The 288,358-nt window shown below is 36.3% G+C and overlaps 13 protein-coding genes, 2 long non-coding RNA genes and 1 pseudogene across 20 annotated transcripts; 10 read left to right on the forward strand and 6 right to left on the reverse strand.

Moving 5' to 3' along the window:
• Positions 1–8,527: 8,527 nt before the first annotated feature.
• LOC124641551 lies at positions 8,528–9,854 on the reverse strand. Its single transcript, XM_047179652.1, has 3 exons — positions 9,765–9,854; positions 9,144–9,291; positions 8,528–8,766 (listed from the first exon to the last, which is right to left on the reverse strand). The coding sequence occupies exons 1-3, from the start codon at positions 9,807–9,809 to the stop codon at positions 8,606–8,608; spliced, it is 354 nt and encodes a 117-aa protein (XP_047035608.1). The 5' UTR covers positions 9,810–9,854; the 3' UTR covers positions 8,528–8,605.
• A 6,101-nt stretch (positions 9,855–15,955) lies between these two features.
• Positions 15,956–27,965, reverse strand: LOC124641502. 3 transcript variants are annotated; one of them, XM_047179586.1, is made up of 2 exons: positions 27,187–27,965; positions 15,956–26,482 (listed from the first exon to the last, which is right to left on the reverse strand). In XM_047179586.1, exon 2 carries the CDS (start codon positions 25,603–25,605, stop codon positions 22,105–22,107), a length of 3,501 nt encoding a protein of 1,166 aa, XP_047035542.1. In that variant the 5' UTR covers positions 25,606–26,482; positions 27,187–27,965; the 3' UTR covers positions 15,956–22,104. All 3 variants share the same exon structure in this region, with proteins under 3 accessions (XP_047035542.1, XP_047035543.1, XP_047035544.1).
• LOC124641503 lies at positions 27,949–29,051 on the forward strand. The gene is made up of 2 exons (XR_006985687.1): positions 27,949–28,026; positions 28,702–29,051. It is a non-coding gene; the product is annotated as an uncharacterized LOC124641503 (long non-coding RNA).
• A 47,446-nt stretch (positions 29,052–76,497) lies between these two features.
• Positions 76,498–92,043, forward strand: LOC124641414 (annotated as a pseudogene).
• A 2,473-nt stretch (positions 92,044–94,516) lies between these two features.
• On the reverse strand, positions 94,517–97,592 carry LOC124641492 (NF-X1-type zinc finger protein NFXL1). Its single transcript, XM_047179569.1, has one exon. It carries the CDS (start codon positions 97,445–97,447, stop codon positions 94,976–94,978), a length of 2,472 nt encoding a protein of 823 aa, XP_047035525.1. The 5' UTR covers positions 97,448–97,592; the 3' UTR covers positions 94,517–94,975.
• A 1,627-nt stretch (positions 97,593–99,219) lies between these two features.
• LOC124641305 (serine/arginine repetitive matrix protein 2) lies at positions 99,220–163,127 on the reverse strand. Its single transcript, XM_047179356.1, has 11 exons — positions 162,830–163,127; positions 132,756–132,832; positions 131,838–132,071; positions 114,087–116,836; positions 113,849–113,979; positions 112,427–112,594; positions 111,501–111,747; positions 102,274–102,423; positions 101,489–102,036; positions 100,817–100,920; positions 99,220–100,651 (listed from the first exon to the last, which is right to left on the reverse strand). The coding sequence occupies exons 3-11, from the start codon at positions 131,977–131,979 to the stop codon at positions 100,083–100,085; spliced, it is 4,809 nt and encodes a 1,602-aa protein (XP_047035312.1). The 5' UTR covers positions 131,980–132,071; positions 132,756–132,832; positions 162,830–163,127; the 3' UTR covers positions 99,220–100,082.
• A 5,084-nt stretch (positions 163,128–168,211) lies between these two features.
• LOC124641163 (protein EFR3 homolog cmp44E) lies at positions 168,212–198,031 on the forward strand. 4 transcript variants are annotated; one of them, XM_047179156.1, is made up of 20 exons: positions 168,212–168,517; positions 177,710–177,914; positions 179,359–179,509; positions 180,619–180,771; positions 181,166–181,264; positions 181,686–181,831; positions 183,175–183,253; positions 183,704–183,854; positions 184,144–184,214; positions 184,487–184,681; positions 185,171–185,343; positions 185,660–185,763; positions 185,975–186,095; positions 186,428–186,563; positions 187,119–187,235; positions 187,699–187,816; positions 188,004–188,092; positions 194,353–194,544; positions 194,977–195,133; positions 195,719–198,031. In XM_047179156.1, the coding sequence occupies exons 1-19, from the start codon at positions 168,433–168,435 to the stop codon at positions 195,127–195,129; spliced, it is 2,538 nt and encodes an 845-aa protein (XP_047035112.1). In that variant the 5' UTR covers positions 168,212–168,432; the 3' UTR covers positions 195,130–195,133; positions 195,719–198,031. The 4 variants fall into 4 exon arrangements, with proteins under 4 accessions (XP_047035112.1, XP_047035114.1, XP_047035115.1 ...); XM_047179158.1 differs by having other exon boundaries at positions 168,213–168,517; positions 194,383–194,544; XM_047179159.1 differs by lacking the exon at positions 168,212–168,517 and adding an exon at positions 168,859–169,002.
• On the forward strand, positions 169,073–170,611 carry LOC124641165 (cyclin-L1). The gene has a single exon (XM_047179160.1). It carries the CDS (start codon positions 169,300–169,302, stop codon positions 170,566–170,568), a length of 1,269 nt encoding a protein of 422 aa, XP_047035116.1. The 5' UTR covers positions 169,073–169,299; the 3' UTR covers positions 170,569–170,611.
• LOC124641166 lies at positions 182,223–182,694 on the forward strand. The gene is made up of 2 exons (XR_006985641.1): positions 182,223–182,346; positions 182,594–182,694. It is a non-coding gene; the product is annotated as an uncharacterized LOC124641166 (long non-coding RNA).
• Positions 198,032–205,613: 7,582 nt separating the features above from the next.
• On the reverse strand, positions 205,614–214,864 carry LOC124641529 (reticulon-4-interacting protein 1, mitochondrial-like). Its single transcript, XM_047179624.1, has 13 exons — positions 214,802–214,864; positions 214,503–214,596; positions 213,649–213,729; positions 212,902–213,067; positions 212,358–212,528; positions 211,804–211,944; positions 211,339–211,453; positions 210,835–210,963; positions 209,878–209,999; positions 208,624–208,783; positions 206,970–207,090; positions 206,718–206,837; positions 205,614–206,349 (listed from the first exon to the last, which is right to left on the reverse strand). Exons 2-13 carry the CDS (start codon positions 214,548–214,550, stop codon positions 206,263–206,265), a joined length of 1,461 nt encoding a protein of 486 aa, XP_047035580.1. The 5' UTR covers positions 214,551–214,596; positions 214,802–214,864; the 3' UTR covers positions 205,614–206,262.
• Positions 214,865–215,932: 1,068 nt separating this feature from the next.
• LOC124641490 (trypsin-7-like) lies at positions 215,933–219,714 on the reverse strand. The gene is made up of 8 exons (XM_047179560.1): positions 219,639–219,714; positions 219,171–219,312; positions 218,509–218,586; positions 218,080–218,224; positions 217,583–217,696; positions 216,721–216,882; positions 216,326–216,451; positions 215,933–216,092 (listed from the first exon to the last, which is right to left on the reverse strand). The coding sequence occupies exons 1-8, from the start codon at positions 219,712–219,714 to the stop codon at positions 215,988–215,990; spliced, it is 948 nt and encodes a 315-aa protein (XP_047035516.1). The 3' UTR covers positions 215,933–215,987.
• Positions 219,715–222,360: 2,646 nt separating this feature from the next.
• LOC124641519 (trypsin-like) lies at positions 222,361–226,713 on the forward strand. Its single transcript, XM_047179614.1, has 5 exons — positions 222,361–222,373; positions 222,611–222,824; positions 224,360–224,615; positions 224,939–225,121; positions 225,862–226,713. Exons 1-5 carry the CDS (start codon positions 222,361–222,363, stop codon positions 226,021–226,023), a joined length of 828 nt encoding a protein of 275 aa, XP_047035570.1. The 3' UTR covers positions 226,024–226,713.
• An 8,525-nt stretch (positions 226,714–235,238) lies between these two features.
• Positions 235,239–240,440, forward strand: LOC124641346 (facilitated trehalose transporter Tret1-2 homolog). The gene is made up of 8 exons (XM_047179403.1): positions 235,239–235,484; positions 236,286–236,515; positions 236,873–237,196; positions 237,629–237,752; positions 238,085–238,183; positions 239,473–239,690; positions 239,882–240,064; positions 240,155–240,440. Exons 1-8 carry the CDS (start codon positions 235,445–235,447, stop codon positions 240,398–240,400), a joined length of 1,464 nt encoding a protein of 487 aa, XP_047035359.1. The 5' UTR covers positions 235,239–235,444; the 3' UTR covers positions 240,401–240,440.
• Positions 240,441–240,542: 102 nt separating this feature from the next.
• Positions 240,543–251,912, forward strand: LOC124641434 (glycosylphosphatidylinositol anchor attachment 1 protein). Its single transcript, XM_047179504.1, has 11 exons — positions 240,543–240,941; positions 242,302–242,421; positions 242,892–243,051; positions 245,572–245,862; positions 246,839–246,953; positions 247,284–247,374; positions 247,748–247,991; positions 248,319–248,642; positions 249,373–249,658; positions 250,114–250,294; positions 250,772–251,912. The coding sequence occupies exons 1-11, from the start codon at positions 240,693–240,695 to the stop codon at positions 250,871–250,873; spliced, it is 2,163 nt and encodes a 720-aa protein (XP_047035460.1). The 5' UTR covers positions 240,543–240,692; the 3' UTR covers positions 250,874–251,912.
• A 1,287-nt stretch (positions 251,913–253,199) lies between these two features.
• LOC124641455 (facilitated trehalose transporter Tret1-like) lies at positions 253,200–258,753 on the forward strand. Its single transcript, XM_047179520.1, has 9 exons — positions 253,200–253,286; positions 253,801–254,030; positions 256,165–256,300; positions 256,577–256,761; positions 256,929–257,034; positions 257,126–257,206; positions 257,395–257,618; positions 257,930–258,112; positions 258,486–258,753. The coding sequence occupies exons 1-9, from the start codon at positions 253,250–253,252 to the stop codon at positions 258,705–258,707; spliced, it is 1,404 nt and encodes a 467-aa protein (XP_047035476.1). The 5' UTR covers positions 253,200–253,249; the 3' UTR covers positions 258,708–258,753.
• A 3,543-nt stretch (positions 258,754–262,296) lies between these two features.
• Positions 262,297–282,760, forward strand: LOC124641454 (long-chain fatty acid transport protein 1). Its single transcript, XM_047179519.1, has 12 exons — positions 262,297–262,428; positions 265,953–266,204; positions 275,487–275,637; positions 275,957–276,194; positions 277,072–277,306; positions 277,699–277,900; positions 278,300–278,492; positions 278,851–278,929; positions 279,013–279,086; positions 279,360–279,555; positions 281,673–281,763; positions 281,894–282,760. Exons 2-12 carry the CDS (start codon positions 265,990–265,992, stop codon positions 282,203–282,205), a joined length of 1,986 nt encoding a protein of 661 aa, XP_047035475.1. The 5' UTR covers positions 262,297–262,428; positions 265,953–265,989; the 3' UTR covers positions 282,206–282,760.
• The last annotated feature ends 5,598 nt before the right edge of the window (positions 282,761–288,358 follow it).

A 288,358-nucleotide genomic window follows, 5' to 3' on the forward strand; every position in this document is an offset into this window, starting at 1 on the left:
AAAGCTCTTACTTGGACAGTTAACATTAAGCATAAGCTCGATACACTTGGACTGTGCCTCCTCGACAGTCGAGTAGAACTCCTCACACTTAAAGCAGTATATTATAATGATAACTGTATCATTGACCAGCCACAGAAGTATCGACACGAAATGGAAGAAAGCCTTAAAATTAAAAACTAATTTATTTTGAACATTAAAACTGCTAAAACTATAATCTAATATAAGAACCAAACCATAACCAGCTGTGTACCTGCCACCCATTGGTCAATCGTTGATTTGACAACTGAAAATGATTCGGTTATCATTAGAGTTAAATGGTGCAACAGGGTCTAGAACATGTTTAATGTTTGCATAAAAATATAAACATATGAGAAATCTTATTTTGTTTACTGAATCTTTCAAATGTAAATAATCAAACTTTAAAAGTACCAATTGGCAGTACGTTTTTGCTACACTGTTTCACTAGTTATTTTTTAATTGTTCTGTAAGTATGTATATTAAAAGTACACTTACCTCGGTCCCAAATCCTTGTGACGTCCTAAGAGAATATACCATTAAGTGAAAGTACATAATGTTACGGTAAAATGCACCAACTGCGTGAAAGAAGGGCTGTAAAATAAATACCTGTATTAATTGTATACAGCTAAAGAGTTTGTTTACTCAAATTTTAGGGAAACGATTTAAATATTCTTTCAAGTTAGGTTTTCTATACGGGTACCCGATACAGTTATCTTAGGAAGCTGTATGGAAAATATAGCTTAGGAAGGAATACGTTATGCCGCTCTGCTTGGCTAAAAGTAAGAAAAAAGAATCAAATAATAGAACTCTTACAAAAGTTTACTTACCCATGCTTGGACAATTTTCTTATAAATCACAAAAGTTTTCATGATATTTTTGTAAACATCAAATAGCTTACGGCATTGTTCGTCGTTTTCATCAGAATTCATCTGGGCGACTTTGTCAATCCATATACTGACATATTTAATCAATAAAACCAATATTCGGAGGACTATCATCAGGTTGACCTCCAACTCAATGAACACAGTGTCACAAATAATGTCAATATATCGATTGATAATCCAATTGTAGTAATGGGAGATATAATACAAAAGTCGAACGATAATATTAGTACTGATAATAGTTGTTAGCGAAAGCCAGCTGCAGACGATGTGACTACGGATGCTTTTCCTGGATCCGATGCTTCTATGAATGCTTTGGATCTTCAAAATAAGTAGAATGATGTTATCAGCATGAACGAAATCCTGGACGAACATGAGGGTGTACTCGAAAGAGTAAGCAATGAAAAAACTCACAGACAGACCGCTCAATATGGAATATTCCATTTGAGTCATCTTGTCATTATTGATAAAATCGACGGTGAACATTCGATAAACACACAACACATTCAAGAAAATCATCCAACAGAATGCAAAGACGTAATATGTCTTTCCATTTTTACAGATTCGATTATTTCTAGTATTGTATCTTAAAGTGCCGAAGAGACTGAGTGCACATTTAAAGGGATGTATTATTCTCTGAATTTCGTTGTCTATTCGATTATTGATTAAAACTTTGTATGAGATATTATCTAAGCTCTTTTGTTTTCGATACATTGTTCAAACGTGCACCTTAATTGACGACTTCTAAACGTCGATAAACACCTCTGTGTAAATGTGAAAAATGGTTTTTATACGTGGACATTTTATTATTTAATCTTCCGCATTAAAACTATAACTAATATGGCTAATAGGTTTGAAACACTTACAGGCCATTACAATATTACTTTCCATACAGTTGGAATATTAGTGGAAGTTTTACGAACATTAGTGAGTGATGAAGTGATAATATTTAAAACACCAAAACTTAACAAGTTAAAACTGAAAACAGACTTTAATATTTACGTAATAATCTATAAGTCCCATTTGAGGATAAAATATTTTCAGCTTACACAGTTTGGTAGTATTAGTATTCTCAAATAAAAAAAAGAATAACTAGTCAAAAGTATGGATTTTGCTTAAAGTACCATCATAACTTCAGAAATAATAATTAAGCAATCACAGTGTAAATCAATTCTATTTTATTCATCTTTACAACAAGTAGAATTGCAGAAGCACAATAGTGTAGTATCCAGTACATGACATCAAAGACACTGGTAGTGTAGCGTCCACGTAGAACAAACCAAATACTGTCATCTTGCTGAACAATCTATTCAAAAGTATTATGTTCTTGTAAAGATGATCTTGACTTTCTGTAAAAAAGATTAGGCACTGTGATGGAAATGTACTTATAGAAGACTTTCCCAAAGTGTTTTATTGAAGTAAGGAAGGTCTCAAGAAAAAACTGAGTGGAAAGACTGAATGACCAATGCCACGGTGGATGGAGTGTATAAAAGATGATTGATGGAAGACGAAATGGCTGAAAAGAATGTCACTCGTGAGATGACGTCAGATAAGAAAAGAAGTGTGAAAGCATACGTGCTGCGCTGACCGGGAATAAAATTGGGATATAAGCAATAGATTGATAAAAGCTTATACCTTTATTAATCAATGCGTCTGAACGAAATCTCTTATAGTAAAGATGTAATTAGAACTGAACTTACTTGGATTCTCCTTCTTTAGGTGAATGATGCATGTCGTCTTGGCCTCATCCACTGCCATATAAAACTTCTCACAGTTTATACAAAGCATAGCACACAATATTAGATCACACGATGTCCATAAAGCTAATGCTAGAGACCGTAAGTAATGCTGCAAATCAAAACATAAATCTTTAAAGGTGGGTTTGTGAGCGAAGCGAAGCAAAGACAAAAGGAGACTTACATCGATCCCATTTGCGCCATAAGTTCTCGCTGATATAATACCAAAATTAAGATGAGTAATACCATAGTAAACTGTGCTGAATGAAGTATATAATATCTGGAATAAAACGCATTGGAAATAAAATTAGTAGCACATGAAGAAATATTAAAACGTAAGAAATTTTTAAACTGAGAAGTATCTTACTGATAACGTTTTTCTTGCGATAGTTAAAACGTTCTCAACCACTTACAAACAATATACATTTCTATTACTTACTAATAAATTGAATACTTCCTTAAACAGGTTGAAAGCTTCTAAAATATATTTGTATGATTCGAACAACTTCAAACACTGTTCATTGTTGTCGTGTTCTACATTCATCGTATTGACGACACCCATCCATTCTTCCAGAAATTTCCGCAACAATATAATGATACGAATCGCTATAACTGTATAAATATGTATTGAAACGAACAATGCATTAGTAACATTGTCAATAATCTGATCGACAAACTTAATATGACTCCAGGAGATGTAAAATGTTACATGTACGAAAATATTTGCACAAACTATGGATGCTAGGGAGACGTAGTTCCAAATTAAATAGCTTTGGATATCCTTTAGGCACCCTAAGTTTCGGTATATGGTTTGTATCTTCAGAATAAGGGAGACGAAGCGGTTTCTGTTGACTAAGTTCTGAATGAAGATAACGGTGAACCCAAGCCAGTAAACAGCGTAATATAAGAACAACAAGTTTACTAGGATAGCTGCCTCCAAATCTTCGACTGCTTCATCCAAAGTAAACATTCTATACACGCACAAAACACTCATGAATAACATCCAAAAGAAAGCAAACGTATGATATATTTTTCCATTAGGATTGATGTGGTTATTTTCTATGCAATAATTGGAAACTAGAAACAGTCGGAGGGCAAAGTTAAATGAGCACACGATTTTTTGTATTTCTTTTCCCAGTCGATTTTTTGGTAATATTTGGCATGAGACAGCTTTGGCATTATTTTGAGTTTGAGGCATTGTTTTCGTTGTCAACATCAACTGATAGCAGCTTATAATATTGATGATATTGTTTGACTATTGAATATTTATTGGATAGTCATATTATCGGTAAGGAAAACTACGCCATTCTTTATATTATAAAGGTAAGAAAATTCAATTCAATTAGGGTTTTTTCACTTTACAAATTATAGATCGATGAAGATGAATCATCAAAACCTCGTCTGTGCTTAATGGATTTTCAATTAATGATATACAAATGACTGGCCCATACATTAAAACATTCTTTCATAATATCTCGCCTATAAATTAGGTACCCGGCAGTCGAAAGGCTTTCAAATTGCGTGTCGCGCGTTTTCTTACTGGCTTCTGATTAGCCACAATGACTGCCAGGGATGGATCAACCACACCGACGAAATTTTGTGGTTAATTGTTTTACTAAAATACTTTTTGTAGAAAAATTAATCCGACTTCCAAAACGCAAAAAAAAAACTTATAGGAGCATCGGGGTCTTGAAGTCGGCGTCTAGAGGATGCGGCCACGTTAATTTCGCCACCGACTTCTAGACCAATACACCCAACAGAAGAAGGTCTAGAAGTCGTTTATTATTTTTATTTATTACAGCTTATAAAAAAAGCTTAGAAAAAGGACGTAAAACCGATCGGAAAATCCGCTATTGCAAAAACAGTTGAAAAACGGACTAAAAATCTGCTAATGTCAATTTGTTTAGAATAATAAAATAATCTGGTTCAAAACAAAAATAAAATCTTGTAACATTCTTTTGATATTATAGTGTCCTGTCTTTAAGAAGATAATTTCGTTTCGTTGACAAATCATCTTAAGCTAAAATTAGTGACACTGAACTGAAAATATTTATTGTGACTGAATTCTTACTAGACTGTCTTTGTCCGCTCTCACCATCCCGGGTGAACCTATAATCACCCCCGCCCCTCGAGTGGTCCTGGACAGTGTCAGTAACGAACTAAGCCAGGCTGTACAAATACTGTTTTTTAGTGTCTGTGGTGTGCAGGTTAACAGGAAAAACAACTTAACAGTTATTTTATTCCAAAAAACTACATTTAGACTAAAGATTGTTTATTTATTTATCTCAGAATGAATACAGACCAAAAGATAAAAAAATCTACAAAACAAAAACAAATCTTCTCTACAAAAGATAAAATTGTAGAACCACTATTGTATAGTACCCAATGCATCCCATTAGAGATAAAGATAAGGCGGCGTCTACATGGAACATCCCAGAAGCGTTCATCTTGCTGAACAATGTATTCATATGTATGATTTTCTTGCTAAGCAGCTTGTGACTCTCTGTGAAAAAAATTAGAAATGGATACAAGATCAAGATCATAATTTAAATATATTCAAGTCATGTTTTGTCTCGTCGCCGGATTACATCGTTATTTTCATTACACGTTAGTAAAATATTCAATAAAAATTCTTGTACCTTTTCAACCAGTGACTCACATTTAAACTATACTTACTTGGACAGTGATTCTTCTTCAGAAGACGTATGCACTCCATCTTTGCATCCTCCACAGCTATGTAGAACTTCTCACAGTTCATACTCAAATAACTGTGTACCATTGTATCATTTACTGCCCACAGCATTAATGAAAATACGCGAACTAAAAACTGTGAAGGCAATTGAAAAACATCATAATTAACCTACGGTGTATGTGAACGGTATGGAATATATCCGTTGGCTAACCCAGCGGGCTCTATGGAGCCAAAACCCGCTGGGGCTGTGTGGTCCGCGGCCCGGAATATTATAAATTGGAATGTAACTTTATCGCGTATTCAAAATTCGCGGGAAGATAGGTCTCATTTTTTTTTATAAATCATATTTTTATACGGAGGTTTATAAAATTGACAACACTTTTACTCACATTGTAATTTTGTTTATTCTTGGAAAACACTCGCAGCAACCAAATGGTAAAGTTGAAGGAAGTAATATCGCGATAGAATGTGCCCAAAGTGTGATAAAATGCCTGTAAATAGAATAAACATAAGACCAAGCGTAAATCAGAATTCTGCACTATAACAATTACTAATTGCATCGAGAAATATGTGTAATGAAACCATAGACATAATATTAGTAAACAGGACTGCGCATATAAACCCAAAAAACGAGCCGAGTGAAACAGTTAGTACGGAGGCTGTCTGTCCCTTTCTAATAGGGTGACTCTGAGATTAAGCTATGTGAGACAAATCCGAATTTGCTAAGATTATTAAACACAGATTAGTATTAAAGTTTTAACTTACGCAGTTTGTGACCTTAAGATACTAATAAAAGCTTTTAATAATTAGCGGAAATTAGCAGTATAAAAGCAGGAAGATTCGAAGTGAAGACTGTTTTTTTTTGTATTTCTACTTCATATATAGACTGCTGAGCCATTTATGTCGCCTTTCTTCATTTTTTGGGAAGCTATAACAATAGTACAACAGTTTTAAAATCCATCACCCATATTTTGACTCGTTACAAGAATTCATGGGCACCCTAGTTGTTTGGTTTACGAAAATGTTATTATTAGCTAACCTGTGGAACGATATATTGCAACCACCATAGGATTCACTTTTGCAAGTAGAAACGCAACACTTTTTCACCATTTTAATAGTTTAAATTGATTTAATACAAAAAAAAAAATAAACAAAATTTTAAATGCTGATTACGCGCCAAGAATGTTCAGGGTTACCGCTAGAAAATAAAAAAAAGCAAAATAAAAATTTATGTTGTTTATGTTTTAATAATAAATACGAATAAATTAATGCGATTGTTATTAATTTGTTGACTTACAATTGTTAAAATAAGATAAAAATATAAGTGATTCAATTGTTTTTGGGAAGACAATTCTTTTGATCACAACATTTTTTTATGCTGGCAAGGTGTTAGAAAGAGACAAACAGCCTCCGTTCGAACTATCCCTCTCGGCTCGGATTTGCCTCTGTGTATTATGCAACCAATTTAGTACCTTATTGCGTTACAATAGAGTTCATTTTCGTAAATATATATTTTGAGCGTGCGCAATCTTGTTTAGTAATATTATATCTATGAATGAAACAAACCCCCGAAGCGTGGATGCGTTTCTAGTACCATAGACAGATGAATTGGATGGCATGGATCTGTTTTAAAATTTTTAAAACATAATTTCCACCAACACCGGTCCTTTACGTAACCAGTCAATCCCACATTAACAAAACTGAAAACTTGCACACAAGATAAAATTCAGATACCTACTAATGATTGGAAAACGGTCTTGTATAAATCAAAAGCTTCCATAATATTGTTGAAGATAGCAAACAACTTCATGCAGAGGTCATCGTCATCGTCATGAGGATTCATCAAACTGACAATGTTTCTCCATTCTTCGAGGTATTTCCTCAACCAAATAATAATTCGTGTTGCTACAATTACGTTGATGTGATGTGCAACGTATGTAAAGTGACAAATATTGTCAGATACAAGCTCGATGACGTCATTGTAATTCCCACTGGCGCAAAATGTAATAAGACACATAATATTAGAAATGATGATGGTTGCAATGGAGATCCAGTTAATAATGACAAAACTATGGAGACTCTGTTTGTAGCCAATGTTCCTGTGTATAGCTTGGATCTTTAAAATAAGTTCAACGATGTAGTTTTTGTGCAGTATGTTCTGAATGTACATCATAGTGAAGACTACACAGTACCATCCGAAATAGAAAAAAATCAAGAAAAGCAAGATAATGAGATCAAATTGCTCAATTTTGCCGCGTAAACCAGCTATCGAGTGCATTCTATAGAAACACAATGAATTCAGAAGGAACATGAATATGATTCCTGAAGTGTGATAAATTTTCCCATTGGGGTCAATGTGATTATTTTTAATATTATATAGTGAAAACAAAAACAGTTGAAGAGCAAAGTCAAACGAATACGCGATTTTTTGGATTTCACTGTCTAGTCGATTATTTTTTAGAATTTTGAATGAGACCGTTACCGCGTTACTTTGTGTTTGAGACATTGCTTTCGTAAGGCTGTTCTAAATATTATGTTTTTTTGATAAACAAAGTAGTATTAGATAGAGACAATGAAATTATAGACATTACACGCAATTACTTAAAATATTAAACAACAATGTTTGTTGACAATGAGTAATAGATTACTTCCGTCTTGGACTGACTTACACCCACGTAGATACCTAAACAGTCAAAATCGAATATATGTTTAGACCGTGTTTTATCATTCTACCTATTGCCCAAATGATTAACGGTCGGCGCAGCACGTGTAACTTTAATATTTTCTAAAGTCAACTAAACGCGTGCAGTCACGGAAATTGCTGAGTACCAGTGTTTAACAAGGAGCGACTAAGCCTATCTGACCTCCTCAACCCAGTTACCCGGGCATCCCAATACACGAAGGATATTGTTTACATTCTACCTATCAACGAGTGCAAGGTTTGACACAGTAGCAATATTGCTCTAAGTGAAAAGCCCAGTGTATGATAAAGAATTGAATGCATGAGCAGAGAGAAAAGGAAGAATGGAAATGCGACAAGGAAAAAAAATAAACATTACGTCAAGTTTTAATACATTATTAACAAAGCATTTGAATACAAAACGAATTCGAAAATATCAGTACAAAGAGCAGATTAACTCAAACCACTTTCTAATTAAGGCAACATTAAAAAAAATCTATATTTAACATATCAAGTCAGAATTATTTTTTATTACCAGCCCTGTAGTTGCGGAGGTTAACGCGGTCAAGCAAACAGACAAACTCTTCAGCTTTAAATGTTAGTACACATAAAATTGCAGCAGAACAATGGAGTAATACCCGATGCAGCCCATTAAAGACAATGGTAACGCCGCATTTACATTGAACAAGCCACATGCGCTCATTTGACTGAATTCTCCACACATATGTACAATATTCTTGAATAGTTGTTCTTGACTTTCTGTAAGAAATGTTAAGAATTACGGTCGACTTTCTCTTACTGAGCTAGCTAGAATATTGTTTTGCCCTAGTAACTGTGTTTAGGAGGTCAGATAGGCAGTCGCTAATTGGAAAACACTGGTACTCAAGCTGCATTGGTTAAACTGAAAGGTGATTCCAACATAGTTGGGGTAAGGCTAGGCAGATAAAATTCTCTCATTGGGTTTACTAATCTGGTAAGTACTGATATCAGAGGTTCGCCAAAAATAAATAATGGGTGCTGTTAGGAATTGAAACCATAAGTGTTATCAAGATTGCAGGGCTGGGTAGACGATGATGAAGCTGAAGTGAATATGAAATAAGGAAAGTTTCTTTTTCGTTACGTATAAATATTCTCACTTGTACAGTTTTTCTTCAAAAGTAGCATGCAAGCCATCTCAGCTTCATTCACGGCTAAGTAGAACTTCTGGCAGTTGGTGCAGTATATAATGCCTAATATAGAATCATGCATTGCCCACAGCAGCAAGGCGACGCAGCGCATAATAGTCTGTGAATTGAGAGTAGTGTTAATGAATTAAAAAAAAAAGTTTTTATGAAGTCCAGTCAAGGAGGTTTAACAAAGTCCGTCATCCGTCACTATCTTAAATGTTTTTCGTCTTACCACAAAAACTTTTAAACGTCAGTTTAAGACTTGTCTAAAAAAATGACAAATTATGACGTTGACATATGGTTCATTTTGCAGCCACAATTTTTTTAGACAAGTGTAAACCAGGTGTTTAAGTTTTTGTAGTAAGGCCATTTATGTTTTATTCGTGGCAATTTTTTTTTTCAATATTTTGTTTTCATTACAGTTCGTTTCGACTACAAGACTCATTGAAGATTCTTTACTTTTTGTACCATAAATATCCGCAACAAATTGTTAAATAAGGATTATTACGAAGCAGATTGTCTATTAAGTTTTTTTACCACTTTAAATAACCCTGGAGGCAGAAGAAACCACCGACGGTATCTAGTACTTACATATATCAGCTTGCTTGTAGAAATTTTCACTGATATGACGATCATGTGCAAATAAGTCAGGCAATGGTTGAATGTAGAAAAGGTGTAATATAAAACCTAGAAAAGTCAACAAAATTAGAACAAGATTCAAATAAATAGAAAATTGGTTATCTATCGGTTTTTTGTTTTGGTGGTTGAGAAACAATCAAATCCCCTGCTGTCGTGGGGGCAATATGAAGTATGACGTTTAGCCCATTTTAAGCGGCCCTAGGACCGCTCCCTTGGACAGTTAGTTACCACAAGATATTTTTCGCCGGTTCCCCTTACCTCTCGTTTATTCCGTTCAAAATTTTAAACGAGATTTAGAATCATTCGCTCATTGAAAAGGAACACTTTTTTGTCAAAATATTTATTTATTTATTTTTATTTATTTTATTTCAAATAAATAAATAATACAAAATATTAGCTGATTTGATCAGAGCAAAACTCCGTTGAATCTTTAAGTGATAAAACAATTCTTACCAAGAACTGGTAAATTTTCCCGAAAAGGTTGTAAGCTCTTATAATAATTTCGTATATATCGAACAATTCCTGACACAATTCATCATTGTTGTGATAAGCATTAGTACGAATGATATTTATCCATTCTTCGAGATATTTCCTCAACAATATAATTATTCTGGTAGCGATAACCACATTCAAATGCAACGCAATTAATAAAGTGTGCATTGTAATGTCAATAACTTGATCGACAACATGATCGTAACCCCAAGATATGTAAAAAATTGTGTTTCGGATCATATTACAGCAAATTATGGTGGCGAGAGAGATCCAGTTCCAAATAATATAACTTTGAACAACATTCCTGAAACGAAACCTTCTGTTCAAAGACTGGATCTCCAAAAGTAGTAGGACTATGTTTTCACTATGCACAAAGTCTAGAATGAACACCGTTGTAAATCCAAGTATGTTATTGAAGAAATAGAAAACCATTAAGCGTATGAAGATAGACCATTCTAATTGCTTATTCTTATTATAAGCTTCCGCAGCAGCTAATACTACCATTCGATAAATACAGCATGCATTCATAAATAACGTTAAAAAGAATGCAAACGTGTGATATAATTTTCCATTCTTATAAATACGGTTATTTCTCAAATTATATTTGGAAGTCAAGAACAAATTCACTGCGAGATTAAAAGAAAACACAATTTTTTGCATGTCTTTTTCCAGTCTATTATAACGTAACTTTATCAGGCCAGCTTCCTGTTTTTGAGACATTTTTTGTATTTAACTTTACTGTTTTCGATACGTCAAGTATTGGCTCATGAAAATATTATAATGGGGCAACTCAACCAATATAATGATGTTGAAAGTGTATTAGATGATTTGATCTTTCAACTACGACATTGTTTACTCTATCACTCACAATGTAAAGCCCCCAGTACACATTGGCCTGTGTTGGGCCAAGCTTTGCAATGCACAAATGTAGGCCACGATCAAATGGTGTTTACACATTGGCGCATGGCTCATTGCTGCCTGGCAAACCACTTGCGATGGACGTCTAAGTAACTAAGGCTGCGGCTATTTATTTGTATACTACACTATATAAGTAAAGTCAATTCTTTCAAAGAAGGCTTATTATAGCATTAATGATTATTTAAATGATAGGAATAGTTGGTCGCTTAGTTGAACGCAAGGCAGCTCATTCTTGTTATCACTGTCACTAAATTATTAACTTATTATTTGTCATTTATTTATTTTCAAACATATAATTTACATTTTTAAATATTAAATATAAAAATAAAAAACATTTAAAAATATAAAAAATAGGTTGCCACCGATATCGGGCACAGGGTCCAAGGTACCGGTGGTTAGGGTCCCAAAGACAGAAACCTCCTCACAATACGTGCCGTATCAAGGAGTACTGCCTTCTGAATCAGTCCCTTGATCCAGCCGCCCAACGAGAGCCTCCTGAGGTGTTCGTCGAGGCTCTTGGCTATTAACTTATTATTATTATTATTTTTTACATTGATTGACATTACTTCAGACATTAATTCTGTTTTTTTATTATTATTATTTCCTTGGGGAACTTGTGTTAAATTTAAATTTTGCTTAGCGTTGTTGCTTTATGGCTTGCTAGTACTGCAGTACTTCTTACATGTTCTACTTTTGTTGAATAGCTGCAAGCACGTCATGCTCCCTTAGACGGTATGGCCAGCGGTAGCGATGGGGGTCGGGTTGTCCCCTTCCCTCAAAAATGTGCGAAGGGGCGATGGCTGATCCTCGCGTTATACTCGTGAACGGGTGCTGCTGGCGGTACCAGGTCGTGTTGGTGGCTATTGACACTATTAATAATAGTATGATTTTCTATTAGCTTATTTTGGAGAAAATAATAATACTGTAGTCCTAGCAGGTATACACCTTGTTTGTGTTGTACAGCTACAACATAACCATCTGCGCATGTGGGTGGGCACGCCGATTTTATGCTTATATTAAAAATACATTTTTATTTTATTAACAGGAGGCTTTAGATACACTTAATAGACTGTAAGTAATGCTTGAGTACTTAGTCTTTATAGGTGTAAATCTGTGTGCTAGCCTACTTGTGTTAAGTTTGTATTGTTTTTTTTCTTCTTAATTTTACACATGCATTCATCTTTTTGAAGTACGTGCTTTGTCCACGTTGGATGTTCTTGCATACCCTCGTTAAGTGCACTGAAATCATCATATACAGATATAAAACCAACAGGTCAATTTAGACCGGGTCAGTGGAGAGACATGGAATAAGTGTTTACACTTATTTCAATAATTATTTTATCAGATACCGAGCATTCTTTTGTTGTTTTTAGATTCCACAGTTTTAAACGGCTTCCAAAAAAAAAGGTTTACAATTCCATTTAGTCCCCAGTATAAGGACAAAAGGTGTAGTAGGAAATTGTAAGTTGTAAAATAGGAAATTGTAGTAGTTTCAGAAACGTAATCTTGGCTATCCTAGTCAGATATATTTAAAAATACATAAGACATATCATTATTGATGACACATGACAGAATGACATTATTATAAACTATAAAATTATCCTACTAATATTATAATTGTGAAATTTTGTGAGAATCCATACAAGATGTATGTTTATTTATTTATTTATTTTTAGGAAAACCAACAGCTATACAAAAAAGAATAGACCATGGATAAAAAGACAAAAAGCCAATTACAGGTTTGTTATTCTTTCATGCAAAAACGGCTGGACTGATTTGGTTTAAATTTGGTATGTAGATAGGTGATACCCTGGATTAACACATAGGCTACTTTTTATGAACACACCACGCGGGCGAAGCTACTGGCGGAAGCTAGACTTAATTTGGAAATTAAAATACTGAAAATAAGTCACATGAAAATAATCCAATAGTTTATTTGCTAAAGCGCCATAGTTTCACACCAGCCACGTGTCTCGAATCTCTTGGAGAGTATATTTTAATTATTTATTATCAAATAAACAATGGAGTATTTTTTTTGCAGTGGGTCTATGGCTTCTGGCACTTCCGGCACACCACTTTTCGGCTAGCTGTTTGCTTGCGTTTGGGTGCTCAGTGCTTAGTTTTTTTTAAGTTTATGTAAATAATGTGCCTAACCTTAAATAATAAAGCCAGGCTATATTCAAATACTCATTCTACCTTCTTGGTATTCATTCCTTCTAATACATTTTCTAATATTATATTACAAAAATTACTAATGATGATGCATTTAGTAATTCTGATGAAGAGTAAATTATTATTGTGTTTTGTAATAAAAAAATAAATACTAATTTTGTCTTCCGACCAAGCATAATACGAACGAATGCTTAAATAATGAAATATTTCTGAATATATTGATGCGTCTAATATTTACCGGAACAATTTCTAGACTTGAAGATCTTCGTACAAGCGGTCTCAACATCCTTCATTGCTGTATAGAATCTCTCACATTCAGTGCTTAGACACATAAGTACGACCATATTTTTCGCATTCCAGATTTGTGCCATTAATGGTAGGAGTACAAGCTAACAAACATACAAAAAAAGGTAAAATAATTAAAGAAGAATCAGCAACTCAAACAGTAAACAAACTTACATTTGGATTTGAATCCTGGTGAACCTCAAGAACCATTGCAACATTCCACAAACTAAGGTAAGCTAAGAATATCGTATAGAATAGAATCTGAAAGTTTTGATAAAGGTTACATGAAACATGAAAGGTTTGAAGGAAAGAGGTGTTTGCTGAGTTAAAATAAAAAGAAATAATAAAAATAAAGCAAAAGCATAATTAAGCAGATTTACCATTTGTTGAAAGGTCTTCCAGATAATATTGTAAATGTCCAGAATATTCAAGTACATATTTAACATTCTATTCCAATATTCTTCTATTTTTGAATCGTCACATTTAGACGATTCAAGTTCTTCCATGAACACGCGAACCATTTTTTCATTTAGTTTCATTAGGATTATAGCATACGCAATATTAATATCATGGGCGATGCTGGTGTAAGCTGAGATAATCTCGAAAATTACGATATTTGTAGTAAAGCAGTAACAGATGACATAACTAATGCTAAAAATGTTTAAAATGATAACGCTAGCCCAACTATAGCAAACGAAAATTCTGAGTTCTGTTCCGTTGATTCGTAAAATACTACCTAGTAAGTACATGTTGGATTTTCAAAACCAACAAAATATTTTTATGGCTGTGTTTGATGTTTGAAACGGTATTAATTAAATCCCCGACCATATATAAGTAGTGTTAAATTGGGCTATCTGGATCACAGGAGATCCAGATAGCCCAATTTAAACTTCTCGAGAAGTGATTTTGAGTTTTTGAGAACTGATTGTTGTTCTTTCAATAACTTGATCTATTCAAACCGTTTTCCTTAGCAACATCTACAGAACTGATTTCGTTTTCTCTAGAACTGAATCATTCAAACATTTTTGTCTCGATCATTCAAATACTTACTAAAAATATCCTCTGAATTATCTATTTGAGAACTGTTTCTAAGTTTTTAATTAGCTGTTTTATACTAGATTTTTAATTATACTCTTTTACTGTTCTTTTTCTATTATATTTATGATAGTGTAGTAATTCTCTTAGCAGTTCCAACAATACTGAGAGTCCAGTTATTCAGAAACACCCAATTTACATCATCATTCATTTTATTCAAAATAATGATCTAGTGACTCCTATGTTTATCTATCTATCCTCAACCAATTTAAAATATTATACTTTTGTTTCTTTCAAAAATAGACGTTTTAATTTGTCAACATAATCTGTTCCTTTCACAGCGTTCAAATAATAACATTGAGGAAATTGTATAGCATGTTGCATCCAAGGATCATTGTAAATCTCCCAATCTTCTATAACACCTCCACATGAGAAACATGCTACTTTATCATTTACACCATTTCCACAATAAAATAATCCGGCCTCAGCCATTTCCATCACCAACCTTCTCCCTGTATTAGCCGTTGCCCAATAATGTCTAAACGAAATTTCACGCATTTTATACACATTATACATTTCATAACGAGGGTTACATTTATTTTGAGACATGTTCTGTTCACTCACTATATAGTTCTTGATACAGGTAATTATAAAGGTGAAATGATATCATACTGTATCTGTACCAGCAATTTATAATGATTAACATTTGATGGGATTGGTAGGGATAGAGGATTTGAAAATTAAACAAGAAAAATATTTATTTCAAAAATTTATTATCTATACACCATTTATATAAAACTATTACATTTTTTAAAGCACATATTTTGTCATGATAAATACAACTATACACATCATGAGAATGTTCATATTTATTATATAAGCTTAATAAATTAGGACAACCTTCATCTTCTAAATTATTTATATTATTATTATTATTCAAAATATTTTTTAACCACAACACTTTTTCTATACCTTTGGTGTAAACACTTTTATCTCTTAAAATATCTACAATCAAATTCTGATGATTTGAGTAGGGCACAAATCCGTCTCTCCAGTATATCCTTCTATTACGTTCAATCCAACTGACTTGTCGTTTTTCTGGTATCGTCAGATCGTAAAATGGAAATGGTGGCTTAATTAAGAACATATGAATTTTTTTATTCAATAATACAGCAAATTCTTTAATGATAAATTCATTTGTTTCTGTTTTAAAACCTTGAACATCTACGATGGCTGTCATGATAATCTGCGCACTATGTTACTTAAAGGTTTATATTCCACAAGTCGATCGTTAATAATTAAACAGTATCCAGTTGTATTATCTGGTATTGGTGCGGAACATTCAATCTCTAACCGTACATCTACGGGGCCTGTTTTCAAACTATCGTTTTGTCTTGAACAGTCTATAATAAAGAGAGGGGCCTTCTCCTTGAAATCAAACAAATTAAGCAAGGGGTCTGCAGGACAATTGTAATACGACTGACGAAATTTCACGTACATTTCATATAATATATTGTATTTGTTCTCAGAAAAATTTAAGCTTAGAGGCTCGTAAGGATAATACTGCGAATTCAAAAATAATGTTACGTTACTAACCCCACAGTGATCAAACAGAGAACTGTCTTTCGTTTTATTATTTTTTCTGTTGGTTTGCAAGCAAAAAATTACATATCGTGGTTTTTCTAATTGCGATGCAGTCTTAACTGACCAAGAATGTTTTGTAGTTTTAGGGAGCAAAGGATACTCATATAAATCCCAATTTCGAAACGCTATTTGAATAGGTTTATCTCTCTCCAAGTGTTTTAGTAGTGTCAGTCGTTCACGGTCTGACACTTTTATATGTGGTACACGCCATTGCAATCTTTGTATGTCTATTTGAAAATGTGCAATATCATCAGTTGCTAAGATACTGTTTAAGTTAGAGTTACTTCTATTCAAAATAAGTTCATGTTTACAATTTATCACAATTTTATTGTAATCCTCCGCAAAGCCTAAAATCTTATTAAGAGGTACAATAGCACTAAAATGACCATCACTTTTGAATCCATCTAGGTTCCAACCCCATAAAGCAGCAACTTTATTTTCTCCATCATTCATTGAAACATATGACTTTATTGTCGACGTTATTCCAGAATTTTTAATGCGATCTATTTCAATGCCATTTATTTCGTATCTGATATCTTGAAACAAAAACATAATAGGGTTGTTACTGAACGTAATATTTTTCTTAATCGGTTTTCCATCTTTGTCGAAGAACTTTGCTTGACCCTCGACGTAAAGTGAACTGGCTGATGGTAACACGTATATGTCTTGTTGGTGTACGGGAATTCTGATTTCATCGTTTTCTCTAAAGCTATTAGTGTAGGGATTGTATGTGTGGACTTCATAGCTTTCAATTGAACTATCGAAGTGAGGTAATTCAGTAATTTGTAATATATTCATACTTTAAAACCTAGAGCTTTAAGAAAAGCTTTATTTGCTTCACTCAATTTTTTCACTTTTTTCTTACGTCTATGCTCCTTAATGGTCCTGGATGGAATAAGACGTTTGATTTCCACAGGAGTGTTTTTATAATATACTATCATTTTGTTTTTCTTAAATGAAGGCGTAATTGAATATGTTCTTCACCGAAGTTAATACAGTTACCGAGTTGATCAACAATCTTAACAGATATAGATGAAATTAGATTTTTGTTCACTGGAAAGTAAATAACGTTTTGTGGTATTTCTATCAACCGCCGACCTGCAGCAGTATCAGATACAAATTCGTGAATAAAATGTGCTGGTAAGCCATTGCAGTATGAACCGTTTACAAGATCACATTCGATTCTAATTACATTTAGACTGTTGTTGTTGACTGCCACTTCTGGTCTTGAATTTAATACTGAAAAGTATAGCAAACCGCACTCGTATTGGTCAGATAAATGCAGTGGTGGTTGAAAGTAAGAAATCAATTCAGATGTATTTCCAGAGATGGTAACTGTTGTAGTCATACTTGCATACTGAACGCATTTTGAAGATCCTGTTTATTTTATTTCTTGATTAAACCAGAATTTTCGTAAAAAATTTAAGCAGAGATGTCCACAATTGAAGGGGTGATCACGTTGTATATTATCATAATTATATTGAACTTTAGAACCTACATATTTTATGAATTCTTTTGGAGGCTTAAGATTTCCGTAACTATCAAAATACTCAATGTAATCATTATATTTTGCATAGGCTACCCAATGAGAACCAGGATTTTTAGAACAGTCTAAATTAATAACTCCACATTCTTTTTTAAAAGGATATTGAGGGAGTTCATCTCTCATAAATACACCTCTAAAATAAGGAATACTGTCAGCATACTTTAAAATATCAAAGTTAGTTAAGGCTCGTTTGGGTAGCCGATATCTTAAGTTTTTTTGTTTCGATACAAAAATTCCGAGCCCATCTTTATGCGGTTTAAGGTGTAATCCTTTTCCAATACATAGAGCTTCCATTTTTTCATTATGTCTTTTCGATTCAATCAACATCTTTTTAGCCATCTTGAATTCATTAATAGTTTTAGCAATACCAGCTGCACCGCCTGCTAAAGCTCCTGCCGCTGATAATCCCGCAAAAATAGGAATTAAAGGTAATACACCACCAGTTTTTGGAATAGGAATCACACGAGGAAGTTTAAGGGATGAATTATCAGCTAATTCTCTGGCAGCAGCAATAGCTAATTCTATAGCAATCTTCTTGGTCTTTGGTTTTAATTTTTTCATGTGTTTTTTAGTTTTAGTGATAACATTTTTCAGTTTACTTTTTAATCCTTTTCCATGTGTAGCTTTTAAAGAAGACTTTTTATTGCTTGTTTTTAGGCCAGAACCAGTTTTAATTTTGCTGGACATTGCCTTGCTTACTAAGCGTGCTGCAATTTTTTCGCCTACACTCGCATCAGAAGCAACCACTCGCTCTTTTGCCATTTTTAATAGAATTAAATCAGCCTTGTGCCGATCCTTTAAATTTAATGAATTTTGATAGGCAATGTCGTGATTTTTGCAATATTCGTCTAATTTGTTAATACCGCTATCTCCACGTGTAAGTCTTTTAGTTAATTTCGTACCTGGACCGCAATAATTGTAACCAGGTAAATGTAATTCAAATGGTAAATTGTTTATAAGCCAGTTGAGAAGACTACTCTCCCCAAAACACATTAGAAGACTGATGAATCTAAATTGTGCATATTAATAAATACTTAAAAGATTCTTCCATGATTTTGGTATTAGGTCAATGCTATAGTAATATATTTGATTTATGAATCCAACTATTTTCAGCTGAAGATAAACCTAACCATTTTACTAAAACTCTATTATCTTTTCTTCTAAGAACTTTCTCAACTAGATACACATTGGGATGTTTTGTTTTTTGAAGTTCTTGTGTATAAAATGCGCCTAAAATAGGCTGACCTCTGAGAGTATCTTCAATTAAGTAAGTTATGGGAGTTGTTTTTTGTATTTTACGAATTTTAAATATTTCTGTTGACCAATTGGGAGTATAACCTTTTTCAAATGTTCCTTTGTATTTACTGATACGCACATAATCACCTACTTTGTACTTGCTTTTTAAATTATCAATTTTTAACAACTTTAAATACCTTTCTAATATCATTTTTTTATTAATATTGTCTACATTAGCAGGGATTTCATTAATAGTACGATGGTGAGTGTGATTGTATTTGTAAAGAACATCATTTAGGGTATTATTTATCCAATTGTAATTGCCTTTTAAACTAAATTCTTTATAAACTTTAGATTTGAATGTCCTGATAAATCGTTCAACTATTGAAGCCTTTTTTTGTTGAGAAGGTTGAATAATGGTTAATATTATATGATTTCATAAGCTTCTGAAATTTGTTATTATAAAATTCTGCTCCATTATCCGTTTGCAGATTTTTGGGAACACGTCCTTTATCCAACAAAGTTTTGAAAGAGTTACACACATCTTCTTTGGTTTTACTTCTCATAGGAAAGGCCCAAGCATATTTCGAAAATGTATCAATAACGGCAAGAATATATCTGTAATTTTTATTTTCTTTTGAAATTGATTGCATATCAATTAAGTCTGCTTGCCACAAGTCATCTATATCTTTCATGATAACATGTCTTCGTGGATAGTTGACCCTCGCATTTTTATGAATTTCGTTTACCACGTCAGCTTTGCTCATGTTTGCAGTTCAGTATACTTGTCTTGAAATCAGCTATCGTACTGAATAAAACGCTTATTATTATGACTATTTATTCTTTAATTATATCAGCTTCTTTTAATTCTTCGATTATTGATAAAATTTCATTATCATGGTTTGTATTACCGGCATCTCGGGAAGCAATTAATAGTTTCAATCTGTCAACCAGTTCGTTAGGATCATCCCAATATACCAAGTCAGTGTTATTTCTGTATTTCTTTAGCGTTGGTAAGCTTCCTCCAAATTTTGTGACAATATTATTATTTAACGACTCAGAAAACAATGGTTTAATTATGTCTCGATATTTTATACCTTTATCGCCTCTAATTTGTCCATTAGGATTGAAATCTCTCTTATGTGCATTTGTATAATGCAACATATCTTTGTAGACCAATTTATCTTTGCTCGATATTAGTTTCAAATCAGGTTTTCTTCGAAGTAAAAGTTCTTTTAAACCAGCGGTTAAACTGTAGGTTTTATCACCAACTTTAATTAAAATAACATTATCATCATTCACACTATCTATTTTAGAAAATGAAACTATTGAATTGCCCATTAATAATTTTTTGTTTTCACTTCTTATTCCAAATGGTATATTTACCCCTTCATAAATATCATGGATATCATGACCCTCTAATGATATTTCTAAATCTTCCAGTGATTCCGTTTGGGGAGACTTTTTAACGAACTGCACAGAATTCAGTTCTGGAGTGTAGCATTCTTCAAACTTTGTAGATGAGCTAGTATTAATATCACTCAATTCCACATCTTCAGAATTAGAGTGTGTATTTTCTAAATTTTGTATTTTTTCTATTGTTTTATTCGAATCAACTAGGGTTTTAAGGGGATCTGTGACAGGTTTTAACATTTTATCAAGTGTTAAGTTTATAGAGTGTTCCTGGTTTTTCATTTGTTTTATTTTATTCTTTATGGAGTCTACAGATTTCATTAATTCTATTTTAATATTTTTCTCCATATTGTAACTATAATAGGTAACAACTGTGTTCGGCTAAAGAACAAATTATACTGAGTTTGATTGTACATGTTAATTACTTATATGGACATATAAAAAAGTCAGTCAAATTTAAAAAACATATCAAAATTCTGTCTGTATCTTCCATTATTTAATGACGATTCTTTATTAATAAGTAGAAAATTATAAGGTTTACTCCAAACAGTTTGACAAATATTTTTGAACTCTTTCCATTGTAAATCAGAACTAACATGCTCTTCATAAATATGTTTTAAATTTACATCATCTTGTTTGAATATAATAAGAAAATTAACGTTGTCACGTAACAATTGCTTTGGAATTTTAGAATAGGTTTGAGACAAATAGAAACAATCTATTTGTTTATGTCTACCCATACAGAAATAATTGCGGATATTTATTTGATTTTCACAAGCAACATCATCGAAAATAAATACAGAATTTGTTAAAGCTTCACTCGGAGAAATAACATCTTTATCATCATTGAATTCGTAGAAATTAACCTGTGGTACTCTTTTCAACACTTCAGTCAAGAAACGGTATTTAGGTTGAAAAGAAGTTTTCGAGTAAAGATACAGATTTCTGAATTTGAGCCCATTTTCATGCAGCAGTAAACTAATCATAACATTCGTTTTACCACAGTTCGATGGACCACATATTATACAGCGAATGGTATTCGGCAATAAAGTGCTATGCCTGATGTAGTAGGCAGATTCACTTAATCTTATATTATTAATATTTAGGGATATGGGTTGCTTGATCAACTTCATCTCGCCGATTAAATCAAATACTGTTTAGCATTCACATATATACATAATATGATTTAAAAATATAAATAAAATCAAGTATGCCACCTGTGTAAGAATGATGTTATTCTAATCACAGATTAATATATTCTTTTTTTAATTTTATTTTTTTAAGGAAACATAAATAAAAACAGGTTTATAGGTAAAAAGTCATTTATTTAAGTATAATAAAACATGTTATATATCAAATGTACACTTATATCTATGATTAAACTATAACTATATTTATGTAATCCATTTACAATATAGTAAACAAAATATAAGGTTGTTTATTAATAATAAGTATATTTTTTTTCATTCTTAGTTATTAAAATACATTTAAATGTAGATTAATTACATTAAAATGTAGTGCAGTTATACATATTGTAACATAATCATAAATTTATTTGATAGATTGGTAGTGCCCCCAAGGTAAAGTATATATTTGGTTTGGTAAAATTTGTCTTTTATCATCATTTCTATTTAATGCTACTTTATTAATTTCTTGTGTATACAGAACATGTTTCATCGATTTTATAATCATCATTTTATGTTTATATGTCTTGTCATTCAATAAGGCTGTCTTGTAGTTAGTTGATGATAATTTTCTTGTCACATGTTTCGTAATGCCTTTTGCTTTCTTTATATGTGTTTTAACACTACTTATACAATATAATTTAGCTCTAAGACCAACAAATTCAGAAATAACATCACCTCCTAATTCGTCTTTAAATAAACCAGGAACCTTTGCATTCCTTTTAAAAATTCCATAAGGGTTATCTTCAGAAAAATTGCTAGTATCAAATTGTGAAATATTTTGAGTAATATCGGCATAAAAATCATTAGTATGTATATAATAAAGTAGACTATCGGTATCTGTGTAGCAAAGCATTGTTTGATTTTTATACTTATTTTTAATAAAATCATAGTGAAACTGATATAAATGTTGTTTCGCATATTCTAAAACAGTAAAACCAATATATATTGGCCTATCTAAGGTTACTTTTTCTTGATTCAATTGAATGACTACAAAATTTTCATTTAATATATAGATGCTTTTTAAATTTGGTTTAGAAATTAACTTTTCAGCACCTACATTTTTATTCGTTAAATTTTTCGTGTCTGCCCATTGTGATATTAACCTCACGTCTTTTTGTTTTCGTCTATTTTCAATTGTTTTACCAAAAATAGCATTATTAAGTAATTTAAAAAAGTCTTTTTCGAATGCTGAATTACATGTTTGACGTAACTGAGTATTCAAATCAATGTATTTTTTCAGAAAACAGTCTTGTCGAAAAGCTAATATACGATGGATCTTTTTTAAAATCAATCCATGTTTTAGGCATTGTTTTAAGTTTGTATAGTGAATAACATATTTGGTTTTATCATATAAATTTGCTACTAGTTTATAAGTTTTTCCGCCTGGAGGTATTATTTTTTCGGGTGCAAAAGGTAAATCACTGTGAGAATCGTGCAAGTGCTGTGGATAACATAAATCTACTTCTAAAATATAACCATAATCTGCATCATCTGCAACGTTGAACAGATCAAATTTTGATATTTCATTTTCGTTTAATAAATAAAAGTTTGATATCGGCATCTTTTTGGTCATGGCATGCCCGTACAAATTATTAGCATCGAGATATATCAAAAAAGAAGAAGGTTCAGTTACGTCATAATCTGGTAGGTATTTGTTATTAGATTTAGCATATCGAAGTGAACATTGAGCCAAACCGCCACGTATTCCATTTTCTAATAATTCATATATTTCCAAATCAGAAATCAAATCTAATTGAACTCCTGTGTATAAAAGCATAGCATCCCAACTTAAACCAGGTGAAGATACATAATGAGCTGGGTCTAATTTGTAATATTTCAAGCACATTTGTCTAAATTTTTCAAATATATCACAAAGTAATAATACATCACTCTTTAAATATAAGTCATTATATCTACCAAGAGAATCAATCTTAAAAGCATCCCAAATTTTTTGTGCACGTTGGTATTCAGCATCTGTTATATGCTCCGATGTTAAACTATTAAAAAATGTATATTTAGGTGGGAGCTCCTTCACATCATATTTAGCCCACGAATCAATGTACTCGTAAGGAAAAACACCCTTTTCTCTCAGTAAAACGAATTGATCATAATCTCTGAATTCGCTGGCAAGATGTATATTTTCTTCTTTTGTTAAAGATTTTGATAATGTATCTAAACTACAACTTAAAAATTGAAATGAATCTATAAATTTTATTTGTATGTGGCGAGACAATTTTTCATAATAAATGTTTTTCGTTATCGACATATATTTTTCTTTCGATTTAGGTATTACCTTGATGTCACCCTCATAGTTAGTTAATTCTTTTATAAAAATATGACTATCATATCCCGATAAATTGTGAAACACTACTGGAATGAATGGACATACTTTGTAAGTTAAATTACAATGAGTATGCGCTGCGCCGCGATACTCACCAGTAATATGATCGTGATCAAGAACTTTATCTCCCAATAAAGGCTGTTCGCAGATATGACATATATTGGCCATATCATAGTTGTTTCTTTGGTTTTCAGATAATGAAGACAAGGACTTTTTAATTGATAATATCCTACAGATTCGTTTCACATCTCTAATTAAGTTTTTTATAAATATTTCAATACAGTCTGGACCCCTATGCCAAACATATTTATTCAAGCTGGAATCATGAGAACAGCAAACATAATAGCCAAAAGATGACGGTTGATGCAATTTTATGTTAGTTGTATTATTATCACTTGATTTCGTATCACAATCTAACAATATGCTTTCAAAATCTGCGTATACTATAAAATTAATTTTTAATTTTCTTTCATAGTGCTTAAACTTTAATTTACTATTTTCACCTGGTAATATTGCTAAAATTTTAGAACATTTATGCGAATTATATCGAGTCTTACTTGCAAAAAACTGTAAACATGAATCACAAAACTCTAGTTTTCCATTATGTTTAGTGATTTGACGTCTTACTAATCGTGGGAGATCTTTAATAAGACAGTAATGACCCTTTTCTTCTTTTTCTATGTATAATAAATTTATATGATTAACTTTCTTTAAACTACTCAAATATAGAGGCCCAGTAACATTACATTTTTTATCCAGACCATAAACATTGATACTTAAATCAGGATTTTGTTTCTCTAAAAGTTTCAAATCATTAATAGTGGGCGGAAATGCGATCCCTTCAATATTGAGAACTTCTGAAAAATGAGGATAGGATGCAGTTCTACAGACGTTACTTCTAGCAGGATACAGCGAAGCTACAATGCTCCATAACAAACAGTATTTATCATTGTTTTTAATGTTTATGCAACTTTTAGTATTTTTTATAACTGAAGGTAATTCTAAATAACTACCTCCTCTCATAGGTGAATATTTATTTATATTAATTTCTAAATGATTTACTTTAAAAAATGACCAACCGGACTCGCAGTGTTCAAATGCAATCATTTTTTCTACCAAAATATTTATTATTTTAATAATTATACAGTTTATATCTGTACTACTGCATACAATTTCAAATTTGGTATTAAATGACTTAAGCTGTTGTTCATCTGACTTGGGTAAAATGAAATAAGCAAATAGCTCAAAATTTACTTTGATACACTTATGTTTTGCTAACGACAGTTCAATAATTCTATTTATATCATTCTTATAATAGCACAGGAACGCCTCTGGTGTGAGGTGCTCGTCTTCCTGTACTGGACTTAGTCTGTATGTAACTATTCTATTCTTAAATGCAGTGGCAATTATTTTAATACTTTCAAATTCAGTACTCAATAGACAGTTCGACTTATGTAAATTAGATCTGGTATGATTCTTGAATTTTTGTTTTAATATTCTTAAATTGCATTTCTCACATAACATAAAATTAATTTTATCGGGTTCATCCTCATGACGTAGGGTAACTGTGAACAATTAAAAGTTAGAGGTATAAGAATATTTTATTATTTATATTATTAACAAGAAGGATAATATATTATTATGTATGATTATAGGTAGATGTTTATACAATAATATTTATCTAAATGTAATGGGTTCAAAAGAAACCTTAAACTATATCTCTTATATCTAACGAATACATAGTTTTATTTTATAAATCATAAAACTGGTTATATAGTATAATAGTTATATAATGTGCGTAGTTTTAAGCATAGTTACACTACACAGCTATTTATTGAATTAATTATAAGAATTAATAATCATAGAGGGGCAGTTTTTAAATTCTTTACGAATGGCACTCAAATAAGCAGATAAGTGACGCCAACTTTCGGTATCAATATCTGATCTATTCTTTACGGTAACAATCGCATGACGCCACCTATTCATAGGCGACACATTTTCTATTTCATCACATTTGTATATTTTTAACTCAATGAAATGTGTCCCCGGTTTTAATGCATTAGCTTGGCGCGAATATCCATTCGTAACGCGTCTCATTACATAAGAAGTTAAAGGGGGTACTTTTTTACCAATTTCGTTATCAAGAGATGTAGAGTGATCATCTTCACTATCAGAGCCAAAGAGAGCCGCCGCGGTGCTCCTGTTCTCGGTCTTAGCCCGCTTAGTGTCCCGGTCGGAGCGAGCGCTGGCGCCGCCGCCGGCGCCGGTGCGTACGCCACTGCTCGACGGCTCTGAGCGATGAGATCTCTTCTTCGTGCTCTTTTTTTCGAGCGGTTTCTTTTCCGGCTCTTCAGCGGATGACGCCTCGTCCGTTGGGTAAATGTCATCTACAAGTTTCGACCTGTAAAGAAAAAATACATGATAATGTATTCGACAACTGTATATAGATGTAATAAATACCTTTATGATAGTAGAACCTATTCAAATATAGATTTTATCTAAAACATTTTTTTAATTTTAAGTTGATAGAAGTTATCGATCTATGTTTAACATTACAAAAACTACGACAATTGATTTATAAAATAAAATTATAAATATTATTAATAATGTATAATTATTATATTATTATAATTTTCAGTTATTATATCTACTCATTGTTATATTTTTTAATTAAGATATTTAAACTATAATTCTTAAACTGAAATACCAAAAGATGTTATTGGGAATGTAGTCGATAGTTCGAAGGCTAGTAATAAATCTATTCATATGATAAGACATATCACATTTAAATTAATAGTAGTGAGAAACGTATTACAAAAATATTCAGACCAGACAAATATCAACTAGTCTGTGTGGGAATCGAATCCACAAACACTCGGTTTAGATGGTTGAAGAACATGTTATATTGCGTTCAATATTGATGCGCCCAGGTCTTAACCAATAAACCAAACGTGTCGTCAAATATGTAATTAAATAGGGGACCACATCATGCAGTTTGTTTTTAGCGTGTATGATACACCCGAATATATATTATATATCATAAACGCTTCAAGCAAAGTGAACATTAGACTTTTAACAAATAAATGAGATTAAAATAATACTTACATAATGAACTGATGACTTTATCGAATAGGTAGTTGTTTCAAAAACTGATACTTCTTGATGAGTATATGTACTGGCACAAACACGTACGTAACTTGAAGTGTTTACTAGCAGCTCTAAGCAGAAAGTATTGAACCATAGAATTTGACATTCCTATTAATAGGCACCAATACTTCATTAGTGTGAACGCATTAGTATTTCATCCCTATACGTGTGTGTAAAAAAATGATGATCAGAAGGAAAATTATGTCAAGTTTGACTACTTATGTGAATGAGGATTCCGTTCACATTAATTCCTTATGATTTATATTAATCAATGTTCGAATAACTTGAGATTAATCATTGCTCAACGAAGATGATATCTCTCCGACGGAATCCTAAAAATATTGCTAAGGTAGCAATAATACACAATGAATATACGACTAGTTTCACGCGGTTTTGCTTTGCATTTAATTTATGAAAAAAGTCGTTCATTACAATACATTACTATGGGTGTACATTCGAACGGCACATATTAATTTATTAGTAGATAAATTTGTAAACACAGACAGGCTCAGATTGCATCCGACGCCTCTCTGACGCTAATAAGTATATACAAAGTCTAAAAAAGGAGAGAGTCTATTCTCGAATCCTAAGTCAATACACGCACAACGACACATCAAGCTACACTTTCCAGTATAAATTGAACCATTATTAGACGGGAAGCATATACAATGCGAGACCATCCTTTATTGGAAATGAGTAGCTTGATGTCTCGGTGTACCTACTGTACAAAGGTGAGTAACAAAGACAAAAAATGTTCCAAAATGAAGCCTAAAACTACAAAGTATTATTATTCATTAAGTAAGTGTTATTCTTTAATAATATTTGATACGTGTAAGTTGTGTGTTACAGAAATTGTTAAATTATGATTTCGGTAAGTATTTAGCAATCAAACATTTATTGTATTTTTCACTAGCTTCCGCCAGCGGCTTCACTCGCGTGGTGTGTTGATAAAAAGTAGCCTATGTGTTAATCCAGGGTATCACCTATCTACATACCAAATTTCAATCAAATCGGTCCAGTCGTTTTTGCGTGATTGACAAACTTTCACATTTATAATATAAGTAGGATATAAGTAGGATATAAGTAGGAAGTAGGATTTGTGTATAAATCATATTTAATAGTTCATGTGATTGGATAACTATATATTTACTTATTAGTTCGGATCAGACATAATTTCATACATTACATAATATAAACTCACGCCTATTTCGCCGAAGGGGTCAGCAGAGGTGTATAAAAATACACCTACATTTCACGAAATGTTTTAAGTCCCGTGTAATATGCAATTTTATCTACATACTTATAAATATTGAGTACACTTTTTTCGAATGTATATAAGTCCCTTCGTACTGTGATAGCTATATTTGTTTCACAATATTTATTATGAAATTACGAACACTGTTTTTTTCTCTCTCGATTCAATTTTGTAGCTGTGTGCGATGCATATCTCATTGTTAAAATATTAATTTTCAGGATTCAGAAGAACCATTATTCAACTTTGTTCCCATGGAAGCAGTACATTCAGATAGAAACAAGGGAAATCAATTGCACCTAAAAAGACCAAATCGTGAAGATAACGGTGTGACTTCGTATACATTTATAAAAAAGCCTGCCCTGGGATTCAAGATTGTACGCATTGAAATATATGATGCCAAAGATTTCATGGACCGAGAAGACACCCTCTGCAAATGTAAAGCGGAGTTGTGTGCACAATATGTCGTAAAACATGTATTATTCGACGATATTTACAAATCCGCAAATGAATTAATTCAAAAGATTCAAAATAATTTAGAGAATTAAAGAAATAAATGTTCAGATATAAATTTTGGTTTTATTTGTTAAAAGATTCACTACAATATCTTGATATGTAAGAATGTATTATTATTATTATATTACCCATAAATAAATAAATATATTTCAATTCTCGATATGATCCGTTCTTATCATACCGATATGATACATTCTTATCATACATACTTTATAGAGTTGCTGTGTGCAAGCTGAGCGAGAGCAACTGATTCAGTAAGTATACCGTATGTTAAAATTAGTATCAATCAGAAACAGACATCAGTTTTCGAGAAGTAAACTTTTTTCTAGTATTGTTAAGTTATTAAAAAAATGGTAAATTATTTGTCATTGGGTATTACGGAAGATTTATGAACATGTCCATTCCGTAGTTCTCAAACAAATGATTAAGAGGATATTTTTAGTAAGTATTTGAATGATCGAGACAAAAATGTTTGAATGATTCAGTTCTAGAGAAAACGAAATCAGTTCTGTAGATGTTGCTAAGGAAAACGGTTTGAATAGATCAAGTTATTGAAAGAACAACAATCAGTTCTCAAAAACTCAAAATCACTTCTCGAGAAGTTTAAATTGGGCTATCTGGATCTCCTGTGATCCAGATAGCCCAATTTAACACTACTTATATAATATGAATCCAGCAATCCAGCCCATGCCGAACCAGAATTTTCTCCAGCTTTTGTTGATAGTTTGATGATCGTGACAGATCATACGATATAAGTAAATGCAAATATTAATGCAGGTACAAAACACTCTTAAAGCATTGTAAAGTTTAGTATTATGAGTAATTATTCGATTGCGGATAGAATACTTGGCGCAGATAAAAAGGCTTTGCATGATATTTAACGTTTTTAATATTGACTCCAAATCTTCCTCAATCTTGTTTCTTCTTTCTGATGATACTGTTGGTCTTTTGACTACCATAACGGCTATTTTATTTAAATTTGATTTTTTGATGCTTGACAACATGACTGTAGTAGTATTCAGTTCAGTTTCTTCGACTACTTACTCTAACTTGGAACACATTATTTAAATTAATCATAACTCACAACTTACTTAAAAGTGATTGTCATTTGATCGATGTCGATGTCATTCGAATATTCTACAAATTTTGGTAATATATTGAATGACGCAAAATGACGCAGTAGACTATTTACTTTAAAGGTTGTTCTATTTTAGAGCCTACGTACATGTCATTTATTAAACTTGGCGAAGATTCATTGATATTTATTATCGCAGATAGGCAAACTGTAAGGAGACAATAGTATAAGAGGTGATAAAACTAGATAGTTTCAGAGGTAGATGCGCATCGATGTTGAACAGGCCACACGCGGTCATCTTGTGGAAGGATGCCTCCCGGGCGCGTTGGATGTTCTTACACACGCTTGACACTAGATCTAAAACAGAAAATTGTTTAAATAACTCGATATACCTTCGATCGAAACTTTCTTTAATAAATAGACAGTCTAACCTCCCCAATCAGAGACATTTACAGCCTTACTTATAAACGTGAATTAAATATAAGTAATACTTAAGGGCTGCTTAAGAAAATTCTTACTTATAAACGTTGCTTAAGCATGTCTTAACTAACATTTAATCAATGCTTAAGACTTTAAGTAGTGATTAGTTAAAACGTTGCTTAGCAGGTGATTAAAGATTTTATAAGTAAGGGGGTTAATGATTACTTAAGTCACTCCTTAGTGACGGAATGTCATACAAATTTAATCCTTCACTAAGGAATGGCTTAAGTAACCATTAAATGTCTCTGAGTGGGGAGGTAACAATGATTTCGTCAAATCTGTTTTATTTCGGTGAAGTAAAATCATGGTTACTCTTGCAAATAATAAGTATTCAAAAGCAATATTAACCTGTACTATGACTTGACGACATAAGCAAGATGCCGGTGCTTTGCACATCTCTCATCGCTGAGTAAAATCTCTCACACTCCACGCTTAAGTGTATCAGCACTACCAGGTTCTTAAAGTTCCAGATTAAAGAAACTAGAGGCAGAATCGCTTGCTGAAATAACACACTGTTACGCATGTTTCTCAACATAATTATAAGTTAGTTATCATATAAGTTATCGGTCGGCCATAAATTAAAAAAAAAATGTATTTTTATGTATTATTGTTGATGTACCTTATTAAATAAATAAACCTATTGATATCTGACACTTACGCGAATATTAGACATTTAAATAAAACTACTTTTAACGGATTTTATCGCGGTTATATTATATTATTTAATCCCGACGTTTCGGATCCTTTACAGCATCCATGGTCACGGGCAGACTAAGGTGTTGGTCGTCTTGATATATTAGTTACAAACAGCTACCCTACATAAAGGATCCGAAACGTCGGGATTAAATAATATAATATAACCGCGATAAAATCCGTAAAAGTAGTTTTATTTAAATGAATAAACCTAATTACGATGACTTTGGCCCAAGTTATCCGAAAACATAATTACCGTTTTTTTGAAAAAAAATTAAGTAAAGAATTATCGAATTTACAAATAAGGATACTTACACTACTGTGATGGCCCATAGAGGAAACCAAAATTAAAAAAGTTATAACATTCCACAGGCTGAGGTAAGCTGTGAAAATGATGTAAAATAGAATCTGGAAAACACAATATCAAGCTTAATAAGGATGACAGTGAAATAAAATATAATATTTACTATTAAATACTTGCCATATGTTTGAAGGTACTTTCGATCATTAAATAAATGTCCAGTAAACTCAAATAAACTTTCAGCATTCTGTTCCAAAATTCATCGCTTGCTTCATCTCCATTATCTTTCCACAATTTAATCTTTTCCAACCAAACGCGAAGTATTTTTTTACACAATTTTAGCAGTAAAAAAGCGAAAACGACGTTTATATCATAAGTAACGCTGGCAAAAGAAATAATAATACCGATTACATTGATTTCCTTGATAGTAACACAATAACAGATGAAATAACTCATGCTGAAAATATTTAAAACGATGACGCAAATCCAACTCCAGTTAATAAAACTTCTGAGTTCGTTGCCATAGATTTGCAAGACCCTTAATATTTGTTGAATTTTTATTACTAATAAAATATTGCACTGTTTCTGAATAATATTGGACCAAGTAATTATTGTATCCCCAATAAGGGATAAAAAAAATCCGCTCATAGAGCCAAGCCCCAAGCATATACCATACCATTGTAGGTCGAGCATTTTTTTATTCAGAAGAATTGTGTTATAAAAGTTCCAACTATAGATAATTATAACCACAAGCACTCTAATGTACTCATAAATATAAGAGTTGTAAGTGATCAACTTGTTACGAATGGAATATTTAGAGCAGAAGAAATAACCTAACATCAAATTCAATGGTTTTAGTATAGATTGCAGATCGTCTTCAATCACGAAAGAATTCGGTTCATTTTCAGTAGATTCTCTTGTTCCATGTTCGAGGGTGGTGGCGGATTTATTTGGTTTCCAAAATTTATTCAAATGAGACAACATGTCTATGGTGATAGGCAGTTTAAGTTCAAGTGGTGAATATACAAAAACAAACAATCGATAGACTGTTTGTTTAGACTGTAGGTTGTAATTAATATTTCCATCATGCGGTATTTGTTTAATGTAAAACTCATTTTCGGTATTTATTTTAAGTAACCGTACAGAAGCAGTTTGTTTTGGAAATAATAAAGAGTAACTTAATTATCATTTCGATAGTGTTTATTTTTAATAGCATTAATACACACTAAAGGAATGGATTGCTTTTCCTGTAATGTTTAATTTACTTGAAACACAAAGAGTTACGAAAGGAACGTTGGAACAAACAATAAATGAGGAATTCATTAGGAAAGCAAAAAAAGGGGAAAAGAGAAAAAAGGATAGGTATAATTAATACTTGGCCACAGAATCCCTGATTGTTCATCATTGCTCCTTGCAATAGCATCGATAGCTCGAACGAATGCAACGATGATGCTCTTGTGTTCTCTGGATTTGTTTCACAGTCCTGATAAAAGAGATTTCCTCATAGCTAGTTGAGTTATGCTACTCCCGATCTACCTGTTGGCATAAGCAAATACGCTCAAACAAAATTAGAAGCTCTCAACAGGAGAGTGCGGAGTCGGTGGCATCACCCACACCTACATGTGAAAGTTGAGAAAGAAAATCGAAAGTATCTCGACTTTCCTTACGAGGTTGTGGAAATGTGGAATGTTGATTTAAAAAACACAAGACTCATAAACGGAAATTCTTTTACTGCAAATAGCAAAACTGTAGAAACACAATAGTATGAGAGGTAAGCAAGACAGACAGCTGTATCGGCACCTTCCCGTCTATGTAGAACAAACCGCAAGCGCTCAACTTTCTAAACGATGCCTCCTGCTCACGTTGGATGTTCTTGCAAACACATAGTAAAGGATCTAAAAAGAAAATAACATTACTGACAACCTTCAAAAGATCTACATGTACCCATATTTGCAGAAATAATTTAAATATAAATTCAGGATTCTTGTAAAGGGATTAAATATTTTATAATTATATTCAATAAAATTTACTTATACTGAAATCATTAAGAATATTGTCTATCTCAAGCACTCTGTTCAATATAGCAAAGAGTAATAATTTATTGCGACTAATTTGTCATACGATATCCTATGAAAGACACATTGCCATAGGAGGCCTTAAACTCAGTTAAGCTTTTCAACCTGTATGTAAAGCAACGGGTATGAGGGTCAATGCGTCGCCATGTTCGTGAACAATCTTCAGGGGCTCCAGTATTATGACGCGTTCAAAGAGATAAATCTTTGCGGGACAGTCAATAAAGTTTACAAATATCATAAGGATAATATCCGTTTTTTTATTCGATTATAATTTACAACACATTGACCTCTAAAAATTTATCTATAGAAAATAAGTTTGTAAATATTAACAAATGTAAATAACGTGAGTTGATGTGTAAAATTCTTTAAAACTTATTGAAATTACTCACCTGAAGGATTTCTCTCCATGAGCAACACACAGGTACTCTCAACATTTCTGATCTCTGCATAGAACCTCTCACATTCCACGCTCAGGGTAATGATGACAGTAAAGTTCTTTATGGTCCAAAGGAGAGATATCATTGCTAGCTTAAAAATCTGAGAAATGAGTAGGTTAGTTAGGCCCCAATCCATCTTCATGAAACCTGCCTGCCTAGCCTAACATTTTCGTACCTACTTTGCCTTCCGATACACGAAGGAACGTTAAAATATGTATTTTAATAAAATAATGCGACTTCGGAAATATGAGGGCAATGTAATTGAACCTAGGTCATATACATGACGAATGCTTTGAGATAAATTAGAGACATTTGAAATCATTTTCGATTGATCTCCAGTGACTATCAAATCCTTTCTGTAGAGTAATATTAATATGGCGTCCACGGCCGATTTCGGCCATGGCGGCTGTTCTCATTTAAGGAGATCAGCCTGCTGCGCAGGACATATTATAGTGCAAACAGCATTTGCGCAGACACAGGTGCACTCCCTATTCTGTAGAGTATGGTTGTATCGGATATATCGGACTACTTACTGCTGGAAAAAATAACATTTGAGCGATATTCCATATGCAGAGAAAAGCCGTGAATGTGATATAAAATAGAACCTGAAATAAAATGAGTTATTGGTGGTAATCATAATTATTAGTTGAATAGTAAATTCTATATTATTTTGGTCCACTCAAATACTCACCATATGTTGAAATGTTTTCTCGATAATCATGTAAATTTCCAGTATGTTACAGTATGTATGAAACAGTTCGTGCAAATATTTTCCATTTTCCGAAGCCTTTAGACAGCTTGAAGTTCGAAATTCATTGATACATACATTAAGCATTTTCGTTGTTAAGTTTAGTAATGTGAAAGCATAAATTACGTTTATCTCATAAGTAATGCTGGCGTAGGATGTGATAATGGGAATGTAATTGATTTCGGGGGCTGTAGCACAGAAATAAGCTATTCAGCCAAAGCTAAGAATGTTAGCGATGATGACACAAGCCCAACTGCAGATAATTGATCCCTTGACATCGCTACGCCTTAATCGTAGAAAACTAAGAACGCGTTGAATTTTTAAGACCAGTACAATATTCAAGTGGCTCATAGATATGTTTACAATACTATTTAAAGAATCCCCGATCATGTATAGGATGTATGCTATAAAACTCGACACCCACAGGCATAAAGAACTATAGAAAAACGAGGAAGCAATAGGATTGTTCCAAAATGCGATAGTATTAACAATGAACAGATATGCATTATAACCGTGAGCTGCAATCACACAGATAACTCTTAGCAAATGATAACCTCGCGTGGTACAGGTGATCGATTTGCCACGAATGGAATATTTTGCGCAAAAGAAAAGACCTTGCATGAAATTCAAAGGTCTTAATATTAATTGTAAATCTTCTTCAATCCTATTATTTTCACAGATATTGTCAGATGGAACTGTCGAAATATTTTCGACTGTTGACATTTAATATAATTTAAAATATTCTTTGAAGTAACAAGACATGACTGGGCAATGTGACGGTAGTTAGGTAAGTAGACAACAATCGATACACAATGTTTTTAAGAAGGTCGTTATAATAAATATGTTTCAGGTTATCCTTTAGATCTTTATTAGTCATCCACATGTCCCCAAAATGGGTCGACGGTTCTTTTAATGTTCATTACATGGGGAAAGATTTTTCTATTTCAAATGATGAGATAATGAAATTGTGGTTTATTGATACTGATGCCTGTTTAACGTTCACCAGTAGTATGAACAGATCCTTGTCTTTTATAAGTATTTATTCTAATCACGATAAAAATTAAATCATTAAAAAAAATGGCATCGACATTAGCTGCACCAAATCTGAAGAGAAAGGCAACAGACATGTTGGTGGACCCTGACACAGGAAAGCCAATGAAAATATTATGTAAATATTATAATATGATTGAATTGGATTACAAAGAGTACCATGGGACCATATTTAGATATGATTTTGGCTTATGCATTGAGACTAAATGAACTAAGACTTGGTCATAACAATATGCCTATTACTAAGATAGATGGCGTTCATCGAAGTTCTCCTGTAGCAAAATTTGGTCTTTCAGGGGCTCACCACGTTCTATTAGAGGGAGCATCCTTTCCACCGGAGAGAAGGTCATCAATTGTACAGAGCATCGGGCCTATGACAGCGTGGCTTTGCATGAACCGCAATGAAAGGATATATAGGTGCAAATATGCAATGGCTGTAGAGAGGGCAATGTCCCATGTCCCCTGTATTGACCATATAATAAAACTGACCAAAAACATAAAGCAGGCATCGGAGATCTCGTCATTGACAACTTTGGTAGCAGAAATGTTATTAATCACAACATCAAGACAAGCCACAAGGATATTTTTCCCACTTACCATATTGCTCACGTTTTGGAATATGCATTCAGATAAGAAGAAATTTTGTGGATTCTTCAGCACAATGAGGGCCGGAGGATGGTATACTTATAAAATAGCTTCAATCTGCAAACAATCATTCTTCGTAAGTGGGAGCATTGAAGAAGAAATGGTATCTCAAATCGTATTTCAAGGTATCTTTGGCACATTCAAAGAAGATCTCTCCATATTGAGTCAAATCACTTCTGTCGCTAATTGGTATACTAGGGAGCAAATGACTGGTTGCTTTCGCCAATCTGGCAAAGGTGAAAGCTGCTCAAAAGTCACATTACCTTTAGTCCATAAATATGCCAAAATGTCCTGTGCCAATCAAAGTGGTCTGCTTCTCAGGGGTGTATCATCAGGTCACCATTTCTTCGAACACATAGAGAAGAAAATAATTATAAGTAACACTGAAAAAACCCTGGCACAAATAATTAACATCCTTACAAGCACTCTTGAAGAACTACATGACAAATTAAAGAGGGAAAGAGGTAGATCACTACAATACTATGTATTTCAACTAGCCCATTAAAAACAGCTTTCAAATATGCTACCAATGGCCTCTGATACCATTTTATGCCTAATCAGGGAAGTGTTTTAGGGTTTTAAAAGAATTAGGAGATATATTATTGATTACCACTGCTAGAGGGAAAAAAATATAGTAAAAGAAAATTATATCAATTGAGTTTTTATTGTTCCAATGACAAAAAGAAAGGTTTGAAATTAGGCTTAGCACTAGCACTAGCTCAGCTCTTGTGTAATCAGGAGCCTCATGATATATTTGGCACTTTGCAGCAAATTATTTATCAGGTGTTATGTTGGCAAAAAGGTTAATCATCGAAATTGTTAAAAAGGTACGAGAAGCTTGAATCTGTTAAGTACTCCATTCGTTTTGAATGTCTCTGTTGGATATGGGTGCAGGTGAGACAAAGAAAACACATGTATCCTGAACGACTGTTATATTTCGAATGTAAGAACGTACGATTAAAGTGAACATTGAATGATTGAATGTTTGACGAATGATTGAAGTAGGTATGCTTTATATAATCTTGGATATTTGTAAAGGAGGTATTATACGTACATCGTGCGTATATTCCAACAGCCCCCCTCAAATGTACAAGCATTTTATACAATCATAAGTCAAAAATCGTTTACCCAAACTTGGCTGCAAAACAGCACCTTTTGAACGTCAGGAATTTATAAAAGACAGTCCCCAAAACGCCCAACTTTCACCACTTCCTATGTGTTTTTACTGGGAAGAAGAAGTGGCGCAACAAACTCCCCAGCAACACATGTCTGTCTGTAGGTTAGAAGAACCTTAAACATTGTTTGATATATAAAGTATACAATACAATTTGTACATTGCAGTATAGGACAATATGCAATATTTACATACACTTTATACAGTCATAAATAGTACCTGCTGCATATCAAATTACAATAACTTTGATCAACAGCTTAGATTATAAACATAATAGCATTCTAAATAAAATCATTGAACTGAAATTATTCAAAAATTTACATTAAGTTCAACTTAATTCTAAAAACTTTGCATCATAAGTCAAAGTCAAAACATTTACTTCATTTAGACCATAACAAGCACTTATGAAAGTCAAAAACATAAATAAGTTTGATTCTAGTTGCTTATTCCAACAGTAGCTTCCTATGGAGAAGAACAGGCAAGTAACTCCATGGTTACTTTTTTTTTTTTTTTTTTAAATACATAGTATGGTATTACAGTTTATATGTATTGATACATACAATAACAGCATGCGAAGGTCATGTAGAATCACAAACAAAAACATATGAGAATTAAATTACCATTAAAATGCTTCATGCTTCAAATTTTCATGTTTCACGAAAATGCATGAGTCAAATACCATTTATAAGAATAATTATTAAACATGATATGAATCTTTTAATGTACTTTGTAACTTATCTTGTAATAAGTATAAACATTCACAGTCATTAATACTTTTATATGTACATATTTTGTCACCAGACAAATAGCATAGTCAAAGGAAAAATACAATTTTAAAATGTAATTTTAATTTGGTTATTAATTAGATATTGTTATTATGTCCTATGGAGCAGGACCACCACATTTCTAAGCATTTTTATCTTGAACTTAATGTTCTAACTTATAATATGCTTTCTTAAAAAGTGTGGCTTTTTTATATATGAGTTTTAAACCTCATGTCATTCAGTTCCAGACTGTTGCCTGGTTGTCTGGTATTTTGTTATTACATTTACTTATTTATTTACATATACAACCTTACATCTACCCTTACAGGACGTGCCTAATGCGGCAGATGGGTTCTTATTAATTCTAAACTAAACTAAAAACACATAAATAACACATCACATCACATCACACAAATCAACACATAAAAACTTAACTAAATTCGTCACAATATCGTTTGTGATTTGTAGGATTATTAGCGATGCTAATACAACTGTTATTAACTTCATATATCATCATTGTCTGTTTTATCAGAATAGAACTATGTTATAATGATTTTATCCAAATAGCTTCTCTTATAGCTTCAAATAAGCATATATTCAGCTTCTGTTGAGGAACCGGCGACTATTTTGTTTCCGTGTATTCCACGAAATTGTACAATTATCAAACACTTTAAATATGTGATCTGTTGTACTTATGCGGTCAATAACGTCGCCTCAACCAATCAGAATCTGCATACCCTGCCATCAGTTGTTTGTAATCACATTTCACATAGGTGAGCTTTAATTTAAGAGTTCCTTTTATGTATCTCAAAAGATGTTTTAACCACTTCCATAACTTCATTAATTTTACTTTGATACTGACTTATAATACCTATAGCAGCACAAATATTTGGTCATGTACTAAGCATTGCATGCGCATTGCGTACATAAGGCACTTCCATATAGATATCTTCCTTGAGAATGCCTTTCTAAACGGCGGTTTTTACATCCATAAGATGGGCATGTAAATCAAACTGATTTGCAAGAGTTAAAATAAATTGGAAAGATTATATTTGAGCTACTGGAGTCAACGTTTCGTTATAATCTTGTAAGCATTGTTGAGTGACACCACGAGCTACTAATCGGGCTTTATACCATTTAGGTTTACCCAACTCGTTATTTTTAATTGTACATACCCAATTTGAGCTTTTTATGTTAAAATTTTTAGGTCTTGCTATGAGAGTCCAAGTATTATTTCTATGATTAGACTCTATTTCACTTTTTGTGGTTTTCAACATATGTATACTAGAATCATCCCCACTAAAAATGTCACAATAGGTGCATGGTAGTGATTGAACAGTTGTGAGCGATAAGCAAAAATGGGTCATCAATCCTTTTATAATCTATTGGGGTACTTTGAGAATTATTTGTATTACGTCTCAGTTTGCTAGATGAAGGTCCAGCTTCTGAGCTATTATCAGGGGAATGATTATGTTTGTGTTTGTTGCCTATTAACTTTGCCGATTTATCGTCGTTATCGTGCTTGTTAATTTAGGCGGGAATTTGAACAGGTATTATAGAAATACAACTCATCAAATCATCATCATCATTGGCCACATAGCATCTTGGACAGATGATTGTGGTAGTGCTTGTCTACGCGGTTATTAGTGCCGCAAGCACTTTCTTTCATCAAATCAACATCCCTCGCAATAGGGAATTGGTTATTTTCTGTATTAGGTAAATAGTTTGTAACCATTTTGGTCGTAACCAACTAATATGGCTTTAAATGACTTTTCGTCAAATTTCGAAGTTTTAGTTTTATCATGAACATGTTGAACCGAATCATCATCATTATTTTAAATGTCTTGAATGACTTATTTTCGGTTTCGTATTTTCGGTATTGATTGTGTCATGTTTCGTATGGTGTTTTATTATTGGCGAGCGCTTTTGTGGGTAGTCTATTTGTTAAATATGTATATTAATATAGCTTCATCCCAGAATATTTTATATAATTTCGCACTTGTAACCAATGGTCGAGCCATTTCGGTTAACTCTCCTCCGCTCCTCGACACCATTTTGTTGTGGCTATTCGATACTGTTAAACAGTACCTAAACACAATAATAATCTTTAAATTCATTAGAAAGATATTCTCGCCCACTATCGCAATATAAATTAGTTTACTTTATGGTTAAATAAATTTTCACTTTTAGCAACAAAATCTTGAAAACATGTCAGCACTTCTGACTTAGCGTAGGTACATCAAATATATAACAGTGTGATATTGCACTGTAATGTATAAAATTGTCTATAAACGTAGCAAAATAGTTCTTATCATCTACAGTACATGGTTTTTACCAAATATGCAAGGTTCACATAATTCATCAGAATTATCAAATAAAAACATTATTTTCATCAACTCCATATTTGAACATTTGATTTTTCTGTTTATTTAAGTGAGTACTATGCCGTATTATTTATACTCTTTTACACAGTCTTGGTGATTCTCTTCAACAAAATTTAAATTACTCAGAGAATTATTACTGTTTAAAAGTAATACTAAAAAAAAACATTAGTGATTGATGTTCTCACCTGTCATAAAACATTTATTATTTTTACCATAAATGTTAAAAAAAATTACCGACATACCAGTCTTTTGGCATATTATAACGTACCTCCGGTGAATATAAAACGTCATCAATTGATCCTTGAATTTATGTTGTTACCTCGATTTACCCTTTACCAAACTCCAGGATTGAAACTCCTTTCCTAGCAACACCGATCTTCAATGGTGTGGATAATTCGACGTACGAGGTTAAAACCTTTTTACATTGTCAATCTTTTAATTATTTTTTTTTTTTTCAATATGATATATGTCATCATGATCTGTCACACCAGAATCTAAAAGAAAATAAACGGTATTATTTTCTACATAATTAGCAGACAATTTACATTATGAAATCATAAAAATGAAACCGTCCTGGTCATTGCTGCAGTACTCAATGTTATTGGCAGACTTTTGAAGTTCACCCATTGATTATTTTGCTGCAGTCCCTCCAAGTAACGGCAGTCCTTTTTGAAATCATTCCGACGTCCGCAATGATCACAATACATTTTTTTTTTTTTTTGATATTATATGCATTGAATTTCCGGGTTGATAATTATTTTTATTCTTCTTCTTTCGTGTCGATGACATGTCTTATAGTGAGACTACACTTTGTCAGCCCAATATGCCGCCACAGCGAGAGCACTAATTATTTTTATTTTGAGTGTGGGTCTCATGTGGGTCTCATTATTATTATACAATTCATGATCGAGTCGTAGTCTAGTAGTAGGCGTAGTCTTCACAGAAACCATATTGAGTTGCTCATCACCTAGCAACGCAGAAATAACACCGTCATAAGATGTGATATTTTGTTCATTGTTAATGCAATTTTAATTTACACTCTTTCACTGAATTTAAAATTTTGTTGTATTACTTTTAACTACAGAAAACGGCCTGGGCCCATAACCTGTTGGATATGGGTGCAGGTGAGACAAAGAAAACACATGTATCCTGAACGACTGTTATATTTCGAATGTAAGAACGTACGATTAAAGTGAACATTGAATGATTGAATGTTTGACGAATGATTGAAGTAGGTATGCTTTATATAATCTTGGATATTTGTAAAGGAGGTATTATACGTACATCGTGCGTATATTCCAACAGTCTCGAAAGTGGCTCATCAGGCTCTGCTGACTAAAAGCCTTGGAAACATTGAACCTGTCGACACAAGCAGACCTTCATTATCACCAACATTGTGGGAAAACCCATTAAAAAAAACTAAGCACAGCGAAATTAGTCAAAAATGAAAAAATATATTGGCGGTAAGCAAATACGAAAAACGTGCAACGCTACTCCTCTGTTATCGGCTGAAAACAGTCATTTAACAAGAGATCCAGAAATGCTCTCCAAGTACTTCATTAGATACCTTCTAATGAAGTACTTTTTAGAGTATACAACTGTCTAGAAAGGGCTGAAAATGAAATGACGCCCATACCATCTGTTTCGAGGAAATTGAAAATTGTACGCTGGCTGCCAGCGGCTGTGTCCCGCTTTCGCGCGTGGACCACGGCAGTGTCGCTAGCGACCTGGCCAGCCCGGCCCAGTCAGTAAATGGATATCGAACATATTCCGAAGTAGTCCCACATAGAAGATGTGATTCTAATAAATAGTAATATTTTTTATTATTAATTGTATATTAATTAGACCTAAGAAAAAATGGATGGATTGCCTGAAAGACGACATGAATAGGAAGGGAGTGAGTGTCAGTATGACGAGTGTCAGGGAAAAATGGAAGAGGAAGACTTATTGTGCCGCCCCAAATAAAATTGCGAACAGGGCAGGAGGAAGAAGAAGAAGACTAATTGAATGAAATTGTTGTTTTCCATTGTATAAGTTTGTTATATTGTTAACTGCTTTAGTTTATAGCGTATGAAATAAATACAAGTCTCAGGGGCACACACTGAAGGCTGCGGGAGTCGATCGGTCGGACAGGTGTTGAGTACACAACCACAAACGTAGTAGATAGAGAAATTTTATAACTGTTTTATGACATTCAAGCTATTTTTACAAATTCTTATTTCATTTAAGACCAGTTTACGCTCTTTCTCGGTGTTCTTACCAGAACTTACTAAACACAAAATACAGTCCACCTCCCACCGAGCACACGGGCGAATCCGGCCCCAACATCTGACCAAAAAAAACATCTCGCCTGCGTCAAATCGGACCAGAAGGCGTGATGTTTCTTTCTTTCTGTCACCAAGCCCTTCAGGTATAAGGTGGGCTTCAAGTAAGGAGAAAAATGTGGACCCACCCAAAACAAAAATGTGAAAGGCTGCCAAGTTCGATAATATGGGAAGGCTTCGCCTATAAAAGAAGTGAGATCTGAATAAGTACCAAGTTCCATACACATACCTCAGTTAAAAATAGTTACTTTTTCATGATGTTACTGGGCAAGTTTTCACACACCTTGTTATAAACCTACTAAACGCAATGAATCAAGTATTCACACACCTTGTTATAAACCTACTAAACGCGATGAATCAAGTATATAATTTTCTATTAAAACTTGCCAAGTAACATCATTAAAAAGTAACTATTTTTAACTGAGGTATGTGTATGGAACTTGGTACTTATTCAGATCTCACTTCTTTTATAGGCGAAGCCTTCCCATATTATCGAACTTGGCAGCCTTTCACATTTTTGTTTTGGGTGGGATTTCATTTATTTTTGTAAGGTTGTTTATTTTAATTTTTTTCTTATGATTAAGTTAGTTAGGGAAATGTCTTTCAGATTTTTGAATATGCACTATGCTTCTTACAAAGAAATGAACTAGATTAACTAAATGGACTAGATTTACCAACTGACTGACATGACATGTTATCATATATTATGTTCGTGGATCAAAGTTACACATTCGTTATTTTCGAAAGTGACTCACACTTGGCCGTTTTCAGATTTTTACTTTACTTTGACTAAATACAAACTTTTGTAACGAATTTCAGATCGGTACGACCATTCGAAGATATATTATATAAATATAGATAAGTTTAGTTCGTTTTAGTTCCTTAGGGGTATAAATTTACACCGGGTATAAAACACCTTCATTATTTTGAAACCGACTCACACTTGGCCATTTTCAGATTTTTCCCTTTACCTTGACATAAAGACCTACCTCCATGCCAAATTTCAAGTCAATGCGACCATTGGAAGTGGTCTAGGTTTTTGATGAGTGAGTCAGTCAGTCAGTCAGTCAGTGAGTGTATAGTAAAAATAGCGATTTTCTGACGTCAATATCTCAAGACCTACAATAGGTAGATCAATGAAATTTTGTATTTTAGATAAGTGAGGGGGTCTCAACAGATACTAGAAATTTGATATGCGTAAATAAAATAGATTTTGAGTTATAGGGGGGTCGAATTTGGCCTGAAATGGTTCGTGTAATATAACCCACGGCCGGTGTGTCGCTTTTTTTTTGCTCGAACTTGGCGGACACACTGCCGTGTGTCTAGATAAACACACAGAGCATACAAAATAAATATGGATATTTTTCTTTTATTGCAAATACAAGAACTGTAAAAACACAATAGTAAAAGAAGTGAGAAGACTCCATAGTTGTATCGGCAGCTTCCCGTCTATGTAGAACAAACCGCACGCGCTCATCTTTCGAAACGACGCTTCCTGTTCACGTTGGATGTTCTTACAAAGCCGTATAAGGTGATCTAAAATAAATGTAGAAAATCTTTACACAAGTAAAAATATGTCTTGGACTTCCTATGCCGTTTGTAATAAAGTTTTAATCTAAAACGACCTGTGCCTACTTACATGTATAAATGGGCATTAATAGCAGAATATGATATGGTTAACAAACACATTTGAAATAATATTATTTTATATGCACTGTTGTTGTTGTTGTTAACGTGAAAATATCAATCACTGCAAACTTAAAAAGATTAATTACTTCGACAGTTTACTTTTCTAATTTTGTCGTCATCAAGCAGGTGATATTAGGTTCAAATATTACCTGAAATATTTCTAGACTTAATGATCATCACACAGGTAGACTGCGTATTTCTGATCGTAGCATAGAACCGCTCACATTGTACGCTTAAGGCTATGATGACTGCGACATTCTTTAAGTTCCAAACTAAAGATATTGCTGGTGCGGTCAGAATCTGAAATCAGGGCAGGATAAATCTAAACATGTTCGCAATTTTGTAAAGACAACCTAATGATTCTTTTATTTTCTTTAATATCACTCTTGAGATTCTACTTCTGATAGTGCACAGCCGTCTACGTTCTTATTTCTTCTTTAGGATTTCACCTTAAGTACACTTTTTATTTTAAGAACTATATATATATCGGGTGTGTCGTTCATAATCACATTAAATGAAATGCGTTAATATACTGGTTAATATATGTCGATTAACACAAAGATAAAAGAAAAATACGTAAAAATAAAAAAATGATTTTTTCAAACAAAGTAAATGGAATAAAAATGTGCAAAAATTAGAACACCATATAAAAGTCAGTCATTACAAACAACTGAAATTCTCCCTTGAAAACTGACAGCTGTCAATTGATCAAAACATACGATACTCCTAACTTTATCTCTGCTTTACACATAATGTTGTAAATTATAAAAACGAAAAAGGACTCCTGTGGTCAAACCACTGAATGGATTAGGTTATTTTTTTTACAATTCGCCATAGAATATCATAAAGTATATGCGATATGATTTAATGTGATTGTGAACGACACACCCGATATAATATATGATTACTAACATGCACCGTTACATCTTTTTGGCGCTCAAAAATTGCAGTAACACTTTCGTCTTTTTGAAAAACAGAATATCAAGTAAGAAATTAATATTATGTATTTCTCTAGAATCGTTAATTTTCACAAATAGACTTACGTCTGCGCCTGCCGTTGCGTGCAAAACAAAAACCCGACCAATGTTCCACAAACAAAGATAAGCAGTGAATGTAATATAAAACAAAGTCTGGAAACATAAAGAATCACAAGTATTATTATTGTATTACTAGATAAGCGGAATTAATTTCAAGACAAATTCAAAAATAAAAAGGATCTTTAAAAAATATTCCACGTTTTAACTCAGTTCAAAACTTACCAAGTGCTGAAACGTTTTCTTGATGATCATGCAAATCTCCTGTATATCACAATATACAATGAACAGTTTGTCAACATTTTCAACGTTTTCAGAATCTTCAAGGCTTAAAGCTCGACATTCATTGATCCATTGCTGAAGGAGTTTGTCTGTAAGCTTTATTAGTATGAAAGCATACGCAACGCTAATCTCATAGGAAATACTTGCGTAAGCAGTTACAATGGTGACAATGTTGATGTTGCCGTAATAACAACAGTAAAAAATGACCCAGCTAATGCTATAAATGTTTGAGATAATAACACAACACCAACTGCTGATGATGATACCCCTGACTTGGCTGCGGTTTATTCTCAGGGAACTGAAAGCGCATTGTATCTTCAAGGCCAGTAAGATATTGTATCGGCTCAGTACAATATTTGAAACAGTGCTTACAGAATCCCCGGTCAGGTATAACATGTATCCAATAAAACCTGATATGGATATGCACAAAGTACTGTAAAAGTGCAAAGTAGTATTGCGTTCATTCCATACGGTAATATTCCAATCGATTATCTGATTTGTATGAAAGCAGCGGTTCAAAATAATACAGAAAACTCTGAAGAAGTTATAAATTCGTGAGTTGCTAGTAATGTATTGCCTACGAATAGAATATTTTGCGCACAAAAATATGTTTTCCATGAAATTCAATGGCCTTAGAATTGCTTGTAAATCTTCTTCAATCCTGATATATTCTATAATATCGTCCGGTGAAAATGATGAAGTATTTTCAATTATGACAGACCTGTGATGAGGTAGCCAATACTGTTTGAACCAAGACCACATGACTACACAGAATAGTGTTATACTGATAAATGTCACAATCGATATGCCAGTCACTAAAGAAAAATGTTAGGCTTTAATATAATTATTAATACGCTTAGTATTTATTGTCTACGATCACAACTATCATTACAACTAAATATATACTTTATAATGTGCCTTTCTCAATTATTAGAGGACGGATCTTTCGACTAACCAATGAACTAGGGAACTAATCTAAAATTGTTAGCATATTTTCTTATTTCTCTGATGTAAGGAACAGAGAAGGGTGGTCTTTATATTTCCATATTAATTACCATGTAACCATCATTTAATAGCTTCAATTAATTGATAAAGATCGAAGTTTCAAGTTTTAATATAAATAAAACAGCTATCCAATCAAACAATATTATTTTTCATTTTTTACAAATAGACAAACTGTAAAAAGACAATAGTATAATAAGTGATAACACTCCATAGTTGTATCGGCAGCTTCCCGTCTATGTAGAACAAACCGCACGCGCTCATCTTTCTAAACGATGCCTCCTGTTCACGTTGGATGTTCTTGCAAATCCGTATCGAGTGAACTAAAATTGGATATTAGCAGTATATAAGATCGTTGGATCAATTTAGCAGAAACAACACATAAATATACATTCATCTCTCATTACTCAGTACTCTCATTTTTCATCAATGCAACCTAGCAAACACAATCACTAAAAGTAATCGGCATAGTTCATCTTCATCGTGATGATTATTGCTTAACGTATTTTATTAATATATGAAGTTCTGAAGACAAGGATTCTCAATGCAGAAGTTAGCACAACTTCATTGCAGCAATATACTATTGAAAATATCCGAAAATTCACCACAATTGTTCAGAAAAAATAAACAGAGAAAGGCTAAACTGAAGTTTTATCAAAAGACCTTTTACCTGAAACATTTGTGGCCTTCGTGTGCATAACACAGACAGTCTGCACATTCCTGATTGTCACATAGAATCTCTCACATTCCGCGCAGAAACATACAATAACAACAATGTTCTTCAAATTCCAAATTACAGATAGGGTTCGAAAAATCGGGCCCTGAAATATCAAGCAGATAACAATGATTGTCTCTTACACATACAAAAATAATTGATGTTTGTTTGTGTCGTTTAAACTTTACAATGGCTCGGCTGGAACGATTTGTTTTTTTTCGGTTTGAGGTCCAGGAAAGGTACCCAGTGCAGGGCACGCCACCATCGTGGCGGTAAGTCCCCTCTTTGAGGAGTGGCTCGGGAGGAGTCACGGCGCCCTCACGTACCGCATGACGCAGGTTCTCACCGGACACGGTTGTTTCGGGAGGTACCTGCACCGCATCGGTCGTGAGGAGGCGCCCGGGTGTCACCATTGTGCGGACAGCCCCGAGGACACGGTGGACCACACAGTCCAGGTGTGCCCCGCATGGGAAGGGCACCGCCGGGTCTTCGTCGAGGCTTTGGGCGGCGGCGACCTCTCGCGTCCGGCCCTGGTTCAGGCCATGGTCCGGGGCGAGAGGGAATGGGATGCCGTCGCCTCCTTCTGCGAAGCGGTCATGCTCGAGAAGGAGGAGGCGGAACGCCAGAGAGTTCGCACCTCTCATCCCGGCCGCCGCGCTGGACCAGGTAGACACCATGGGCGCCGGGTGTCGCGAGATGACTCCCGGCCACCGTAGGCGTGGGTCTGTGGGCGGTGAGTTCGGGTGGCTCATCGTCCCTCTGTCTACTTAGACGACAGACCCGTGTCGACGGCGCGCGTTGTTCCACGCGCTCCTCAAAGAGATGTTAGCAACCCCAGCGGGGCCCAGCAGGGCCAAGGCCTGCCGGGGCTGCGGGTTGTTCGAAAAAGATACCGCGGCCCTGGTACATAAAAGGCCTATGAAGGAACACGACGGTTTTTAGTCAGTAAGAGTCTGACACTCCCTCACCGCTGCTAACCCACAGCGGGAGGGGTCATTTGATGATTTTTGACGTCGGAAAAAAAAAAAAAAAAAAAAAGGTCCAGGAAAGGTTTAAAAGATGTGGCGTGATAAGATGTTTGCCGGCTCAGAGACATGTGAGAAACCAAACAATATACTTCAGAAAATGCATTCTACTGTATCATTAAACTGAAGATCATACTCGTTTTATGGATGGCGATGAATTTAAGCTACTCACATTAGTATCTTCAGTTGTGTGATTAATTAAAATTTGAGCTTCATCAAACATACAGAGGTAAAATGTGAATGCAATATAAAATAGAACCTGAAAACACATAAAACACCATGAAGTCATTATAATTAAAAAATAAAGATAAATCTTAACAAGTACTATCAAACCATACCATGTGTTGAAACGTTTTCTCAATAAACATGTAAATCTCTAGTATATCCCAGTAAATACCGAACACTTGAAACAACTTTTCTGAATCGTCTATATTTCTCGTAGCTTCAAATTTTTTGATCCATTCGCGAAGCATATTCTCTGTTAACTTCAATAGTATAAATGCATATAAGACGTTGATTTCAAACGAAATACTGGCGTAAGCCGTGAACATTGTGATAACATGGACTTCAGCAAAAGTAAAAACGTAATAAACGACAAAGCTTAAGCTCATAATGTTTGAGACGATGACTAAAACCCAAGTGCATACGATAAAACCTCTAATTTCATTGCGGTTAAGTCTTAGGAAACTGAAAACGTGTTGCATTTTCAAAACCAATAAGATATTGGAGCGCCTGAAGACGATGTTTGAAATGATTGATATTACATCCCCGATGAAGTATATGAAAAATCCAACAGTACTTGCAATACATAAGTATATCATACTATAATAGTTAGGAGAAGTATTGTTTTTATTGAACATGGTGGTATTCCAAACGATTATCTGATATGCATAAAAACATCGGTGCACAAGTACAAAGATAATTCTTAAAAAGGTATAAAAACGAGTGATAGAAGTAATGTTTTTATCACGAATGCAATATTTTGCAGATAAGAAAAGACTTTGCATCAAATTCAATGGTCTTAATATTGATTGTAAATCTTCATCTACTATGTTATTTCCAAAGTCAGCCTCAGGTGATATATCTTTAATTATAATGAGCTCCTGACATGACTCAAAATATTCTTTGAAATAAGAACACATTATTTACCTAGTTTAGATACGATAGTAAATTAAGTACCCGTCACAATCGAAAAGCCACCAAAACACTTTTGTAGGCGTGAATAATAAACATGGTGGTATCTTCAATATCTAATGTACTAAACTTAATACCATTAAATACTTTTAATAATTCCACATTGACTCGTTTTTTTGACAAATGACACGAAAGTATCTTTCACCTATGAATACATTTTTCGTTTAGGGTTGAAGTTTCAACATCTTTGTGTGACCAGAAGTATCTTATATTCTCCGGATGAAGAATAAGCATGGATACAACATGGCAATGCAGCTAGTCTTGGGCACGTTAGCAAAAAACAGTGCAGAAGAAGCGCGGGAAACCGCTTGTTTTAAAAGGCTCAAAACTATTTTAACAATCTCGCGCTATTTCAATTCAAAATTCACTCTTATTGTTGATCTAGGGAGGCTCAATGAGCTCTTTTATTGCAAATACATAAACTGCAGACACACAATAGTATAAGAAGTGAGAAGACTCCATAGTTGTATCGACAGCTTCCCGTCTATGTAGAACAAACCGCACGCGATCATCTTTCTAAACGATGCCTCCTGTTCACGTTGGATGTTCTTACAAACTACTGTTAAGGAATCTGAAAATGGAAACATAATTGTCTTGAAAGGTGCAACTGAATTCCAAAGTGCAAAAGAAAAAGAATCGATGAAATACGTGAGCAAATGGTCAGGCTGTTAGCCTCAGTCGATATTAAACAAAACATTTAAAGAAACATTGGCTTTATGATTACTTTTGACAAAAGATACTTACACCTAACAAACTATATACCTGGACAATTTGTTGCCTTCGTGAACATCATACAGGTAGTCTGAACATCCCTGATATTATCGTAGTACCTCTCACATTCCACGCTCAAATAAGTCAGAACTAAAATGTTCTTAAAATCCCATAATAGAGAAAATAAAGGCAGAATTATAACCTGAAATTAAAAATGAGCAGGAAGAAATCATCAACAGGACTCAAAATAATATTAGCTTATTTACTTAAAGTAATGTTGTTGTGTCAATAATTCTTAAAATGATAAAATCAGCCAAGTGACTTTAATACTTACAGATTGATTTCCCGCTGTTTTGAAAACTAATGAAGAAAATATTTCCCATAGGCCGATGCCGATAGTGAATATAATGTAAAATAAAATCTGAAAAAAATATATATATATTGTACTACTGCAACAATCCATATAAAACAATCGATTGAGTTACGAACCGTATGATGAAATGTTTTCTCGATAGTCATATAAATCTCCTGAATATCCCGGTAAATAAATAACATTTTATTAATGTATTCCTCATTTGTAGAATCCTCCAAGTTTATTGAATTACGAAATTCTTTGATCCAAACAGTTAGCATTTTGTTTGTTAATTTCAACAGCAACAAAGCATACAAGACGTGGATTTCGTAAGAAATGCTGGCGTATGCCGAAATTACGTCGACAATACTGATCATGTCAGCGATATTAAAACAGTAAAAAATAATATAACCAATGCTTAAAATATTTGAGATGATGACACTCCACCAACTGAAGCTGAAAAAGCCTTTGATTTCGGAACCATTTATTTTGAGGCTTTTTAGGACTTCTTGCATTTTGATGACCAAAAAGATATTGTAGTCACTCTGCGTGATAGTTGAAACACTGATTATCAAATCCCCGGTCAAATATAAAATGTATATAATAGCACTTCCTATGTTTATGCACAAATGGCCATAATAATATGGAAAAATGAAGTGTGCCTTCTTAATTGTATAGTTCCAAATAATAAACTGACGTAGGTTAAAACAACGGTTTATAATCACACATATAAGTCTAAACCAGTTATAAAATCGTGTATTGGGAGTGAAGCATTTGCCACGGATAGAATATTTTGCGCATAAGAAAAGGTTCATCATGAAATTAAATGGTTTTAATATTGACTGCAAATCTTCTTCAACTTTGTTATTCTGAAACCTATGTTCAGACGTGACTGCTGATAAGTTTTCAACTTTAGCAAAGTTTCTAAACTGTTTGAAATACATTGTCAAGGATGGATACATGTCTGGTATACACAGTGTATATCTAATTATGTTATGTTTCATGAACAGTCAACGTGAACCAATAAGACTAATGAACGATGATAATGAGCAGTTTCTAATAGCGCTTGTTCTGTGTTATCATTTAGTACAATCCGGCTACTAAACATAAAGTTCCAAATTGTCATTACACATTAAATGACAAGAAGTTTCATTAATCTTTCAGTATTATATTGTACATTACATTGTTTTAAACATCTTTTGTAAATATGTGAGTAGGAGCATTTATTCTTTAGATTTCACGACTTATGAAGAAGAACAAAAAAAATCTGGATATCTAGAGGTACTTTATTACAGATACACAAACTGTAAAAAAACAATAGTATAAGAAGTGATAACACTCCATAGTTGTATCGGCAGCTTCCCGTCTATGTAGAACAAACCGCATGCGCTCATCTTTCTAAACGATGCCTCCTGCTCACGTTGGATGTTCTTGCAAAATAGTGTAAATGGATCTAAAAACAGAAATATTATATAGACCCATAAGAAAATGAAGATATTAAACATATTCAGTCAAGTTCCTTGGACCATGGAACTTAATCTTTAGAACAGGAAAGCTGCGAAGTGAAATAAAATGACAGTTAAAATAGTAGAAGTCATCAAAGTCAAGTCAAACATCTTAACCATAAAGCACAGAAAACAGTACCTAAGCTTAGTGAATAACATTTACCTGAAGGGTGTGTTGCCTTCAATAACATCATACAGGTAGTCTGAACATTCCTTATACTTCCATAGTACCTTTCACACTCGACGCTCAAGTACGTTAGAAGTGCGATATTTTTGAAATTCCAGATTAAAGACATTGCTGGTAGAATCAACCACTAAAATAGCAAAAGGGATTTTTTACTGTATAAGAGATTTTTGACCTGAATTCCGATTACTTCGTGATATCATCGTATAATACAAGGTGTTGATTTGCATTTGTGCCATACTTCAGGAGGAGGACATAAAATACGTAAATAATCGATTGGAATTACAGTAGACGGGAAATAGCTAATATGCACTGCTTCTTTTGTCATTACAATGTCGTAGTATTTCAGAAGTAATCCAATTTTATGAATGAAATTTATGAATAATCGTTGTGTATGCTTTGTGTTTGCGTTTGTGTGAGGGCACAGCACGGTTTTAAGACCAGTAACACACTCACCAAGTTTAAATACGGCTAGATGACATTAACGGAATTCCGAAAAAAAAAATAAAAAAAAATTACGTACCAATTTTTTTGTTGATTTGGGTCGAGAATCATTAGCATAATTAGGTCCTTGATTATGGCACGCATGCAAATCAACAGCTTGTATATTAAAAAAACTTGCTGTTAATTGCGATTTCGTAAGGATCCCTTAAACTTCCTCACTTCTAGAACTGTTTATACAGGTAAGCAATTCAGAACATAATAAAAATAGATGTTCCCCGGAGTTTGATCCGTATCCCTAGGGCTACTTTCCGCATCCGGATGAAAAGTCACCTATGTCCTCTTTCAGCTTTCAGGTTATGCCCCAAATTTCACTTTTCGTCCTTGACTATGGCACGGATGCAAATCAACAGCTTGTATAAATATATTTTGCCTGCTCTAAAATATTTCTTTGTCAAAATTCACTTACATAGATAATATATTTGAGTACTTACTTCACTCTCGCCTGGGTCTAAAATTAAAAACGTTGAGATATTCCACAGACTAAGATAGACTGTAAATGTCACATAAAATAGGATCTGAAAATAAAGTAAGATGATTTCAATGGCCCGCTTTTACTGACCATGAATCAGTTTTAACATTAATGAAATCATTTGACAAATGATAGATCAGCTGGAGTCAAAATTCTTATCAGAATAAAGCATCATGTACTGAAGGGAGACAAGACAATAACATAGTATTTATATCTACCAAGCAAAAATTACTAACCATATATTGATTTGTTTTTCCGATAGTCATATAAATCTCCTGTATATTTCGGTAAACACGGAACGTTTTATTACAAAAATCTTCATTTTGCTGATCCTCTAAGTTTCTTGTAGTAGGAAATTGTTTGATCCAAACAAGAAGCATTTTGTTCGTCAATTTTAGTAGTAACAAAGCATACAGTACTTGTATTTCGAAAGAAATGCTGGTGTAAGACGTAACTATGTCTATAATATTGATATTGTCGATGGTAACACAGTAAAAGACGATATAACTAATACTAAAAATGTTTGAGATGATTACACTTGCCCAACTGAAGGCGTAGAAGTTTTTGAGTACGGAGCCATTGATTTGTAAGGATCGAAGAACGTGTTGCACTTGTGTTAAAATCAATAACATATTAAAGTTATTCATTATGATAGTGGAAAGGCTGATTGTGAAATCCCCGATCAAATATAAGCTGTATCCAATAGCAGCACCGATGCATATCCATAAGTTGCCGTAATCATAGGAAGAACTATATTGTCCCAGAACTTTATAATTCCGAATTATGTTAACAAACTGATACATATTGAAACAACGACCTACGATGACGCAAATAACTCTGAACCAGTTGTAAAGTCTTTTATTATTAGTCATAACTTTTTCGCGAACAGAATATTTTGTACACAAGAAGAGAGCGAACATGAAATTCAATGGTCTCAGTATTAATTGTAAATCTTCTTCAATAATGTTAGTCTTTGTTGAATTGTCAGACGAGGCTGGTGATATGTTTTCAACTATATCAGAGCTTTTAAGCGGTTCAAAATGTTCTTTCACATCGGAATGCTTTTTAGACAGGTACACGAGCATTATCTACAATTCAGTCAATAACAGTTTCCTTCGAAAGATTGATCTATTTAATCGGGCACCAATATTGTGGAAAAAAAGGTTTTTAAATTAAAAACGTCTCACTGGTTCTTAACATTTTCAGAATTCAAAAGTTTCGCTGTTGATTTTTTGGTACTAGTATTTGTATATGACTCGCAGGCAATAGATAAGGTGGATATCATTCTTAAACGTATTTTCTTTTTTGCCTTTTAACATAATGAATTCTACTTAGCGACCAACACATGTTTTAACGTAATTAAATTAAATGGTATTTTCTTTACGTTTGACGTCTTCATTTTTGACATTTTGTATCCTTCAATTTGGTGACGGTCCCTGATCAGAATAGGACCTACCTATCTCTCCCGTGGGTGTAGTACGAGGCTACCAAGGGAATGAAACGGTAGTGCATAACATCTGCACTTTGGGCCACCCGCACAGTGAGGAGTAAATCACAACAGCTTTCCCTAAGAGGCAGGCGGCCGACTGTAAAACATATGCCAAAACTTCTTCACCATGCAGGGAATAAATAGTGGTGAATGTTGGGCGTTTTGGTTGGTGGTTTTCCTGACGTTCAAAAAGTGCTGTCTTGCAGCCAAATTGGAGTAAATGATTTTTTATTTGATTTGATATTACGAGCGCTAGATTGAGGTGTGCGAGATGGAATGTAGGAACGATAGCTGAGAGAGGAAGAGAGCTAGCAGATGTTATGAAAAGGCGACGAATAAAAGAAGCGTGCCTGCGAAATGAGAGCGGCCACTACACGACACAGATATTACTTCCTAGTAAAGCGGAGTAGTCTATGCTGCGTCAAAATTGTAAAGTGGTGCCAGGCGAAGCACTAGTCACTCAGCACAGACTTATTATTTTGGATCAGAAAGTAACTGTCGCGCCCAAAATCAACCAAAATCGGCCTACTCCAAAGATAAGGTGGCGTATATTAGAGAGGGAAGTATGTGCTGTTATGTTTAGGATCTGTTTAATCGACGTGAAGCAATAAAACTAATAAATGATGATAATGAGCAGGCTTTAATAATGCTCGTTCCTTGTTTACATTTAGTACAATCCGGCTACTAAACATTAAGTTCCTTATAGTCATTACACATTAAATTACAAAAAGTTTCATTAATCTATCTATATTATATTACCTACAGGTACCTCAGATCAAAGAAATAGGTCAATTATATTATTTCAAACACACATTATTCAATATGTGAGCAAGAACATTTATTCATTAGATTTCACACTTTATGAACGACAATAAAAATCTTGACATCTGAATTTTTTTATTACAGATACACAAACTGTAAAAACACAATAGTATAACAAGTGAGAAGACTCCATAGTTGTATCGGCAGCTTCCCGTCTATGTAGAACAAACCGCACGCGCTCATCTTTCTAAACGATAACTTTTGTTCACGTTGAATGTTCTTGCAAACTAGTGTGAATGGATCTTAAAACAGAAATATTATTAAGACACAAAGAAAAATTATAACAAGTAGAAATGAAGATAAACATATTCAGGAGATAGATTTTGACGTTTTTTGGAGCGTGGAATTTAATCCTTAGAACAGGAAAGCTGCGAGTAAAATAAAATGACAGTTAAAAGAGTAGAAGTCATCAAAACCAGCTCATCTTATTACGAAGCACAGAAAACAGGACCTAAGCTTAGTGAATAACATTACCTGAAGGAAGTGTTGCCTTTAGGAACATCATACGGGTAGTCTGAACATTCCTTATACTTCCATAGTACCTTTCACATTCGACGCTCAAGTACGTCAGAAGTGCGATATTTTTGAAATTCCAGATCAAAGACATTGCTGATAGAGTCAACCACTAAAATAGGAAAGGGATTTTAACTACGTAAGAGGATATCTCCCCAAATAACCCCGTATGTGGACCATTCCTATTACATCATGACATGTCATCATTGTCAAAAAATTATCAAAAAATATTATTCGTCTGCTCTAAAACATTTTTTTTGACACAGTGCTTGAGTACTTACTTCACTCTCGCCTGGATCTAAAATTAAAAACGTTGAGATATTCCATAGACAAAGATAAACTGTAAATAAATGTTACATAAAATAGGATCTGAAAATAAAGAAAGATGATTTTAATGGCCAACTTTTCTTGATCATGAATCAGTTTTAACATTAATGAAATCATCTGACAGATGATAGATCAGGTGGAGCCAATATTCTTATCAGAATAAAGCATGTACAACAAGACAAGACGATAACTCAAGCGCGGCTGCTGTGCCAGAAGTCTCGGGTTGAAGTCTCGGGTTCGAATCCCGGGTTGGGCCGAAATCGCTTTATGGGTTTTCTAAAACTTTCAGAAAGCAGCCCGTGGTCTGGAAGTTGGTGATTGATTTATCCGTGCATCGGAGAGCACGTAAATGTCGGTCCCGCGCCTAATCTCTCTAAGGTCGTGACGGATTGCCGTCCATCGAGCTATGAGAGTAAAGGAATAGTGAGTGCACTTGTGTCTGCGCAAATGCTCGTGTACTATAATATGTCCTGCGCAGCTGGCTGATCTCCTTATATGAGAACAGCCACCGTGGCTGAAATCGCCGTGGACGCCATTATATCTACCAAGCAAAAATTACGAACCATATATTGATATGTTTTTCCAATAGTCATATAAATCTCCTGTATATTTCGGTAAACACGGAACGTTTTATTACAAAAATCTTCATTTTGCTGATTTTCTAAGTTTCTTATAGTAGGAAATTGTTTGATCCAAACAAGAAGCATTTTGTTCGTCAATTTTAGTAGTAACAAAGCATACAGTACTTGTATTTCGAAAGAAATGCTGGTGTAAGACGTAACTATGTCTATAATATTGATATTGTCGATGATAACACAGTAAAAGACGATATAACTAATACTAAAAATGTTTGAGATGATTACGCTTGCCCAACTGAAGGCGTAGAAGTTTTTGAGTACGGAGCCCTTGATTTGTAAGGATCGAAAAACGTGTTGCATTTTAAAAATCAATAAGATATTAAAGTTACTCATTACGATAGGGTAAAGGCGGGATAGATGCCCCACTTTTTGAAATATGTTTATAATTTAATAAATATTGGTTCTACATTAATAACACCTATGAATGTAACTAGTTTAATCATTTATGTTTATTTGTGATTTGTCTTTTTGGACCTATATACTACACGTTTTGCAGATTTTAGCTTTTTGTAGACCTCAATTTTTGGGGATAGATGCCTACCCCTATGGATAGTTGACCCACCTTGAAAATACTAGCAAGGATAGATGCCTACGGTGCGGGATAGATGCCCTTCATACTGTATAAATATATTATATTAATAACATTTATATATTTTTTACTTTAATTTATTTGAAATGAAAAGTATTTTGCAGTTTTTTAAATATTTTTATATTCATTATCAGATTAATTAAAATTAACAAAATAAAATTCTAAAAGTATTTGTTCAACAAAAATAATGTATTTTATATTTTAAACCCTTATTATAAAATATTAATTATATAGTTTCAACATGCAAAATCATAAAAATCATTCTTTCTTAAAAACTAAAATAACACAATATACTTAGCATCATAATATTTAACCGGACAGTGCTTTAAGTTTTACACATCTCGAGGAAAAATTTCTGAAAAGTGTACAGGTTTCATGTAACCAGCACTGACACATTACACATTGAATCCAGTCGGATTTAGACTTTGTTTGTTCATAGTTTTCAAAGCATTCTATGCAGTTATTTTTATTTGTATCTTTAGGCTCATCCTGTCCATCTCTTTTAGTCTTCTTCACTGGTTCTTTTACTCGGGAAATCGGGTTCTTCTTGGAAAGGCTGATTGAGAAATCCCTGATCAAATATAAGCTGTATCCAATAGCAATACCGATGCATATCCATATTTTGCCGTAATCACACGAAGAACTATATTGACCCATAACTTTATAATCCCGAATTATGTTAACAGACTGATACGTATTGAAAGAACGGCCTAAGACGACACAAATAACTCGGAACCAGTTATAACGCCTTTTATTATTAGTCATAACTTTTTCGCGAACAGAATATTTTGTACACAAGAAGAGAGCAAACATGAAATCCAATGGTCTCAGTATTGATTGTAAATCTTCTTCAATAATGATAGTCTTTGATGAATCGTCGGACGAGGCTGGGGATATGTTTTCAATTTTCAAATCCATATCAGAACTTTTAAGCGGTTTAAAATATTCTTTCACATCTGAATACTTTTTAGACAGGTGAACGAGCATTATCTACAATCCATTTAATTACTGTCCTTCGAAAGATTAATTTATTTAATTAGGCACCAAAATTATGGAAAAAATAAATAAAAAATAAATTCTTGGTGGTTTTAAACATTTTGCAGTATTCACAAACTTCGCTACTACTTTTTGTTTGGTACTAGCATTTTTATATGACTCACAAGCAATAGATATAGAGAATGAATAAAGGCGGATATTATTCTTAAAGCTATTTTATTTTGTGCCTTTTAAAATAATGAATTCTACTTGGCGACCTTCACACGTTTCAACGTAATTATTAAATGGATTTTTCCTTACCTATGATTCCTTCATATCAAGTAGTGTTGGTTAGTTCCTTAAAATGTTTAACCCTCATGTGGCTGTAACGTCATGCTACCCAGTGGAAGTATTACTAAACAATCATCTGGACAAGGAAGTCCAGGCTATATTTTATCCTTTCAACTTCTTGCTGACTATATCGATGTCTTCTAAATACTGTATCCGAGATAATTATATCACACCAACTCAAAGAAAATTTCACATACTAAGATTTGTTTGTATTGTTGCAGTTTTGGTTATTTATGATTATGTAACGTTTAAGGTTTTTGTCGCAGAGAATATCATACTGTACATTGCACGTTTCTTGAGCGTCATTCGAAATTTAACATTTTTGCAAAATGTTGCTGTATCCGTCTTATGTAACCAAGATAATGTCTTACTTGTTGTGCTCATTCAAATGATACACAGGAGCATCGATCTAAGTAATAAAATTAGAAGTTTTATCGCATGGAACTGGATTATTATTGCGACTATTTCTGCTTTTAATATCATGGTGGCGACTGCTTTTTCTTCAGGGAAAGATGGTTTCAATTTCATAGGCTACTTTACTGACGTTATATACACAAGTTTCGATGTTGATTTCGTTTATTCCATAAGGGTTCTCAATCTCTTAAATAAGTATCTACATGAATGGATTAAAAGTGTCCGAATTATGAACGAGGGAAAGGAAAACGATATAATGAATTGCACCAAACTGTTGAAAACGTATGAAAATATTTTAAGAGCTTACGATGTGTATAAGAAGGTGACTCAATATTTGGTAAGTTTCTTGAGAAAAGGATAAATTATATTGTGTTTCTCAATTACAAAACAAAAAACAATGAAGCATCTGGGTGTGATACTGGACGAAAGACTTAGCTGGCGCCCCCACATCGAGCATACGTCCTCCCGAGTTAGAAAACTCATATAGGCGTTCAAAAAACTACGACAAGTGGCCGACTTCCAACTCCTGCGCACTATTTATCAAGCACTGGCACAATCAATCATAGTTACTGTATCACGGCATGGAGGGTTGTAAACTAATATGGCGGACTCCATAAAACGGTGGACTGGCTGTATGAAATTCACCCCCAAAATATGGGTACACAAATGAAAGGGTTTACTGTCAGGACTACGAAAAAAGTATAGAATAAAAAATGGTTTAAAAAACTAAAGAAACACGCTTTTAAAAAACATTAGAAATTAATTCGGACATTTAGTTTGATAAAAGAAAGCGTAGAGGCGTTTTGTCCAAAAAGACTAAATATTACATAAACGGTCCACGCTTTATATCATAAAACTAAATGTCCGAATTATTTTGTAATTTTTAAAAGCGTTTTTTTTTTTTTACTTTTTGGATAGGACGTGATACTGAGTGGTTGGCTATTACTCTGTGCTAAACTTTAATCTTCTCGAGCATCTTTGATTATTTTGTGTTCCTGACTTTTGGAGGATTTATTACAAGTGTTAACCAAAGTTTTGTGACTGTTATTTTCGTCTGCTTTACGATATTTCGACCACTTGATCATGAACCATCCATCATATCTATTATTAAGCCAAGAATAATATTTTAGTTTTTAGTTGATTTTATTCTTTCAGATATTACATCGGACAGTCAATGTATTTATTCAAATATTAAGTTTTCTTGAGATGATACTACGAGCCCCAGAATCATCAAACGAACGACCCAGATATGAGGTAAGGACTAATATCGTCCATTAGAAAGCAAGAAACTATCCACCGTTTTACTATGAACTAAAGTATTTAACCATAAAATGGATTTGTACCCTGGGAAAGTACATTACAGATTTTTTTACATACATAGGTAGCATAAAAAAGGACCAGTACAAGCTTTGGCACTAAGATTTTCAAGTGACTAGAGCAATTAATAAAATGTATGGCATGCGCGCATAGATACAACATAACGAAAAGATACAATCGTTTTTCACGATCGATAGCTTCCAGGTTTTTCTCATGACGTAAATATTTATGAATAGTATATAATATATATGTATAGCGATATTTATTTTTCTTTCAGTTCCTCGGTTTGAATTTACTTCACGCATGTCTGGCCTCGACATGGATATTGAAAGATATTACGCTTATAGGCCTCCACAGCATAAACAGTGAGAGGTTTTATATTGGCATTGAGGAAACCGAAACTGCTTGTATTGAGCTCATGGCGGGTAAAGCTCATTTAAGTAAGTACCCAAGTATGCTTTTATTACACCCACGGAGTTAGGAAAGATGAGAGGAGAAGCCATAATGCAGATAGGTTAGGCGGCTTCGTCTAGGTTATATAGGCACGGTGGGCATGATCACAACTATCAGTTACGAGCGAAGAAACTAGCTAGCTGTCAACGTATTTCGGTATTACAAAAAAAAAACAGCTCCAAAGAAGGCATATAGGAGCAAAGATAGTAACGTTCCTCATCCCCCGCATTCTGTCCATTCTTCATGACTATACCTAAAAGGAATTTCAGTGTGAGAGGCAGTCGTGCAGATTAGAAAGCTCCTGGACACCCAGGCTTGTTCAATGATATTTAGCGCACGCTATTAGAAATAGAAAAGAAACGAAAAATATAGTGTAATAATAATATAGTGAACGATATCGGTGGCCATCTATTTTTTATATTTTTAAATGTTTTTTTTTATTTTTTTGTAATCTAATATTTAAAAATATAAATAATATGTTGAAAGACAAATAAATGCATAAACAATATAGTGAACGAAAAATGTTAAAGGTTAATACACAATTGAGTCATACATGGATTTCACTGTTGTTTGTATGGTGTTTTCAACAATTCACTAGAGCGCAAACCACCAGAACCATCACTACCTGTCAAAATGAGTCGGGACACATGGTTAAAGGACTAGTGACCAAAGTAATATAAAATCCTGGCCTTTTATACAAAGGTTTTGGTATTGACGACAAAAAACAATGAAATTCGTAATAGATCTGCTGATAACAAATTCTAAATCAAAAGAGTTCCCAAGTCCTCCAATATGGACTGTCATAAGCACACCACGTTCTACTAGAAGGAACCTCATTTCCACCTGAAAAAAGACCATCGATGATCGAGGTTACGAGTTTGCCAGTCTCAAAATACGGACTGTCAGGAGCACACCATGTTCTATTAGAAGGAACCTCATTTCTACCAGAAAGAAGATCATCCATAGTACAGAGTTTGGACCAATGACGGCTTGGATGTAAATAATGAAAGATGTGAAGGAATGTAGAGAAAAAACTTGGCCTTAAGGTATTTGTATCAACGACAAAAAACAATAAAAATCGTTGTGGATCTGCAGATAACAAATTTTAAATCACAAGAGTTTCCCAGTCTTTAAATACGGACTGTCAGGAGCACACCACGTTCTACTAGAAGGAACCTCATTGCCACCTGAAAAAAGACCATCGATGGTCGAGTTTGGGAGTTTGCCAGACTCAAATTACGGACTGTCAGGAGCACACCACGTTCTACTAGAAGGAACCTCATTTCCACCTTAAGAAAGACCAGCTATCGAGTTTGGGAGCTTCTATTCACAAATACGGACTATCAGGAGCACACCACGTTCTAGAAGGTACCTCATTTCCACCAGAAAGAAGATCATCCATAGTACAGAGTTTGGGACCAATGACGGCATGGTTGTGCATGATAAGAAGTGAAGGAATAGAGAGAAAAAACCTGGCTTAAATATACAGATTTTGATATCAACGACAAAAACAATGATATTAATTTTGGATCGTTGATAAAAAAGGTCTATAAATACGGACGGTCTTAGTACGGTCCGAGTCTTGAAATACGGACTGTCAGAAGCACACCACGGTCTACTAGAAGGAACCTATACCAATGACGGCTTGGTTGTAAATAAAAGGAAGTGAAGTTATCAACAACAAAAAACAATGAAAATCGTTGTGGATCTTAACAAATTTTCGATTACAAGTTTCCCAGTCTTGAAATACGGACTGTCAGGAGCACACTACGTTCTACTAGAAGGAACCTCATTGCCACCTGAAAAAAGACCATTGATGGAGTTTGGGAGCTTCTTAGTCTCAAAATACGGACAGTCAGGAGCACACCACGTTCTACTAGAAGGTACCTCATTTCTACCAGAAAGAAGATCATCCATAGTACAGAGTTTGGGACCAATGACGGCATGGTTGTAAATAAAAGGAAGTGAAGATATCAACGACAAAAAACAATAAAAATCGTTGTGGATCTGCAGATAACAAATTTTAAATCACAAGAGTTTCCCAGTCTTTAAATATGGACTGTCAGGAGCTCACCACGTTCCACTAGAAGGAACCTCATTGCCACCTGAAAAAAGACCATCGATGGAGTTTGGGAGCTTCTTAGTCTCAAAATGCGGACTGTCAGGAGCACACCACGTTCTAGAAGGTACCTCATTTCTACCAGAAAGAAGATCATCCATAGTATAGAGTTTGGGACCAATGACGGCATGGTTGTAAATAAAAGGAAGTGAAGATATCAACGACAAAAAACAATAAAAATCGTTGTGGATCTGCAGATAACAAATTTTAAATCACAAGAGTTTCCCAGTCTTTAAATATGGACTGTCAGGAGCTCACCACGTTCTACTAGAAGGAACCTCATTGCCACCTGAAAAAAGACCATCGATGGAGTTTGGGAGCTTCTTAGTCTCAAAATGCGGACTGTCAGGAGCACACCACGTTCTAGAAGGTACCCCATTTCTACCAGAAAGAAGATCATCCATAGTACAGAGTTTGGGACCACTGACGGCTTGGTTGTGCATGATAAGAAGTGAAGGAATATAGAAAAAAAAATACTGCCACTAAAAACCGCGCCATGTCCCACATGCCTAGCTTAGACGACATTATAGAGCTTTTCGAAACTAAGGGGTTTTTGTTTCCATTCATACTTATTTCGTTTGAAACTCGGTGTTCTCGATTTGTATTAAATCACACTTCAGTGTTTCAAAACAGCGTAGAGGTACATAAAAATTGAAAAGTTACTTTACTCGCCCAGCTTACTTAGCCATGAAACTATTTAAAAGATTACTTCGAAAGTTATGGTCTGGTGATTTTGTATGGGCAATCAATAACTACATATATGTGTGGACAATCGAATGGCTTTCCGTACAATCAGAATGAGAAAAAACAAATCACTGTCATCGAAAATATTAATTGATGATTTTTTGTTACCAGGTTGTGAAGTTCAGCTTTGTAAGGACGTCTTGAAAGCTAATCGTGTGTTCCGAAAGATGACAGCGTGTGGCCTATTCTACGTGGATGGAACTCTTCCCGTACGTTGGATGCAGATGGTCACTAACTATGCAATTGTTCTACTTCAGTTTGCTTTCTTATCGAATATACAATAAGGCCTAAAATTTGTTTTATTTGAAGATCACAAGACTTCCCCTGATCCGTACGATTTGACCCGAGCCGCAGAAGAAATACTTTTAGTATCCGAATTGATCTTATTGCGTACTGTTAAAGTTCATAAAAACCCGTTCAGTTTATTTTGCGTGAAGAGCAAACCATTGTTTTTACAATCCTACTAGTGTGATGATTCTCACTTTAAAAACACACATGAATGTGAATTTAAAAAAGTTTTTACTACTAAGTCCATATCTGTTTGTGATCAGGCAACATTTAGTGATTGGGCAACGCCGGGTATTTACAAAAGTAGACAGAAGTTGTTTGAATTATACTATGAAAGATCATTCAATCAAGATGAAACATTTAAACAGTACGTTAAAAACTATTCAAAAATATTTAAACGAGCCTGTACCTCCGCAAAATCAGTACACATAAAACAGAAAATAAAAGCTTCTGGAAATAAAATAAAAAACCACCTGGAATATAATTAATTCAGAAATAGGCCGATCCACTGTACGGAATCGAGACTTTCACTTAAAAATAAACAATGTAGACATTAAGTCAGACTCGGAGGTAGCATCTGAGTTTGAAAATTTTTTCACCAATATCCCTATTTTAACAACCAGAACTCTGATGGCATCTCCCAGTTCAGCTCTTACAATATTAAAAAATTGTGTTGCGGAATGTGACAAAGGTTTTGAATTCACGGTTGTCAGCTCTAAGGATATTATTCAAGCGTATAAAGATCTCGATGTAAAAAAGACTGCTGACCTTTGGGGATTGTCAGTTCAGATAATCTCATCGATAATTGAAATAATTTCACCTTATTTAGCAAATGTGTTCAACTCTTGTGTTGCATCAGGTGTTTTTCCTGACTTGATGAAACTTAGTAAAGTAATTCCATTGTTTAAATCTGGTAGTACAACCGATCCATCAAATTTTCGGCCAATTTCAATTTTACCCACTTTGAGTAAAATTTTTGAGAAGTTAATATTACGTCAATTGTTGAGCCATTTTAATAAAAACAACTTGTTGCACACAAGACAATTCGGATTTACACAGGGTCGTTCTACTACGGATGCGGGCGTGGAATTGCTTAAAAATATATTCGAGGGCTGGGAGGATTCGCAGGATGCGCTCGGTATTTTCTGCGACTTGTCTAAGGCTTTTGATTGCGTGCACCATGATATACTCATCAGGAAACTTCACCACTATGGTATCAAAAACAAGGCTCTTGACCTTCTGACTTCTTATTTGCATAATAGAATTCAGAGGGTGGATGTCAATGGTAAGAGGTCTCATGGATCTACGGTCACCATGGGGGTTCCACAGGGTTCAATTCTAGGCCCTTTTTTGTTCCTTATTTATATTAATGACCTCCCTTATCACGTAAGGGATAATCACAAGATTGTGTTGTTTGCCGATGATACTTCACTCGTTTTTAAAATCAAGCGCCAACTCGACAATTTTGACGAAGTTAACAATGCACTCTCTAAGGTTGTTCATTGGTTTAATGTCAATAATCTTCTTTTAAATGGATCTAAAACGAAGTTAATTAAATTCTCAACGCCTAACGTAAGGCAGTTACACACCAATGTACAACTAAATGGAGTAGAGTTGAAGCCTGTTGAGTCAACGGTATTTCTTGGTTTGACCGTTGATTCCAAACTCCAATGGGGCCCACATATAGTTAAATTGTCAGGAAGGCTTAGTTCAGCCGCCTATGCTATTAAAAAGATCCGACTTATCACTGATGTGGACACAGCCAGAATAGTTTATTTTAGTTACTTTCATAGTTCAATGACGTATGGGATTCTCCTTTGGGGAAACTGTGCGGATGTTGAAACTATATTTATTTTACAGAAAAGAGCTGTTCGAGCCATTTATAATCTGGGTCCAAAAGTTTCTCTCAGAGAGAAATTCAAAGAAATAAACATTCTGACTGTTGCCTCTCAATATATTTTTGAAAATTTAATGTACGTTCGTAAAAACATTTCTAACTTTGTTCAAATGTCTGATGTTCATTGCATAAATACTAGGAATAAACATAATCTTGCTGTACATGCTACTCGCCTCCACAGAGTAAGCAACTCGTTCATGGGTCAATGTATACGCTTTTACAATAAACTTCCCAAAGCGGTTCGTGATTTACCTATCAGGAAATTTAAAAATCATATAAAATCCAAACTTTTGAAAAAAGGATATTACAAAATATCTGATTATTTAAATGATAAAGAAGCTTGGGAATGAGCTGCTCGCTTAGTGAGTGATATCTTTTTAAATGCCTGTGTATTGTTACTTTTGACATTTAAATATTATTATCATCAGATAACATTTTATTAATGACATTCTTTTTATTGACATTTATATGTTATAATTGTATTTTTTATTTTATTTATTAATATTATTGTGAATGTGAGTATCGTGTATGCGAGCAACATTATATATTCTTATAACATAAATACTGTCTGGCGGGTTTGAGTATTTTTGAATGGCCTACGCAAATGTTCTGCAGATCTGGTATCGTCGTGTGACAGGTCGTTGAGCTCCCTAAGATATGGTTGAGCTACACGACGACTGATGCATGCGTGCCGTATGTGGCTCTTTCCTCAAAAGGCCATTCCAGACCGCGTACATGGTGACACTCACACATAATTATTTCATTTATAACATGTTTGGACTTTAAAAGAGACTATGACCCTTGAGTTTGTTTCGGCGTTTCTTCTCAGGGATCAGTCAGTTAGGAAATGCCGGCCTCAGCTTTCTTAACATGACGTGTAAAAGTGATGTAATGTCCAACTTGCAAAATAAACAATTTCATTTCATTTCATTTCATTTCATTACATATTTACCGAAAACTAATGAAATATTATGTTTATTGAATTATATTGCTCATATTTTATTAAAACGAACTAAGTGTCTTAGTCCGTTTTAACCTCGTCATCACTTCAATTTATACGTAAGTACATGACTACATAATAACATAGATACTAAGCGATATTTACATCCATAAGTTCTCCATAACATCCATAAGTTTATTCGGTCATGGACATGTCATAAGACATACGTTGTACAGTTCATCCAAGATCAGCTTTTTACTGCGACCAGTCCTTTCATCGATCAGATTTATTTCCGATACTTCGATGAGGTCAAATTGCCTACCCGCAGTATTACTTAACAATCACCTGGACGAAGAAGTCCAAAGATTATTACAGCCTTTTAATATATTATTAACTGTGTTTTTGTCTTCAAAATACCGAATTAGAGATAATCACATCAATCCAAATGGATTTATTTTTGAATTTTCTGGCTTCTCCGGACTCTGCTTCGCATTTGGAGCAACAGTCTATCGCTTGCTTAAGAATGAAAATTCTGGTTTCGATTCCAACGTAATGATAAATATTATTCACTATTTCTTACCAGCAATGCGTCTTCTTGGCTTTGTTACAAACTTTGTTCTGACTATAATACATCGCTACAACAATGTGATTCTTGTGCTTCACATTCAAAGGATATATCGAAGCATCGATTTCAGTAAAAGTGTCGATAGCTACGTTTTGGGGAATCGGATTACAGTAGCAATAATTTTGGTAACAAATGGGGTAATTTTCACTGTTTTCATCACGATGTACAATGGATTTGATGTGTTAAATGTCTTGTTTGATATATATTTTGTCACCTTGGACGTGGACTTTATTTACGCTATTCGAATTCTCATCCTGTTAGTCAGGTTCCTTGAGGAATGGATCAAAAGTAACAAATTGATTGAAGAGCAGGCAATCGATAGAGAATATAGTTCGAAACTACGCGAATCTCATCGATACATCTTGCTAGCTTACGAAATGTACAAGACTACGACGCAACTTATGGTAAGTCAGGAAGGACCACAAAAGCTCGACCGCTGAATCCTAACCTAGATATATTTCTAGATCCAAGGAAACTTTGAAATCTGAATTTCTAAGTAGATTCTTCGATCTGGGCATTTGTTGTGCACACTACTTCATTACGCTCATTCGCGTTAAATTAGTTCTCTATCTTATTTCTTCCTGTTTATGTTACAGATAATGAGCCGTATTTTCAACGGATTTAGTCGCACAATAAGTTTTTTTGAGATTATGTTACAAATAAGGGCCAGAAAGCACGATGTGGTAAGCAGGAAAAATATTTTTCTTTTTTTTATTCCTATTTGATGCCAACAAATAGTTCAATCTTTCCGTTTTATAATATTGTTGTAGTTTAAATACATTACCCTTTTTAGCCTCTCTACAAAATAATAACTCTATACTCGATGATCAGTGTTTGGATAACCAAGGACCTGGTACTAATAATGATTCATACTTTATACTGCGAGAAGTTCTACATTGCCATTGAAGAGGTGAAGACAGCGTGCATACTGCAAATGAAGATAGCTGACGGTACAAGTAAGATTTCAGTGTAGCATTTTGCTCAGATTCAGTTCTCATGTTCTTAGTTTTATTTAAATTCTTGCAGTGCGTGGAGAACAAATATTCAAGAACATTTTGAGGCGGAATCGTAATTTCAGCAAGATGTCAGCATGCGGTATGTTCTACTTGGATGGTCGACTATCAATACGGTTGATGGAAGTCGTTACTAATTATGCCATAATTTTATTACAATTTGCTCTATTGTAAAGTTTTAATAAAAAATAACTAGAACTGAATTCATACCATTAAAATAATACTTTTTTCATAAAGTAGGTACCAAACTTATAAATTAATGTAAAAACTGTCACCTTTAGATTTAAGTAAGGCTTTTGATAATGTTCAACACTGCCAAACTATTCCACTCGTTTGTAATAATAACAAGAATATTAAGTGAGTCTTATTATTATTAGATCGTTTTATTTGTCAATACATTTATTACCTTAATTTACCACGAGGCTGATGGATTCCGTTTGTACGGACGCTAAAATAAATTATAATAACTTTTAAAATGACATCGGAAGCTTCCTATCCAGTAGAAGTTTTACTAAATAACCGTCTGGAAAAAGAAATCCAAAACGTGGTTTATCCTTTCAACTTGCTGTTGACTGTTACTTTTGCATCAAAATATCATATACGAGACAATTATATTACTCCCAGCTATAAGATATTTGATGTACCTAAAGTGTTTGCCGTGTTTTATGCGCTCGTGGTCACGAGCTACAAAGTTTTCATCAGTCTAAATCTCCGGCTGAGTTATAACTCTATCACGACCTTCTTTTCGTTTTATATTCCATTATCTCGAGTTACTACTTTCCTCGTCTGTTATGTTTTAAATGTCATTAACTGCCAAAACAATGTCAGGCTTGTCGTAACGATTCAGATGATATACAAAAGCGTAGACTTCAATAATAAGATTCGCAATTTCATCTTATGGAACTGGATTTCGTTAGTTATAACTATTGTTTTGTGTATGATTAATTTCCTAAATTTTTCATATTTTTTTAATTTCTTCAATGTGTGGGATGGCATCTATGATGTTTTGTTGATCAGTTTTGAAATCGAAGTCCTTTATTACACTAGAATTCTTATATTGCTAACCAAGTTCCTCAGTGTATGGACAAATAGTGTCACATGTATGAGCGAAGAACAGCAAAACGATAAAATATACTTGTATTGTACGCTCATTTTATTATGTTAATCGACTCGCCAACGCACCACCACACAGGTCGACAGTCTGACAACGACTGACTCCCCACCGCTCGATCCGGTATTTATAACCGAGTGACGTATGCGCACGAGGCGTCATAATAATGACATAACCTATACAATGATGCACATGTACCTGCATACACTACATCTCTCCCTTGTTGTTTTGATTTTAACCTTGTTTCAAAAAGTTCAACAATCAAACTCATAAATATTTTGGTAATTTCTTAAAGATCTATCAAACACCTGCAGCACAACAAAACCACGCTATCAGATCAGTCCACCGATCACACTGCCATCAAACTGATTTACTTTGTTCCGTTTCCATTTCATTTCCCTTTCCATTTAAGGAGACGACAGATATCGGTGATACTGCGGGACACTACATCCCTTCCCTTGTGAAATAAACATAAATAAAAATCCGTCCCTTTGCAGACGGTAACATACCAGCATCTGCTTCAGGCTCAACAAGACAAATTCGTAGCAGTGATATCAGGCCGGCAAGTTTAACTTCAGGTTTTGTAGCCGCTGTTCCGGCCCTGTATTATATCTACACTAGAGATGATCCGTCCATTTGGCAGACATCCCGCCAATCAGTCCATGTGAAATCAAGCAAATCTCAAATATTGCTGTACCTTCAGATAATGAGCACTCATCTTGCTTGGTTCGACTTCACTTAAAACTGATACAGAATGCATTGTTCCAAGGTAAAAGATCGGCATTAGGGTACCTCATCAATGCTTTTCACTCATTCAAAACCGTACGAGCCGTACGAGGAAAGTAATCACATAAGATCGTCCCAATTGAATGGTGACCTAGATGGACTGTTTCCAATTTGATGATGACCATATACTTTGTCACCCATTTAATGGTGACCACATACTTTGTCTCCAATTTAATGGTGACTCCATACTTTGTCACCCATTTAATGGTGACCACATACTTTGTCTCCAATTTAATGGTTTAAATTGTAGTTCTATGTACGAGTTAAGTACTTTGTGTGCCTTGTAAGCAAGAGAATGCTAACTCAACTAATTTTGGTAATATGTAGTTTTTAATTTGAGAGTGGAATATCAAAGCCTATCATTATCTCAGCAATGTAACAAACAATCTGGTCTTCAACCCTATTGATCAGCGCTGGTACTTTGCACGTTTCTGCTAGTACACTCGCTGAAATTCTGATATAGGCTTTAAATACCCTACATCAATGTATGTCCAATATCTAGTCAAGAAACTGTAAGCTTCTTAGCATTCAACACCCAACATATGAATACCATACTGCATATAATAGTGCGATAGGAATACTTATATTTCGGTTAGGCATCCAAGAACACTATTATCACCGGACATTGCGTTCTGTAATGTTTGTTTGTTTTTCCTAATGTGGTTTTCAAAAATTTAAGTAGTCAAAGAATTATTATGCTTTGATGGTAAGCTTTTTAGTGTCATGGTTACATATTGATTATAACGAAGGTGTAAAGTAACATTACGAATCAGATTTTAACTAATTAGAACCATATTATGCAACGAACGCACTTTAACAGGTGTCACTAACTTTGCACTATATATATTTTGAAGCTGTGACATTCTGCATCACCATAAAATAGAAGAGTCCCTGACCCTCAACTCATGCTCTTCTTCCTTTCAACAAGGTGACAGCAGCTCACAAACAGTTTTCTAGTCGATGCAATTTTCCTTTTGCAAAACAACCGCTAACCTTTCTAAAACATTTGTCTACACATAGATAAATGTGGGATTCTAATTCTATATCTCAATTTCATGAGCAGCTATGCTGCTCTCATGTCATACTTGACCTCATCAATTTGATGATCAGCTTTGTGCTGCTTCCATTTTTAATATTTTACGCTTTTCCAATTTCATGACCGCGTATAGGTAACGTAATATTTTTTTTGTTTTTTATGTAAGTATAGTTGGCTGCATAAGTATGTTTATAGTTTCGTTCAAAAGCGCTTACCCTTTATTGCAGCTGACTTTATCTACGTTGTTTTAGTTAGACAACCAGAATATAAAAATATTATTATCTTTTATAGGGACAGCACCCCAGTAAATTTTTAAACGATTTGGTGACTAAGGGCAATTTTACTTCCTATACTTTAAGGAACACTTACTCAGATTATATATTGCAGTAGGACTTAGGAACTTAATAATATTTTAGTTATTATTAACCAAATGTCGACGCAACTGTGTAGTTTAATTAGCACAAAAGAGTAATAAATGTCGATAAATGTAAATAGTGATAAAGTTCTTTACCTCTCGTGCGAGTCCAATTGTCTTACGGTAACCTAAGATTGGTGTTCTAAGATCAATTATTATTAACCCTAACGCTATGGACACAAGACATTATTTTGTTAATAGATATCCATCCCACCACCCATATGGATCTTATCTTATGGGATGGGTTGAGGAAATTACACAACTTTATATTACAAGTAGGTGTGCACTTCAAGAATATATTAATGTGATGATTTATTAACTTGAGATCAATAAATGGATTCTATTTCATATACGTTCATATATGGTTATGTTATTCGCCCCTATGGAAGCATATTCTTCCACAACTCTCAATGTACTTATACTGCTTATTGGTACTGCAATACTGTAAAACATAATTTGCAAATAACAATATTATAATGAGGGCCACTTTGTTAAACTATTTGTAAACACCAATGTAAATCAATAAAAAAGAGGCTAAGATACCAATTAAAATTCATTCAAGCCTGAATCTTGAAGGTTTTAAAAGCACACGCAATCATCAACTTTTGAGAACTTGATTGCAACAATCATCCATGAGCTAATCATCATTAGACAGTTCCCAGAGTAAGTATCTACATTGGAACTCCTTCCAGGTATCATCCTTAAAAGATTTTTTGTCACAGATGAGAAGGCCCAGTTGGGTAAATGATGATGATGTCCTCCTAGCCGATTATCGGCTACGGCGGCTGTACTCACGTAAGGGGATTAGCCAACTGCGCAGGACATATTATAGTGCACAAGCATTTGCGCAGACACAGGTGCACTCACTGTTCCTTCACTCTCATAACCCGATGGGACGGCAATCCGACACGACCGGAAAGAGATCAGGCGCAGGACCGACATTTACGTGCTTTCCGATGCACGGGTGTATCAATCACCAACTCATCAGCCGCGCTTGCGACAGCTAGACCAACGAGGCAGTTGGGTAGATAAAGTAGCATTGTCAAATAAATCACAGATTGCTCCAATGCTTAGTTCCATATTCTTTTGATCTAAGAGTTTTATATCAACCTAAAGTACTGAAATTACAATTGTGAGCTAGCATGTTTACCAAAGATTCTATCTATTGAATACCAAAATTTTGATCCACATTTTCCAGCTAGTATTGCTGCTTGTATGCTGTTCTACTGTTCTGTATCTTCTGGAATATCTCTGTTGTATAACAACCTCTTTAATACAGCAAAATAAAGTAAAAGTATTGAAATTATACCTAGGGTGACTGAGCAACTGTTATAATTAACACTATTATGGGTAGGCAACCCACTAGAGGTGTTGATGGACTTGGATGTTGTGCATAGGTGAATACATACCAGTATAGCTGGGCGAGTTCTTCAACATCCATGGCCAACCCACTACGGTCCCTCAATGTGCTGTTTGTTTAACTAGATACCTAGCACATGTTTGTCATTTGTAGAACCGTTGAGTATATAACCCACCAGTTTGTTCTTGTAATATCCTCTATATTGCAAGCACTTGAATTAAGTTAGTTAAGTACCAGAACAATATAGCAGGTATAAGTTGTTGACTAGACTCTGAGAAGTTAAGTTTGGAAGCTTTTTATGATCCAAATCACCGGGCACAGAAAATATAAAAATTATCAAGATTTACTATTTAGTTGTTGCAGTAGTTGACAACTATCGCCAGATAATTTATGCGTGTACAGTCAATTGAATGACCAGTAGACGTTCACTACCGTTAACTGTCAAGCTGTCACTTTAATGACCAGTAGATATAGACTACTGCCAACTGTCAAGCTGTCAATTTAATGACCAGTAGATATAGACTACTGCCAACTGTCAAGCTGTCAATTTAATGACCAGTAGATATAGACTACTGCCAACTGTCAAGCTGTCAATTTAATGACCAGTAGATATAGACTACTGCCAACTGTCAAGCTGTCAATTTAATGACCAGTAGATATAGACTACTGCCAACTGCCAAGCTGTCAATTTAATGACCAGTAGATACAAGCTGTTGTTTTGCATCCGTGCCATAGTCAAGGACGTAATAATACTAATGATTCTCAACCCAAATTAACAAAAAAATTGGCACGAAAATTTTTGATTTTAATTTTTTTTCGGAAATTCGTCAATGCCACCTACCCGTTTTCAAACTTGGCGCGTGTGTTACTGGCCTCAAAACTGTGCTGCGCCCTCACACAAACGCAAACACAAAGCATTCGCAACGATCACTCATGAATTTCATTCATAAAATTGGATTATTTCTGAAATACTATGACATTACAATGACATAAAAAGCAGCGCATATTAACTATTTCCCGTTAACTGTAATTCCAATCGATTATTTACGTATTTTATGTCCTCCTCCTGAAGTATGGCACAAATGCAAATCAACACCTTGTATACACTACTGCCAACCATCAAGCTGTCAATTTAATGACCAGTAGATATAGACTACTGCCAACTGCCAAGCTGTCAATTTAATGACCAGTAGATATACACTACTGCCAACCATCAAGCTGTCAATTCAATGCCCAGTAGATATAGACTACTGCCAACAATCAGGCTGTCAATTTAATGACCAGTAGATACACACTACTGCCAACCATCAAGCTGTCAATTCAATGACCAGTAGATATAGACTACTGCCAACAATCAGGCTGTCAATTTAATGACCAGTAGAAACACACTACTGCCAACTGCCAAGCTGTCAATCTAATGACCAGTAGATACACGCTACTGCCAACTGCCAAGCTGTCAATCTAATGACCAGTAGATATACACTACTGCTAACCGTCAAGCTGTCAATTTAATGACCAGCAGATTTTTGGAATAGAATAGGTCTTTATTTGCTTAGAATGCAGGCACTTACAAAATAGGATTGTAAACAACATAATAAGATCCGTGTACATTCCGCCTTGTTGGCATGCAAGCACAACAATTATTAAACACAATTGATTATAAGGCAAATAGGTTATTGTATTATATCCTCTAGGAAATCCCACCACTGCTAAAGTCGTCTTGACGACAATTCAACAACCAGCAACTTTATATTGCTTCCAATAAATGCCTATTATTGAATAAACTTTGATGCAGGTTTAAGAATGAGTAAACTGATCACCAAGTAATGATTTTGTATTATTAATTACTCATTTGATAAATATTAACACCTGCAATAAATATTGCTACTTCCATTAGAATTGTAACAAGGTAAACTTAAACAAAGAATTACGTAAAAAGGTTAAAATTTGTTTGCAATTCGGGTGATACATACATGAACATAAAAGTTATGTATACTTTGTCATTCTACTCTCTTCCCTTCCTTCTTTCCTTTTGCTCTTTTTAATATGATTGAATATTAACATCGGTCAGAGGTTACTTGTTGTCAAAGCTTATTTAGCATACATTAATTTGGTATAGGCATGAATAGGACAAATTATTTAGTATAACCTTGTATATCAAATATTTTTCTGGATCACAGAACTAATAGGTAGTTCAAAATTAAAAAATTAGATAATAGGTAACTGTTGGTCCAAACACTCACGGTTTTATCCTCGTCGCCAATGTATTGTACGCTCATTTTATTATGTTAATCGACTCGCCAACGCACCACCACACAGGTCGACAGTCTGACAACGACTGACTCCCCACCGCTCGATCCGGTATTTATAACCGAGTGACGTATGCGCACGAGGCGTCATAATAATGACATAACCTATACAATGATGCACATGTACCTGCATACACTACAATACTGTAGAAAGATGTTTGAGACGTATCAAAATATTTTGATAGCTTTCGATTTGTACAAGACTATAACCAAAGTTTTGGTAAGTCCTTCAAACTATTTTTACCCACTATTATTGTAAGGTTCTGTTGAATTACTCTGAGTATTCAACATTTCCCATTGCAGGTGGTACATCGTGCATACAATGGATTCAGTCGTACTCTAGGTTTTCTTGAAATGATGTTGCAGGAAGTAAAAAGTATTTTAAACTCGCATGATAAGGTATTAATTTATTTATCCAATGTTTTCTTAACAATACATCAAATTGAGCAGGCAATTCCATTCAGCTAGTAAAAAGATTACTAAGTTTACCTACGTTTACCTCTTCCAGCTTATCTCAGGAGATGATGTACTGTTCCCTCTTATGTCATGCTTGTGGATAGCTAAAGACGTATTATTTGTGATAATATCCAGCATCTGCTGTGAGAAGTTCTACATAGCCGTTGAAGAAGCTAAATCAGCATGTTTTGAGCAACTCAAGAAAAACTGTCCAGGCAAGTTATTGTTTTAGTCATTATCGCCATCAGACTAACTAACATCTCAAAGACCGTTTTACCATTGGTTGCGTAGTACTACTACCAAGCTATCTAGTAACATGGGCAAAAAACTACCCGTGGTACTATTATCAATATTTCAGGTTTTTGAAAACCTGATTACTAGTAATTACTTATAGGACCAAGTTATCCTGTTAAGAACATCCCATGGGTGTGAACCTAACGTGACGAGGAATACGGTGGACATCGCTCTTGGAAAACTAAGAGAAAAATGTGCTAGTAGCGACAAGCCCATACCTCGTTTGTGTAATAAACTACAGAATCATTAAAAGATATACGGTGGACATCGCTCTTGGAAAACTAAAAGAAAAATGTGCTATATAGTAGCGATAAGCCCATACCTCGTTTATATAATAAACTACAGCATCATTAAACCATAAACAGTGGACATGGCTCGTGCCAAACCAAGAGAAAAATGTGAAAAACAAAACTACAGCATCATTAAAAGATGAAGGTGTACACCTAGTCTCAAACGTACCTTCACTGTCTTACAGCGTCATATCAAATACGCAATTCAGCAGAAAATGTAACAAAAACTACGTTTACCAATGCGCAACAAGTCCAAGTGCCTGAAAAATATTATGAACTCATTCTAGCCGATTACAATGTGGATGGCATTAGAAACAAAACTAATGGGATATCCGAATTTTTCGGGAACGCTACATTTAAAGCTTGTCCACCACCACCTTTATTCTCGGAGGTGTTGGCAGTACAGCAGAAACGGCAAAACTAGTTCCTTTAATTTACGCACTCTTACCAGATAAATAAAAAACAGTCAACGTATCGAATAGGGTTCCACCTAAGCAATTAGGCTTTTACAATGTTTTTTCCCTCGGCTCAGATAATAGGCAGTTATTACCATTGGCACAGGTGTCTTTGGCGAAAAGCTAAACAAAAAGGTAACGACAAGTGTAAGGCAGAAAGACGAATTGTTGCGTTGTGAACAGCATTCCCACTAAAAGAATATTTTGTAGTAGGTTGGTGTTACGTGCAAGGAGAAAGTGAACAACTTGATATGAAAAAAAATCTAGGTATCATTAAGCGTACCTGGATGAATACTAAAAACAATAACCTACTGAGCGTTTTGCGCGATATCGCACTAACAACGTCTTAGAAGGTTGTTTTGGCTTGCATCCCAAAATAAATAAAAATGTCTCAAAATGATGAGTTGGGTTAATTGAAGCTCCGTCGTGGGTGCGTAAAGGGTGCTATCATTCGGGAGGAAAGTTCTTTTAATACAGAGGAAATTGCGAACGCATCGAGATGCTCACGGAGCGGCGTAGTCGTTTGGCTAAAAACTTTGCATGTTACGAGGACCCAGCCTTATCAGAAGGTAAATGTTTCACCTGCATTTCTATAATTAATCATCAGCTCAATGCTCGGCGTAAATCAGGGCCGCCCGTGGCGGAGTCGCCTAAGCAAAATATGATAGTAATTACAGAAAGCTTCCGCAAATTACCATCAAGGAATTTTAGTGGCAACAATATTTTGGATTATTTACCATTCATCAACATAGAAGAAGAAATGCGTGTGACACATGGCAAGCATTAAATTTAATCCCGAATTTGCCTTTGACGGAACAACATTATTCTGCAGCTTTAAATTGTCCGATAACCAATATAATAATGAACCAATGATTATTAAATCATCATATCAATACTTTACTTGATTACTTGATTTACTAAATTAACTGAATGCACCGCTGCCTATCTTAGCTCTCTAGTTGAAAGTGCTAATGTTCTTTTAACTGCTTTAAAAAGTTTAAATATGGGAGTAGAGGCATGGGGTCCAACAATGGTAAACATATTAGTCCAGAAAGTTGATTCCGATACTAACAATCATTTTCGTTTAAAAAGGGATAAAAAGGTTGTATTTTATATACAAGAAATTCATTGAATTTTGAAAATCGAGAGCATTAGCCATGGAGAATGCGATTGCAAGTGAGTTATGCAGCCACGGTATTATATAAAGATTTTGATGTAAATGACCAAAAAAACTGGTATGGGACCATGGGATCCTATCTGGATATGTTCTCTGCATACGCTCTAAGGGTGACTGAATTAAGGCTTGGGCACAACAACATGCCTGTCACCAAAATGGATGGGGTACACAAGAGTTTCCCGGTTTCCAAATATGGACTTTCGGGAGCTCATCACATATTGTTAGAAGGAGGCGTCATTCTCACCGGAGCGTAGGTCTTCCATTGTCCAAAGTGTTGGGGGGCTCATGACTGCTTGTCTTCGTATCTTGCGCAGTGAAGGTGTTTGTGAAGACTTCTTGGTCATTTCATCATTTCTTTCTTTTTTATTTTATTGCCATGACGGGTTTCGCTTTTGTTGTTCTTCACTTCAAAAAGTCAAAATACTGGTATCGCCCGCGGTTCGTCGCGCGATCAAAACCAATTAAAAAACCACGAAAAACCTTGCTAGAAGTGCTGACCGTTAGTGCCTGTATCACCCGGACTCGTGGAAAGACTACTGAAACAAGTGCGGAGGAAGTGTCCCGCTGGCCGGCCGGCATCGAGTGCCCCGTCGTCGGCAGATTTCTTTCTCGTCCACTTTCCTGTTCCCCGGTAAGTTTGTCTTTTCCACTCATACTGAGAATCACGGGGTTTCAACGCGGACTTCAACGGAGATTGCAGTAACGCCAGTAACTTCTTCAGCGAGTACCGTCCAGAAAGCGTGTACAGATGTATGTACTCATTAGCAGATGTCACATGTACCCCGCATAGACGACATCATTGAACTCACTAAGAATACGAAACAGGCCTCCGAAATTTCAACACTTGCCACATTGGTCGCAGAAATTCTGCTAATAACAACGTCCCGACAAGCCACTAGAATGTTCAACATTTTCTCCCATGTGTAGAATCTACATCGTGACAAAAGGCAAGTTTTGTGACTTCTTTAGTAGTACAGGCGCAGGAGGCTGGTACGCCTACAAAGTAGCATCTGAATCTGAAAAAAACACCATTTATGGAAATGCATGAAGAAATGACTTCTCAAATAGTGTTCCACGGCATTTTCAGTACTTATTAAGAGGATCTCTCTGCTTTATCTCAAATCACAAACGTGGCAAATTGGTTCACAATAGAAGAGATGGGAACTTGCTTCCTGCAGCCCGGAAAGAACACAGAAACCAAAATACATTTACCTATGCTAAGATGTCCTACGCCAATCAGAGTGATCTTTTATCAGGAGTATACAAGCAAGTGATAACTGTGCCATGCTTTAGCGGCCAGAGGACACATCTATTTGATTCAACGTTTTTTGATCACATTGAAAAGAAAATAATAGTGAGCAATACAGAAAAGACATTGGCACAAATCGTTAATATACTAATGAGCACTTTGGAGGAGTTACATGACAAATTAAAAAGGAACATTGGGAAAAAGGAAATGGGTACCACCAATTCTTATTGATTTTCAAGGTCATACTTATATGTTCAAAATGTGAGCTGTGCTCAATTTTAATCAATCATGCAAAGCAAGATCTACCTCCTCAGGAGTTAAATGTCCCTGCCTTTTCTTAATATTTTGTTTATTATAATTAAACCGGAATTTAAAACACTTTCAATGTGCACCAGAACCGTGTACAGCTCGTCATAAGTAAGTACGCTATGTACATGATACAAATATGATAAAAAAGACTGAAAAAACCGCATTTAATATTCGGCGTTGACATTTTGAAAAGAAATGGGCTATTATATAAAGATTTTGATGGAAATGACCAAGAAAACTGGTATGGGACAATGGGACCCTATCTGGATATGTTCTCTGCATACGCTCTAAGGGTAAACAAATTAAGGCTTGGGCACAACAACATACCTATCACCAAATGGAAGTAGAGGCATGGGGTCCAACAATGGTAAACATATTAGTCCAGAAAGTTGATTCCGATACTAACAATCATTTTCGTTTAAAAAGGGATAAAAAGGTTGTATTTTATATACAAGAAATTCATTGAATTTTGAAAATCGAGAGCATTAGCCATGGAGAATGCGATTGCAAGTGAGTTATGCAGCCACGGTATTATATAAAGATTTTGATGTAAATGACCAAGAAAACTGGTATGGGACCATGGGATCCTATCTGGATATGTTCTCTGCATACGCTCTAAGGGTGACTGAATTAAGGCTTGGGCACAACAACATGCCTGTCACCAAAATGGATGGGGTACACAAGAGTTTCCCGGTTTCCAAATATGGACTTTCGGGAGCTCATCACATATTGTTAGAAGGAGGCGTCATTCTCACCGGAGCGTAGGTCTTCCATTGTCCAAAGTGTTGGGGGGCTCATGACTGCTTGTCTTCGTATCTTGCGCAGTGAAGGTGTTTGTGAAGACTTCTTGGTCATTTCATCATTTCTTTCTTTTTTATTTTATTGCCATGACGGGTTTCGCTTTTGTTGTTCTTCACTTCAAAAAGTCAAAATACTGGTATCGCCCGCGGTTCGTCGCGCGATCAAAACCAATTAAAAAACCACGAAAAACCTTGCTAGAAGTGCTGACCGTTAGTGCCTGTATCACCCGGACTCGTGGAAAGACTACTGAAACAAGTGCGGAGGAAGTGTCCCGCTGGCCGGCCGGCATCGAGTGCCCCGTCGTCGGCAGATTTCTTTCTCGTCCACTTTCCTGTTCCCCGGTAAGTTTGTCTTTTCCACTCATACTGAGAATCACGGGGTTTCAACGCGGACTTCAACGGAGATTGCAGTAACGCCAGTAACTTCTTCAGCGAGTACCGTCCAGAAAGCGTGTACAGATGTATGTACTCATTAGCAGATGTCACATGTACCCCGCATAGACGACATCATTGAACTCACTAAGAATACGAAACAGGCCTCCGAAATTTCAACACTTGCCACATTGGTCGCAGAAATTCTGCTAATAACAACGTCCCGACAAGCCACTAGAATGTTCAACATTTTCTCCCATGTGTAGAATCTACATCGTGACAAAAGGCAAGTTTTGTGACTTCTTTAGTAGTACAGGCGCAGGAGGCTGGTACGCCTACAAAGTAGCATCTGAATCTGAAAAAAACACCATTTATGGAAATGCATGAAGAAATGACTTCTCAAATAGTGTTCCACGGCATTTTCAGTACTTATTAAGAGGATCTCTCTGCTTTATCTCAAATCACAAACGTGGCAAATTGGTTCACAATAGAAGAGATGGGAACTTGCTTCCTGCAGCCCGGAAAGAACACAGAAACCAAAATACATTTACCTATGCTAAGATGTCCTACGCCAATCAGAGTGATCTTTTATCAGGAGTATACAAGCAAGTGATAACTGTGCCATGCTTTAGCGGCCAGAGGACACATCTATTTGATTCAACGTTTTTTGATCACATTGAAAAGAAAATAATAGTGAGCAATACAGAAAAGACATTGGCACAAATCGTTAATATACTAATGAGCACTTTGGAGGAGTTACATGACAAATTAAAAAGGAACATTGGGAAAAAGGAAATGGGTACCACCAATTCTTATTGATTTTCAAGGTCATACTTATATGTTCAAAATGTGAGCTGTGCTCAATTTTAATCAATCATGCAAAGCAAGATCTACCTCCTCAGGAGTTAAATGTCCCTGCCTTTTCTTAATATTTTGTTTATTATAATTAAACCGGAATTTAAAACACTTTCAATGTGCACCAGAACCGTGTACAGCTCGTCATAAGTAAGTACGCTATGTACATGATACAAATATGATAAAAAAGACTGAAAAAACCGCATTTAATATTCGGCGTTGACATTTTGAAAAGAAATGGGCTATTATATAAAGATTTTGATGGAAATGACCAAGAAAACTGGTATGGGACAATGGGACCCTATCTGGATATGTTCTCTGCATACGCTCTAAGGGTAAACAAATTAAGGCTTGGGCACAACAACATACCTATCACCAAATGGAAGTAGAGGCATGGGGTCCAACAATGGTAAACATATTAGTCCAGAAAGTTGATTCCGATACTAACAATCATTTTCGTTTAAAAAGGGATAAAAAGGTTGTATTTTATATACAAGAAATTCATTGAATTTTGAAAATCGAGAGCATTAGCCATGGAGAATGCGATTGCAAGTGAGTTATGCAGCCACGGTATTATATAAAGATTTTGATGTAAATGACCAAGAAAACTGGTATGGGACCATGGGATCCTATCTGGATATGTTCTCTGCATACGCTCTAAGGGTGACTGAATTAAGGCTTGGGCACAACAACATGCCTGTCACCAAAATACATGGGGTACACAAGTTTCCTGGTTGCCAAATATGGCCTTTCGGGAGCTCATCACGTATTGTTAGAAGGAGCGTCATTCTCACCGGAGCGTAGGTCTTCCATTGTCCAAAGTGTTGGGGGGCTCATGACTGCTTGTCTTCGTATGTTGCGCAGTGAAGGTGTTTGTGAAGACTTCTTGGTCATTTCATCATTTCTTTCTTTTTTATTTTATTGCCATGACGGGTTTCGCTTTTGTTGTTCTTCACTTCAAAAAGTCAAAATACTGGTATCGCCCGCGGTTCGTCGCGCGATCAAAACCAATTAAAAAAACCACGAAAAACCTTGCTAGAAGTGCTGACCGTTAGTGCCTGTATCACCCGGACTCGTGGAAAGACTATACTGAAACAAGTGCGGAGGAAGTGTCCCGCTGGCCGGCCGGCATCGAGTGCCTCGTCGTCGGCAGATTTCTTTCCCGTCCACTTTCCTGTTCCCCGGTAAGTTTGTCTTTTCCACTCATACTGAGAGTCACGGGGTTACATTAGCAGTCAAGAGTGCAATGTCACACATGCCCTGCATAGACGAAATCATTGAACTCACTAAGAATATAAAGCAGGCTTCCGAAATTTTTACACAAACCACATTGGTCGCAGAAATTCTTCTCATAACAACGTCCCGACAAGCCACTAGAAATGTTCATCATAATAACCATTTTCTCCCATGTGTAGAATCTACATAGTGACAAAAGGCAAGTTTTGTGACTTCTTTAGAAGTCACAAAACTTGCCTAGTTACAGGCGCAGGAGGCTGGTACACCTATAAAGTAGCACCTGAATCTGGAAAAAAAACACCATTTGTGGAAATGCAACAAGAAATGACTTCTCAAATAGTGTTCCACGGCATTTTCAGTACTTATAATGAGGATCTCTCTGCTTTATCTCAAATCACAAACGTGGCCAATTGGTTCACAAGAGAAGAGATGGGAACTTGCTTCAGGAAGCCCGGAAAGAACACAGAAACCAAAATACATTTACCTATGCTTAGATGTCTTACGCCAATCAGAGTGGTCTTTTATCAGGGGTATACAATCAAGTAGTAACTGTGCCATGCTTTAAGCGACCAGAGGACACATTTATTTGATTCAACGTTTTTTGATCAGATTGAAAAGAAAAGAATAGTGAGCAATACAGAAAAGACATTGGCACAAATCGTTAATATACTAACGAGCACTTTGTAGGAGTTACGTGACAAATTAAAAAGGGCCAATGGGAAAAAGGAAATAGGAACCACCAAGTGAAGAGAAACATCTTCTCTTTCCTTAGGCAACCCAGGGTCAGAGGGTGAAATAAGGTTGGAGGGACTTTCTTGAGTAAACATTGATATGTTCTTATTGATTTTCAAGGTCATACTTTTATGTTCAAAATGTGAGCTGTGATCAATTTTAGTCAAATCATGCAAAGCAAGATCTACCTCCTCAGGAGTTAAATGTCCCTGTCTTTTTTTAATATCCTGTTTATTATACTTAATCTAGAATTTAAAATACTTTCAATGTGCACCAGAACCGTGTACAGCTCGTCATAAGTAAGTACACTATGTACATGATACAAATATGATAAAAAAGAATGAAAAAACCGCATTTAGTATTCATTACAGGGAAAGCTACTATTCAATTCCTAATGACACCGTCGAAATCAAATGGGTCGAAATATTGAAAAGAAATGAGCTAGTGTGTAAATGACCAAGAAAACTGGTATGGGACAATGGGACCCTATCTAGATATGTTCTCTGCATACGCTCTAAGGGTAAACGAATTAATTCTTGGGCACAACAACATGCCTGTCATGTCACCAAAATGGACGGTTCATAAGAGTTTAACCAAATCTTTTAGGCTATAATCTTGCAAAGCGATTTAGAACACGCTGTCCGGCTGCTGTATCTAAGGGTGTGTCCACATCTGGCGAATGCGCCGCGAATGCGCAGCACGCGAGCCGATCGCGAGCAGTCCGCGAGCTGCGCGCGTGCAGTCACTGCAATAGTTCGGTGCGCCTCTTTAGCGCAACTCACGCAAGGCTCGTATAGAGCGCGCGAGCGGCGCGCGATCTGCGCGCAATCAGTTCTCGCCCTAACAGTTCCGTATATTGGCTCAGTACTATCGAAGATGGCAGACGTCGCGCGCCGCCTGCGCGCCGCTCGCGTGCGGCGCTTAGGTCGCGCGCGAGCTGCGCGCGGGCGGCGCAGAAGCGGCGCACGAACAAAAATGCACGCGCGCAGCTCGCGGACAGCTCGCGATCGGCTCGCGTGCTGCGCATTCGCCAGATGTGGACGCACCCTAAGACGCACTGTTGCTCTTGTGTAAGAATCCGTATATCTTTGATTATCACACTATTTAACTATACTACTAACTTTTTATTATTTTCAGATATTACTGAACAACTATGCATAGGAGTGCTGCAGATAGATCGTTCATTCAGCAAGATGACTGCGTGTGGCCTGTTTTGTCTGGATGCTAGGCTACCGATGCATTTTATGCAATTGCTCACAAGTTATGCTATAGTACTCCTACAATTTACTATTCTGTAAAGTACACTTGTTACATGGGTATTTGGTCGATCATGATGTTTGTTGGTGTCACAAATGAAGGCAAGATAGATTGGCGCGTATTGTTCCTTTGAATTAAGTCTGAATTGTAAAAATACTATGATAATAATTGTACCTGTTGCGCTTACCTTTTTTTGAATTCATCTGTTATGTTAAAATGTTATTGTGCTGAATTAATTTCTAATAATTAATGGTCTAATAGCCAAGAGCCTCGACCAATAATACCTCATGAGGCTCTCGATAGGCGACTGGATCAAGGGACTGGATTTAGGCAGCCTCTTTGATACGGTCATATTGTGAGGAGGTTTCTGTCTCCGGGGCCCTAAACACCGGAATCTAAGACCCTGTTCACCATATCGGTGACCACCTTTATTTAATATTTATTTTTACTAATATTTAAGATATATAACATAGAGAGGTGTGGAGACAAAATAGGGAGGGCCTTTGCCCAGCAGTTAGACAATATAGGCTAAGAAAAATAAATGTTTAAGAAAATTAATAAATGAGAATGAGAATAATAAATAAATTGCATTTTTAGAACTATTTCAATCCAAATTATTATTATGGGATCAAATACTTTCTAGGGCAACATATTAATGCAGACTGACGCGTAGACAACTCATTTAAACAAAGTTTTCAGCAACAATGTTGACCAACTGTCAACATTTTACAAGGCTTTACAAACCTTAGTTATTTTTGGAATTGTTCAACATTCATTAATAAAAAAGTCTATCTAGTTCCGACTTACATAAACGAACAAACAACTGATGACGTTATCAAACTATCATCTAAATAATTACTTAAACACTGTTCGATCGACTTTACGGACGCCATTTAGAATGATCATGACAACTTCAAAGGACATGTATACCTATTTAAAAAATAAATTGAAGTTTAAAAGAATAGAAACTATAATTGTTCCAATATGTAAATCTGATTTATTACAAAATAACAAAATAGAGGATGATCTACAATCGATGCTGAGGCCTTTGAATTTCATGCAAAATATTTTACTTTACGCCAAGTATTCCATTCGTAACAATCATATCTATTGCAATACTTATTTCTACAACTGTTTTAGTTTGTTTAGCTGGTTTATTTATAGATGTTTCAGCTTGATTCATTTAATCAGTGTTATTAAAAGTGCTACCAGCGGAAAGAAAGGATGGGGCGAGCACTCCACGCCGTTCTTTATTTCTGCCAGTGTTGTGGACTATGTAATTTTCGTAATCGGAGATTTGACTCGTGCATTCTTGAATATCACCCAAAGTCGCCATAATGTCTCTTTAATCCTCAAAATCCAGCACGTGCTCGGAGCCTTGCAAATTGATAAATTCGAACTTAAATATTATGTGATCTTCAACAGGTCTTTCATTATATTTATCAATAGTTGCTTCATAGTTTTCTTCTGCTTTTTCGTTTATATTTTTGATGATGTCAGTGTTTTCGATGTATTTGCGGGGTATATTTCTATCAACCATGACACAAATATTATGTTCACGATATTCTTTTTGAAACTGATGACTAAAATGCTTCGTGTGTGGATAAAAAAAGTAGAAAATTCGAGAAACCTTGATAATTTAGCAAGAAACGAGGATTGGAATATATTATTTGATGTATTTGTGAATATTCAAGAAGCTTACACGATCGTAGACAAGAGTTGTCGACTAATGGTTAGTTCAGATGAGAGCTTAATTTTGAATAAAATATGTAAAACTATATTTTCGCTATATTAATAAAAAATAAAAAAAATGATTTGTTTAATGGAAAATACGTATTTTTCTTTTTTGCAGATAACTTATTATACACTGTTTGTATCGTACCTCAGTTTGCGTAACGTCGCCATGGTCCTGTGTATAAGATCATTTTTAGATGTACAATCACGAGTAAGTATGATTGGAGAAATAAATTCAACACATGTAAAAATAGATAATTATTTTTAAGAACTAATTACAAACATAAAAATTTCAAAGGCTTGATGGAATTAAAAAACATGGATTTTATTATATTCCGCGAGAACCTTCACTTAAAAAAATATTCTATTGGCTGGAATATACGACACGATAGATAGTAAATTTTAAGTTGTTATTGTTAAAAACAAAATAATTATTATTTCAGTTGATTTTCCTGCCGGTGGCGACACAGATGTGGAATATGAAAAACATCACCATGGTAATTTTGTTAGCTATAGAGTGCGAAAATTTCTATGCTGCGTTAAGAGATGTTGAGAGCACCTGCGTGATGTTCATACAGGCAAGACACCGCCATGGTAATTATTCCGTTAATAAGATGAACAAAATATCGAAAAACTTTTGAAATTGCAAACGGATTTTTCCTAGAAATACTTTTAGGTTGTGAAGAACTTTTTCATCGACCACAATCTTTATTCTATGAAGTATGTAAAGATGAGTAATCAGTTGATGATGGTGATGATAATCAGTTACTATATAGTTAAACCACAGACTATGGGTTCAATCATACACCGATGACATAAAAGAACTCAACAAAAACAAGAAGGAGATTATTTTTTAAATGGTTTTTTAATTAATCTGAACCATTTTGAATTTTAAAGAAAAAGTCGTTGTGGCCTAGTGGGCAAAGGACCAACCTCTCGAGTATGAGGGCGCGGGTTCGATTCCAGGTCAGGCAAGTACCAATGCAACTTTTCTAAGTTTGTATGTACTTTCTAAGTACATCTTAGACACCAATGACTGTGTTTCGGATGGCACGTTAAACTGTAGGTCCCGGCTGTCATTGAACATCCTTGGCAGTCGTTACGGGTAGTCAGAAGCCAGTAAGTCTGACACCAGTCTAACCAAGGGGTATCGGGTTGCCCGGGTAACTGGGTTGAGGAGGTCAGATAGGCAGTCGCTTCTTGTAAAGCACTGGTACTCAGCTGAATCCGGTTAAACTGGAAGCCGACCCCAACATAGTTTGGGAAAAGGCTCGGAGGATGATGATGACATTTTGAATTTTACAGATCCTAATGCATGCAAGAACGTGCTAAGAGTACAGCGTGCTATGTTTCATAAGATGAGCGCTTGCAGCTTCTTCGACGTAGACGCCCAGTTGCCACTGCAGTTATCCAGTTTTCTCACGTCCTACACTATTGTCTTGTTACAATTTGCGTATCTTTGATAAGAATGCTTTTTAATGTGTTTTTTTTTATTTGAATAAATTATTAAAACGTCGTATCTGGAAATAATGTTACTTATGAGATGACCGTAAGATGGAGGAGCATGAAGAAGGAAATATGATTGACCAACCCCGTGTTAGGGCAGGATAGATGATGAAACGAAACTAAAGCCGGGTCGAAGGAGCTGCGGGATAGTTTGAAAGGGCTCCAGAAGAAACATGGTGGATTTAAGTCAGTTAGTCTGATAGTCCCCCTAACGCACCCACAGCAGGCGATGATTTCCCACTAACAAAAAAAATTAAGAACTTTGACAATTTTCTTTAATAAAAGACGCGTAATAATGTATACATATTGGAATAATTTATGAATGTGTACAATAAAATTGTGTGCGCATGAATAGGTGAGACACACGAGTAAAAGTAACATGATACATTAAAGTTAAGACATCATATCTGATAACACATCAAAACATTAGACTAATCAGGTGATAAACCTCCAATAACCAAATATAATGGCCAAATAGACATATACCAAAATGGTATAACTACATCAATAAAGGTAATATTTGAAAACTGCCGTTTAGTCCACAAAGTAATTAAAAATCGCCCTGACGTCAACATGCATATTTTTAAAATATTCCAAAAGAAAAGAAATCAAACGATCATCCTGAATCCAGTACATCACGATACTCGCCTCGATAATGATAAATAATTCTTTGAACTATCAAAGAATTATTTATCCTTTTAACTTTGCCTTTTTTCTATTGCTGTCTTCAAAGTATAGCATACAAGATAATCGTATCATGCCCATTGGGATGCTGCGAAAGTGTCTCTCTCTCTTTAACGTTTCTTACGCCGGTGCCCTGAGTCTCTTCTTCATCTATTTCTATATCGTCATCAATGATTTCTCCAAAAGTTCGATAATCATGTCAATTATTCATGTTTCAGGAACCCTTACTTTTAGTATGGGATTGACATTGATTATTGTAATAAATATAGTTTTCGAAAACTATAACATCCAGCTTATTAAGATAATCCAGTTTATTAATAGAGGCAGTGATTTTAGTAGAAGTGTCAAGAGCTTTATTATTTACAACTGGATCTTTGTTATATTTGTCTTTTCTATCGATTTGTTTACGTACATTTTTTTTTATGGTCACCTATTATATGGATGTCTTAGGTATTGTAACTTTATGGGCCAGATTAATGTTCATCTCATATGATATAAATCGCGTATATGCCATTCGTATTATAACATTATTAAGAAAATATCTCGATGAATGGAACAAAACTGTGTCGCAAGTTAATAATAAAGATGGAACACGTTTCATGAAGTTATTAGAGGTTTACGAAAATATTCTGGAAAGTTTCAAATTATACAAGACGATTTTTCAAGAATTGGTAAGGATTTTTAATGAACTCAATGTCTATTTATTGTAGGATAGCATCAGGCCTTAAGGTCTTTAATTTGAGCACAAGTATATTTAGCATTCGGTATAAATGACCTACCTATATCCAAGTCGAAAATACGCTTTTTACAGACATTGTTCATCACTTTTCAAGTATTTACTCGTAACTTGAGTCTTTTGGAGGCACACATACAACTAAATAAAAATGCGCCACCGTCACATTCCCAGGTAAGATTCAACGTCTTACACGAACAATATAACGACAAACAGTTTAACGACCGAAACATTTCCAGATGTCAAAACGCCGATTTGGCCAACGGGCAGCAAGTATATGGCTGGTTATGGTTTTGTTAAAGTTAAATAGTGGTGTAATAAAATTTCATAGAAACTACCCTTTGAAACCTCTCAAAAGATTGAAAAGATTTATAATTAAACTAGGATCTTTTAAATTCAGGGGCCCGATTCTCCTAATTTTACTTAAGCGACATACGATTGACGTTCGACTCGATTCGACTGAGATCCGATCCCGACTCGATTACTATTGAAGCGTATGTGGCATTCCGCTATTTTTTCTTTTAAATAAACGTTTTTATCCTTTTCTGTCATTCAATAATGAATCATTTTGTCTGCAAATGATTTACGATTGCAAAATGATTGTACAGCAAACTACCGTATAGACCAAAATAGCAGACCAATCGCACACCAATCAAATGTCAATCGAATACGATTGGTCTTTTATTAGTAGCAGAATGCCCGATATGGTTAAAACTGCTATTGCGATCATATTGCGATTCGATTTCTATTCGATTTTGACATTATTAACTTAGGAGAATCGGGCCCCAGGTAGCTTCAGTATACAAAACGCTGGGTATCGGATTGGTAACGGCTGTATGGATACTAAAGGACATACTGCTGGTAATTTACCACAGCGTGCAGTGAGAGATTTTCTATAAGGCCATTGAAGAAGCAGAAACGACTTGCATTCGGCTTGTGAAGAAAGACTGTTCAGGTATGCTAATACGACTAGAGACCACATTAGTTTCGCCACTCTGTAGTCAGATGCAGCTGACTGTTCATAGGGTGCATGATCCAAAGCATGGGGTCGATGTGAAAATAGGTGTGTGTCAGATTGACACATGTAATATCCAGATTTTCCAAAATGTATTACAGATATTGGTACCTACCTTCTGTGCACCTTTACGTACCTCCTTGGTTCAAAATTATCCCTAACATTTCTTCACCTTTTCAGATGATCAAATTCGCCTATACAAGCAAGTGTTACAGATAAACCGCTCATTCAGTAAGATGAGTGCATGTGGCCTTTTCTTCATTGATGCTGCGTTGCCGTTAAATCTGATAATCCAGCTCACCAGCTATGTGATTATTTTGCTGCAATTTGCATTACTTTGAATAAACATTTTTTTTTGTTTGTTTGTACCCCCCTTAAGGCTCCGAAACCACCTACTGGATCAATTAAACAAAATCTTTCATAGTTGTGAAACTAGTCTATTCCCCGAGTAACATACGGTATGTTTTCTCCAGCAGTAGTTCGGGACGCGGGCAAAACCGCGAGAAAACTGCTGGTGGCAAATAAAATGTGCTCCTTAAATAAACATTAACCGTCTTACCACAAAAACTTTTTAACGTCAGTTTAAGACTTGTCCAAAAAAATGACAAATTATGACGTTGACATATGGTTCATTTTGGAGCCATATTTTTTTTAGACAAGTGTAAAACAGTGGTTAAAGTTTTTGTAGTAAGGCCATAAGAGTTTTGAAGCTCCATAAACTACTGCTTTTACTATCTATTATCGGCTAGAAGGTAGCTCTAACACGTCCTGCCTGGGTATTACAAACAACAGACACTATATGTTATGAACGGACTAGCCGAATAACAAAATTTGCTCGCAATATTTTTATATACTTAATCAAACTCAAAGACTAGAACCATCATAGAACCATAGGTAACAGGAACAACATACCTACTTTACCGACGTTCTAACAGTAATACAATACATAGAATACATTTAATAAAATACTTCTAAAAACTTATATGTAGCTTAATATTTTATTATATAAAAACCACAATTAAAATGAACACGAATAAATAGGACGTTACAATGGTAGTTATTTTTTCCTTGCTAACATCAATGACTAATTTATATTTAGGTACCATTACAAAATTAAGTGCATTTACACAAAATGATATAAATAAACAAAAAAGACATTTTGACACAATAACTCCGCCCCTAAGACGACCCACTGACCCAATTTTGAAAGAACTTTTTTATGTAATACATCAATTGGAACCTTACTCAATCACTTACTTATAACACTGGTCAACAGCATTGTTGGTGCAAAGGTGAAATATATCATTTCTTATAGATTATTTGATACGTAATCGAGGTCCAGAGCATAAAGTTGCACTAGCACGTAGGGATTTAGAGATATACCCCTCCTAAAGTACCAAAAACGCGTTAAAAAACTCCACTTTATATTTAAAATGGTATATATTGAGAAATAAAACTTGCAAAAATATATACTAAAATGGGGTTAATGCGGGGAAAGTAGTACTATATAATGCTTTAGTTAGAAATTACTAGAAAATTCTGCTGTCCCCAAAAAATTACATCAAATATCATAAAAAAACGCGTTTTTGGTACTTTAGGAGGGGTATACATATCTCTAAATCCCTACGTAGGTACTAGTGCAACTTTATGTTCTGGACTTCGATTACGTATCAAATATTCTACAAGAAATTGTATATTTCACCTTTGCACCAAAAAAAAAAAAAATTTGTTGACCAGTGTAATAATTGGTAAAACCTACCTAACAAAACCACTTCTTGCTAGCAATGACTAACCAACGAACCAAAATAAAAACAGTGAATATGATTTCTAATAGTCATTAACAAGGAACCTATTATATTTTGAGCAATGACAATCACGAGTATCACGACCTGTAGGTATAACGTATAACCTATCTAAATGCACATTTTTTGAATAAATTAAAAACTGCCATCAAAATTATCCTTGCTCGAATGGAAAGCACAAACCAACACCAACCAACAAGATGGGTTTTTTCAACTCCTATAATAACTAATTGCCAGTACTACTGGCAATTCACAATCGAAACAAACTGTTTTGAACCTACTGGCCCAGTAGGTTCAAAACAGTTTGTTTCGATTATAGATCCACTGGGCATCCATTAATCACTTTTATTCCAGCTTAGATCTTAGAATGTATATTTTGCATTAAATCATTGGTATCCTATTGTCTAAGGACTTCGTTGTTTTGGTATTGTATTTACCTAGCAATGAAAAACATTACTATGTAGACTAGGTATAGGTAAGTATAGCAACTTTTTTTAAAAACCTTAAGAGACAATAGGTACTTCACGAACATAGCTTTCATACCTAAGCATCACAAAGCTAAGAATCTTGATGAAATCAAACTAATCAAAATAAATAACAGAACAAAGCACGAAGAACCTTACAACAACACAACCTTCAAATAAAAAAATATCGACACAAAAACAATATTATTTTAGCGACAAACGATATGAATTCCTGGCAGAAACGCCATTGAATAACTAACGCAACCACTATTTATTATTTTCAACTCAGAAAGTTTCATAAAATTGACAACTAATATATCAAACAGTTGTTTTACCTGGATTTTTATAATTTCAACTCGTTATTTCAATACTTTTGTAAAAAAAATGCCTTTTTACATTGGAGAAATATCAATGCCTTTTAGCATTTCATTTTTTTTTTGTTTTTGGAACATTACATTGGTTGTCTTTTGTCAAAAAGAATAAAATAAAATGGTTGACCAAAGAGTTTGAATAGCATTAAAACTATTTTATATTTTTAACCTTTTGAACGCCAATGTCGGCTATAGCCGACATGAGCAAGCGTGCCCTGTGCGCCAACGACGGCTATACTCGACAAAAAACAGGTCGCAGAAAAATACAAAATAAACCTATTAAATCATTACTTTTATGTATTTTTTAGTAGATATTTAATTAAGATTTTCGGGCTTGGCGTACAGGGCATAGGAATACCGATATGGCGTGGCGGTGAAAAGGTTAATATAGCTTGTTCAGAAACAAAAAGTTTATATATGTTATAAATTCAAGACAAACTGGCAATGAATGGTGTTCATAAATAGAGTAAGCATGAGTTATTAAGAGAGGCCCTTGGCCAATTATGGGACTATTTAGACCTCAATTACAAAATAAGAACCCAAATATATCTATGTCTAAAAAAACATCTTATCTGTCTTCAAAAACAAAACAATTTATTTTATCACTTACTTGACAAAGTCAGTGCAAATAAAATATATAACACACAGGTGTTCTACATACTAAAATAAATATGAAGTAGATTTTATAATTTCCACACTAAAACTCCGTTTTTTCGTGCTTACTAACAATAGAATTGGTATTGAATGTTTTCATATACAATTATTTATCATTTATAAATGTGATCTAGCATGCCTAGCTTCTTACATAAGTTACAGCTAATGGAATAATTGACATTTCTATTTATACATAAAAAATATAATATACTGAGGCTAGCATCATAAATAGGAATGATGATATGGGTACCCAATATCTCTTCAGGAAATTCCTATCATCTTTATCAACAACCATCTTCTTCTCCTTATATTTTTTCTTCTTGCCACTAAGTTTCCACTCATATTCTGCTAACTCTTTACGATTCTTCTCTTCCTCTAATTCTTTTAATCTCTGTTTTTCTTTTTCTTGCTCTATTTTAGCAGCTATCTTTTTAGCTTCACAGGTTTGATCGCACAGTATCTTAGTTTCTCCACTTCTGACTGTGTTGCAAGGGGCTTCCTTTTTTATATTACCACATGGGCAATGGACTTTGGTTTTCTTAGTGCACACCTGGTTGCCACAAGGTCCTGAATGGCAAGAATTACGGCAACGGTGACCACATTCTAAGTTCTTTGGACATTGTTGCTGACATGACAGCTTCTCGTCAGTAGCTTCAGATAATTCTCGGCAACGGAGGTATATCTCTGTTACTCCACAGTGGCAAGCTAAACGCTCAAGTATCTCACATGGACGGCATGGGCCTGGATGGCATGCCCGGATAGAACACTTATGGGCACACTTCTCAGGACGAGGAACAGAGCACTCTCTATTGCATGGTCTGCAACTGGAAGGCACATTGGCATACTCAGGAACAGGGCTATATAAATGACAAAGTAAAGTACACTTGTGGTTTCCACAGGCCAGTGGTTTTCCACACTCTCTTCCACATGGCCGCCGTATTGCTGAATGGCAAGGCTGGTTATCGGTTTCATGTTCTCCGAAACAAACCATAGGTACAGGAGTATCACATGGTGGACAATCTAAGGTCATAATCTTTGTCTTTGGAGGTTGTACTTCCCATGGAGTTGCAGGTTTTTCTACTTGTTTGAACAATACTGCAACATATTCATGACACACTGACTTACACTGATGACCACATTTTGCATACTGCTTTTGACAAATTGCCTTACATGGTGGACAGTCACCAAAGTGGCAAGAATGTTTATTTTCTGCACTATGACCACACTTGTATTTAATTTTGCACGGTAAGTGACATTTTGGAGGTTTAGTCTGGCGTTCCCGTCCACATGGGACTCTTACATAGGTTTCTTTGCATCTGCAAGTTACTTTAGATTCCAGGGGGCATGGGTAACATGGGCCACGGTGACAGATGTTGGTGCACTTGTGCCTACCGCACTGCAGTCCTTTATCACAAGTTTTCTCACATGGAGGGCAGTTCCCATTACAGCACTTTCTTCCACAACCATGTTTACCACATGATCTTATGCCTCTGCACTTGGTGTCACATTTATAATCTTTGCTACATGGTAGTGACCTTGTGTGGGTCGCACAGTGGCACTCTTTAGATACCAGGACTTGGCAAGGTGGACAGTTGCCATTGTGACACTTTTCTGGGCAGCTGTGCTCACATCCATCATGCTTTTTCCCACAAGTACCTAAGCATGTCTCCATAACATCAGGACATTGAACAAATCTCTTGTTGGCCCCGCACGGACATGTTAACATTCCTGAGTTCGGACACATCCCACAGTCACCTGAATGACAAACTCTCTCACATTTATGATATCCACAAGAAAATAATTTATTACAAGGTTTCTTGCACTGCCAGAATGGATCACTACATGGTCTTTTAGCTTTCTCATTGCCACACTGGCATGGCTGTATGCTTGTGTAGCTGCAGTCATCACAATCACCTGCATGACACATATTTTCACATTTATGAGTCTTACACAAAAGGGTTTTCTTACACAGCTGACCACAGGACCATTTTTCAGCACTACACCTCACTCTCTTGTGTTCCTTTTGACAAAAACATGTTCCATTCACAGTTTGTGGGCACGGCGGACATGGACCAGGGTGACATAACAGCAAACATCTATGTTTACAATTATCACCAGCAGACAGCCTTTTTTCACAGACCTCTCCGCAAGTATGAGGTATAAGCCAAGGGTGGTTTTGCGGATTATCAGTTTTACCGCAGAAACAACGGTACTTCCGTGGAATTTCTTCTTTGGAATACGAATTCCGGCACTTAGGGCAGCACCATTCAATTTTCTGTTGTTTTATTACAGCAATAGGGCCGTGAGACTCTTCACTGCGTAAGCTAATGCTGTCATTTGACCACTTTTGTATACAAGATAGATGGAAATAGGAGAAGCAATGGTCACAAGTCCAGATTGCGTGAGTTTTTTTAATGGAACCTATGCATATGAGACAAGTCACTGCGCGGCCGCTGATGGCTTCTTCGAGAAGGTTCTTGGTCCTGTTCAGCATGTGAGTGTCGCCACCTCCACGCCAGTAGCTCTGGAACACGCCTTCTAGAACGCTGGACTCGCAAGGCTCCTCATCCTCCGAAGACGAGAGTTCCTTCATTTGGTTTAAGTGTTTCTGAACATTTTGCTGCAATTTTGCAGCGGCGTCTTTGTATCTTCGAGCCATTTTTGATGTTACTCTTAGTTATGAGAAGTAGAAGTATTAGATAATCATTGAGTAGGAAATTACATGAAATAAACTAATCAAATACATGACAGTCGTATGAAGCATGAAAATTGAAACGTCGAAGAACCCGGTGAGTGCGCTGCGTTTTCCAATCAGCGCCAAGGCCAACCCGAGACGTCCAAATCGACATGACGTTGACGACTAACTTGCCATTATAAAAAAATCAAACATGCTAATTTAAAATTATAATTATCGCACTAGTTAGATTACAATTTGAATTCATCAAAATAAAATAAAAACTAATTGAAAATAAAACTTTGTCGAAATATCAAATTATTATTACTTAATAAATATTTTGCATTTGAGTCCTTCTGTAGCTCTATCTATCGTTGAATTAGTCAACCAGAATGGTGCCCGTATTGCGTACTTGCGCTACTCGATAACAGATGGCGAATATGATGCTTTTAAGATTTTTATTCGGTAGTGTGGTAGTTGAATTTTTGACTGCCTCGTTGGTTTAGGGTTCGATTCCCGGATCGTGCCGAAATCGCTTTGTGGGTTTTAGAAACTTTCACGGCGCTTAGCCTGGAAGTTGGTAATTGATTCACCCGTGCATCGGAGAGCACGTTAATTACCTACGGTCCTGCGCCTGGGGCCCGATTCTCCTAAGTTAATAATGTCAAAATCGAATAGAAATCGAATCGCAATATGATCGTATTAGCAGTTTTAACCATATCGGGCATTCTGCTACTAATAAAAGACCAATCGTATTCGATTGACATTTGATTGGTGTGCGATTGGTCTGCTATTTTGGTGATTTTGGTCTACACGGTAGTTTGCTGTACAATCATTTTGCAATCGTTATATAATCATTTGCAGACAAAATTATTCATTATTGAATGACAGAAAAGGATAAAAACGTTTATTTCAAAGAAAAAATAGCGCAATGCCACATACGCTTCAATCGTAATCGAGTCGGGATTGGATATCAGTCGAATCGAGTCGAACGTGAATCGTATGACGCTTAAGTAAAATTAGGAGAATCGGGCCCCTGATCTTTCTCCGGTCGTGTCGGATTTTCTGTCTACAGTCCCATCGGGCTATAAGAGTGAAGTAATAGTGAGTGCATTGTGTCTGTGCAAATATCTATTTATTTATTAGGTACATCAACACTCTTGCTCCACCTGCGTCTTAATGCGTAAAATTTTGGCGTTACGCAGATGTGGCCAACGTTTTAATGGCATTTTATACAAATGGCATTATTAATAGCATTAAACGTTAAGCGATAACTCGGGTGTCGGTTTTTTGGACACATCAAAGGGTTTTAGTGCGTAGCTTAGCGCGCTAAGTGATGTTGGCTACATTAATGCCATCTCATTGCAGGCATGCAAGGACGAGTTTAGATACTTTGTTTAAGCGGTAACTGCATTTTACGAGCACGATAATGAAATGGTCAAATGAGAAAGCTTTAGTTTTTAGAATTATTTTGTGTGTCTCCTCTTTAATGTGTGTTAACGCGTTACTTCATGAGGGATTAACTCTTTGCGGCATTGTAACCTAAATGTACACTACACTTAAACCGACACCCGAGTTATCACTTAACGTTTAATGCTATTAATAATGCCATTTGTACGAAACACGAAATACGTACATGTGTATCTACTTGTAATCATTGTTACAATTCAATGTTTTTTGATAACTTTTTTCTGGTGTGTTGATTGAAACACTGACACATAATAAAACGTGGTTTGGGTAGCAAAATAACACACCAATTAATTATAATTAGATGTTTATTTATAAATTTTTCAAGTACAATCGAGCTACATTACATTTTAACACTTTAAGTATTACAAACGACGTTATGTTCGCAGGCTTATTGATTTCAAAGTAACGTCTTTACTCTGAACTTTAGTAGTACTTAGTTTAGAAGCATTAAAATAAGGAAAGATACCTAAATTACAAGAGAATAAAATTAAAATTATTATGCACAGATATTTTCAATATCTCATTAGTAATAAAAGCATTTTATGTAATGACTACAAAATAATAAAATGGTAACATTATTGAATAAGTAAATGTGGTCAATGGCACTAAGAAAGTAACCACTAGGAAGGGACTATGTTATTTTTATTTAATAGACAAGTATAATTTTTTAATACCTTAGCACCGCTTAGGAAATCTTGACTCAAATGTGAGATTGTTTGAAATATTCTTTAAGTAGGTAACTACTTAATAATAAACTAAAAGTGTATATTTCATTGATAAGCAATTTCAGGAGAATACTGAAAGAGCGACCAATTTCAGTTTTATTATTGGAGAACCATTTCAAAGTGGTAATACCATACAAAGAATTAGATATTGACCATCTTTGCCTGCATAATGTATTTCAAATATAGTGTCGAGGCGAGTATGGCACTCATTGCATTGTCAGTTAAACAATAATTAGAAAATAATTAAAGGGCACAAACAAGGGACACTGCACAAATAAATAAGCTCAGTTTTAAAAGTGGGACCCTGCAACTTAAGAATTACAAAATATTGCTGTTAACAGTCATTCAGTAAACATTAGATTTTTTCAAATACTCGTAATTTATGTAAATAAGTAGGTAGTTAATGGACGTCCATGGCTGCATTGTTAGCGTACTCTTGTATTAATTTCAGGTTTTTTATTTTTACTGGACAGTTTAAACCAGCCCGCTTTTTTATTATTGTCTTTAGGCATCGATATTGACCTAGAGACCCTTTCTCGGTCGCTCTCTCGGCTAATCAACTCGCTCGATTGACTTTTCTTCCCATCCCTAGTGACTGACTTTCGTGGCGTAGTGCTGCTACTCTCCCTTTCTTTGTTTCGTTTGTCAGACTTCTTGTATAGTGTTGTGCTAGAGCTAGTCAGTCGACTATTTTGTGGTCTGCGAGTCAGCGTAGTTTGGCTGTACGATTTATTTTTTTGTAAAGTGGCTGGCTTGTCTTCTGTTAGCGTTCTCGTTGAGGATGCCTTCTTGACGATTTCTTTGGGTTTGGCCTTCCTCGGTCGTTGTGCGTAGTGTACGTCGTGTTGGTCGTTGTAATGTTTGGGGGTCCATGGCGCGAATATAGAGAAGCTCTTCGTGGTGCTCCGTACTTGAAGATTTGAGGAGTTTACTGAAGAGACGTCATCTCGGGAACGGTTGCGTGTGATGCGGCCGGGGTCCGGAATGTCGCCAACTGGAATTAAATTCGAAAATTTTTCATATATTGTGCCTATTTTTCATCATAATTTTGAAGTTTTGAATGTAGACTGATTAGCAAGAAAAACACGTAAGTTAAAGTGTCAGGTGCCATGATAAAGTTTTTATATTCTTCGTATTGTAATAATATGTGAGTATGTACCTGTAGTAGCATGTAGATAGACGACGCTGCGCTGTGACTGGTGGCTGGAGTCTCCCTCGGTGCTGCTCTCTCCGGAGTTCGTGACGGGGGTTCTACGGCGATGTCTGTGGAATATAAGACAGTCTTTAATAATGAACCCAAAGATTTTAGACTACGTTCAGCTACGGGATAAAATAACAATGTGTTATGACCTCGTTGGCGCAAAGGTCACCATGCCGGACTGCCGAACTGATGGTCCCGGGTTCGATTCCCGGTATGGTTAACATTTGTGTGATGAGCACTTGTTGGCTGTGGTTTTTATGTTATAATATGTATTTATAAAGTGTATATGTAGTTTATCAGTTGTGTTAGCACCCATAACACAGGCTAATAAATAGCTTACCATGGGTCTAACCGACCGTGTGTGAAGGTGTCCCGATATTTATAATTTAATTTATGGTGCATCATTGTATAACGATTATGGTGAATAAATAAATGTAAGAACAAAGAAAGAGCTGAAAAATTACTATTCCAGAGGATTATAAAATTAAAAATACAAATAAACAGTGGTTTAAGCAAAAGACTAACAATCCCAAAAATATTATTATGTGTAATAACAAAATCTCTTAAATATACGAAACAATGAAATGTGATACATTACTTCATAAATCCAAAAACAATGAAATTACTCACTTCATTTCCCTGCTAAGCTCCTGCTTGCTTCCTCTCAGTTCAGATGAGCTGCCCCGTTCATCGTGTCTCCTCCTCACGTCACCCTTAGATCCCTTCAACGTCTTCGAGTTGCTTTGACTCCTGGACCTCTCATACGGACTGATAGGCGGTTTCGAATTCACTTTCCTATCAAACTGACTCTCTGTCTCCGAATTACTCTGAATTTCTGATATATTCTGAAGGTTCCTTTTGTATTGTTTTGAGTTTGGCGATTCGCTTTTGTCTTCTCTGTGGAGATTTGATAAGGAGTAGCTCTTATTCGTCAGCTCGCTGTGGTCAACTTCGTCAAGTCCTGTGCTGGAGTTTGAGATGGTTTTCCTCAAGGTGCCGTGTTTCGTGTGTGTGTAGCGTTTGGTTTCGTTAACCGGCTTCACGTTGGCATCAGAGTCTGGGTCGGTGTCGCCGAAGAAGCGGAGGTTCTTTGCTGGTGAAGTTAAGGGTTTGGCGGGTTTGGGATACGTCTTGCGGGGAGCTTCGTCTTCTGTTGTTATTATGCTCTCTTTTTCCACCTGGAAACGGAAAAAATACTACAGGGTCGCAAAGGACACGAATCTAAGTATGAATAGCTTAAAACCAAACGCTTTTAGATGATAGATATCCTTTAATCTTGGAATCAATATATGTGTATTACAAATGTGTTCACTAAAAAAGTCGCTAGATGCAGGCCCAGTCGGTCCTTTTGGAAATGAATGGGAGAGGTCTACATCTAGCAATGGAGGTGATGATGATGAAAGAAAGCATTATACCTTAGTACTCTTCCCCTTCTTCCTGGTGAGCCTGTCGAGGGATTTGAACCAGTTCCCTGATGCAGGGGGTGTTGGCGCGGTCTGTCTGCGCGGGGGGGACGGCGTCGGGCTCGGGGTGGCTAGCCTGCGTCTCTCGCGGTATCGTTCAGCCTGAAAATATTTGAATTACTAAGATGCTTGTATTGTGTCGTATGAATTTCTGAGGCCCATTTTAACCGAAAACATAAAAGTAAGTTTCCTGAAAACAGTGCACGTTACACCAGAAACAAACCCGAACCTGGATGTTAAGTCTTTTGAGTAAAGCCCAAATTCGTCAATTGAGTGGAAAATACCTACTAAATTCTGGATTCATTAGGCAAGCGTTACACTTGACTTCAAGTGAATGTATCGATGGTCTCATCATGTAACAAAAACGCCTATGTGTGCTGTTCACACATAAGTTTTTGCACTGTTAGATCATCATATTAAACATACCCGCTATGCGTTAGCAAGTCAAGTTCAATGACATTGCTCGTCCACGTAAATGATTATTCTAGAGTACTTGAGAAAGATACACAAAAGTTAAAGATTTTTTGCGTCCGTAATTAGGAAAAAGATAAAGAATTATATGATCTGAACTAATATATAGAGGATTTTTTATGTGTGTTTGGACACTACCGGCTCCGAAGTGAATGGACTTTTTTGAAAAATTCTTTCACTTGTGGGAAGCTACACTGTCGCACGTCGTACCTAGTAAGAGAAACAGTTTCCACGGGACGCGGGCAACAGCAGTCGGAACCATTCATTATTGCCTAGCATTTAAAAGTCCGTTTTCACTCTTTGTGTACGAAATCAATAATAAATAAACTCTCCAAGAGCGTGACGGGCCACGCTCAGTGTAGGGTTCCGTAGTTTATCGATCGTAGCTCATACCCGTCCCGACTCCATTAACTCAAAATCTAAGCAGCGCGAAGTATAAGGGAAACTAAAGGGTTCATAGTCGAATACGGAACCCTGAAGACGATGACAGCAATCAAGTACCTATGTGCTAATAAAAGCTAAACTTTTTACTAGAACATCTTAGACGTCTGATTTATATTTATTTATCTAATTTCATGAGTCTAATATTACAAAGAAAAAAGTGAATCATGGTTGATAGTTACTGACGGACTGCGGTGAAGAGCAAAAAATCGTGGCGATTGAAACTCGAAGCACGCTGAAGTTGGGGCACTGTTTATGATATTTATTATAAGTATTTATTTCGTGACTATTCGCTCATGTGCCTAGCGATTTTATCATGTACTAGATTTTTCACCCGCGTCCAATAGGAACTATTTCCCGCAACGGAATAAGATATACCTACCCTATATTAATTAGGAAAGTGTGACTTTCCAATACCTAGTAAAAGAATTCTCAAAATCGGCTCCGTAGTTTCGAAGCCTTTGGGGTACCAGCAAACACAGAAAAAGGTTTCGTAGGTATTTCGATTTAAAGTTAAGTCATATAAAAATCAATAGAAAAAGATCAATTCGTAATAGGCTCGATAAACAAATAAACTAGGTACTACTAAAATTAATGATACATTACTATTGTATAAACATTGATATTTTGCCGAATTTTATTATTTTGGTATTTACGGGTCTGCTCAAATGGAGTAGGTATTATCATTTTACACTTTTAAATCTAAATCTATTCGTAAGTAGGTAAGGTCAAAGCACTCATTGTCTTTGGTCATTGATACGATAGTGCTTGTCTATGTCAACATCCCTGCAAGTTCAATGACCCTCGTATCGCAGAGATATGATAAGATAGTAAAATGTATGGTGAGGTCTAAAAATACCAAATACCTAGGTAGTTCAGTAATTCTCGAAACACGAACAAACCCAAAAATGTTGGCTTACATAAAAAAAAAACTTGTTATCTTAAGATAATAAATAATACCTATAAGTAGGTAAGTATTTGGGTAGGTACCTATACTCAAGGGATAACTATACCTACAGTCGTGGTGGCCTAGTGGGGAAAGCACCAACCTCTCAAGTATGAGTGTGTGGATTCGACTCTAGGGGTGCTTACATAAAGAAACAGGTTGCCGGTATAGACAAACCTGTACGGGTAGGTACCGATCAGTGCAGGTATAATATTTCAATACAATCCTATTGACTCACTTAACAGGTAAGTTACAAATATTATACCTGCACTGATCGATGCCTACCCGTACAGGTTTGTCTGTACCGGCAACCTGTTTCTTTATGTAAGCACCCTTAGTCAGGCAAGTAGCAATGCAACTTTTATAAGGTTGTACCTATGTCCTTAGCACTCTCTAAATATATCTTTGACATCAATGCCTAAAAATATTAAGGAAAACTTTGAAAAGAAGAAAAGTCTGAAACTATCAAAAGTCTTGAGCGAGCCTGGTGATTAACGCTCAATCCTTCTCTATGTGAGAGAAGGCCTGTGCCCAGTGGGACGACAAAAGGCTGATGATAAAGGAATAATTTTAATTTTTACACAAGCAGCATCTGGAGTATATCGTCAGTTGTGCGGCTGACCTTACAGCCACCATATGGTCTATGACCTCAACTGGCTTATTTTGGTATAACGAAGGTTTCGAAGTAAATAAACATAATAAAGCCCTGTGATTTCACCTACAGCTCTCTTGAAAGAACGTTGCCACTCGGAAGTTGGCCACTATTATAGGTAAAAAATAGCTTACTTTAACACCACTAAAAACTTTGATAAATAATAAATTCATCACATAAGAGAACAGTTACAAAACAGAGTTCCTCAATATCCACACTAGTATAAACTGTGTTGATTGACATCGGCAGACTGTTTAGTCTGTCGTGTGCCTCTTACCTAATTATCTCAAAGGCGCCGTGTCAAAAATTTGGCAACCAGCTACACCTTTTTCTGAACATGTTACAAATTAACGTGGATATGCCAGAAACAACATCTCATACGTTTTTGTTCCAATTTAGAGAACAAACCACATGTAATTGAACATAATGGTCGTGACACGTCTTGCTCTGTTTCAAACCCTGCTCTGATTAACATACGGTGTCATCATTTTTGGCAATATGGCTGACTGTAGGGCACTTCAAAATGCGGATGATCTTTAGGGAAACAGCTAGAAAAATATATTACATTATTTACTTGATATTTTATGTGTTTGTAGAAGGGAAAATTTATCAAAAGAAATCGCTAGTTATGATATTTTTAACAAACAGCCTTTTACAACAGCTGTCTGTTTTAAAACGGGATCCAAAACAAACTCACTACTAAATAATGATTGTTTAGCACGAAGGTTCTAATTGTCGAGATGTGGTTTGCGGTCGAGAAAGGCTGTATACCTTTTTTGACCCCGGTAGGATACATAAATTTAGGCACAGAAAAGATCCTAGCGAGGCCGCAAGATTGTTCGAAAGAGTCACCGAGGCCGTACACAGAGAGCTTCAGAAGGAACATGGTTCGTTTTAGTCAGTAAGAGTCTGACACTGAGTTAGAATCATAACAAATTCTTCATGAAATATTTTTTATTTTATTACGATGAGTAGGATAACCCCAAAGCACCTATCTCAATAGCCATTACGTATACAGCTTCTTTGTATTTATTTAACGATCGCGAACACCGAATTTAATGCTGCAGAATAAATGTATGACATCAGTCGGTGTCAAACATACGACATTGAACTCAGGTCAGTGACCCCGCCGCTTATGGCAAGTCTTCTTAAGGCTAATCCTTAATCTTTTCATAATCATCTGAATATAATACGAATGAATGTCTCAAATTCAATTTCTTGGGAAGTTACATTTGTTTGATTTATGTATTCGTGTCCTGGATAATGGTTTTAGGTTTAAAATTGATTGGTCTTGCAAAAAGAGTTTAGTTTTTATATTAATAACGCCACGCTTTTCAAAGGATTACTTAAACGTTTTTTTTTTTTTAGTTTGGAAGCAAACAACAAGACAACAAAAAAACATTTCGATTTTATATTGATCTTTAAATAAATTCCGTTTATTTGTTTTCAAAGTAAAAACAGCGAGCGTTGCAGCTCAAAATAGGCCACCTCTTATATCGACCAGGAGCGCAGGCTGTCACTTAACTTTCACTTTCATGTAGCCCTGGTACCTCAAGCTATCGAATGCAGCGTTTTCAATGGAAATTATTGACAAATTCATTAAAAAATAGATTTTTTAAATGTATTTTTTCTTTTATATTAAAACAATTTAAAAGTATATAAAACTGTGTAACTTAAAATAATGTTTTTCAAGAATGAAAGAAAAACGAGGAAATATGGTTTCAAAATCAAAAATTATTTATTCAACATAACCTGAAAAGCATTTTTCGGGTGTAAAATCACATGAGGCAGCCCCAAAATCGTCCATCCCACCTCCAGTGTGTTTTGCTGGGAAGAAGAAGTGGCGCAAAGTCTCCCTAGCAACACATGTCACGACTATGAATCCATTTTATTTTTATCCATGTTTATAGAAAGGAAAGGAAGGAGAAAGCTTGTAGCAATTGCAAAAGTAAATGAAAAAGACTTAGAAGCGTCAATATTCCTTAGACTACCGTACTATATTCCTTACACTGCAGACTAAATAGTCGGCCGGCAGTTTGCTTAAGAAAATTTTGATTCCAATAAAAAAATTCAATAAACACCGAACAAATTATCGTTATTGTGTGTACTACTATTCATCTTCATCCTGAATGATGAGACCAAACAAACTATCGTTCTTAGAGTGAAACACTGACGCATATAACTTGGAGTACAAACAAATATTGCAGTCGCCTAGGAGCGGTGTTGAAATATTCCACCGGTTTAATTGTCGCATTGATTGCATTCGAAATAAGTATCAATATTTTATGAAATTATATTTTCTATTTTTTCGTTAAATGAACGAAGAATTGAAGGAATGTTATGAAAGATAAAATGCGTATTTATTTCGTTCAATCATCAGATATCGATTTATTAATCACTATTTCCGCTCAAGAGCTGGTGTTACTATAGTTTTACTAGCCAGCTGTTTCTAGTTTATGGAGTAGTCCAGACAAAAATCATTCTGATACTCTAGTGGATATAAAATTCAGAAAGTCTGACAACTAGTCTTACTAAGAGGTACCTAGTTGCTAAGGTAGTTAGCTTGAGAAAGTCATTCGCTCCATGTAAAGCACTGCTAGACTGGAATTCGACCCTAATACAGTTAGGAAAGGCTAGACAAATAATGATGTCCCTAGGTAGGTATCTTCATAAATCAGTTTTTCTATTTTCCGTAAAACCACAGCATACAGCCACATTTTATTATGGCCGTCCTTCTATACAAAAAAGAAATATGAATACACCGAAATCTTCAGAGCAGTTATGCTTTTACCAACTGCATTGAGTGCTGCATAAAACACAGTTTATGAAACAAAGACTTCATCGCTGCAGCATGCAGTCGGCAGGTATCAATCAGAGAGCAAGTGACGGCCGAACCGCGCCGGTAATGCGAACACTTGTGTAATCATACCTTTACTGATGGCACTCGAATCATTTCGCTATACCATGTCTCGACAGTTAAATTAGGCGAGAGTTTGTCGAAGGATACAGCTGTGTTATTTACTCAAATCAAGCTTCATTGCTCATATCATAGCTGTTTTGTACCTATTACAATTCTTTGCTTAGCAGTCATTATCGATATCAGGCTAAGTTTTATTGTTTCAGTCGCATTAAGTTTTATTATATAATTCGCATTTAAAGGATAATAATAGAAACAGGTACATACTTCAATGTCCACAAAAATGACAAACAGCCTAGCCTAAGAATCACGCCTAGTAGCTCACTAGAAGTGGTGGAGACTATTAACAAAAGTAGGTAATTATATTTCATATATTTTTTTTAATTAATGTCATCAGGGATCTGTCCATAAGAGTTTATGATACAAAGTATACATTTTTAATTTATAAATCGTGATTTGCGCTTCCCCTCAATTCACAAAGTGAGTTACAATGGTAGTGGCTCGTTTTGAACCCACGACCTTTAACATCGATAGGTCACCTCGGAATATTGTGCTGTGAATGACGACCGCTGTTCCGCATTGCTCTGTACTCGGACGAGGCACAATTAACACTTTACCCTGGGCAATTTATATTATCAGTTTACCCTGGGCTATTTATATTATCAGTTTACCATGGGCTATTTATTATCACTTTACCCTAGGAAAGCCGCCCCTCTAAATCTGCCGCCCTAGGCACTGGCCTACTTGGCCTATTGGTAAATCCGCCACTGGACGACGACTTCCGTCTTTGTAAAAGAACATGGTATCCATTATAAAAAAAAATCACCTTCTTTGTATCTAGGCCTCCAGGCTTGCAATAGTATTTAACTGGGCTACAGACCATTTCACATATCTGAGCAGAATTTTGAGATTTTGAGGTGTTCCAGCTAATACATTCCGTGCCGGGACTATATATATTCTCAGCCTAAAATAGTCTAAAAATACACTGAATAAAAACCGGAACAGTGGTTGTCTTGATCAGGACATGTTTTTTCAGAATCGACAGTAAGTTTTTCGTAAAGAATTATAGAAAGTGCATTCCTCTTTTTTCATTCAAATATCTCAACTGAGATCTTGCCTTCTATGGGAAGCTTTAATGTGGTTCAAAACAGACTAGGTATATCTTTTTTATCATAAAATTATGGCCAGTGATTGTTGTCGAGTGTTTAGTCGAATGATAACAAAATCATTTCTGAAAACACAACTAATCATTTTACATACTATCTTAAAACATTCTGGCTTCCATGTACCACACATTATATGAAATAAAAAAACCTGTTATTAAAACACGATAATCATTAAACATTGATAGATTGTAAATACTGAAAGACTTTCATCAAATACATAAGCTAGTTCTGCGTGAACTGCAAAGGTTTGCACATTCTTTTTTTAAAGCAGTGGGCAAGCAAACATTCTAAGAAGGCCAAATTCCTGTTTTTTTATTACTTTACCAGTTTTTATTCAATACAGTTGGATTTAAGAACTACATCTACGTTGATGATTTATGAACATTACATATTCTATTAGTCGATGTCACGCGAAATGGACAAAGATTTGGGACTAGTCGTCATAGTAAACATTTTTTGCCTTACCAAGACCTACGCAATGGTACTAGAATCAACACTGTTGGACAGGGTACCAAAACGCCCATTGTCCTTTGTATTAAATGTAATTTCAGTTTTTGTTATTAATTTATTTAGGGCAATTTCATATCCTGCCGTACCAAGACAGCCATTTTCAAACTTCCTCTTATACATAAACGCATTCCTCTCTCTATCTATTCGCATATACACATATTCCTCTTTACCTTCTCATCTCTGCCGGATACAGTAGTCTTTCGACGTTTTCTTTCTTTTGACGCATTTGTGGACCAATCTATATTTATGTCTCGGGCAATTTATACTCATTTTATGATAACAAAACTTGATGGCCAGCGGATTAAAGATTGTACATATGTTTTGATCTCAAGGTTTTGAACAGTCACATTCATACTTCAAGTAAGTTACTCTACATATTAAGCCCTCGCTTATCTTTTTGTGGTCGAATTAACTTCTTTGTTCAGTTCTAAATACTTGCGTTATTTGATAGCTCCATTTAATTTATATGTATATGTTATGGACCAAGTGATAAATTGAGCAGTATACATAATGCCCGGTCATTATGAAAAATGCCCAATATGAGAGCGCAATTTGATAATAATTATTCAAATAATCAAATTGACCGGGCACTATACATATTGCCCGTGACCTTTTGGGCAAAGTAATACAAGCAAAGTAATAACATATTTATATTCAATTTTTTATTGTTATTGCCATTTAATTAAAAATAAACTAAATATTAAACCACTTAAATAATCAGCCTCATGATTTGGATTAATTATGAAGGACTTCTGCCTTAAAAATCCACTAGTTTTTGCATTTAAAAGTTAAGGAAAGTCATATTTAAAGGGTGCTTATTAAACAGGCTCCTTTTTAATATAATTATTCGCCCCGAATAATGTATGTTGCCTTCTAAATTACTAAGTCAGCCACAATTAACGAGCATCTAAATAATACTATCTCAGCCACTCGTTATCTTCTAAGTAAACCGCTCTAAATACAACTCCGCATGATGGTTATTTTTTAGCATCTAAATTTGTAGCATGCGTTCTAACAGTAAACTTCTAAAATACTATTAAATGACATCATAAAATTTATTTATTTAGCTTCTAATTTTTTAACTCAGTACGTTTAAAATGTAAGCAAGCAACATGCAGCAAGCATGGCTTCTGTCACGGCTCCGGTGCTGCGGGGCTCCGGCGGTCCCATGCGAGCTTATCGTCGCAGATGGTTTTCACGCTCACCGCCGCAGCTTCGGCTTGCTGGCCGGCTCAGCCGGCCAGCCTCAGCCGCATCGGCGAGCGTTAAAACTACCTGCGCCTCAGCTCGCAGGCCGCCTCGCCCCTCCACACTTACGCGGTTGTGAATTGCACTCTAGGGGTAGGACAGACAAGACTACGTGGAGTCGGTTTTGCAGCGATACGTTTTCGTCACATCATCCTCCGAGCCTTTTTCCCAAACTATGTTGGGGTCGGCTTCCAGTCTAACCGGATGTAGCTGAGTACCAGTCCTTTACAAGGAGCGACTGCCCTATCTGACCTCCTCAACCCAGTTAACCGGGCAACTGTTACGTGGGATACGTTTTCGTCACTAACTTCAATTTTTTGCTTTATTATCAAATTGCCCAACTGTCATGTAGCAATATAATAATGCCCGTGCAATGTGATAAATAATGAAGTTAAGATAGTTATTAATCACTTGGCCCGATAAAGCTAGACATTATTCATAATGCTCGGGCATTATTAATAATGCCCGAATTAATCACATGGTCCATAACATATAGATTGATCATCATCTGCCTAACCTTTTCCAAGTATGTTGGGATCGGCTACCATTCTAACCGGATGTATCTCCTCGACCTAGTTACCTGGGTAACTAATATCCCTTGATCAGACAAGTTGTCAGATTTAACTCTCTTTTAACCCTTAATATATCGACGTATTCCTCTATTGATTTTTGAGAGGGATCTATGTATTCCTCTACAGATTTTTTCAAATAAAGGGCCTAAGAAGGAACATTAACGGTTTTAGTCAGTAAGAGTCTGACATTCTCTCACGCTGTACCCACAGAGGGAGGGGTCATTTGATGATTTCCCATTAAAAAAGAGGTACTTACCAAAGCGGGTGAATCCAAAGGTCTGGACCTCGACTTCCTGAGGTCACTTTCACCATCAGAAGGTCTGGACCTCGACTTTCTCAGGTCACTCTCGACATCAGATGGTCTGGACCTCGACTTCCTCAGGTCACTCTCGCCATCAGAAGGTCTCGACTGCCGGTCACTCTCCCTGTCCGACGAGTGGTATCGTCTCTTTTCCTCTTTGCGCTCCTTGTATCTTCTGTCTTCTTTGAGTGTCTTGTCATATCTAAGGTGATCATGAAAATGATGTCATAATTCAAATTAATTTTTGGTCACATGAAAAACTGTTAGAGATATCACGGTCATTATGACAGCAAATAATATAGAAAATAAGGGTCTCTTTAACTTCAACAATATCTCATTTTATTTTTTTAATTAATTGAACTTGATATTTTGTGTCATGACTTACGGAGCCGAAACGTGGACACTGACGGTACGGCTAGTCCACAAGTTTAAAGTCGCTCAGCGGGCTATGGAAAGAGCTATGCTCGGCATTTCTCAGAGGGATCGCATCAGAAATGAGGTAATCCGTCAGAGAACCAAGGTAATCGACATAGCAAACCGAATCAGCAAGCTGAAGTGGCAGTGGGCTGGCCATATTAGCCGAAGAACCGATAACCGTTGGGGTAAACGAGTTCTAGAGTGGAAACCACGCCTCGGCAAACGTAGTGTAGGACGTCCTCAGGCACGGTGGAGTGATGACTTGCGCAAGACGGCTGGCAGGAGCTGGATGCGAGCAGCCGAAAATCGATCTCAGTGGCGTGCACTTGGAGAGGCCTATGTCCAGCAATGGACTGCCATAGGCTGATGATGATGATGATGATATTTTGTAGGCTTTCAGTTAAAACTGGTATTACACAGTTAGTTTCTATATTAAATTGAATATTAAACACATAAATTCTTACCTTCCATTATATTCTTCTCTATACTTCCTCTCAGGGTCACTATCGCGAGGGTCTGAGCTTCTGTACCTGTCCAGGTCTTCCCTGGAACTCCTGTACCTCCTCTCATCAGCTTTGCAGTCGTATTCAATCTTCTTCACCACGATGTCACTGGGCTCAGGGTCGGTGTACCTGGATGGAGAAAGGCAAGTAAAAATAAACTCTAATACGTTCGCGTTGGGGTGCAAAATTAATTGGCAAAACATTTTTCTATAGGAACAAGAAACAACTAACAATGCGAGATGGCCCTTTAACTCTCTTGCTTTGGAAGCTCATGGAAGGTATAGTGAAAAAATCCCTATTTTTATTGAATCTATGCATAACTTCATATAAAAATAATACACCAAACCCATGTTTTTTTGGTAAAAGTACCTTATCGTACTAGGTATTGGCACGTTTTAATCATCTGCCTCTAGCCTTTTGGAAAGTATATTGTCTTCAGCTTCTAGCTGTACTAGATTCAGCTGTCCTTGTTTTACATTTCATTCATATAGGCACTTTATATTTCTTTTAATGTAATCTACAATACCTTTTCTCATTTTGTATTTCTTAGGAGAATCTATGCACGCGTTTATAGAGCATCACGCTCACACTTTCCTGCTTCTAAACTGATGCATTGTTTGTGACTCACTTTACTTAGAATAACTAAGTAATATCTATTTGTATACAACAGCTACCTAGACTTTACTCAGTGCCCCACCTAAGTAAACAATGCGACGAAGATGTGACGCTATGCGATGCGATGATATCAATCCAAAACGTATATGACAACACGTCGTTTAAAAACGCGTCATTAGAGAAGAGCTTAAGAAGGAAGGAAGTCTTATTATAATAAGGAGCTAAGGAAAAGGAGAAAAAATTGTTAGCTGCAATAAATAAATAAAATGTAATAGTACTATACCAACAGAGCCATTCAAAAGCATATTATACTAGTGGAGTTGTACTTCATAACATTTAATAGATGACATGCAGAGCGGCACTATTGAATACACACAAAAATACAAAAATCGGTCGAGCTGTTCAGAAAAAATAATATGTAAAAATACATAGTATTAATTTTCGTTTCCAGTCTGCGTCTGTGTCCATATCGTACCGCATCGCACTAGCATGTTATGTAGGACGCAGTTGGGAGCGGGCATGCGTCACGTGGGATTTTCATGTCACTTCTAGTGTTATCTGATGAAAGTTCTGCCCTGATTCCATGTTGCTGTTTAGCTCGTCTAATATTATATTTCTAGTTTTAGAATGTGTATGTAACTTTGATGGAAATATTATTTGTGTACGAATTTATTTATAAATTTTAATTAAAAGAGATTGATTGATTACCTTAGCCATTGAATGTCAAACTAACTGCAATCATTTGTGTGTGAATCGCTTATATCTTACCTTCTATAGTCGGAGTCGTCATGGGCAAGATGTTCAGGGCTCTTGAGCACCCGTGTGCGATTCTTTGGCTGGACAGTCTCCTTCTCTTTCTTGCTCTTCTTAGAAGAGTCGCGAGAGAACAGCTGCTTCATCTGATTGAGATAACAAAAAAAATATCAGTATAACTAGTCTTAATATTACCAAAAGTTGATTGTGATGTGCAACAGATATCGCTCGAAATTGTTAAGTGTGAACCTACCTTTTCAAGTCCAGTTAGTTTCTTAGCCTTTGGCGGTTTCGCACTGACTTTCTCATCAAGTCTGCTAGGACTTTTCTCGTATCTGTCAACTTTAGGATCAAAATGTGAACATTCATCAGCACTTCTATCTCGCCCCCTGTACTCCTTCCTAACACCGTCCTCCCTGTAATCTTTAAACCTTGCCAAATACTCGCCATTGGCGTAAATCTGTTCAGTAGGATAATTATCCTCTGTATGCTGTCTTTCACTTGCCAAAAATAAAGAAGTGTCTCTAACATCGTCATCACTCTCATGTCTTCTGTGCCTGGTTCTATGTAACTCTCCACTGGAGTCTTTTCGGAAATCATTTTCAATCCCCGAATCAACCAATCGATTGTCAATATCATAGCGACGGGGAGATCTATCATCTCGATAATATTCTCGACTGTCTCCAGAATCGTGTCGTCTCATACTAAACTCTTCCTTGTATCTCTCCTTGTTCTTAGCTCTGCGTAATGAGTGATAAGAATCAGCATATTTCGGAAGGTTAGCGTATTCCTCTTCACGTTCTTGCGCTATTTCAGGATTAGAGGAGTAATGTCCTTTCCTTTTGCCGAAATATTCATCTTTTCCTTTATATTTCTGTCCAGTTTGAAGAACATCATGACTAGAAGTAAGTTGCTTTTTAGCTTTGTACTTTTTCTCTTTATATTCATCAGGGGTGAGCAGTGGTTTGCCTGTGTTAGATTCTAAGCTCGGAGGCTCATACTCAGGCTCAGGCGGGAAATCCTTCTTATTGCCCTTAAACCTGGGCTCCAGCCTGTCGATGAATTCACGTCTATCAAGTTCACCTTTTGGGACTTTTTGGAAAGTTCTGCTTTCAGTATTGTATTTAACCTTATGATTATCAGAGTCATACTTATTGTAATCCTCTGTCACACTACTTTCAGCAAAACCATCTCTTTCCAAAGTGTTCCTATAATAACGAACTGTTTCATTAACATATCTTTCTGTAGCTTGCATACGTTTCTCTGCTTCATATATGGGATCTTCAGGTAAATACCTTGATATGGGCTCTTCAACATTTCTATCACGATCGAGTCTACGAGCATTAAGTCGTGATTCTAGAAGCTGCCGTCTGTGACTCAGCTCATTAAAATCCAAATCTACTTTTGTAGTTTCTGGCTCATATTGTTTTTTCTTTGTGTCCATTCCATCGCCTCTTCCTCTGTATTGATTACTCAAATCAGGTGACTTCTCTTTCGGAGAGTATTCGTTTGCATATGTTGGTTCGAATTCTTCGAAGCTTGTCAATTTATATTCTCTGAATCTAGGTCTGATAGGAGAGTCTGTGATGTTGTATGTTGGTTCAAATGTATTGAAATTATCATTTTCTTTATTCTTATAATCGTAATCGTACATACGAGTTTTAGTGAATTTGTGTCTTTCTTCATATCCCAATCCTTCGTCTTCATCTGAGAAGTTTCCATACTTTTCCCTGGAGGGTGAGTAAGTTTTATGGACAGTCTGTTTATTTAGTCTGTTATTGATATGAGTGTCATTGTCTCTTACCACGTGAGCGTACACTATCCCTTTATCCATTTTATTAACAGGTGAAGGCACCCTATCAGGACTGGTATTCCTAGCGAATAGATTAGGATCAGGACTCACACTTGGTTTTAGGTAGGAAAATGGTTGATTTATATTCGTCCCGTTTGGTGGTGATATCAAATGAGATTTAGGAGGTGGTGAAGACTGATCTTCCTTTAAGATACGCACTAAATGATCAACCGTATGCCCTCGAGTCAAAGGCGGCTTATCAGGTGGCTGCTGGCTACTATGTATCATTTCTTTATCACCATAAACGTTTTCTTCAATTTTCCTTATACTATCTTTAATTCTATCTTTGACTTCAACAGGATGGGTATCTTTATTCTTTGTCGAATCGATCTCATCCACGAGTAATGTTTTCTTTACGTCGGTTTTCCGTTTAGGTGTTTCAGTTATTTGAGGGGATTTTTCTTTTTCCTTTTCTTGTGACTTGCTCTTCTTAGCCCTTGCTGGTGCCTTGGGCTCTGGTTTTTCAGGAGTCTTATATCTGGGCGGCTTTTCAACGGGATTAACTTTCTTACCTTCAGCTTTTGTTTCTTCAGATTTATTATCTTTTAACGCAGACTTTTGTTTTTGATACACGTCTAGTGGAGGCGTCGTTTTGAAGTAATCCTCTCGCGGTGAACTTTCAATGATGGGCGATAGCTGAGACTTCTTATTTCTTAAAGACTTTAGGAACTCCTCAGTTTCGCTGCCGGATCTTTTACGAATTGGTTTATTTTGGGTGTTAAGATTTGTGTTAGACTTTAAATCAGAAACGTCACTTTTGCTTCTCTTGACAACGGTAATAGGCTTGGTAGCAACAACGACTGGTGCATCAGGGACCTTGTTTGTCTGCGCTCTTCGGAAAAGAGTTGACAGCGATGTTCTTTCTTTTCTCTTTTTATTACTTACATCGCTGGTAGATCGTCCAAGAGGAGTTTTTTCCGGTGTGCCTTCGTCACTGTTTCTTCTACCGACTCTATTGTCCTTTTTCCTTCTGTGTGGTAAAGAGAAGAACTTTTCAGGTGGATGGTCGGAGGTGCATGTGATGCCGTCAGCTTGGGCTCGGACTTTGTTAGCTTCTTCGATTAATTCTTTTTCTGAGAGATGAGTGAATGGTTCCTTCCTTATTGATTTAGGTTGGTCGGATGATGTGGTCCGCGTAGCGCGCGGCTTATCTGCAAAAAGACATTATTGCTTAGTATGTTTTAGGATAATTATTTCAGAAATTGATTAGCAAGTTAGCATTTTTGTCAAAAACGTTACCAATTTTTTTTAGAATAGTTATTAGAGAATTTGTATTAGGTTTTAGATATAAAGATGAAGTATATTAATGATGAAACTATAGTAACCAGAATGTATCAAAATTAAAATAAATATAGTGAAAAACAAGTAATTCAATGAGTTATTACGAAAAGCTGCTTGTATTACAAGAATGAAACAATAAATTATTATTATACCAATGCAAATGTATTAAACAGAAATGATCTGTAACCCAAAGGCACAAGGCTTACATTCGATTAGCAAACAACCATTTTTGTATGGTTTTAGTAATGTTTCACCAAGTGTCAAGTTATACCATTAATTAAGCTGTCAAAGATATTTTTGTAAGTGTAAAATAATAAACTGATTATGATAATACCTAAAAGTTTTTATTTGAACATAAATCTTTTTAGCAAATCTGTCATTTTTTAAGGATTTTAAGAATGCTATCGATCAGCATCATTCACGATTGAAGGAACAGTGCGAGAATTAAATTAACCATCCTTGATTTTTTCTAAGTCTTTAAGTTGTTAAGCTGTGAAATCCACTGGTATTTGAGACTTTCTAAAATAATGGTGAAAAGTACATCTTGCAAGACTGATTGACATAAAACATATATACCCAACAATGTTGCAAGTAAGTTTAACAATTGGCTCCAAAAATTTACAAATGGCAGTCAGAACCAACATCGCCAAGTTGGTCAGCAGTCTGCTGATCAATTACAATCTTGGCCAAGCGACACTAAAGTAGCGTTGTTATTAATACTCAATTGCTTTTGTGGATGAGAAGCGGCCTTTGCCTTGCAATGGACCGTAAAAAGGCTGATTATGGATCAAAACCATATGAACCACGTGATTTTCGTGTTTATCATGAGACACAGGTCCCTCTTCATGATCACACCAGTGTTTAGTTGACAGCTGATGATAGCCTGTTCATGACTTACAGTTCACTTGTCCAGGGCCTTTCTTACCTTAATAGTATATGTAACAATAACTTAAATGGCGTCATGATATAACGGGCAGAACCGCGAGCAAAGAACTTTTCAACTCCTACGCAAGTTAGTCACCTCGCGTCCTGAGAGCAAAAACTAACAATGGCTAATGATTTTGTGATGGCTAATGATTAAAGATTTATTGGCTCACAAGAATTACAATAAGTTTTTTCTGTATCTAAGAAAATATTTAGTCTTTCAGGATTAAAATAAGATCTTTAAATAACAATAATGGTGTCCTCTGATTCTCTTCTCTATTAATTCCTGTCATTGTCTTTCTTGACGTAATATGTTCCTTAAAGGATCGTATAATTTTATGGTGCATAAAAAGCCTGACACACCTTACGTTTATCCATGACACTGTCACCTATGACCTCAGCTTTGCTTACTGCAGGCTTCAAAGATGAGATCAGAGATAAAATAATTCATTTCAGAGAGCCAAATTGATATATTTGACGTTTGTAACACCAGTTTACCCCTTCAAAAATAAAGCAAACATGACCAGATATCAAACGTAAAACTCAGTTTGGAGTCCTAGTCCTACAACCCTACCGTTTTCCTATCAAGTTCAATCTTTGGTTTGGGGTTTTACTGCTCAAAACCTTAGAAAGTAGATGAAGATAAACTGAACCCGAAATAATGGAAGAATATTTACGAACAACATACTAAACTCAAATTAAAATCGTTTATTCAAATTAGGCTGATAAATCAGCACTTTTTGAACGTCAAAAACAAAAGACAACTGACAGCTCCCAAGACACCCACCACTTCCTATGTGGTTCTGCTATGAAGAAGAATTGGCGCAATAAATTCCCCAGCAACATTGGTCTATGATCATACCAAACGGTAGTAAGTTTTTCCTTCTTCGAAGCTTACTAAAAAGTAACCCTTTGCAACTACCGCACAAACCAGTATCTAAAAACGAATAAATGGAATCCAAAAGTTGTTTGCTCCAAAAGTCAACGCTAAAAATAAGCGTGAGCGCAGAAGCGTGACGTCACACACTTTAATGCGCTTGCGACGATCCGAATAAGCAGGAATGCAGAAATGAACGTTGTACAAGTTTATGTGACGGATTTTTTAAGGTTTCGAATATCGATATTTCCTGATCTACGTATTTAAGATCCAAAAGACTCAAAAAAAAGGTTTGAGTACGCAGGGTATTATTTTCTTCTGGATAGGCTCCTCTAAGCACTGCTACCAGTCGTCCATTATGATATTACTTAAATGAGATAAGAAGTTACTAGTAAGGACCGTGAGTAAGGACCGCTTCCATACAGAAGGTAGGTACTTGTTTCTACACAGAAAAGATTACAAACCTCATCTAAAAGTGCAAATTGTAAATATATACAAAGCATCTGCAACTTCATGTATTTTTTTATCTCCGAAATGCAAAAAAAAGAATCTGCTGCACCTAATTTAAATAAATTCTTAAATTTAAATAATTCATGTGTTAGTAATGTAACATACTATTTTATACAATCAACATTTTTGCAGCTTGATATTAAACCTACTGTCAACAGATATTAGTGTCATCTTAAAAACCAATGTAATCTGTCTGCCTTTATCAAAGGACCGATAAAGATTTCCCCAAAAAACATAAAGCAAAGATAAATGACACTTAACACTAGACACTCAATTCTAAGTAGACCACCGTTAAGCACATAATTTATGATAGATTTATTTACAATGTGATTAACATCTATGAAGTTAAAAGTATCAAATGATTGAGACCACCGACAACGGAGGAAAAAATTTAGCTGTTTAGAATCTGTAAGTACTTAAAACAGCAATCTAGCAATATTATTTACGTCTTGTTAATTTTATAAACGTGTTCAGTCATATGTCTACATGTTACTCTATTTACAATATGTCGAAACCGTCATCAGTCTAAGATGGGATATTAAGACTTAAGAGTTAAAGGAGGTTATATTGGGATCTTTGTTTTAAGTCTTAATCAATCAAGTATTTTAGTAGACAAACTTTGCATTCGATTCTGGGCTTAAATAAGCAAATCTGTGGCCTTATTTTTTCTTCCAATATACTTTTCAGTGTACACCTAAAAAACCAAGTAAGTAAATAAAGGAAGCGAGCAGAATAGGTTCCGACTTTCAATTTTGAACAAAGCCTCTTAGCGGGTCAACGGAATTTCGAAAAAAAAATGTGAACATATTGACGCCACATCAAAATCTTACAAACCAAATATTAGTTGACACATATCATTAGTTTTATAAATAAAACTATGAGTGTGACCGTGACAATGGCGATCCGTTGTCTAAACAAGATGGAGGCACTAACTGTTTATTTGTACAAACCAGTCGAACAAGGATATCACTGAGGTGAATATAATAAGTCTGTTCTATTTTATCGTTCTAAGAATGTTTTATTATTAAAAAATGTTAAAACAACACCTGTTTGATTCTGAAGATCAAATTAACTACTTCTTGGTAAATTACGTAACAAAATTTTAGATTAGCAAACCATTTGATTCCGATACTCAGATGGCTCGATTCTGAAGAATTAGTACTATCATTTGCCTAATCTTTCATCGTAGTTTAGTCGACTTCCAGTCTAGCCAGGGTAAAGTACCAGTTACCCGGACTAGCCTACACTCTTTGGTACTACTGGTTGTCCGACTATCTAGCTTCTGTCTACGGATAACGCCTACCAGAGACATATAACAGCCCGGACCCATCAATTATCATGCCTATCGAATCACGGAAGAAGTCGTCATGATGAGATGGTCACCTATCCACAGACAGACGGCGCCAAGTGTTGTTTAACTTTATGATTTGTTAAACGTCTAAAAGAAAAGATGGTGCAGGATTCTAACATAATCTAAATAAAAGAGCAACTTCTATGAAACATATAAACATAGCGTAACCCTTTGTCTGTACCACCATATAATAAATTGCCGATCATAATGTACCTAGTCATAAGTATTTACGTACAATATAGTAAAGTTACTGCTGTTTTGCACTTGATAATATAAGAAGTTGTCCTTGTATGTGTGATCACCTGTGTTTATGTAAACATTTGTGTGAACACGTCACAAAGAGACCCGTTCACTGTAATGTAGTGTTTTGTTTGGTTTTATACAGAAAATTGTGGAATATGCAAATTGGAACCAAGTAATAAACTCTTTTTTAATATAAAGATGACGTTTTTAGTATTTGACGTTGACGAGGGTCTCGATACTGATAACATGATGACCTACTACATTTTTTAACGTAGATATGTTGATAAGGTTTGAAGTAACTAAGTAGAGATGGAAGAAGATAGTGCAAAGGGAAGTTTCAGTTTAAAAAGTTTTCTGTAAGACTCCACAATTCTCGGTAGAATATGAAACAATATATTATCAGACAATGAAATGGCCGGTGATAAATTGCTTTTAATAATTAGCAAGGATATTTTTCAAGAAGATATGAAGGCAATGCGAGCAGTAGCTGCCGAAACAAATATTTTAACATCTGATTAATATCTATGTCATGTTCAAATACGAGTAAGTTAGTCAGCAGTACAAATATCCGTGTACATTGATGACAAACTGAACCTTGGTTGCGGATAATCCACAATTGACGTGGGCTTTTGTATCGTGCGCAAGAGTGTTGAGCGCCTTGATATATTATATTTTAATCAGTGGTTCTTCATAAAGATCTATCACCCATATTTTTTTCTAGGCCTTATTTAGAAACGGAGTATTTGTACATCCTGAATTCCTGAACTACTTTAGGGACATTCTCGTCATTTAACAAACTTTTATTAGTTCTTTAACTTATAGTCCGAGTGATTTCAGCTAAGAATCGGTTGACCATTAAGCCAGTTAGTAGAATAAAGAATAGATTAATAGCAGTAGTGACAATATTTGTAAAAATATTAGACTGGAAACAGTGCTCCACCGACGGTCAGTGCTGACGGTCGGTCGATGTAGCTATATCTATGCAAGTCTATGCACGCGCATACAGCTACGCTATTGATTCGGTATGTGATTCGGTCTGGACGTACAGTCAGCACTGACCGTCGGCCGAGCACTGTTTCCAGACTTACTTAGCTGGTCTTTCAACCACAAGGAAAACGACCAGCTTAAATTAGCCATTTTTTTGCCCCAAATTTTTCATTTTATCCTCAAGGTCTTGGTTTCCTTCGTCTTTCCTGATTTCAGACAAGTACTAACAGCAAAGGTGCTAACTGACGTGTCCGTGTTTAGGAGATTGATACACAAAGACATACAATCATTAGTGGGCAGTGAACCTTGGAAGCTTCCGTTTACCGTGGGCGAGTTGGAACACAAAAAATGATGCGCGAATCTTACAGTGAGTTTCAAATTTAATTCATGGGAGACTTTTTTGGTAGTAAAAAGTGTACGTGTTGTTGTGATCTATTTATAGAATAGAAGTTTAATAATAGTGTTGTCATTGTTTTTGTTTCAAAGTTTAGAGATTTCGTTGACAGCGACTTTTATCAAGTGAACTAGGTGTAGACATTGCAAATGAGGTACAGAAAATGGGGGGATAAACCTGCATAAAAGTAAAAAAAGAAAGGGCACAGAAACGGCAGTCTTTGAAATAGGGGCATCCATTTTATACACATTATATCAGAACAAATACCAAAATTAGCTGTTATCCAAAGAAATCAATTTTTCATTCAACATGAAATAGTAGATAAAATCTGAAAGATGATCAATACAAACAATGTACATTGTCTGTTTATAATAGATGGATAACTTCAAACCAGTTATTTAAGGTCATTTCGAAATATCCGCTATGTCAGATGACTTGGAAGAAGAAACAGTTACAATACGGGAAGGATTAAAATACAAGCTATTACACTGGTCAACAAATTATTATTATTTTTTTGGTGCAAAGGTGAAATATACAATTTCTTGTAGAATATTTGATACGTAATCGAAGTCCAGAACATAAAGTTGCACTAGCACGTAGGGATTTAGAGATATACCCCTCCTAAAGTACCAAAAACGCGTTTTTTTATGATATTTGATGTAATTTTTTGGGGACAGCAGAATTTTCTAGTAATTTCTAACTAAAGCATTATATAGTACTACTTTCCCCGCATTAACCCCATTTTAGTATATATTTTTGCAAGTTTTCTTTCTCAATATATACCATTTTAAATATAAAGTGGAGTTTTTTCATACTAACAGGCCAAATGAAATATAGGGAAGATCGAACTATCGTAGCTGTATACATATTTCATGAAAATTTAAACTCTTAGCGTTCGAAATAAAAATGAATTTCAATCGGGAAGAGTAGTACTATATAATGCTATAGATAGAAACTAAAAAACAATTTTGCTGTCCTTCAAAAAAATCGTCAAATATCGTTAAAAAACGCGTTTTTGGTACTTTAGGAGGGGTATATCTCTAAATCCCTACGTGCAAGTGCAACTTTATGTTCTGGACTTCGATTACGTATCAAATTATCTATAAGAAATTATATATTTCACCTTTGCACCAAAAATGCTGTTGACCAGTGTTATTGACGAGAAATCAATAAATAACTTGACATATCAATCGATATCAGGCTTTTGAGGAATCGTGTCGAGAGAAATTATCAAAAATATTTTGTTATTTAATGCTATACTCCAATCAAAAGTGCTAACTTTAATAATGATTTATACATAATCTGAGGAAACTAAAATTTATACTTTCTTCAAAAAGCAATGTTTAGTGTAAGAATAATGTTCTTACTTTTATACATACTTATTCATAACAGTAAATGAAAACATGTCTTGTACTCCCGCAACAAATACGATAGCTTTTAGTAATTATTGTTACAACATTTTTTTCAATCAAGAGTTAAACTAACTTACTACTTAACTTTAATAATAAAAACGATCAAATCCAGACTACCCTTTCCTTCTATTAAATAAATAATAATAATAAATAATAATAATGTCTGGACACATTTTCACACAATGCCGGTTAGCCCCATGGTAAGTTATTAATTAACTTGTGTTATGGGTGCTAACACAACTGATAAACTACATATAGCTACATACATATATACATATTGATAAATACATATCATAACACCCAGACCACGGCCAACAAACATGCACATCACACACATGTCGACCGAACCAGGAATCGAACCCGGGACCTCAGCTTCGGCAGTCCGGCATGGTGACCATTGCGCCATCGAGGTCGTCATATTCATCGATAGTTAATCTTACCATTGATATAAATAATTTTATCAATGTCAAAATCAAGATTTTTAGATCAGATCAGCCCACAGCGGTAGCCGATGGCAATGACATATGTAGATGTGAATCCTTCGTAAGCCTACGTGAACAACCAACAAATATTTAGTCCAATTAAATATTGACCCACACATCTAAGATGGTTTTTGAAGGTGGCTGTGAGATTGTTTGAAAGAATTACATCATCTAGATATAGGGGCAACTGAAGATCAAATCTTAGAAGATAAATTTTCTTAATGAAAATGTATTTTCTTTCGTATTATTTTAAATAAATAAGCGTGTTAAAATAGGAGAGTCTGTCTGTCTATAAAATTTTACACGAACTCAGTGAGCCATTCGAGTACGGTATATTTATCTCCATGTCCATCGGGAAGTTGATTGACGTGAATATAAATATGATTAATTCAAGTAAATTAAGGAACTACAAAAAATAACGAGAGTTTACGGACAACAATAATAAATTGACTGCACTGATTCGGAAGGTTGCACGCAAAGATATCGATTTAATTATTCCAACAAAGAAAAAAGACTTGTGAAATGAGGAAGTGATCCTAATTATTATAAAATCTTAACTGTTTTAAAGTAATTGGAATTTTCAAATGGCCTTGTGAATGTCGATTTAATAGCAGATTTGTAATAAAATTTTAACGCCGCTACTAGGCAATCATAAGTGCTAAGACATCCCACATGAAGCCATTAAGCGTAAGGTTTAAAGATATGAGCACAGTGACAGGTTGCCACTCCATCACCCACGCGCTCTTCAAATTCCAATATAACATTACTTAACTTCAAAACAGCGATAAACCATTCATTTGTCAATCCTAAGTCACATCTTACGCATACTAATAAAAAAATGTAATCGCAATATAGTATTAAAATGATTAATAATAACATTTATGACTAATTCGCAATAACATTATTAACATTCATTGAAAATGTTTCTCTCGGCAGCTTTCGCAACGGTTGACCACAAAAGGCTCCTACGTTTAGGTCAATGCCGAGTCAGAAACTGTCTTTATATGTCGTATATCGTCATCGCAGGCCGTTTTTGGAGCGTCTGAGTAACGCCAGATTGTAGAGGACCCGCCCCCTACGCAAGACACAAATGGGTGCCTCAGGGTACAACTCTGGGCCCACTTATGTCGATATAATGGATTTTCGAGGTAACACGTTTGTTAATGGTTTAATCTAGCTTTTGTTTTGGGTATTGAGTACTGAATGTTAAAGTAAGGCAATCGCTTTTCTCTTTGGTTTTGTTGTCACAAAGACACCTATTTATAACGAATATTACGAGTAAATCCTCAAGTTCTTAACAGTAACATAACAGTTTAGATAGCTATCAACTCCCCCAAATGAAAAGCAACAAATCACAGAACGAATACAAAAAACTGTATTTATACGTAACATGAGGAGTTATTATAGCTAGTCAAAATAAATCAGAAGAAGGCAATTATCAAGCATAACGACTCTGGTTATGATTACTGACGCCTAATGATTTACGAGATTTTAGAACTACGCCTTGAGGTCTCGGGTTCGATTCCCAAGTCGGGCCGAAATCGCTTTGTGGGTTTTAGAAGACTTTCACAAAGCAGCCCGGAGCCTGGAAGCTGGTGATTGATACACCTGTGCATCGGAGAGCACGTAAATGTCGGTCCTGCGCCTGATCTCTTTCCGGTCGTGTCGTATTGCCGTCCCATCGGATTATGAGAGTAAAGGAATAGGGAGTGCACCTGTGTCTGCGCAAATGCTCGTGCACTATAATATATCCTGCGTAGTTGGCTAATCTCCTTACATGAGAACAGCCGCCGTAGCCGATAATCGGCTAGGAGGACATCATCATCAACTGCCCGTACCGAGATAAAATATAGCCTATGATACTCGGAAAGAGTGTAGCTATCCGACAGAGAAATCATTTTTCAAATCGGATCAGCAGTTTGGGAACCTTTAAGGTACAAACAAACAAACAAAAAAAAATATTCCTCTATTTTATATAAGATGAAGATGATTTGATATCTTTAGATGAAAGAGATAAATTAGATTGGTTTGTAAAAGTAATTGCTAAATACGATTTTGATTAGCTCCGAGTTACGTGTAAGGATGTAACATCAATAATTTTGTGTGAGTGATTTGGTTTGTGATCGGCTAAAATTAATCTTCTTTTAAATGGTAAGGATTTTTTGCTGTTAATTTTACTCCTCTTTTTCTGTGTGGTATACTAAAAGCAGTTTTGTGGCAGCATCAGTAGCAAGATGTACATAAAAAGACAAAAAATACATAGTACTACAAGTACATTTTATTAATAATGCGTGAAGTAATATGAATAATGTGGTAACTATAACATTCCAAACAATACAAAAAATCATGAGTGATGTTTTCCTTTTATAAATGCGATGCAATTTCCGCTACTAAAATAAGAATTATTATATTTGTGAGTTTTTAAATTGATTCTCAAACGATATTTTTATTTACGTAAGATATAGGAATGGTACTGTACTACTATATTATGCGAATAGATTTCAGAAGCTTAAAAAAATGTTACAAAAAAAAACCTTGTCTCCCCCAATATAAAACTGAGACTGACTTCAAAAATCAAACAGCACTATACTGCTATGGATAGAACCATTCCTCTACCTACAGACAACAATGCAATACCAACAAAACTGTCCGTGTATCCATTCACACAATTACGAACCAATAAAATAATTCGGCACTCAACAAATAATTTCGTAAACCCTTATCTCCTCATATAAGATCTACAAGTATGTAAGAATGTGGTAATGTATTGTATAAGAACCGGTTAACTAGCCCGGAGGCTAAACGGCCACTTATACTAGTGTTAGGAAGTCGTTGAAAGAAATTATGATCATGTTTTGTTTTTAGTTGCTCAATGTGCTAAGAGATTGGTATTAATTGTTGGGTAATCGTGATTGCATCGCGGACTCGGACATAGGTGGTAAATATTTCAAAAGTATTTATTAGGAAATGGAGGATCTCGTGGGCACGTAACATCCAGGAGTCGGTCGGTCTTTTGGCTAAAATCAGCCCGTAAATGGGTGACGTTCCTTTGGTAGTCGTTACGCCTCAGAAGCTAGAAAGTCTGACAAATAGCCTCATCAAGGAGTGTCGTATTGCCCGGGTGGAGGAGGTCACAGAATTTGGTGGCATGATGAAAAAGATGGCATAAATATAAATCAGGTATTTTTAAGATGGTTTTGTTCCTCATATTTCTTCGTAGGTGAATGAATTATTTTCGGAGACTACCTTAAGGATAATGGTGCTATTCACATATAAAGTTAACGCCATATAAAAAACACATGATAGAATATGCATTACCTACATCGATGCATCTGGGAAATTTTGTGACGCAAGCGATGTTTTTGCATATTATGAGGATACAAGTCCAAAACTGAAGATTATGTTTTGTGATTTCCTTATCTTATTTATAGCCAAAGCCGTCGAGAATTTCTACTATGTTTAAAATTTTTAATTTATTCTAAGCTGCCATTTTAGCCTGTAATAATTTAATATTACCTATTCGTTTAAGAAAATAGATCTCAGTGGCGTGCACTTGGAGAGGCCTATGTCCAGCAGTGGACTGCGATAGGCTGATGATGATGATGATGATGATGATGATTCGTTTAAATTCGTCTATTTTTATTTTTCTATTTATCCGCATTCTTTATACATCTCATACATATGTACTTCATGAAAATATTATTAAGGTTGTACCCTTAAGAATCACTCAGACTGATTTCAAGGTTAACAATGGTTTCCAATAAGAATTTGCCAAGTTTGAGTCAGTCAGTCTAACCTTGAAAACATTTTTTTCCTCCAAAAGTCTGATTATTCGTGATTTGTCATACATTATCCGAACCATGTCTCATATTCCATAGTATGGTAAACCCTTAAGCCTACAAATCATTAATTCAGTCTCATCACGACAGCTATAGACAATGATGGTCATGTCATAGTTTTTGCGAATCGTAATAAAGATAAACATGACATGACTATTGATGAAGATGTTACAATGATTGATATAAAAACTGTATGTTTGTATTGTAATTACGATCTTGATAACAGCTGGATCGGTTGTGATAGGATTAAGAACTGACGTATTATTTTGTGTGAAGACGTCTTACAAGTCATTAGGTAACTGAAGAAAAAAAAGTAAATCGTTATCATCAGCCTTTTTTCGTCTGGGCTGGGCACAGACCTCCTCTCAAACAGAGAAGGCTTGAGCGTTAGTAACCACGCTTGCTCAATGCGAGTTGGTGATTTCAGACTTTATAGTCCAGGTTTCCTCAAGATGTTTTCCTTCACCTTTAATCAGTCATTGGTGTCCAAGATGTATGAATTTACAGAAAATATTTCACAATCATTAAAAATGGATGCTTCATCGTAAAAAATCGGAAGGAATCACTTTTTGAACAAGTAAATTGATGAGATCAGTTTTCATTCTATCCAAATAAAGGATGAACTTGAACTTAACAACACAATGGTTAAACCAGTAGCTTGTTCTTTACAGTTTTTAATACGGTTATAATAGCTCGTTCCGGTTCTGTTTTTATGTAAGTAATTTATATACTTACCAATAATTTAATTGTTATCAGACCTTCACAAGTAACGACTTTAGAAAAACACGGATGCTGAATTGCAAAAGTCCAAAAAAAAAAATTGTTTTCTTAAATCATCTTTATCATCTTGATCTCAATCTTCACATATAATCTCCATATATCTTAACCAGAAAACGTCACCAGATTCTAGAGGTAGATAATATTGAAACAAAACAAATAGAAGATAGAATTAAACATATTCAATGTAACTGGCAAATCTTTATTCCTCTAACAGCATCAGTTAAGAGATAAATCTTCTAAAAAAGGCAATTTTGTAACATCCTTGTAACACTGATCATTATTCTAGGCAGCATTCCTAGAGAATGAGTACTATTGAGGCGAGGACAGATGTCTCGATAGCCAGTTTGCATAGACATCTATATAGTATCCTTGGTAACAATATGTAGAATCTACAATTACCTTGGACAATGGATAATATGAAGGTTGGCAGCATTGCCATGCTGGATGGCAATCATAGCCTTTTGGACGCACTCTCAGTCGATAGCGATGGGGAGATTTTTTTATGTTTTTGTTTTTAATGTAAATGCCCATTTTATTTTCATAATTTTTTAAACATAATGAGTAGAACTAAGATTCTTTAAGCTATGCAGGAAGAATTGTGCTGATTTTCAGCCTACATTGAACACAATCTTATTTCTTCCAATCGTCTTCATAAAACTTAGGTTTATTCGTTATAGAGTGCTGTCTATCAATGTTCTTAAATTAAACAGGCTGATGATGATGATACCTTATGTACCTCTAAGTATGTCAGGATTCAGGATCCTTACTTAATTAAAGATTGATTAAATAAGAAACACTAAAGTATAAAGGTTATGTGTATATGACGTTTTCGCTATATACATTAGTATTCATTTTATTTATCAAATTGTCGACCGCAGCGAGTTAGCGGTCAAGGTCGAGTTGTCTACCTAAATACAAGCTTTTAAGTACTTTAAACTGTTTGTAAAAACCACTCTTCAGTTTCTGAGAATGCTGTCACTAATGTGACAAATATTTCACTTAGTTAAAATTTCCAAAATGCGCAAACCTTTATAGTCATCAACGGCCTATTTGACCTGTTCAACCCAGTTCTTTGGGCAACCCTAATCCTGGGAACAACATAGGGTCAAAAAACAAAACAGTTTCTTTTACAGTAAATTTTGCCATTTGTGCTTTTAAGAAATTATACGACCCTAATAAGGCAGTTTGAAAATTTGAATTTGGATTTGTTCAACTACTTTTGTCGTTGTCTGACCGTACATCAAGAAAGTTCTAAGTGATAGAGTTTTACAGTAATAATAACGAAGCAGAAGCTTGTATTGGCCTGATGAAAAAAAAAACTATAATTCATCCCGAATCTCCTCGCATATGCACATCTGGATTCATTACCGACTTCATCTCGCTTTTCAAGAAAAGACGCGTAAAAGTGTTGTGTGTAACCTATGCGAAAAATAAATATCTTTTACTAGCTGACCCGACGAACTGCGTACCGCCTTATCCTTATTTGCTCACCGTTTAGACCTACCGTGGACTACGACAAACATTTTAAAACCAAAATCAGCTCAATCGGCCCAGCCATTCTCGAGTTTTAATCAGACTAACGAACAACAATTCATTTTTATTCGATGTCACTTTCATTCGATGTTCACGAATAAAACAATCAAAATATTTGTTTAAAAAACTGTACAGCCTGAGATCGTCCGATAAAATATACCAATTATGATTCGTCACGTTCAATTGCCGACAATTATGCACAAATTAATGTTTCTTTTATATTATTTTTTGTTTGTTTTAGCCTCGATTCCTATCTTGTCTTGTCGTCTCGATTATTCAATTAATGTAATTATTTTATGCCATGATCGGTGACTTTGAAGTGACTTTGGTCAAAGATTGTGTTTAGTATTGTTTCGTTTGTTTAGTATGGTTTAAAATTTATCATGTTACAAGAACATTTTGTCAAAGTATATGGTGTATATTGAAATAGCAAAAATAAATACGTAATTAAGCGACAAATAAGTATCAAAAAGCAAGTCAGTATTCCTATCAGGCAACACACTAAATCGTATATTTAACATTGACTCGCGTCGAATATATAATCAAGTTTATATTGCAAATACAAATACCTACAAAAAAAATAAACTCAGAATTTGCATAAAACAACACAAAGAATAAAATATCGCATTAAAATTCAAGCGAAGAACACAAAGTATCGACATCGATAAAACTAATAGAAATACAAGTTTTTGAATTAAAATTAACAAGCTTCGTCGAAAGATAGACAAAATATAAAAAGAGGATTTAGGAAACATTAAATTAGTCTTATTAATTCGCTCGTATTAGTTTCAAGGTGAATCAGTTATTCTTGTTATTTACATACATCTCCGTCCAATGCCGGTACACTGATATGAAATATTAGTGTGTTAACGATAGATTCCCCTCTCTATTAGGAGCTAGAGATGTCACCTCGCCAGTTAGGTATCGATATATCGCAAGGGTAAAAGTCAAACGTTTATAAAAAAAGAGTATTAACTTTGAAAAATGCAGAAAAAAGAACCTTCGGTATCCTAATAAAAGTGGCGAAAGATTAAAAAGTTTTTAATGCAATTTCCATTACTGACACGGTTTTTATGGGAGCAATGAATGTATTTAAAAACAAATTAAGGGCAATCAAACGTACATTAATCTAGAATTTCAGGCAGTTACTAAGAATTCTCTAATGCTGAGCTCAATAACCATTTGCCAAAATAGAGGTTTGAATAGACTTTCCTCAGTCACGTTAACTACATATTAACGACGGAAAAAGTAGGTAATGTTCCACAAACAGAATTCACGGGAATTTATTTCTCTTACGTGAAATTCGTTCTAGATTAAAAACCTAAGAAATTATGAATCCGTTTTAGCAATTTGGATATTCTAACATGAATAATATTCTTGTCAGTAATAATACTCTAATCGGTAGTAAAACTTATAGTAAGTTTATGAAAAGCATTTCAATATTTCCTGCCATCTGGTCAAGTAGGTCCTCTCCTGCATTTTCCAAAGCAAATACTCTTCTACCTCAAACGCTGACTGCAACCCTGCCTGTAGACTCACCGAATCGTTTAACGTGAACGTCTCTATTAAAAGACACAGTTCTCGGTTTTGATTCTTTCGGTTCCTTCGTTTCGGTATCGACCTTCTCATTGGCTATTTGATCGCCTTCCTCGGCATTATCCGCCTTGATTTCATCAGTCATTGGGTTAGAGGTACCTGGTGTATGGTACCTCGGTTACTGATAAGCTACCGTCAACTTGGTTGTTTGCGTTTCGGTAACATCGGTATGTTTATCTGGAAGAGTTTTTTTGGAATTTAGATCCCATTTCATATTAGTGATTGACAAGTTTTGGGTTAACCTAATTCTGTTCTAGATAGAGATTTGAATATGAGGAAACAAGCTATCGAAAATATAATTGGCATTCAAAATAATGAGTAGCTGAGTTTAAAAAAAGAAAAAAGATAGAACGATGACATTTAAATGATTTTGAGGAAAATAACAGACATGACGATGAGCTAGAATCACGATAGAATTTGGCAAATTAATAATTGAAAAAAAACTTGGTTGATCACAAAACTAAATTAGTTACTTCATTTGATTCTGGCATCAAGTGAAAAGCTAGACTTTGAAATATGAATCTAAAAGGCAAATTATACAACTATTCAATCCATCAAAGCTGGATCCTACAGGTATAACCTATCCAATTACCTTAGGCCCGTATTACAATAAAAATTAATTGAGACAGTAAGAGTCTGTCAGTCTCTCACCCTCAACGGGAGCTGCTGAACTTTCCTCATTAATCCTTCTATTTATTAGCGAAAATATTTGCAAATCTTTTCAGTAGATTTTGCGTTTATCCCGAACAGATGTAGTGGACATTATTTACGTAATGATTCTGCAATACGGGCCCAAGTTAATACTTTCTAGAGCTTCTAATAACAGCATAGCGTTAGTAAAATAGTTGGTGTTCACAATACCTCCTCGTGTTATCGTACATCAGTGTGGCTCACATCACCAGCAAACGTGGCTTTGACCGCATTTTGCACCTAACTTCCTGCAACAAACAAATGGCATTCTGTTAGAGAAATTCTTGAAATTATTTTCTTTATCTTTTTACGAGTTTCTGTTATTCGAGTAGAACTTGGTGCGGGGTTGGTATTCGTATATATCTAAATGATTGGGTAAACTGCAATCACCATTGTCAATCCATAAATGGTAAAAAAAATAATCAAAGCATATTGAGCATGGGAGACAAACAATCAAGATTGTTTATTTTTGTTTTTTTTTTTTTGTTATTTAATCCCACCCAAATCCATGTAGTAACATTAAAGGGTAACCAAAGGGCATGTGATATTCTTCATATTTATTTCTGCAAAGACATATCATTACTAGACTCAGATGATGTCTATATTTCAACACTACACAGGAGGCTATCATTAATACATAAATACGATCCAGTCATACACTCTGCTGCTTCGGTTCAGAGTTCAGATGTTAATCTATATCAGAGAATGCAGGCATGACCCCATCATCAAGCAATGTTCTATCTGTTGTGAAACTTAGGTGTATGTGTATATCTATTAATTAATCATATTGATACGAGGTAGAGGTTCCTGTGTCGCATAGACGATCGTTTATAAAAACTATAAGTTTTCAACGGTTTCATCCGTGTCCCGAGGGAACTTCTTGCATCCGGAAAAAAAACAGTTGCAGCCATATTATCATGTCTAATTTTATTTCATTTGTTTAAGCCGAGCGTAAGGTAAGGAGCAACCAAACTCACTTTAGCATTTATACCATCAGTAGGGCTTTTTGGCGTGGTATTGGAATGGTGCAAAAGGAACTTTTGGGTACAGAAATCTACACAACATTAATTACTGGTACAATTAAAGGATTTTTGGTAATTACAAATCAACCTTTGTACGATCAATCCTTTCTCAATTATATTTAATTAAGAACACACTAAACAAGGAAATTCCCCTTTGCACACAAAAAATTTAAACTGCCAACTTTCCGTCCTAATTCCACTTTGCCCTGTTTGTCATGAAAATATGATAATGTTTACTTATTTGGTGTGTCGATATGTCCCACATTACGGCCGGTTGCCGCTGGACGGCTTACGAAAGCAAATGGTCACTTGCCAATAACATTACTTAGCTTATGGTGGCGCCAGTGATAAGATGTGAGCGGGGCTGTGGGTAAAGGCATTAGAATAAGGTTAATTTACTCTTAAAATATACAATTATTGGCAGTTTTTCTGCACAAATGTTGGTATTTTTACTCAGAGAAGGAATTAGGATTATCTCTTAAGTTCCTATGTATTTTTTGACACGTATAGTTTTCATCAGAAAAGGGAGATTAGGTATTTATTTTCGTTAATTAAAAGTTGCCACAAGTAAGGGTGTAATTTGAAAAATATTTTACTGATGTACATAATCTAGGGGAGCACAAAACCATGGAAAATAAATTAGTATTAAACAAAAGTCATCGCCATGTTCGAAATCGCTTTTCACTTGTCGCTTGAACCACTAAAAACTTTTACTCAAGACGGAGAGCGGGTGTCATTATGATCCATCGAAGGTTTAACGACCTCATTACGTTTTTATTTGTGTGATTTCTCACTAAAAGTTTAATTAAGCATTATTATAGCGCGCATTACTTGGTTTTATTCGCATGAAAATTATTTTTTGTCTGTCTAATCGCAATCATGGTTGATTCGGCCCTGGTTTTAATAATAGATGGTGGATCCATTTGGTAACACGTTTTGATACATGGATGATTAGTGGATCCATTTGGTAATATGTTTTAATAGATAGATGATTAGTATGTGAATTACTATAATGCTATTTACTCTGATCATTAAGATGCAATATTGCTTGCAATTATTGGTAGTTTTGATCTCTTTACTTTATGATGGAGTGTTTCATAAAACATTATTACAAATTAATATGAATCCTGATGAAACGTTTAATTGAAAACAAAATTTAAAAATACATGAATCCAAATTGTTTACTTTATGCTACACTAAAAATATTGATGATGATGATGATGACATTTGAACAAAATCAAAAGGTGACAATATTACGTACCATTGCAAACATTACGATAATGTTTTACGTAATGCGCTTCTCAAATAAATGATTGTTAGTATATAACCTTTCATTTGGTCGAGTGCACACAGGTAACTTTGTCACCAAATAAGCAGTCTTTGTGAAATGTATTGGGGCATAAAATATATGTACAGAAACGTGATTGATTTACCAAGAATATACTCATTGCATTTTTTCTTTGTTCATCAGACAAGTGAGAGGATTCTATTGAAAAATCTGGAACGGAAATTCTCAAAACTTGCATAAGTTAGACATATTTTTGCTCGATTTATGTAGAAAACGACCAAAACGGGTAATTCTAAAAAAGCTAGTCGGAGTATTTTCTAGAACTAAGATTAATCTATATGATAAAAATAAATAAATAAAATGATAACACAAATGCATTCTGTCTGCGACAGGTACCAGGAAAACATAAGTGACTAGGAAGATTTGCGACAGAACTGCAGAGGTCGGTTGCACCTTGAAGCCCACGTGTTACACAATATTTTATTTCTCGCGCACGTAGAAAATTGTTCATTCATTGGTGTTTATTTAAATCGTGCTACTGATATTAAAATTAGCTAGGTAGCTCAAAACAGGACAAATGTTAAATACTGTGAGAAATTATCAAATGACCCATTATCCCACTGTGGATGCATCGTGACTATTACTGACTTAGACCCACCATGTTCCACTCCACTTCTTGAGCCCTTTATGTGTTAGAGCCAGGGCCGCTTTTACTTTTAGGAACAATCCCGCAGCCCCGGTGGGCTTTGGCCCTGGTGGGCCTCACTGGGGTGCCTGTCATCTCTACGAAAAAAACTTCTGACGGTTTAAATTTAAAACAGTCTTTATATAGGTAGCACCTTCTTCATCAATATAACACTAACTTAAAGACAATATATGATTAAAACGTTTTGAAAAAAAAAGCGCTAACGTAGCGCTAGTGCGTTTCTGTCTAGCCCGCTTAAAGAAAAAAGGCGTAATAATTACTTATATTTTATGTAACTAACACGAATGTTATAGCTTAAGATAGTGCATCAGATATGGCCTGAGGCGAACTCGTTTCTCATTGATAAGCCCGGATCGGATGAGCGTTTTTTGTGATACTTTATTAAAAGCAATCCAAAACATATATTGTACAATCGATAACATAACTGGTTTGTGATATAATTTTATATATATTTTGGAAAACAAGACGTGATTTACAAGCCATCTTCAAAAGAACATAAGAGTGTGATATAATTCTACCGTAGAGAATGTGTGGTATAACACTGCAACTAAGTTTGATAAAACTTTTTACAAAAAATAAAACCGACTCCCAAAAACACTCAGTCAGTGTCTAATGGATGTACCTGAGTTTATACGCCACCGACTTCTAGGCCGATGCACCTAAGAATAGTTTTTTTTGCTTTTCAGTGTTTTTGGGAGTCGGTTTTATTTTTTTGTAAAAAGTTTTTTATTTTAAACTTTTCAGTGACAAGCATAATAGTTGTCACTATCTGCATAAGTGGAAGGTTCTCAACAATACGAATAATATAAGCCCAAAAACGAGGTAGTTTACGTCTTCAGTTGTCGAGTTCCCTCGACCTTCTCTAGTCTACATCATCAGGTCAGCTTCAAACCTTCACCATTGCATAGTGTTATCAGACATCCGCCTTAATGACAAGTTTTTACTCTACGTGTGTCTACAATTTTCGAAAGTTGCCCTCGATTTCTCAGGGTTTCCATCATCAGATCCTGACCTGATGATTATGGGACCACCTGGGAGATAAACCCTATCGAACAAAAAAGAATTTTGCAAATCGGTCTTTTTCCGTATATTTATGGGATAACTATATATGGCCTAAGAGATAAAATATAGGCCTGTTTATATCTTTAAATCTTTCTCCATCTTACATATGAACCCGCAAAAATGGTCATTATGTATTCAATGAATAAACATGAAGAACAAATTATTATAATTTATTTAACACTTTTAGACGTAACTGTACAAAAATACCAGTTTACAGATAAGACTAGCGAATATATTATTTGTGTATGACATTTTAATTTAATCGATCTGTAGCGAGCTTTACTCCTAGAACATTTAACTATATGGAGAGGACATGGCCGTTTTCCCATTTGCTTAAACTCTCGCACAGACGCCAGCAGATCAACTTACATGAATCTGTAATAATTTACCAATCGAACATTATTATCGACTTCCACGTTGTTAAGTGCATGTGAAAATGGCATAAGATCTGTTAAGTCTGCTTTAATGTTGTTTTTATTCGCTGAACTTATTATGATTGGTAAAGTCATTGATGAACCTGTTACTAATGACTATACATATAATATTTTAATCAAACAAGAAATGCTTGCTTATGTAACAGATGCTTCTTTACATTTGAATTAAATAGGATTTGGAAGAGCAGGCAGATGAGGTACTTAATATTTTTAAAGACACGTTTTTCAGAGCACTTATTAGTATTTAGAATAGTTTTGTTAAGTATATCCTGCCTTACTGCCTCCTTAAAAAGTTCAGCATGGTACCTATCCATGGTATATAAAGTTCAGTAGGTACCTTTAAAAAGATGTACCTGACTCCTGTCCTACATGGGACTGATCTGGCAATGATTGTGACAGCTCGCATGACATATAAGGCAGCAAGGACGGAGATTTTGGTCCAGCAACTATTTATATGGACACAAACTCGCTACAAGTTTAGGTTTTGTAAGACCAAGGCATTTTAATGGAGAGAGAAAGGTGGTTTGATGGCAGTCATAATTTCAAGTACTGATGTCCTTTTTTAGGTAGTTTTGTAATGATATTCTGTAATAACTTGCGTGGATGTCCGTCCAGTCGTTTGCCAAATAATGGTGTCTTAAAGTCTTAATGTACTGGGATAACATAAAGTGATGGGATATGATTGGATGCTACGGTATCCCTTTCTTTTGTGACAAATATACCAACAGTCATCGACAATTAACTGGTTCTAGTATAATGTGCGAATAAAACATATGCTAGGCGTCTATATTACAAAAGTTTTACTGAATAATTAAATGCCCAGAATAAACTTGTCCATTTCTAAAAAAAACAAAGCTTGGTAAATATCCAAAACAAACTGCGTATTACGCCATGGATGGCGAACTTTTTCGACGGCCGATTACCAAAACAAAAGATGTCTGCCTGTTCGAATTCAGCGGTCGTTCGGTCAACAACTTCAAGCCATCGATCGAAAGCTATTGTCGTGCTTTTTGGGCCAAATTACCATATTTTTGTTCTTTTATCTTTTATTGTATTTAGCTTTTGCGTCCCCTCTTTGTAGAAAGTCGTGGGATGGGTATTTCAGTAAATTGAACCTCCTTTTTGCTATGCTGCCCTGGTAGTTTGTCACGAAATTGATATGACAATATTATTTTTGTGGTCTCCTTGCAAGCATGCAATAGTGCTTGCAAGTTTTACAAGATGTAATTTGTTAAATTATTTGTAAATTTATTTTTAGTTTTGTAGAAAGATAAGTAGTTTAAGTTTGTATATATAGTGTGTAAATATAAAATATCTAAAAAAATAAAAAGGGGTGTCCAGAAAAAATATTAACTATATTTTCTTCAATTTTGTAATTATTTTTACTACCTTTGTTCAGAGGACGGCAAATAATGGTGAGGGTGTTGATTTTTAAACTTATTGTTTTAAAATGTTCAAAGGAAACATAAGTATGACCTATACAAGACAGACGGATCGGACAGTCTAGCCATGGCCTTTATTAATTCGAAAAACTCAGGTATATTTAAATAAATAAAGCCGATTTTAACATTACCTGGTTGAAAACTTCCTCATTAATATTATTAACATCAATAAAATCTTCTGGGTATTGTCAAGCTCCTTGTCAACGTCAATCCGAAGATATGTTTATAGTGATGTGCCATTATCGCGGGATTATTTACGATATATCGATAAAAAGTTGAGGAACTTATGGTTTGATTCGTCGAAAACCTTTTAAATGTTTGTTAAAAGGGGTGCTTTTTTGCTGAAATGTTATGTTTTTGTTATTATCATATCTGTTTAGAATAACAACTAACGGGATTTATGACCAAAAAAACCTTTGAATACGAGATAAAATGTTAAATTGCTTCACGAAATAAAGGCAAACAAAATAAGGCTAAACAGGTGATTACCCGTCACGAATTAATCAGACCACACACACTGGCTGCTGCAAATTGCGGTTAACAATACTCTTATTGCGATCTGCGGCTACCGTCTAACAAGGCAAGGTAATCAATTTAATAAAACAAGTTTAAGTACATAAACGACTACCCATTTTTTAAAACCAATTTCAATTCAGATTTATTTCTTCAGTCTTCCTTCAACTTTAAAGAAGAAAAAGGTTTTTTGTGTCAAACGGGTAACATTATTTGATCCCATTAAACATCTAACTCAACACATAGTACTTGACGCAGCCTTTAAGGTGTGACTCCTAAAGACGTAGCAGAAATATTCGTCACAAGAGAATTTTTTTCACCGAATCATTTCCCATCCCTATACCTTCGAACAGGCGCATGGCCCAAATATGGTCACAAGGTCCAACGACCCATTGCCCGGAGGCTCACCTTGTTCTCTCTAAGGTCACTGAGAAAGTAAGGGTCCATATTTATTTTCGCTACCGATCGTAACTCGCCGATGCAGTTTTTTGCCCGTGAGAAGAAGATTTTACTTTTAAGCCTACGCGCACACTGCAGATTAATCAGTGGGCCCACTGTTGGCCTGGTGGAAAAAAACATTTTTTAGAAAATCGTGAATTCAATTAAAGTTTTAAATCGGTCTGATACTGGACAAATACCTGATTGTTATTACGTGTGCGATTTATGAGCCCAAACCAACTATCGGCCGACTAAAAGTTTGTAGTATGCGCGTATACTCTAAGGATTACTTTCGGGCATCGGACGCCAAATTACTTTCATTCTCATCTTATTTTGATACTGATGGCCTTTTGTGGAAAGTAGAAGTATGTCGGAGCGTTTAAGGGTCCTTTTTAATACAGTGCAGTGCTTGTTGTAATGTGCATTGTGAATTTAAGGGCTTGAGAAATGTCGCCTTTGCTTTTACAGTTTATTGCACTTTATTTTGCGCTCTTTTTATGTTACACAGAAGAAATGAAAGCTCTTATTAAACCCCTTCAAGAAGCTGTTTAATATTAGGTGTGACAGCTATCATAGGCAAAGCCTAGGGTAAATATAAGAGAAGTAAACCTATTCACAAGATGATTTGTAAAAACACATTCACAGAAAATACTGTCCTATTTTTACGCCACCCAAGATGGCTTGTCAATTTGAACCAATTACCAGATTCTTATTCGTATCTAAAAGTGGTTTAAAGTCTTAAGTTATTATTTATTTTGTTCTTCATGTAATTGTGGTCAGTTTAGCCACTAACGAACGATTGCTACAGGTTTGAGATCTCGTTTATCGATCAGACGCCATTTATTGAAATGTCAAGAAATCGGTCCAGGTTTCTGATTCAATTAGATTTTTTGTTGGCAACGAATCAATTTGAAAATGTTTGCTTTTTTGTGTCATAAATTATGCTGTTTCTATTATTGTGGAAAGATGGATAATTGTGCTTCTTAAGTGCATATTTAATTAAATCCGTGATTAAAATAAATCGAATCCATTAAATCATTTACTACAGAGATAGATAACACCCAGAACAGGTCATAAGATACAATTTTAAGACATGGTTGTCTTTTGATGATACTAAGTAAAAACGTGTAAATTCATGCTAAGGAAAAGTTCATGGACTGAATACAGTCTAATCTGTCTAATGTCTGTTCTATCCGGAACATCATTTACCCCGGATGCTCATTTCACTTTAAAAACATCTATAGAGGTACACGAGTTTTTTTATTACCTCCTAATTACCTATTGACAAATAAATCACCTGATTGAATCTATTCAGTCCATTCAATCGCTCGTCCATACACGTGACATTCGATTTTCAAACGCATTCAATAATAACGCGGTCGACCTTGACCAACCGTAATTATCGAACTCTTGTAACTTATGCTATCCTAGTACTAATATTTCCACAATGTATTATAGAAAACTTGATTGGAAACTAAATAACTGTGGAAATTAATTAAATGCAACTCATTTGAGACTGGTTTTTATTAAAATTAAATGAATATTAATTGGTGTTTTCGTTTCATTGACGTAATTTTATTGACGATTGCAATATAAAAAACCAGATGAACGGATGTGTTCTCAAATTCAAAATATAAATGCTGTGTTTTTCCTCCTCAATCAGTTTTCCTTCTAAATTATATGTATATTTCGTAAAGAATGTTTTATGTTCTTACTAACTTACACCGATGCTACTATTGGCATATATTTTCGTTGCATGCTGATATTTTTGATTTACCATCAATCGAGTTAGTAAGTCTAACTAAAATCTTAAAAAATCAAAACAATTCATCATCATACCTACACTTGTAGTAAGCAGATTCTGTTCTGCAAACAAATTGGCCTGTAAATTAATTTCACGCATAGACAGTGAACTTCCACTAATTTGCTGCAAAGTACCAGGAGTACAGAAACCATAAAGAACTAAATGGCATAAGTACGCAACATGATCTTAATGCCACAGCAACCTTTACACGAAATTGCCGTGATCGGTTACCAAAATTACACACACAAGGTCCTTGAATTCACCATGGGTGTAATTTTCATTTCTATTCTAAAAGTTAACCCGAAACTAATGGAATTATTCAATTTCTCATATGCACGTGTTCTTTGGATTTTGTACTTGAAATAATTATAGCGTTTTGTTATTGCCAAATTGCTAGAAGGACGCGTATGCTGTGATTTGTCATGCAGCAAAAAATGCTCGTAGGTTGATTGTAACCCACGTTCGTAAATATTGTGTTAGCTGATGATCTGTTCATTTAGGTATATCTTTTTTTGTTTTATGGTAATAATAAGTACTTGAAAGAGTGTTAGTATCATGGCAAGTCACTTGGTAATAGCTTCTTGCAGTCATGAGATCCTGGTCCTATACTATTCCATGGCGAACAATCTACTCGCCAAAACAAAAAAGAAAGATAATATTATTATTAAATCATTTTTTTTTTAATAATCTCTGAATGAGAAAAAGCTTTGTGCATTTCTGTGGACTCAAAATACTAAAGATATTCACGCTAAAACAAAGAATAAACTTCAAAACACAGGCTGACATTCTCAAAATTACTTAAAACGCACAAAAATCTCTAAAACAATAAAAAAGTCAAGTTCCAAGGTCCCCCATGGGTTCACTAACACTGTTTTATCTCAATAATTATACTGTTTACATGCGCACGAATCCATTTTGACTTTTTACTCATTATGTACATGTTTTCGCGTTGGCAACACAAAAACTCGTATTTAGATCTTCCAGAAGATAGTTTGTGCATGAAACTGAGCTTGGATATCAGTTTTTTAGAGTTCCTTCAACGCTTGGAAATGAAAAGGTTCGACTATAGCCAAGCGTAAGAAAATGGTCACCCATCCATTAACTATGTGGACTAATTTCATTAACTAACCGACTTAAGCAAAAGGCTGTTTCACTTGTACGTATGCGTACTTTGTGCGCGATTAGCTCACATTTAGCTAAAACGATTTTGATGCGGTTTTCAGCATGGTATTTGTCAGACTTGGAAAAAGTTTAAGGTTTAGGTAATTTAGAAGATGGCTTTCTTTTTTCAATTTGATATCAAAATTATGACCCAAGTGCATAAATTAACCTTACTCTATAAAAATATCCAAATAATATCAAAGTGCGAATCGATTCAACCTTCGTTGATCGATATTCTAACCTCGCGATAAAACTAACTAATAGATACATTTACTAATTGAGCTGTAATGTAAGTGCGAATGATCTCATTTGTGCAATTTTATATTGGCTAGAGAGCTTCTGTTGTTCTTGAAATATTGATAAATATTCTAGTCTAGACCAATCGATTTTAAGAATAGGTATGCCTATCTCTAGTTGTTTACAAGATAGATTTCCTCAGTCGTCTTTCAGAATTAATTAAATTATAAGTTCACAATATCAATATGAATTATCAGAAAAAAACATATTTTTGTTTATTGCAGTAGCTATAAGTACATACTATTAAGCAGTTAAAAGATTGACACATAGTATTTGACCAACCCCAACTCAAAACACTTTTTCTAACACTTAACCCATTGGACATTATCTACTTATCAGCTTTAAGCACCTATTCAAATGGTCGACATTTTGATTTTTTGTCAGTCTAAGCTGAACCTACAAAAAATCAGCATTTCATTATAATCGTATATTATCTTACAAGATGATAACTCGAGCAAATGTCCTTACGAACACTTCCTACTTAAATGTTAAACTCATTATGTAGCGATAAAACTTTAATAGGTCCACTACAACACATATGAATATTTAATTAAATAGTATGTATGTGATAGTATGCTACGTAAGATATAATTAAGTTGCTGTTTTTGCTACTCGCATATAGCACCTTAAATTGAGCATAACACGGGTTTTTTGCGACTATGCACTATAATTACAAAAGGAGAAAAAGTGGAAACCAAAATGAATTGATTACGAGCTCCTTACATATTAGTCTATCAAGACTGAACTGTACACACAGTAGACAGTGGTCAGTAATATCTTATATACCCTAAGAGTAACATATTGAAATTTAAGTCAGAATTATAAGCACGTATTTGACAGATCTGCAAAAGTAACCATAACAGCAATTTAAATAATATGGCATGCATATCGTAGGCTCATATTATGTTCACTTAAGTATCCTTTCATTCAAACATCTATCTATCTTCGGTTGTGTGGTCTTCAAGGATTTTGAAATCAAGCATCAAAACATCAAAAACACACACCAATTTCGCAAATCACTCAACATTTAGCTTGAAAACCACAAAATCATCGCTGTACATTATAGGATACAGTTGTAGAGCTAAATAGACGTGTAAATATACAAGTAGAAGTACTTGCAAACGGCTCGCGAAGTGAATGCGTTGCGGACCGACCGACCTTGCCTGCCTGCTCTGAATTATATCTCTAATGTGTAAAAAAAAAACTCGCAGGTATTTTGTATCCGGGAAAAAATCTGGTTTTCGCAAAATCTGTGTTGTGATTCTGTTGACTTTTGTTTTGTTTGTCAACTTATTTCAATATGCCATCAAAAACAAGCATACTTGCTAATACATAAAGCAATAGCAACCAGTTTTTAATATAATACTTATTATTAAAATACATAGTTCCTTTGATCCATACCTTACACAAAATGATTCTTAAGTGTGCTCTAAGACTTGTAGGGGATAAAATTTCTGTCTAATCATATTATTTTGCCTCTTCTATTTTGTGGTTTGTCTAGCTCCAAAGTTTGAAGAAATTGCAGCAATTACAAATATTAGCTAGTTATCCAGTGGCTATCATTTCTCAATGGCACATGTCGGTCACGTTGTATGTTTTTCTCCTTTATTATGATAATCGCAGTTGTTACAGCCGACCTTGAGACGTACAATTGCTGTCTAGAATAATAATTATAGCTAAAATTTGTTTGCTCTTCAAAATGTTGGTAAGCCAAAATGCTCTGCAAATTCTATGGCGTTTTATTCTAAGCTCATAAATCGTGCTTTGTATCTTCAAACAAAAGTAATGGGTAATGGTGGTCAGGTATAGCTACTAGGAGAACAGCGAGGAGTGATATTTAAACATCTAACAGAAGACAAAATTATTTCTTCAGCAGCAAATCAAACTCATTTGTGTACCTAACACAAATTGAAAAGTCGTAACAACCAAACCACAACATGAACATAATAAGCCTATTCTAACAATAATGAGGCCAGATATTTTGTTTAATTTAAACGATAACGGTGAATGTCACTGTCGTCAAGTCGCCAAGGCTTGCATGCACCAAATAGGTCTTGCGACATGCTATATTTTAAGTAAAACCGCCTATCGGTCAGGAAACGGACGTAAAATATGCGAGGATTTTGTTAAGTAAACATGCGATTTATTGCTTCGGTTGTGTGGTCTTGGTACTAGGAACTCATACCTGTCAAGGGGGTAGTATAACTATATATAATATATTTTTTTCCTTTGGATCGGTGCCAATTTTTCAAATAGTACCCATTCTCACATAGTCAATGGTAATTATTTATAATTGCAGAGTGTCCAACGTTTGTTTACATTTCTCAAGAAAAGTAAAAGGAGGAAGTATGTATTTAAATAATGTAATAAATTCCAATACAACCACAAATTAAGGAAATAATGGGAAATGCATTGTAATTTCGAATTTCCTCAAAACAGACTGATTTGCCAAGAAACTGCAACCAGTTTTGATATCACAGTGCCAGGCATTCATGAAAGTAGTACACGTCTTATTTGCATGAAACTACAGACAGGCTAGAGGGGAGGTAGGCCCACCTGTCACGTGGAACTGAAACCACAAAATGCGGTGTATTATCAAATATCGAATACCTGCTTACCACAATAAAGGATATTATGTTGCTAGTTCTTCTAGAAAATGTGTGCTTCAAGTATTTGCTTATATTTACTTGATAAGTAATCCGAAAGTGGTCATTAGAAATTTCAGTAAAATTGCTGAGTAAGTCCCCCTGAATCAAGACCTCAATGGCCACTTGACTATCGGGACTTTTCCTTGGGGACAACTGGACCAGTCACGAAAAAAGCATTCGGGCGAATCCAGCCCGGTCATTTCGCCCCCGGGACAGATTGACGGGGCGAGAAGTCGCCTAATCGCATTTGATATGGCATAAGTCAAAAGTTTAGTATGTGGAAAAGATCGTTTTGGCTTCAAAGGTATATTTTTTCTGTTCAAGAATTACATTTATACCAAAAAACTGTGTTCTTTTTAAATAATAAACATACAACCTTTGACATTGACGTAAATATTACGTTAGAAATAACATAAGTGCCATATCTTGCATGCCAAAACTGCGTTAATAATATTTTCACAAACAGTGTCGTGGATTTGTGCAGTTATAAGCAGTCGCCTCAGCCTTGACACCAGTCAGTAGCTATAGGACAGATATGTCACGAACAAGTAATTAAAAGTAAATAAAATTACAATTAATCTGTGTTTTTTTTCAATAACGACCTTATTATTTAAATGCTGGGAAAATATTGTAGGCACGGCGAGTTTTTAGCGTTGTAGATGCATCCAAAATAAGTGTATAAAAATGTGAGGATACCTTTGGGCTAAAATATTATTTGATAATTCTATTTTTTATATTCTGCCTATGCTGTCCCACTGCTGTACATATGCCTACACTATACTCTTCCATTTATCTCTTTCGTTCGCTTTTGTGGCCAGTCCGCGAGAAAGCTATCCATATCTTCTCTCTAACGTTCTCTTGGTTTTCCTATCATTCGCCTTCCATCATCAGGGATCCATTTTGCGTGATGTTGGTCCACTTTTCCGGGTGCATTCGACAGAGGACCCGCCCATCTTTGCAGACTTATTGCCCACGTCGACTTTGCCTGTTTTGAACCTTATATTACATCATTACTTTGTCATAAATATTAATTATAAACAGGTAGGTTTTAAACACGTTCTAACATAGACGCCATTTCTATTTTCAGTCACGAAAACGTAGTTTTTGTTTAGGTGTTACATATGTTTTTATCCGCTATAATAAATTCGTGCAAAAATACACATTAATATAAATAATGACTTAGCTCTAGGTAATCTAAGTTTTTATGTTTAAGTTATTCAAATATTATTAAAATAGCTGCTATTTTACGTGAGCACTTACTCGCCTCGTGGCGTCAAGTTTATCATTTTAATATATTTTTTGCATGTGTATGAAATGCATAACATATTCAAACTTGAGTCTAAGTACATTAGGGTTGTTTTGTCATAAAAAATGGATTAAGGATTTAAGAAATGTCAAGTGCAAGTTTAACTAAAATATATCTTCTACAAAAAAATATTATTAAGAAATAAATAGTTGTATCTGAAATAATAAAGGCACTCTTTATACTGAATAAAATTAGTTTATTTTGTAGATCTCTGTTTATTTATGTAATGTACATGTATACGCTATTCCGTGTTAATCATAAGCAAAGATTACCACAGAAGCATCTCCGATACAACTTCCAGTCCAACCAGAATTTCCACAAATCATAGGTTTCTCTTATACCTTATGTAAATAACTTAATTTGAACTTTAAATTATTATATAACTTAACCTCTGTTATGACGTAACTTGTCTATACTGATAGAATTGACCGCAGGCGCAGGCACGCTACTGCAAGGCCACATCCAACGCTGTCAATTGTCACATGTGTCATTCTTACAAAAACTGTACACAAATAGCAACGTTACACCTTCGCGACAAAGTTGAAATTAGGTTAACGCACAAAGTTGCATTTGAAGAGCAAACGCACTGACCTTGTCGTGTGGTATCAGAATTATTATTTTTAATTATTAAATCGTGACGTGTCTGTCATATGGCTAGTGGACTAGTGTCAAGGTCACGTCGACTGCACAAAATTGTTTATTTTGTTTATTCTTCCGTATTGCTGCTGTTTTTTATGGGTTTTCATTAGTGTTAGTACTTTTAAAATGCTTTAACCTAGAAATTAATGGTTTCAAGTCAGTAGTAAGCACTTCGAAGAATCATGTGGTTTTATTTATCGATGTCAATGAATTAATGAAAGGTTGAGTAAGAAACGCGAGCGTGATGTAATTTCTGACTTAAGAACTAAATAAATGTGTCAGATCTTTTACCTACGCGATATAATTATTGTGAGTCAATAGGAAACGCAAGATGGCCGGTGGGTGTTTGTAACACTGAAATGTCATTATTTTAGTGTTCTTGAGGTTTTTTATCGCACTGAGCAAGCGACAATGGGTCAATTAATAATATTTTTTATTAAGATCTTCTTTGTAGAATTGAAGATAAATAATTGTTTCATTGAAGTGGGGTTTCTTTACTTAGTTTTTGTTTCACGTTTCTATATTTCTGAAGCAACGTAATCATTAAATCAAACATTCAAATGATTGCATGTAAATGTGTAAATGATGAGAAACCACGAATCTTAAATCATTACATTTATGGCTTACCACAGTTTACCTTCACACATCTTCAATATCAATTTGCGTACATTTTTTAATTAAAATAGTTCGAAATAAATGGATCAACGGCTCAATCGACTGCCGGAAACCGAATGCTAATGACAGCTAATATGGAATGTTAATGAGATATCAAGAACGATCTGCAAAGGTTATATCGTTCAGCAGTTTAGTGCAATACTTCTGTGAAAACAAACTTTACGATATGAAGATATTTTAAAATAAAAAAAAGTTAACACTAAGGAAAGTAATAATTGATTCAGGACCTTTTAGGAAAAAGTTTTAATCCCTTTATCTCCATTCTTGAGTTTTAGCAGAAAAATCCTATGGCTTATTATTCAGCTCATTTATTAACAACTACTTCCATTTAGTGGTTCGGGTAGCATATTTGACCCAATCCTATAGTTACTTTCAGAGTCTACAAAGTCCGCGGTCCTGGGCCTGATCTCTCTCCGATCGTATCAAAATTCCGTCCCATCGGCCTATAAGAGTGAAGGAATAGGGAGTGCACCTGTCTGATCAAATGCTTGTGCACTATAATATATGTATATATACATATGTTCGTGAATGTTGGTTCACCTGTAATTGGCGACTGTGTAAGCCCTTTACTACCTAAAACCTCTTATTTTGTTAATTTGTACACATAAGCTGTTGGTGTTCCTTTCTTAAATAAATAAATAAATAATATGTCCTGCGCAGAGCTGGCTAATCTCCTTATATAAAAACAGCCGCTGTGGCTGACAATCGGCTAGGACGCTGTTATATGTATGGTCATAAATAAGCACTCTAAGGTCGAAATAACCATTTTTGCTATGTACCTCTTTATATTATTGACTATTAGAATAAATAAACAATACTTGTAAGCCATCTTATTACGTATTTATCACCGTCGGTTCTAATTGCGATGCAGCATCGATCGTGTCACATTATAATGCGTGCGTGCATCGGAGGCCGTTGCGCCGACTTGTTGTGATTGTGACAGTTTAATACATGTCGCTCATTAGTTATGATGCCCTGGTACTTTGTGTGCGGTGATCAATGAATTGGTAAGGATGCTATTTAATACAGCACGACTGTTAGTTGCCTAGAGTTACTTTCGTATTTAGATGGATAAGGATGAATAAATGAATGAATTGCTCTTATTTTTATTAGCAGAAAAAACTCCGGATTGTCATTGAGAGGATCCGGACGCAAAACACAATACCTAACGCAGTATTCAGATCCCAGGACAGTAAGTTAAGAATATCAACGAGAAATTTTTCACCTCTTTTTGTAAGTAATTAATTGTAAGCCATTAAAATTAATCAAAATTTTTGAGATTTTGTATGGCACGCACAATGTTACGGAGAAACATTTCAAAAAGTACTAATATATCTTCCTAATAATTCGCTCATATATATGAACAGTACCTACGTTACGTATTCTTATATACCCATATCTGAAAAAAAAGATAGATACTGTGGAAGGCAAGTGAAGAGCCTATTTATTTCATTCAGGAACTGATAGGCATGTGCACAAAGGCGCCAACGCACCGTCGCGATCATAATGCCATTCCCCTCCCGTTTCGGAATCCTTCCTCATTAAGTTGTGCGAACCGACTGTCATACATATTCAAACTGCATGCATATGGAAGGACTTGTTAATCTTCGCTCGTTTAAGTGTGGGACCAGCTTTATCCGGTTCTGGGTAATATTGTTTATGCCTTGAGTTCCGTGGTTTGAAACGTGCCGTTGTAATGTCAAACTATTTTTCCACATTGCTAAGTCATAGGATACTCATTCGTAGTAACACCATAAATCCACCGACACGACCCAGCTTCCAAAGAGCGCCTCATGGGCCCCATATGACCAGCATGGATCATCCATCACCAGAAAAACTTAAAGAATTATGTCCAAAAGGTACTAGGCGTCCAGGATTTGGAAGAGATGTAATCCGACATACTGAGAGCGCGGAACAGATTCCTCTAGAACCAATTCAAATGGATAATCTATACATAGAAAAAATAAATTATATTTTCTGTCAAGCCATTTTCCTGCGGTTTCACAAGCATCTCATGAGAACTACTGCCCGTAACGGGGATAAAATAGAGCCTATGTTACTTGGGAAGAGTATAGCTTCCCAACAGTGAAAGTATTTTTCAAATCGTTTCAGTAGATTTGTAGCCTTTTGAGGTACAAACAAGCAAAATGATGTTTTCTCTCTATTATATTACTGTCATAACTTCCTCAGAAATACTGAATGATCCCACGTATACCCAACAATTCACGTTTAACACGTCAAGTGGCGCCTCAGACCCAGTACGATCCTACACGTTGCGCATATATCACCCACGTGTGGGCTTATAGCGGCTGTTACTTCAAGTAATAGCTTTTGAATATTTACTGGTAGTCTACACGTGTTATAGATTTAGTTGGCAGGCTATCCGGTGCAGTTGGGTATTAGAAGCCTTTTATGGAGCCACTGTCTATCTGACTTCCGTAACCGTCTGGTTCTCAGCCATTCCCATGACGGAAAGATTAACCATCTGCGCAGTACATACCTATCATATTTAACAGCCATGATACTTATCATAGTGCACAGGCATTTGCACAGACACAGGTGCACTCTCAGCCACAAGTGCACTCTCATAACCCGTTGGGACGGCAATCCGACACGACTGGAGAGAGAGATCCGCCGTTAATCGTCAAGGCATGGCAAATTCTTATAAGAGCTAAGTAACTGCGATAGGAGAGACAATACTTTAGAAACGGATTGCCTTCAAGGGTTACAAACGTGACTAGCTTAAATCTGAATTTGTAGCCAGATTGTAGATGCTTTCATCTATACTTCTATACTAATATTATAAAGAGGAAAACTTTGTTTGTTTGTTTGTTTGTTCGTTAGGTTGTAATGGATAAACTCAAAAACTACTGGTTCGATTTTAAATATTCTTTCACCATTAGAAAGCTATATTATCTGCGAGTAACATAGGCTATATTTTATCTCGGTACGGGCAGTAGCTCCCCCGGGACGCGGGTGAAACCGCGGGAAAACGGCTAGTCCTTACATAAAGCTTGATCATAACGGATGGAATATTTGTGCCTACCAAACGAATCTTGGAAAAAGTTCCTCCTTGTAAACTAGTACTCAGTTGCATCCCGTTAGACTGGAAAACAACACCCACATAGTTAGGAAAAGGCTAGGCAGATGATGATAAAACTAATCCTGGAAAACGAGTTTATGTTCTGTTCACAACGCAAATGCATTATAATGAATAGCCAATAACTTCAATACATTAAAACTATGATCAACTTGTAAGTGAAGTAAAGTCGCGAGCGCAGGTTGCTGACGTCATCGTGTCACCTTGCCGCGCCCACGCTCCACTGCAATAATTATTTATACCCAATCCACACACCAAATACACTTAAAACAAACAACTTTCAACCTTATCTTTACCGAATAAAGTGTTTTACAAACGCACGATCATAATTTATTGCAGAACCATATTTGTTCTACAGCTAGTCCAATCGATTTTCGACCTTATTTAGTTGGCGTAAGAGTGATGATGAGTGTGTTGTTAATTTGGGGATGGTTAAGTAGGTGTAGGAAGACGATCTATGAGGCGTCTTCAGTTTTAACAGGTCTCAACTTAAGTATTTATTGACCAACACCTGGAAAATAATTATGAAATTTTGCTTTTAGCTATTTTAAATGCTTTACTTGTTGTCTGCTCACTTAGTTATTGTACTGAAAACCAACGTTCTACGAAAACATTTTCTATTTTGTTCCTCAAGAAACCCTAATGAAGAAAACGTTTATGAAGAAAAAGTCTAGATTCGATCGTGAAACCCAGCAAACGGTCCTACTTACAGGATCTAAGAGCTTTTTCGTTTCCCCCAAACGTGATTTCCATTGAAACCTCTTTTTACTTGTCTTCAAAACCAACTAATTAGTACCTTGTATAAAAAGTCATCATGAAAAACAACAAATTAATCTTAAAGTTCAGGGCACATCACCCTGTATACGTATATACAGGCAGTTCAACTTACAATGTCGTCAAGTGACATTAAGACTGCGCTTGATGCGATTAAAGAACTACATTATACCTAAAATAAAATAACTAAAAACTAAAGAAGAGGAAAACAGAGCTTAAAACTAAAAGGAAATAAAAAATTCGCAAAAACAACATCCCACTTCTTAAAGCTATATGTAACTTTAGAAAAAACGAGTGCAAAAGTTATTTATAATTTCAAGTCTCTGGTTAAAAGAATTCAAATTGTTCCTTCTTTTACATGGAGTTAAACTTTTCACTATTTGTAATGAATCTTGGGTAGGTACTTACTTTATTTACATCTAATTAAGTATAGACTTTAGTACTACAGTTACGGGTAAAAATACGATTGGCCTTACTACAAAAACTTTAACCCCTGTTTTACACTTGTCTAAAAAAACTTTGGCTGCAAAATGAACCATATGTCAACGTCATAATTTGTCATTTTTTTAGACAAGGCTTAAACTGACGTTTAAAAGTTTTTGTGGTAAGACGGTAAATATCTTCATCTTAGCTAAAATACGTCCACAAAGACATGAGCTCAAGATTTTCACCACTTGGAGCAATAACAACATAACATACACGTTTGTAACTTAACCAATATTCAATCAAATATACTCGATTTAATTGCCACAGAGAGCAAATACCTAAGTTCTTACAGTCTTAATTTTCCAATTCATTTGTTTCTTGCTTCAAAGCGAATAATCCCTTTGTAGCCTACGTCACCCAGCAGGTGATGCCGACTCATTCATCTCCATACAAAGAAAGAAAACTACAGACAAAGAGAAATTCCTCCTCCTCACCCACTTCCTACAAGTAATCAGCTCAATAAATATACGCGAACACAGAAAAAAAATGAATTAAATAACTCTATTCTGCGCGTGGGCACGCACGAGCCAAGGTGACAGCGAGGACCAATCAGCTGCCGCCATTGGTCTGACGTCACTGCGCTGGCGCCCACTAGATTGAAATTCGAATGAGACTCATTTATGGTGAATGAAGTGGTTGTAGGGCCTTTTAAGGTAATGGTTTAATGGTGGTCCGATTGTCTTAACACTTAACATAATAATACCTAGATATAAGACGGGATTGTATTAATGCCGAATTTTTTGTGCAAATGCAGGCACACTCTTTTATTTACTTTTATGTTCAAACTGGATGCTCAAAGCTATCCAGTGTGATCGAGGTGATATCAGGCATATAACCAAAACCTGTAAGAGCTCTTCAAGGGGAAGTCTTAGTCACACATCTATATATAGTATGAAAACGAGTGGTACAGTATCAAGTACCTACTGCTGTTACACTTCTCACTAAGTAGCTTTACTTATGTTGAAGTTGGCTCAACCCAACTCCAGACTTCATGATGACTATCTTCGCGATTTTAATCGCCAAATAGAAGTCAAGATTACAAATATGTGTTTACTTAAAACCACCTGTTTTTCTACCAAATATTTGACTTGTTATTATGTACGTAACATTCACGGTATGATAACCGATCCTACTTAATATTCTAATGTCGTAATTTCGTACATTACAAGTAACGTGGCCAAAACAAGTGTGGCGAACGCGAACAGACTTACAAACACTATTGTATGAACTTACAAAAATTCGGCTTTAGAATAGGGCTGCCATCCCGAATTTCAACAAACCCGGACAAAAATTAAAAAAACCCGGACATTTGGCGTAAATCGCATTTTTTCCCCGAACGAGTACGATTTTTTTTAAACAAAATAATACCTAATTTGTAATCAATTTACTATTAACATATACTTAAATTCAATGAGGTGCTTCCTTAAATGAAAAGTGTCCGGGTTTTCCCCGGACACTTCTTGAAACCCCGCCCGGATGGCCCCCGGACGGCCTCCAAACGAGGACAAATCCGGGGAAACCCGGACGGATGGCAGCCCTAATTTAGAATAAGTTCAAAAACCTGTATTTCGTTTTATCTGTTATACACATCAAAATAAATATAGGAAATACAAACCACATCCGTGTATTATGAATACCATTAAAAAAAACAATGAATTAAGAGGTAAACTCATCATCATCCTCCGAGCCTTTTCCCAACTATGTTGGGGTCAGCTCCCAGTCTAACCGGATGCAGCTGTGTACCAGTGCTTTACAAGGAGCGACTGCCCTATCTGACCCCCTCAACCCAGCTACTCGGGCAACCCTTGGTAAGACTGGTTGCCGGATTACAGGCTTCTGCCCGTAACGATTGCCAAAGATGTTCAAAATGCAACCAATTAATATCTTCAAACAATTTAAAATGAATGGTTTTGAAATATCAGCCATTAACATAATATGCTCCAGTAATTAAAACACATAATTATAATATCTAAGTATGTATCTTCTTACAGTTAATAACTTACTTATATACAACTCAATCAGCGATGCGTTCAGAAATGAACTCTGATCAAACATAATTACAGCCTAAGGTTAAACTAACGAGACGTGATAAATTAACAGACATTAACGGTTATTAATAACTAGTTATTTAATGAACAATGAAATATACTCGTAACAAACAGCGGGTTATATTGCGCTTCATAATTAATATCTAATCAGTGCAAAGTGCAAGCCAAGAGTAATTAAGATGTGTATTAAAGTTCGCGAAAAATAACTAATTCACTCCGAAGTTGAGCCATTAGTGACTATGGCAGTCAAAATGTTCGAATATCCATCTTCGGGGCGTCAAATAGCTGACTTCAGAAGTGCAGAGTTATGTAATGAGAACTATAATGCTGCGGGGTTTTCTAAAGGAATTAGGATTATTTAAAAGAGTTACTCGGACCTTGGAACACAAAGGGCTAGGAGGGTATGTATCGTTACAATTAAAACAAAAAGTTCGGATGACTTCTCAATGAAGTTTTAATAGTGAAATTAGACTTTCCTAAACTGGTATTGGAACAAGAAAATCTGGTAGTTAGAAAATACAGTACGTGCTAACTATTCCTAGAAACAGGTTATTTCAGCAACATTTACCAAGTTGTCACCTAGATTTGAACACTACTTTACCAGGACTGCATAAGTACAAACAAGTAACGTTTACCTGACACCTGACGATGTGACTTTGGCACGACGTGCACACATTAGAGACAGAGCAAACAAAAACTGGACTAAATCGTTACCTAGCGATTGCGCGAGCTCACTTTATGTTACCGTTTAAAGGCAGGGTTGCCTCACCTATAGATTAGAACGGTGCAAATGGCATTAAGCCCCATGTTTAAGAAAAGGCCACTAAGTTTAAAATTACAAATAAAAATGTCTTGAGTTCAAAGAGTGATGTTCCGAGTATTCGTCTAGTTACGTAAAACAACTGGCAATAAAGTATTAGTTGGATACTTTGCCCTTTATAACATCAATATTATATATTAATGTGAACAACGTGGCTTTGCAGAGCTAAAAAGGGCCAGAATTTAAACAAAACCTAGCTTGCTTATATTGTGATTTTTTACAATCTAAGGCTGATTTTTCAAACATCAGTTAACATCGACTAATAAATAAAGCGGTTTGAGATACTTTCTTTACAAAAGCTGTCGAAACGTCAAATATAATCTTCAGATTTTAAAAAATCAGCCCAGAAATTATCAAAATATATTCGTTAGTGTAGTCCTACATTCTGTAATTTAGATAGAAAGAAAGGAAGAGCAACCCTAAATAAGCAAAAGGTCGAATAGTCACGATTGTTAAACATGTTCTTTACAACTCTCTCGTAAATGAATTATGTGTCGCACGGACAAGGTTTGTGCGCTTCTTCCAAAATCACACGTGAAAGGTCACGGATTTTAAATGCACTCCTTTTTTTGTATGACCTCCCGGTAGCTAGGCAGCGGAGACCAGATAAAAATTTCACTCTCAAAAAAAAAAACAACAGGTTTGGGCAAAGCTACCAAAATCAATTTTCTTCATAGAAAAATTAAGAACTTTTGTAATTATCCGAATTTTTTTTTTCCATAAGCATTGAACTTGTAGTCACTCGGTAGAAGATAGACTGCTGTCGGATTTCCATATTTTTTGATACTGCCATAGAGTTTTATACCTCACATTACGAGCGACGCCGTGGGCTACTAGTTTCTTATCTCATAAATACATTAACATGACTAAGATCTAAATTCTAACAGATAGTCCACCTGCAGCTCTTTACATGAAGGTCGTATGTCGACATGCTGCAGCCCGCTCCACATACAAGTTGGCCAATTTCTGTTGTTTTAATACCGCTGATTTGAATCTCTTTAGAATATATTAGGTGTGGTCGAGAATCTCGTTTGCGGTATGAATCGAATGTCAGACACTGCATGAGTAGTTAACAGATGTAAGCTGTAACATTATGTAGCAAAATAATAACTTACGTGCTCTAAATATAACAAGAACTCATTTAGATTATAAGGTATATCGTGCCGAAAAATCAATGAAAAATTGCTAATAATTCATGGTCGCTTGATTGCTTCTCATAAACATGTTGAACACAAGCAATTCATCATTACAAAGTGCATACTTTAAAAATACCAGGATCGCATGAATGCAAGGAGCGCAACCGATCAAGGTCTGCAGATAAGTAAAGAGCGCTGGAGTACACCCACATAATACATTACGTTTAATGGGTTTGATGAGCGCCTTGCAGCTCATCAATTACTAAAATACTGCCTATTATTTCTAAACTCTGCAATTAGTAAATTATAAAGCTAGTTTTATACTTGTAAACACTTGTTTAGATCTTCTTTTATTAAAAATTGAAGAACGTTATTTTAATCAATATTAGTATAACTTACATCTTAATAGTAACGTGTAAGGATACCAGGACAGCATGAATGCAAGGAGCGCAACCGATCAAGGCCTGCAGATAGTAAAGAGCACACCCACATACTGAGTGTAATGTGTAAAATGATTGACGCGGAGTGCAGCGCTCGTGCGGGCTATTATTAAATGTTTTGATATCTACATCGGATGGACATGGTTTTTTATACACTTTGGAATATATAGAGGGTGCTTTTGAAAAGCAGATATAAAAAAAAAAAACAATATGATGGAGTATTAAAGGGTTTCGCATCAAAGTAGATTTATCTTTAGGAATTTTATTAAGAGCTTCATTAACTTTCAAGTAATCTAAAATACACATCGAATAGCATTTGCTTAAAATAAAAAATAAATACTTTAGCATTAAAATCATGAGAATCTCATAAAAACACCAGATGAGCTTATATTTATGTTTCGCAGCATCAACGCTACACCCGGACTTTTGACCTTACAGGTCTCTGAACTCTGAATGGGTGTAGAAGTAATTAAAATTAAATGAAGTCTTAAGTTTTATTTCATAATTAGGAGTCTCAAAAAATTATGGTACTTATTTGGTAATTTATTGCGAAGAACATCCTTTTATATTACACAGTTACCATACCGAAAAAATGTAGCCATTTCTATATTTTCATACCTCTGTGGAGTCATGATACCCTGGTATTCTCACAGAAAACGTTGTTATTATTGTTCACAAACTCTCACGAGTAATTATTGTTAAGTTATGTTAATTTTAATTAAATCACTTTTTACGATAACGCGATTCGTTTACCAACAACATATTATTATCATTGTGTTTGTAATTGATATCTCATTGTCGAAATTAGAATTTTAATTGCGGGATTGTTAACATTTCTACTGTTTGTTAACAAAATGCTTTTGAAATTAGAGAAAGTGTTATAATTGGTTGTAGTTTATTTGTATTCTTTTTAGGCGTATGATTTTTTAATAAATAATGATCTATTTAATTGTTTTGAAGAGATTTCAGTCTAGCAGACTATCGATAACCAAGTAAAGGAACAACACTACTTAATTTTATTTACAAACAGTGATGGATTCTTTGTAAAACTCGAAATTCTTTCAGTAGGTTTCAATGCGATTTAACAAAAACGTATACTTTTTACATACAATAGCATACTCGTGTCTCATTGCCTTCTCAAATGTTACAATAATACTAAAAAACAAAAACAAACAAATACCTGAGCTCGTTTTACATCAAACATCCAAAGATGTTACCGATTAAAAGTCGATAAACAAACAACAAATCGATAGTAATCGATACATTATATAACATCGAATACTAAAGTAATTTGCAATACAGTAAACAGATTGCCATTGCATATTTTTTGTGCATATTGTGTAAAGTCCAGGCTCGATCAAGGTTGTTTGACTTTCTCTCTCGTTTGATTTCAGTACATACATACAAACATACATATATCAGGCTAAGTGACTTCTACAGATTTATTAAGGTTAAGCAATGGTGGGTGACATTTTTTGGATGGGTTGAGTAAATGGTAATTTGAGTGCGTGTGGTAAAGTAGTGAGGTAATTTTCAATCTAATAGTTGTTTGAGTTGGACAAAAATGACATTTGTGTAGCACCTGCTTACATTATTTTTATTTATTAATCTATTTAGCTATATAATACCAAGTTGGTAGGTAGTAATTTAATCCTCTTATAAATAAGGTCTAATTCTAGACAAATTATCTTCAAAAAACTTGCATACATTTACTGTCTGTGACAAGCGAAAAATATACATTCATAGTATGATTTATTTATTAAAAAAAAAAAAACATTTAAAATATGTGACCCTTATCTACACATTACCAGTATTAAACATAACAAAACAGTTGCAATACAAAAATCTTTACAACAATTCACACTACAATTTTTACAACCAATAAAATTAACAGCTCACGAATTCCGCGTTGATGTCTTTAGTTAGCGACACGGATAGGCGGCTTGGTGACACATTGATATCCCGACTGTCATTTATTTATACAATATTTTCAGAAACTCTTGAGGTATTATGATGCCCTGGTAACTAGGTTGAGTCTGATAAGCAGTCGATTCACAAGAAACATTGGTATAAAACTCGCGAATCGCTGCACAGAATCCATTTTAAATCGAAAAAAAGTAGATGATTGCATCTGTATGGTAAATAGCTTACGGCGAACTTGAATATCATATCTGCATTATGATGAATATACAGGAATTTGACATCGTTTGTATTGAGCTAATATCAAAATTCTTCTTGTAGTAAGGAAACAAGTAACAGTCGTACCGAATAGTCTATCTATGTATCTCTGGATTTGCTTACTAAAGATAAAAAAATTACATTACTTGTATGCGTCTAACGTCAAAATTCCTATCTCCAGTAAACCAAATCAACAGATACAATATTGGAAACGGCTGTAAGTGACCATGTTTACATCGGCTTCGAGATGACGTCACCAGGACATGGTCGGATAGCCGCAGCTTCCAGCCCACGTTACGCCTGCGCGCTTCCACTGTTTTTGTTCAAGATTATGTGGTCCTAGTGTCAGCGGGGAGCGGGTGTTTTAAAAGACAAAAAAAAACAGAAGGTTTTTTTTTATATTAGAGTGCAAATTTTTTCATATATCTAGCACCAATTCTTATTGGGAACAAAAATGTTTTAAGACCAATAGGAAATACCTACGTAGAAATAAATAAAATTATCAAAATAACTCTGATTTTAAGGTCTAATACTATTCCAACGATGATTTATATTGCTAATAGAAGGATAACATTTATCAAAATGAATAGAAATCTAAAACATAATATATTTGATCACGTTTTGCATAAGTTACCTATATTTGTAATGAACTAGGTAATTATTTATATTATATCGTTATTATAGTCGGTAGTGCCTGATGAGGTCGATCGATAATAAGTGAGAGAACATCAATTTAGTATTAAAATATTCATGGCCTTAGTTATTTATGACTGCCTCGTTGGTCTAGTGGTCGCAAGCGCGGCTGCTGGGCTCGAGGTCTCGGGTTCGATTCCCGGGTCGGGCCGAAATCGCTTTGTGGGTTTTCTTAAACTTTCACAAAAGCAGCCCTTGGTGATTGATTCACCCGTGCATCGGAGAGCACGTAAATGTCAGTCCTGCGCCTGATCTCTTTCCGGTCGTGTCGGATTGTCGTCCCATCGGGTTATGAGAGTAAAGGAATAAGGAGTGCACCTGTATCTGCGCAAATGCTCGTGCACTATAATATGTCCTGCGCAGCTGGCTGATCTCCTTTAGGCCTCGGCCTCGAATTTTGCGGGCAGCGGGGCGGCAGCGGCGGCGGCGCGGGCGGTCACCGCTTGACTGGAGTGCACCGCTCGTTGCCCGCTCCCGCGCCGCTGTATTCGAGGGCTCCCGCGCCGCCGCCGCTGCCGTCCCGCTGCCCGCTAAATTCGAGGCCGAGGCCTAAATGAGAACAGCCCCCGTGGCTGAAATCGGCCGTAGACGTATTATTAATATTTTTTACAAAATTATGTCCAATTTATATTTGGTTAGACAAATTGCAGTAGATGAAGTAGAATATAATTCTAAAACTTTATGCTCCAAATGAGTTTAGATTAATCTACCTAATGAAATAAAAATAATTATTGCAGCGCATTCCGCAATTGATAAACATAACCTTAATTATTTTCTTTAAAAATTATTTACATACATAAAATAGTTTTTTTTTTTTTTTGGCTGAAAACTAACCCACCATTCAAAATCACTTAACCACTATTACTCCTCCTGTCACTCAAACCGCTTAAATACTAAACCTGACAGGATCGCCGACAGTGCGACCACGCCTTAACTTCACAAAAACCCGGTATTACTAATTAACAGCGACCGACCACCGTGATGATTCGCTTTTTGCGAACATATTGTAAATATTACGACTATTCACGATACGGTGTGAAAGATCAACTCACAAAGAAAAAATAATTTCTTGACATATGTGTGTGTGTATGTGTGTGTGAGAGAGTGAGTGAGTGTGTGTGTGGAAAGGAATTGGTTGGAATGAGAAATGGATGGGCTTCTGTGCTACGCTCTGGCTATATTATTAATATATTATACTAATCTTGTTTTATTTATCTTTACAGATCCAGAATGTGTTGATAGAATTTAAAAAAATGCGTACTTAAATCAAACCAGGTAATACTCTCTTCCAATGGTAGTTCTATAGTTTGAATAAATCTGTTAAAAACACAGCATTCATTTTCTATAATAAATTAAAACGATTAAAATTAATAAGTCACACAGTGATATTTACTAAAATTATAATAAAACAAAATGTCAATTCAATTCCAAATTACGAAAGATAATCACACTCAAAATATCATTAGGTCCTTACTTAATTTTGACTTTTTTTTAATCTTATACAGTCTACCTATTGACTTATACAAACTGTTCAAACTCAAACTCAAAATTGTTTATTCAAATTAGGCTGATAAATCAGCACTTTTCGAACGTCAAAAACAAAAGACAGCCCCCAAAACGCCCGCCCTTCACCACTTCCTATGTCTTTTTGCTGGGAAGAAGAAGTGGCGCAACAAACTCCCCAGCATCATAAAACTGTTCATAAAACATACTTAGCAATTTGCGAATATGTTAAAAATATACCAAAAACAGCCTGTAAGTACTTTCGCAACTTATTTATATGTTCACTACAAAATATTACACTCAGACACGCGATCCTCAAAAAAGTTATGACTCAGGCAAAAATTTTCGTCAAAAAAGTCTTTAATGCGCCGTAATTAACGTTCAAAGGGTTTCGTAGGGTATTAGGACCTTATTTGATTACCTGCCCAAGGTGTTGCCAATGTAAAAAAAATGCTTTGATAGTAGCGATGTACTAATGAGGTTCTAAAATAAGGTTCGGTGATGTAATATCCAAAGGGAGGATTTTTAGGACCTTATTTGCAATATAAAATATGATGTTTACGTGTTTTGGTAACTTTATTAATTAACTATTTGAAAAGCAGTCGAATTAAAAATATTTCAAGTTGTTAAGAAAATCAATGAATTCTGGCATTTCAATAAACATGCATCAGAACTTTTATGATTTAAATCCTTTTTAAAAATATAAACTTATAAAGCGGCCAGACTCATTTCAATCGCTCCAAGGGTATCCACCTCGATTACCAATTCAGATTGAGATCACTTCGTTTGAAAACGATATTTAAATATTCTGAATTATTAAGTTTTATTTAACTTCCTCTGAGGTTTAGTTTTGATATAATATCTTGCTGTCGTGACACCGGTCTTTTTCTTGTTCTAAAAGGGAGAAGTCATTATAGGTATCAGAAATCTATTTACTTATTCATGAATCAGTTTACAATAGACACTAAAACTACTTAAAACTACAATGTTAATAACACTAAGTTAAAAAAATCCTTTCATTTATACTCTGCAATAGCTCTTGTATCTATTGATCAGAAATACGTAAGTAGCATTTATACTCAGAATAATTCGTCTCCAACATTGTCTCTAAAACAAACATTAAAATCCGGAACCAAACAACGCTAAACAACGATAATGTTCTAAAACAATAAACCAACACGAACACGCTAAAAAGTTTAACATTGCATTAAAAACATGACCCACAGACTAGAATGTTTCTCCGAACTAAAGGTCCATCTGACTCCTTGCGCAACTGTGCGATACAAATAACAACAACTTACATTATTATACTCAGTACAAAAATATTAACGTTTAACCACCAGACCAAATGTGGAATACTTCTCGTGTTTATTAGACTGGCCACTCGAATGTCCTTGCAGTCCTTTTACGTCGATTACGGCCATTAATCGATATGTTAGCACACTTTTATCTCGATCGTCAAGTATCCGGCGCACGAGTAATTAGTCAGTCTTAAATCTAATCGAGATTAGAACCTTTTTTGTTCCAAATGCAGGAAGCGAAACTGTATCAAGTTTTTAGATCGCTTGGTATTTATAAGTTAGTTGTTTTATTAATCAGATGGTTAAGTTGTTTTTTTAAATAAGAACTTACCGAAATATGTCCTATCCGGGCACGAGAAGTGACAGTTCAAACGGTATCAAACAGAAGAAAAAAAACTTAAAAACACAGCACTAATCACAGACCGAGATCTCAGCGAATAGCTCCGATATAAAAAGCACAAATGAATTCCAAATAAAAGCACACTTTTTGTAATAATTCTAATTAATTTCACTACACTATTATTATTTTTTGTTGGCAATTAGTGCTAGCACTAACACAAAATCGGCGCGAAATGTGACAGTTCAAAATGCAAGATGGCGTACACCCGCTCTCGGCTGTACGTCGAGGTCGACTGAATGAGTTAAATCAAATTGGCGAGTGAGAGAGCACCTATTACGTAGCTAAAAGGCTTCGCCGCATATGCATGAGGCTGTTTGCAAGGAAAACGGCTTAAAGTTACATTTGGGCGAAGGTGTTTGTCATTCTGCCAAATTGGTTAATGCTATGGAGATTAGAGACATAGAGTATGATGTCATATGTGGACGGTCGAAGTTTTTTGTGCCTTGGCGCCCTGTGGTCAGTTCTCTGAAAGGCTTTTGAAGATTATAAGCGTAAAAATCTCGCATTCAGACAAACAATGCGCTCACGCAGATTGAATTGAGTGATTATAATTCATTGTTGTGAAGTCAAATTCTTTATATGATAATATTTACGCATACCAACATTAGAGGTATTGATGTTGGTTGTCACGAATAACTTAAGAACTGCTCATGCGAATGAAAAAAATATTTGTCAGAATGTGATTTTTAAACATCCTCTTGCGTGTAAAAACCAAAAGTAAGTACTTACGTAAAAAATTAAAAACATAATAACTTCTTCTTTAATAATAATAATAAACATTTATTTCAGACCAGGTCCATATTTTTGTTTGTACCAATAAACCTTTTTTTTTTTTTAGCGACGTTAAAAATCATCAAATGACCCCTCCCGCTGTGGGTTAGCAGCGGTGAAGGAGTGTCAGACTCTTACTGACTAAAAACCGTCGTGTTCCGTCGTAGGCCTTTTATGTACCAGGGCCGCGGTATCTCTTTCGAACCCGCAGCAGTACCAATATACCTTGCAAACGAATATTATTACCTACCTAATTTAAAAACTAAACAACGCAGTAGGTACCTACATACATATAGTGCCCACGCAACTAATTAAACTTAAATAACTTATTAAATAAGTCAGGGCTGTAACCCTTGTTCTAGCTATACCTATGTATCTGATACTAGATTATATACCTGACAATTGTGTTTTCAGTCCATTGAGTCCTAGCCTTCATGCTTGAGTAGCAGTGACCTCTTCTTCACAGAGGCATATCATCATGCCTTTGAGCTGATCTTCAGCTCTATGTTGGTACTACTACTAAGTACTTACTGCTAATAGATAGACTTCTTTGCAAGTCCTGAATATCTGACCTCCTCAACCCAGTTACCCGGGCAACCCCCTTGGTTGGACTAGCGTAAGGCTTACTGGCTTCTGACTACCCGTAACGACTGCTTAGGATGTTCAATGACAGCTGGAACCTACAGTTTAACGTGCCATTCAAAACACAGTCATTGGTGCCTTATAAAGTACATGCAAACTTAGAAATGTTGCATTGGTACTTGCCTGACCTGGAATCGAACCCACGTCCACATGCTTGAGAGGTTGGCACCATGACTTATTCCTCCTCCTCCTCCGTTTCTAAAGTCGGCAAAAAAATGAAGACTATAGAATCATCAGGTGACAAAGATACAGCGGTTTTGGTAAACCACCTACTATTATACTACCTACTGTTTACAATCAACGTCATTGAATGATGTAATTAATAAGAAATTCGCCGAACTATAACCGTCTTACCACAAAAACTTTTTAACGTCAGTTTAAGACTTGTCTAAAAAAATGTCAAATTATGACGTTGACATAAGGTTCATTTTGGAGACACATTTTTTTTAGACAAGTGTAAAACAGTTGTTAAAGTTTTTGTAGTAAGGCCATAACTATCTTAATATCTGATTGCTTCCGGCCATTCTGGACCAATATAACCTTAATGAGTCATATGTTACAGAATACAGTATGAATCGACAGAGCTTTTTAGGAAAATAAGAAGGTTCTTTCGCCCAAATTGGTTTACGTCAGCTCTCAGTCTTGTTGCGTGCATCAGAGCATCAGTATACCTATTCGTATCTGTGGGCTTATACTTTTTCTGAATGAATCATCAACACAGATGTAAATATCCAAAATTTCCTTTTGTAGTCAGCCACTACTAAGAAAGGGTTTTTGGAAAATCCAATCGAGAGGATGTATGAAGATGTACCTATCGAATGTATACTAATACATATACTAATACATTCGATATGATATTAGATGCATATGCATGCAAAGCTACGGACGGCAAAAACTCAAATGCGTGGTTTGCTTTTCTTCTTTTAAACCAACTTCCCAAATGGTAGAACATATCAATTTGTCCAAATCTTTTTTAGTGTTCCTTACCAAAGGTTAAAACGGGACCTTATTGTTTTCGCACTTCTGTCCGTCCGTCCGTCCGTCTGTCACCAGGCTGTATCTCATGAACCGTGATAGTTAGAGAGTTGAAATTTTCACAGATGATGTATTTCTGTTGCCGCTATAACAACAAATACTGAAAACTAGAATAAAAGAAGTATTTAGGTCCCATACAACAAACCTGATTTTTTTTGCTCATTTTCTAAATAATGGTACGGAACCCTTCGTGCGCGAGTCCGACTCGCATTTGGCCGGTTTTATATGTCTGCTCACCGATTACTCAAAGTCACCTAGACCGATTTACAAAATAAAATTATATTGCTACGGAAAACCATCTTGGTGAGAAAACCCAATACACCATTAGGATTTTACCAATCTTTGTACTATTTCCTCGGCGAATAAATAAACTCTTCAAAACTGCGTAAGCTTTTTTCATATGTTATTTCCTTTTCCCTTTACCAAAATAAAATTACCAAAATCTAGCTGCATTCTCATGACTCATTTTTCTAAAACACCTATGATTGGCGAATTCATTGCTCTCATAGATCGATGCTCTTTAGTACTAAGAACATTGGTAAACAAGGACTGGTCCAGTCATCTCTCGAGCACTGAACTGCGCCTAAAATAGACAAGATGACGATATCAACTATTGCACCACTGTTATTTCCTTGTGTCATTGCAGGCTAGAATCTAGAATAAAGTCATCCTGTTTGACTAATTCTCAGGTACGAATGCAATAAATGCGAAATGAGTTTGTTTGTCTGTAAAGCTTGGATACTAAAAAGTATGATGATGCATGAAGAATGATGATATTTGGAGATGAAGAGAGGCTACGTTTTTATCTGGCCCCGACAAGGACCATGACGATCTCATAATAATAATTTACCACCTTTTTTTTAAATTAACAAACACATTGTGGAATGCAATAAATTATTGTCACTGACATTATTATGGTCACTGGCTAAATCTTGAATTATGAATACGAAAATTTGTGAGAATGGATGAATGTACGTGTACTATGGTAGGTGTATATTATTCTTTCACGCATTAACTAATGTATGGTTTTGAATGAAACTCTACATCTTATGTCTTATACTTGTGTCGGATACGGGCCGCCAATATATATGTGTTGCAGTATATTTTGTATGCACATTTGTGCCACCTCTCTTATAAGGGTTACTAGAATATTTACCTCAAGTAACGGGTGAAAGCAATAAAGTAGTTATAATATTAACAGTGTATGTTCTAAGGAGACTTTCCAACGGCGTGTCGCAGACTACATGAGGCTTATAATGAGAATAACACGGCTTTCCTATTCAACTTAGCCGATAGTGTTATGTACAGTCGCAAACACTTTGACTACGGAACAATAGTAGGAGATAATATGATTGGTATGTAGGTACTGTTTTCGCCAAACTTGATGGCGACTTACAACTAATTTCAAGCTCGAATACGTTGGTCGTAAAGTTGAACGTACCTACCTACACTCGCCGAAAAAAGTTGTCTTTCTATGATAACTCAATCCAAAAACTTGTAAAAGCAGGATTTTTTGCCTTCTACATCACTCACTGGTAACTATCCTACCTATTTTATAGATTGCTTACTAACTATTCATTAATTTATTTATCTTCCTTCTACAAACATCTGAATTGAGAACTTCCTCCGTTTTGAGAAATCGGTTAAATATTACTAAAGCACCTTTCATGTAGGCACTGACCGGGTACCTACTAGGCGTCCAGAATTCGGCAGAGCTATTTTCGCTTAGCAGTTAGCTCTCAAGTGTACAGTCTAGATAAGGCAGCACGCACCCGGCGCGGTATTGTCACCGGTCCACCCACTGCGTGTCCACTAATAGCTGATTAGAACATAAAATATTACATTATTGACCGCATCTGTAAGCCTGGTATCGATTTAGATCTAAACGATAAGTGTGGGCTAGGATTAAAAGCAGTTTTGTGAATATGGCGTTATGGGATTTAGTTTTTAGGGTAAAACGAGACTATGATAGACAGTTGATCACAGATAATGTATTTCTGTTGGCGCTTTAAAAAAAAAACAACTATAATAAAATAATTAGGTATTTTATAACAAACATGTTTTTTTTTACGAAACCCTTAATTTTTGGTTTGTAAACAAGTGCGCATCTATACTTCTGGGTAAGTAATGTGGTGATGTCCACAACCTTATTTTAATGTACTTGTAATGTCACGTTACACTCATTTCTTTTCTTTTTTGTACTCCCCCTATAAACTCCATTGAGATGTACTTCCTTGATTATGCGATCACCTATGCTTTCTTATATACTGCCCTTATGCATTCTCATATATACTTATTTATGCACTGCCCATATTTACTTCCATCTTTATGTCAGAAACTAAAGGTCTGATTTGTAAAAATACTTTTGTCACTGAAAGAACTCAGTGTAAGATACTGTATTTATTGTTCACTGCACGTTGGAATTATTCACCAAAGAGCGATTTCAAACCTAGCGGACACACTCGTCGCGATAATCTTAGATAAATAGCACGTAGTACAGCGCCATCTGTTGGCGAATAGCCGACCTACAGACAGGGTCGACATCTACCGTGTAATAGAATTATCTGTTGTCTTTACAACTAGCGCCTCTAGTGTAATATTTGGTAAAACTCAAATTTATGTTACCGCGCATTATACTCCGAATTTGGCGAGGGTCCCCGTTATGAAGGACGTGACCAGATTTCAGAACATTGTAATTCCGCCGGCTTACATGTTATTATGATCGCATTGACATTCAGTTTAGATGAAAAAAATCACCCTAGCTTCCGAAATGTGACATCGTTGACCCATATTTTGTTAATTCTAGTCATTTTTAACGTTACAACATAGAGCAATATTATATTTTTGAGTAATACTAATTCTTAAGAGAGTATTTATTTTTTTAATATTGTAGTGTTGTGAAGAGCCTGAATATTTACGTTTTTAATCCCTTGTTACACATTGCCTAAAGTGATAAAAATCTATCCTATTACGTGCCGTGTTAATTAGTTTTCATGATACTGTAAATTTTATACTGTTTCTGAAATATTTTTTATATTTTCCTGTTATAATACGAATTATATTGTTGAATTTATATCTTTTCAAAAATGTCTTTCGTGAAATGTTGTTTTGAAGCTGGAGAGGGCCACGATTTTTTGGATTCGTTCGTGCAAAAATGTACAGACCCAGGCTGTAAGTATTAGGCTAATATTGACAGTAGACAAACTATTATATAATTTAATTTAGCATTATTGGCGCTCAGTCAAGAATGGTCTTTTGTTATTGCCATCTGCATTATTGATTACCTACTTGTAATTGCCGCCAAGGCCGCAAGTTGCGCTAACTTCACGCTCTCAAGCATTTCCGGCTACGATACGTTTTTCCAAAGAAATTTCAGAATCAAGAAAAAATACACATAATCTCACACTTTCATCTATTCATTTATTTTGTATTAGAAGTATGCCGATAATGTTAACTTAACTAAATCTTCAAGCATACTGCATTTTTAATTTAATCAGTTTACAGTCGACGTTGTTGGATGGAAGGAATGGAACGCAACGAAAAAAAAATTCGATCGACTGACTCAGAGACTGTGTCTTGTATTTTGTTTTTGTACAGAAAGTGAATGTTTTTATAGTGTTATCAGTAGCGTATACAGTAGAGGAATACAATGGCTGGTATGTCCTAATTAAGTTAAAACTTTTATTACCGTATATCTTAGTTTAATTTGTTTACTAAATAGAATTTTGACATATGTTCAGTTTTGGTGGCGCCATCTTGCTTTCGCTTGTGACTGTCAAATAATAGCGTGTTTTCACGGCGTTTTTCTGCCGTAAAATTCTTATTTAACTACGTATCATCAAATAAACAGTGTATAAATGTGATATAATGTACTAAAAATGTGATTTGCGGAACTATTTCAAGAAGTTTTACGCTAAAACTCTTCTACAAGTGAAAGGAACTGAATTGCGAAAATGACGGCTACAACAGTGCAAAACCAGGCCAAAACCGCTACAGCGGCGCCTGCGAAGGCCCAGAAAACTTATGGGAAGATTATTTTGACGCTATACAACTGCCTTTTACCGGAAAATGTATTCAAGGAAACGCCCTCACAGACCGATGGCCTTGACATCGAAACTGAGACAGACCTCCGTATACTGGGTTGTGAAATGATACAAACTGCCGGGATCTTGCTCAAACTGCCCCAAGTAGCAATGGCAACCGGACAAATCTACCTCCAGCGGTTCTACTACTCAAAATCATTTGTTAGATATCCTATGGAAACTATGGCTATGGGCAGCATTTACTTAGCATCTAAAGTTGAAGAGAAACCTTGTAGGATAAGAGATGTCATCAATGTTTTCCATCATATAAAGCAAGTGAGGGCACAGAAAAACATTTCTCCACTCATTGTTGACCAAAATTACATAGAATTGAAAAATCAAGTCATTAAGGCTGAGCGTAGGATTCTTAAGGAGTTGGGATTCTGTGTACATGTGAAGCACCCACACAAGCTCATTGTTGTGTACCTGCAGCTGCTGCAGTATGAGAAGAACCGTCAGCTAATGCAGATGGCATGGAACTACATGAATGATGCACTACGGACTGACGTCTTCATGCGGTTCCCACCAGAGACAATAGCTTGTGCTTGCATATACTTGACAGCACGCAAGATTGGCCTTCCTCTGCCGAATAATCCACACTGGTTTCTGTTATTCAATGTACCAGAAGAAGATATTAGAGAAGTCTCCATTCGCATTCTGCAGCTCTACAAGAGAGCTAAAGTCAACCCAGAAGAATTAGAATGTAAAGTAGACATGTTACGTAAAGTTTACCAGGCTAACAAGCATATCCAAGCACAAAAAGATAGAGAGAATTCTAAAACTGAAGAAAAGAAGGTAGAATCACCTACTGCGTCAACATCTAAAGAGAGTAACAGAAGGGATTCTAAAAAGGACAAGTCACCGAAAACTCCACCTTTGTCTTCTAAGTATCATAGCAGCCATAAATCAAAGAAGGATCGGGAGGGACGTAGATCCCGATCCCCATATGAACGTAAGAGGGAATACTCAAGTAGTAGCAGCAAAAGACACAAGTCTCGTTCAAGGGACAGGGAATTGGACCGCTCCCGTGAACGGAGTAGGATGGATGACAAGCGAGGCCGTGGGATGTCACGCAAATACGATGACTATGACCGTTCTAAATCTGGCAGGGATAATAGAGATGATAAGAGAAAACATTAGACTGTATACTAACTTTAAAGTTTGTAATAAATACTTAATTGAATATTATTGTTTATTATTGCATTCCTTTTGAGTATTCATCCAGTTGAATTTTAGTCATCTACAACAAAATTGTACCTATCATGCTTATATGAAAGCATTTTATACTTCTGTGGGTTCTGGCTATTCTGATAAAATTAGGACTGAAGATTAGCAGTGTTTCATATTCTTATGTTCTTGAGAATACATAGGTTGGAACAATAGGGTATGAGTTGAATTAATTATGTAAGATGTAAAGTTATAAATATTTATTACTCACCATTTAATGACTAATAGCTTATTAAATATACCGTAAATAGACTCCTACATCATTTTATAAGTCTCAGCAGATACATTATGCAAATCACCATCATTATTAATTTTTTAATAAATAACTTTGCAAATATTGTGTGCTTTAAATTTTTTTAAGAAAATCTATTAAATATTTTATCTGTAGAGGTACCAGCTTCGGCAAAAATTAGCTTTCCTAAATCTTAGTTATTTAGTTAATATAAAACATAATTTTAATGAGTTACCTCCTTTTCCACTGGTTACAATAGTGTTATCTAATTCAAGTAGTGAAAGCAGATCGATTTTCATGGTTCATGTCGCAAGTAAATCAAGATTATCGAAGTGCTGAACCTCATTCTATAGAACTTGCATATGCTTCTAAGAACTTTGGCTTATAAGAACACAGGTAGGGTAGGTCCTTCTTTCGGCTTAAGGTCTTTGAGCCTTAGGCCACAGAGAAATGTACAAGCGCTATGTAATTTTTCTTAAGAACGAGGCCTTGGTGCAAAAAAGTCCCTAGAAGTAACCAAGGGTTGTCTAAAGTCAATAAAACTTAGATTCCTTCCCATGAGTTCTACTCTTATCACATTGGTCATTAATGGTTTCCCATCTTCAGCAAATATGGTATTTTATAATTAGGAAATTTTCCTATTAGTAGGTAATGTGAAAGGTCTGAATATTTGAACCATGAATGTTGTGCGATACATATGGAGTTATGAGTTCGTGAGCCATGGACCATGAATCTGAGAAATGTCACGTAGCTAGACTATGGGCACGTGCTCCCCTAGTTCTATGTTTAGATAAAAGATCAACAAACTTAATATAATGTCACATGTCACCCTTCACCTCATCCCTTTCCAGCGGCTAATCTATTTCGGGTGAGTGGGCAAAGATTTATATTTAGCTAGTCAGTCCTGAGCCCGCGAACCGAGCGCTGTGCATTAGCGCCGATCATCTCATATATTAATATCGGTTTAAAGATATTTATTTCTCATAAGAACTTACATACAGTTCACTTATAATGAGATACAAAGTACTTACTATTAAATTAATTATTTACACCTCCAGTTATAGTATCTAGGTTTACATTAGAGTGTGCATACATAATTCCTAAGTTTCTTTTTAAATACGTTTAGGTTGTTACAATCTCTCATCTCATTAGGTAAATTATTGTATAGCTGTGCTCCTTCAAATAATATCGTTTTCTTCCCATAATTTGTTCGAATTTTAATGAGTTGTAGTTTATTTTTCTTTCTTAAATTATGTGTACTTGTTTTTGTAGGTAGTTGCAAGTCAGTTAAAACATGATTAGATATAATTTTTTTGATTAGAATGCAAGTGTTATAGATGTATAATTGCTTAAGATTTAGTAATTTACTTTTTTTGTATAATAATTTTGTTGGAGTGAGGTAGTGGTATCGGAACAATATTTTAATTAATTTATTCTGAATCCTCTGAAGTGGGCTTATATTGGTTACAGCAGCTGATCCCCATACCTCAATTAGGTATTCTAGGTGTGATTTGATGAGGGAGTTGTATATGACTGTACGTACTTTTTGTGGAATACACTTTGCGACCTTACGTAATGCTCCTAGTGTTGACGTTAGTTTGGTTCTAGTATGATCGATGTGCATTTTCCATGTTAATTTGTCATCCAGCCACAGTCCGAGATATTTTTCATGATTTGATTGATTTATTGTTTCATTATTTATTCTGAGTTGTGTAAAGTCTGGTATGTTTTTATTTTTTGCCGCAAATATCATGAAAGATGTCTTTGAGGTGTTAATTGTCAGCAGATTGTATTTTAACCACTCGTTAATGAGGTCAAGGTCTTTTTGTGCGTCGGCTATAATGTTGTGGATTGATTTTCCATAGTAAAAAAGACATGTGTCGTCTGCATATAATGTTAGCTTTCCTGTTAAGCCAATTTTATTAAGGTTATTTATGTAGATTAAGAATAATAGTGGACTGATTATTGAGCCCTGTGGACAGCCGTATGGTGGCATGGTTTTGATTGCGCTTGTAGTATCCTTTATTTTATAAATATTATAGGTTTAAAATCAATAGGTTTGGTTTGGAACATCACTTGATTGTTATGTGGCCCTGGTATTTGTGTTTGATTTTAAAGGTCAAAATCTTAGCGTTTAAGTGTGGTTTATAAAATTCTGAGGGTGTAAGCAGAACTGGCAATTATTGTGGTAATCGATTGGTCATTTAAATATTGTACTGTTGATGTTTTCCGGTACAATTTTCTTGGTCAGCAGACCAAGTTTTGTCGATGTTTATGTACAGACTAATTAGTGCTTCGTCACGTTCTACGACCAATAGTTCTTTCGCATTGTTTGTTCTCAAAAGGAAATCTTTGTAGGGACACTAAGGTTCAATATTACCTAACTCTACCTAGTAACGTGGTTAATCTTGTCTAAACTCTACCTGCCTAGAAATGATTGATTTAGTTCCTAAATGTTCTCAAAAGTAAGGCGCTGTTCGCATGCGCGGATTTTCTAAATATGTATGTGTAGGTAATTTTGTTATCCCGATTGGAATATGTACAAATGACAAGTATGGTATGTATGTATGGCATGTTTACCTAGCTTATTGGAAGATTTTCAATGTCAGAAATGCATCTAATATTAGGTAACCCGTTAGAATGCATGATGCATTTTCATTCTGAATAGTTTTAACTCTTAAATAACCAGGAATTTATTCAGAAAATGTTCTATGTAAGTAAACTTATCTTTTTAAGTTTTTTGTCTTAGTGTGATGACGGTACGTTTATGACATTATAAGTGGTGAGGGACATTATAAAGTAACCCAATGAAAATTAAAATACCGTCTAGACAAAACATTGCAGGTACTTACTTTCCGTATTGTAGATAGGTAAGAAGTAGGTCTCCAAATACAATGGTAAGGTTTTTAGGATATTAATTTAGTCCTGACCTAATTAGATCGTATCTAAGCTTTCATGTTAAGATTACCTACAATCTACAAGATTTCATTGTCAAACAAAATAAATACAATGACTTCTATCAAGCACAAGGGTATTAACAATTTTAGTTTGGTCTTTTGATAGGTACTCACTGATTGGAATTAGGTATACCTACCTGCCGAATATATTTTTGAACGGAAGTGACTTTTTATAACTTTTCAGTGTGCTGCCATTTCAGTATTTATGGGTCAACTTTTCTACAGTCGACGTTGCCAAAAGTTGGCACAAAGGACCATATTATTATTTATTTACAGTGATTTACAATTAGATTACTTACCTGGAGTAGGATATATCCTGTCCTAAGTAATTTACTATAGGGTCCAAGAATTATTGGCACATTAAACTGATGTCAGATAGATATTATGACTAGCTGATAAACTATCAGTTACCCTCTAATAGTTAGTTGCATCCCGGTGATGCACATAAGTGCAAAGTGCAACTTACAATATAGCGGTTCTAAGTCTAGCTAGGTAAAGGTTTTGTTCATAGATTCTCGTACACTCAGAGATAATTATGTTGTATTTCGAAACATTTTCATAATTATTTTACCGCAAATAGAAACCGGAATTACCTGTGTGTTATTTCATAACCATGGACGGTTTTTTTACTTAATTGTAGGCGAACTACAATGACTTACTGAAAATATTAACTGTCGTGTCGGAAAATTATACAATATTATGTTGTAGCTACATAATTAGCGACCTCAAATTACCTAATAAACCTTGAGCCTTGAACTTACATAACCGAAACGACTATTAAGTAATAAAACATTCCAATATTTTACTTCTAGCCATAGACTTATTATTCAGGTCTTGTTTCAACCGAACCTTTATTACAATGCTCCCCACTCTCTTTTGCAGTTCAAGAATAAAGCTACCTTAACCTTTTTAACACGAAGACGGATTATTTGTTATAGCTAAAATGCCTGTCAGAACGAAATCTGCCCCTGGTGAGTTTTTCACTCAAGTAGTTAGAATGTGTTCAAGACTACATTAAGTTGGTACCTATATAAAAATGGTTTCTTGGGTTAGACTGGTGACCTCTCTTGTATTGTGTATTTATGTCATTTAAATGTGGAAATCTTTAGGAATAAATTGGAAGTAATTATATGGCTAGTGTTTAACTATTGTCTTAATGTAGTTTAGAGTGGCTGTAGTAGGTTCCTACCTAGTAGTTCAATTAGTTGCAAAACGTTATGGCTGATTTACATTGAGTCAGTAACTGACGTCAGTCCACTGACAAGTCAGTGCTGACCCGGCACTGCCATCGTGTAAATTGATTTGAAGTCAGTACAGTACTACTGACGAAACACTGACACTACACTGACTTCGTGTAAATAGCACGCGTCAGTTTTCGGCGCCTACACTGACGTCAGTTACTGACTCAATATAAATCAGCCTTTATGTATATTTTTTTATTCTATAAAGACTCCATGCTATGCCCACTAGATTGTATTAAGAGCCACGGAGAAGCCATTTAGCAAACCACTTAAAAATATGATATTACTTTATTTAATTACAAAAAATAGTAGATATAAGCTCATTGTTTACGTACAAATACAATTTATTAGAGCCAGTTATCACGAATCTCGTATCACTGTGGAGTGGACCTTACCTCTGTTATCATCACATATTTCTTATCAGTACCGCTTGATCCCAGTGCTCGATACCAAATCGTGTCACACAGTTGTGTACAACGAGTAAACAAAATAATAATAAGTCATTCGAGGAAGTGACAAAAAAAATACAAAAAAATATTTTCAAGTGTATTTGTGTGAAACATTATTGATTTAAAAAAGGACTAGGTGCTCTCTGCTATTTTTCGATGTGTGTGTAAATAAATAAGTGCACTTAATTATTTAATGCATTTTTGCAGTGTTATGATATCACGGATAATAATAGGTACCTAATAAATAACTACACGTAAAAATGAGTATATTTTCCTGTTAGTTCTAGTTAACTTAACTGTTACGGTGAAGTTTGTTTTGTAAATGAAAATGGTGGTTATGAAAAACATAATTTACTAATGAATACCAGAGCTACATAAACTGAAAGAAGTTATTTGTTGTAACTAACAACTTTGTACCTAACACAAATGCCCATACATACAGTACATAATTGACTATAACTTCTTTTATGAAACATAAATACAAATAATAACATGCAAAACCGTGGTGCCTTATAGTATAAAAGAAACTGCCTTCTTAGTAAACCTTCATCACAAGTAAGGACCAAAACTATTTTTCTTATGTTAGAAACCTCAAAGATCAAAGGACCAAAATATATCTCAAATACCAGTGACATAAATAAAAACTATTATAAAAACTGAATTAATAATATAAAGTTCCAAAACACAGAAACCTACTAAGAAATAATGTAAGAGAAATTATGAAAGAAATATAAGTGTACTTGAATCTCCAAAAATAGTGATGTAATATAAGTGTTGTGTTAGTGCCATATAGTGTATAAAATGATGCCAATGCGTAAAATAGCCCATCGGGCCTGCTTCATAGTCAGTAGGACTGTATACATGACATGTAAGTATCTGTCGATATCGACAAGTTACGATAAGCAATAACACCACTTACGCCCCAGTTCACCGACAATGTAAACGTCAGTTTTGTTAAAACAACCGTTTTTATAAAGCTGTTCCACGCGATTTTATTCAAGTCTCGGGGATCGGAAAAAATATAGCCCATGTTCTGCACAGAGAGTGTAGCTTTCTAACAGTGCAAGAATTATTCAGATTGGTTCAGTGGTTCCGGAGCCTATTCAATTCGAAAAATCAAACAAGCAATCATTTGTCTTAAACATAAGTGTAGGTAAAGATCGCGTTTAATTGTCAAAGTAAACGGTTGTTTTAAGAAAAACTGACGTTTATATTGTTAGTGAAATCGAGCCTCTTGTTAATAGTGTTGATAACTATGTCAAGAATCTCGAATGTTATCGCTTTTTATTGTAATGATGTAAAAACGTACGAAGTGATTAAAATTTCTACTGAAGAATTTAAATCCTTCTTTTATGATACCTATTGATAAGTGTGAATGTTTGTATTTGCTACTTATTAATGACCTGGTTTCAATTTCTGAACCAAGGAGCACTTTAAGCCTATATAGGTAATTAATATCGCATTGTGGGATTAAAAGTATTTTTAGCATTAATGTGAAGCAAAAATTCGCAAGACTTAATGGAAGCCTTAAAACCTATTAAGTGTTTCAGACGTGAAAGTATCGACAGCATGCTATTATTTACTTACCTTGTATGAGTAATTTAGATAATTTCAGTTGCTAAGTCCAAATATAGTGTTATGAATCTTAGATATGACGTGTGATTAAATAGAAAAAGGTTATTCACCGCTTAACGTATGAGTGGCTTCGAGTTTCTAAGGGTTCTTTATATGGTGAACAACGTGATTGAATTAAGAGATTTTTTCCATAAAGGTAAGATTGGAAATGCTTGATAGCTCGTAGGTAATATTCCGAATATTCGTAAACCTAAAATACCATTTTTGTACTGAAAAACCAAAACCATGAATTCGTATTGTTTGTTATACAGCTAGCTGTCCCGTGTACCTTTCCCTAAATATGAAGAATGCCCTTTAAAATCCTTAATAAATACCACAAGTAAAAAATAGCATTGTTTAATTGCACCCCCTGAATATCACAAAAACATTTTGTACTAGGAGAGCATGACACTCCAAGAACGTACTCTTCATCAAGTAATACCTATGTGGTAGCATTTTCAAACTCCAAACCCTTCCTAACATCACAACACTCCCTACATTTGTACTAGGGGAGCATAACACACTAAGAACATACTCTTAAACTAACTCCTCATTTTCTAGGCTGCTGCGGCTGCTGCTCTGCCCTCAGGCCACGCTACAAGCGCCTAGTAGACAATATCTTCCCAGCAATACCGCAAGATGGCCTCGTCAAGACCAACATGGAGAAACTCACTTTCTACTCCCTGTCGAGTCCTGAGAAACTCGACAGGATCGGGGAATACTTGTTCCAGAAAGCCTCCAGAGATATTTATAGAAGGCGACATGGGTAAGTTTCTGATGCCTCAACTTCATTAGCTTATTTAATGTCACACTGCTGGGCAAAGGTCTCTTCTATACAGAGAAGGAATGAGCGTTAATGACCACGCTTGCTCAAAATTGACTGGCGATTTCAGGCTTGAAAGTCCAGGTGTCCTCAAGTCAAGATGTTTCCCTTCACCTTCATTGCCTTCTTGTCTGTCTATCTTTTCTCAGATCTTCTAACTCAAGATTAACCTTAACACTTATCTCCCGTTTACTTATCAGGCTATCATTTCCTTGTTCATGTCCAAAGTTATCATCTTAACTGCCACTTGAAAACTAAGTTCATCTCAAGGTTTTTGAGAAAATCGTAATGTGATCGAGCACACACTGGTTTGGATGTTTTATCTTACGAATGCGGATAAGCCATACTTGTATGTGTGAATGTGCACATTGTCTTTGTATGTGTAAGCTCGGGAGCGCCCAGGAGTGGTCGAATACCCAAGTCATGCATATGCATGTATTTACACACTCGAGTATGGGTCACCCGCTTTTGTAAGATAAAACATATGTATTATTGGGGTTTTTATTAAACGTGCGATCTAAGGGCCTATGCACACCACGTCTTTTAAACGCGCCGTCGACGCGCGTTTTGGGATCGCGCGTCGCCGGCGCGTTTTTATTATGCAGAGCAGTTTGTTGTCGTTTATATCGATACAAACACTCGTTTGCATCTCTACACACGCGCGTTTGCATCGCGTCTGCATCGGTACAAACGCGCGTCGACGGCACGTTTTTATCCTGCAGAGCAGTTTGTTGTCCTTTGTATCGATGCAAACGCGCGTCACCGGCGCGTCTGTATCGATACAAACGCGCGTTTGCATCGCTACACATGCGCGTTTGCATCGCGTCTGTATCGCTACACACACGCGTCTGTATTTATACAGGTGTGCAAAGGTCTACAGGCTGCGTCTGACTCGCATGCGTATCGCGTCTGTATCGATACAAACGCGCGTCGACGGCGCGTTTAAAAAACGCGGTGTGCATAGGCCCTAAATCTACCTGCAGGTTACACACGCAAAACTATGACATACTTATTGACGTACTCATTCTCTTTGATTCATTCATAACCAAGCATTCCTTTTGCATTCGCAAAATGTTAATGAAAAAATCATATGTATGAGAAAAGGCCTGTCAGAAAGCATGATCACGATTATATACAAAACTGCTCGACTTACAGCCTATCGTGACATATTTCGCCAAACTTATTGGCGGCATGCAACTTAATTATGAACTCAGGAATTTCTCCATAGCGAATCATAAAATAGGTTTCTCCTTAGCGACTTACCTGAAGTTTTGAACCGCCATACTTAAGAAATACAAGCAAAATGAATAAAGCAGAATCAAGAACTTTGGGTGTCCTTTAAAACAGCAGTATCGCTTTCTCCTCTACATCAAGACTGGTCTTCCAGGTTCGTAATAATAGCCATGGAGGCTATGGACCAGCTCCTGGTGGCGTGCCACTCGCAGACCCTCAACCTGTTTGTGGAGAGCTTCCTCAAGATGGTGCAGAAGCTACTCGAGTCTACTGACCCTCAGCTGCAGATCTTGGCTACGCAGAGTGTATGTATGCCTTTAGAGGGATGATTTTTGAGAAATAGAAGTGGGTTTGGTTGCCTTATCATTGTTTTGGTTTAAAGATCGATTTATGAAGGTACTTTAAAAAATATATTAATTTAAGAAAATTTTAAGGTCCTATATCGATATAAGTAGTTAATATACTCAATACTTTATTGGCATTCTGTATACATCTAGTCTAGAAACAATATGGACTAGTCTAGGGCAGAGCTTAAAACGTATATGGTCTTACTACAAAAACTTAAACATGTGTCTAAGACTTGTCTAAAAAAATTGTGGCTGCAAAATGGACCTTATTTCAACGTCATAATCTGTCATTTTTTTAGACAAGTGTTAAACTGACGTTTAAAAGTTTTTGTGGTAAGACGGAGAAAGTTAAACAGTAGCTTATTACATAAAATCGTAATTATATTGTTTAAGTGTGTTTTTAAGTGTCATATCAATAAATACCATACTAAGGTGGCCAAAACTCACTACCAGTCAAGTCGAAGCATCTACCTTGAATCAACAGCACACTTTAAAAATATGTATTAACTTAGAGGTAGTATATGTATTACACAAATTATGTATTGACTGCCTCGTTGGTCTAGTTGTCGCAAGTGTGGCTGCTGAGCACGAGGTCTCGGGTTCGATTCCCGAGTCGGGCCGAAATCGCTTTGTGGGTTTTAGAAGACATTCACAAAGCAGCCCGGAGCCTGGAAGTTGGTGATTGATACACCCGTGCATCGGAGAGCACGTAAATGTCGGTCCTGCGCCTGATCTCTCTCCGGTCGTGTCGGATTGCCGTCCCATCGGGTTATGAGAGTGAAGGAATAGGGAGTGCACCCGTGTCAGCGCAAATGCTTGTGCACTGTAATATGTCCTGTGCAGCTGGCTGATCTCCTTAGATGAGAACCGCCGCCGTGGCCGAAATCGGCCGTGGACGCCATTATATGTATTAATCCCCAAAGAAAAGATGGATGGATTGTATAGTCGATATGGTTAGAATTACTTGCGACGGTAGATACAAGAGTATGGAATGAGAGAACATGCTGTGCCGACCACAAAAAAATGGGATAAGGGCAGAAGGATGATGATGATATATTTGTCCCCAGTTTGTCCGCTTCGCGAACATAGAGGAGGACACTCCGTCTTACCACCGACGCTACGATTTCTTCGTGTCCAAATTCTCGGCGATGTGTCACAGCAACCACATCGATAAAGTTCAACGAGATAACATTCGATTAGCCGGGATACAAGGGTTGCAGGTAAAACAATAATAATTTTATTACAAGAAAGTCAAACATGTGTTAGATAGACATTAAAAAAAAATGCATCAAAAATTAAATTCTTATAATCACACTTTGCCTACATAATTAAAATCAAATAAAAATTCATCGCTTTTGGACTTCTCGTTTATAAACGTGCCATTATGACCAACCTCAAAGTACTCAAAACATACATTGAACGATGATCGGCCGCAAATATCTTATCTCGGTCTTTATAACTTGTAGCACTATAATGCTAAGTTTTGAGTTCAAACGTTCCTAATTTAAGAATTCTAAGTTTTGAGTTCAAACGTCCCGAATGTGAGAATTCTAAGTTTAATAACGTCAACTAAACTTCTACTATTCTTTTTGTAATAATAATTCTTATTTTCAGGGCGTTATAAGAAAAACCGTGTCGGATGACTTAGTAGAAAACATCTGGGAAGCTCAACATATGGACAAGATTGTACCTTCCCTGCTCTATAATATGCAGGTAAATTACTTTTCAGGTACCTATATCTTACCACACGAAAGTAGGTGAGCTATGGGTACTCACTTATGTTTTTGTATATTTATTTTGCTTTATATGTAGGTAGCCATATAAAGCTAATGTGCATATACAGTTATACATGAAATATGGCTGTCGCCTTTTTTGCTATAAAACGTCTGTCGGAAAAAAATCTACAGGCTGATGTTTATTTGAATAAAAAAAATACAGGCTGATGTTTATTTCGATAAAAAATTATACATACTGATGTTTATTTCGAAAAAAAATTACACAAGGTGATTTTTATTTCGATAAAAATTATATAGGTTGATTTTTATTTCGACAAAAATTATACAGGCTGATTTTTATTTAGGTAAAATTGTATAAAGTATGTTTTTTTTCATCAAGTTTTGTTTTATAATGTCAGACAGCGGAGAAGTACGACACAGTGCTGTGCATGGAGGGCGGCGCGGGCGAGGAGGAGCCGGCGCGGCTGGCGGAGGCGTGCCTGCGCGAGCTGGTGGGCCGCGCCTCCTTCGGGCACATCCGCAGCGTGCTCAGGCCCGTGCTCACGTATGTATACACTGTGGAGTACGACGGAGGAGAAAAAACATTATATTTTCACCTTAAACCAAGCTAAAATCTGAAACCTACACAAACTGAAATACATATTCCCATCTTGATCTATATGTGTACTAAACTGATATTAAAAATAGGATTTTTCGTCTGTACCCTAATTGCTGCGAAAACCAACCCAGACATGACATAGGCTTAATTTTTGCCGCCCCCAACCGTGGAATCAGCTAATTTTAAATGAAATAATTTAACTTTGATATCTGCTGTTGTCAGAAGTGATATCAGACATTCAGTAAGACTAGAAGCTATTTCAAAAAGGGCAGACGAAAAGTTCCCTCAAAATGCGGGCGAAACCGCAGGAAATAACTAAGTATGATTGCTCAGATATAACTAATCAATTATGTTATATAGTTCCCCGTACCGTCAATAGGCGCGGGGTGCGCGCTCGTCCACTGTTTGCTGTTTCTTCCAGCCGTACTAACGCTGGACAGCGCGCGCCTCTGTGTCGCATGGTAAAAAATTATAATACTTTGTCCTCGGATCTGGATTTAGACTTTTCTTTTACACATAGTCAATTTAGAAATGTTCTCACTAAAACTATAAAAAGATAGTGTCAATCATTGCTTTAGATATACATATATACATTTTTTTTCTTTTTATGTTTTACTTCGCTTCACTTGTTTAAAATTGTCTGTTTCTCATAGTCTGTAATTTTAGTTTTAACTACTCGTGCATGATGTACATTACTATTTGTTTCAGCTGTGGATAACGTCGTGAGTTGCACACTGATGTATACTACTTAACCATTTTGTTAGATTTTTAATAAGTGTGTAATTGTTTGTTATCCCTAATAAATAAAATAAAAATAAAACTTCGTAATTAATCCGACGCGTGAGGTGTTAACGTCATGTAACCGCAGGCTTATTATAAGTAACGTAATACTCAACAGCCTTATCTAATATGATTAAGAAAATTATATTGTTTGTTTATATTTAAAACTAGCCGTTTTGCGGCGGTTTCACCCCTCATCGCGTGGGAATTACTGCCCATACCGAGATAAAATATAGTATTCGAAAAATGGATGGATATTTTTTCATCAGTGATTCTTGAGATTAGCGCGTTCAACCAAGCAAACAGACTCTTCAGCTTTATAATATTAGTAATAGATAATTTGTACTTGAAAAAGTATCAACATAGGTTGCGGTCCTAATAAGTAATTTGTACCTACATATTAAAATGTACTCTAGTAAGAAGTAAGTACGTTTTAACGTGTATTTAATTTCCCGACGTGGGTGAAGACAGAAGCTAAAACTAGTAGTTTATGACGTGTTTTGTTTCAGTCACTTCGATCGACACGAGCTGTGGATCCCGAACGACTTTGCCGTACACACGTTCAAGATCATCATGTTTTCTATACAAGTAAGTCTTAATATAATAATGATGAGAATATGAAAAAGAGTTTAAAATGTAGTTTTTATTTCATCATTTATGTATGTACGTACATTAGATGAAAGAATAAAGTAAAATAGTACAAAGGTGCAGCTGTCTAATGGATCTCTTCATAAAGACATATATGTTTTGATTTTCATTAATAGTTTTCTAAATCCTGTAATCCTGTGTGTGTTCTCTGTTTGGTAGATACTTAGTTATATGCCCATAATCATGTACATAAAATTGATTTGTGGCTGTCGCTCATGAATTTCTCAACAAGCCTTACGTACCCATACCGGTAATCTTACTATGTGCTCTGGTAACTTACTAACGTAATTTTAACCGACTTTTCAAAAATGGAGCTTCTCAATTCGACCGCATATAATTCTTGATTATTCGATCCATAAAAATTACTGACAAATAATACAATTTCTTTAGGCGCAGTACTCATACAGCGTGGTCGAAGCGCTGATGCAGCACTTGGACGCGGGCGGCAGCGGCGCCAGCGAGCGAGACTACACTCGAGTGCGGGCTGCGCGGGCTGCCGTGCTCAGCAACATCGTCGCCATCGCTGCTGGGGATAGTGTCGGTAAGTGTTTCAGTTGAAAAATTGCTTAAATCATGTGCCTAGCCTTTGCTGAACTAAATATGCTGGAGTCGGCTCCCAAGTGTATCAGAATGTAGCTGAATGTACCATTATTTTACACAGAGCGACAGACTGCCTGTCTCACCTCCTCAACCTCAACATCTTCCTCCGACTCATAACGACAAGATATTCACCAAGCGTTGCTTAACCTTACGATCAATCGTCCCGTGCGGATCTAACTTAGTTTTTGAATGCTACAAAAACTCTAAACACATTTTTTTCAAAATTACAGGACCATCAGTATTGGAGATTATCAATAATCTCTTGACTAACTTGAGAGCTTCAGTCGCCAGAGATTCTGAGGTAATTATTATGACTACTTTTTTCGATTGTAAAATTGTTATTGCAATAAATTGGGACTTCAAATACATGTGATTGTTCCACCATTATTTCCAATCAAAACATAAAATGTTTTTACCAATTTTTTCGTTCAAAGAGCTTTTGATTATAACCAATTTATCGAAGGAGGCTTTATGTATTTTATATACATAATAGCGAGACACAGTTCTCATTTGACGCGGGTGAAGCCATTTACAAAAGCCAGTTTCTTCCACAACCTCACTAATTTCCCACAGAAAGAAACAGACGAGAAGCTATACCAGGAAGCTCTCATCAACGCTTTGGGAGAGTTCGCGGACCACTTACCCGACTTCCAGAAGATCGACATCATGATGTTCATAGTGAACAAGGTGCCGAGCTCCCAGCGAGCCAACAAGGGGACCAAAGCTGATTGTATGCTGCAGAGCATATTGCTTAAGTCGCTGTTGAAGGTAGGTATTTAATAGGAGTGTTTTTGTGATTATTTTTAGTAGTTGATTTGTTTGGTATTGGGATAGTAGAAATGTACTTCAAGGTTTAGAGTGATATAATCGTGTTTGAGATCTTCAAAATTGGGCAGAAAATGCTCGCGATGATACAAAACATTGTGACATGTGTGTTTGTACAGTTTGTACTGTTATATTATTTCACACTGTACATTCAATTGTCAAGTACTTTGTCACTATGTATACTCAAAAGTTAGTATTTTGTGCAGCATTTGAGAATGAAATATTACCGTTGCTGGTGATTTTTTTGCGTCACTTTTTTTCCAGCAATAATACTTAAGAAAGCCGCGAGGGCGAGCGTTTTGGAACTGCCATTGTAATGTTTATGTATTTTAGCCTACTTTGAATAAATTACTTTTTATTGTACCTTTAATGTAGTTCGTTTGAAGAGTGAAATATTACCACCTGTTGATACAAACTGTCCGTATTATGTAGGTGGGCACAACATACCGCACGGGCGAGCTGAGCAAGGCGTTCCCCGCCGCCTTCCTCGACGCGCTGCTCCGCGTGGCGGCCGCCGCGCAGCCCGGCGCCCGCGCCCTGCTGCAGCGCATCCTGCACACGCTGCTCGACCGCCGGGGCAACGCTCCGAGACTGCATCATGCCACGTATGTACTAAACATAAAAATAGCATTTAAAAAAAAATGAGTTTATTTACAAAAAAAATATTTACTAGTAGAAAAAATATTAAAAAACCAACTTACACGAAAAGAAAGAAATGACACTTTGTCCTTGTTAAAAAGTAATTTACTTGTTACCAACTGCCAGAAAAAAAGTTAGAAACAAATTAAATAATTGCACTTAAGAGACCTCTAAATTAGCACATGCATATCTAAATTGCAAAAAATACAAAAAAAATCCTTCTTTCTTTACAATACGACAAAATTCTTCAAAATATCTTAATACATATTTAACGTTTCACAGCGTTGACGTATGCGAGTTGGGTCTGATCGTAGAGAAGTGCTCGCGACAGGACCTCATCTTCATCAGCAAGCACGGATACGCTCTGTTCAGCTCACTTTATGAAGGTAATGCCGCTGAGGATTTCGTTTTAGCCCTCGTTAATTAACTTTTGTCCTTATTTATAATGTATTTGCAACCAAGAATCTTCTCTCTGCATGCATCTATGTCACGCACACACTCGTTTAAAATACCAATGTCATGTATTGACTGCAAAAAAAAATTTTTGAAGACAGTCTGTTCACTTCCTAAAATAAACTTCCACTCTTTTCCCCTTAGGTCTTCAGCTGGAGTCCAATATGATGGAGAACGTGGAAGCTATCTACACGACTCTGGCGCTGATCTGCATCGAGCTCGGCTCCGAGGAAACTGTCGGGGACATCATGCAGCTTGTACTGGCGTGAGTTAATCATAATAATAATTTCCCATCCCAATAGCCCTAGTAGTTTTATTCCATATTTAGCAATAGTTTAGCACAGAACCGGGGACTGTCCTTGGGTACGTTTCTATAGTGTATACAGGGATAATCGTCGGTTTTGTGTTACCATTTCATTAAAGTTATCTCAAAAGGGCTTCAGCCTGTTGGCTTCGGCCCCACGTTCGCCTTCCAAAATCCGGGACTCTGTAGTCCCGAGATCTGGAAGAGACATACATTTATAATAATAATTTTATTTAGAACTAGCTTTTCCCCACATTTTCTGTGTAATTTCTTATATTGATTCTTTTTTGCAGTATCCAGCAATCAAGTCTATCGAATCCAGTGCTGTCAGTGGCGCAGCAGTGTCAGCTGCAAGCCATCAGCATCTCTCTCGCGGCTCTCGTGCCGCATGTGCTCCTGTTACCCAGGCTCGCTGACTATATACACAAGGTAGAACATCTTGTACATAAAGAAAAAAAACGTAACCACCAGTAATCACACATCATAATTCAATCACACATCGTAATTTTAGATCATAAAACACACATTAAGTTTAAATAAAACTACTTTTACGGATTTTATCGCGGTTATATTATATTATTTAATCCCGACGTTTCGGATCCTTTACAGCATCCATGGTCACGGGTAGACTAAGGTGTTGGTCGTCTTGATATTAATAATCGCGTAATAATAATCGCGTACTAATATTCGCGTAAGTGTCAGAAATCAACACATTAAGTTGCTAAAAAAGTTGGCATATTTAGGGTATTTTTTAAGCAGCGCGGAATTTTGAGATTCAATAACTGTGAAAGAACATATTTTACAAATTAAAAACTATGCTTTTGTATCACCATGTATTTAACGTGCCTTACAAAACACTGTGAAACTCACCGTAACAAGATGGTCCATCACGGACCGACCGCGCCAAACGTTATTTAACCCCATGTGGCTGCTACCACATGTTCCATGAGTTCCTCACTCACCTGTATTTTCTCTATCCTATAGATAATCGTGGCTCGTCGTGAAGAGGCACCGCACCTGCTGCCGCCGCTGCGCGAGGAGTATGATGACCTGCCTCCAGCGAAGATGCCCAACAAGCTGCCCTACCTCATGATGGATCAGGTATACTATAGTAAATAAAATAAAAATAATTATAAATTAAAACTGTACGATGATAGAAATTTGTCAGTAGGTATACATACAAAAAATAAAAAATGTCACGTATAAAATAAAACAATGTAAATCATATCCACTAACAATGATAACTCTTGAAGCTGTCCGGTGTTTAACATGAGGACCAACTGCTTTTATCAATCTATATTCGATAGTCGAACAGCTGACTGGTATGGCGCGGGATTCTCTCGCGGCCTTGACACCGGAGCGTTACTGCACATAGTGCTGTCACCGCGCAGACGCCGCGAAACGACACTGTAGATACGAGTCGCGAAGCCGGATTACTGCACGGCGTCGGTGGAGTGACGGCACTGTGTGCAGGAAGGCTTAAAGGCACGAACCGATCTGAAAGCTAATTTTGTTTAGCTGAAAACCGGTATTATGATATCAATATAACTCGTTATACCCACAGATGGCGCTGTGCGACATGCTGAAGGCACACGGCGTGGACGTGTCGCGGCTGTCGGCCGCCTCGCCCTACAGCGCCGGCAACGTGGCGCTGCCGCACCGACACAGCTGGCTCGAGGCCGGTATGTAGCGTAGCGGCTGTTCACGACCAAAAATAACTCTTTCTGTATAATAGATATAAATGCAAATAGACAATATCACAAAAGTTGTGGTTTCAAGATGAAGATTGAAAAACGTCAAATTAGCCAATCCCCTTCCAAATACTCTTAATTGCCCACTTTATTTATAACTTTTATTGTTAAATACCAGGAGCAGCTCAAGGCCGCGACAGCCTGGCGGAGATCACGGCGCCGGGCACGGAGCTGGACAGCGCCAACAGCTCGCCCGGCGTACAGCGGGTGAGTACACATCCTACGCGATATGCACGCCTAGTAGTTTCACTGTCGACTGCTATGTTAAAAACCTATTTATCCTTTCCTACCAAACCTTTACCCGAACCAAATGTTATTTAAATATTCTCTTCTTTTGTTGTTTTTCATGTTTTTCAACAAGAAACGTATTTCCTCTTCGTCAATTATACCATGGTGTACTTATGCGATCCTAGTACTTCAAATCTAGACGTTTGAAACATCTTTGTTATTTTAATGGTAAAATACCATTTTAAAAGTATCGTGTCAGGGATTTTAATGGGAACTTTCTATTAAGTATTGAAATGTTTTGCAATAGGACATTTATGTATATCTCATTTGTCTAAAAACATATTATTGTCCTTATGTTCTGTAATGGTTACCAGCAAACTCAACACGACGATTTGGACGAAGAGTACAGAATGTTCACGGAGAAATACAATCACAACCACAGACCCGCCATGCAGAACTTTGGCGCTTATGTAATGTTGCATAGTTATCTGCCGTGTAGATCTAGAAATACATGATCACAAGAAAACAGTAGCATAGGTGTCGAATTAGTTTCTTTACTTAAGTTAGGTCTCCGTTTAATTAAAAAAAAATTGGTAGTCTGTAAAGTCGGTTTACTGACGATAGTTGAACGTGACAACGTCATAAGAAAATATTGATGGAATGGTTGCATTTTTCAAAAGAAAATTTTCATTTTATTTGTTTGATAGATATTTTGTATGGATGTAGAGAAGGAGGTTAATGGAAATCATAATTGAACTGATCAAGTTACATTTATTTGTACGCATAAATACAATTATGTCAATTTTTTTTTTAAATATATTTATTTATTTTTTCCTAAGTTCCCTAAGTAATTTCATACTGGCTCAGTGATTTAAAGAAAAAAAATATATTGATTGATTTAATTGAGAAATGGAAATTGGGATGGAATTAGATAATCAAAAGTGTTTCTAATTTAAAATATAGGTTAAATTTTCTGGTTTGACAAGAAAAAACTACTTCGTACCTTGGGACTTTTCTTATTAACATTTTTTACCTCGAATTTAATTTATTCTTTAATTAAATGAAAAACATTTTTTATAAAAAAGAAAAATATATTTTATAAAAATTGGTGTCAATTAAATTGGCCCGAAGTGTTTCGTCGTCCTGACGTACGAAGCGATGCGCTGCGGGCCAATCACCGCTTTACCGCCGCCCCCGCGCTCCCTTCATACCACCAAAGGGACCCAATAAATCACTTCTGCGCAGGTGAAAGTCAGGGCTCGACTTCCGTGCCGGTAACTGTACTTAACTAGCAAACGACAAGTCAGTACATGAACGCGCGATTGATTATTTAAAATGTGTAGGTAGTTATAAAAAGTAATCTCGTAATCGTGATTGCAACTACAATTTGTAGTTAGTAATCAAATTTTTAAACTACTTTTTACGATTATTTAATGTAATTTGCAGTTTTGATTACTAACTACAATATGTAGTTGTAGTTAGTAATCAGTAGTTCGATTTCATTTTGCCCAACACTGGGTATGCTCCATAATTATTTCGATCGAATAGTAAAGCAATTGATTTTTTACTCATCGTGAAATAGTTCTATTACCTTATTATTATAGTTTTGTTATAGCATAACCTACAATCGCTGCACTAGCGGACTGATGCTATTTATTTTAATTATGAAAGCACGAATATTCGACAATATATCACTGAACATATATTTAATATCGAAAGAATCATTACCTTTATCGTCGCAATTATCGTTGCTATAAACAATTTACACCACATTCACTTTTCACTGCACTTCATACTTGACGAAAATATGTAAATATATTATTGAATAGCAGCTGTTTACGCGGACGCATCGCTCACTCAAGTGGGAGAGAGACAGATGTCGAACGCTGCCGAACGCGTAGGCCGATTGTGCGATGGAACGCCTCAGAGCGAGGTAACGCCTCAGAGCGAGGTAACGCCGCATGAGTCATGTTTTTTCGTGCGTGCAGCCGGCTCCATCAATTTATAAGACGTTGTCACGTCAAAAAAATAGATACATAAACGGTTTATATTTCAAGTTATGTCCCCTTTTTTAAACCGACTTCCCAAAACGGAAGAGGTTTTCAATTTGTTGGGATGCTGGCAAACGAAAATATCCGTAGTAGGTATAATAAAAATTGTTAGAAACGTTAAAATAATGCCATATACAAAAAAGTACGCAGTCAATCGATGTAGTTTCCTTCATTCACAAGTATTTCGTAGTTCCTTTCAACCCCTCCTATTCCCTTCCCTGACTTCTTTCCTTCGATCACAGCGCAGTGACAATGACTTCTGGCATTGGGGTCACCAGGACTCTCGCAGCAGTGAACATGACATGCGGAGAGATAGAAAACATACGGTATTGAGTTATATCTCCGTATCTAGATCGTAGACTTAAAATACTTTCCGTCAGTTGCACAAATATATTGTGCATTAGTTTTAAGTAGTTTATATAACATATGTATTAGCATATGATTTAATGTTATAATATTTATGTATAGTGTTTTCTATGGGTCTTGATGCCTGATTTAAATAAATAAATAAATGTTGCTGACTCTTTCTTTGTCAACAAGATAAAAAGTGTCAGCAAGATATTTAATGAAGCTTTAACTTTAATGGAGTTTTGTACAACTGACGGTTTGTCAGGTTTCTTGAATAATGATGGTGTTTCTATCGAATAAAATAGCCTTTTTAGGAATAGATATCGGCACGAATCTTGAGCTCTGGCCTTCACCTGCGCAGAAGTAATTTATTGGGTCCCTTTTGTGGTATAAAGTGAGGCGCGGGGGCGGGCTAAAGCGGTGATTGGCCCCCAGTGCATCGCGTCATAGCCGTTACTCAGGATTGGTTCTTCAAAGTCAAAGTCAAATCATTTATTTCATTTAGGCTTTCACAAGCACTTATGAACGTCAAAAAATATAAATAAAGTTGATTCTAGTTGCCCATTCCAAAAGTAGCTCCCTATGGAGAAGAACGGGCAAGAAACTCCATGGTTACTCTTTTTAAAAATAATAGGTATTACAGCTTGTATGTATTGATACATACTATAATAACATGCGAAGATCATGTAGAATCATAATAGACAAAGAATATGAGAATAAATAATAATAAAAAAAAGATTAAAATGCTACATGGTGTTCACATTTACAAATCAGTTTATATTTTTGTACAAAGTTACAAACAAACAATCAAAAGAATAACACAATCTTACTAGCGGGTGTAATTTTAAATTCGCTAAAATTTGATACTGTCAGTGCGTCCTATGGAGCAGGACCAGCATGTTTCCAAGCATTTTTATCTTGAATATAATCTTCTAATTTATAATATGCGTTTTTACAAAGTGTGGCTTTTATATGAGCTTTAAACCGCATGTCATTTAGTTCTAGAATGTTGTCTGGTATTTTATTATAACATTTGACACAATATCCCATGAAAGATGTATGTACTTTAGATAGTCTAAACTGCGGGATAGCTATTTTATTTTTATTTCGAGTATTATAATTATGTCTATCACATATTTTATCAAACAAATGTAGGTTTTTCCTAACATATGTGATATTTTCATATATAAATTGGCAAGGCAAGGTCACAATATTAATGTTTTTAACTTTTCAGTTCCCTAAGAGATTCACGACCACGTAAGTTGTACATAGCTCTGACAGCTCGCTTTTGCAAGATAAATATGCATTCAATGTCAGCAGCTCGTCCCCACAGCAGAATGCCGTACGACATGATGCTGTGGAAGTAACTAAAATATACCAGTCTAGCTGTTTCTACGTCCGCTAGCTGCCTCATCTTTCTAATAGCATAGGCGGCCGAGCTAAGACGACCAGCAAGAGATGTTATGTGGGGTCCCCATTGTAGTTTTTTGTCAAGAGTGATTCCCAGGAAAACTGTCTGATTCATAAATTCTAGTTTTTGACTGTTGAGTATTATGTCACATTCGCTACTTTTTACATTTGGCAATGAAAATCGAATGCATTTCGTTTTTTTTTCATTAAGAGCCAAGTTATTTGCGTTGAACCAATTTTGGACCTGGATAATGGAATTGTTTACGTCGTCTAGGTTACGTCTACGCCTATCAATGTTAAAAATAAGAGAGGTATCATCGGCAAACAACACCATCCTAGGTTGATTATCAAATAGATAGGGCAAATCATTAATATAAACTAGCTGGTGCCCGCGACTTCGTCTGCGCAGGTTTAGTATTTCGAACAATATGTTTACAAATTGTAGCCTATGTGTTATTCTGATGTATAAGCTATATTATTGTAAAGTTTCATTAAAATCCATTCAGTAGTTTTTGCGTGAAAGAGTAACAAACATCCATACATCCATACATACAAACTTTCGCGTTTATAATATTAGTAGGACTAGAAAGAGGAACGGACCTAATATGGAACCTTGTGGTACGCCCATTGCCATCATTGAGCCCAGTGAATTTACACCGTTTACTTGAACTTTAAGTTGCCGATCGTTTAGATACGATTTTAATAACTGGAGGGATGTATCTTTGATTCCGTAATGCTCTAGCTTCCGCAAAAGCGTTTCGTGATTTACACAGTCAAACGCTTTTGAGAGATCGCAGAAAATTCCAATGGAGTCTTCAGCTTCCTCCGCCTTAAAGATGTGCTTGATCAAAGTTACACCAGCATCGGTTGTACAGCGACCTTTGGTGAAACCGTATTGTTCGTTATGAAAAATGAAGTTTTTATTGAAATGGCGCAACATTTGTGCAAGCATCAACTTTTCGAATACCTTGCTGAGAACCGGTAAAACAGAAACGGGTCTATAGTTGTTTGATTCTTTGCTATTTCCCGATTTAAATAAAGGTACTACTTTACTGTGTTTCATTAGATCAGGAAACACGTCTTGGTCTACGCTAACATTAAAGATGTAAGCTAAATAAGGTGCAATAGTTTCAATAATTGACCTAGACACCTTGACAGACATACCCCAAAGATCTTCTGTTGATTTTATTTTAAGATCTTTAAAGGCCTTAACAACAGCCTCGGGGCTGGTATGTTGAAATTTAAATACTGAACAGCATGGCTTTACATTTGTTTTGAGTAAATCGATAGATACGGCGGTTGAAGAATTTAGTGATTTTGTAGTTTCGAAAGGTATTTTGGTGAAGAATGCTTCAAACTCTTGAGCTACTTCAAGGTTACCGTTGATGGGGCCTTTATGAGTTTCTAGGCTAAAATCAGTTTTGCGAACTTTTCGCCTACCTGTTTCGTTATTAATTACTGCCCAAGTTGTTTTTATTTTATCCTTAGAATGTTTTATTTTATTTCTAATATGAATAGATTTAGCCTGTTTACAAACAGTTTTAAATATTTTCGAATATTTTGAGACATGATCACGGAAACTTGGACCGGTGCTATAAGGCTTTAAACCATAAAGTTCAAACAGCTTTTGTCTACTTTTACGAATACCAGGAGTTGCCCAGTCACTAAATAAGAACTTAGACTTAATAATTTTAGTTTTAACTGGAAAAGCTAAGTTGAATTGTTTGTTTAATATAGAGAAAAAATCGGCGTAAATATCACTTGAATTTTTAAGATTTAAGCTATGTGCACACAGTTTATCACCTAGAGTTTGATTGAATTTATCGAATTTTTTAAAAGTATATTCCCTAAATTTTATCGTGTCGTGTTTTCTCTGGTGGAGAGTTAGTGCGAAAAGTGACAACTTGTCCGCTGTGATCAGAGGGCAAGTAATTCACTATTTCCTTATGTAGGTACTCACAGCTGCAAAAAACATTATCTATACAAGTAGCAGTAGTTAGTGTTATCCTAGTAGGTTCTTCGAAAACGTTACGCATATTAAATGATCTAAAAAGATTTAAAAAACTCGAACTTTCAATATTACTTTCTAAAATATTAATATTGAAATCGCCACATATAATGACTGACTTACTACTGCTACTGACTTTTTTCAAGACATCTTTCAAGACATGTTCTTTGGTAATAAATCACTTCTGCGCAGATGTAGGCCAGAGCTCAAGATTCGTGCTGATAACTATAGATGATGTTAAGAAGAGCGTCTCATTTAGTCAATTCCAGTTTATAATGTGTAAAATGACAATCTGTGGGTGAAATTAATTTTACTGGAGTAATTAGTCTTGACGAACAAAATACGGTTTTGCGGGTGAAATTGATGGGTAAAATAAAATCTTCAAAATTTCCAAAAATAATGTTGACATTTTCTGTTCTTAGCTTGTTATGCTCAATGATGTAACTCCGCAGTCGGGCGGCAGTCAGTCGGGCGTGAGCCTGGAGGCGCTGCGGCGCGCGGCGGGCGGCCCCACGGGCGCCGAGCGCCGCGACGCCGAGCGCCGCCGCGCCACGCTCAACAACGCCTTCCGCACCGCGCCCTTCGACCAGCTGCTGCACATCACGCAGCCTAAGGTAACACACGTACTATGACAACATTTTATTACTAATAAGACTTATAAAAACAAAAATATATTCAAAATACGCTGTAAACTCCAAGTAAAATCTGATTTCTACCGGGGCTGCGGGATTGTCCGCGGCCCTGGTACATAAAAGGCCTACGACAGAACACGATGGTTTTTTTTTCAGTAAAAATTAGTCTGGCACTCCCTCACCGCTACTAACCCACAGCGGGATTTGATGATTTTTTCCATAGCTAAAAATAGAAAAAAAAATCTGACTTCTACGGCGTTCCAATTCCACAAGTATAAGAAAATAATTCAAAAGAAAATAACTTCATTATTTCACTTCACCAATTTTTATCAAAACTAACTTGTCATTAACTACATAATTATAAAATAGTTTTACTACTTATCCACTCTGAGACCATATCCTATTTTCCCCCAGTACGAGATAAAAGACAAACTGGAAGAGATCTTCAACTCTATAAGCGAGGAGCCGCTGCTGCCGCAGTCGGGCCCCTGCTCGCCCGCCGGCAAGTCCTACCAGCACCAAGTGCCGCCCTACACCAAGTACTTCCCCGAGCTGTTCCTGTATTGAGCACGTGAGTCTTACTTCAACTACAAGTATGTCTCTACCTGACCACGGGACTATAGAATCCCGGATTTTTGGGAGGCGAACGTGGGGCCGAAGCCAACACCCTGAAGCCTTTTTGAGACAACTTAAATGAAACAGTGACACAAAACCGACGATTATCCCTGTATACACTATAAAAATGTACCCAAGGACAATCCCCGGTTCTGTGCTAAACTATTGCTAACTATGGATGAAAACTACATATTATGTTATTATTAAACACTACATTAATGGATGTGTAACTCAAGTCCAAAAGAACCTTCTTTTGGAGCTCTTCTATATATCATAATTATTCTATGTAATGAAAACATATTTTTCACTCGTCACTGGGTAATTATCGCCACTGACAATGACACGTGCGTGGTGAAACACTAGGCCACTAACATATAAGTCTGATTGCATCTATTTTCCAAAAAGTAAAAGAAGAGAAGATGCTTAGTTATGAAACAGTCTGTATAAAAACTACTCATATATTTTAAAGCGTTGCAAACCATCATTGCAACAATTTCTTTAAAATAAAATATGTATAAATAAATGTTAATTTTATTTTCAGATTGCAATGGAGAAGAACTTGAAATCAGTAGCTGCCTTTAGCCTGTAGTTCCAATTTACTCGCTTTCAGTTGACTACAGAATTTCACGGAGTAACATAACCATACCTTATACCCTTCGAAATAAGGTCTAATTTACCATAACTTTAGCGGAAACTTCGTGGAATTTTGTTCTCAATATTAGTTGTTATCGGATTTTGTGGAGGCGACATTGTTCATATGTATTGTTTAATTGTTGGTTACCTAACAGTCTTACTTAGGATATTGACTGGATAATAGCTGGGACTATGATATCAATATTTTTGAGAGATTTTGATTGAAAATATCTCAATCTTTGTTGTCATTTTAGAGACATCTATATTTCTTAGTTAAAAAGTTAAAGCTATAATTACTAACTCAATATTTAAATGACAAATCTATACCATTACAAAATGTGTTCAGTAGTTTCCGAGTTCTCACACAAACGACATGAAACGGAAAGTTAACTTTAAATTACTTTTAAAACCCTTATCTCTAGACAATATTCCTTGTAGGCCTAAACAATAAAAAAATGTGTTCAAAATACATATTAACTATGTCACCTGTTATTTTTGACTTGAAATATTAAATGTTCTTAACCTGACTTTGGCTCCAAATATGATAATAATATAAAATGTATAACGACATTCCCGTTGCTTTTACTGACTATTTCGTGATAATTATTATTATTGTAGGAGAATCTCTTATTGTGGTGGAGAGCTGTTGTTATTAATTTTGATGACATGTACCATACTTTTAATTTGAAAACAGATGAACGTCCAATTTCACCAGTTACTATCAGGAACTTAACTGAAAGACTATAACTTGGCCTCACAGGTCTCGGATCGCAATGTCTGGCAGAAATTATAAGCAGACTTTATCTGGCAGATAACATTATCTACCAGATAACATACTGACTCTATCGGTAACCAGTGAAACCGGGTCTAGTTCTAGTGTAAAATGTAGGTAAAGTTGAGGTCAAATAGATAAAAAAATATTTAATATATTTAAAAAGTCAAATAAATGTCAAAATGAATAACAACAGCAAAGTTTTTATTAAAGTTTATGATATTTATTAGCGCACTAAGTAACGGCGTGGTTGGTGGAAGTCACTACTGTTGGTTTATGTCGCCCTGGTAGGGAACAACGTATCTCACGGTGTGGAACTGATATTAATTTACTAATTATGTCGATAACAAATTAATTAGTTCACTTTTAAAGTATCAACCGTTCATTTGAAATTACAAAATAGTGCCTGCCTAGCCATTTTATTTAACATTAAAAGGCGGGTCTACGCTAGACGAACCGAGCACGAGCGAAGCACAAGCGGAGCCGTTCTCGGCTTGTCGTTCGCGGCGTCGAGTGTGGACGTACAACGAACCTACAACGATCACTGTTAGCAAATCCCTTTGTGTTCGTAAAAACCGACAACAGGCGGAACGCAGCCGAGCACGAACGAAATGCTCTTGCGCACTCGTTAGAGGCTTGTAAGTTGGTCCACACTAGACGAATTGTGTTCGGCGCGTGCTCCGCTCGAGCTCGGCTCTCCTAGCGTAGACGCAGTTAAACAGTTTATAATTTAATTTGAAGAGGAACTCAATAAGTAAGGGCCACGCCATCATAAGGTTAAGCAATGCTTGGCGCGGTCGGTACCTGGATGGATAACCATCATAAAGATTGGATTTTGATAGTATTATATTTTTATTTAAAACTAGCTTCTGCCAGCGTTTTCACCCGCATCCCGTGGAAACCTCTGCACGAACCCGGGTAAAAAGTAGCCTATAGCCTTCCTCGATAAATGGGCTATCTAACACTGAAAGAATTTTTCAAATCGGACCAGTAGTTCCTGAGATTAACGCGTTCAAACAAACAAACTCTTCAGCTTTATAATATTAGTATAGATTGCGTTTCACTGTGTACCTTCGTTATTTTGTTGATTTCAAATGAAACGGTCTATGAGTACATAAAATAATAAAGTAATATTTGATTTAGCAAAACTTCAATCATAATTTGTTCACAATCTTGTTTTCCTAGCAAATGATAAATTAGTATTACATTGTGATTATGACTTTTATATTATTTTGTTTTTTTTATGCAAATGTCTAATGTTTATTTATTTATTTAGTCAATGTTAATCAATGATTGTAAAATGAATATTGTTGGATGGGTGTGGTCGGTGGAAGAAGTAATAACATTGTATAAAAGGATTGTTCAATTGTACTTAATGTTATATTATTACATGTATTGTTCAGAACTCGGTTGTGTACGAGAAATAAATGTGTTTCCACATAAAAAAAACTTTTATTTTTAGCTGTTATTGAACACTCGATATGTTTATCCCGAAAGGTACACACCAGACATTATAAGCGATACAAAGAAAAAAGCCAGTTTACATAAAATTTTCAAAAAAACGAAAAAGGAAAGTGATTATACCGAATTTTCAAAGTGCAGAGCTCGTATTAAAAAATCTATAGAAATTGCACATGAAGAACATAAGTTTAAAATACAAAATCAATTTTCAAAAGATCCTAAATCTTTTTGGCAGTATATTAGGTCTAAAAGAAGCAGGTTATTGTAAGAAATGGTCAACATCTTTCGGATGAGGAGTGTGCGGAACATTTTGCGTCGTTCTTTGAATCGGTGTACAATAGAGAGCGGCCGCGGCTGTACGCGCGCGCGGCGGCGGCGGACGCGGCGGCGACCGCTGCGCGAGTACACGTCGACACCCTCACTCTGCACGATGTTAGAGAAGCGCTCATGCGGCCCCGACGGTATTCCAGCATTTCTGTTCCGCGACTGTGGCCGGGTGCTAGCAGAGCCTTTGCATCATATATTTAATATATGTTTAAAACAGGCGACGTTTCCGACTAGATGGAAAACCACACGAGTTATTCCGGTACCAAAAGGCAAGTCCGGGCCGGATGTCAGTGGCTATAGACCGGTGGCGGTGTTGTCGACGCCTGCCAAAGCGTTCGAGTCTGCCATACAACGCTGTGTGCAGGCTCAAGTGAGCGCTCAGTTATCGGACGCGCAGCACGGGTTCCGGCCGTACGTGTGTGTAGGTATGCTTGCATGCATACCGAAATACAGTGTCATGCTTGAGTGAGTACAAAACAAGTTTACAAGACACTTGTATTTCAAACTTTATGGAGTGTACCCATCATTTTACCCGCTGATGTATCCTACACTTTTTGTATTGGGTATGGTGGGGTACAACGAACTAAGAGTGCGCAGGGAATTTACACTCGCGGTGTATGCGGTGTCGCTCCTGCGAGGTTTGGCGCACAACCCGGGTGTGCTGCGTCACCTGCAGCTGTGCGTGCCGGACAGGTACGTGTGGAGACGGCGGCGGCCGCCACTGCTGGCAGTGCCGGCAGCCAGAACCAATCTGCTGGCGAAGGCACCCCTGATCACCCCTCACCCGCACAATACGGGTATTAACCTTTTCACCGCCACGCCATATCGGTATTCCTATGCCCTGTACGCCAAGCCCGAAAATCTTAATTAAATATCTACTAAAAAATACATAAAAGTAATGATTTAATAGGTTTATTTTGTATTTTTCTGCGACCTGTTTTTTGTCGAGTATAGCCGTCGTTGGCGCACAGGGCACGCTTGCTCATGTCGGCTATAGCCGACATTGGCGTTCAAAAGGTTAATCGAAGTGCATGAGAGAATAGATTTATTTTCGTGCAATCTGAGTGAATTTGCAATTAGGAGGTTTTATTGTGCTATTTAGTTGTAAATTTAGTGTTAATTTTTTATGATTTTTGTACAGTTATTTTGATTTCCAGTTTTGTTTTGTGTTAGATTTAAGTTAAATGTTATTATTTTTGTATGTGTAGCTATTGTAGACACCACTATCGAATTGGTTAAACTGTAATGGTCGTGTGTACCTATGTTTAAATAAATAAATAACATCTTTGTCAGTCGTTACGGGAGGAGTGCTTTATTAGTAGCAGAATGCCCGATATGGTTAAAACTGCTATTGCGATCATATTGCGATTCGATTTCTATTCGATTTTAACATTATTAACTTAGGAGAATCGGGCCCCTGCTGTTGATGCCCATCACTACACGTGAGAGTGCGCGCGTATTCGGGCGAATACACGCGCATTCGTGCGGCTTCGCTTTAGTTGTAAAAAATTTGACGCTTCGATGCGCTTCGACTCTGCGCTAGTATAAATCGACCCTTAGACTGGAAGCCGACCCCAACATAGTTGGGAAAAGGTGAGGCAGGTGATGATTTTACTATGACCTTTTTTTCTTACGGCCAGTTTCTTCATCAAACATAAAAGTCAAAGTAATGTCTTAAGTAAAAGTAACGGTCAAATTCATTTTTTCATAGCTAAAGTGACAGCAAAACTAAGGCCTCGGCCTCGAATTTTGCGGGCAGCGGGGCGGCGGCGGCGGCGGCGCGGGAGCGGCAGGATCTTACGCGTATAATCAAATGGACCGGCCCTCGAATACAGCGGCGCGGGAGCGGGCAACGAGCGGTGAGCTCCAGTCAAACGGTGACCGCCCGCGCCGCCGCACAGTGGTTTTTTTTTTGTGGCTTTTTTTTTATTAAAAATGATATTCTGTATTAATTTCAATAGAAAAACTCAGAAAAACTCGTTAATAATGTTAAGATAATTCAACTTTAAAATTGTAAACTTTGAAGCATCGTAGGCACCAAGGCCGCAGAGATACGCAAGCAATTTATATTTTTTCGTATTAAGAACAATAGGTACTTACCAGAATATAAGATTTGGTTGCTATACTTTCATACTGAACGGAGAAAAAAAATAAAATAGATTTTCTCCCATACATTTTTATTTTCAATATTTTTTTTTTTAGGTGAAGGAGCTGTTTTTTTGGAAAAGTTGTAGTAATAAGTATTAATCAGTGTTAAATTTCCTATACGAAACAATTTTTAGTTGAGTTAAATATGCATTTTCGATCCTATGAACAGGCCCCTCTTCTCCACTGGGCACTATGGGCAAGTGCCCAGGGCCCCGCGATCGAATGGGGCCCCCTAGTTCCTGCCAGATTACCAAATGATAACCGATATTTAGGTATTACCAAAAAACATTAATTTTGAGAAATCTGATGATAATGACCAATTAAAAGAATGATAATGAACATTTAAAAGAATACTTTAAAAATGTTCAAGCACCTAACAGTGTACAGGAACTATATAATCTATTAAAGCAAAACAAAATTGAAGACACATTTCCTAACGTAGAAATTGCATTGAGAATATTTTTAACCATGATGATAACTAACTGCAGCGGAGAACGCTCCTTCTCCAAATTGAAACGAATAAAAAATGAATTAAGAAGTACAATGCTTCAAGAGAGATTAACTAGATTAGATTGTCGCTGATGTCCATAGAATGTGATATTCTCAATACCATAGATTTTTAAGAAGTGATTAACGATTTTCCTCATCTTAAATCTAGAAGGGTAACTTTGCAATCAACATAGGGTTAATCTAAGGATTTTATGCAAAGCTAGTTACTTTTGTTGATTATTTTTTATATATCCTATATTTGTATAAACTCTTTTGCAAAAAAAGCGGGCACCTATGCGAAATCTTGGTTTTAAGGACTTTACTTGCATTTGAAAGGGTTTTTATGACTGAAGTATGCTACTAGCATCAAAAGGGTTATCCAGGCATGCGTGAGAGTGTATTCTAAATTTAAATTTTTCATAAATGCTAAGAAACTGGTTAAACCTTGCTTGGGACAAATTCCTGGTAGAAAGTTCGTCGGCGTTTTGAAAAGTTTTTGACCTGATTTTCAGAAAACTGATAATGCAGTTTTTATTAAATTAATGATTAATGTACATTTCTGTTACGTCAAAACAGTTTTGTAAAACTACGCATATTTAATAAGATTTTCACCTGCTCTAAATGGTACATACTGATGATTGATTTCAATATTAAGAGTTACGGTATTTTTGTGTAAAGCTTTCGATCGTTTAGATATTGTACCCAGGTGGTTTTAAATATCCCTTCCTAATAAATAAACATGATTAAGAGGTGTATCAGTACTTTAGGCTGCGACAAAACCACTTTAAAGTTAGCAGTGCCGATCACAACTCGTCTCCTATCAGAGTTTGAAAAATCTTGAAATTCTACAAAATACAGAAATTAACGGATAGACTGTAAGCATGAAGTATTGAGGTCTCGTAACCACTGATTTTTCAACAACCGCGCCTCCGGGGAAACCCCGCAGACCTCTGAAGATCTATCAGTCTGAGCGTTCAAATAACGTGTTTTCATCAAACGGACATTTTGTGAAATAAACCTGCCTGCGCCGAGGTTTTCGTGTATCTACAGCACTTTCCTGCTTAAATCATAACAATAATTGGCTACCTGCTCATTTCTTAAGAAACATATCTTCGGCCAATAATTTTGAATTCACGACACCTTTTCAGCTAAAACATAGTTTAGTAACCCGACACCTATGGAGTTATCGAAAGCTTCAACGCGGCAATAATGTTACTTTTTGCATAGCTTTAACCCTCCTCAACATTTTTCATATGGTTAATTTAATATTTATCCCAAAATTCGGTATTTTCTAAATGTCAAAATCTGATAGGAGACGAGTTGTGATCGGCACTGCTAACTTCAAATTGGTTTTGTCGCAATCCAAAGTACTGAGACTCCTCTAAATTGTGTTTGTTTATCAGAAAGGGATACTTTAAACCGCATGGGTACAATATCTAAACAATAGAAGGCTTTACACAAAAATACCGAAACTCTTAACATTGCCATCAACATCATTATACATAGACCATTTAGAGCAGGTGAAAATTTTATCAAAGATGCATAGTTCTTAAAAAATGTTTTGATGTAAAAGAAAGGTTCATTAATCATTCATTTAAACTGCATTATCAGTTTTCTGAAAATCAGGTCAAAAACTTTTCAAAACGCCGACGAACTTTCTACCAGGAATGAATCCCAAGCAAGGTTTAACCAGTTTCTTAACATTTCTCCAAAATTCAAATTTAGAATACACTCTCACGCATGCTTGGTCTCTTTTGATGCAAGTAACATATTACAGTCATTAAAACCCTTTGAAATACACGTAAAGTCCTTAAAACCAAGATTTCGAGTAGGCGCCCGCTTTTTTTGCAAAAGAGTGTAGTTAGTAACTAAATAAAAATAAATTTAGAACCTTGTTTATCTATTTTCTTTATATATTATAACTAAATAGTGTTTTCTCAAGGTCACAGAGGCCCCATGATCCTAATGTGCCCAGGGCCTCAAATAGTTTAAAGACGGCCCTGCCTATGAACACCTTTTTGAAAATCCGGACCACTGTGCGCCACCGCTGCCGCCCCGCTGCCCGAAAAATTCGAGGCAGAGGCCTTATAGAAAAAGCGAATTTGACCGTTACTTTTACTTTAGACATTACTTTGGATTTTACTTTTGATGTAGAAATTGGCTGTTAGTGTTCGTACTTATAGAGTGGGTTTTCTAAAATAAAAGATGCAATATTTAACAACATTTATATTTTAAAATAACATTTATCTATCTACATTACAATTTAAGTTAGTTCACCTATCTACCTTTGGACGAGTTATTGAGGTCGGTACAATCAGATACAAGTAAGTTATTGAGATATTTGTCTGGTATACAACGAAATACTCAAACGTTACTTAACTTAAAGTCTTACTTAATAGTATTTCTATCACGGAAATTTACGTAAGTGTGTGTGCTGAGTATAAATGTAGATGATGGATGGAGAGGAAGAGGAAGACCTAGAAAAGATGGATGGATTGCCTGAAAGATGATATGAATAGGAAGGTAGTGAGTGTCAGTATGACGAGTGACGGGGCAAAATGGAAGAGGATGACATATTGCGCCGACCCCAAATAAAATTGGGAACAGGGCAGGAGAAAGAAGAAGTGACAGAGATATGATTAAGCAGCACTTAAAATCAAGTGACGTTTCAGTATTCGGCCGATAGTTACAAATAATTATTCTGCAACCTAAAATGTCTATATCGTTACAATGAAGCAGGAACTTTACTGATTTATGAATACTTAAAACTTGTGTATGAAAAATGCATTAAAATATATTCAGCAACTTAAAAAAAATACATCTTTTACTTTCGAGTTGCCTTTTGTTTTTATAAAATGCATTTTTAAGTATGTATGAATGTTCTTCGACTACTAACAGATGTGTAAAATTTCAGTCTATCAAGTTTATTGAAAATTATTGTAAAGATATAGACATTTATTGGCTTCTTATATAAATGGCACTTAAAAACAGTATATTCTGGTTAATGGAAAAAGTAGTACTTCATTCAATAATGCAATAAAATAAAAGTATTAAATACATTTGTTTGCTTTGCACTATCAAAATGTACTAGGACTACATAAAAAGCTGTCGACTATTTAAAATGGCGAACATTTTGGTGTGTCTTTTAATTTTTATATTATTTATTTTATTTTGCAATCTTTTGGATTTCAATAAATTGAATATAAAATCTTATTTTTTCTATGTAATGAAATGAAATGAAATGAAATGAAATGAAATGAAATGAAATCGTTTATTTTGCAAGTTGGACATAAAATCACTTTTACACGTCATTTTTAAGAACGCTGAGGTCGGCATTTCCTAATGACTGATCCCTGAGAAGAAATGCCGAAACAAACTCAAGGGTCATAGTCTCTTTTAAAGTCCAAACATGTTATAGATCAAATAATATTAGGTGTGAGTGTCACCATGTACGCGGTCTGGAATGGCCTTTTGAGGAAAGAGCCACATCAGGCTGGAGCTGACCAGTCCCAACAGACGGCACGCATGTATCAGTCGTCGTGTAGCTCAACCATATCTTAGGGAGCTCAACGACCTGTCACACGACGATACCAGATCTGCAGAACATTTGCGTAGGCCATTCAAAAATACTCAAACCCGCCAGACAGTATTTATGTTATAAGAATATATAATGTTGCTCGCATACACGATACTCACATTCACAATAATAATAAATAATAAAAAAAAATACAATTATAATATATAAATGTCAAAAAAAAAATGTCATTAATAAAATGTTATCTGATGATAATAATATTTAAATGTCAAAAGAACAATACACAGGCATTTGAAAAGATATCACTCACTAAGCGAGCAGCTCATTCCCAAGCTTCTTTATCATTTAAATAATCAGATATTTTGTAATATCCTTTTTTCAAAAGTTTGGATTTTATATGATTTTTAAATTTCTTAATAGGTAAATCACGAACCGCTTTGGGAAGTTTATTGTAAAAGCGTATACATTGACCCATGAACGAGTTGCTTACTCTGTGGAGGCGAGTAGCATGTACAGCAAGATTATGTTTATTCCTAGTATTTATGCTATGAACATCAGACATTTGAACAAAGTTAGAAATGTTTTTACGAACGTACATTAAATTTTCAAAAATATATTGAGAGGCAACAGTCAGAATATTTATTTCTTTGAATTTCTCTCTGAGAGAAACTTTTGGACCCAGATTATAAATGGCTCGAACAGCTCTTTTCTGTAAAATAAATATAGTCTCAACATCTGCACAGTTTCCCCAAAGGAGTATCCCATACGTCATTGAACTATGAAAGTAACTAAAATAAACTATTCTGGCTGTGTCCACATCGGTGATTAGTCGGATCTTTTTAATAGCATAGGCGGCTGAACTAAGCCTTCCTGACAGTTTAACAATATATGGGCCCCATTGGAGTTTGGAATCAACGGTCAAACCAAGAAATACCGTTGACTCAACAGGCCTCAACTCTACTCCATTTAGTTGTACATTGGTTGGTAACTGCCTTACGTTTGGCGTTGAGAATTTAATTAACTTCGTTTTAGATTCATTTAAAAGAAGATTATTGACATTAAACCAATGACATGTACATTTGAGCACCTATTTGATTTAGTAACATATATTTAGTAATGTATTTACATTATTTACAGATCTGTTCATATTTCTACAGTCTTGAGATGTTGTGACGCTTGGTGGGTTTTGTTTTACTTCGAGACACGGTTCTTTAAATGTTTTATTTCCACCCTTGTTAAATAAAAGGGTAAATTAAAATAATACTTAAAAAATAAACAAGTATTTAAAATCTTTAAAAATAACCAACATAGATAATCAAAATTTTCACAGCAGGCAATATGTTGATGTAAATTCATGTGTTGCCATACAATCAAATAATAAAAACATGATAAATACATTTGGTAGAAAACTTATGAGTTTTGGGGAAGTAAATTAATTCTAAAATATAATTTCCTTTCAAAGAGTTACTGGCATTAAAACGAAGAACAAAAATAAACCTATAGAAGGAATAAAGACTTCATGATTGACTTCACATGCGATCAAATATTCAAATACACTTTCCTATATAAAAATTAGGAACAACATTCCACAGGAACATTACATTTAGGTTCCTATATACAGCTTACGGGTTATGAGGCCCTGGTAGCTCAGACCTTCAGGCCATTTCTTCATAGTTCCTTTGACTGGATACCAGGGCACCAGGAAGAGTAAGAGTAGATACTACGGGAAGCGTATGACTGAAGTGCCGATTGCATCGTCGCTGCACGCGTGTGCTAGTGCACTCTCGAACTCTTGTGGCAGATACACCTGTGAAGAAATGTGTTATTATTATTGCTATATCAACCGTGACATAAGATTCGTGGTGGCCTAGTGGATAAAGAATCAACCCTTCAAGTATGAAGGTGACCCCACATGATTCCAGGTCAGGTAGGTACCAATCCAACTTGTCTAAGTGTATATGTACTTTCTAAGTATATTTTGGATACCAATGACCGTTTCGGAGGGTACGATAAAAACTATTGGTCCCGGCTGTCATTTAAACACCTTTAACAGGTGGTACCGGTACTCAAAAGCGAGAACGACTGAAAACTATTCCTCTAATATGTGATCCTGAGTTTTTGTTGTAAAAATTGCAAGTCAATGGAAATCTATGTAAAAAGTGATGTGTAACTTACCTTATCAAGTATAGGCGCCAACGCCCCACGTTCCACGAGCTTGGTGAGTGTGTCCAGTCCCTCTCGCAGCCGGAATCTGTCCTCTAGCCAGTCTGTGTGCGAACCACAGCCTACTAGCCACTGCCGACAAAAATATACAAGTTTTTCAAAAATGTTAGTTTTTTTATAAATTATTGATGAGAGAAGAGAAGGGAGAGTCGACTGTCCTATGTATTACAAGACTATCATAGCAAAAAAAAGACAAAAACTTACCCTTAGGACCCTATACGTATAAAATGATGTGGCGAATATGATAGCGAATGGCGTCGGCAGGCGGTCGGTGATCATCGGGCCCGGCCGGATGTCCAGGAACGCTCGGCGCGGCGCTGTCGCCCTAGTAACATGAATAATAGACAAATATAATAAATGGATAATAGACACGCTCAAGCGAGTGGTCCAAGTATAGTTACCGGCACGGATATTGAGCTCTCGGCGGAAGAGTGGGGATCGCTTTGCGCACTGTGCACATAAGGCAATGTACGAGCAAATCCGTACATTTTGTATTGTTTAGTAATAATGCTGACGCTTGCACTCACGATGCGGTGCATAGCGCTTCATTTGTCAATTTATTACTTTAGTACTAATAAATGAGTGGATTCCTTAAATGAGAGGGTTTAAACTGGTTAGAACAAAGATAGTCCTATATAACGCTTTAGTTCGTAGCAACCTGGAATTTGCCAGCGTGGTATGGAACCCGTTCTATGCTGTACAGTCACAAAGAGTTGAAAGCATTCAAAGGGCTTTCACAAAGCACCTCGCTTATACATCTGGTGAAATATCTCCTCGGTGTCCCGTGCTATAAAATGGATTCCTTACGTGACCGTCGTCTGATGCAAGATCTTTTGTTTCTCTTCAAATTATTAAATAATAAATTAGACTGCATGAAACTTGTGGAAAGTGTGGGACTAAAAGTACCATATAATATCCCTAGACATTCCATAACCAACCTGTATCATACTCCAGCAACTAGAACCAATATAGGAGTAAACTCGCCACTGGTCAGACTCAGCAGAGAGCATGAACTCAGTGATTAAATCAGCTCCAGATCTTGACATTTACAATGTCTCGATTAATATCTTTAAGGCCCAATTACTGGAATCCCAAAAATTGCAACATCGACAAAATGTCACGTAAAATGTTGTTTTTATGTTATTCTATTGCTCTATTTTAATTTATATTTTTTACATTCTTAGTTACCCTTAGTTTTGATCTCATGATGTTCTCACAAAATATAGTTTTATAAGTTGTAAGTATTTCTAAGACAGTTGTTATTGTTCTCATAAGTTTATGTGTTATTTATTGCAACAAGTTTAGTTTTACTTTAATTTTAATTTTAATAAGAAGTGTTTTTTGTTTTGTATAATTTTCTAGTTTAAATGACGACTGTGTAAGTCCTAGTAATAACAAAAATTGTACCCTAAGCTTTATCTACACAGAAGCTGTTGGTAAACCCCTGTAATAAATAAATAAATCCGTGTAACAGTAAACATCGTTTTACTTAAACAATTCCCTAACGGGGTTAAGGCGCGGTACTCATAACATTTAACAGTATAAAACAATCTAGGTGTAAGGTAATCACCGTACAGGCAATAAACCAATAAATCGCTTCTGCGCAGATGAAGGTCAGGGCTCAATATCCGTGCCAATAACTATACGTTGACTAATAAGGCTTCATTGAAAGGCAAATGTCATCAAGTCAAGGAACCACAAAATATTACAAATAGCCATTTTCATGAAAGGTTATCGTGTTGCCCGGGTATGTGACGAGGTCTGATAGGCAGTCACTCCAAGTACCTCCAAGTACCCGGTTACCTGCTAGAACATTTTCTACAAAATAGCTAATTTGTCATAATAATTGGACACGTACTTGAGCAGCGCAGGTTTATTAGCGAGCGCGGCTGGCGGCAGCTCGGCGGCGGCGCAGGCCAGCACGGCGTCCCACGGGCCCGTGCGCCGCGCCCGCGCCTCCAGGCTCGACCACGCGCCCGTCTCGCGGTTACCCTCGATATCCACGAAGTCCTGCGCGCCTGGTACATACAGATGTGATTATTGGAAAAATTGCTAATGAAATAATGGGATGGGTGATTAGTTGAAAGATTTTCTACTATCTATTAATTATACTACGCGCAGCGAATCATGATCCCTATGACGTTTCAACTGACAGTTGTAATAGTGATGCGAAACTGCGATAAAATACTGTTAGGCAAGATCATGTCAATCAGCCAGGTCATTCAACGGCCTTATTATATTTTATTTTACTATACATTAATTTGTATTAAAATTGCATAATTTAAAGAGTTTAGAATTCTTTTTGAATTTAATTTTAAAGAATTCATAATTTCCAGCTTTATGGAAAAATATTTAAAAGGAGGCCACAGACCTACCGAATTCAGTCATGTCAGATTCAGATTGATTAAATAAAATACAAATATACTGTGTTTTTTTTTACTCAAAGCATTTGTAAATTTTTTCCTACAAATTATCGATATTTTGTTTATCGATGTGTCCCTTTTTTTCGATAACAGCTTAGCGACGTAACTTTTGCAGCACGTACCATGTACATTTGCATTGAGTTTTTTTCCATTATTTCCCAACATTAATTACGTAATAATTTCTTAATATTAATTTTTATAATTTAAAAATGTACACAATTATGATTTGTTCGAATTTTTAATGGGCCTGTAAAGGATTTGTTGTGACAGGACGTCACTACAATGACAATGGACGTCGCTAACGAACTGTCATAGGGATCATCATTCGCCGCGCGTAGCATAGCAACTTTGGCAGGCTCGATCAGTGAAAATGAGAGCGGTGTAGATTATCTAATGTACCTCTCAGCAAGCAGCGTAATAATTATAATGTTCTAATACTTCTAATTCTGCCTGCCATTAGTATTTTTTCTCTTTTAGGGTCAATTTTTTTATCGCCAAATAACCTTTCTTTACCTATAACTATCTGAAGAATATGATTGAGATTTTGAAAGTTGGACAGAAAATATTATGTCACATCGGCGTATTTATTGCTCAGGTAGAAGTTAACTGATAATTGAAAAATCAGTCCTTATCTATTCTTGTCGATTTTGTGATAGTGGTCCCATTTCGCCACATAACCAAAAACATACCCAGATCCTTCAGCGTAAGCGCAGCGTGTCGTGGCGCGACGACAGTGACGTGCACGCCCCACGTGCTCAGCAGCTGCACCAGCGCGCAGCCCTCCCCGCTCGCCGCGCCGCACACTGCCACGCTGTAACCAGTCCGAGTGTTATGTTAGCCTGGTAAATTGTCTAGCTTGGATTCTAGAATGTTAATCGAGTCAAGGGATTTAGGGTCCGTTCAGACAGACCGGCTCGGAGAGGAGAGCAAATTGTTAACACGTTGAAAATTGAGTACTTAGTATTTGAAGTAAGGTTTATTTTTGCATGCGCACTTCTTTTGTCATTAAGAATGACAGAAGGCGCTCGGTGTGAAAGAATAAGAGGAGCCGACCGGCTCCGATCGTGTACTTTTTCTCGGTCTTGCTGACGTTTGGCTCCAATTGCATCTCACGCAGCCGATCGGAGCCGACTCCGGTCTGTGTGAAAAGAAAAATGCGCGCCGATGCTCTCCGAGCCGATCTTTCTGAACGGACCCTTAAAAGACACGAGATGCAAAAAAAACTTCCCATGTGACATAGAGGTAACTTTCGCCAATGAAACCTCAAATAGAGATTAGTAAATTATCTAAACAGTCATGGTTGATCAAAGTTCAAAGCTAAGCTAGCAAATGTCTGTTGATTCCTTGAGTGATCATCTTTGTATAACTGTCGCAGCCAACTGGTAGAAATAGTTTTTCAAACAAACAGCTGAACTGGCTGAACCCAGTTGACTGTGGCTGAGACATTGATTTAGAAAAGCATACTATTCCGTATAGTGAAAAATCAAATTAGTATTAGCACCAATTTTTTTATTGTAACTTATTGGATGGTCAGAAAGGAAATCTGTCCTTGTAATTATAAATCACCTACTACCCTAAGTACACTTGTTTGATGGTTACTTAATTGCATCTAGTGTTTTCTGATAAGGTAAATTATAGGTACATACCGTTTTCCCTTACTATTCTCAGGTGTATAGGCAAGCTTTCGCAGCGCTATTAGGGCTTCGCCCCCGGCCCAGGGCATGGACGCCGCCGTGTCAGCCGCCATGCCGCGGGGACGCTTGCTCACTCGAGTACTAGAAACACAAGAATAGGTAGAGATTAATCTTAGCGAAACTGGTGGTTGTGGGGAAGATTTTTTATCCATAACTATAATAGCTGATCCCGCGAACTTCGTATTGTTCAAACCTTCCCTGGACCTCTACAAATATTTTAAAACCAAAATCAGCTCAATCGGTCCAGCCGTTCTCGAGTTTTAATCAGACTAACGAACTTGTTGTTCATCATTTTTATTTATATGGATGTCTTCTATTCTCAAAAAGGGGATTTTTAAGCTATTTAGTTTCTTGAGTAAAATAGTTGATTTGGTAGCAAAACGGTTATAAATAAACTGCCTCCAGCTGTCAAATAGGTACTAGGCACATATCTAATCTACAGGAGATGCGTCTTACCTACGTATAGTCAACAGTTCAGTAGCCGCTCCACCAGCCCATTCACTGACGCAACCCCACACTTCGTCGCCCATTTCCAAGTCTGTGACGCCTTGACCGACGTCCAGTACAACACCTGCAAGAGGATTATCATAAATGTATAATAAAAAAAGGATAAGGAAACCATTTGCTGAACGAAAAATGTCACTACAATGGAGGAAGACACAAGCCATATGAGGCAGTTAAGTCAGGTGCCTTCTACAAGATCAACATCGTACGGTGGGCATAACCAAAATAATCTTCCAGTAACTATCGAGGCGTTCGGGTTCATTGAGACCACTATCAAACATTGGTCATTACCAATGCAGTATAATTACCAAGTATTGATTGATTGGTGATTAAGTTAAAAAAATTGATTAAATTGTTTTTTTTTGTCAATTATTTCTTGACCAATGACCAGGAGAACAGAAATGACAAGGAGCTCACCCGCGAACCCCCTGCCCACGGTGACATGGCCGCGGTACAGCAGCGACCGCAGCAGGTGTGCTCGACCGCGCAGCGCTCCTCGGTCTACTGTGCAGATGCTGAACGCTTGCACACGGACTAGCACTTCGCCTGTTCCAGCACCTGGAAAAGAGAAAGAAAATTCATATTAATTGGCTACGTTTTAATTAGTAGGTATGCCATAAACTACCCAGACTCTATCTTTATATTTTTGTCTGTTAATCTGTAAAGAAATCGAAGGAACGTTAATTTGTCTTATACTCGGCGTTCACTCCTATCGGAATGAAAGATGCCAGCCAATTTCCAACATCGTAGGGTTGTTTCAGCAATGACTTCATTTCAAATTGGTGTTTCATATAAAGTTTTAAAAAAATAAGAAAATGATGCGTCTGATATCAGGTTGAGATATTTCTTTTTAGCAACGAGACGTTTGTGACGTTCTTCTAACATTTGTCCTATTGGTTTCCATTAAAGAACATTCTATTCTAACAGCTACAACCAGGACATCAGCAGTGTAGCGAAGGTACTCCACTCACCCGGTGCCACGGCGTCTTCGACCAGGATGACAGACTGGTCGGCCTGCGAGTGCAGCGCGCGCGCGTGCGGGCCGGCGGGCGCGCGGCGGGCGAGGCGCAGCCCGACGAGCACGCCGGCGCTGCCGCCCACTACTGCGCCGCACGCGAATATCAACATGCTGCGGCGCCATACTGGATTTAAGAAAAAATTGGATTAAATACATACTCCTGGATATAGGAAGTTTAAGAATGGAATATTTCTGGGCAGTATTTGACCCCTGCATTAATTCATTTATTCACATCACATATTCACCGAAGGCGACACGTAACTTCTCAATGTGACAGTACAAAACACCAGAAGACTATGCTTTACTCTAGAACAAATTGGTGGACTGATGATAAATGCAATGAGATTCTTGAGTAGAGATAATCCTATCGAATGTGCTGTGAGGTTTAATCACCGAACAAGCCCTAGCAGAGACGAAAACAGTAGGACAATAACACGCACAGTCCAGCATTTTTTAAACAGCCCCCCAATATACCAGAGAAACATAAATATATGTACCTCTATCCTGCCACAACGCCACCAGCTCTTCATACAGCAGCACCGGCGACAAGGGCGGAGCACCCTCACGTATGCGTCGCACCGCCTCCTCGGACCAGGCGGCGACGCGCTCGCGACCCTCCGCGATCAGCTCGTTGTGCCAAACGCTGTGGAACGCCTCGCGGATCTGAAGAGTACGGGCGTAAAAAGTTTTTAATCACAGTGAAGAAAAAGTACTTATAATCATCGGCAGGGATATTGAGCCCTGACCTTCACCTGCGCAGAAGCGATTTATTGGTTTATTGCCTTATGTGTACAGTGCTCAAAGCGATCCCACTCTTCCGCCGAGAGCTCAATATCCGTGCCGATAACTATATTAAGATATTTTTTTCGACTGTAGGGCTCCGGGAAATGTTTTTTTTTATGAAATACCTATGTTAACATTCGAAATACGGCGTGATCTTATCTATCGTGGAATGATACACCTTAAAGAAAGTTTTGATGTCTTCGTTTTACTGTCATCTGATTAATGAAAAATAATTCAAAATATCGACGAAGTAGATAAAAGAGAACATAAGAAAGTACTTAAGGGTAGTACATCAGAGAGAATACATTGTGAAAGACAAAATCACCAAGGATAAATAGTTTACACCTAACTTTTTGCCATGGGTGTGCGACAGCATCTAGTTGCAGTCGCTGTGGAAGGCTACACCTAGTCCTAAAGGAAGATAAGAGGATATATCCAAGTTTTGCAATTTTTTACAATACCTTTTGTATAGCTTCCACTGTAGTCTGGACGACATCCTGAACTCGGGACTTTCCATTATCAGCTGCAGTTTTGGCAGCTACCTGACAAATGTGGAATAAGTGCTTATAAGTAAAAGAAATATTATAGAAGCATTATGTTTGTGTATATATTTAACTCCAAAAGGTCTATTTTGACTCTAGATTTGGCCCTTTTTGATGATTTTATAGTGTTTAACCTGTTGTATGTCAGATCACAGATAGACAAGACACAATTGATTTTCTATTGTTTTATAATTAGCTGCATACAGTTAAATGAATTAGATTTTAGGTTGCATATATTTGTTGATTTAAAATATATTTTTATTTCATGTAATATACTATCAGACTAGAGACAAAATGCAGGAAAAATAAACAAGGTTTACAACAAATTTATTACTGTTCTCATGGCCATAATAACTAGTTGTCATGCAAATAACTTGTTTGTACAATGAACTGTAAATACCTACATTATTGTTTCTGTTTGTATGAGTAAACTAGGTATTTGGCACAAAATCTCAACTAATTTCCTTGATGCTAAATTAGACCAACATTTGTAAGTGTTTGTACTGTATTCATAGTATTAGAAAACAGCTTTAAACAGGGCTTAACACTTAAAAGACTAAAATAAATGAATTATATAAGCCCAGGGTCATTAGCAGTTAAAGTAGGGCAATGACATTTCATTGTCATAACAAAAACAAACTCCTAGCTGGATTAAACATAACATAATGAAAAACTTTCAATTTCTAAATAGTTCGCTAAAAAAATGACGTGAATAACCGACGCACTTTCGCGCGAAACTACCAGGATGTCATAACTTTACAAGAGTTACTTACATGCAGTGCTTCGAGTTTTTCACCAGCTCTGTGCTTCAATTCATCCATGTCAGAGCTTCGCGAGCCGAGGGAGGGTCAGCGTTAACCGCTCAAACTGTTAAATCACATCCAAAACCTTAACCTTTGGACACAATTCGGCCTAAATATTTGCAGGCCCAAAATAGACTGAACGTCATAACAAACACTAGCGCTAATACATTTTGTGACAAAACTTTATACTATAATTTTATTTTGCAACGTTGCTCATTAACGGTTATGTCGGAAAACAGCTTAAAGTTACGTAAAATTTAAATTATTACCTTATCCAAACATAACCTCTACGTATTGTTTGACATTTGCATTTTGAAATCGAATTGACAAATGACAAGTTGTCATCATATGACTCTGACAGCATGACGTTACAAACGTTCCGTTCCTCCGAAAACATATCGCATATATTTATAAAAAAAGGATTGTCGGTTGCAACAATGCGATTCGGACGGAAAAAGCTGAAAGAGTACGAAGGAGGCCCAACAGGCTGGAAGAGTGCCCTACAGTTGCACAGAATAAGGTTTTGATTCGTTATCTTTCCAACTGGATTCGTAGTCTGAAAATTACTCGTGTGTACCGCGGTTTCACATTCGTCCAAATGATAATACTGCACATACCTAGGTCTAGAAACATTCCATGCCAGTTCTTCTCTATGGGACCAACTCCTTGGATCCATACAACTTAAAAAAAATCAAAAATACTTCGACTAATCTTTGGAGAATGTAGATGTTACGCATTGCAAGCCTTTTCTATTAAAACTAGACCAGTAAGTGTTCAATCCATCAATAGAAAAAATTAAAAAATATGCTTTGATCAGCTGATAAACATAGCTAATCTACTACCTATATAAAACGTTACAAAAGGAAAGGTATCATACAGGTTCACGCTATGGACACCGTAATATTTATTACCGCGCTAACAGTGTCGTCGTCCTAACAAGATATCCCTTTTGTCACTGCCTATACATGTACCTACATGTGGACTGCACTTGATACTTATTTGATTAAATTAACTGAGTCTGGCAGGCACATAATCGTCTTCCCAATATATGTACCTAAGGAATATTTAAGTCCAACATTAAATTTCACCTATCTCTACCTATCCCTAATCCCGACTGCCAGGTTTTGAAATACTGAAACAATCATTCATCTGCGCTGATCCTGTCTATGATGATTTTAATATCTACATGTAGGTTTTCACAGTTAGATTGCTGTGTATAATTCTGTAGGCGTTTTTTATCTCCACGTTAATATCCCAAAGTTGCAGCCTATTTCTGGATTGAAAAAGGTTCCTAGCTTTGAACGCCATCTGTCATTAAATGGAATGGGAAAGAGACATTAAAGAAAGTGACAAGGCAAAATAAATCAATTTGTCTGTGAATAAATCAGAATAAATACACATTTTATGTATGTAAATGCTTTAATTTAATTTCATGTTATCAAATAGTATTTAATCTTATTCCATATCGAGGGGGATCACATTTTCTGTACTGTCAGCGCTTTCCGCGTGGTCAGGAACTTCTCCTAGAACTTTGTCAATCCATAACCGGCTGTAGGCTACCTAGAGAAACAAATCATCATAGGTATTAATTAGTTTACCTCTTACTTGTTATGAACTCCTAGTACAACTATATACCTGAGAACACTAGATACTACCATTACTCCGCAAGTGTCATCATTACCCACCAATCGGCTTGTGAAGTGATCATAGATCTTGGTTTCAACTTCATTATATTAATCCACGGCATATTATGTACATAATGTTTATAAATTAATTGCATTATTGTAAATTACCTTAGCAAAGACTCCTGGCTTCGACTTGTAGGCGCATTCTTCAGTACCAGAAAACAGTGCTATGCCGAAAAGTGTGCCAGCGCGGTTCAGTCCACTAAAATGTACCGCCGGGTCACCTGTGTCACCCTGGTACCAAAACATTGAAAATACTGTTACTTTCTTTGGTCAAGGTATCATCATAATTTGGCAATTCTACGTAGGTAACGGAATTTCGGCGGCGAGTTGCAAGTGGGTCGGTCGATCGGAAATCGATAGATATATAATGGTTGTAGTGGGGCTGTAAGGAAAGAGACAACACGATTCTTGATAATTCAATGTTCAAGAAGATAATTAATCTGATCGAAGTAAATAGAGAGTGAAAGAGTACGGTAATTCGTAATTGGTGAAATACTAACAGCACACAATGCAACGCCTTTTATGACGCTCTGCAGACACATATTGTCATGTTGTAAATGATAGTCATTCCCGTAGATTAGCCGACATTCAGCTCTAGGCACCTCTCGTACTATCATTCGCCGCAACTCTTGATTCTCGCCCTCGCGGATTTGTCCAGTCACCTGTCAAACAGTTTTTGCACAATAAATAAATATATAGAAACTTCTTCTACGCTTCTAATGCCCTAGTACTATTAGATTAGAAGTAACGTAACACTTGATCCTTCACCACGTGCGGTGAATGAGTCGATGTGGTCATCAATGTAAAGTTCCTTGAACTTTTTTGTATTTGGGTGTTACTACTGTTTACTTCTATCGAAATAATATCACTCAGCTGTTTATCAGCAGTTTATCAGTGCGATAAAGATAGAAGATTTGATTTGTGTAATTTTTTGCATAAATGAAGAGTTTGGCAATAACAATAAGGTGTGGCCTTGGCGGATTGCCCAAACAGCTGATAGACAAACACCTTTCAATCATGGTTACCTAGTACCCGCGGAAGTAAATACCAGATTGATGATCCCCAAACAATAGAAAAAAGTAGTTAATGATTTTCACTCGATTATAATAATGAAGGTCAATTGATGTAGTTCGTTGAACCACGTTGAACTTAGAAACTTTGTACCTAACACTTTTGTGTCTTTCCTGTATGTTGTATGCCATCTAAAATCATCAGCTATCGGTTTCTTTTGTTTGTCATCTCAAGTGACCAGCAATTTCCCGCTCGGTATATTTTATTGATTTTGTGCTAACTTTACTTATTTTGAAAGGGATGTTATTTAAGACTTCTTAAATGAGCTGTATGCCAATAGTTTGGTATTACCACAGAACCATATCCAGTGACCACGGTTTCCCCAAACGACGGGGGTAGGTCAGCATCAGCGATTGCCAGCGATACGGGCTGCATCCTGCTGTTTGGAGTAATCGGAAGATTCACCTGTAATACCAGGACAGCATGAATACGAGGAAACAATTATGTACATTAAAACTTAGCTTAGATGTTTAGGGTAAAACTACTACTTAAATATTTTGCAGTTTTTCCTTATTATTCGAAACGTTCACGAAAACCTACCAGTGTTTTGAAAGAGTAATACTAAGGCTGCCATGAAAAAAAATATCGGCGAGTTCTTGAAAAGTCCGAAACTGAGTGTCTTTCTTCTGCCGATTTTCCCAGCAGGTACCTACTTACTTATACCTTTTTATCCACACAAAGATTTTTCTGCTTTTACGCGGGCTCCCAAACAAGCCTTGGGTCTCAGGTAACTACGACAAATTCAGATGGTAGCTCTAATAAAAACAAAGTAAAGCATGTATAATTACTTTGACCATAGCCAGGTTATGTTCGGGATAGTACTGGTCCATCCTGTAGTCCGGATGTCGTCTGATCTCCACGACTGATAGTATTCTGCCGCCGAAGTCCCGGAATACCGATCCCATGCGAACTGATACTTCTTCTTTTGTTACGCTGTTGGAGAAAATACCGTTTATTTAAAAGAAAGAACCAATTGAGTATATTATAGCAGATATGAAGTGAAAATAGGGTCTTGCTGTCTGTCTCATAGCCAGAAATGCCAGAATTTAGACCATTTCAGCAACTTTCACTATATGTACTTTAGCAAGTCATTCCGTTTTTGCAGGTAAGATACTAATAACTAAGCTCGGTTCCAGAATCTGTGATTATGGGACACAATAGCAATAGTATTTAAGGCATTATAAGATTAATTTTCGGTATTTGTAGTAGGTACTTACTAATCGAAGCATTGTGCTGCAGTAAGAATCCATAGCTTTCCGACGATAGCTCCACCACACCAATGCTTCCCGTGCAGCCTAAAAATATAAGAATTCTTTATTTAGGGTTAGGTTATACACATTTCTTTTCTTATTGGTTTCGTAATAATCATTACTTTTGACTATCTCATTTATTTCATCGTTGTTAATAACATCATTCATTATCGTCACGATATGCCTTCATTGGTTAGGTACTACCACTCAGTGGCGGCCCTAGGGGTGTGCGAACTGTGCCATCGCACAGGGCCTCGCGCTTGGGGGGGATAAACTGTAGTAAAAATAAAATTGTATTAATTTGTTTATCTTGAGCATTTCTCCTCAAACATGACGATTAGCTAAATCAAAACACCAGCTTACTCTCGCAACACATATATACTTTTCACGTAGGACAAAGGGCCTCGCATAGACCTGCCGCACGTAGCCTCGCAATGGCTAGGGCCGCCGCTGCTACCACTTACTACGTATACTAAATACCCCTTCAAAAAATCTCCCTTTGTCCCCTGCCCTAGAAAAATGAGTTCTTCCATTACCTAATATTGTATTTATATACCTTTCCAAAAACGTTCAAAAAGTAGCACTTATGTCGTGAATTATGTATATGCGGAATTCATAAATTTACTTACCTCACGGATACGGTATACGGGTAGTCTTCCAGGCACACGAGCCCAGTCTCTGTGGTTAATCTTTTTCTCCTTACATGAGTGAGGTCTTCTTCCATCTTAGGCGGGAATTCACATTCTAACTCTGCCTTCACCGTGGTCGACGCTGAAACATTCGAAACAACTCTTGTAGTCTTCTGATCTCCTAGTCTTGGTGAACTTTCTTTATAAACGTGCTGTATAAAAAAAACTATGAGATCAATGAACGGTGAATCACTTGTATTTTATAACACTGTTAAATTGTTTACGATTGATTCAGAGTATTTTAGTTTCGGTTTATGCGATGTTGGTTATTTTTTTTAGTTTCTTATGTTAATTTTGTGAATTCAACAATCAAGGCTTTTTATCTGCCTAGCTAAAGAGGATTTTGTAGTCTTTTTTTAATTTTACAAAAAGAAAAGTGAGATTTATTCATTAAAATTTCCCTCTTACCACTTTCTACATATAAATTACGATTATAATTAAAACTTAAAACTAAAAAATAGGTTAAGAACTGCATGCACTTCATTTCCTTTACATGTACTAAAAATGGTTAAAAAAAGTTCACATTATCTATTCATATTTGGAGCACGTTGAAAATCGTGTAAAGTTAACGAGAAACTAACGTTTATGAACAATCTAATCGCAAGACCACGAATAGTTATTCAAACAATAATTGTGATTAAGTAACAACGTATTGTTCGTGGCACAATAGCGGAACTTTTTAAAACAAACGTAAAAAAATTAACCACTTAATCTTACTTGGTTCGTAACTTGTAATTACGTATGATCTCATTCTAAGTTGTGAATGTTAATGTTTAATGTCACATGGAGGTTGGTCATCGGAAGAATGCATAATATTTTATATTCAATCATTCATAGTTTAGGCACAGAATTAGGGTCCCGTATTTAAAGGGAAAACGGGAAATAATTTATATTAACATCATCAAAAGCTAATGCTGTCTAAAATCTGTTGACCCTTTTTCGAAGATTTTTTAAAATAGAAAAATCATAATAATTCGGAAAGTTAAGCAAAAAACAATGGAAGGTAAATTGAAGAAAAAGAAACAGGCCATAAGTTCTTCATTTTATGAAAAGAAAGGAAAGAATGACATCATGATATGGTGAAGTAGAAGAAAAGACTCAATGGACCACTGGTTTGAAAATGACAAAAACATAGCTCGTAAAATATAAGAAACAGAACCCAACTAGTACAGTTGATTTTCTAAGCATTGTTATGGCTCAGCTCACACCTTGCTTATCTATCTAAGCATTGTTAATAATAGAGACTTTTTTCCCATCAAGAAGACCTATTCAGTAGTACTACTGATAGATATTCTCAAGGATTTCATCCTAACGTCAAAATGATGTACCTACTACTCGTACATATGTTTAAGCCTTCATACACCTATACTCTCAATGCTGCGGGTCAGTTGTACTGCAGCGCTTGCGACCGAGTCTTCAAAACAAAGCTCGGTTTAGCCAGTCACATCAGGGCTCTCGCTAGGATGTGAATTTGCCATGGGTCGCCGTTATCGAAACCGATAAGGAGGACTATATATATATATATATATATATATATATATATATATATGTTTGGACTTTAAAAGAGACTATAGGTAACCCTTGAGATATAGGTATCTACACCAACTTCATGTCGTTTTCAATGAAAATCAAGAGTAAAAGTGTTGTTTTCAACCTATTTGCTAAATAAATATTATTTACCTAATCCTAGAAAAATGCCGACATAAATATAACGAGAAAGTAGTCAATAACGTAACGTAGTTTATACAAAAGATGAACAATAGCATAATAGATGAAACAGGTGGCCATTTACGTCATAGCTGAATTGCATACATAGGCATAGGTAACATTAATTCAAGAGTCCTTGACAGTCGTTACGGGTGGTCAGAAGCCAGTAAGTCCGATGCCAGTCTAACCACCCCTTGGTTATATTTGGGTTGCCCGGGTAACTGGGTTGAGGAGGTCAGAAAGGCAGTCGCTCCTCGTAAAACACTGGTACCCAGCCGCATCCTGTTAGACTGTAAGTCGACCCCAACATAGTTGGGATAAAAACTCGGGAGATGGCAAATACAGCAAAAATAGAAGAAAATAAATTCATGCTCGCACTGGTATAGCAGATAAGTCGATTGTTTGGTAAAATGGAATGTTCCACAGTGGAAGAAATTCCACTGCATATTTTTTATTCCTTAAAAAAATGATCGTAATCGAGTTTGCATTGTTTTAGCTGCAGAATGTGCTAACTTTATAGGTACATTTACTGTTTTGATTTGTTTGTAGCTACTGACTTTCACTGCCATCTCAATAAAACTTAGTCTAAAAAGCATTTAATCATTCTGTTTACAAACAATACAGAACAGCCCAAACCAAAATTACTTCATCATAAAATTGACTGACTTTCCACCGCGGTTTCGATAACGTCCCACGAGAAATAGTTACTACAACCAAATAAAGAGCAGCCAAAGTATATTATTCTGATGGGAAAGTGCCAAGTTTCATTAAAAATGGTTCAGTGATTTTTGCATAGTTCAGATATACGATACATCTACACGTTTATAATATTAATGCGGTCCTATACATACACTATGGTTCTGCTAGCTAGACCATTAGACCATTGCACACAGGTATGCACTAAAGAAATTTCAATTGTTCCATCGTTTCAATCTTTTATTTGCGTATTTGAATAGACGATTAGACTGTCATCTTGTATTATTTGCTCAGTTTTCATTTTATTTCCACCATTGTACTAAGCACCTGCATTTTGACGATAAATCCTCATGTTTACTGGTAACTAGGCTTCATTTAGTTCATCTTTGATCACCATTGCGTCTACAATTTATAGTATTTTAATCAGACAGCAAATTTTGCTATGAACCGAATAAGCAGTGTGTTTAATATTGTCTTAATCGTTTTTATAGTTCAGTGCAACTCGCGGGGTTTTGTTAAAAAGAATAATGACTGTAGCAGCCAGCTAGAGAATGACAGTGGAGACTGTGATGCAGATAATGAAGTGACAAATCAAAGCAAACAGATTGAGTCTTCTCTAGAACATGGCAGTAAATACCCTAGTCCTACTAGGAGAAGCAAAGATAATAAAGAAAATATAGAACCTTATAAGGAATTAGCAGCGAAGGCAAGAGAGGAAGAGGAGTATATGAGTGAAATTGGTAAATATATTTTAGGACAATCAGCACTGTTTGCTGATGCAAATGTTATTGTTTTCCTTAATCGTAATAGAACCTTCTTAAGTTTTCACTGACATAAACTTGGCTTGATTTTTTAACTCTTTTTTATTTTTTCAACAACTAAAAACTTTAGGAATAACAGGCAAATCTATATCAAACGTAACATTATAACAACCGTCCGTGTTTATAACTATTAAAATAAAATTGAATAATTTGTAGCTACTGAATTCAGTACAATCACCGAAACGGGCACCATTGAGAATGTGACCTGCGAGTACCAGAACAACAGCACTGAAGATGACGAGGATGAAGCGAAGAGCACTCTCATCGACTATCCCTTCTCAGTGTCCATTCAGAAGAAGGGAGCTCATTACGTTTCTGGTGCCCTGATAGATAAAAGATGGATTCTGAGCGTGGCTGCGGAGTTTTATAAGTAAGATCTATGTATAGTAAGTTCAACTCAGTCGTGCGCGCGGCCTTATGTGTGGGTAACCCTTGTACATATGCAGTGACTTTGTGTGCGTGACAAGAGGTACAGTCGGGTACAAATACAGTTATTGAGGGGTTGTATACGGCTGTTTAAAGAAAAACAGTTATTACGTAATTTAATGTTTATTTATTTATAATGATTCTGAATCGCTACTTGAAAAATCAAATGATGAATTTTCGGATTCGCTACTCTTCAAGGTGAATTATAAATTCTGACTCCATGTCAAAATGTCTATAGTATTCTTCTTTTTTCTTTTGTACATGTCGACAAGTAGTATTATACCACATCCCTTCATCAATTTGACTTAAACGTTAATTTATGAGTTTCATTATTTCCGTCTTATTTTGGTCGACATTATGCGAAGCAATATTATTTTTTAAAATTCCCCACACATTTTGTTTACATTATTATACTAGATTATACGTTTTTTGTGTGATCAAGTAGAGATCAAAGGGGGAGGCCTATGTTCAGCAATGGACGTCCTATGGCTGAGATGTTGATGATACGTTTTTTTACATTCTTAGTCCACACTTTTATTTATTGTCCGCGTACCCCGAGCTAGAAAATATGTAAGGAGTATTTAATTCATCTTAGATATTTCACCTCATTTATTTCTTAGATACTGTCAATGTCAATTTGAAAAAACGTATGAGAAAATAATGAAAAACTATGTTTAGGTAATAATAAAAAGCTTTGAATGTTGTTTAATTTTTTGAAACGCTTTACCTGACTCCTTAATAATTTCTTCGTGAATAACTAGTATTTTCGTAAACGACTGTACCCATAACAAAAAGCGATAAGAACACGTCATCCTCGGACGACGTCACTGTCACACGAATGAAAGTTGTATATTTACAAGCCAACGCACACATAGGGCCGCGCGCAAATCTGAGTTGAACTATCTATATCTATGTATATCTTCTATTTATTTTGGTAATTTCTGACGCAAGTTAATATCGGCAATAACAAATTAATAAAAATTTACTACATCATTATCATATCTACCTATTACCGCCCACTGTTGAACGTAGGCTTCCCCCTTATTGGGGGCACGAATATCTTACTTTAATGTTAATAACGCTTTATTGGGATTGTATTTTGAGAAATAAAATTGTAATATCTTGAATTTCCTCTGCCAGTCCCGGCCTTTGTATTACGTCTAGAATTCATGACTTTCATAACATCTTAGTCTAGAATCCATAATATTTTGTAATTCCGTAGTTACATGACTATCCGGTCAGAGAACAATGCATTAAATAAAGGGTTTTAAGTACTTAATTATATAATTGAGCTCTGTTTCTATTTATTGTTTACGTTTAATTTCTCATGACTACTTATTCTGTGTTTCGGGAGGCACGATAAACTGGTGGATCCCGGCGTTCGTTCTATGCAAAATACTGTGTTGCAACCGGTTAGACTGGAAGCCAACCCCAATTTAGTTGGGAAAAGGATGATGACAATTTGTTTTCTATTTACAGTGTGAGAGAATCACTGAAATTGTTCAGAGCAAGACTAGGATCCGTGGACTGCAAAAGAGGTGGATCATTGGTGCCCTTCAAAAAGATAGAAATCCATCCTTACTACATTTATGGGAAACCGAACTTTGACGTGGCTCTCTTGAGAATGGCGATACCTGTTGATTACTCTGAAGTCCTGAGACCAATAGGGATTTCTAATATCAATGGGAAGGTGCTGAGTGCCAAGTTTATGACTACGTACTGGCCAAGGATAGTGGTGAGTCTCTACAGTAATAATGTACCAACATATTAGGATAATACAGAAAATGTATGACAACCTTTTAACACGAAGTTTTGCTAACTTCGAAAACAAAAGACAAATAAAAAAAAAATGGTTTCTAATAATTCACAACTGGGCTACGGAACCCCTATACCTGAGTAGTGCATTACAACTTCACCGACTTTACCCGATCATTACTTTTTCACATTTTTCGAGTTTCATTAATTTACTTGCCTTACATTTTATTTTGTATGATCGGTATGATTTTATCATAACATAGTATGAAAATCTTATAATTACATAATCTCCGCTATTTTCAGCTAAATGGAAGAACATTACCCCAAACGGCAAAGGAAAGGGTAAAATACAACAGCATGCGAGTATCGACACAAAGACTGATTCCAATGGATAAATGTAAAAACATCATGGCGGCCATTAAAGAGTACATCAATGAGTCCAGTCTATGCTTGAAGCCAGTTGTTACTCATCACAGCGTGTGCATGGTAAGCGACCTAATTATTATGCATCCTATTAGTTCTGCGCGCCTAGTATTTATGTCAGATTTGTACTAAGTTTCCGCGTCTTAATTTTCCTCTTTACTACCACCTACGTTAGTTTTGCAACGATTTTCTTTTCTGAATATTTTTCTAAATAAACATTGTGCTTCCAGTAATAGTTTCCTCAACATTACAATGTTAAATGTTTTTTTGGGAACCCTAGTTAAGTTTTATCCATTTGTGTCACAGTCGAACGTTCTTTAGTATTGTTTTGTGTGTTCCTACAAAATATATATTTGCCAACTGTACAGCTTTGCCCAATCTTCTCGTCTCGTTCATATTATGTTCTCAACTGCTTCATTAGTCTAGAAGTCGCATAGCTTTACCGCAGTGCACGTATCCATCCATTCCAAGGCTGACTTGCCTTGTGGGTTAAGGAACTTTTAAAAGCAGCCCCGAGTCTGGAAATTGATGAATGATAGACGCTGTTATTGTTACTTGCGCAAACCGATATCTCTTTGTGACACTAGTCGTCAGACTTTCTGGCTTCTGACTGCCAATAATGATGTTGAAATGACAGCCGGCCGGGACCCCCTGTAAAACACGTTTCTAAACGCCATCATGGCAACCTATCCACGGAGCGATCGCGCCAACAGTTGCTTAACTTCATGTTTGATGGACGCTTGTGGCTGTTACTATTTATTTTTATATATCTACAATTTCCTAATAGAATATTTATTCCACAGCCAGACGCAGGAGCTCCAGTGATAGCAGAAGATGGACTATGGGGCATCACATCTGGTTGGATAGCTCCATCATGCCCCAATTTCGCAGCACCTACAATTTTCACGCGACTCTCCTCACCGTCTGTGCGCTCCTGGTTAGACACACAACTGCTTAATCTTTAGGTTAAGGTTAACCAATCACGCTTCCTCACCGCATTCCACAACGTCCGCAACAGCTGTGGCAACAGGTTGTTACGACATTTTGTTACAAGGGTAACATAACGATGCAAGATACCAAGCGAATACCTTTGTGAGATTTTTAACACGCTTTTTATCTTCTTCTGTGTATGAATTCCTAGTAGAATGCACAGCTGATTTTTGTTTCATCATTACCAGTAAGATAAGTAAATGTTACTTTACTTTTTTACTTGTTGCAATTATTATTTTTGTTGTACCTATTGTTAATAATTTATATGTTAAAGTATTACACACATAATAGTACATAGTACCTACTTAATATTTAATAGTTTCTCAATTAATAAAAATAGATAGGTATTCATATAATTTAATTTAGTTTTTGTTGCTAATTGTTTGTACTGAGCGAAAATTATACTGTAATTATTTAATTAGAAAAGAACATTTTATTCATAAAAGTATGAGAAAAAGCGACCTTTTGATTTTCCTCCCTTTCGTTTTCAAAATGAATGTTTCAAAATTAAAATCCCCTTCAGATGTTCTCAGCCAAAATGGATTCGCTGATGTAAGTAATGAATAAAATTGTTGTCTTTTTTCTACATGTACTGTGTTACTCGTTTTATTGGGTAGGTATTCTCATTTAATAATTGTAGGTATACAGCAATACCACATACTTAATTATTTTTTATTTATCTGCCCCCTTATCAGTAGTTTCCAATCACTTTGAGAAAAAGCTTGTCAAACTGAGTAAAATAGCAGCAGTAGGTTTATTGACAAAATAGTGAACCATTGTTAACTAAATAAATAATAATTATTATTTTCAATTTATTAAATAAATAAAACAAAACGCCATGTTACTAGGCTTCCATATGATAAAAGAGTTTTTTTAATAATTATTGCTGCCGACTTTAGGACAATTAACAATACCTACTGATAAGCCATTAAACCGAATCAAAGCCGTGAAACATGGCCTAACTAAAAGTTCTGTTGTAAAGTAAAAAAAAAGTCAATTACCCCTTTATTGTTATTGTAATAGGTACTGTAACTAACTATTATTAAATACCTATTTATTGATAACGTCAGTTTTCGCTTAATTGACAAAAAAAGAGATGATAATCTTAATAGATACAATGCAAAATCACATTTTGTTTATTATTTACGTATCCTAACCGCATGAACCACAATAAAAATATTATAATATTATAATATTATATTATATTATTATATTATATTATATTATAATATTATAATATTATTTATACATACATAGTGACGCTGACCATTCATTACAAGTGGTAGGCATTTAATTATGAAGTGGGCGTTGCCAGCGCGTCGTTTACCGTCGGCCGGCATATTATATAGGTACCTACCTATAAACATGTACATAACGCGCGACCGCTTATAAACTCATGATGCCCTGGTACTCGCTCGTGGAACGTGATGTTGCGAATACGATCGCGGGATTCAAACGTTCGTTCGCATCGCGATAGTGATGATAAAAATGAGATTGCGAATTGCGTCACATTGACATCACCATCACATACCTACCCTATACGTTTGTTTAATGTAACTTTAGGAACTCATTTAAAATATGTTTAAAATACACACCTACGTACTTTTTGTTTGATATTACTTCCGGGTTTTATTTATAATCAATCGATACACAATAAACACTTAATTAGGTGGGCTATAAATAAATCTTACAAAGATTTTAGCTTTTCTTTTGATAAGTAGGTACAGGAAGAATTCCAACATTTCCAACTTCCTTAGATGATATGGTATGACGCTAGTCTTGGTCGAATCGAGTTTCGATTCCGATAGTCCGATTTTATTATTACAGGTGGCGCTGTTATGTAGTACCTACTGAGTACATAACCATTACAATACTTGGCTGTATTGTAATAACAAAAGACCACTTGTATTTTATGAAGCCCTGGTAGAAATAGGCAAAGTTGACGTAACAGTTTGTGTGTAAGACTGACAACTACGGAGCGCTTGCTGGCATTGGTCGTTGCATTGTACATTTAACATTACATAAAAATTAATAGGCATGATGACAGTAATCAAAAATCATTAAAATAATATATTTATTAAATTAAACTTGAAGCTTGGAATATAAAACGCGCATTGTTTTATTTATTAATAATGTGATTAACATGTATTTTTATAAAATAAAATTACGAAATAAGGCAATCCGCCATGATATCTTGAACACCAATCAGAGCTCGTGACGTCATCTCTCAAAACAACTCGCGCGAAAGTGCGCGAACGTCACATTTCGTTATTGTGAACTTCCACTGCGATCTTTGTTTTTAATTAATTAATTGTTTATAACACGAGTTATGGAGCCCGGATTTATCAAGGCAAACAGCGCTAATTTGCCTAGAATTGATATCATAATGCTGGGAAAGTTTTTGGCATCAAATAAAGATTTTTGTTCAGCTGAATTTAGAAATGTTAAAACTTCCATGTAAGTATATTAGTTTAATTAAAAAACAATGAGAGATGAAACCTAATCTCGAAATAGTTATTTACATTATAAACTATGCTAGAATCTAGAGAACTATGTAATAACTTACATCAAAGTGATCTTCACAAAAATAAAGTTGTACCCTGGGCAATATTGCTTTTGAATCTCGCCTTGCAAGTTAAAGCCACTTGTTTCGTATTTTTTTATTGTGAGGAACGTACACAAATAACTTATCAGGAGTTGTTTTGGATGTGTTCTTACACTGGGGGACCCCACAACACCTATGCCCTTTCGAATTCATATTTAATAACACAAAAAACTTAATTATTGCACGAGCGTTGTTTACTTGCGTCTTGTAATTTCAGTCGTGACGTCACAAGTGACGATATGACACTGACAAGCGTTTTCGCGCCGGATTCAAAGTGGACAGAAAAAAATGCAATTATTTGATAAAAAAACTTCGCATTTTCTTAAAATTAATAATTTTTCATATAAAATAAACGTATACCTACATCATACAAAGGAATTTAAAAATTTGTCATCATGCCTATTAAGTAAGTATTCTGTATTCATTAATGAATCCCCTGAGATATATGTCTTACTTATTTGCTAGAATAAAGAGAATCCTTAGTATTCATGCTCGGATATCGCCTATCGGGCCCAGAATCACAGCAGCACCTAACGGGTTGCTTGCTGTTCCAGAGTTCCAGTATACTTGGAGATCAATCTTGAATTTAACTATCAAATTCTTTGTAAAAGTGGGTGCGATTGGTAAAAAAGTGACAAGCATGGTAAAATCCCTCTTATGTACGAAAAAAAAACTTAGTTATTTCTCGCCCGCTGTCTTTCTTTCTTCGGAGACTTTGGTCCCAAGTAGTGCCACTATATGACCAAAAGCGCTGCGAAGTACTAGGCGAACATGAATTGATGGAGGTTTAATGGATAGATGTTGAACCACATTCATTGGCAATGGAAGTTTTTACCCGCCTTTCCAAAACGCAGGACTGAGGTTCTCACATCCGGATCTAGCATTCAACCTTCTTCTTCTTCTTTCTCCTGCCCTGTTCCCAAATTTTCATTTTCTTCCATTTTCCCCTGTCACTCGTCATACTGACACTCACTCCCTTCCTATTCATATCATCTTTCAGGCAATCCATCCATCTTTTCTTAGGTCTTCCTCTTCCTCTCCATCCATCTACATTCATACTTAGTACACACTTTGTTGCATGCGTATCATTCCTCCTTATTACATGCCCATACCACGACAATCTTCTACTTCTCATCTTTTCTGTAACTGGCGCTACTTTCAGACTTCCTCTAATGTAATCATTCCTCACTTTATCCATTCTTGTAACACCACACATCCATCTCAGCATTCTCATTTCTGCTACATGCACTCTCTTCTCATCCCTCTTTTTCAATGCCCAACACTCCCATCCATACAGGACGACAGGTCTAATGATGGATTTGTAAATTTTACCCTTCAGTTTGAGGGGCATCCGCGGGTCACAGATAGCGCTAGTTACCTGTCACCACTTCATCCATCCAGTATTGATCCGATGCGTAACGTCCCTGTTCACCTCACCGTCACTTTGGACGAGTGAACCAAGGTACCGGAAGTCGGAGCAAACTGGTAGGGGCATGCCGGCTAGGGTTATGGTCATGGGTCCTGAAATACCACCAAAATCACAATGAAGGTATTCGGTTTTGCTCCTGCTAACCTTTAAACCTACTGTCTCCAGTCTCAGCCGCCATGCCTCCAATCTACTCTGGACCTCTGGCCCACTCTCCCCCACCAGTCCAATGTCATCGGTGAAAAGCATACACCAGGGTGCCTCCTCTTGTATATCTGCCGTTAGCGCGTCCATTACCAGCAGGAAGAGGTACGGGCTGAGAGCCGACCCCTGATGTAAGCCAACACCTACACTGAAACTGGCGGTAGTGCCCGCTGCGGACCGGACTTGTGTACTGCATCTGCCGTACATCGCTCGAATCAACTGCACATACTTCCTTGGTATACCTTTCTCCTCAAGGGCCCACCATAAAACCTCACGAGGCACCCGGTCATATGCCTTCTCGAGGTCAACAAACACCATATGCAAGTTTTTGTGTGCACCCCTGTACTTTTCGCACAGTTGGCGAATACAGAATATAGCGTCCGTTGTACCCCGGCCAGGCATAAAACCGAATTGATTTCGTGCGATATCACTCTCTTCTCTCAGCCTCCTTTCAATAACTTTCTCCCACACTTTCATACTATGTGACATTAGCTTACCTAAATAAGCATGGCTCCAGTGTTCCAGTTGGTTCCAGTCTACTTGGATTCAATAGGCATGATGACAAATTTTTAAATTCCTTTGTATGATGTAGGTATACGTCTATTTTATATGAAAAATTATTAATTTTAAGAAAATGCGAAGTTTTTTTATCAAATAATTGCATTTTTCTCTGTCCACTTTGAATCCGGCGCGAAAACGCTTGTCAGTGTCATGTCGTCACTTGTGACGTCACGACTGAAATTACAAGACGCAAGTAAACAACGCTCGTGCAATAATTAAGTTTTTTGTGTTATTAAATATAAATTCGAAAGGGCAGGTCTTGTGGGGTCCCCCAGTGTAAGAACACATCCAAAACAACTCCTGATAAGTTATTTGTGTACGTTCCTCACAATAAAAAAATACGAAACAAGTGGTACAACTTTATTTTTGTGAAGATCACTTTGATGTAACTTACTACATAGTTCTCTAGATTCTAGCATAGTTTATACTTAATGTAAATAACTATTTCGAGGTTAGGTTTCATCTCTCATTGTTTTTTAATTAAACTAGTATACTTACATGGAAGTTTTAACATTTGTAAATTCAGCTGAACGAAAATCTTTATTTGATGCCAAAAACTTTCCCAGCATTATGATATCAATTCTAGGCAAATTAGCGCTGTTTGCCTTGATAAATCCGGGCTCTATAACTCATGTTATAAACAATTAATTAATTAAAAACAAAGATCGCAGTGGAAGTTCACAATAACGAAATGTGACGTTCGCGCGCTTTCGCGCGAGTTGTTTTGAGAGATGACGTCACGAGCTCTGATTGGTGTTCAAGATATCATGGCGGATTGCCTTATTTCGTAATTTTATTTTATAAAAATACATATTAATCACATTATTAATAAAGAAAACAATGTGCGTTTTATATTCCAAGCTTCAAGTTTAATTTAATAAATATATTATTTTAATGATTTTTGATTACTGTCATCATGCCTATTATCAAATTCTGTTTAAGAGGTCTTGAATGAAGGTGCAAAAAAGAGTACCTACCTAACAAACAAATAAAAATACAAACATCCAAAGTGAGAATCTCCTCCTTTTGTGGGAAAAAAATATAAACTGGTTAACTGTTTGTTTACCCTCCTACTTGCTCCCTCTGTATTTCTTCCTCGGAGTTGGAGATTGGTTCTGAGTTGTGCCACTATACGACCAAAAAGCGTTGCGAGGTACTAGGCAAACATGGATTGATGGAGGTTTACTACGAATTCACAGAGAGATGGTCAACATTGCATTGATAAGTTTGTTTTATTTGCAAGGTTCGAATTTAAATTTCGAAATACAATATTAAACCGACTTCCAAAAAATATTATTTTCTCAATTTAGTTTTAATGTATTCACTTCCGTGACGAAGTGATAACTTGACCTATTTGTAACAGTGCCTGCCTACTCAGTACCTAAGTGATTGTTTAATCAATAGGTTCTGAAATTTGCAGGATTAGATTAATTTACTTACTAAAAAAAATAAAACAAACAACGTTAGCATAAAGTCAACCTGGATTAATAATTTTAATAATGAAAATGTATGTTTAAAACAACATTAGATGCGGCTCAGAGCAACAGGCAGATTTTTCCGATGTGATTTTCTTCCTCTGAGAAACCATTTTGAGTTGTGCCACTATTCCACCAAAAAGCGCTTCGCGTTACTAGGCGAGCATGAGTTCACGGAGATTCTTTGCGAATTCATGAAATAGCGAAGCGTATTTTATTGGGTTGGCGCATGAAGGAACTAATTACCCGACTGCCAAAGAAGGAGGGTAATGTTTTTCGAGTGTATGTTTTTAATGCATTGGATTGTAAATTATCTGACGATGATGCAAAATGGTAGGCCACATTATCGTTATTTCAGAAACTAAACATAAACAAACTCTTTAACTGAATAAATAATAGCTCACGCACGCACGAAACTGCATATAGAAGTACCTACCTACCTATGAATGACCTATATTTTCGCCTTTTTGGTAAGTAAATGTGGATCTTTTTTATTTTACGGTGTTATAGATAATTATGAAACGTATTACATAAAAACATAATAATAGGTAAGTACAATATACATTATAGGTAGGTAATTTAAGAGTGCGAACATTATTTGCCTTCGCCACCCAAAATGTGTTAAGAAAAAAAATACAATATTTAAGTTTCTTGGGCGTTTTAATTGGTAAATGGTTTATTAAGGTCAAAGAAAAACCACGATATAAAATTAAATATTAAGTAAAATTGAGTAATTAAAATCCGTTTTTCCATTCTGTTTCGGAACGGATTCCGAGTTGTGTCACTATTCCACGAAAAGGCGCTTCGCGTTACTAGGCGATCATAAGTTCATGGAGGTTCATAACGATTCGATATTGTTCTCGATCACATAACACTCGATATTATTTACATGGGGTGTTATTACGTTACTCTTGGGATTTTAGACTTTTCAAATAAGGCATAAAAAAATATATTAAAAGGCAATTAGATACTCTAGAAACAGTGAAATTGTCTGTCTTCATTTCTAAAATGCTTATATATTTTTTTATTTAAACATAAAAAATATTATTTTATAATTTATTTTGCGATGCCGCCAATTTATTCAGAATTCACAATTAGGAGACAACATAAGATACCGATAATAAGATTCATGTGTAGTAAAAGTTTATTTCTTTGCTAAATAATTTTAGGTATTGTTATTGAGAGTGAAACATTTTTTCAGTAAAGTTGAAATAAAATACCTAATTGTGCATTTTAAGTGTACGGACATACCTGTTTATTATATTACCTGTAAATATTTGCTCATTAACTCCGCGTCTCGCTGTGTTTGTTATAAGTTTGTTACATTCTCCTTATCAATAACCAATAAGTACCTATTTTGTAAAATGTAAGTATTTACATATATTTTTATCTGTATATGTATGTACATGTACATCGTATTGACAGACATATAATTAATATTTGATATTTTAAGTCGAGTTGTCATACGGAAGGTCAGGCTCCTTCTCGTAGGCCAAGTTTAGGCATATTGTCGCGCTGCTTTCTTAGGAGATTTTATTTTATGACATCTCCGCTAAGTAGTCATTTTTTGTGTAAATCCACGTGATATGACATAAGAAGGATTGTTGTTTAATTGAACGCAATCGCAAACCAACTTTATCAGAATCACAATTACAGAGATAGTTTGAAAATTCATTCATATCATCTTACTGACATAATCTTGCGTGTGTTTGGGCGTTTTTGCTGAGTGTAAGAACGTTGTAACACATCATGTGACGAAAGTCAATGCCATTTAGTAGTAACAAATTATCATAACAATGATATGTAGGTAACAGTAATCTTCAAAAAGTCTGTATGCATTTATTTGTCGCAGGGATATGATAAAAACGGGGATTTGATCAATTCCCTAAGGGATTTGATCAAATCACTAGATTTGTTGAGAGAAAAGATAAAATCGTGTTGTTATTTTAACATCCTCCGTGATTTGATTAAATCCCTTAGGGAATTGATCAAATTCCCGTTTTTATCATATCCCTGCGACATATTTACCTATTAGCTGTAGATGTATTTATATAGCTATATTCTACAGGTCCCGGCAGTCATTAATCATTTTCTGTAGTCGTTACGGGTATTCAGAAGCCAGTAAGTGTGACAACCAGTCTTACCCAGGGCAACCCAGTATTTGCCCGGATGACTGAGTTGAGGAGATCAGGTAGGCAGTAGGTCCTTGTAAAATACTGGTAGATACTCAGCTGCATTCGGTAATACTTTAAACCGACTGATTTAGGAAAAAGGATGGCAGATGATACATACCTATATTAGTTGGCACATTATATGGAAGGTTTACGAGCTAGAACAGCATTAGAGAGTTTATCCAGATTCGTTGGAAATCTACACAATTAAACTCCCAAAACGTAGGTACACGATTTTGCACCCCCTAACTAAATCTATTGGTGGGAAGAGGACGATATGTTGCCAATTTCTACGCAAAAAACACCTTTGTCTGTATGTTTGAAACAAGCTATACACTACAAGCTGGTTTCTCGCGGTCCCTCGGGAACTACTTGCCGTACCCAGACAAAATATACAACAATTTCGTTTTCAAATCAGGTCAGTTGTTTCGGAGCCTTTGGAGTAAAAATAAACAAGAAAGTTTCCTCTTTATTATCTTGAGTACTCATAGTTGGTTTAAATAATTATAATTATATCATTGGTATACATTAGACTCCTCTTAGTGCATCAAGAGCGTAATCGTTATATGTCACTTCACAAAAAAACACGCAATTTGGAAAGATGATGCTACAAATCTTTACTTTTTACGCAAACTCACGATAGACAGACAGAGATGTAACGTTTTATTATATTTGAAGAAGGTTTAGTTTTATCTATTCTTTGATAATTTTCATATAAATAAAATGGACGAGTATTTATGCAACTGTATTCGTAGGGTAGTCACCTAAAGGCTAAGGTTATTAATATTTACGTGAATATTTATTAATTTATGTTTTTTTTTAAATTTATTAATTTAAATTTTCGCTATATCAATTAAAAAGTGTTAATTACTTGTTATAGTTAAAGTTGTAATGTGTGAAAAATAAATTATTATCGGAATTTGGAGTAAACGGATTTATTGGTACTGAAACAAAATGAATTCCATTCTAGTGCAGATTTTAGTGGCTTTTTTACGTAAGTTTTAATTTTTATGTTAATGTTAGGTACCTAAAAAAATACTACCTATTTGATTGTTCTACATACATATTTAAATGATTTCAAAAATGGAGGTTCTCAGTTCCACCAGTAGGTACTTAGGTAGGATATATGTGTTTGTGCGCGATTATCTCGTGTTTGGCTGAAACTGTTTTGATGGGGTTTTAAAAATAGTATTTGTTAGACTGAGGAAAATATTGCGTTTATAGTCGGTTTTATTTTTTTTTAAGAGTTTTTTTCCTCTTTTCTCTGTAGGTATGTGTAGGATTCCTATATTTTTCATAAACTTAAAAAAAATATTTAAGCACGTGTTACACACGTGTTGCACATTTATTGGTAAGATACGTCTCACATGTAGTAGTATTTGTATTTACATGTAGATACAAAGCAAAGATAAATAGTAATACCTACCCTTGAACTTGTTTGTAGGTAAGTATTACAAATCAACGCTCATAATACTTACCTATACTTATATTGTGTACTTTGAATGGATAATTACATATGATAAAATTATTTTTTGAATAGGAAAATAAGAAAACTTCTTAAACTATTTTTAATATCTGAATGGGCAGGTACTTAAATAATTTAGTTAAAATAGGCTTACAGGCGACCAATGAAGACTTTTTCACACAGAACGTTTGTATAGAATAAAATCTGTTTGCGGTCAAAAACAAAATCCACTAGTGTTTACCTAATGTTTTGTACTCAGGGCCGTAAATGTTAAACACTTACTTATACCTAAATATACTAAGCTAATAAAAAAACACATTTCTGCTACAGTTTCCATGCCAAGTTTCATGATAGCTATTGGCAACACATGGACTTCCTACGCACTACTAATGCTAGAAAGCGAAGACTCACCAATAGGATATAGAATAACAAAAAATGATGGAAATCTCATATCTTCCATTATTATGCTGGGGTCCCTATCAGCTATTTTAGTTGTGGGATACATTGCCGATAAAATCGGTAGAAAACGCACGGCAATACTAAGTGGACTCTGTTATGCAGTAAGTATAACACCTTCTAATCTATAGTACTAATATTATAAAGAGGGAAAAATATGTTTTAAAAATTCTTTCATCATTAGAAAGCTACATTTTGTGCGAGTAACCATAGTCTATATTTTATCCCGGTAAACCGTGGGGAAACGGCTAGTTAAGTTCTATAAAAAAAAAATCATTATTTTGTTTCGTCAAAAGTAATTATTACACAATATGATGCAGAAGGTATTTTAATACTCTAGCAATCCTAAATAAATACTGAGGGTATTAAATTATTTACCTAACATTCTTGAGTGCGTATTTTTAAAACAATAAGGAAAAAGTAAAAAGTAGTATAAATAAAACTGGATCCCTTTATTTCAGCTATCATGGTCAATAATCGCGACAGCCAAATCGGTAACACAAATTCTGATCGGTCGATTCGTGATCGGCATGGGAACAGGGCTGCATATCGTAACAGGAGTTGTTTACGTGGGAGAAATCAGTCAGACTTCCATACGAGGATCTCTGCTCACAATGATGACTTTTATGTACAATGTTGGTACCCTGATCTCGTACCTTGAAGGATGGTTCTGCAGTTACCCAGTTATTAACTACCTGAATCTGAGTATAGCTGTTGGGTATATACTGCTACTGTTTATACTCAAAGAAACTCCTGTATATTTGTTGCGATTAGGGAGAGAGAAGGTGAGTTATTTTTTACCACGATATGTAAATACTTTATTTACCTGCAGTTTCATAGTTAGGTTTCCCACATACATACTTATGTCATTTTATAAGAATGATTAAGATGAGAACCATCTAAAGATAAACCATTTCGTACCTACACACACACCTAATAAAAGGTAGGTACACTAAGTTGAGGTTAAACAATACTTATTTCGCTCAAAAAGAATACACTTAGGTATTCATTTCTAAGTGACAGTTTCACGCGTAAGTAAATGTAACTAAAGATAAACGAAAACATACAGTAAAAGAACATTCTAAGTAAGTCTCACATCGCATCATCATCATCATCGTTATCGCAGGAATGCTTAATACTTTTGGCAAATACCTAATAGGCTAATCTCGTCTCAATCGTCTTAAAACTATCAAACTAAAAGCGCATTTACTTTCCAGGAAGCTATAAAATCACTCAAATTTTACCGCGGAGTATCGATAGTAACGCAAGAAATTTTAGACGAAATTGTTTATTTGAAGAGCCAGCTATCGAGTGACAATGAAAATAATATCGACGATACCGGTAAGCCTATTTATAATTTCGGATGAGAACATAATAAGTCCCCGCATTTAACGAGTCGTATATCTATCTCTTTTTTGCATTGGTAGTTCACCACATTGTGAAGAGAGATAGATTATAAAGTGGACGTTTCGTTTTATAGGCGTGGCCTCGTGTTTCTCTTGGCATGATGTCGAGCGAAGCGCCTGGTACTGACGAATGTCCGACCAGCGATTTAATACAATGTTTGGAAATACTCAACACCTTTTTTTAATTCAATAAAATTTTAATTGTAATAATTAAAAAAAAAACAATTTGGATTTTATACAGATATTTAAGAAAATAAGAATTTTCAGATATAAACTCCGCCGTTTTAGAAAAAGAACAATTAAATCAGGAAAATGAAACTACGAACGATGGTATTACAGAGCAAAAAAGTGCTTGGAGTATATTACGTAAGTAAAGAAAAAACATGTTGATAACCGTACTCAATGAAATAAGAGTATATGGACTTACTATTTAAGTAGGCTTTATTTACCTACAGTGTTCCAAAATAATCAGCGCTATACTAATACACTACTGAAATTAATTGCTCAACTTCTATTTGTACGAAGAGATAAGTAACTTTTATGAAATTTGTGTGGAGCGCATGGGTGAGTACTGCGTTCATTTAAACATACGTGTATTACCTGCCTGGTATCAGAAAGTAGCACTAAAACTACCTAGGTAGTTTTTTTTATTGATTCAAAGTTCAAAATCATAATACAGTTTTGTTTTGTCAAAGTAAGAATTTTGGAATTTTGGGCCCATAATGGTGAGAATAATAAAATAAAAATAACAATATTGTTTATTATTGTGGGAACCGTATGAAAACATGATCGGAAATCAGCATAATAGACCCCCCTATATACATAACAATCAGGGATTCGAATAGGTGAATGGACTGTGGTTTCACTTCAAGAATCTTTGTTTTTATGCGCTCCTAGTACTTATAGTCGATTGATTCGTCATTGACGTCGACAAAATGCCGGATTGGTATTCTCCGTATTCTCATATTCTCGACTCTCGTCGTCGATGTCGTCGTCGCCCCTTGATAAACTATTGGCGCAATGCTTAATCAACCAATCACCTCTCAGTTTTCATACTGGCCTAGTACAATGAAACTTTTTGCTTTCCACATACGACACCGTTGCGCGAAGTCGCTGTTGCACAATACCGCCTTTTTTGCTGTCTCGTCTGTTGTTTGTGGCTCTTTCATTTTATGGTAGCCTAGTAGAAAAGGAGCATTTGTTACAAAAGATTCAGTTAAATCATCGAAAGTGCTGCCAACAATATTCGCTACATGTTACTTCGCTAAGCTTTAGGCGACTGGCAAATAAAATAATTAATGCGTGCATGAATGTTATCTATCATTCAAGGGATATCTGGCGTATTTTAAAAAGCAAAGGAATTAGCTAGATTTATAATATAACATGTATTAGTTAGTTAGCAGGATTAGAAAAGAAAAATGAAGAAATATTCTACCTGATACTTTTTAGTATTTAGGTAGGATATGTGCCAGCCATACTATTGGTAGTTTACAGGAAAAATTTTTTCATTTTTTTTTTGCCATACCTAAATTGTAAGTTGAAGGCAAAAAACTAATGTGTAATTTAATTTCTAAACGTGGTAACCAAGTAACACGTCAGATTACCGGATTTTAGCTAAGCCTCACATTATTAACTTGCTATGACAATAATTCCAGGCACCACAAAGTCAGCCCAACGAGCTCTCGTATTACTCGTAATAGGAATGGACCTATCAGTATGTATGGGCATGATAGCGGTCCAGGCGTATGCTGGACAGTTCTTCGCTCAAGCAGCGCCGAGTATTTCACCACATCTCTGTTCTGTTATCCTGGCAATTGTTGTGTGTTTCGTCAGCGGGCTCTCTGTATTCTTAGTTGATTTAATTCCTAGAAGGGTAAGAATGATTTATATCTTATATCTACTTAAAAATCTCAAAAATCGGCCTACAAATGCCGATGGGAGCAAGTCTTTCAAGTCAGTTACTCTTTCGTCTCCCTCAATGTCATTAATAATTGCCTGATATTAGAGGATAGAATCCCGCTATATCGAATGTCTAGGTACAATGCATAATATTTTTCTCCTCAGATTTTAATGGTGACCACATGCAGCATGGCAGGTGGCTGCATGGCTTGCCTAGCCACTATGTTACATTGGACGTGGGCACCTGAGTGGGGAATACCACTTGTGATGGTGTTCTATTGCATTTCTTTCCATCTCGGGACCATCAATATTCCGTTTATACAGATTGCGGAAACTCTTCCACCACAGGTGAGACCGGCTACAACGTATTTGTTTAAACTTAGTATAGTACAAATTCCCTTGAGAATCTAATTGTGTCTTTTTTGTGTCTCATTGCAGATGAACAGTTTCGGCACCGGTGTTGTGATGTGCTCCATGTTCGTGGCGAATTTCGCAGTATTATTTGTCTTCAAGCCCGCTGAGGACAGCCTCGGTTTAGATGGAGTATTCTTACTATTTTCCATCATTAGTTTCATGACTGCATTGATATCGTTTTTGACAATGAGAGAAACAAGAAAGGTGCCCTTCGAAATTGTGCAAAAGATGTTTGAAAATGGATACTTGTATAAACGACAAAAATATTGAACAAGTGATAAATAAATGTGATTATTATTTATTTTTTAAACTCGTTATTTTATTTTATACCCAAACTGCTAGGTTAACAACTGAAGTTCGCTTAAAAATTTAGTATAGGTTGGCTTGTCAGTCAACTTGTCAATGTCAAATACTAGTTGACATTTACTGATAAACACGAGCGGCGATTTTATTGATAAACGTACTGTTTTCTTGTTAAAAATGAATTAAATACTTCATTACAACGAGAAAAATAGTAATAATAGTTCAATACAGTATTTGAATTAGCTTTAATAGTATCAAAATGGGTCTGCTATCAGACCCAGAGTACGGTTCAGTGAAATGGGTGAGGGTGCTCAAGAGAGTGCATGGTCCGCTATGCTGTCTATGCTATGTTGGTGCCCTGGTATGGTTCGTCATGCTAGGGAACAAGGAGTTTAACAACGAGACGTATTTTTCTGAAAATGCGTTACTTCCCGGCTTGGTTACAAATGAGTTTAATGGGGAAAACTCGGCGAAACAGTTCTTCAATGAATTCTTGTTGGAATTAGAGGTACATTATTAATTTATCACTTTAAATTTGGATTCTTAACTATAATAAGAAAGACTGAATATATACTGCATGGTAGGCTCCTTTTCTCAAATGTCAGTACCTTAACTGTTAGAACATCAGTTCACATTGCATCAATTTCTTAGTTGCAATCTAGTTTTAATCAAAGAAGAATATATGCGCTTGCACAATCTCTTTTACTTCCTATCCTTGACTATGCCATGCCAGCTATCTCGACCTCAGAGTGGACCAACTAGATAAACTTGAGCGACTTCAAAATGTTTGTATAAGATTTATATTTGGTTTGCGCAAATATGATCATGTATCAGAATTTCGCACTAAACTCAAGTGGCTTCCTTTACGACTTCGTCGGAATGCTCATATTCTTTCTTTACTCTACTGTATTCTCTTCCACCCTACGACCCCTTCTTATCTTAAAGATCGTTTTGAGTTTGTATGTGACACGCATTCGCGGTCTCTAAGGTCATCAGAGAATTTAAAACTGAAGATGCCGCATTTCTCGACATTTTATGACAAGTCATTTGTTGTCCAAGCAACTCGTCTGTGGAATGCACTGCCTGTATCTATCAGGCGTGCACAGTCTCTTGCTGTATTCAAGAGTATGGTGAAGAACTATTATCTGAATCTTTAACACTCTCTCTACTTTCTTTATATTTATATTTTTGTCTCCCATCCAACTATCCTTAAATATGTGTATGTATTGTTTATTTTTTACTTTTATATATAACTATTTAATCATTATTTGTACGCCTACTACCCGTAATCTATCTATTTAAAATCAACTCCATCCAAAGGTTGTCTGTAAGAGATTGCTTTTGAGCGATAAGACCGCCTGTTGTACTCACACGTACTTGTTTGTATTGTCCTTGTCTATGTTTCTTTGGTGTACAGTAAAGAATATTCTATCTATCTATCTATTATTTCTAAAGTTTTGTTTGTATAGCAGTTGTATAATAATTAAAGCATAAAATGCCAAGTCAGTGGGTCTTAGGTAGGGCTGCCATCTGTCCGGGTTTCCCCGGATTTGTCCTCGTTTGGAGGCCGTCCGGGGGTCGTCCGGGCGGGGTTTCAAGAAGTGTCCGGGGAAAACCCGGACACTTTTCATGTAAGGAAGCACCTCATTGAATTTAAGTGTATGTTAATAGTAAATGGATTACAAATTAGGTATTACTTTGCTTAAAAAAATCGTACTTGTTCGGGGAAAAATTGCGATTTACGCCAAATGTCCGGGTTTTTTTAATGTTTGTCCGGGTTTGGCGAAATTCGAGATGGCAGCCCTAGTCTTAGGGGCTTATCTTTTAACTACTGAAAAACTAAAATTATGACTTATAAAATATTTCAGGACAAATATGATGACTTAGACGAGATGCCAGTTCCCTGGCTAGTAGCGAAAATGTCTCAGTTACATCTAGAAGTGTACACACACAACTTCACACTCAACTATCCTTTGGGACAGGGACAGGTAAGTTGTAACCTTACTCTTAAGTTTACATGAACCTGGAAATGGTCACACATGAGTAACAACAAATGACGGGGTTATTTAGCCAACCCCAGTTACCACAGTCTAGTCCTGGTACATGAAGTACTCCAAAAGGAATACAATGGGGTTTAGTCAGTAAGTCTGACACTCCCACAAATTGCACTTGCAGCAGGTGACCCTTAACACACAGAAATTTTCTTTACATAAAGAAAGGAGGAATGTTTACTACACTTATTTAACCAACTTGTTTCTTGCAGTTTGACCTAGTGTCTTTGGGGAACTATTCTTTTTGAAATTGGTCTGGTAGTTTTTGAGTTTATTCACCATAACATATTTTTTTCTCATATATTTGTTTACCTCTTTTAATACCTACCAACTTACAGGAAATTTCTCATTAGGTTCAAGAATTTTGGAGGAGAAACATAAGTTCAATAAACATATTCAATTTTCAGGTATACAAAGGCACCAATGTGTATGGCATACTGCGTGCTCCTCGCACCTCATCTCTAGAGGCTATTGTAGTGACTGCACCATACAGGTCTTTGTCTACTCATCAGAAAGGGACAGCGGCAGGCATAGCACTTATGTTGGCCTTTGCTAAGTTTGCTAGACGTGAGTATTTACTTTCTATACATGTATGATGTAAATGTAGTTTTGTTAAAGTAATGGGTTCCATTTAGAATTGGCTTGTGTTTAAACACCACCCAAAAAAGTACCTATTTTACTACCAAAAAAATTCTAAACGGTTACCAAAATGGATAAATGGTCACCAAATAACGTTTCCAAAAATATTATTAGGTAAAACCATTTTTTCGTATTATTGACTACTAAAAAAATATATGGACGCCTTTAAAATACACTTTAGACCAAATATTATATATTGTCACTACTTAGATGTTACCAATTATGTAATCAGGCCCGCCGTAAGCGGGCGTGCAGCGCGTGCACAGCACGCGGGCGGCACGTCCTAGGGGGCGGCAAATCTAGCGAGTTATCACGTAATATTAAAAAAAATACAATATCTTTTTGCTAATGATTTGATTTCAATATTTCCGAACACAGCAATAGCGCTAAGAATATTACTTACACTGCCGGTTTCAGTTAGGTACATCTGTTGAAAGGACATTTTCAAAATTAAAGATTCTTAAAAACGATTTAAGATCAACCAGTGGCGTAGCGTGGGGCAAATGCTATTTAGGGGGCGGCAAAATTAAACCAATAAAATTTCAGAAAAAGCCGCCCTAGCTTTGGTCGTCTCCTATAAATTTTGACTGTTTCACCCTTTGCATTCCCAAAAAAATTAGCTTTGTTTAATTGTTGAGGCATTCAATTCCGAAAAAAAATTTTTCGCGCACGTCCGTTATGGCTTTTTATGACAATATGTTTACTTCATGAAAACTCTAAGGAAAAAATCGCGCTCGCTTCGCTCGCGGCTTTTGCACTTCACTTTTGTGCATATCTTACTTTTTGACTTTGCTTTGTTAATTTACAGTGGTCTTTATTTGTTTTGTGTCCCCAGACTAAAAAATTTTCGCGCTCGCTCCGCTCGCGCTTCCTTACATATGAAATGTGCCTTATAAGTTTTCAACGGGAAACCCACCAAATAACATATGTTACTGACTTTAAACATTGTTTTAGATATTTAAGTGCGTTAGTTTAAGTTAATCACAATCTTTCAATACATAGGAGCCACTTGGGTAATGATTGCACTGCATTGATGCCCTAAGCAATTGCTTAGTTTGCTTATGGGCTAACCCAGGACTGCTTAGGTTACTCTGAACATTTCAAGTAAATAAATTATGTGTAATGTATGTTATGTATTGCAATAGTTATTTATCCAAAAGTAGGTGGGTTTTCTGCAATCAGAGCGGTGCATGTACATATTTTTTTTCTGTTGGACTAGTAAGATGGATACGAATGGGCGGGGGGGTCCGGACCTCCAGGATCCGCCCCCCCCTTATATATTTTTTGTCAAAACGTATGTAGTCGTAGGGCGGCATAATCAGTTTTGCACGCGGGCGAACAAACAGCTAGCGGCGGGCCTGTATGTAATACCATGACTCCTAATTTGGTCATTTTTGTTAGACTAAAAAAGCTAACGATCGCTAGAATATTTCCCAAATACCAATTAATATACTGGGGTTCCCAAACGTACGTCGCTTATTTATTGTTATATGAATTTGTGTGTAACTCAGTAGTAAAATGTAAGCACGAAACATGCAGCAAGCATGGCTTCTGTCACGGCTCCGGCACTGCGGGGCTCCGGCGGTCCCATGCGAGCTTATCGTCGCAGATGGTTTTCACGCTCACCACCGCAGCTTCGGCTTGCTGGCCGGCTCTGCCGGCCAGCCTCAGCCGCGGCGGCGAGCCTTAAAAACTACCTGCGCCTCAGCTCGCAGGCCGCCTCGCCCCTCTGCGCCTACGCGGATTTGAATTGCACTCTAGGGGTAGGGCAGACAAGACTACGTGGAGTCGGTTTTGCAGCGATTCGTTTTCGTCACTAACTTTGATTTTGGTAGTAATATTAATCTTTTAGTTGGATAGAATTTGGTGACCATTAATCCATTTTGGGAACCAAAAATAATATTTGTGCGAGATTTGCGATTTTTCTGATGTTATTTTATTTTTTTGGATCATAATATTATATACTTTAGTGCCCTTTTAATAAAGTCAATTTATTTTTTTTGGAGTTGTTTATTTTATTTGGTGCCTCAGCTTAGAGTCTTAAAAATATTTTTGGTGATCGCCTAAATTATACCCTTTAGAATTATCTCAAATCTGCATTAATTTATTATCAGAAATAAAAGTAACTACTTGTACATAACATTAATTTATGGTCCATTAAACTGTTCTTAACAGTGGATGTTTTTGAAATTCTGGCTTCAACAGGTATTTTTTTTAAATAGTTTTTGAGGTCAAAATTGACTCAAAATACTTATCTCGTTTGTAGCATTTTGGCACATGAGCCAACAGATATGCATTGTGTTTTATAGTAGCAGAGAACTTTGAAATAACATGAAAATGTTTCATTGCAAAGTAATTGTTTGTAAAATTAATTAACCCTCTTGTCAAACATTAGTTTAATTCTCAATACTAAATATATAATAACTCAACAAACATTCCTCATTTCAGCACAAAAGTACTGGGCAAAGGACATAATTTTCCTAGTCACTGAACATGAGCAACTAGGAATGCAGGCATGGCTAGAAGCTTACCATGGCTTGCAGAGCGAGGCTGAAACATTCCACACTAGTCTTGGCAGTTTCTGGAAGCCTGGTACTCCTAGCTTGGACTTTGGAAGTTATTTGTCTGGATTTGATTGGACGGGGGACCATAAGAGGTGTTTGAACCCTGGTAAATTAAAAGGCAGATCCGGATCTATTCAAGCTGCTATTAATTTGGAGTTTGCTACACCTAAAATAAGTAAGTATTTTAACATATTTAAAAATATAATCTGCCTAACCGTTTCCCAACTATGTTGGTGTCAGCGTCCAGGCTCAGTATATAGAACTAGTAGTTGTCAATTTTACCCTGATTGAAATAAACAAAGACTCGTAAAAAAGGGAACTTTTAAATATTTACTACTAACAGTACATTAAGATTATGAAGCTTATGAGTTTAAGCTTATGAAGTTTGTTTCAATGCACAAATGTCAGGACGTCTCCATTTATCGGAGAAGGGTATGTTTTATTTGACTGCGCGGAGTAGTTCAAGACGCGTCTGAAACCGCTGGCTTAAACTAGTACAATTATATTTTCTACGGTTATGTTTTGTGTACAATGTAAACTACGACAGATGCTATGGGCAAGAACTTATGTACATATTTATTTCTAGCTTTAGATAATTTTATTTTATAAGTAAGCATAAATAATTATTGTCTAGCCCATCAAGCGTGACTTACAGAAACGTGACTCGTGTCTCCTACATACATGATTTTCTTTGTATATCTTTGGATAAATAGACGATATCTCGTGCGTGAGTCAATTTCCATGCTTGTTCATCTAGTAAATACATATATGAAATAACGTATAGTATGATATTTGCTAAATATGTAAACTTGTCCATTTATAAGTTATATAATATAAATTATACTGTTTTTTTCTGTTTCACTCGTAAGCTTAGAAATCTACACGAATGTATGGGTTGGAAACTCAAATCTCTCTCAAATCGAAATCAAATTAATCTAGAAATCTATCCCAAGTTTAATCTAACGAATCTAGCACCAAAATTCATCAAAATTGGTTCAGTAATTTAAACCATAGAAGACAGACAGTGATTTTGCTAAAACTGTGGGGGGAAAATTAAATGTCTTTTACAATATTCCCTTCAAAACAAAGTAACGTATTCCAATATAGTAAGGATTAGTGTTTTGCTAATTATTTTATTGTTAATATTTCAGAGTACATAGAGGTGAAAATAGAAGGATTGAATGGTCAGTTACCAAATCTAGATCTTGTGAATCTAGTTCACAAATTGTGTCTAAAGTCTGGGATACATCATTCTTTCAGAAACAGGTATTTTTACTACTTATTAAGAAACACTGCTGTATGGCGTACCTACAAATAAAAGGGTATTTTCGTAGGTTAGATGCCAATTTTAGAATCGTATATTGCAAGATTTCAGCTTTTTGGCCCTTTTGGACAATAAGAAGATGCTAAATGTGTACACTAATATTATTATTTCATTAAACAGTAAGACTCATCCTGACTAAATTATCCTGGCTCCTGGCTTATTCTAGTTCTTCAAAAGATAGAAAGCATCAATATAAAAGCATAGCATATTAAAATGCTAAACTATTAGCATTGTAGATAATTTACTGTTTTCTTAATTGTATTTTTTGTTAGTTACTCATGGATGCGTGGGCGCAACAAAATGGATGACTGGATGAACTCTTTCCGTACCATGTTCGATATGGTGATCACACAAATTGACGGGGTGAGTAACAATTAAGCAAATACAAGGCAATAGAACAAGAGTCTACCATCTACGACCATAATATAGTAGTCCTTAGTCAGTTAGCCCAGATATTTAGAACGTAGGTATTTTAAGACCGAAACTACTTCTCGAACCATGATAAATAGTAGCCTATATGTTATTCAGATGTTTAAGATGTATTACTGCTAAGTTTTATCAAAATCCATTTAGTAGTTTCAGTGTGAAAAAGACGTTATCCTACAACCTTTGACATTATAACATTAGTTCGATATAAAACGATTAAACAGGAAGATCAGCTAATTTACGCCTACAGGGTGTTTTGTAACCAACATACACTTTTCGACACTTTACCAGCCAAATAAATAATTTGCAGGTCCCAGACGGTAACCACGGCCTTTTCCACCGTTTCGGTATCGAAGCAGTGACCCTAGAAGGTCGGGAGGCCAATGACCCCGCGGGGACAGCGCCTAGGGCCCAAGCACTGTCTACAGCTAACTTCTACAGGCTAGGAGTGGCCTTGGAGAGTATATTGAGGTCTCTGAACAACTTGCTTGAGAGATTCCACCAGAGTTACTTCTTTTATTTGCTGGCGGCTACGCATCGGTTTATTTCTATTGGTGAGTAGAGAAAAACCATATTAATTAATGAAAAACACATTCTGTCTTTGGCCATCTTTTGTAATAAAGATGATGTTCATTAGGCTTATTATAGCTATCTACCGCCATATATCCAAAAGAGCATGTGCCATTTTGTACCATTTTTTTAAAGTGATAAAACCTATGCCATATGAAGGTCCTTGAAGAGCACTTTATTTAATTCTATGACTATCGAGTTCAAAAACAGTGGGCTTTTAGCAGGTTATCTTACAAAATGACGTGAAGTAATGAAGAAGGAAAAGTGACTCCTCTAATAATTTACATAACATATCCTTATTCCTTTTCCAGGACAATACATGCCATCACTATGCTTACTATGTGTGGCCATGCTAATTCGAGCACTCTCACTATGGGTTTCCATCCAACAAGATGGCGACGAAGAAACAGACAAGCCAGCAAGCAAGAAAACAAGCAAACAAAACAAAGAGAAAGATTCCGATACCGAGCTACCAGGGGACGATGAAATCAAAGAGGTGAAAAAAGTCCGTAAGCCCAAGAAGGCGGCTAAAGATGACTTGAGTATGAGTGTGGTTAACATCGGCGCTAATTATCTCCTAGTACATTTGATTGGATACGCTGTGATGAATTGTCCTTTGATTTTGACTCAGATAGGTAAGGTATTATTTGTATACTATAATTTTTTGGGATTAAACATAGTAATTTACTCATCAATTTACATAGTAATAAACTTTTTAAAAAATAATATGTATTAATACTCTTTAATTTATAATACCCAATAAATACAGAGCGTTCAGAATTTGCAATTCATCATCCTCCGAGCCTTTTCCCAATCATGTTGGGGTCGGCTTCCAGTCTAACCGGATTCAGCTGAGTACCAGTGCTTTACAAGAAGCGACTGCCTATATGACCTCCTCAACCCAGTTACTCGGGCAACCCAATACCCCTTGGTTAGACTGGTGTCAGACTTACTGGCTTCTGACTACCCGTAACGACTGCCAAGGATGTTCAATGTCAGCCGGGACCTACAGTTTAACGTGCCATCCGAAACACAGTCATTGGTGTCTAAGATATACTTAGAAAGTACATACAAACTTAGAAATGTTGCATTGGTACTTGCCTGACTTGGAATCGAACCCGTTCATATGCGACTGACTATAATTTTTCATAATCAACATTTTTTCGAGACTGAGATCGCTTTTACACCAGCGGATTGTCCCTTGTTGTCAACCAACGATTGACAACTATATACCAGTATGACACCTGAAAACGCGCTACAGGACTTTTTTTGGCTAAAGCCGAGTGTATGACAACAATAGCCAGTATGAAAGCACTGTTACTCGTAGACATAACCTATCCTAAAACATCTCTATTTATATTTCAGGAGCCCACTACTACGACAAGCCATCAGAAGTATCAGTATTCTACGGTTTAATCGCCGTTTCAGTACTTTTAACCATTATAACTCCCTTCATGCCGCGTCTATTACGCAAGGGTCGCATAACATATGAGGAGCTCTCTTTAGTCAACATACTACTGCTTATAGAGCTGTCCACTGTATGTTTGAGTGTGGGCATGCATAACTTTTCGCTAGGGTTTGTCATAGCTGTGGTTTATACGCCTTTGGCTTTGATGTGTAGCGTGGTGGTTAATGGCGCTGGGAAGGCAAGGTTGGTACCAACTTCTAGTTTTTATTGATACATACAACAATTTCGAAGTATATTGTGGGTTATATCGGCTTCAGCCTACACTTTTACAATTATAAATGCAAGTTTTTATCATAGTAATAAGGAAGTCGTGTTACAATTTTATAACTCAAGAATTAGAGGGGAGATAGCTTAGACCCGGGAAATGGACATAGGATAGTTTTTGTTACTATCCGGTTACGGGAAACAGTCATCGGGACGCGGGTGAAACCGCCGGCGGAAGTTAGTTTTTTTTATAATACGACTACCGACATGTCTGACAACTAGAAGTCGCTTCTTGCTTTTAAGAAACACATAAGTTTACTTTCATATCGCTCACCCATCGATGGACCGACCGCGCTAAGCACGACCTCAAAATCTTTAAAACTTTAGTGACATACAAAAGAATTTGTCAATAAAAACTTTTCTATCTGTTCCAGCACATTCTACCTCATGATAAAGCGGATAATATGCCTCTTAGTTCATCCGCTAGCAGCAGTATCAATATGCATGATCGGGTACAGCAAGGTTCTGTTCCCGGAAGAGGCATTCTTCGATATGTTAGCCCGCGGCTCTGATGCAGCCATGCAGGCGCTTATGTTCTCTATCGTTGATTCTATGGTTAGTAGCTCTTTTGGTTTATGTTAGCCTAGTACTTTTAACTTTCTTTTTGATCAGATGCAACAGCTAATAAGGCAAAAAAAAAAATCGGCGAAAGTAACATTTGTTTTTGTTTCCTGTTGTTTGTCTGGATTTGATTTTTTGTCTCTAGTTGTTCAATACCATAACTTTCTTAAAAACATAACCATTCGTGGCAGTCGGGCAAAAAGTATGAAAATAATGCCAAAAAGATGATTTTGTGTGTATGATCAAGAGTACCCTTTGGAACTCGTTTTTCTTAAAATCAGTGTTTTAGGAAATTCCTTTTTATCTGTACCTACATTTCAAGTATCAACTCTCTTTCGGTTCATGTCAACCTGGTAAATCTTGTAAGATAAATAAAGCTAAGAAACGCTGTTTTGTTTGATATCAAAAAACAATTTTTTTCTCAATTATTGCGAAGTTGTGAAAACTAAAAATAATTGTTTTATTTTCCAGCTATACGGCAATTGGTTGTTCAACCTGGCATCTGCAGTAATCCTGCCGATCTGGATTATATTCTGGCAGATCCTCAGTATCAAAGTCAATGCACCTGCGTAGACCAAAGTTCATTACAGTTCTCACCAAACTTGATGGCGGTTTGCAACTAATTTCCGAGTACAAATACGCGCATTTGATCCATATACCTCGGGCCCCTATCGGCACATGATGCTAATAAAAACCGCGTTAAAATCGGTTCCGCTAAATGTAACATCAAAAATAATAGCATACATACCAACATACAAGTCAAACTAAGAACCACCTTTTTTTACAGTCGGTTAAAAATGGTTTCTGCGCAGCGATTTGCTCGATGTTTCGAGCAGGGACTGAATAATAGAAAAAATACTGGTTAAAACGGTAAGCGGTATGACGTCATACCTTTAAATTTCGATACCTTAAAGAAACGGTACCGGTTTATTTTGGTATCGTAATATTGCGGTATCATTATTTTTTTTAGATATTTAAATAATAAAATTGAGGTTTTCTTTGTATCCTGCCGCCCGCGCTCGTTAAGAAATGACGTTGACAGCTCGCTTTCATAGATTTTTTTTGGGTACCGAAATTATTTCGGTTAAGGTAGTAGTAATGTAAGGGTATATTTTTTATCGGTACCACGACCGTTATTCTCTATCTTTTTGGGTCTACCCCTAAATCAAAACTGTATCGTAATTCTATACCGGTACCATACCCTTATACCTTTACCGTTTTCAGTCCCTGGTTTCGAGACGCCAAAAAGTTTGGCGTCAACTATATTTAGTAGTAATTCTTTTGTGTATTATTTTTCACGAACATTTTAGTCTTAGATTTTGTACAATGAAGAATGTTTTAAGTTATTTTGTATTATTTCGAGAAGGTAAGCATTTTTTATGCATTTGATTATTCAATACAGAGAGTTGTAATAACTTATTTCATAAAACAATTAATATTTTACATATAATAGCCATTTTGCACAATGAACAAGACTATTGCATTCCTTAATTTATTTATTTCTTAAATTGCAATGAACAAATGGAGATTCTAGGATAATAAACATTGTCATCACGCTAGGTTTTATAATGAATTTCTTATCTAAATAAACGCCATAAGTATTTGTAAATAATATATTGTGTTTTATTTAAATAAAGTTATGGAAACCACAATTTTTCAACTCGCCTACAGATTTCTGAACATTCAAAAAGATATTATAATAACCTGTTTATTTGTTGTCACTTAAAATATGTAGCCACATGTGAATTCAGAAACTCGTTTTTTGCATACATACATATGCGTGGAATAGTAGTTAGATCGGCAATCGAGTGATTTTTATTGACACCAAAAATAAAATAGTTCATAAAAAAATATAATAGCATCAGTTGAGTGACTTTTTCATGTTTGCCTACATGTGCTGCTTTACCTCAACTTAAAAATCGGTATTTGTGGTTTTACTTGATTTTGATCATAGAACGTTAAAAACATTTTTCAAAATATCGCGGGTTTTGTTGTTATTTACATTTGATACATACGGAGCCTCTACAGGCCATTTTTTTAACAATGTTGCATATAGTTCTGTCTCACATTGCCAATCTATCGAACGGCAGTGGGATCCTGAATCTATGATTTCTGGAAGTCAATTCTTAAAATAGTAGAAGGTATTGAAGAGTTTAATATACTTTGTAAACAATTGAATTCTGATATTATAAAGACAAAGGGGACATAGAAAATGTTAACTCAGCATGAAATTGTGTAATTGTAAATATTCCTTTCATGCATTTTTTACGGTACCAGGCGCGTATAAGTAAAGCGGAGTTCACAGAGAGTACAACATTGCTATTTTATTGGACTGACGAAAAAAATTAAGATTTCTTTATTTTCTGTACCTCCACAAATGATTAAGATATGTGTACTGAAAATGTAACTTATGTAGACAGAGTTAATTTTTTTTGTATAATTATGGGATCTAAACTTTATTATTCAGCAAAAGTCAAACTGTTAACTTCTATCGTGTCGCTTTTATAAAAATTGCCATTGTGTATATAGCCTAAGTTTCAAATTATGCGGAATCGGCGGTCTATCCTCATTCCACAGTGCCTAGTATTTAGTGACACGAGACAAGACGCATTTATATACCAATTAAATGCTGAAAAAACTTCGATAGGTATGTTAATACTATTATTTCTAAAAATAGGTCGATAAAAGGCAGACGGCGTTAAGTAGTAAAGTTGTAATTTCACTTATTTGTAACTATAGAACAAGTTTTGTGAAGATGAAAATGACGATATTCTTTAAATCTCTTCTTGCATTTATTTCCTTCATTAAACATTTATTATTTGTAAAAATTATCTAAATTAAAATATTTGTTCCATATAAGGCCTTAGATTTTGACAATATTAAACATTGTGTTTTACAGCGTGAGTTCTCATGATTGAAGATCTAAAACAGACAAGTAAATAACAAATTATGGGCATCTTCTTTCAACTTGTCGGCACAACTCTATGTAAGTATTAGTAATTTATTTATACTCATTTTATACAGCTGAAAAGTTTTTTTTGTACAAGCTAATCTCAGGAACTAATGGACTGATTGAAAGAATGTTTTAGTGCTGCATAGCCCATTTATTTAAAAAACCAGCCAGTGCGAGTCGGAATCGCGCACGAAGGGTTCCGTACCATTATTTTTAAAACTGCATCTAGCTGTTGCCGTTATCGATATCGAACAAAAATTAGCAAAAAAATCACGTTTTTTGTATGGGAACCCCATAAAATATTTTTTTTATTCTAGTTTTCAGTTTTTATAGCGGCAACAGAAATACATCATCTGTGAAAATTTCAACTCTAACTATCACGGTTCGTGAGATACAGCCTGGTGACAGAAGGGCGGACGGACGGACGGACAGAGGAGCGAAAACAATAGGGTCCCGTTTTACCCTTTGGGTACGGAACCCTAAAAAGAACTTGTACCACTTTCAAGTCAAACGAGAATATTTTTACTAAAAACCTATCACATTCCAGTATGCTGTTCCTGCATAAACATGGGAGTCATGATGGCATGGCCATCTTCCACCATCCTCCTCTTCAAATCTTCTAACACGACGCTCCATCGACCCATGGGAGACGCGGAAGTATCACTGTTTGGCAGTCTGCCCGCCATAGGATCGTTGATAGCTAACCCCATAGCTGGGGTAGTGTTGGATAGGATGGGGAGGAAGAAGACTGTTATGTTGACTTCTATGATGTTTGTGGTGAGTTATAAGGATAAAGATATGTGTATATATTAGGTATTTATGTTATGAATGCAAAAGTAACCCTGCCTGTCACGCTTTCATGCCAAGTCTACTAAATCTACTGATACGAAAAGTGTTTGGGGCATAACCTGAAAGCTGAAAGAGGACATAGGCGACTTTTCATCCGGATGCGGAAAGTAGCCCTAGGGATACGGATCAAACTCCGGGGAACATCTATTTTTATTATGTTCTGAATTGCTTACCTGTATAAACAGTTCTAGAAGTGAGGAAGTTTAAGGGATCCTTACGAAATCGCAATTAACAGCAAGTTTTTTTTATATACAAGCTGTTGATTTGCATGCGTGCAGTGGCGGATTAAGAGTATCTGAGGCCCTAAGCACAGAGCCTGTGTAGACCCTCTATTGCTTAAATGGAAATGGAAGGAATGGAATGGAAGGTTGAAGAAATTGACCGAGCGACGCGAGCGTGATGCCTTTGTAGTTACAAATGCGCGAGCGAAGCGAGCGCGAAATTTTTTTCTTACTCGTACGGAGGTAAAATGTATCCCAATTTTTTGTATGTTGACAAATGCAAAAACGAAGGCACATAGTTTCTGAATACGCGAGCGAAGCGAGCGCGAAATTTTAATAATTTTTAAGACTCAGAACCAAAATTACGTTCAATGTAGGCCAAACGTAGGTACTTAACTTTTTATTTGTTGGCAAATGTAAAAACGAGGACATACAGTTTCTGAATACGCGAGCGAAGCGAGCGAGAATTCTTGATTATTTTTTAAGACTCAGAACCAAAATTACGTAAAAGGGCTACATTTCAAACCTTCATTTCTTTCTACAAGTTTCGTTGGACAAGTAAGATGGATATATACGTAAGATCGATAACAACGTCAACGCGACGTTGGTCCGCAGACCACTTGGAAGGCCTCCAGGGACCACCAGTCGTCCGCGGACAACCGGTTAAGAACTGATCTAAAGCATCCAAAATTTTCGGATATGTTTGTTGTATTGCACTCGTAGTTACAGCGTGAGCTTCCCAACGAGTGTCCGATAGCGACTTCAAAACGCTATCGTTGCCTATTAATTCTTTTAAAACTGCCCAACGATGAGTAGAAGCCGAAAAAAACCGTAGGTATAACAACTGGGGCCCGATTCTCCTAAGTTAATATTGTCAAAATCGAATAGAAATTGAATCGCAATATGATCGGAATAGCAGTTTTAACCTTATCGGGCATTCTGAGATGCTACTAATATAAGACCAATCGTATTCCAATGACATTCGATTGGTTTGCGATTGGTCTGCTATTTTGGTGATTTTGGTCTATACGGTAGTTTGCTGTACAATCATTTTGCAATCGTAAATCATTTGCAGACAAAATGATTCATTATTGAATGACAGAAAAGGATAAAAACGTTTATTTCAAAGAAAAAATAGCGGAATGCCATATACGCTTAAATCGTAATCGAGTCAGGATTGGATCTCGGTTGAACCGAGTCGAACGTAAATCGCATGTCGCTTAAGTAAAATTAGGAGAATCGGGCTCCTGCACAATTGAAAAAAAATCTCTGCGATCGTACAACAATCAACAGCACTGTGATTTCAGACATATTGTGGATGAATCTCGATAAAATGCAGTTATAAAATGAAACGCCAGCAGAGGATGGAGGCCCCTGGAGAACAGGGGCCCCAAGCACGTGCTTGTAGTGCTTATACGTTAATTCGCCACTGCCATATTCGCGTATTCGCGTGCCATAGTCAAGGACGTAATTATACTAATGATTCTCAACCCAAATCAACAAAAAAAAATTTTTATTTTTTTTATTTTAATTTTTTTTCGGAAATTCGTCAATGTCACCTACCCGTTTTCAAACTCGGCGCGTATGTTACTGGCCTCAAAACCGTGCTGCTCCCTCACTCAAACGCAAACACAAAGCATACGCAACGATTATTCATTAATTTCATTCATAAAATTGGATTACTTCTGAAATACTACGACATTACAATGACAAAAAAAGCAGTGCATATTAGCTATTCCCGTCTACTGTAATTCCAATCAATTATTTACGTATTTTATGTCCTCCTCCTGAAGTATGGCACAAATGCAAATCAACACCTTGTATTGATATCTGTGTTTCAGCTAGCCTGGTCAATAATAGCGATGACGTCACAAGTGGAAGTAGTCCTCACTGCCATGTTTGTAGGAGGACTAGGGTTCGCTATTTTCTTGGAGACCACTATCTACATCAGTGAGATCAGCCAGGACTCCATAAGAGGTAAGAGTTTTCATAAATAGAACACGTTTGTGTGTTAAGTGTAATCGGAGGTTGCTGAATACCCTGTTTTACATGAAACGACTGCCTATCTGACCTCTTAAACCCAGTTATCCGGGCAACCCGATACCCCTTGATATTGCGTATCAGACTTTCTGGCTTCTGACTGTCTGTAACAACTGCCAAAATGTTCAAATGATAGCCGGGAACCACCAATTGAACTTGCCTTTCGAAACACTGACTATGACAGTTAGTACAAATTATTTCTTATTGTTGTAGGAACAATGACAGCAGGACCGATGCAATTTTACGGCTTCGGCATACTAGTCTCGTATTTCCTAGGAGGATACCTAACATACATACATATGGTGTATGCCTGTCTAACCATGGCCGTGGTTGGGGTGCTACTGCTTGCGGTCTTGAAGGAATCGCCGTTGACTCTCATGGCGAATGGTAGGGAGGAGGTATGATAACTTCTTTTGTTTTATGTGGCCCTGGTAGCTTTTTTGAATGAGATTATCATGTTTGGAGGTTTTTGGTAGGTACCTTAGTTTTTTTATTTGCTTTTGAATTGACGGCATCAGTTTTTTTTCTGGAAAATTACCTATATTATGATGATAAATTATTTCAGGACGCAGCGAAATCAATAGCATTTTACAGAAGTAAAAAGACCATTTCCAAAGAAGTGGTGCAAGAATTAGACAAACTACGACGGATTTTTAGTTCCAATACAGAAGGTTAGTAATTTCCCTTGCTATTAATGTATTCTAGAAAACATAATCTTCTGAAAGAAATAGTGAAGTATATCGTTCACATTTAATCTTTCAGACGTTCAATCTTTGACTGCGATCGAAGAAAGACTTGGTCCCACATTGGAGGCCAAGAAAATGACATGGTGGCAGTTTTTCAGTAAGTATAAACATATAACAAGACCCACGTTCACCCACAACTGAAACAGTTTTCTTAAAACAACTGTTTACCATGAATTTTCATGTTCAATTTAGAACAGTCCTTTAAGAAAAACAGACGTTGTTGCTGAACTTAGGCCTAAGTTTAATGTATCAGAATTCTTTTAAAGCATTTTAACTTTTTTACAGAAAATTCACCATCAACTCAGCGCGAATTCTTCGTAATAATGATCCTTAAAGTAGCGTTCGTGTTCCAAGGGCTACCAGTAGTCCAGGTTTATGCAGAGCCATTATTTGCCGAAGCAGTGCCCAGTGACGTCATATCGCCCAATCTCTGCAGTTTGCTAATGGGAGTTGTGGTGATTATAGCCGGGAGCATTGCTGCGTATCTGACGGATGTCGTTGGGAGACGGGTGAGAGCTGTGTTTTGTTTCTTTGGAGTTATGTAGTCCTGGTAGCCAAGAATTGGAAAGATGGGATTTTGATGACGATGTTTTGAACGCGATTGGACAATGCTTTTTTTTTAGTAAAAAGGTTTTCAAGTAATAGTTTTCAGTCCACATTAAAAAATCCTGATTGTTTCTAATTGAACTGAATAAAAAGGAATATAGCAACTATCAGATAGATATCAGGCTACCACTTTCTCATAAGCATTTTACGTGAGAAATGGCAAATGATACTACAGTATGTACCCAGATTCCCGAAGCTTTTACTTTTTTTTCAGCCGCTTCTAATTTACTCATCAATAGCAGCTGGTTTCTGCTGCATAGTACTAGGAACGCAGATCTTGACGGAGTGGGGCCCAAAGTGGACGATACCCATGTTCATTTACATATTCACGGCATTCTATACTTTTGGAGCAGGAACAGTGCCTGTTGTGGTGCTGGCTGAAGTGTTTTTACCAGAAGTAAGTTATTTTTTTTCGTTGAGAATCTACATCATAATATTGGTAATTCCAGCTCAATTTGTAATTAATTATTCATTGCATCTTTTTATTTCCAGTTATGTCTTGTTTTGCATAGTCTATTTACATTTTCGGACTTCCCATACTCGTATTTCATAACCATTACAATTTGAAAAATTCTTGGGTCTTCTTGATAAAATCCGCTTACCCTGTTCTCAAATTACAAGTTACATTTATTTTTGTTACTGCATTTTGAGGTTTTCTACCGGATTTCCTAAGTTCAACCAAACAACGTCTTATTATTCGACAAACAATAATACATTTTTAAACAAATACACCTTCTCTGAAATATGATGACCTAGTACTTCTTTTGCAGGTAAAGAGCATCATGTCGATGTTAGCAGTGGAATGGGCGTGGATTCTCAACTTCCTTATCCTATTTGTTTTCAACCTCCTGGTGACTTCTGTTGGCCTGCCCCCGGTCTTTTATTTCTTCTCTTTTGTTTGCTTCTCTACTGCTGTATTCTTCTTCTTTTTCTTACCGGAGACTAAGGGGTTGCCAGTTTATGCCATACAAGAGTTGTTCACTAAGAAATGAATTTGTTATATTGTTTATGTTGTAAATAAATGTTTTTGTAAGGATACGAAAAAAGGTTTTCTTGCATGACCCTTAATTGGTTTCGGTTGTTCAGTCAATCCTTCTTCCATACTCGTCTTTATAAATTCTTCTCATAAGTATCAGTCCCCTGACTGAAGTCAACTTTTTGGTAAACGTAAAAGTTATCAGGGGCCCGATTCTCCTAAGTTAATAATGTCAAAATCGAATAGAAATCGAATCGCAATATGATCGCAATAGCAGTTTTAACCATATCGGGCATTCTGCTACTAATAAAAGACCAATCGTATTCGATTGACATTTGATTGGTGTGCGATTGGTCTGCTATTTTGGTGATTCTGGTCTATACGGTAGTTTGCTCAAGTTTGCTGTACAATCATTTTGCAATCGTAAATCATTTGCAGACAAAATGATTCATTATTGAATGACAGAAAAGGATGAAAACGTTTATTTCAAAGAAAAAACAGCGGAATGCCACATACGCTTCAATCGTAATCGAGTCGGGATTGGATCGCAGTCGAACGTGAATCGTATGTTGCTTAAGTAAAATTAGGAGAATCGTGCCCCAGGTAATTACTGGTAGTGTTATGGTTTGTGGCTAAGCCCTGGATATCTAATACTTGTATAGCAAGACTTAAAATAACATTTTTAGTAGTCGATTCGCTTAGAATAGATGTCATTTATTTTGATTAGATGAAAATAGCGCAAGCAAAATCATCATATTTAGGCGATTAACACACGGCACCGTGCACCGCTGCGGTAGGTGGTGAAGCGGATCTCATGTCGCATTGACCTGTATTAAATCCGTTGATGCCTAACACACGTATGCCGCCTGACCGCGCGTTAGAGCGGTGCGCTTGTGTTCTAGTGCTACCGCCCTCCGTTGCGGTGCGCGGTACCGTGTGATAATCGCCTTAGTTAACCGCTTTACTTACAAATAGGCAGCATAATATTTACAAACATTAGAAACTCCTAATCTACGTTAATTTAATAACTAGCGACTTAGCATACCCAACGCGGTCAAGGTCCCCGATCAGACGAGAAACGAGACGTTTGACCGCATCAGCTTGAACTGTCGAGATTATCGGAAACAAGATGGCTGTCCTCCTGTTTATCGAAGTAAGCTATCAGTCAATTGTTGCTCATGAGGCTAATGTTTTGTTCAATGGTCACGTGAATTCTTTAGAATTAGAATATAACTAGCTTTCGCCCGCGGTTTCACCCGCGTCCCGTAGCCGGATGGTGACACAAACTATCCTAAAACCTTCTCCCAGGTCTAAGTTACCTCCCCTCTAATTTTCAGCCAAATCGGTCAAGCCGTTTTCATGTTATGTCGTGACAACGGAAAGCGGGTTTCATTTTTATATATATAGATTTAGTTGCTTGAAATATGGTATTTATGAAGACAGGTTGAATCTGATGGGTCAATATTACAAATGCGTAAATATTTATAAAATTATGAAATGATGATTACCAATTTTTTGTCTATATTAATTACTACATTCACATTTAAATTCATCTAAATGTAATGTGGTTCTCTTGGAAAACAGCTGACAGCGAGCATGGATGGCATGGATAGGGCCTACTAACTTTCATATTTTCATCCCGATTTTCGGTAGGATTGAATCTCGAGCAGAGTTAGGGTCAAATGCTAGTTTTGCATTAGTAGGCCTGGTTTATATAAAACATTAATAAGTAAAATCGATCGATGATGAAGTACATAATAATCATAGGTAGGCCCTATTAGTCCCCAAGCGAAGTCCCATGGCTTAAAGGCACTCCTATTCAGTCGTGTGTGACATAGTAGCATCGTTTCGGCTTGCCTGATGTTGTTAATTAGGCCCTATAAATTAGGTCGCTATGTATGTACTGGATATCTACATGTTTAAATACACAAATAGGCAGAAAAGGATGCTTGTAGTATGTAGAAAGAAACCTTTATTTAGAAATGCTTGTAAAATTATGAAAACGGTGGTGACATAATATGGACCACATGCACGTACACATACTTCCTGTGTTCGATTCCCGAGTTGCTAATAAAAAACATTTTGAACTGATTTCGCTTTTTACTCATCATCATCATCTTCCTGCCCTGTTTCCAAGTCATTTGGGGTCGGTGTCAACACGTCTTTTTCTTCCATTCCTCTCTGTCAGACGTCATACTTACATCCACTCCCTTCTGCTTCATGTCTTCTTTCAGGCAATCAATCCATCTTTTCCTCGGTCTACCTCTGCCTTTCCTTCCAAATTCATACCTTTGATTTAGCTTTTCACTATTACAATAAAAAGTACTTCGGCTGTCATTGAACATCCTTGGCAGTCGTTACGGGTAGTCAGAAGCCAGTAAGTCTGACACCAGTCTAACCAAGGGGTATCGGGTTGCCCGGGTAACTGGGTTGGGGAGGTCAGATAGGCAGTCGCTTCTTGTAAAGCACTGGTACTCAGCTGAATCCGGTTAGACTGGAAGCCGACCCCAACATGGTTGAGAAAAAGGCTAGAAGGATGATGATATTACAATAAAAAGTACTTAATAAGAATTCAATCTCCGTCCGTAGGTACAGTAATTAATACTAAATGGTCACATTGTACTAGGGTACCAGCATCCCAAAAGGCATAGACCTATTGTGTTATCATCACTCTATCGCATATGAATGAGATTCCTTACGTAATAAACTTCGGTACTACTCTCATTGGCGCTTACGACGTTTTGTTGTCAATCTTCAAGTGGTTATACTATGCATATTTAAAAGTCTGCAAGTGTTACGAAGATAGAAAGGACGTAAGTGACATGTTGTGTTAGGATTATGATTATTTTTATCGCGGTGTCCCCTGACTGCGGGTGTAGTGTTGGGAAAAGTAGTAACGTTATTTTTGTAACAGCTATATTTTGTTAACGTCATTTTTGCAGACGTTTTTTTTGGCAATGGTTTATGATGAATATTTAAATTGTTCGCATGAGTTTTTGTTACCTCGGAGACGGTCAAATAACAGGTTTTCTGCCGGATGTTTATTTATTGATTTGAGCTTCAAGGTTCATTTTGAACCTAAAAAAGGAAAAAATCACAAACATAATGAGAGCTAGCTAGAATCTAATATCAAACTATGCTATCGAGGGTTGCTATAGATCTCACCAAACTAGGTATTTGTCGTCACGGAACATTGCGTGCATGCAGTTATGCAGAAACTAATTTTAAGAGCCAGTAGCAGAGACGCGTGCACTGAATTTAGTAGCGAATCGCCATAAAATTTTGCGAGCACTGTAAAAAACATATCTATACTATTTAATATTATAATGCTGAAGAGTTTCTTTTGTTTCTTTGTTTCCTTGAACGCGCTAATCTCAGGAACTACTGGTCGGATTTGAAAAATTCTTACAGCGTTACATAGCCCATTTATCGAGGAAGGCTATAGGCTACTTTTTATTCTGGTTCATGTAGAGGTTCCCACGGAAACTGCTAGCAGAAGCTAGTATACAATAAAACGCCTAAATAACGCATCTGTAACTAGAACTAAAGTAACGTATAACTACATGATCGAGTAACTAGTTTGTAACTAGTTACTCGATCATGTTATAATGCGGCCTGCCTACTCGCCTCTCATTCACGGCCAGTTGAGTTCGTGACGCGAGCTACTCTACTCGTGCGCTTGCGATAATACATACTGTAGTGAATTAAATACGTTATCAGTATTATTTTTGTTTTGGGTAAGTTCTGTTCTGTCTCTGTTTTAGTTACTTGTTTTTTACGTGGTTTTACCCGCGTACTGAGAGAATTAGTGCCAGGTGTCGGGTTAAAGGTAACTTAGTCTTTTCTCAGAATAAAGTTAGACTATCTGTGTATCAAGTTTCATTTAAATTGGTTTATTAGTTTTGTAATGATATATTTACATTCGTAATTATATTATTTTTTATATCTATTATTTACTACCTAGATGTTTTATTGAAGTCTTGAGGGTCGGCTACATGCATTGGGAAAAGCAGTTCTAAAATAATTTCATCTAAATTGGTCATCGTACTGTGAAAGTAAAACAATGATATCAATTTCATGTTACAGTTTTGCAGTTCATATTAATTTCATTTGCGAAAAAATGATTTAGTTATTAAATTTAGTTTATAATAAACTTGCATGTAAGTTGTCGTAGTAAATATTATTTTTTAGCAATTATACATAAATTGCTTGCATATCAATTAAAATAAATCGTTACAAATTAGGTATAAAGCTAAACAGTTTTTTGGTTGAATCCTAGAAGCTAAGCCAAACATGATGTGATTTTTCTTCTAAATGTGCCAGATTTTTAATTTCTCGTGCTAACTATGAATTGCAATATTTTGTTTACCTGATAAACTCTAAAATCAATATAATGATTCAAGTACCATGTTACCTAAGTATGAATTAATATTTGTTCATTTGTTTCGAAATTGCACTTGACATTTAATTTACAATGTACTGCTAATTGATGCACAAGGTGCAAAAAGTATTAAACGGAAAGTCCTTGAAAAAAAGGGCTCTAAAAACTGGGTGAATTCAAGTCATCATGATCATCATCTGCCAAGCCTTTTCCCAACTATGTTGGGGTCGGCTTCCAGTCTAACTAGATACTAAGTAATAAGAACTAGTTTAACATGGAGCGACTGCCTATTTGACCTCCTCAACTCAGTTATCTGAGCTGAAAAGTCGTGGTGGCCTAGTGGGTAAAGGACCAACCTTAAGTATGAGGGCGCAGGTTCGATTCCAGGTCAGGCAAGTACCAATGCAACTTTTCTAAGTTTGTATGTACTTTCTAAGTATATCTTAGACACCAATGACTGTGTTTCGGATGGCACGTTAAACTGTAGGTCCCGGCTGTCATTGAACATCCTTGGCAGTCGTTACGGGTAGTCAGAAGCCAGTAAGTCTGACACCAGTCTAACCAAGGGGTATTAGGTTGCCCGGGTAACTGGGTTGAGGAGGTAGGTCAGGCAGGGCAGTCGCTTCTTGTAAAGCACTGGTACTCAGCTACATCCGGTTAGACTGGAAGCCGACCCCAACATGGTTGGGAAAAAGGCTCGGAGGATGAACTCAGTTATCTGAGCAACCTGATACGCCCTTAGTAAGGCTATTTGTCAGAGGTACCTATAGTTTCTCGAAAGTTGTATCTGCAGATTTTGATTACCAGAAAATGTAGGTATTAGGTGTCAGATATATCACTAATCTTTGAAAGCTACTTCGTAAACTTTTATTTGGACCGTTGTTGGTAGAATATCAGATGCATTTCCACCCACAACTGCATTCTGCAAGGTCCTTTATTGTGTACTCCGCACTATACAAGTCATATTGATAGAACAGTTATTAATTCTCCATGGTCCATAATTATTGCAGCTCCAGTGGCCTTCATATCTAAATGCTGTGATTTTGATGTGTGCACTACATTTACAATGTCATCCTCCGAGCCTTTTTCCCAATCATGTTGGGGTCGGCTTCCAGTCTAACCGGATTCAGCTGAGTACCAGTGCTTTACAAGAAGCGACTGCCTATCTGACCTCCTCAACCCAGTTACCCGGGCAACCCGATACCCCTTGGTTAGACTGGTGTCAGACTTACTGGCTTCTGACTACCCGTAACGACTGCCAAGGATGTTCAATGACAGCCGGGACCTACAGTTTAAGGTGCCATCCGAAACACAGTCAGTGGTGTCTAAGATATACTTAGAAAGTACATACAAACTTAGAAAAGTTGCATTGGTACTTGCCTGACCTGGGATCGAATCCACGCCCTCGTACTTGAGAGGTTGGTCCTTTACCCACTAGGCCACCACGACTTTCAATTTACATTTACAATGTAGGACTGAGTAATAAGTACCTAGTTATCGCATGGTGCGACTGTTGTGCACAGGTGTCGATTCCCGGGACAGGCCGAAATCACTTTGTGGGTTTTAGAAACTTTCATAAAGCAGCTCAGAGTTTGGCTGTCGGCGGTGTTATACCCTCGTGCCTGTGATGGCACTTAGAGCCGGGGCGTCCCTGAATGCCACTCAGCCGCAGTCGTTGTTATAATTCCACGTCACAAGCCGAATTAGCCCTTCCCCAATTAAAATGGGGGATTCTTCTTAATATATCGGTTTTTAAAGCATATCATTTTATGATTTATTGAAGTACTTTGTGCGACTTCTTTTGTTACTGAGTTAGTATGTTAACGAAGAGGTCGATCTGTTTATCATCTCGTAAATAACATTCCACATGGCATTACTCACTATTTATTGTTTCGAGATGGTTATGTGCTAAGACATTGAGTTTATTAATTGATCTTCACTTGTTCATTTGTACTAGCTACTTTGTTATCAGTGATATCTGTTATTAGCCTATTTGTTTGAAGTTGTTTATGATGGTGAAATTCCACATAAAGGGTTCGCACACATTTGTTTGTTAATGAAACAGACGTCGATAAGAGTCCATTGCTAGCACGTGTTTGCGCACAAAGGTTGCAATTTAGCGGACATTTTAGAAATGTTCGCAATTTGTTACTGTTTGCTATTCCGAGTAGACCGAAAGAAACATCTTATCATCATCAGAGATTGTTTTTGAAATCTCGGGGTTTTACCTAGAAGAAGAAGGTAGAAGGTTTATAGTTTAATCAGCCATTTTATAAGTAGGTTCTTACAAGCAATCCCGTAGCTTCGTCAGGTTTTGTGAACGATATAGACTTCGACTACTGATTACCGCCTACTACGGGTAAAATGTACTGACAAACTCACGTGAAATAAGGAATTCTAAAAGTGATAAGTTCGTAAACATTGTGAATTGCACAAAGATATCATTGCATAATAACTGATTTTCAAGGGCTTTACTCGATATGTTATCATATCGGTGCGAAATTATGAATTTATCTAAGGTAAGGCACAACCATGGAATTATCTCTGAAGATTATATTGTGAAAGTGATAGATTCCTTCCTTCCTTCGATGATTTTTTTATTTCAAAACAGAGTTTAGTAGATATAGGTACCAAATGGATTTTATTTTCGGACAATGTTTCGCGAAAAACTGCATATTTAACACAAATATCTTTGGGTAAATAAGAAGATTATTAGCAAGCGAAAGAAAGTAAGCTAGGCCAGATTTCTATTATTTCTTTGTAGGAAGAAAATTGGTATTTCCCTAAAAATGATTTCCAAAACGTTTCCTTTATTTCTTCACATTCTACAGTAAAAACGCGATTTTAAATACATAATATATGTTTTTTTCTTATTTTCAGACAAAAACTATGCACCACAACAAATGAAAGTACCAGGATGACAGAAAAGACAGGAGTACGTTTCGAGGAGGCGGAGAAAAAGAAGGGAGTCATTCTGACGTCCATAGCCGTATCGTTTGCAACACTAGGATGGTTTTCCCGGGGTTCTCCCACAATTTTGGGAGCTGTTGCCCTATTAGGCACGTATTTCATGACGGGAGATAGATACCAGTGGATTTATATATGGAAGAAAACACATTACAGGGATTTTCTGTAAGTACTTACCTACTTTTATTTTCTTATTCGTATAGACCAAAAAAACTGACTGTTTGCGCGGCTTCTGCGATTTTTATGTTTATCTGTCTATCTTAGGGTAAATATAATTATGGTATGACATACCTACTTTGTTGAGAAGTTTAACCTTATACCCATTAAATCACAGCTAAGTCATTGTTGAAGAAAAAAGATAAAATATTCATTAAGATTAAAATAAAAAACGTATTTGTATGTTAAACTGACCTTTTCGAAGGTGCACGTAAAAAGTGATACGTGTTCTAACTTAGTCTTTTTGGCTTCATACTAAATAAGTAAAAAGTATTAATAATATTCTATGTAGAAGTTAAAAAAAACATAAAATGAAACATTAGGTATCATGTTCTAAAATACTAATGAAACACATGTTATTTTTACGCCAATTGTCTTATAACGTAATTGTCTTTAATTTACATGTTCTAAAATAAGTAAATTTTGAGTAAAAGGTATATTTATTTATATTTGGAAAGATAACTGTTAAAATCAAGGGTTGATAATTTATTTATATACAATTTTAGTATAAAATGTATTCAGTATACTATTACTTCATTATAATTAGAAATCGAGATAGAATTCTGTGGTTTTCAATAGAAACCTAAACCACACATTTTGATCTCCGATTTCACATATAACGTATCTACCTACCAGGATTTCATAAAATGAAAAGCTTATTTAAGACTAGGACGACAGTGCACATAAAAACCAAAAAAAAAAGAAATTATCCCAGTAATTTGGAGTGACGCGTATAAAGTCCATGTTTAGTTGAAAACACAATTTACATATTTTTGCTGCGATTTTCAATTTTTTTCTTATGTCCTGGAAGAACTCATGTAGGTACACAGCCAGCTAAACATCTTATCTAATTACCATAACAACTTCATAATAATCTAATTGGCTGTCGGTCAAAGTCTCAGCTCATTTTTTTGTTTATTTGAGTCTAGAATGAGATTTCAAGAAATCGTGACACACTTGGCGAAATTGTCACAATACAGGGAATAAGCAGTGCGTAGGCTAAATTGGTACATCTTCTATCTGATTATGTCGTCCTAGTACTTCATAATACTTGTCTCGTCTAGCACGTTTAACTTTTACTTTTTAACCTATATACCAGTTTCTAGACTAGAATAAAACAAGTTTAGTGAGTTACTGAGACCTTGGGAACAGCTAAGTGCGATCTTAAAGGGCCAATGACCTCAATAGAGATAAAACATGACGTTGTTTTGATATGTACCGAAGTTTATTGCATGCAATAAATAAACAACTTATAATTTTACAGCAGATTTGGGGGATTTTTCTGATATATAAATCCTAACTAATATTATAAATGTGAAAGTAACTCTGTCTGTCTGTCTGTCTGTCTGTCTGTCTTTTCTTCACGCCTAAACTACTGAACCGATTTGTGTGAAATTTGGTACAGACATAGTTTGGAACTTGAGAAAGGACATAGGATAGTTTTTATTTAAAAAAAAAATATAAAAATAAAAAATAAAATTTATTCCGGACATATAGCGCCATCTATTGGTCAAACCAAAAATATGCCGGAAGTCACTATTCCATGCGAACGAAGTCGCGGGCAAAAGCTAGTGTACTTATAAATCTTGAATAAAGATCTTGTTTGGAGTTTATTTTTTGAGTGCAAAAGTCATTAATATTACCACGGGGAAAACACGCAGATCGACATTTAAAAATACAAGGAAAATAAAATAGCTTTACGTTTGAAGCACTTGCGATTAATTAAAATCTTCTTTTAAAATAATGATTCATCATGTTTAAAAAATTTTAGCCACTTTTAATAACTTTATTCGTATAATTTTTAATTATTGCTTCATACGTTCTCTGTTTATATTTTTTTAACCTTGTTTTTTCTTATTTGATTGTGTTATAATAGTTGTGTATTTTTGAACACTTACCCGGGTAACATAAGTTCTTAAGACATCTTACAAAAATGTCACCGTAAGATATAATACCTATAATCCCACCCCAAATTGTTTTGGAGCATGTTGTTACTACACGTTATCAACGGTACAAAGGTCAATCCGGTGTCGCATGTCTGCGATCTCTGTCCATTCATTGTCCCCTAGTACTTATAAACTGGCCGAAGTCCACCATTCTTTCACATTTCCTAACAATGCCTGGGTTTTGTTGCAGTATTTCTTCCACTAGGTAAATAATAAACAGGCCTATTGATTATAATCTTTATTATTAATTTACAGTGTATCATATTTGTTTGAAATATCTGCTGTAAGGCTATTGTTTTGTATTGGAGAAATTATAAGTTATTATTGTTGTGTATGTGCGTGTGTATTTAGTAAATTTTCGTAGGTAATAAGAACACCCAAATTGGAAAAAAAACCTACCACTAAAATTATAAACGTAGGTGTATTACTAAAATTACGGTCAGAATTAAAAAAAACTACAACAAAACTAAAGTACCTGAACACTAAAATTTCCCATTAATAACAGAAATAATTATTTTGTTCTAAGGTTGCGACTAACGGAATACGGTTGAAACAAAACAATCTTGACATAGTACAAAAGTCAATGAACACAGATTTTGTACTTTTGATTGTCTTCATTTACTATTGTTCATAACATTAAAAGGCGCAGATATGATATGCCCTTAACATTTGTATTTATAAAGGGCTTTAACTTTACTATAGGAACCAGTTATCATATAATAGTTTATTTATTCACAATATATTTACATTAATTGAAAATAAAATAAAATAAACTTATATATATTCATGAGTATTTGCCGAGCCAGATGACTAGAACAATTGTAGTGCCTATAGTTAAGAACAAAACAGGTGATATCGCAAATGTAGATAACTATAGGCCCATTTCTCTGGCTACTGTAATATCGAAAGTGCTTGATAGCCTACTTAATAGACAACTAAACAATCACGTTATACTGCATGACAATCAGTTCGGATTTCGAGCCGGGCTGTCCACTGAGAGTGCCATCTTGTCTCTGAAGTGGGCAATCAGGTATTATACTGACCGAAAAACACCCGTATATGCGTGCTTCCTCGATCTATCCAAGGCATTTGATTTGGTCTCCTACACTATCCTTTGGAGTAAGCTCGAAAAAGCTGGAGTACCGCGTGAAATAGTAAACACTTTGAAGTGCTGGTATGGAGGCCAGATCAATCAGGTTCGATGGGCGGGAACTTTATCGGAGCCGTATGGATTGGAGTGCGGTGTGAGGCAGGGAGGTCTGACCTCACCTACGCTATTCAATCTATACGTCGATGAGCTGATTCAGACGCTCAGCAGAGAGCGAGTTGGCTGTTACATTGATGGGGTATGCCTAAATAATATTAGTTATGCAGACGATATGGCTCTGCTGAGCGCCTCGATTTGTGGTCTGAGAAGGTTGGTAGCTATTTGTGAAAGCTATGTCGAGCTACATGGCTTAGTTTATAATGCTTCCAAAAGTGAGGTCATGGTCTTTGGTGCCGGCGGTGGACGTGGTCCTGAACATATTCCGTCGGTTTATTTGAATGGTACACCGCTCAAGAGGGCTTATAAATTCAAATACCTCGGTCATGTCTTGACTGCAGGCATGAAGGACGATGACGATATTGAGCGAGAGCGAAGGGCGTTGTCGGTTAGGGCGAATATGATTGCTCGCAGATTTGCACGCTGTTCACGAGATGTTAAGGTGACCTTGTTTCGTGCATATTGCACTTCTTTCTACACATGTAGTCTGTGGGCGAATTATGCCCAGAAATCGTACAACGTCCTTCGCGTTCAATTTAATAATGCGTTCAGGATATTGATGGGGCTGCCCCGCTTCTGTAGTGCATCAGGGATGTTTGCTGAAGCTCGGATCGACTGTTTTTATGCAACGATGAGAAAAAGATGCGCCTCTCTGGTGCACAGGGTGCGGGGCAGCCCCAACCTTATTCTGAGATGTGTGGCGAGCAGGCTCGATTGTATATATGTGAATCGCTGCTGCAAGCTGTCCACTTCGGTGATAGATGTGCGGTGGTGATTCACATATCATATGTATTTAGGTTAGTACGTAGAATAGGAATACTAACATAGGATACGGAACTTTGTTACTAACACTTTTTGAGTCTTGTTACTTGAAAAATAAAGATTTATTATTATTATTATTTGTATGTCTCTTTCTGACCTCGGGACTACAGAGTCCCGGATTTTTGGAAGGCGAACGTGGGGCCGAAGCCAACACGCTGAAGCCCTTTTGAGACAACTTTAATGAAATGGTAACACAAAACCGACGATTATCCCTGTATACACTATAGAAATGTACCCAAGGACAATCCCCGGTTCTGTGCTAAACTATTGCTAACTATGGATGAAAACTACTTGGGCTATTGTGATGAGATGCTAGTGGACTAGGAATGGGGAAACTACGGGAACTATGGCACCTGCCGATAACAATGTAATAAATACACGTAAAAATGGCAGGTGGAGACTCGCCAACTCACTTACTGGGCCCCCGGGAATCAGTCGCTATATCGCAACAAGAGGGCAACAGGGACATGAGCGGCTGAGAAGGGTGAGGATACCTCGGCGGACTTTAAACGCAGATCACGCGCTCCCTGTGGGTCCAGCATCACCGGCCCACTCGCCACTTACCACGAGGCACCTACCCTCCGAGCAGGACTAACCTTGCTCTAGCGACTCCACTCTGACCGGCCGATGAAGGCAAGCCAAGAGGCGGGAGACCTATCCCCCGTCATGCTTCACTCCGGCAAGCCGGAGGTGGGGGACAGTATACTCTCTATTATTATTATATATATATACAACTTAAAACTAATACAGTTATCATTGTTTACAAAATGCTTATCTATTTATAAGTGCAATTCTCACGCCTATTTATAAAAGAGTTATGATAATTTGAGAAGCCTCGAGAGTCGAGTCTAAGCAACAGTCACACGAGTCGAACCGATCAAAGGTTGGAAAATATAAAGATTTAACTTAATATTTTAAGCGCGAAAATATGTTTTGACGTATTTTTTTCCTTAACACCTGTTGGCGATGCAAAGATTCTAACTAGCGCCTCTAGTGTCAAAATTGAGAAGCAGTCTAAGAACGACACTTTGATCTGTCAAAGTGTCGTTCTTAGACTGCTTCTCAATCAATTTGTGTCAAAATACCTCGGGAAAAAATTTAAAAGAAAAATGTGTCAATATTTATCGGGACATAAATTTTATAGAAAAGGTCGTGTCAGTCCTGTCAGTGTTGTTCTTAGACTTAGCTTCTAAATTTCGCCACTAGAGGCGTGCGGATAATCTTTGCATCGCCAATTACATTAACGGTTTTCAAATAAAATTGTGATTAAACGGATATTACTTATTTCATGAACGGGACATAAGTATTATAAAACCCAGGTCTTTAAGAACCGGACTAATTTTAGTCTCCATATTTCGACCTAAAGGACCAATAAGTTGGTCTGGTTGAACTACATAAATCACAATATATTACGGTTCCTGTCTAAATACATTTATCAAGCAATAAAGTTGCAGCGGTTGACAGGTGCAGCAAAATGCAGTTCTGTTGCAATTAATGTTGATTGATTAATCAACTCCAGCGCAGTTTGTTGTGGCGAGTTCCATATTTAAAGCGTAAAATATTTCTTTGGGAGATGAGGTTCAGCAATTTTACCGAAATAAGTGTAAAAAAATAAACTAACTTTCGCATTTTATAATAATGATTGAAGGACTTAAGACTAAATTAATAATTTTGTTTTTTTTTTCTTTATAATAATGTAGGAATATATTTATTTCGTATGAATACCTCTGAAACTACTAGGCATACATAAAACGTATAAAGTAATGTGAACCACCGGACGCAGTTGATAGCTCTCCATTGTGCGGCCACAAGGTGTCTGCAGCAATTGCCCGTTGGACCTTGGCCTCTCCTGATGTCCTAGTACGTACATAAACTGTTTACTAGGGGACCGACGTCGGTTCACATTCCGAAGTGAATTCTGGTCGCTTCCTTCAATTTTGTTTACAAATATGGGAAGTATGAATATGAGAATGGAAATTAGAATTCTAGTGATGAATTTAAGTATGTAATAATATTTTTTATTTATTTAAAATACTTTTTGCACATTGTACAACGGCGGACTTAACGCCTTAGGCGTTCTCTGCCAGTCTACCTTAGGGTGGTGGTGAAATAGAAGTGGTAGGTGCAACACAATTTGAGCATCAGTGGAAGATAATAAAAATATATATTTATGCATATATAAATATAATATATATATATATATATATAGTTATATATATATATAAATTGTAGCAATGATGCGAAATTGGAAAAGGAAATCTTCAAAAGAAACGTCACTGACGCCAGAAAACAACTCTATGTCCTGGGACATCTTTCACACACTAAATTAATTAAAATTTCACTTAGCTCTTTTTATGATCCTTGTTCCGATATTCTACCAGAACTTATGCCCAGGATTATTCTACCAGGCTCTTCTCTCTTATATATATATATATAACTATATATATATATATAATATTATATATATATATATATATAACTATATATATGTACAACTGTATCCAGGAGAATGTAGGAGAAGATGGTAAGAAAAATGAACTACTGTAATGATTCGGCCAACTTGCCATGGATGTGATTTCGCAGTTTCATTTTAAAAGTGTGTCGACTATTTACCATCCTGACCTCCAGAGGTAGCTCATTCCAGAGAAGAATAGATTTCACAAAGAAGGAAGAGTGAATAATGTCTGAACGGTGAGCAGGGCAGTGAAGAAGACGATTATTAGAGGAGCGGAGATTTTTGTTATGCTGAGAACACACATACTGAAAGTGAGAGGTTAAATAGGAAGGTGAAGACGGGGTATAAAGTATAGAAAAAAAGAGTAGTTAATGCCCTCATCACACGTCGTTGTCTTATCGGTAGCCATTTAAGTTGCGCTCGATACGCTGACACATGATCGTACTTGCGAAGATTAAAAACGAATCGAATGCAATTGTTGAGAAGCCGAAGAATATTGTAAGGAGCTATCTACTAGTCGCTATGTCATTTTGCCATGATCTGCTAAAACGATTTACAAAATTATTTTTATCAATAGTAAGTTTCCTACGTAGCTAGCTTGCGTGAGTGTATAAATTACATATTTTATCCGGACACAAATAGTAGTTTCCTCGAGATGCGGGCGGAAACACTAAAATGGACTAGTCTCCCGCTTCTATGAGCAATAAATTAAACGATCATAAAATATTGTATTCATTTAATTTGTTTGACAGAGCTATGTAACCCTGTTTTGAAGATAGAAACGATAGATGAGAATGCAATAGGTACTTGTAAAAGTGGCATTATTTACATGATTAACCATTATCTTGAAAATACTCGAGCATAAATCGATGGTTTTGACATTTCAAGCAAATCCATTCAATTTTGTCGATGCACGTAGATTGTATAGCAAACAACTCTCAATTTAAGGTAAGCCGGATGACCACCATTAGACCAGGAGAGCAGCAAGACGTAGGTACTCGCAAGAGGTGTCAGTCCACTGTAGTTGCTTTCAATGATTGAATGATTGGCCGGCTCGAACATGCGAGGCGGTCGGTCGTCATCGAAATGTTATGTAATTCTATGATTGCCTGGTAGAGTGCATGCGGGAATATTATGGATGTGTAATGGTTTCGCATATTATAATAATGAAATATCATTAGAAGATATAACTACCAACGAATATAAAATAATATATAACTTTACAATTTTGATTTTTCTTTTCATTTTTTTTACTACCCTACATCTTGGATTTATTGAAATAATAAGAATACAATTTATGATAGGGAAATATTAAAACTAAGTATCAAAATATTCATCCGCATCGCTGTCAGCGGGGATCGTGCCCAAAAGGCTGGCTGTATTGCCACGCTGGATGGCAATGCATATCCTTTGGCCGAAGTACCTATAGGCCAGCCCTTTGGTCACGAGTGGACTCCACTAATCGCTTACTGATTTCTCGAAAGAGTCTGTGGGCACTTGGGCCCCATGGTCCCAAGGTTTCAACCCCAAACGGCTTAAAAATGCAATTGCCGGTGAGGTTTACATATTTGTGCCGTTTGAGGTTTTCCGCGGCTGCAGCAGCTGTACTGGGAAGGTGGGAAGGTGCAAGGGTGTCGACGCAGGTTGCGTCCCACACCAAAGACCTAAGGTTGACTAGAAAGAATGCCTATGGCATTAAGTCCGCCTATGTGATATTTTTTGTTGCATAAAGTTTAAATAAATAAATAAATAAAGACCTTCCCATCTTCCAAGGCATTATAGACATCCCGTCTGGTCTCTTGCCATCGTCGCGTGCTAAGCCTCTGGGTTCTAAAACGGCTGGCACTCCGGTGGTGACAAGAGCACGACGGATAATGTCATTTATGCTGGCGTGTCGTGCCATGGGACCAGCACTTTTGCTACAGGAAAGACCATGGTGCCCAAGGCAGTCCACAGATTCGCCGCACTGACAGCGATGCGGAGCCCCAGTGGGAGCGCCGAGGCGTAGGCCATAGGAATGTTGTGTCACCCAGCATGGTCCCAACGCTGGGTGACGGCAGTGCGTGAAGTCATAGCCCTGACTCCCACTCTTCTACAGCCAGTAGGCGGGCACGGTCAACAGTATTGACAGATGTTTCAATTAGTTTATTTTTTTATTTTACAATTTTGATTGTGAATCGATTCGGTAATAACTTAAATAAATGATGCATTCGAGTGAATCGATTTAATCGTGTACTAAATGTTGATATCGATCTTAACGATTCCATTACATATACGTCAATGTAATAAAGAACTTCATTCATTAAAACCGTTGTAATAAGATCACAATTCAATTTCGAAAACGGTACAGTTAAACTGTAACAGACTGTTCTAACTTCCTTATCCATTTCAATTGATATTTCCTCTAACAAAAGTTATTGGAAAGTTTTCTGATTGTCTGACATAAGGCTTAAAGAGGTGTTGAGTTAGAGAGAATTTACCAAGAACACCTGTTTCGGTACTCTTTGAGAATAATTTAGCTTAGTTTTTCAATGTATTCATTACAGGAGCTTTATTATTAATATCTGTTAGTTCGAAATGACTAGTGATAACATTTTCCGTGTATCAAACTTTTCCGATATTCGTTCTTTCCGTACTTTGCAACATTTATCAGATAATACAAAGCTCTGATTTTCGATCGAGCGATATGGCATCCGCAAGGCGCATTGGACTAACGTTAAAAAGTTAATGTGGAACCTTTTCAGAGGTCTGCGGGTCCTCCTGTACACAATATTCAGGATATGGTTGTGGGAGCGTCAAGGCAAGACCGTGGTCGCGAGGTGGGCAGAAGTAGCACAGATGAAACCTGACAAGAAGGCATTTGTTATGGATAACAGGGCGCTGACGTTCCGAGAGGTAGGCCTTAGTAATGTTGAGCCTAGCTTTTCTGATTAGGTATCTTGTTTATCTTTACATCCTAATGCTGGTTGATAGAATTATTTATGACTAGAATACCTACACTACATAATCTATGGTAATATTGTAAGATTTATTATAACAATAGTCTTTGTTATATTATTTTTCTTGAACATGGTCTTTTTGGGTCGTAATTTCTTAAATTTATTACAATTTGCTTGGGAAACAACCACATGTTAATAGATTCATGAGAATTTTCTTAATAGTTGTACAATTTTATTTCCACGCCTTGTTGTATGTACTATTTCTTCCATTTCAGGGTGATGAATTCAGCAACCGCATATCCTGGTACTTCAAACGTCAAGGTTACAAACCTGGTGAAGTGATAGCCCTGTTCATGGAAACCCAGCCCGAATACGTCTTCCTATGGCTCGGCCTAGCCAAGATAAGAGTCACCACTGCCCTGATAAATACTAATTTGAAAGGGGGCCAGTTGATACACTGTCTCAGGATAGCAGCATGCAAAGCGGTCATTTTTGGGGATGAAATGAGTGATGGTAAGCTCTTTGGTTTCATAACGCCCTAGTACTTTTAAAGAGTACTGTTACTTTTAGTTATTGCCTTGTTTAAAAGTATTTAAAACATTTTTGGAAGATTTGATAAGTTTTCTTTGTTAAACTAAAGAATAATTTAAAACGGAAACTTGAAATTAATAAGTGCATGCAACTTTATGTGGAATATTTTTACACTGACGTTAATTAAGTAAAAAAAAAAGTCTTGCGACGTAATTTGCTTAAATACTTGTTTTTAACGAGTATCTCGGAAAATGTATTACATAACACGCACATATAATAAGAATTAAATAACATTTTAAATTTAAATTAGAGTTGATTCTAAATCCTCTTCAAATGACGTCATTCAGATAGTACAAAAATCCTTAAAGAATTTACACACCTATACAACATGTAAAGTAATTAACGCACACCCTCAAACACCCCAATTAGAATATTATGTTATAATCATAATACATACACTGAATTCTTAATTTAACATGTACCTATATGCATTGTTATTTACTAAATTACCAAATCTTGGAGAACTTTTTGGTCATACTACTACGCACGCAAATATCGCGCCGCGCGCCGCTCGACTCGACACAACATAACGAAACTACGGAAAAAGCCGACAATACACGAAGTCTTATTACTTTGAGTTACGGTCTATTTGAATTTGTTTTGACTGTACAGGGTTAATATGACAATAATTTCCGTTGTTTTAATTATTTTTGGGATAAATAATTACCTATATTAAAAATGATATAAATCGATTCAGTAAACGATTCTGAACAAACTAATTTCAGGATGTGCGTTAATTAAGTTACATGTTGTATATTTCTTCCTCCAAAAACGGAAACCTTTTATTCTCTTCTTCCAGCTATTAAAGACATTCAAAAGGAGATCCCAGACATACCTCTCTTCCAATACAATTCCCCGGACAGGGAGAAAGCTGCAATTCTCCAGGACACGTCGCCTTTGGCTGCTGAACTTCGAGAGATGTCTCCTGAACCAGTCCTGGATTGTGAACAGGCGAAGCCGAGAGACACGCTGTTGTATATCTATACGAGTGGGACTACTGGGTTTCCTAAGGCTGCTATTATTACTAATATACGGTGGGTAAAGTTGATGACCTTAGTTTTTGATGTAGATGATTTATTTTTTTGAACCATTGGACAAGTTTTTATGAATTTTAGCTAGTCATCTTGATGATAAGCCTAAAGAGACAGTTAAACAAACTAGAATATATGAAAAAGTACTATTTCTGCAAAATTACTGCAAATTACTTACGAAGGGGTTATATTTTCGAAATCGTAAGTTACTTATGTGACTAAAACTTCTACGTCTAAAGGCGGCCTCACAATACCTGCTAAGGTGAGCCCTATCCAAAAGTTAAAATTTAATTTAAAAAAATACCCTTATTTAATTAGATAATTCGGTATTATGCAATTTAATTAATGTCTTGAAAGCACTACATATGTAATTATTTCATCTACATCTCTTCCAGATACCTACTAATCCCACTAGGAGTGCAGCGCGCCGCACAGCTTACATCATCAGACGTGGTATACGACCCTCTCCCACTGCACCACACAGCGGGCGGAGTACTAGGAGCCGGGCTGGCTATCGTGTCGGGGTGTACTGTAGTGCTGAGGAAGAAGTTCTCCGCTTCGAACTATTGGAGCGATGCGGCGAAACATGGTTGTACTGTGAGTATGCAAGTTTGGAACAACCTTAAGATATATTTTACTGAAACTGCCTGGGTTACTCACTACCTTGCTATATTAGAAAGAGGCACTTGTACCTTAGTGGCGTGCGGGTTTGATCATAAGGTTAAGAAACGATTGGTGCGGTCGGTCCGTGGATGTGATTATCTATATTATACTAATTTCACCCATATTTCCGAAGGCTTGTTAGTTTGGAGACCAAAAATTATAATTTTGTGATTTTTCTTCATCTTATTTGCAAAGAACTAATTTTGTTTGGAATAATGAAGAAGTTAAGACATTTATTCTAGACATAAAATCCAGCAGTATTGTTGCATCAATCTGCTGAAACAAACCAAATAATTGAATATTTTTTTAATATTTTCCTTTTACATTTTGCAGGCAGCTCAATACATAGGCGAGATCTGCCGCTACCTCCTGGCTGTTCCCCCTGGTCCCAACGACCGCGCTCACAAAGTGAACGTGATCTTCGGCAATGGACTAAGGCCGCAGATCTGGCCGGAGTTCGTCGAAAGGTTCGGCATTAAACGGGTCATGGAGTTCTATGGAGCTACGGAGGGGAATAGTAATCTCGGTGAGTGGAACTTCTTCAATTGTATCTTATCTATAACTCAATGATATCTTATTTTGAACGCCAGAAAGGGTAGTGTATGTGTGACCGTATTGTGTGTCTGTGTCTCTCTGTAGTATCATAGCCCTTAATTAAACGGATGAATCGATTTGGGTGCGGTTTTTTAGATGAAAGGAGTGCGACATTGCGGTACCGCCAAATGTAGATACTGAAATGCTATACCATTGTGTGTTTTCGCTCTACAAATCTCTGGATTAGGATACATAACCATTCTTCATTGAATTAAATTCTTGACAAAATTTTTTTGTCTGCTGACGTTTGAATTTGAACGATAAATAATTGTCATTATTTGGTTTTCCAGTAAACTTGGATTCGAAAGTGGGTGCAATCGGATTCTTGAGCAGAATATTCTCCACCATTTACCCGCTTACTTTGGTTAAGTGAGTATTGCCACATAATTTATTACCGATCCTCCTTTCATTGCCTTTAAAACCACTATTTAATATAAAAATATATTTTTTAGGTGTGATGAGATCACTGGTGAGATTCTCAGAGACGCTAATGGCAGATGCATCACTTGCGGTCCTCATGAACCAGGTACGTTAACATTCGGGCTAATCTTTACTTCCTTGCTAACATAAAGGCAACCTTGTTTTTTATTAAGCCTTTATACAAGCATTTCTGTAATGATTTGGACGAAATTAGGAACAGAAATTGATGTTACTTTGGAGACGGATATAAACCACTTTTTATCCGAATATCAGAAGTAGTTCTCTTGGTACGCGACAGCTAATCTACAAAGATAGTCCTATAAAGTTACTATTCTATGCACGGGTGAAATTTATTCTAACAACAAAAATATCTTTCCAGGTCTTCTCCTCGGCAAAATAGATGCAAAGAAAGCTATCCTAACATTTGCTGGCTACGCTGATAAGACTGCTTCAGAGAAGAAGATGGTTCGCAATGTGAGGGCCGAAGGTGACTGCTATTTCAATACAGGAGATGTGCTGGTCATGGATCACTATGGATACTTCTACTTTAAGGATCGTACGGGGGACACGTTTAGGTGAGCTCTTTTCATTCGTGGTAGCCTAGTACCTTCCTCTTTAAATAATTATTATGTTGGCCACTACGGATTTCACGATATGGGATATGGTATGGGAGACATGTTTAGGTGAGCTCTTTTGATTCGTGGTAGCCCAGTAACTTAACAAAGTTGGACTACTTTGAGAGGTAAAGTTGTAAGATGGTTCACAATGTAAGGGCCACTGTGATTTCTTCACACGATTGTCAAAAGTAAGGATCATACGGGAATCATGTTTAGGTGAGCTCTTTTGATTTTATGGCAGCCTAGTAACTTCCTGCACCAAAGTTGGACTACTTGTGACTTTATGATAGTGAAAATCAATGTACAAACTCTCTTTGCTGACGTGCGCGAGCTGTCAAATTGCGAATTTCAGAGAGGCTTATTTATTTGAGGAGAGAGAAAATACGGAAAAAATGACAGTGGCAATCATTAAACACAAAATAATTAATTATTGTAAATTGTTGCTGTCGTTGCTGTCTGATTTGTGAAGGTCAGATAGGCCTTCATCCCAAAACACAGGTCCTCAGCTGCATTCGGTTAGATTGGGAGCAAAACCCGACAAACTTGGGAAAAGGCTAAACAAATGATAACTGGGTTCCTTCTTTCTGGCAGAATTTTATTTGGCATAAATACACACTTGGCATATTTTTTTTTCAACGAATGTTTTTAAGGCATAAAAAATATTTAGCATAATTATTGTTTCACCGAATATTTATATGCTCGAATTTACAGTTGCATACTTTTAAGATGGCAGAATTTTATTTCGCATAATTGCTTTTGGCATAGTTAGTTTCGCATTATTTCGATTAGTTAGCATAATGTATATTTTGAGAAACTGTTATTTGGTATAATCTCATTTGGCGTACTATGAAGATGGTAGAATTTTATTTAGCAAATTGCCATTTATAACCTTCAATTAAAAAAAATACGTGTGGCACTCGGGGACTGCCGCGGTAAAGCTATTGCATAGCATTCTGTATCAACTTATGCAATTATAATTATTTATTTTTAAATAGATTTAATCATAAATGCACTTTGTTCATTCATATTCAAAACACTTTATACACAAATTTTACAAGTACAGCCGTTCACTGTTGTAGATAAATACTTATACACCTATATACTTTCTCACAAACAGCTGATTATGTATTCGTCCGATTTCGGAGCAGCTCGTCTCGATTCGGGCGAGTTCCGTAAAGTCGTACAATACGTCTAATCGCACGACACACAGCGCCGTGTCGAAGACTGCCGAACTGACACGACGTTAGACGATGCACGGCCTTCAAGCCACACCTCCGTGCCCGTCGGAGTGGGGAGCGTGAGGTTTTTTCGTTACGGAATTTCTGGATTTGGTCCCCGCGCTCAAGGCCTGCGATAGAAGCTATGCAATAGCTTAAAAAACATTGAATTAAAAATGTAAGCTAGTAACGAAAACGAATCGCTGCGAAACCGACTCCACGTAGTCCTGTTTGCCCTACCCCTAGAGTGCAATTCAAAACTGCTTAGGCGCGGAGGGGCGAGGCGGCCTGCGAGCTGAGGCGCAGGTAGTTTTAACGCTCGCCGACGCGGTTGAGGCTGGCCGGCTCTGCCGGCCAGTAAGCCGAAGCTGCTGACGATAAGCTCGCATGGGACCGCCGGAGCCCCGCAGCGCCGGAGCTGTGACAAAAGCCATGCTTGCTGCATGTTGCATGCCTGCTTACATGCTGCATGCCTGCTTGCATGCTTCCATGCTTCAGGCTAGTTTGCATGCTTCTTACAGGAAAATAAAAATTCCAAAACTATGCCAAAAGATGATTCTGACTATAAACATTCTGAAATATGATAGTTCTGCCTTTTAATGACTACTTTTATGAAATGTATGCCAAAAGGAAATACTGACTGGGAACTTTCTGCGAAATGATGTTTCTACTATTTAAGTATTATGAATATGAAATTTATGCCTAAAGATGATTCTGCTTGCCAAAATTATGCGTTTTTAATGTATGCCAAATGTTGAGTGTATGCCAACTGTTGGTATGCAAAATAAGATTATGACATAAAAAGTTCTGCCATAAAGGGGGACCCATGATAACCAACTGTGAACATGATTTTTCAAGGTGGCGTGGTGAAAACGTATCGACCGCAGAAGTGGAAGGTATTATCAGCACTTTGATCGGATTGAAGGATGCCGTCGTTTATGGAGTCAAGGTATAAATTATTAATTTGTCACTTTATATTATTGTTAAAATAAAAATAAAAAGTCCTGACATACATTCTGATTCTTTGCGAAACATGAATCAGAAAAAGAATATAGAATGTTCTTCTATCTCTTTTACAGATCCCAAACATAGAAGGTAAAGCCGGAATGGCGGCGATTGCCGACCCAAACAAGACTCTTGACCTCACCTCACTTGCCAAGGGCCTCCGTGCTTCCCTCCCAATATTCGCCCGTCCTCTCTTCCTAAGAATACTCCCAGAATCTCCCCTAACCGCCACATTTAAACTCAAGAAGAAGGAACTTATGGAACAAGGCTTCGACGTCGAAATCATAAGTGACCCCATGTACTTTTTGGACCAAAAGACCCAAGAATTTGTACCTCTAACTCAGAAATTGCATGACGAAATCATTCAAGGTTCCGTCAGGCTGTGATTATTTTTGCCAAACGAATTTAGAATTAGGAATTTAGTGGTAAATATATCAAACTCATTTTTTTATAGACATCTAAGTGGGTATTTTGAATGTGGGTGTGATGTGTAAATTTTTGAATTGATCAAGATTGAGAAATCTTAATATGGAAAAACCGACAAAAAATATACTGTATTCTATGTCAAATTAATTTAATTTATTGGCTATGGCTGTGCGAGTGAATTGGATAGGTACTAGGAACTCATAAAATGAAAGAGATGCTTTAACACAGGTAGAATACAAGCACGAATTTACGCACAAAAAAGTAAAATGTAATTACTTCAATCTTTACATTGAAGAGTAGTTAGAATACAATATTTTTAAAAGTATTTTTGGTATCTCTATCAAGTTCTTTTAGGCGAAAGTGAACATATCAATTTATTTAAGAGATTGCATTGAAATTGTAACTTTAAGTAAATATAGTTTAGGTAAGTTTTGCAACTGTGAATCTGTAAGAAGGAACAATTTATATGCATTTATGTGATGTAATTATTGGAAATAAAGTGTTTATTATAACAATACTTCTTTTACTTTCCGCCGGTGGTCACGGGCTTGCGGTTGGTGGACCCCAGCAAGGTTGGGAAAAGGCTAGGCAGATGAGGACTAGCGGTATGCCGATTAATAATGTACATATGAGCAGGATTATAGATCGGCCTATACAAAAATAAAGGAAGTAATTATATAGGTTTGATAATGAATGTCTATTCATTAATTATCTTTTAATATCTTTAATGTAGCAGACAGCCTTTATGTCCCATCAAGGTGTTTGTTCTACGCCTCCTTCTGCGAAGCGGTCATGCTCGAGAAGGAGGAGGCGGAACGCCAGAGAGTTCGCACCTCTCATCCCGGCCGCCGCGCTGGACCAGGTAGACACCATGGGCGCCGGGTGTCGCGAGATGACTCCCGGCCACCGTAGGCGTGGGTCTGTGGGCGGTGAGTTCGGGTGGCTCATCGTCCCTCTGTCTTTCTAGACGACAGACCCGTGTCGACGGCGCGCGTGGTTCCACGCGCTCCTCAAAGAGATGTCAGCAACCCCAGCGGGGCCCAGCAGGGCCAAGGCCTGCCGGGGCTGCGGGTTGTTCGAAAGAGATACCGCGGCCCTGGTACATAAAAGGCCTATGACGGAACACGACGATTTTAGTCAGTAAGAGTCTGACACTCCCTCACCGCTGCTAACCCACAGCGGGAGGGGTCATTTGATGATTTTACGTCGCTAAAAAAAAAAAAAAGGTGTTTGTTCTAAGGCCCTATAAATTGATTCAGTTATTGACAACGTTACTCATCTAAGTAATTATGAGTAAAGAATAATAATTCTGTCCATTGTCTTCATATTGTATGTGTACTGAAATATCGTGTTAACAGCATAATGAAGGTTATCAATAACTATAAGAAAATAAATTCAGTGGACGAAGATATACGCTCAATGCTGCTACCCTTAAATCTGGTGATGCTTTGTCCAAAATATAGCATCAAAAGAAATCTCATAGCTCCGAATACCTTCAGAAATAATTGTGTATCAATCGTTACAACCCTTGTGTTAATTTCTGCAATGTGTTACCGAACTTACGGGCTGTCCTTCTATCAAGATGGATTCACTTGCATTGTGTACTACTATTCCTATTACGACGTGTGTTATTACAGTTTTGGTTACATCATGAACTACATTATCAGTGTTTACCAGACCAAAGAAAACGTAAGATTAGTCCTAACTCTCCAAAAAGTACACAGACTCTTCAATGATGCAACTGCTTTTAAGCGTTTTATCATCTTCAACTGGATTTTTGTAATCACGGCTTTGGTTACTCATTTACTTCTCGTAACATCGTCCTGTGTGGTTATGCTTTATTATTCTAAAGTTAATTTAATTGGTTATCTTCTCGTCCTCTTCGATATTTACATCATTTATTGTTTTCGTCTCATGAAGTTCATGGAAGATAAAGTTCATCTATGGAAGAGTAAACTTGAGACTTCTGAAGAATTTGATGTGTGTAAATTCTGTGAAATTATGTTTGAAAGTTATGTTGATATTTTAAAGTGTTATGATATGATCATTGCATTTGCTCAATTTATTTAGAGCATTAATTGGTGCAATAATGACTCATAATGTTCCTAAATAAGTACTAAAGTGGTGTGAACTGTTTTCGTCAAAATAATACGCGAGCGCGACACCGCGTCGTCCGAGAACGCCGAGGTAGGCTCCTCCTCACCTGGAGTAAAAGAGACGGGCTGCGTAAAATAAATAATTCGTCTCTGTCACGCTGACGCGCGCGCCAAAACTAAAAGAAGTGCGCGGTTTTTTATTTAAATTTTGGTCGTTACCCGCTAATAAAATGGAAAATAATTGCGGAGCTTGTGCGTCGCCCATAATTGATGATTACATGGAATGTACCAATGAAAAATGCATGAAGAGGTACGATATAGCATGCCTTGAAATAAGCAAAGTAGCGTTTACGGCGTATACTCAGAATTATATAAAAAAATGGTTATGTCCAGAATGTATCTGTGCCAAACCAAAAAGGTGCAACAGTGAAACTCCTATTCGCATTAACATAGCTCACTCTAACCATAACATTGCCACTCCGGAGAACAATGTATGCAGTCAACGTGGAACTCGGAGTCAGTATTCTCCCATGATTGATTCTGATACTTTACTACTCGAAGAATTGAGACAATTTAAAGCCGACATGATAGCTCGCATGGACAGCCAGGCCAATGCAATATCGTTGCTACTTAATCAGTTTGCGCAAACAAAAACCGAATTGGGCAACATAGTTAAAATGATGGAGGTGCTCGAAGAAAAAGTGGAAGCTAAGTTTACTAAGCTCACTCAGTACAACCAACCCCACGAAATAGCAGCTGATATTCCCCGAAACTCTCCTTCCCCATCTTCTTTTGCCGAGGTTGTCAGGCAACAGAATAATTCCACCGATTCCAAGAATACGCTTCATACCAACAACAAATCTCAAAAGGTACACAAATGTGGGGCCACGAAGTCTATAGAACAAGCTGTGTGTACTACTAGCGCTCCGACGACTTGCGAACAACCTGCCGATGAAGCGAAGGGAAATGACTCAGGATGGACTACTGTACGAAATAAAAAAAATTACAGGCAACCTAAAGAAGTGAGAGTGGGAACAAATACAGAGTTGAAGGCGATTCAAGTGAGTGATCGCAAAAAATATCTGCATGTTTGGCGTCTGCATCCGGATACAACTGTTGAAGCCATTCAAGACCACGTGAAAAATGTATGTGGACCAGATGTTCAAATCAAAGTTGATAAGATCAAACACAAAATTAAGAGAGACTACTCATCTTTTGTTGTTGGAGTACCAGAAAAGTGTTTCGAGATGTTGAACCACGTGGAAATCTGGCCAATGAATGCAGAGTTTAGCGAATGGACGTGGTTTCGGAACTTTAACAGACCAAAACCGAACATCCCATAGCCACAATGTCGATATATTCTATCAAAATGTACGAGGTCTACGAACTAAACTGGATGAGTTCCGAACTAATCTCGAGGCATTTAATTTTGATTTACTGGCAGTAACGGAATCTGGTTGCAATAATTCCATAGAAGACCCTGAAATTATTCCGCCGGGATATCAAATTCTACGGTGCGATCGAGCGGATGGTCGGAAGCAGGGCGGAGTGTTTTTAGTGGCCACACACCGATATGAGTTGCGACAAGTACAAATCGCGGACGCTTCGATTGACACCTTTTTTTTTTTTTTTTTTTTTTTTAACGACGTAAAAAATCATCAAATGACCCCTCCCGCTGTGGGTTAGCAGCGGTGAGGGAGTGTCAGACTCTTACTGACTAAAAGCCGTCGTGTTCCGTCGTAGGCCTTATGTGCTAGGGCCGCGGTACCTCTTTCGAACAACCCGCAGCCCCGGCAGGCCTTGGCCCTGCTGGGCCCCTCTGGGGTTGCTGACATCTCTTTGAGGAGCGCGTGGAACAACGCGCGCCGCCGACACGGGTCTGTTGTCTAAGAACAGACATGAGCGATGAGCCACCCGAACTCACCGCCCACAGACCCACGCCTACGGTGGCCGGGAGTCGTCTCGAACACCCGGCGCCCGTGGTGTCTACCTGCTCCAGCGCGGCGGCCGGGATGAGAGGTGCGAACTCTCTGACGTTCCGCCGCCTCCTTCTCGAGCATGACTGCTTCGCAGAAGGAGGCGACGGCATCCCATTCCCTTTCGCCCCGGACCATGGCTTGAACCAGGGCCGGACGCGAGAGGTCGCCGCCGCCCACAGCCTCGACGAGGACCCGGCGGTGCCCTTCCCACGCAGGGCACTCCTGGACTGTGTGGTCCACCGTGTCCTCGGGGCTATCCGCACAGTGGTGACACCCGGGCGCCTCCTCACGACCGATTCGATGCAGATACCTCCCGAAACAACCGTGTCCGGTGAGGACCTGCGTCATGCGGTACGTGAGGGCGCCGTGACTCCTCCCAAGCCACTCCTCAAAGAGGGGACTTACCGCCACTATGGTGGCGTGCCCTGCACTGGGTTGCGACAGTCGCTCCCTCCAGGCCGCCATGACATCCCGCCGGAGCTCTGCCCGCTGCGCGACAACTTGTCGCGGCAACGGGGTTTCCCCCCGGCGCAGAGCCTCCTCGCGCCAGTCGTACAGGCGCAAGAAGACTCTCGCCTCCAGATCCCACGGTGGTAGTCCGGCTAGTAGGCCAGCTGCTTCGCGGGAGATCGTGCGGTACCCCCGGATTAGCCTAATGGCTATCACCCTTTGGGGCACGTTCAGGTAGTGTACAGCTCGCGGCCGTACCGAACGTGCCCATACCGGGGCCCCGTAAAGGGCCATGGACCGCAAGACTCCCGCGTAGAGTTTACGGCAGGGGGCGTTTGGGCCTCCCAGGTTGGGCAGGAGCCGCTTGAAGGCAGCACCTGTCTTCTCCAGTTTGGGGCCCAAACGTCGGAAATGTTCGACGAAGTTCCACCGGCCGTCGAGGACGAGTCCTAGGTACTTCATCGCCCCCTCGACGCCGATGGTAACCCCTCCCACCGTAATTTGGGAACCTGAAGGTGGCGCGTTCCGAAGCCCATGAAAGCACATGGCCTCGGACTTGTGCAATGCCACCTCCAGTCCCAGCAGCTGGATCCTCTCAACGACTATCGCAACCCCGCGCGCCATTATGTCGGCTGCCTCCCGGTGCGACCTCCCTTGTGCCAGTACCAGCGTGTCGTCAGCGTAGCAAACCACGCTGACGCCGCTAGGGAGGTCGGCGCGCAGCACCCAGTCGTAGCCGATGTTCCACAAGAGCGGCCCCAGTACCGACCCCTGCGGAACACCGCACGACATCTCTCGCCGGTTCCATTCCCCATTGTGACCGGGGTAAATGATGGACCTATCCGACAGATAGGCCTCGACCACGCGACGAAGGTAGGTCGGCACCCGGTGGTACCGGAGTGCCTCCCTAATGCAACTCCAGGGAAGGGTGTTGAAGGCATTGGCGATGTCAAGAGACACCGCCAAGACGACCCCCCCCCGGGACACAGCATCCCCCGTCGTGAGAGATCTCACGCGCATGATGGCGTCCACCGTTGAGCGCCCCCTGCGGAAACCGAACTGGTTGTCCGCGAGGTCCGGCCCCATCCCCCCAAGGTGCGCAACGAGGCGGTGTGCAACAACTCGCTCGAAGAGCTTGCCCACCTCGTCGAGCAACACGATGGGCCGGTATGCGGACGGAGAGTCCGCAGGGCGCCCCGGCTTCCGAATGAGGACCAGTTTCCCTGTTTTCCAACGAAGTGGGAACTGGCCCCTCTCCATGCATGCGCTGAGAAGCCCCCTAAGTCGAGGCCCGAGAGCCTCAAGGGCCAGAACCCAGGCCTTGCCAGGCACGCCGTCAGGCCCTGGGGCGGTATTTTTGGCTTTCAGCCTGGTTACCGCCACTCTCAGGTCCACCCCAGTCACCTCGGGGACATCGTCGTCGTCGGATGTGTGGTCCACAGTCGACACCGCGGGTTGCAGAACCATGGGCGGGGGAGAGTGTTCCCCGCGCGAAGGGAACAGAGCGCTCACCACCTCCTCCACCAGTTGAGGCCGAAGACTCTGGGTCAGCGGGGGGGCCCATGGGCGGAGCTTACCCCGCACCATT

The sequence above is a fragment of the Helicoverpa zea genome, chromosome 22 (assembly GCF_022581195.2).
Source record: "Helicoverpa zea isolate HzStark_Cry1AcR chromosome 22, ilHelZeax1.1, whole genome shotgun sequence".
Lineage (NCBI taxonomy): Eukaryota > Metazoa > Arthropoda > Insecta > Lepidoptera > Noctuidae > Helicoverpa > Helicoverpa zea.

Bases quoted from the DNA above. Each gene is read 5' to 3' on its own strand.
- LOC124641165 (XM_047179160.1), top strand. From the start codon at position 169,300: ATGACGGCTACAACAGTGCAAAACCAGGCCAAAACCGCTACAGCGGCG.
- LOC124641551 (XM_047179652.1), bottom strand. From the start codon at position 9,809: ATGATCGTCATATCAGTGAAAATTTCTACAAGCAAGCTGATATAT. The intron at 9,292-9,764 runs GTAAGTACTAGA...CTCAATTCACAG, and splicing joins CTACAAGCAAGCTGATATAT to ACTATTATGCGCTGCGTCGC. The intron at 8,767-9,143 runs GTGAGAATATTT...CATTTCTTACAG, and splicing joins TTTGAAGAAAAACTGTACAA to AAAGTCAAGAACAACTATTC.
- LOC124641529 (XM_047179624.1), bottom strand. From the start codon at position 214,550: ATGGATGAATTGAAGCACAGAGCTGGTGAAAAACTCGAAGCACTGCAT. The intron at 210,000-210,834 runs GTATGTACCTAT...GACTGGTTACAG, and splicing joins GAGAATAGTAAGGGAAAACG to CGTGGCAGTGTGCGGCGCGG. The intron at 207,091-208,623 runs GTACGTGTCCAA...TCATGTTACTAG, and splicing joins AATAAACCTGCGCTGCTCAA to GGCGACAGCGCCGCGCCGAG.
- LOC124641305 (XM_047179356.1), bottom strand. From the start codon at position 131,979: ATGACTGATGAAATCAAGGCGGATAATGCCGAGGAAGGCGATCAAATA. The intron at 111,748-112,426 runs GTAAGAATTTAT...TGATCACCTTAG, and splicing joins AGAGAAGAATATAATGGAAG to ATATGACAAGACACTCAAAG. The intron at 100,652-100,816 runs GTACATACTCAC...ATTTAATTCCAG, and splicing joins CTATCTACATGCTACTACAG to TTGGCGACATTCCGGACCCC.
- LOC124641454 (XM_047179519.1), top strand. From the start codon at position 265,990: ATGACAGAAAAGACAGGAGTACGTTTCGAGGAGGCGGAGAAAAAGAAG. The intron at 278,930-279,012 runs GTGAGTATTGCC...TATATTTTTTAG, and splicing joins TACCCGCTTACTTTGGTTAA to GTGTGATGAGATCACTGGTG. The intron at 279,087-279,359 runs GTACGTTAACAT...ATATCTTTCCAG, and splicing joins TTGCGGTCCTCATGAACCAG to GTCTTCTCCTCGGCAAAATA.
- LOC124641492 (XM_047179569.1), bottom strand. From the start codon at position 97,447: ATGGCTCGAAGATACAAAGACGCCGCTGCAAAATTGCAGCAAAATGTT.
- LOC124641163 (XM_047179156.1), top strand. From the start codon at position 168,433: ATGTCTTTCGTGAAATGTTGTTTTGAAGCTGGAGAGGGCCACGATTTT. The intron at 180,772-181,165 runs GTAAAACAATAA...TCTTATTTTCAG, and splicing joins CCGGGATACAAGGGTTGCAG to GGCGTTATAAGAAAAACCGT. The intron at 186,564-187,118 runs GTAGAACATCTT...TCTATCCTATAG, and splicing joins TCGCTGACTATATACACAAG to ATAATCGTGGCTCGTCGTGA.
- LOC124641434 (XM_047179504.1), top strand. From the start codon at position 240,693: ATGGGTCTGCTATCAGACCCAGAGTACGGTTCAGTGAAATGGGTGAGG. The intron at 245,863-246,838 runs GTAAGTATTTTA...TTAATATTTCAG, and splicing joins GTTTGCTACACCTAAAATAA to AGTACATAGAGGTGAAAATA. The intron at 247,375-247,747 runs GTGAGTAACAAT...AATAATTTGCAG, and splicing joins TGATCACACAAATTGACGGG to GTCCCAGACGGTAACCACGG.
- LOC124641455 (XM_047179520.1), top strand. From the start codon at position 253,250: ATGGGCATCTTCTTTCAACTTGTCGGCACAACTCTAT. The intron at 257,207-257,394 runs GTAAGTATAAAC...ACTTTTTTACAG, and splicing joins GACATGGTGGCAGTTTTTCA to AAAATTCACCATCAACTCAG. The intron at 257,619-257,929 runs GTGAGAGCTGTG...CTTTTTTTTCAG, and splicing joins CGGATGTCGTTGGGAGACGG to CCGCTTCTAATTTACTCATC.
- LOC124641519 (XM_047179614.1), top strand. The intron at 222,825-224,359 runs GTAAGATCTATG...TTCTATTTACAG, and splicing joins GTGGCTGCGGAGTTTTATAA to TGTGAGAGAATCACTGAAAT. The intron at 224,616-224,938 runs GTGAGTCTCTAC...CGCTATTTTCAG, and splicing joins CGTACTGGCCAAGGATAGTG to CTAAATGGAAGAACATTACC.
- LOC124641502 (XM_047179586.1), bottom strand. From the start codon at position 25,605: ATGTTATGTGAGAAATGCAATTTAAGAATATTAAAACAAAAATTCAAG.
- LOC124641490 (XM_047179560.1), bottom strand. From the start codon at position 219,714: ATGAAGTGCATGCAGTTCTTAACCTATTTTTTAGTTTTAAGTTTTAAT. The intron at 218,587-219,170 runs GTAAGTAAATTT...TTATATTTTTAG, and splicing joins CCGTATACCGTATCCGTGAG to GCTGCACGGGAAGCATTGGT. The intron at 216,093-216,325 runs GTAATTTACAAT...TTGTTTCTCTAG, and splicing joins AGCCAGGAGTCTTTGCTAAG to GTAGCCTACAGCCGGTTATG.
- LOC124641346 (XM_047179403.1), top strand. From the start codon at position 235,445: ATGAATTCCATTCTAGTGCAGATTTTAGTGGCTTTTTTAC. The intron at 235,485-236,285 runs GTAAGTTTTAAT...TTTCTGCTACAG, and splicing joins GATTTTAGTGGCTTTTTTAC to TTTCCATGCCAAGTTTCATG. The intron at 237,197-237,628 runs GTGAGTTATTTT...TTTACTTTCCAG, and splicing joins TGCGATTAGGGAGAGAGAAG to GAAGCTATAAAATCACTCAA.